The 229,286-nt window shown below is 33.2% G+C and overlaps 2 protein-coding genes across 2 annotated transcripts; both read right to left on the reverse strand.

Moving 5' to 3' along the window:
* Positions 1–2,572: 2,572 nt before the first annotated feature.
* Positions 2,573–55,739, reverse strand: LOC129227033 (EGF domain-specific O-linked N-acetylglucosamine transferase-like). Its single transcript, XM_054861668.1, has 16 exons — positions 55,674–55,739; positions 55,425–55,599; positions 53,431–53,528; positions 39,212–39,320; positions 23,830–23,930; positions 20,869–20,973; positions 19,027–19,133; positions 17,789–17,892; positions 13,863–13,949; positions 11,619–11,690; positions 11,452–11,535; positions 7,722–7,790; positions 7,497–7,583; positions 4,527–4,618; positions 4,326–4,428; positions 2,573–2,755 (listed from the first exon to the last, which is right to left on the reverse strand). Exons 1-16 carry the CDS (start codon positions 55,679–55,681, stop codon positions 2,573–2,575), a joined length of 1,584 nt encoding a protein of 527 aa, XP_054717643.1. The 5' UTR covers positions 55,682–55,739.
* Positions 55,740–80,197: 24,458 nt separating this feature from the next.
* Positions 80,198–142,626, reverse strand: LOC129226324 (diuretic hormone class 2-like). The gene is made up of 4 exons (XM_054860926.1): positions 142,553–142,626; positions 87,855–87,971; positions 86,110–86,205; positions 80,198–80,535 (listed from the first exon to the last, which is right to left on the reverse strand). Exons 2-4 carry the CDS (start codon positions 87,950–87,952, stop codon positions 80,397–80,399), a joined length of 333 nt encoding a protein of 110 aa, XP_054716901.1. The 5' UTR covers positions 87,953–87,971; positions 142,553–142,626; the 3' UTR covers positions 80,198–80,396.
* Between the last annotated feature and the right edge of the window lie 86,660 nt (positions 142,627–229,286).

A 229,286-nucleotide genomic window follows, 5' to 3' on the forward strand; every position in this document is an offset into this window, starting at 1 on the left:
AATACTCATTGCAGGTAAAACTCATTAAGAAGTGCTAATAATAGATATTTTCTGAATATTAGTTTGAAAATTTGTGAAAAGACCTTATATGACGCCAAAACCTGTATAACGCAAAAGCTCTGGTCCCAAGGTGTGGGTCATAACAGTCTTCTACTGTATAGGCAAACTGTAGTCTAAGAAACTAAGAGAGTAAAATGAAGAAAAGTTTTTTAAAGTCATCTAAAATTGGGAGAACGTCTTCCCCTAAAGTCTGGGTGATCCAACACTTTACCCTTCTCTCGAAACACTAATTTAGGAGTCATTCAACTGCATATCAATGATAGAAAAACTATTTGGGGATCTACCATTGTCAGATCAATTGAATACTTTCCGTTGTTGAGGTTATTATCAGCAAGTCCTCCATTGGAGACTTAAGTACCTGTTATTGTGTTTTATACTATTTGTCACCATTGAATCCATTTGATTAGCTATTATCGTTGATGCAAACCAAATAATTTTACATGTTAAGTCAGCAACCTATTCATTAAAATTTTTACCCAAATATTGATACAATGTTTTATTTAATAACTTTGACACACATTTAAAAATATAAATATATATTAACCACAGACATTAGTCAAATGTAAGCTCTTTGGTGCATATTCAAAAATTAGTGTAAGTCTTTTAAGACTTGCATTAAAAAAATAACAATAAATACATAAATATTCTTGTGGAATTTAAATTGCTTATTATTATTAATTCCATATCCAATTTCTTAAAGAGTTAACATGTTTTGCATAAAAGGAAATATAACAGGCTTTCCAGAAAATAAAGGACTTTTTGTTTAAATAAGACACAACTTATACTATATTGCATATCTCCTAAAACCGTAATACAAATACTACTACAATAACTAATTAATATTCTATAAACCATATTTTGAAAAAGAAAAACAGAAATACATAAAAATGGACTAGTTAAATTTTCAGACTATAACTCCCCATTTGTCATAAGTAAATGAGCTTTTAAAAATGTTTCACAGAAACACTAGGAATGTTGTAGCTAAAATGTAAACACTGTTTCATTCTTTCTTTCAATAATTTTAGAAAGAAATTGTTTAAAACATTGAGATTCAGGGAAACTCTTTTTTCAACATTAAAAGCAATGAACGAATAACAAATAAATTAAGATGGATCATACAAAATACACATGATAAACATTAATGATGATTTTACATCAAGACAAACAGATAAAAGTTTTACTTGTCATGCATAATATATAGTTATGCATATTGTGCATATAATTCTGTAAATATAATAATGCACAACAAATAAAATGTTAACCAATATGTCTTCGGAAGTAATTGATTTTTGCAATGCTACACATTGTTTTTTTTTTTTTTTTATCATTGCAATTATTCTAATAACACACAAAAGTATTACATATCAAAGCGAATCATTGTTCTTCAGATTTAGCAAAAAAATACTTTCAGAAATATCTTTGAATTAGTGCTAGTGCTCATAGTGTATACTTAATGATTAAAGTGTTTCCAGCTCACCATTTTATGTTATCCAGCATTACTTGTAATCAGGCTTTACAAATTGTAATTTAATATGCAATAAATAATTACTGATATGCACTGCATACATATATTCCACATCATACAATCAATACTCTCTTTTAAAAAATTGCCAATTGAGAAACAATGGGGTGGTTTCCTTCAGTCAAAAGTACTACTTTTAGTCATTGCAATGGATAGAATGAGCAAAAAAAATAACATGGACCCAGAAAATACTTTCATTTTCCCAACAGTTTTTTTTTTTTAATTATTTTTTTAAAATGTCCGATTTTTCAAACAAGGCGTGGTCTTGTTGACGTCACAAATGATGCACTTTGCCGCATCTTTCTACTACCTTTCCACATTATGGTAATCAAGCAGCGAATTAAAATTGCGCTCTATGCTTGCTATCAACCATATCGTTGCCAATGCACGTGAGTAAAGATGCAAATTAAATATTTTGTTCAGCGAATGGCAACATTGAATGGCATTTCATGATTTGTGACGTCACACGACAGAAGTGTAAACAATGAAAGCACACCGATTTAAGTAATTTTTTAAAAATATTAAACTTAAATTATTTTAAAAATGGTCAGATCCAATGTTTTTAAGAATGCTCTTTCAGAAAAAAATACTTTTAAAATTTTGGAAACGATCCCATTGCAATTATATAAACTAGGTGCAAGATAAAATAAAATGTGTACCTTTTTAACAAGGAGAAAGGAATCATTTAGCACTAATTAAAAGAAGTCAAAATAAAATACTGCATTTTCAAAAATGCATAATGTGAACCATTTTTATGCTTCAACTGCAAGAATTAATTAAGGTATCATGCTGATGATACCTTTTTCCAATAGCATAAATGTTTTTTCCTTTGATAAAATAATGCTGATTCAAACAGTTTGAAACATTGTCTTTATAAGTTTTCCATCCACCATTTTCCGCGCTGGATATGTTCTTAAATTTAATTTCAGTTTTCAGCTGCCATAAGAATAAAAATGAGTACTTACTGTACATATATAGAACAAAAACATATTAAAGCTCTGTGTGGATCACAGTCTTGTTACACTTAAGTCCATCACAGCTGCCAATTCTTTCCTTGAAAGCAGGATGATTTTTGACATGATTCAATGCTTTCTTAAAGATATGTAAGAACTCTTTTGTGTCAAATGAATAATTAGTAAACTTTGCGTGAGCACCAAGGGTTGGATGATGACCCTGCAAAAAGAAAATAAAACATCAACAACCATGATATGAGTGATTATATGAATCAAATCTTTTTTTTTAAATCCTATTAAAATTTTGACTTCATCTATACACAGTGGCGGCTTGTGCCTTGAAAAAGTGAGGAGGCCCAGACCATCATGGGTACACTTTGTCCCCCCTCCCTTGGTTAAAAAAAAAGAATAAAAAAAAAACGTTTTTAATATTTAAACTTCCTTGATTATTTTTTGTTAAATTAATAAAATTAAATTCATTTTAGCAACTAAATTAAAATTGCGAAGAAGTAATAACTTTTAAGGTATATTCAAAACAAATATAAAAATAATCTAAAAAATAATGATTGCTTCTCTAAATTATCGCTATAGTACGCTAATTACTTGAAGACAAAGAGTCAAAAAAGGAGCAAGCGGTACAATCTTGTGCAAATGAAGGCTTTTTCCTTTCCTGTATGTTGTTTATTTTACATATCCTGAATCACGTAAGAACATTCAAGCTATGTAAAATTAAGAGCATACAGATAGGGTAAAGGTCTCTGCGAATCCTGTTGTAAATATTGAGGTTCAATACATTGGTGTTGGGGGGGGGGGGGTAGAACACGCGCACAGATAATCCGCACCTCATTAAATTTATACTTTTTAACAGATAATCTGTCAATTATATGTCAGAAAATACGGTATAATCTTTCTTTTTTATAATTTCAATCATGTATGCACAAAAAGTGGAAAATAAATAAAAAGTTTCAAATTATTGTCTTCTAAAAAAAGTGAGAGGGCCTCTTCCTTCCCTCTGGCCCCTTCCACGCGCCGCCACTGTCTATACATCAATATTAGCCACATAATTCAAAAATTATGTTTAATAATTTGCATACTTTAAGTATTTTCTTACTTTACAACAATGTTCAATTGCACAAAATGGCAGATTACTGCAGACAGCAGGACCGGATTTAGGGGAGGGCAGGTGGGGCTATTGCCCCGGGGTCTCCACAACAAAGAAGCCCCCACAATAAAATTTTTACAAAATATCCTAACTTTCACGGGACAGCAAATTGTAATTGATTAGGTTTTTTCTCCCAAACATTTTTTTTTTCTATTTCTACAAAGAATGCTTGCACAAAAATAATATTATTATGGATACAATTATCGATAATATTAGAATCGGATAGTTTCGAAAATATAATGATCTTTTTGAACCCTAATTAGGGGCCTCCACTCCTTCATGGCCCCAGGACCTCCACAATTCCAAATCCGGTTCTGGCAGATAGTGTTTCAGGGTTACAAGGAACCCCTTTCTCAATGCAATATAAGCGAGCTTATGGATGAAAAGGCATTTGACAAAAGCCTCTTTTCATTAATAAGTTCACTTATTTTGCATTTGAAAAAGTAAGTCTGAAACAAGTGTCTGCAGTAATCCACAATTTTGTGCAATCATATGTTGTTAGTTTTATTTTACTTTCCAAGCACAAAGGAAAGCTATTCAACTTTATAAACTATAATGTTTAAATTTTTAGCAACAGTGGTAGATGTCTTTCACAAAAGTAGAAGACCATATTCAACTCCTCATTTACCTCATCTTGAGGATGTAATTTGTCAAGCTTTGTCCAAGTTAAGTATTTTAAACCCTTAAGCCTAGCAAGATCAGCATAACAGCCTTCATCTTCACAATTGAAGCTAAAAATGGTACAGAAAAAAGTATAAGTGTTAAATTTTAGTATTTGCGTGGTACAATTTAAAATGAATTTGACAGATTATTAAAAATTCAATGTTACATTTCAAAAACAGCACCCCAGATAGGCATGAACAGCATGTGAGTCAATCCAGCTCCATGAATTCCAATCAAGATATCAGTATTGTAGCTAATCTGTAAATAAACCATTTTTTGTTTGCTGTACATGAATATATTTAAGAATTGAGAGAAAAAAAAAGGCATTGGTTGAACTACCAATCTTGAAAACTTTCACAGTAAATTCCCTACTATCAACCAACCTATTTATTTAATTATATTTTTTTCTCCTTTAATTTATTTAAGGGGGTGCACCTGGTTTTATTTCTTAAAATTTGAATTAGTTTTTTTGTAATTAAATTTTTAAGCTCAAATTTCGCGTAAATTGCTTATTGTTGCCTATTAAAGGGGTGAAAATTACTTGCATATATTAATATTATATATCTTTGGAAAGGGTAGAATTTTCCGCATTCTACGCAATTTGTTTCAATGCTCTAACATAAATACGGCGAGAGTTATTTGCGTTTTTAGCTCAACCTTATTTAGGCTTAACTAAACAATAGGCACTACTTTCTTCATTAAATGTAAAAAGCGAAGGAATTGTGCAACAGTTTTCTTTCTGATCCCGCTGAAAAGAGGGTTTTTTTAAATCCAGATCTAACTTGACCTATGGTCCAAAAACTAAACTTCTATCTCCAAAGGAAAAAAAGTTACAAGCTGTTAAAAATGAATTTAGAATAATCTCATCTCCATTAAAATTATTGACATTTTATTTGGCGTAGCCATAGTTACGTCTTTTTGATTCGCATGTTTCTTCTTTCTTATTCACAACATTTAAGGGTTTCGATTTTAACGGAAACTTTTAGGCTCAACTCAAATCAAGCCCCGAGCTAAAGAGCAAAATATATTACTAGAGACCACGAATATGAAAGCGAATTTTCAAACGTACAAAACTGCAGTTTTGCAATGCTCAGGAGCCCCTCAGCCCTTACGGCTCTGCAAGTTGGTACAAGTTATTTTGAAACCAGGGGAAGGGGTGCTTTTTGATCCAAAGGGAGTTTATAAAGAGTTTTTAATCTGTTTCTAACTAACGATCAAATAAGATTGTGAAGCAATCTGGGGTTGGTGAGCGTTAGCAAACAGGGGGCAGAGCCCCCTAATGATAACAAAAAAACTAGATAGGTGCTGGAAAAAATATTGGAGAATATTCCTATGTCAACAAGTGACATAATAAATGTTGCTAACAGGTAATTGAATAGATTTTTTTCAAACACAACCTAATGATGATAAATTAAAAAAATTAATTTGAATTTTGACATCTTAAATTCAAATTATGTTTTTTGCAATCACGAGTGTGTGTATGTAGGCATGTGTGTTTGTGTGTAGGGGGTATGTGTATGTGTGTAGGCATGTGTGTTTGTGTCTGTGTGCTGGCATAAGTGTGTGGGTAGTTGTGTGTATGAATGTGTGTGTGGGGGGGGGGTATGTGTATGTGTGTAGGCATATGTGTTTGTGTCTGTGTGCAGGCATGAATGTGTGGGTAGTTGTGTGCATGTGTATGTTTTTGTGTGTGTGTGTGTGTATGTGTAGGTGTCTGCATGTGTGTATGTGTTTGTGTGTGTGTGTGTAGGTGTATGTGTTTGTGTGTGTGTGTAGGACATGGACACAACCTGGAGAAGGCTTTTGCTATAGGAGCAGCATCGTGAGGAGCCGGTCGACGGTGATGGTGCGGAGGGTGGCGGTGGGAAAATAAAATGATAGGACGCCAAAAACAGTCAAATGAAAGCAATAAGCAATCATGATTGCTCAAAAATTTATATGTCATGGAATTGGTAGCTACTGAAATAAATAAACTTGGAAACAATTTTTAGGTAATTTTGATTATTTCATGTTTTAATCCACTGATTAGTGATTGTTAGTTCTGATGCTAAGCGAGGAAATTGTCTTTTTCTCTGGTGTTGACTAATCCAACATTTGGAGCATGAGAACAGAAGATTAAGCATAAAATTTGAAGCATGGTTACAAGTAGACATTAATTCAGTGGTCTCGATACAGGGGGGCGGTGCAGTCCGCCCTGGGCGTCATCCATCTGGGGGGAGACACCCAGAGTGGAATAACAAGTTTTTGAAAAATATGAAGCTGAAATGCATTTTTAAGACTACAAATTAAAACAAAAAATGGGGTGGGGAAAGGGGGGGGAGAACCCATATTTTCCACCTCTCATCATAAAGTGAATACAGTACTCAGAATTAGGTTCATACTATTGTCAATACTTACACTCAGCAGTGACTTTTCTTAGACCAAAAAACTAAACCCCATTATCTTTCCCTATGTTTAACATACGTTTGAAATAAAGGTGCCATCAATTTCATACAGCCCCTAACTTGTTTGAGTGCACATAGTTTTTATTTTTCTTTCGTACATTAGTCCACTTTTTATTTCATTATAACAGAAATGTAGTTATTTCTGAAAATGTTATTAATTTCATGTTTGTATAGAATATTAAAACTTTTTTATTATTTTTTTGCGTTTGTAGGAGGGGGGGAGGGAGTGACCCCACCACAAACTGCCCCCCCCCCACCCGGAGATCACCCATGCTAGGTATGCCACCGTAATTTCAATGTAAAATACGTAATATATCAAAAGAAATAGTATACATGTGTTTTGGAGTTATGAGAAGCTCATGTTCAGTGAAGAAAAAAAGGAAGTATGTTTCATTGAAAAACTATCTTCATTTGCATTATTACTAATGAAGAGGTGAAAAAGTTAGCTACAAGGAATCTACCTAATAGCTTTACAAATTTAAATTTAAGGTTTTCACAAAAGATTTTCAGAGGCATTAATATTGCCTGAAAAAAAAACTAATATTTGCTATCATTACAAGCTAAAAAAGTTCCTTCAATTCAGTAATGAATGTTAACATATACAAGAACTTTCTAAAATGCTGAAAACCCACATTTTAATACAAGTAAAATTAAAATTAAAAAAAAAAGTATTTGAGGAAAACGTGACTTACCTCTAATTGTTCAGTAAAAGCCATTTGTCGATTAAAGTTTATTTTTCTCACAAATAAGTCAGGAATAGGTTTTAAAGATGCAATAAGCTGCACAAGAATAACATACAGGTCAAATTAATAACTGGGAAATAGACACACACAGATAAAATCAATTAACAAATAAATAAAATGGTTTTAAAAAAATTTAAAGAAAATGTTTTTGACACCATACAAACGCGTACTTACTTCATCCTCATTAAGTATTCTACGATACTGAGTGTTTCTGGAAATAAAAGTAACCCTGATGGAGTTTATCTAAAAAAGGATGAAACAAAAATCTCAATGAAAAATCAAAACTTGTATCACAAAATATCAGCATAGAACATAAATTATATGAATAAATAATTTGGCGCTAATTATTAAATTGACCAATTATTTAGGCAATAAATTTAAATTTTTGTTTTTTGAATATGATGAGTATTTTATATTCTTTCTGGCCATAGTCCATCATGAACTTTTGTTGCTCAGTTAGCTGTCCTAGCAGGTGTGCAGCGCGTGTGCAGCACACGGGTGGCCAAAGCAAGGGGCGGCCACAGGCCGCATATAATTCTATTAATCAAGCAAAATTTCTCACAATATAAGTTGAATAAATATGCTGAATTTTAAATGTTTATCAAAAAATCAAAATGAGTCCCAATTTCCCCGATAGCATAGCATAGTTTAAGAAAAATAGAATAAGTTACATTCGCAAGTACTTCAAACAACAAATTCTGTGGTTACAGCTCCCCTGAATAGAGCTTTCACTCTTCTCCCGCATGCTCTTTGTCCTATTGTTTATTAAACAATGCCTAAAGTATGACTTTGGGTCTTCAATTTCTAAACATTTCTGGAGGAGAACTTCCTGGCATATGTAACTTTTCACAACGCTAGGGCAGCCTCCTAATGCCACGAAAGAGTCTATAATTGGATTTTCCAGTTATTAATGCAGAAAATATCCATAAAGATCCACCATCTTTTCCCAGTTTCTCAAAGAAAGTATAAAATACCAAAAAATATTTTGGTTGGGAATTTTTTCATGTTTCTTCTATCATTACCAAGTATAGCCAAAAATGTGTTCTCGAAACTAGTGCCGAGGAATTTCCAGAGAAAAGTCGCCGGATCCCCTACCATCGCCAAAGACAGCCTAAATTTGCGTTTCAGACTTCAATTTTGAAAACTTTGGGTAGGAGAGGACCAAATCTCACTCTCTCCAGTAACGTCAACAAAAATAACCCAAAATCTCATGTTTAAAACTTCAGTTTCGGAACATTTTCGGGAAGAGTGTCGCGATTTTCCTCAGCAAAGGTTACAAAAAATAGCTTCAAATTTACTTCAACTTTGAAAGAATTTTAGGAAAGAACCCATCAATACTTTCCCCTAAAGTTTTAAAACAGTTCCTAAAATTGTGATTTTTGACGTCAATTTTTAAAATTTCTCCATGGACCTCGAACAGGCCCGTGTCCAGGATTTCATAAAGGGAGGGGTTTTGGTTTCAATAATTTTTCATTCATTTCTGCATTTTCAGGAAAACACAACAGTGTGCCAAAAAATTATTCATTTCTGTTTGGTGGTCACAATGAGGGATAAAACGGGGAGTCAAATTCCTAGAAGATTTCGCTTTAAGTAATATTACCATATCTGTTATTGTATTTTTTCGGTGGAACGTCGTTTATCAGCCCCCATTTAACCGGGATAAAATTTGTAGAGTTAAAAGATATATACCAAACCAAACCCAGTGGTACGTTAGCCCATAGGGACTAAGGCCTACTGTGCTCATCTCAGTCTTCCTGACCTAGGGCTCTGGGGTGCTAGGCAGATGTTCCGGTTAGGTGGTCAGTATAACGCGTAACCTCCAGGGTTTAGTTCCCAAGTGCGCTTGGTACTCATTTTATCGGCCCACCAAAGGGATGAACGGCTAAGTCAACACACAGGGATAGAACCCGGACCTGTGGCATAGAAGTCTACCACTGAGCTACAAGGGTTCAAAAAATATATACGCACTTAAATAATAATTGTAAATTATGATTGCTGCAAGAACGGAATTGTAAATACGACAAATATTCGGTGTTTGTTTTGATTAAACATACAACTCCTGCATAGAACATACAATAAAGTATAGAACTACTAATTTAACAAACAATATGGAGATTTTGGAGCGTCACACTGACACCGCTGCAGCTGAACTATGAATGATAAAGTATCTTCAAGAAATGGTACTATTTAGATTTGTTAGAAAACTTTGTCTTTTTTTGCTTTAATCTATACTAATATTATAAAGAGAGAGGGTGGATTTTTGTGTGTTTATATGTTCCAGGTAATCTCTGGAACCACTGCACCTATTTGAAAAATTCCTTCACTATATGAAAAGTGCTTTCTTACTGAGTGACATAGGCTACGATTCGAAAAAATCCAATAAATAGTTCTTTTTACTTCCTTTTACAAACAAGCTGATATGTGCATCACATGACTTCCTTTTACTCCAATTTAATGTCATTTTCCCATTATTGGCAATTTTAATGTGATTCAATAGTTTACTCTCTGAAAAAAGATATCTCTCTTTTTCCAAAATATGATTTTAGTCGATGAAGAGAAGGCATTTCTAAATTTCAAGGAAACTTAAAAGGGGATGGTAAAAAAAAAAAAAAAAATGCTGTGCACGAACTTCAACATTCAAGTTAATTTTAAGCCAAATTTGCACTTTTCTTTATTTGGTTTATTATTTTTCACCAATGGGAGGGGTTTAACCCCTAAAACCCTCCCCTTGGACACGGCTCTGACCTCGAATATCCTTAATCTCTTTTCTCCTTGCATTACAACACATTAATTAAAACTATTTTTCATTTGTCAATTTCTGAAGTTTTCTGGTGGATCCCCTCCACCCGCCGTTCTCCACATCTCCGTCTTTTCTCTGATGTCATTGAAGGTAAACTAAAATGCATTTTTATGACTAGTAATGTTTGATATCTATTACTTTCTTCAAAAATTGTACTAAGGAGTTTCTTAGTATAAAACATCTTTTACTTTTAAAAAATTCATCTTTCCTTTGTGTATTCTTTTACTTAGAGCTTAATACAGAAATTTGCAGGTAGATTTATCAGGACATTAAGTGTTAGTCAAAATATGCAAATTACTCTTGAGGGGCGGCATCTTAGTCCCTAGGATCGCCCTCCCCCCCTTCCAAAAGTGATGAGGCACCACTCCCTTCAAATGCGAAAGAGGCTTCCCCATACAAGAATGAGAGCTTCCAAAAAATGAGATTTAAAAAATACAGCAAGATGTTTTGAAGCTTAAAAAGGAACTGGAAAAGGATAACATAATTTTGACAAAACCAACCAAAGCTGCACAGAAATGGTTTCAAGTTGAAAGAACCAAAGGGCAACAACTGTGCCACAATTAAGCAGTAACATTGCAAATACAAATCAATCAGGGGTGCCCGAAACTTAAATTTCACGAAAGGAGGAAATTATCAGTTTATCGAACAAAACTTCAAATTTTACTGAATTGAAAAATACAAGCATGCACACAATAAACATTTAATGTGAAGAGAAATTGAAAAGTATCCTTAAAAATGCAGTATTTTAATACTGCCTCCAAATTTTCTGAATAGTCGAACAAATTTCACAGAACAAGCAAACTTTTGGAGGATTACTATGACCTGTCTAATTTTTTTTCACTACCATTGACAGCTGATTAGTTTGATTAAATATATCAACACAGTAAGTTCCTCCACTAAATTTACCTTTCTTAATTATGAAACAGGGTCGAAATCACTAATATTCGTTTAAGAAAAACAGGCGTGACTAGATCACAAATATCAACTTAGATTAGTTCAATGTAGTAGATACAAGGGATTTATACACTGGCATTATTTTATATGATCAATATGTGCATGTAATTAGTAGTCTTAAATCAATCACTACATCAACAAAATACTAACATTCAAATTATTTTTCACTTTTAATCTATGCTGCACATGTTCAGAGAAAGCTCGAAACAAACCACTGCCTTTACATCCAGGAACCTAAGATATAAGAAAAATATTGGTTTAGGAATTCAAAAACAGAATATGCTGAAGGATTATTTATGAAATAAACTCTATATTACCAGAGGCATATTGTAATACATTCCAAAAATCATTCTAGGAAGTAACGGAAAAACAGCATCTTTTAGACACACCTAAGGAAAAGAAATAAAGTAAGGTTGACAATTCTAGAAAGTATTCAAATAATTTGAGATTTTACAGCATAATTAAATTGTTTTCATGTTTTACATAAACATATTAATAGAAAATGTAAGTAGAAAAATCAAAGTCCTGCGGAAAAGCATTTTTAATTGTTGTATTGGTGCTGTATTTTAAAAAGAATAATAGATTACTAAATAAATAAATTTTGCCTTTACTTTGTTTTTAAAGTAGGTAAAGGGGATAAAAGTACTTTGGACGGTTGATTATTATAAAAATATTTGACTTGTGATAGGTATCACCAGTCACTGGTGGAGCTATTATACAACATGTGGTACAGGAGTACTTTGGAGTTTCATGTAGTCCCAACAGGAGGTTAGAAAGTGAGTAGTATTTTTTCGTTAGAAGTCCTTAAGATATTTTAAGGTTCCAAAATTTTTAGCAGTGCCACTGTTAACAATCAAAACAAAGAGTTCGTTTTGATGTCTATTACAAACTATAAGCCAAAAATGAATTAGCCTAAGAGCAAAAGAGTTTTATCATATGTCCTGGGCACAGAATTGAGTATGAAGGCATAGCAGATTATGTCTCAGATGTATTATGTTTTTGTATTAAAAATAAATCAAGGAGATATCCTCATTTTGATTTTGGTATCTGTGCTCCTTTGAATGAAAACCTGATAAAACCTGAACAAAAGCCCGATGTTGATAGCTCCAATTTCATCAAATACCACCTCATATCCTCATATCGCATCAAAGTACTTGAATCTAAAGCTAGTGGATTAAAATGAGGAGATTTTGGACATGTGCTTTTGAAAAAAAAAATGTTCAACAGATTTGACAATTGAATCAAATAGTAATATTGTTATAAGCAATATACCAGACAGCCTGGTTATCACATCCTGCTACTGCAGTTTCATTCTTATAGAGCTCCTCAGTCAGGAATAGTGAAAAACCGAACTGGAGGCAAATGTCATCTCATTGAAGCTGACATCTGCCTCCAGCTCAGTTATTCACTATCCCTGACTGAGGAGCAAGGACTGATTTACGGCAGGGCATTCGGGGTCCGGGCTTGGGGCACCAAATTTCTGTCATCATTTTTTTTTAAGGGACCAGTGTTCAGGGCCTCTAACTAAAGGAAACAAAAAAATTTTTGTCATTTGACAATTTTTTTTATTAAATGAAAGCATATTAGCCAATTGTTGTGGAGAATGATCATTTTCGCTATTGAAGAGTCCTTTTAAGTGCCCTTTGCGTACTCTCATTTCTGATGGCAAATTATCTTTATTAGCTCTGTTATCAATAGAAGTAAGTTTGACCTAAAACTTGATTATGAGGACATTATAGATGAATTTGCTACAAGAAAACAAAAGAGAAATTATATAAAGAATCATTGATGCGCAGAAAGCACATTATGATTTACCTTTACCATTTGTATCATAGTTTTTCAATTTGCGACTGTAAAAAATTTTCTAACGTGAATTATTTTGGATTTATATTAAATGATTTATTTGCAAAACATCTTAATTATTAACTTTTTTGTATGAAATCGGTATTTTAAAGTTTTCTTTCTATCAAAATAATGTCCAACACTTACCTTCATATTTTTTGTGTGGAGGGGGGGGGGGGGACACCATATCTGTCAGTGCCCGGGGCACCCAGGTGAGTAAATCGGTCCCTGCTGAGGAGTTCTAATAAGAACAAAACTGCAGTCTCCGGATGTGATAACTAAGCTGTCTGGTATATTGCATATAGTTCTGCCTGAGCCCTGGCTTAGGGGTGGTAATTTACTGCTAACTGATATTGTTGTTAAAAGAATGAAATTAAAAGTTCAGAGGGTATTGAATTTAGTAAATATAAACTAGTTTGTATGAATAATATATTAATGGATATTGTTGATAAAAGAATGAAATTAAAAGTTCAGACGGTATTTAATTTAGTAAATATAAACTAGTTTGTATGAATAATATATTAATGGCAGTGTTTAATAAGTTCTGGGAAAATAACAAAATCAAAAGTTATTGCTTATGGATTTTCCCCCACGGCAAAAGAATGCACTAAATTTAGAGAGGATAAAAAAGTTCAATTTTTTATGTCAAGAAATAAAATGTGAGAAAAAAAAGCTTTTGTCTTTTTCTGGTTTTAAATGAACCTATTTTTTATCCTTACCTTTTTGCCTTTAAAAGAACCAAGATCCATAATTGGATGATGGGTGAAAGCTTTCCACATGGGAGCAAAAGTACTTATGTAAGGAAGCTAGGAAATAAAATATTTTATTTTTGAATTTAGTTGTTTAAATCTTCACAAATAACAAGTCAAAATTATGTACAAAGTTTTTTATATTTGAATGATGTGGATAAATCACAAAATAAATACAAAAATAAAACAATCAAAATTATGATATGTACATATTCTCTAACAAGCAAGCATATTTTAATTTACGATAAGATGTTAGTGAATCACTAAAATATATAAAATAGAGAGCATATCAAATAGGCTAGGAAATAAAAGAACTTTTACCAAACTTGGCAATTACAGCTGTGATAGTAATGTGTATCAAATTGAAAGCTTTCAAATTTTAGAATATGTGTGGGCATGATGTTCCTTAAAAAAAATAAAGAAAAAAGCAGAAAAAAAATGAGACACATGTTTTTCTTTCCATTTTTCTAATTATAAATAGTTCCACTTACTTTTCTCTTCTTGGGCTGAAAATGTCTGAAATTGGGATGAAAATGTCAGATATGTTTTGTTATGCAAATGCAGCCTGGGGTGAAGATTGGGGGTTGAAACCCTTCCCAGAATTCCAACTCATTCATTTTTCCCCTCAAAGAAATTTCAGAGTTTAAACTTTTCTGAATGGGATTGATTTTAACAAAATAGCTTACAAATGGGGAAGCAATCAAATTATTGTCCAATGCTTATAAATTCTACTAATATTTTATGAGCACCCTATAGGTATAAGAGGCCGAACTTCTACAGGGTCCATTATGAAAGTAATGAGCATTTACTGGCAAAATATATTTATTGATCGTAGTTTGTACAAATGTTCAATATTTTTCAAAATACATTCCTCCTGCATCAATACACTTGCGGAGACGTGTTTGCTACGCCTGAAAGGCACCCTGAAACTCTTCCAAGGGAATGCCTCTCTGGAACGTTGTAACATGGTGTTGGATGTTTCCCAAGGTTCCCCAATGTTTTCCTTTCTTCTCTCTCGCGCTGACTGTTTCTCTGTCGCGGAAACAAAAAGAAGTCACATGAAGCTAAGTAGGGACTGTAAGGTGGTGAGGGATCACCGGGGGGGGGGGACATCCATAATGGGGTTCGTCGGCGACCTCCTCCTGGCTCTCTTTGAATGCCTTGTGCCACTTCCCAGACTGTGATCTTGAAATGCAATCGTCCTTGAAGGCTTCTTGCAGCATCTTGAATGTTTTGGTTGCATTTTTTTCAAACCTCACGCAAAACTTTATGGCGTATCATTGTTCAAGCGAACGCTCCATTGCGTTATGTTACAAAAGTTGAAAACATACTTCAAGCGGAGGCACTTATCTCCGCTCACACTGCTCGAAAGCAACTGACGACTGAATGCATTGTAAGGGCATATCCCGCACCACATTGCCCAGCCGGTTTTACCGTGCTGCCATCTATCGTCGCGTCACAATAACATTATGCTCATTACTTTCATAATGGACCCTGTATTTAATGATTTCGGATGAACAATGAAATGGTGCAGCTCTTATAAGCGTCCACAAAGACATTGATGTATCTCACGAAGAAGTTATAAAAACTCTCCTGAAAACACCACGCAAATAGGATATAAGTTTAAAATTAAAGTAATGTGCACCCCCCCCCCCCCTTCCTTGTTTTAAAGTCCTTTTGATATCAATAAGAATTATTGATTATTTTTAAGTAAGTAGTTTAAATGAATAATTATTAAGTCATAGAAACTTTTTGGTTAAATATATTGAATGATATTTTGCGCATATGAAATTAATGAAAAAGAAAACAGTTTTTGAGTTTTAAAAACTTCTAACCAAAACAGTTTTCTGGCTGTACCACTGATGAAAGTATGCACACTATATAACAATACTGAATATCCTTTACTCATAAATAAATAATAAAATAGCATATTAACAGTTTCCTGTAAAAAAAGACTCAAAAGTAAAAAATTAAATAAAGGGCTCAAATATTTTAAATTCTTATACAAACCTGTTTTTAAGCATTTGCTTTTCAAAGATATTACTCCCCATTCCCCAAACACACATTTTTAAACATTATATGCACACTAGCATTCCCGTACCCGGCATTGCTCGGGTGATGGAATTAGCAGGGGTTAACAGTGCTTGTTGCACCTAGTTTCGAAAATCCCCTATAATAATTACTTATTACCTATACCTTTTTCTAATTTGGGGAGGATCCCGGGGCCCCTGGGCTCCTTACATATATGCCTTTGTCCTTAACCGATCTTTAACTGTTATTAACGATCCTTTTAAAGTATTGATTATCTTTGCAAACACAGTCCATCCACATTTTATTGATATACCTATGTTGACCTCTGTGACCTCCTATGATATACCTATTGATATACCTATCTAAGCAAGAACTTCTTTGTATACAACATTTTTAGTTCTTTTTTTCTGGTGCTAAAATTATTAAGCTGCTTGATGAACTGACTTTGGAGCAAGCTACATAACATTGGCCGTGTGAAAAAAAGTCTTCTCTTAAATTGGTTCCTGCTACTTTTAATGTCTGTCCTTGTGACTTATTAACGGTTATTGCAAAGCAAACTTTAATAGGAAACTGCACTCTTCTAAATTCAAAAGGATAATCCGCCTGTGATGATGTTCTTAAAAACTTCGTTTCTAGTTTTGAAAAAATGAAAGCAATAGACAGAAACATTATGATTTGACTTGAGAAAAGCCTCGAAGAACCACGCGAGAAACAAAAACAATATCAAATTTATAGTTCGCTATCGACCAAAAGTTGAGATGAAGTACTGAATAATCATTTGAATGGAGGAAAGCCTTCGAAAATAAGGGATTTGAATTCAATGACAGGTTTTAATTTCGCAGAAATTAGGAGGTTTTAATTAATTTCTAATGAACTAATTGAGATTTCGAAAAATCCTTTCTTAGTGGTTACTTTCGTAATCATGCGGACATGCCTGCCAAATTTCAAGTCAGAAGCTTCAGCGGTTTCGGCTGTGCGTTGATATATATATATATATATATATATATATGTATATATGTTATCTCAGGACATTGATTTTTATATATTAAGATTATTCTAACAACACAAGGAAAAGTTGACAATACTTTTACCTCAATTTTGGAGTTCTTGGAAACCAATCTCATTATTCTTTAAAATGAGTCAGGACAATTTTTTTAACAACAGCATATGTTAGATAAAAGCACTCAGAAATAATACATAAATGCATGATTACGTGCAGGAGAATTCTCATAAATAAAGATTTAACTGCTTTCATTTAATTGGCAGCCCCAAATGCTAATATTTCTAACTTTTAGTGAAGTTTAATCCATTCGTACTTTTATATCAACTTTAAAAGAAACCTCAAAATTTCCTCAATTTTTTAGTTTGAAGGAAAAGAAAAGTTTTAGTGTTTTTAAATCTCACAATTTTGTTATGTTACTATTTGATAATGTGGAGATTTAAATTGAAAGTAAACTTTTTTTTTGCATATGTAAAGATGTTATACCTTTTAGAAACAAACATTGAAAATGTGTCTAAAAGAATTTTAATGTTTCGAAAAAGTGGCAAGTGCTGACCAATAAAACATTAACTTTTTTAATATAATATTGCAAATGTAGTACACAAGCCCATCATTTTGAATTTTTCGGGGGGGGGGGGTGGCAAACGGTGCATATTCAAAGCAAATTTTTAACACACAGCAACAAAAGTCATGTTTGATTACATAGAAAAACATTCAATTTTTAAAGCTAGGGGTAGGTTAACTGATCCTTGACCCCCCCCCTCCCTTAATGATTAGCCTGGTAATACATTCATTAACTGCAAAAGTACTACATAAAATATTTTCCAGCACATTAAATACAGTTTTTGATAAAAACATAACTCACCGTGTCCCAAATTAAAATATTTATGTCAGTTGAAAATGTGTCATTCATATGTAAAGATGCATATAAATTCAGAAAATCACAGAAATGATGGTACATGTTTACAGCTGAGGGAACAAGAAAGGCAAATTCAAAAATATAATTTACAAAATAAATTTATATACAGCATAAATTTGAGCAAAATAGTAAATAAAATAGCATAAGTTCAAATATACTCAGCATTTTAAAGTAATATTGTTGTTTTAAACTCTTTTGAAAATCAAAATGATAATACAGATAAACAATAAAATTAACCATATCTCTACATAGTACAAAATGAAGTTTCCAAAAAGCGTCTGTGTGTTTGAAAGCGCAAAACTCAAGAACTACCTGGTCAATTTCACTCAAATTTTCAGTTTGTTTCTTTAAGTCCGCAAAAGGTTTGCAGACTGGTTTGAAAAAAATCAGATGAATAGTTCTTATTTTATTCCAATTAAGGCACAATTTTCACATAAATTCCCGACTATGGGGGTGAAAATTAAGTTGCACACATTAATATTGCGTATCGTTGGAAAGGGTAGAATTTTCCGTATTCTATGCAATTTGTTTCAATGCTCTAGCTTACTTAGGGAGGGAGTTATTTGCGTTTTTAGCTGAAACTTTTTTAGGCTTAGTTGAAATTTAGGCACTACTTTCATCATTAAATCTATAAATAAAACTTGAACTAATTATCCCACAAATTTCTTTTTGACACCATTGGAAAAAGCAACATTTACTCCAGATCTATCTCGACCTATGGTCGAAAAACTAAACTTCTATCTCCAAAGGAAAAAAAGTTACAAACCTGTTTAAATCGAGTTCAAAAAATCGCATCTCCATTCGAGTTGTTAATGATTTTATTTTAGACTTTCCACGGTTACACTTTTTGAATCCATTGCTCCTTTCCATCCCATCTAATTTTATTTTCTTAAACTTATTTTGTGTTTCCTTGGTTTTGCTTTTTAAATCCATCTTTCTCATTTTACTTTTTTAAAAGTATGTATTTTAAAATAGATATTTTAATAAGATTATATGAAAATGGCTGCAGATTTCAAAAAAAAAAAAAGTTAAAATTTTTTTTTTAAAATTTAGTACAGATATGAATAGTCAGTCACACAAATTAATATGTAGCCAAGAAATTATAGATACTTTGGAAGTTCTAATTATATAATTAAATAGTACAGGGAATATTTATACTATTGATAAAATTTTTAAGTTATTACTAGCATCAAGTTTCATGACAAATGTTGGTTCCTTGATAATGACATCACAAGTACTCTCCGAAGCAGGAATTTCTGGAAGTTCAACAAAATGTTCAAATTCAGCATACCTATAAAAAGTTTTTTTGAAATTAAAAATGTTTTAAAGTAGATCATTTTTATACATTTAACAAAGTAAAACAGTAAACAAAATTGAGTTTTTACTTAAATTGAAAAAACTTTCTTTCAAATATAAAATTCCAACCAGTAGCTTAATACAAAAAATAAATAAATAAATAGATATATAAATAAACTATAAATAAATTAATGAATGAATAAATATTATTGCCTTAGAACAACATTAGGATACCTTAGGGTTATTTCTGAGATGTCTCAGTGTAGTTCTGAGGCAACAATATATAAAATCAGTCACTAATTAATCATAAACTAGCTGCGTCGCTCGGCTTTGCATGGTCTACCTGGAAAAAAAATTTATGTCAAGTGACGCGAGTTCAACACTAAGGTTTGAACCAAAACAAACAAAACAAAAAAAGGTCAGTGAAATTTTGCGGCAGATTGCGGAACCCCCCCCCCCCCCCCCCCAAAAAAGTAAACATTTTAAATCCCCTGATTACAGGAAAAGCCTCAAAACAAAAACAAGAATTTTACCTGTTCATATTCAAGAAAAAAAAAAGGCAACAGATCTTTCATCTGAATGATTTTCTTCACCCCGTTATACATTTTAATAAAAGCATTGTTGCGGAAAGTTGAGATGAAGCATTGAATAATTATTTCAATGGAGGAAAGTCTTCGAAAAAGAGGGATTTTATGTCAAAATCTAAGTCTCATAATTAATAGCTTTTAATTGATATCTCTGCTAATTATTATCGGAGGATTATGTTAAACAGCCAAACATGAAGACAGGAAGATTATGAATCCGTCGATACCTCCTTTGATGGTCAGTTCACTGTCGTTCGGGAGAAACTTGGACATACATAGGTACATACATAGATAAATACGCTCAGTTTTTAATTATATAAGATATTTGCAAACAAAGGTGCAATAAAACCACATTGCCTTTTCAGATTCGAGGCATCTACTCAATGTCTTAGATGTTTTTTGTCTCTGAGAACATCATATTAAAAGGTAAAAGATAAATAAGGGAATGTGGGGCAAAGTGAAATACCACGGTAAAGCAAAATAGTGAAGTTTTAACTGCATTTAGTTAGTGAAGATCATTGTACTACAGTTGGCTCTCTATTTAATGACTTTCAAGGAACCACAAAAAATCGTCCTTAAATAGAATGCTTCTAAAACTACAGTGGAGCATTCGGGACCGGGTAAAGTAGTCTTTAAATAGAGAAAGTCGTTAAATAGAACGTTGTTAAACAGAGATCCAACTGTATTTATGTTATTTTTTAAAAATGCTGCACATCCTTATATTTCTTTTACGGCAATTATTATTGTGCTTTGCCTAGAACAGCGATTTTTGATCTGTTGGTGATTACCCTGAACAGGGGTAAAATGGAATTTTATAATGTTTAAAATTTTCAAGGATCGGATCATCGGCCTGTCATATTGCAAAACTCATGAACTTAGAAGAGGACTTTAATTTTGGCAAAAATTGCTCGAAATATTTAAAATACGGCATCGGTGAATTTCCGAGTTTTGAGGGTCTGTTAACAATATCTAATAGTCAAAATAGGAACATTTAATAGGTTGCATTTTCCCTATTGATTTAAAACTTTTTTTATTTCAAGAATTAACTCACTACCTAAATGTGGAACAAAAAAATGTTGCACTAATTTTTTTATTCATCAATAAAATCGATCGACCTATGCTATTTTGCATTGAAAACTACATTACCATGACTGTAATGGACTTTTATGTTCACCCTGTAGTTTTAGGAGCTTTTGTTTCAATTTACATTTTCCTCCTACTTGCCCTTCCTTTATAACATCATCACGATACCTATAATGGTTTGGAAAAAACAATTAGCAAATTATCATTATAATAATAATTCTAAATCAATCATTACAGCAAAACTCTTTTACTTTGGAATTTGTTCGAATCACACTCAAAACACAATTGGGTTCAGAAGATAAAATCATTTTGACAAGGAAACCAACCAGACTAATCATCCATAAATATGAATTACATGAATGGCGCTGCACAAGACTTTCAAATTCCACTATCATTAGAAATGTTCTTAATTGATAATATTGTTACAAAAAAATACCTAACGTCTACAAAATGAAATTGAAAAGCAAGACAGGAAAACAGTAATCTTTATAACTTTGATTGTAAAGCAAACTAAAATGATAAATAGCAATATGTTTTCATTTCAAAAAGTCATAGGATTAATACCATTTAATGATTTAAACTCTTTAAAATAATTAATTATCATTTATGCATCTTTTATTAATTATCAACTAGATAGTTAAACTAAAATGAAGGCACAAAATTAAAAACTTAGCTATGTAGAGCAGTGTTTTGATCCACAAATTTAAAAGAAAATTAAACTACAACTTAAAATCCCCAAGAAAATTAGCTTTAACTTTACAGCAAAGTAATATAACCAAATAATGGCATAATCTATTTCTGGTTTAAAATGGGTAGTAGATTTATTTGATTATGGACGACTTGAAAGAAGCCTATTGATAAAAGTTACTGCAAAATAGTTAAACTACCTCATTAGGTTATAAAAGGTCACAAATTTGGATTTGAAAAATTTTGTTTTCATCTCATTTTTGCACAAAATAACAAGTAGCACATAAAAAATGAGGTGGTGAGCTTAAAAAAAAATTACATTAGATGTAGCATATAAAACATACAACCCCCTCCCCCCCCTTTAACCTGACAGACATCTCTATTTTAGCAATTGTTTGTCTTAGATATACTTCCAATTGCAAAAATGGTCTAACTAAGAAGCAGCATTAAGATATTAAAAGTTTGAAACAAAAAAAATTAAATGGAAAAATACAAAATTTAACTTTTTATATGGAGCCTAGGTCCCTGGTATTGTATTTTGGGAAATGACAAGTAAAAAAAACCCCAATTCAAACACAAAAAATCTGTCATTAGTAGGACCAATATTCCCTGAGATATAAAACACAACTCTTTGTGAATTAAATCACTTTACACAGTTACATCAGTTTTCTTTTCTTTCTTTTTTTTGGGGGGGGGGGGATATTGCAGCAAACAAGCGTGCAAAATTATATGTGTGCCCAGAGACTGCACAAGTTTCTGTAGTGTGTTTTTGATTCTTTAGTGTATTTTTATGTATCATAGCATAAAATTTGCATTTATTTTTCAATAGCAATGACAAAGATAAATGTCTTGTTTTTTTCACATGTACAACATTTTATTCTTCTGAGAGGGAAATGAGTTTCAATCTCCTTTTCCTACAACAGCACGCTAGATTTTTGAACAGGAATATCTTCCTGAATTTGGGTAGCAAAATTGTTTTTCCACAAAAAGTGTCTCCCTGAATATAATTGTAACCACCCTGTAGCCAGATTAAAAGTTATACCGTATTTTTTCAAAATCTTCTTTTTGCTTCAAACATCTAATATTTTAACTCTGTCTTATTTTGGATATTTTTGCATTTGGAAGTATACATCCAGGAATAAAGGCTGCAAAAATAATGGTCTTGCATGGTTGAGCAGGAACACATGGAACATTTCAAGGGGGGAATAAGTATAGTAACCGCCACTTATAAAATCACCGGATTATAAAATCAGCCAGTTTTTAAAATCAAATCTGGAAGAACAGAATCACTGCAGTATCAAAACATGTTAATATCATCCTCTAATAAAGTCATTATCGCCGTTTTATAAAATAAATTTTTGGACAGTGTGTTAAAAATTGAAAAAGACATTTATAATTAAATTATGTAAAAAATTTCAAGAAAAAATAAATCCCAAAACTTTGTTGCAGCAAGATGTGGAAAATTTGGTCTTGAAAGTTGAGAAAATCACGCTGCCAAATTGGCCTTTTCAATGCATGTGATAAAAGCACTTGATGTCATACGAAGTATTTGAGAGCAAAGAGGAGGTACTATTGAAAGTTACAAGAACATTCCAACAAAGATAAATTTCTACTTTCAAATTTTATTAATCTAACAGCAATTTAACACCTTAGTGCAAATCGAAATGGTAAACTATTTTTAGTTAAAATGTCAACAGTATTTCAAACAACCTAAAATATAAATACAGTAAAACCTCTCAAATGCAAACGCTAACGGGACAATTTTTTTTGTCCACAATAGAGGGCTGTCCATAAGACAGGGTTAAATAATGTTATTTGCCTTGGAATTGGGAATTGAAAATTGTTCGCATGAGTGGGATGTCCGCACTTGAGGAGTGTCCGTTAAGAGGGGTTTTACTATATATCACACTTCAATGTCCTCCGTATCTACACTATTTGTTGTAATACATAAGTATAGTAATTCATTTCTGTTCTAGAGTATTGAGACTTTAAATTTTCTTACTTTTTTTAAGTGTATGCCTGTTTATAAAATCAGCCACTTTATGAAATCAAATTTCCTCGGAAAGAATGGGATTTTATTAAGAGGCGGTCACTGTAGTTTGGGTAATGGCATTTTATACAAATAAAATTCTATTAAAATGAAAAATTTTTGTGAAATTATTCAATATTTTTAAAAATCTTGACTTCTCTTTCAGCAACCATCCATCACTTTTTTCATAACTGTATCCTTCATCAAAAAATGTCTATTCATTTTAATCCATGTACAATTATTCTACTAAAAATCGTTAGAAAATCAAAGTGAGCATTATGTAGTAAAGGAATAAAATAGGTAAGTACCTCATCGGTTCTGGTATAGTTTCAAGACTCTTAAAATCAAACATAATGTTTCTTCCTCTGCAAAATCTCATATACTTAGCACATTCCAGATAGCTCTCATTCTGAAATAAAAAGATCATTTCGTTATGAACTAAAATAAACTTATAAACTACTATTATAAATGAGAAAAAGTAAATAATTATAGGAATAAATCCTACACAATAATATCCCCCTATACTGCCGTGTGAAGGTAAAGGGCAGTAACTGCAAATTTTTCATTTTTTTTCATCTATTGCACATTAGATTTATTGTACAAGCTTGCTTTGCTATTTGGTTTCTGCTCAAAAAAAAAAAAAAGCGTGGATTCTTCAACTATCTCTAAAACTCATTTCTGCATATACTGCCATATACCTGCATACGGCAGGATACCCTATAACAGCTTGAAATAAATTCAAAGTACTTTTTGTTATCTTTTTTATGAAAGAAATAGAATAAATAGAACTTCTGAACTTTGTCACTTTTATAGAAAATTTTGCCGCAGGGGTTTTGTAATACAATATTCTATCTATCTGAACACTCCCTAATGTGAACATCCCGATATTCAGAACACATTTTGATGGCCTCGGGGACCACATGCGCAATGAACACTACCATAATCTGAGGTTCAGTAATTTGTTCAGTCACATGAGTGCTCACAATAGATAGAGAGTCTATTATATCAATTATCAAAATATTTCCTTGAAAATATAATTTGTATTAGAAACATACTGAATGAAATAAATAAAGATATAGGGTTGGTTGGGGGATGTGGGCCTCTGGGGTAAGTGAGTCACCCCCTAAAACTGAAATAGGGATTAGGTTTTCCAACTTTTTTACACAGATCATGCAAAATTTCATCACAGTGATTGGTTTTGCACATATTTGGGATAAGTGAAATTTTTTTCTAAGTCAAAGTCATGAAAAAGTTCGATTTTTTTTTTTTTTTTTTTTGTTTTGGAAGTTCAAGCAACATTTTTCAAAGAAATGTTTCCAGGTTAGTTTTTTTTTTTTTTATTGAAATTAATTTTTCATGTACAGTTTAACTTGAAGTTCATACAGCAACAAGAATTTTTGAGTAAAATATTATTAATAAGTGTTTAAGGGGAGGGGTCCCATATACCCCGTACATTTTTGCTATACAGGATAAGTGGGTCCCCCCCCCTCAAAAAAAATGGGGATTTCAAAATCAAAAGCAACTCTTAATAACTATTTGTGTTGGTGAAATACAAGGCAACTATTAGGACTTAGTAGAAATTGATAGTTCAGCTACAAAAACTGCTAAAGCTGGTGATAATGTATTTGTGAAACATACGTGAAAGAAAATCATTAAGATTTAAGTAGGTCTGGTCTAATGTTGGAAGCTGATGATACAAATTAAAAAATACGGTTAAATTTGCAGGAAAGAATAGAAATGGTGACTTTTTATTGGCATAGTACAGATGATGTTGGAATAATTACTGAGAATGAAGCGACAATGGTTCTCCCTTAGCCAACTTTACATAGACGCAGTCATTTAGTGTTTCCAATTTCTTTTTCAACTTATAGTTTTGGCAAATTTACTCAAATTGATCTTAATCAACTGTATTACATTCATTAAATACACCTTAATATGTAAACGTAAAATATATCTCTATAGGTGTTCAATACATTTCAAATGAAATTGTTTTGTTTTTCATTTTAAAATTTTTCGTGATACAGATTTAAAAGACAATAAATATCTCATAAATAGATGCATTTACAAAAAAATAATTCACACTGAAAGTTTACATACTTTATCATGTAAGACCCCCTTACCCCTTATTTAGATATGCTTAATTTAAATCAAAATAAAAGGGGGGTGACCCACTTACTCCTTATCATGGGTAAGTGGGACACCCATCCGATTTTTAAAAAATATATAATCGTTAAGAATATTTAAAGCATTATTTAAAAAAATTATGATGAACTTTGTTTATTAATAATGTCCAAGATAAAATATGACAATAAGTTTATTTATTTATTTATTTTTTTTATTTTTTATTTTTTTTTTGTTTCAAAACATTTGTATAACGTTTCAAAAACAAACTATTCTCAAAAGGGGTCTTACTTACCCGAACCAACCCTAATCCAAAGCATAGTTGCAAATAACTTATTAATCTACTCCATGATCACAGAAGTGAAAAAATCGCTTAAATACTCATAAGTACTCAGTCATTTTAAATTCTTAAAATAATCAAGTGCACAGTAACATGCTAAGTCATAAACTCTTTATTAAAAGTACAGGAAAACCCATAAAGTTGACCAGACCACCCTTCTACACCTGTCTAATTTAAACTTTTCTGTCAGGTACATAATTAACTCTACATATACAAATACATTAACCTGTATAAGTTGAGTACTAAAGAAACTGAACCACAAGTGGTCAACTTGTACAGGTTTTCCGAGTCAGCCTCGGGCTTCCTCCGAATCAGACGTGCTTCCACACGCTCCGCATTCCATTTGCCATAGCTACAGAAATATAGCAGCTAGAGAGTCATATTTTATACCAATTCAAAGATCTTGTTGAACCCTTCCCGTAGAGTAGCTGCACACGGATTTTGGATCATCCATTCATTTGCAATCCGTTAATTTCATCTTTGAACATGTCCCCGCCCTGTTTTAGCACATTGTCTGACTGAATAAAGAATTGGAAAATATCGCGGGCCACCTTGATCCACTTCCTGTCATCGCACCACCACGGACGACCTGTCAATGGAAAGCTTATTTTGCAAGCTCCAAGAGGATACTGGTTATTTTGCCCTAGCGCCAGGGGCCTAAACAGAAGGACACCTTAAATTATCGTTGAGACTACCCGGTTTTTGCAGCGCTAGAAACACCCCGTGCGACCTTCGACCCCGCCGTGCAAGCACCCCCGCTCCTGCGGGATCCCTCAACAGCGTAGGAGATGAATGCCAAGGGGAACATTTAATGTAAACATCCAGCATCCACAGTGAACGCTCACGCCTCAGCGAACCCAACACCTTCCAGAGGACCACCCGCAGAGTATTTCTGCATTGCGTATCCAAGGGATCTTCCTCACAGTGCATCATTTACTTTCAGTGAACATTGTGTATTCTAATGTGCCCAGAGTGTTAATCCATCTCACACTTCAGAGTCACCATATCAGACTTTTATGGACTTTCCCTCTCCGGCTGACTAGGGAACGTGCTCTAGTTGCCCCGCTACACATATAAGCCCCATTCGTCATTCCTACTATCATCACCTGAACTGTCGCTCACATGTGGGCTAATTACTGCTCTTCATCCAAGGAACTGTACGTATAAACATTTTAATAGTGATTTATCAACTATCTATGTACATTTTACTGGTTTTACGTAATTATTTTTCACTTTTGGAATTTATTATTATTATTTTTATACATATATATAATTTTTTTTTATATATATATTTTAATTAACATTCGCTGTATACTGCAAAGTATATCTCCGTACATCTTACTTATTTTGCACAGTTACTTTTCACCAATGTGTTTTATTATACATATATATCTATATTTTAACATTTACTCCTTATAATTACCCTTTTTTTTTATTTAAGGTGCCTCAAGCAGAGCGACGCTAAAAAATTTTAAATGCATTATGCCTGGATTTCCATTGTTAATTAAATTATTGTAATTAATTTTTTATGCTATATTTTTATGCGTCTTAAAAATTCAAAAACTGTTGAAATGTCATGTAAATATTCATTTTACTCAGAATTAAGAGAGATTTCAGTACTCTTTTTTTTTCCTTGGGCTAAATCATAATCTCCGGAATTATTAGCTTAAATAGTCTTGTCCAATTAGTATACAAAATTAGAAGCTTATTGAATCCTATCAAGTAGACATTCATTCAGCTCAGATTTCAAGACAACATTTTTTTTTTTTGAAGTCACTCCTCTTTTTATTGATTAGCATCCGAAATATTCGTTAAATACTTATCGTTTAAATACGATGGAAAATACACACAAGGTCGTACAAAGGCATTCTCCCCCTCATTGGGTGTTACAGAAACTGAACTCTAAGATGACCTCCTTGGGTAAACTTCCTCACCCAACCTCCCCACCCCCCACCAACAGTACACCACCAACACCCTCACTCTCCTTGCAATCTTCAAATTCCACAGATTTTAGTGAGATTTACATTGGTCCTTTTGAAGACCATTTTCATAAGACCACCCAACCCCCAATAAATTTCATAACATACGAAAACTCAGTAGACGATATATTGGATTTCTTTGACACCATTATCTCGGGCAAGGATCGAAACCGTCACATCTTCTTGAAGATTGGACTACGAGAGCAAGTCAAATCTGCCCTTGCGCTACTACGATTTACGCTTAAGGATAGCCAACAGAACCAATTAACTTCTTCCCTCACTGGAATTTTGCCCAACGATGCAAATAATGTCATAAACTTATAACCTGAGCTCAATTCGACTGAGAGTAATTCCCAGTGTGACCAACCAGAGATCACGTATACAACAGTTCGCACACAGACAAAGCTAATAGTTGATTCCCCCACCATCCTTTCGCCTTCTCCTCTCCAACCCGTTAAAAATCCTGCCTCTCCCCCCTTTAATGACCCCCCGTCCTATGCTTCGGCAGCCAAAAGAAATGTACACACCATGTTAGTGTACCCCACCGACCCCAATTGCACATCATCTAAAAACCTCAGGAAGCTCTTGGAGAATAACTTCGATCCATTGAAGGACGGTATCAAAGTTTCAAGGGTCAGGTACATGGCTAAAGGGGGAGTGGCTATTGACCTGCCAACACAAAATGATCTTTCCTCTCTACAGGAGAACCTCGCAGAAGTCCCAGTCCTAAAGGACAAAATTAGCGTGCGAGCACCGAGACTCAGATTACCGAGAATAATCCTCTACGGTGTCACACCTGACTTTGACGGCCCAGTCCTACAAGATATTCTCTACAATGATTTTGACATTCCCGAACATGAGGAGGTCTCCCCGTGTTTTAAACTTTCAGGGAAAAACGGCACTAATAACTGGGTTTTCCAGTGTTCCCCAAGCGCCTACCACTTTATTATGTCCTCCCCCAAACTAAGCCTTTCCTGGCGGGTCATCAGCATCCGAGAATTCCTCGGAATTCGACGATGTTATGCCTGCCAGGGCTATGGCCATATCGCCTCGAACTGCAACAAGCAACGCAGTTGCTGCTATTGCTCTGAGGACCATGGCAATGAACCTTGCAATGCAACCCGACCATTTTGCACGAATTGCATCAATTCCAACGTAAGCAAACGCACAAACTACTTTACCGATCACGCAGCAAACGACTCTAAGTGCCCTTTTTATTTGAATATTGTTAACAAAGTTAGATCCCAAACGAAATATGAATAAAACATATCAAAATGCAAACTCTGAGATTTCCCTTCCATCCACTAGATTGGCAAATTCTTCATCTTTCAACCACTTAAATCTAAAACAATTTTCAACAGTTTCCCCAAATTCATTCACCTCAGTCTCCGCTCCCTCTCTGAAGATTGTTCAGATAAACCTTCAAAGAGCGGCTTTACCTACATCCTTACTTCAGATTAGGAACAAGAAATTCATGCATTCTTGGCTCAGGAACCATACTTGGTCAAGAAACAAATTTGCAATATCCCTTCCTCCTGGGGCCGAGTCTTGTCAACCAGTGGTCGTGCGGCAATTTTCCTACCCACAGATAAACTTAAAACTATAAGTGCCTTCCAGTCAGGCGCGGATCCAAAGGGGGGGCAATGGGGGCAATTGCCCCTCCCTGGGAAAATCAAGGGCGCCAGTAGGAAGGGGGCGCCGAAGGCGTCCCCAGACGAATATTTAAATACCAAAAAGAAAGAACGAAAGATAGTTGGAAATTGTATTTGTCTCATTCACCAGTTCTTAGCCTGTATGACATGGGGCGCTTCCGTGCCTCTCTAGGGGGGGGGGACAATATCCGCCAGTTATGAGCTTTCTTTCTGAATTTGGTAGGAAAATTTTGGAATTGGGTACAAAAGAAAGACATTTGGAAAATTTATTTGGTTTATTCACCAGTTCCCAATGTGTGGGGAATAGGGCACGTCCCCTGGGGCGCAATATCCGCAAATAATGAGTTTTCCTTCTAAATATAGGGGTGGGGGAGTTTTGGAATTAGGACAAAAGAAAGAAATGTACTTAGAAAATTTATTTGTCTCATTTACCGATTCTAAACCAATATTAAGTAGGGCGCTTCCACGCCCCTCTAGGGCGTAATATTCGTAACTTAAAAAAATTCCCTCCAAATTTAGGGGGACAGTTTTGAAATTGGGTACAGAAGAAATACATTCAGAAAAGTTATTTGATTCATTCACCAGTTCTCAATCTGTGGGGAGCGGGGCGCGTTCCCCTAGAAGGCGTAATATCCGTAACTAACGAGTTTTCTTTGAAATTTAGGGAGGAAGTTTTGGAGTTAAGTACAAAAGAAAGAAAAATACTTGGAAAATTTATGTGTCTCATTCATCGGTTCTCAACCTGCGGGAAGCGGGCCGCTTCTGCACCCCTCTAGGAGGCGCACTATTCGCAACTTATAAGTTTTGGCTCTACATTTAGGGGGAAAGTTTTGGAATTTGGTACAAAAGAAAGAAAGACATTTGGAAAATTTATTTGGTTCATTTACCAAATCTCAATCTGTGGGGCGCCCGCGCCCCTTAGGGGCGCAATATCTGCATTTTATGAGTGTCCCTTTAAATTTAGGGAAGTTTTGAAACTGGGTGCAAAAGAAAGGCATTTTTTTTTTTAAACTTCATTAACCGTTCCTCAGCCAGTGCGGAGAGGGGCGCAATATCATGAGAATTACCCGTTCTCAACAGCGGATACAGAAATTTTTCAAGTGAGGAGCAATTGATTTTAATCATTCAGCCTTTACTACGTATCCTGGTTACATGTTAATAACACAGGTTTAGGTCTTCAATTCTGAAACATTTCCGCTTGAGATCTCTCATCCCCCCCCCCCTTTCCCGATTATTATCGAAGATCATCTAAAATTGCGGTTTTTAACATTCAGTAATAAAAAAAACTGCGGGGGAGCCTTTATCTTCCTAACATCATCCAAGAGCGTCAAAAATTCCATCATTGACTTCAATTTCTAAAAATTTCCGGGAGAGAGTTCAGAATTTCATTTCTTCGTTTATCGTTAAAGCTGGCTTGCGATTGTGTTTTTCATTTATGATTTTAGTTTTCAAAAATGTCCGAGGGAAGGGGCGAACCTCTCCCCTCTCTGCCATCACCGAAGATCATCAAAAATTGCGTTTTTGAAACTTCAATTTCGAAAAATGTTCGGGAGTAAGTTCCAAATCCAAACAATTCCACTAACGCCTAACGTCATCAAAGAGATACTACAATTACGTCTTTAGAATTTTATTTTCGACAAAATTTCCAAGGGAGAGCCTCCTAACCTTTTTTTGCGAAGCATCATCGAAGATCGTCTGAAATTGAATTTCATAAAACTTTTTCAAAAAAATACACATAAATCTCATTCTTTCCTTCAACATTACAAAAGATAGTTTACAATTGCGTTTTTATGACTTAAGTTTTGAAAAATATCTAGAAGTAGGGGGTTTGGAGGTGAAAACACCCCTCAGAGCCATTAGTTTTAACATAAATGCCAATTCTAGTACAGTAGTTTATGCACATGAAAGGGCTGTTTTGAGCAAAAAACCACCTTTAAAAGGTATTTTCGATCAAAAAATCCACTTCATCAAAAAACCTCTCCCAAGGGTATTTTTGATTAAAAAAGTCCCTTCAGAAAATATTTTTCATCGGAAAACCTCCTCCAGAAGGTATTTCTGGCTGCGCTAGTGCAGTCTTTACATTCTTCTTATGTGGTGCAACCAGAGGAGGGTCCACAGGATCGTACCTACCCCAGAATGCCGAGTTGATTTTTTTTCTTAAGAAGTATTCTTTCTTACTGAAAGGAAGAAAGGAACATGTCTCAGGGAAAGAAAAGTTATTTTATCAAGGAAAAGAAATGTTAGGAAAAAACCTTAATTATTTAAAAAAGAAATCTTTAAATTAAAAACTTTTAACAGTTGCAGATTCTTCGTCAGCTAATTTGTTCCACCTCCCTTCTGAAAACAAGAATACTGTGCGTGAAGCTCCCCCCCCCATCGAAAATTATTACAGGTAGTCTCAAATTTTGTTTCCTGGTCTTTAATTTTGTAGAGAATATTCAGGAGGAAGAGCTCCCGAACACCCCGTCATCTAACAACACCGAAGATCGTCCAAGTAGCGATTTTGAATCTTCAATTTCGAAAAATTACCAGGCCCTTAACCTTATCAAATATACCTACAAAAATGCCTACAACCGCATTTTTAAGAGTTCAATTTTGAAAAATTCCTGGGGAGTGACTCTTAAAATCCGTCCCTCTATATCAATAAAGAATAACAAAAATTGTGTTTTAAAAGCTACAATTTTGCTAGTTTTAAGGGGTTGAACCTCTGAATTTTTCTCTCTAACATCACTGAAGAAAATCTAAAAACCTTTGTTTTAAGGACATCAATTTCGAAAAACATCCAGATAAGAGTCCCCCCTGGAACCCCCCCCTCTCCTTAATATCTTCAGATTGTCAAAAATTTCGTTTTTGGAGCTTATATTTTGAAACATTGGCTGGGGGTGATAAATCGACTCAAAAAATCGGTGTTCTAGTAGTTCAATAATTCTTGGCATTCTAGGACTTTTTTACCGTTTGATAATAGCCTATTTGCATCGGTGACATTTCTTAAACCACAGTTCTTTTTTTAACATCCACAAGTGCAGTCTATAATCACGTTTTTAAGCCATAAATTTCAAAAAACTTCTGGGGAGGGCCCCGAACATTTGCTTCTTTTAACATTACCAAAGATCATCTCCTAGTTTTGACTTCCCAACGGTCCTGTTAGTTTTTGTATGTGTGTTATATATTACATATTTACTATCTGTCTGGGGGAATTTTTTAAGTGCTCCCCCCTTTTAAACGAAAAAGGAAAATTATTTTCAAGTTGTGCACCTGCTCTTCTTGGAACTTCAGATGGAATGCAATCGCGTTTTTAAGACTACAATTTTGAATTATTTTTGAAGAATCCCCACCCTCCTTCCGCTAACTTCATCGAAGATCGACTGAATTTGCGTTTATGGCAGGTGGACAATCCCTCAAATTATCACCCCCATCGCCTCTCCCTTGCATCCGTGCTTGCATTTTTGCATTTTGTTATTTAAGGCTATATTAAAACAATTGTTTCCACTGAAAACGTAATGCGAATCAATTACTTTTATTGCAATAACAAATCACAATACCTTGTTCTAAGTTTTTTTTTGGGGGGGGGGGGCGAGTGAGGAGGGGAGGGGGGGCACCACAAATTAACGTTCTAGGTGACATCCGTTCTGGGAACTCCACTATAAAATCCCATTATGTCCTACATTAGTTTATTTAAATTATTTTTCGCTTCCAGTAGCAATGCATTTTTACATAATATTTTTTTTTCCTGTAGCGGGAGAATAGTTGAATGTTCAAAAGTAAAGACGATGTGGGTAACAAACAAAAATGTGATTTTTCCTCTTTATGAATTCATTTGGTGAGGGGGGCGCCAGGAGCGTGGGGGCGCCGAAATTGAAAAAAAAAAGTGCCCCCTCCTGAGCCGAATCCTGGATCCGCGCCTGCTTCCAGTCATATGACTTTGTGGCAGTAAAGGTCTCAATGGACACCTCCCCCTTCATTTTGCTTTCAGCATACTCGTCCCCGGCCGAACCAATCGAAGAACTTCTTCTCGAGCTTCATTAACTCAATAAATCTCATCCCCATCCTCATCGGAGGGGACTTCAACGCCCCTTCTAGAACTTTCGGTTATTCCAGAGACGGGGCAAGGGGAGAGGCCGTCCTTGATTTTGCCGCTACTTTGAATTTAAACATGTTGAACTCTCCCCACTCCCCTCCCACCTTTCAAACAGCACATGGTCATGGTTGGCCAGACCTAACCTTTTCCAAAAATATTTGCAGCAACATTAGCTGGGATGTCAGCAATATCATATCAGCAAGTGATCATAATTATATTTTTATTAATATCGACAGCTCTTTTTCAACCTCACGGTTCATCCGCTATAAAACTTTATATACTACTATACCATTTGAAAAACTGCTCAAAGTTAAACTGCCACCAATAATTGCCCTACATACAACCCTGACCACATTTGATGATCTTGATCGATTCACAACAGCTCTCACACTCACTATACAGGACTGTGCAGAGCAAACTTTCAAGAAGAAAAATTTCGCCACACCTTCACCGGCAAAATGGTGGCATACAGGTTTGACTGTTCTAAAAAAGTGTGTCACTGCTGCGAGACGCCGTCTCCAGCGCAACAGGGGTTCCTCACTGGAGAATCAGTTCAAAGTCATTTACAAAAAAGCACTAACCAAAGACAAACGAGCAATATGCCAAGCTAAAACCTCTTCCTGGAAAACCTTCTGCACACACAGCAAAAATGTGTTTGGCAAACCCTACAAAATCTGCTTCGGCAAAGCTTTCTCCCCAACTTATATGCATCAATCATCCGCCACTACTGATACCGAAGATTCTTTTTGTCAAAAGATCCTGAACCATTTTTACCCAGAAGACCAACCAGATCCTCCAGTCGATCCCCCTGCCCCACCCTCAACCTACACTCCTTTTACGAGGGAGGAGGTTGAACATGCAGTTCAGCTCCTCCCTCGCAAGAAAGCACCAGGTAAAGATGGGATGGACTACATTATATGGACTGCTATTCATTGCACCTTCCCCAATTTCCTTAAAGACTACTTCAAAGCCTGCCAAGCACTAGGAACTTTTCCAAAACCTCTCAAAGAGGGAGTATTGATACTTTTCCTGAAAGCAGGTAAGGATCCTTCCCTCTCTACCTCCTTTAGGCCAATAATTTTTCTGCCAGTGCTTTCAAAAATCTTTGAAAGAATCTTACTTTTCCGTCTCCAAAGCCACCTTTCCCTTAACAACCTCCACCACCCAAACCAATTTGGCTTCGTCCCGCGGCGTTCCGTCAATCATGCCTTGGCCTCACTATTTGCAAAAATAGAGGAAGGAATTGCAAGAGGGCATCAAATGGTGCTCATCTCCCTGGACATTGTTTCAGTTTTTGACAATCTTCCATGGGATAAGATCATGTATTACCTCGCCGATTCCCACTGCGATGAGGGCATTTTAAATATATATCGCAGTTTCCTCTCTCACAGAAAAATTTTCATTCAAACAAGCACAGGCTCATGCTCTATCCAACAGAAAAAAGGTTGTCCGCAAGGTTCCTGTAGCGGACCGGAACTGTGGAATCTCGTCGTGGCTTCACTACTTCGAATTCCATGGCCAGATCACACCCACGTGCAGGCCTTTGCGGACGACATTGCAATTCTCGTTTCAACAAGGCGCACGCATGATCTGCAAACCTTTGGGCGCGACACTCTTTCACTAGTCAACACCTGGCTGCTCGAGCATGGCCTGACTGCTTCCAATTCCAAATCAGCATATATGCACCTTAAAGTCCCAAGGAATCTCAAAAGAGCCCCCACTCTTTTAATGGGAGACTTCCACATCATCAGAAAAAATAACTTAAAATATTTGGGGGTGGTACTCGACAATCGCCTAAAATGGACGGCTCACCTCGACTACCTAAAAACTAAATCAGTAACACTCCTTAGCAAATTTCAAAGATTAGCGGGGGGTAATTGGGGCATCAGTTTTCATCAAAGACGTCTACTTTACAAGGCGGTGGTCGAATCCTCCCTCATGCATGCAGCTGGCCTATGGGGCAATTATCTAGGAGTACGTCTCGTAAATAAAATCCATTCTATCCAACGCCGTTTCCTTCTTGTTCTTACAGGTGCATATTCCACAACCTCACATCAAGCCCTTTACATACTATCTGGGATCCCCCCTTTGGAACTACTAATAAGGCAACATATGTGGTCCTTCAACATTCTAATCAAACAAAAACCAATTCATCTTGACGGAATCGAATTCCAAAGTACGCTCTTTGAAACTGACGCTCCAAAATGGTTCAAATGCTCCTACGAACAACTCGTAGACACTAGCTTCATCCATACTGAAGAGATCCATCCAAACCAACTTTTACCCCGCTGAATCTACACAGATGGTTCAAAAACCATGACTGGTGTGGGCTCCGCGTTTGTTTCCTTTTCGGGTAACACAATTACAAGTTCCTCTTCGGTGAGACTTCGGGAGGGAAACTCTATCTTCCAAGCAGAACTCTTGGCCATCAAAAATGCAATTGCTTATACGCAAAGCCTTCCTCAATACCCGTTCCAAATTTTCTCTGACAGCCTATCATCTCTATTGGCCCTCAAAAATTCTTTTAGCAAAAATCAATTAGTCCAAACAATTCAAAAACAGGTACTCAGCTCTACTAAAAATTTTAACATCTTTTGGGTTAAAGGCCATTCAAACAAAAGAGGGAATGACGAAGCTGATCGTCTTGCCAAATTAGCGGCAGACACTACTGGACTTCAGGAAGACGCGAGTGTCCCATACCCCGCGTCACACCTCAAGAGGCTATTAACGACTCAGCTTTGTATGGATTGGCAATACCGATGGGACAACGCGGAGACGAGCAGAGGATTGCACGATATGCTACCAACAATCAAACTCTACCCGCGCGTCTCACACCATTGCCACACCATTTTCTCAACAGGTCACGGCCCATTTCCTTCATATTTGAATAGATTTAACATTATCGACTCTCCTCTCTGCTCTTGCAGAGAAATAGGGGACAGCCTCCATTACATCTTTGACTGCCCACTGACAGAAGCCCACCATCTCCGCTGTCCTCCGGGCACATCCCATCAACAACGCCTGAAGCAGGCACTTAAACTGCAGCATAGCACCGCGCGTCTTAACGCAATCTTCCATTCTTTATCAACCGAGGGTTACCTGTACCAGAGCTCAATCTAATTTCTTTTACCCATGCATTTTTATTTACCCACAGCTTTAGTATCTAATGGTTGCCTCTTTAGACATTCTGTCCTTCTGCATGTCTCCTATTACATTGTACAATCTAAATGATTGTTGGCTTTGTTTTTGGTGAATGTAGCTGAGTGTATTGTCTGTTTGTGTCACTTTGTTGATTTGCTACCACTATTCAATGGTGTATAGCTGTGTACCCTGTGTAATGTGTGTATATATATATATCTATATCTATATGTATATTTGTATATGTGTGTGTATGTTTTATTATTATTATTATTATTATTATTATTATTATTATTATTATTAATCTTTATGTGAGTTTAAAATTGTGTAAGCAAAATTCCTGTCTGTCGGAATATGATTTCATGTATTGCATGCATTATGTACGACATATACAATGTATCAACTCACCAATTAACACAGCTGTCTCCAGGGCCCCATCCAACCGTTTAAACCACACATAGTGGTAGGTACGGGGGACCCTGGAGTGTTATGTTATGTTATGTTATGTACAGGTTTTCCTGATTTAAAATTAGTTTTTATAGTATGATAACACTAAAAGAATTTCGGCTTTTGAAATTCACTGAGAGTGAAACAAAACATCAAACATCAGTTAAGATATATGTTATGCATAAACATCATATATTTATTGCATCATTTGCTCTATTTCTTTAAAGTATCCCTTTCATCAAAAGTTATTTTCTTTGGAACCGGATAATTAAAAATTGTCCTCATAAGAAGGGTGTCCGCATTTGTGGGGTGTCCGTTAGGAGGGGTTTTACTTATTTATTTACATAAATACTTTTTACTCCTCACCAGAAATAAAATTTCAATTTGAAAAATAAATAATAATTCACACAAAGTTGCAAAACAAAATAATCTAAAATGTAAATCATTTACTATAAAAAACTACCCCCACTACAAAAAAAAAGAGAGAGAGAGAGATTTATAGGATGATGCTGACAAATTTTACAGTTGATAAAGAAATAAATGCATAGAATAAAACGAAAAGAAAAGTGATGATGCGCACATTCTCTGTAGAGAGAGAGAGAGAGACTCATTTAAAGAACAGTTCTAATTTGACAGTTGGAATGGATAAAATTTTAATTTGACCCATCTAATACCAAATTAAACAGATATATTCTCCAGTAATGCTTAATGTTCTCTACAGCAGTAAATCTAGAACTGCTTTGCTGCAGCACTACAGAGTGCTACACAATTTTTGAAGTGTGCCACAATAGCAAATAACAATTAGCTACATAAAATCAGTTGCTTCTTTTTTCAAACTGGAACTCTGTGAATCAATGCAAATGGCTATGGACTGGTTCTGGATTTCATTCAAACAAAACCATATACAGGTCCGATGAGAGACCATGTCAGCCTAGTCGGAAGGGGCCCGAGCCTTGGGTGGGGGTGGGGGGAGGGGGGGCTGGTACTCTGATGAAAAGAAAAGAAGAGGGGAAAAAAGAAAATGGGAGAAAAAAACTCTGAATAAGAGAAAACATAAAGATTAACCAAAATTTACCCTGGCACTTAAAACAGAGTTAATTTTTTTTCTAGTAAGCAGTTTTGATTTGTTTTCTCTCCCCCTCCCCTTTCTTTCTCTTCTTTTCCCTCTTTTTTTTTTCCTTTTTTTTAGGAGGCGGAAGGGGCCCGGCGACATAACTGACAAGGGGCCCTCCTTGGCTCTCTGAGGCCCTGACCACATCCCAATTTTAATTTACACTTGATGCAGAGCTATCCAATAGGTGACAGCATTTCTCTTTACCCTTAGTTATTACAAAACGTTAAATTGACTGCATTTTATTGCACACAAATCTTTCTTTAATATCGAATATTTTTTTCACCCTTCTTACTGATTTCCGAATAGTTGTCAACAAGAGTGACACTTTTGTTCCATTAAGAATCATTTCAGTAAAGATGTAAACTTTTCAGCAAGCACCCATTTTGTAGTGGCACAGAGAACCACTGTACCACTTAATCTCACTACTTTTTAGAATGGTCCTGATTTGATGTGATGCCAGAACTAGTTTCAAACCATTGTATTTGGATTTGCTAATGCAATCGCATACCAAAGGAACCGTCAAACTTAACAAAAAACATATTTCTTCTTTCTAGAATTGTAAGCAGTAGCCCATTCAGATTGTTTCAAAGTTATTCTAGTCAGAAACAATGATATGGATAAGCAATTGGCCAACAAACCTGGAAATAACCCTTACGTTTTGGATGCACGCTCTGCAGAGTAGTTTTTATATTAAAATGGATTTAACGACAGCTGCAACTGATCACTGCTAGAGATTAATCAATTATTTTAGAAAGATCGTGTTGAAAATACATGCATTTATAAAGAAGAAAGAAATAAAATCACTTTAAAATGATACATACCTTTCCTTTTGAAACACATATAGGAGTTATTTCATCTAGTCTCTCCCGAATATATCCAAAATCTCCTTGCGTAAAAAATGAATTTATTTGTTCATCTTTAGATTTCGTCCTGAAATTTATAAAGAAGAAACATTTTAAACTTTAACAGTAACACAATATATTGTGATTTTGATAAGAAGATGCTTAATGCTGTTTCAAAATCCATTGGAAATTGATATGATCACATTTGAATGAGAAGTTTAAATTAACAGCAGGAGTTTTATAATTAGTAAAATATACCCTACAGAGACATCAAAAAAGTTTGCATCACTCTTGCTTTCATTGTAGAATATCGCACCAGCCAGGGTTCCCAATAGGGACGGGAAAATGGGTGGGCGAATCTCGCCACTTGCTAAAAGTTGAGTGAGATTTAAAAAAACTGAGTGAGAAAATTTATTTAAAGAATTTTTTATTCCATAAAAATTACAAAGTTCCACATTTACATAGTAAGGATTTAGCACCGCCTATTTTTGCGTTCATTAAATTTAGTGGCAGCTACATCATATGGAAAGTTCTCCAAGTCTACACCTGCATCAGATATGCGTATTAAATTGCTGAGCGTTTTTGGAGCAAGTCTATTTCGAAACTTATTTTTGATTCTATTTTGGGTACTAAAGGATCTTTCAACAGAGGCTGAACTTATGGGTATCACCAAATAAATTTCCATTAATGTTGATGTGTTCGGGTATGTATTTTTGTATTTTCGCGGAAACAGTTCTGCCACTTCACTTAGGTTTAAATCTTTGTAACTATGCTTCAGCATAACAGAAACATCTTCATATTCTTCAATCAGTTTTTCGCAATTTACGTAAGTAACAAAATGGTTTCCTAACGATAGCACTTTTGCTTTCATCTCTTCATTGTTAGCAGATTTTAATAAAAAAGGGTCAAAGGCGCTAAAGTTTTGAATAATATTCATAGATTCTTCTGGGAATCTTCTATCCATACTTTCTTTAATTGAATTTATTAATGATATTTTAGTGGCAGTGAGCTGATCCAGTGAAGAAGCTGAAATTATCTTTTTATTAATCGTTGAGTAATAACCTTCGCTAGCACCTTCCATTTCTTCCCTATCATTTTCTTCATTTACGATAATATTGTGAATGAATCGCTTTTCATTCACGCCTGGACTGTGTTTTAAATTTTCTAAGTGCATTCCTGCAGCATGAATTTTGGGCATGACAATAGATAAATCTGCTGAATCTGATTGAAATGCTTTCGAAAGATTAGTAAGTATTGGTAGTATATCGTTCAAAATGTGTGTTATGTACACAAACCTAATATGTCTTACGGATCTCAATAGTCCAGGTGCTGTTGGGTCATTTCTCTCCGTTTGCGAGTCCAAATAGACCATGAGCGAGTCGAAAGTTTTATATAGAACTTCTACAGCTTTATGTAGCGACAACCAGCGAATAGAGTGAAATGTTACATATTTCACTACCGTTTCACTTACTAATTTTTGAACAGCTGCTAACTTTGCTGATCGGACAGCTGAAGCATTGAAGTATGCGAATATTGCTCTGACTGTATCGCTATAAGAACGAATGCTCTGTAAATTTTTGACAGCGTCCTGCATAACAAGAGCCAGTCTGTGAGCTGTACAATGTATTGCAATTATACAGGGATTTACCTCTTTCAAACGAGCAATCAAGCCTGCATTTTTTCCCAACATAACTCGCGCACCATCGCAGCCCAACGCAACCATTTTTGAAATGTTGATTCCTTTTTTATCCAACATTTCTTGAATAGAAAACATTAATGTATCAGCTTTACCATCCTGGATAGAAATATTTTCCGAAAATTCGCATTTTACTTTTCCATTCGTTATATATCTAATGTTAATGCCGAGATGTTTTTCATTGGCCAAATCGCACGTTTCATCACAAATTAATGAGCAAACACCCACTTGTTTCACTTCTTCCAAAAGATTATCCTCAATCACCTCAGCAATGCATGAATGAAGTTCATTCACAGAATCACTGTGTTCATATCTTATTTTGGAATTTTTAACATCACATCCTTGGAGTTTTATGAACTGTTGAAGATTACCAAACAGCGAATTTGGCAATTCATTGACTGCTACGAACAGCGCGCTTTTTAAACAAGAAATTAAAAATGATTTATTTCTGTTGTCTAAATTTACCGTAGCTACTTGCATATCTTTTTTGCAGGATTCTGCCTCAATGGTTTGCAAATGTTCTTTACACATTTTATGGCGATCCAGAGAAGTTGTTTTATACGAAGTACAACCCTCTGAAACAAAAGTAATTTGAATAAAAATAAACGAATATTCGGATTTATATCTATTTATTACAAAAAGTTTCTGTTAGTGTATCGAAGAAATTCAAACTACGAGTAAACTACCAAATTTACAGCTATAAAATTTAGTACACAGGTTGTCTGAGAATTTATTTATTTATTTTTTTGTAATATTTATCATTTTAATGACATTTTAACTTTCGGCAGACAGCTTAATATCAAAAAGTAAATAATTTCATTTTCTTAATTTTATTTTTCAGATGCTACATAGTTGACTATTAAAATTTAAAATGAAATTTAAGTATACAACACAACTCTACGTATTATTGAATTTTATATTTCTTGGCGGTTTTTTTTATTTATTTAGTTTTTAAATTTGTTTATGGACGTTGTTATTTTAAGGATAATGCAGTTATAAAAAATATTTTTAGGAATTTTTGTTTTTGGATGATTGTTTAACATTAACACTATTTTCTACCTTGACACCAAGTGCGGATCCAGAGTAAGGGTGACGGAGGCATGCTCCCCCCCCCCCCCTTTCATAAAATCAACCAAATACAGCCAAAAATATTATTTTGGAAATTTGAATTTCTAAAAATTCCCCCCTTACACCCCATCTTCTTTCGAATGTTCCTTTTATGCCCCCTCTCCTCCCCACCGCCACTCTCTTCCAACAACAATATCACTAAAAGCAATCACTGGATCCGCCCTTACATGATACACTAATTAACAGAAATAATGTCACAAACAATACATGTACAGTAAAAGCTCGTGCAAGTTAACTGAATTCCTACTTCTATCATTTTTTAAAAATCTTATGGGAACAAATTTCTCCTCTTTAATTTCACGTCGTGTTGGAAACGAGCTAAGAATCAAGCTTAGCAATATTTCAAGCATTCGCAAAATATCCCTGCAAGATGATTCGGCGACTCTCTTTGAAACAGTTGTTTTAAGCTTTAAATACAAAATGTTTTTTTATTTTTCCAAATAATAATAAAATTCAATGATTGAATTAAAATTTGGTAATGTACAAATTTCGTACTCATAAAAAAATATTTTTTTTTAAATATATATTATAACTCGTTATTTGCATTTCCTTATCCAAGAATAAGAAAAAAAATTTAGGCCATTGGTATACTGTTAAATTTTTTTTTCGTTCATAGTTGCAACTTTTATTTTAAAAATAATTTTTTTGAGCGACTTATAAAATATTTACTGATAAAATATTAAATCATTACTTTGGATTTTGGTAAAATTTGGATTTCTTTTGGATTTAAATACAGGACAAATAATTGAGCTTTTACTGTAATTATTAGATGAAAAAATTAATAAATAAAATACTTTGAATTTACCTTTTGCAAATGGATTACGCTTCTTGTGGGCTCGGCAAAGTTTACAAAACATAAGGATAACTCCATTTTTTTCTTCCGTTTCCAGCCAATCATATATACTTTGCCATTTTGGTTGATATTTGTCAAGCTTTTTCTTTTTTTCCGGTGGCATATTTAATTGATCATTTTCTTTCTCACTATTTTCCATTTTCTTTTTATTTGAAACATTAGAACTCGCAAGTAGATACTTTTCCATTGCTAAGGATGAGTGAGAATATTTTCCAGGCGAAACATGCACAAAGCACGTTTGCTAAAATGATCTCCCTAGCCACTAGTGGGTGACCATTGACGTGTTGGACAATTGCTTAGTGATCGATGGGCGTACTGGCAAGACAGGTTAGAGGTCATAGGGTCAGAAATCTCTCCTTCGTTTCAAGTGTTTTGGTGGTAAAACTGGTTATGAAGAAAAGAGATACGTTGTAGCGAGAGGCTGAAAAATTTGTCAGAACTTTCCGAAATCGCCGATTTAAAGGATTTTTTTTCTTTTTTCTTTTTGTGGTTATGTGGCCTGATAATTCGCGAGAATCTCGCACTTTGATTAAATATTTATAGGCGCGAGAATGTCTCGCATCAAAATATTTTTTATGCGAGATTTCGTTTGAAAGTGCGAGATTCTCGCGGTCTCGCGCTCTATTGGGAACCCTGGCACCAGCATTTTAAAAGAATTGAAAAATTATGTAATAAAATTCACAGGAGCAAATTGTCATTTGAACAATGTAGTAATGTGTAGGGGGTTTATTAGACTACCAGTTAATCAGACTAGTTTCACATTCAGATCAAATCTTAAAAAACTGAAACAAATATTAATAAAAATGCTAAATATTCCTTTTTTATTTGTACTAAACTTCTGTTTGATGGGAGTCATAAGTCCAGTGGCGTAGCTAGACCCGACTTTCGGGGGGGGGGGGGGGTTACTTCTTTTATATATATATATATATATATATATATATATATATATATATGTGGGACGCCGAGCTACTGGTAATAACTATGAAAATGCTGGTATTCACTTATAAAAGCACTCATTGATGACATAATTTTAGCTACTAAACATTTAATGATAACTAAACTACACATAACTAATATTTACAAAAATGATTACAATGCAGAAGTGCAGCCGTCTTGCTGCTCGTCTTTACACGACGTCTTACGTCTTTCGTCTCCCCAAAGTAAATCACTAATCAAAAAGTTTTACCGCCCTTGGCGCTGTTCGTTTTGTCGCCGGACTCTACGTCGTCATCTCTTGGCGAGTTTTACATACAAGAAAGCTAAAATGTATGAAGGGCTGTGCAAGTGTACCAGGGTGTACCAGAGTCGGCACCACAAGTTCGGCCGTCCTGCACTCGACTGGACCTCCAGGCGAACCTGAAAATGTAGTAAGCAAAAAAAAAAAACAAAAACAAAACAACAATTAAACTAAAATTAAATTGGTTGCAAAAGTTTTTCGTCTTCAAAAGTTCAGTCTTTGATTTGCTCGTCTTAAAATTTTTCGTCTTCACAAAAATGTTCGTCTGCAAATGAAAACTGTCCGTCTTTAAAAATTGTTCGTCTTTAAAAATATTTCGTCTTTAAAATTTTTTCTTCGTCCTCGTCTTTAAAAAAATTCGTCTTCGTCTGTAAAAAAATATCGTCTTCGTCTTAAAAAAATATCGTCTTCGTCTTTAAAAAATATCGTCTTCGTCTTTAAAAAATATCGTCTTCGTCTTTAAAAAATATCGTCTTCGTCTTTAAAAAATGTCGTCTTCGTCTTTAAAAAATTTCACCTTCGTCTTTAAAAAAAAAAATCTTCGTCGACGTGCGTTTCGTCTTTTATCGTTTGCTTCATCTTTATTTCGTCATTTGTGTTTTCTCTCATCTTTTTCGTCTTCTTTTGGTATTCGTTTTTCGTCTTTAAATTGAAAGTATGGACAGTTGGTTACAAAAAGTCGGTGTTCTTTTCTTCTATTTTTTAAACTTCTTTGCTTCTTTTAATCTTTTTTTTTTTAATTAACATTCCGAAAAGTTGTTCCATGGTTTAAGGAATTCTGCGCATGTTGATGTGCAGTTTGGTCCTTCGTGAGTTCCTTCTTTGATGACATCAAACGTATTTCCTCCTTTCACCTTCGTTATTCTGTACGGGCCTAGGTACTTCGGTTTAAGTTTTAGGTGAGGTCCAAATTGCATTCTTTTGATGGCGACCAAATCGTTAACTTCGTAAGGCTTCGGTTTTTTCCTTCGTAAATTGTATGTCTTCTTGTTTTCTTCCTGAATTTTAAAAATTTGTTCCTTTGCATGTTTTCTCATATCTTCTCTTTGGGCTTCAAAACTGGCTTGAAATTCAACTTCAATCATTTCTTTCAGCTTTTCATGTCCTGCAACCTTCATCTTCGTTCCAAAAAGTAATTCAAATGGAGTTTTATCAATGCTTCTTTGATATGTTGAGTTATGTCGGCTTGTTGCAGTTTATTCGTGTGCTTGTACCACTGAGTAGGGTTTTCCAAGGACAATTTAGAAAGAATTGCAATAATTGTTTGATTAATTCGTTCGACTTGGCCATTTGCTCTTGGTAATCCTGTCGTTATAAAATGATGATTAATGCCCTCTTTTGCGCAGTAATCAGCAAATTCGCTAGAAGTAAATGCTGGTCCTTTATCCGAGATTATTTGAGAAGGGTTTCCAAATACAGTCTTTTGAAGCTCTAATTTGGCTATGGTCTCAGAAGACGTCGTTGTTTTTGTTGGGTAGATCCATACAAACTTAGTAAAGGCGTCAACTACAACAAAAATGTGTTTGTAATTTTTGTTAGTACTCTCTAAGGGTCCAATGTGGTCAACATGATACGTTTTCAGTGGGACGTCTTCTTTATGCAATGGATGCAAAAGACCTTCTTTTTTCCCTTTTTATGGTTCAGAAGTATACAATGGACACAATTTCCTATTATTTTTTCTATTTTCTGTCTTAGTTTCGGGATAAAATAATATTCTTCTATTTCCTTTTCAGTATACTTGATACCTGAGTGACTTTTCTCGTGCGCATTTCTTATTATCTCTGTTTGCATATTCTCTGGCACAACCACTAATTCTTTACCTTCAACAAATTTATATAATATTCCATTTCTATCACAATAATCTTCATAATCTGAAATTTTAAGTAATTCCTTAATAGTTTTAATTTCAGTATCTTTATCTTGAGCTGATTTCAGCTGTGGCAACAAATTATTGACTGAAATGCAAAACACGTCGATAGGGGAGCGGCTGAGAGCGTCAACATGTGGCATCTTGCTTCCGGGATGATGTTCAATGTCATAATTAAATTCCTGTAGTAACAAAGCCCAATGAGCTACACGGGTACATAAGTCTCGTTTTGACAACGTTTTCTCAAACGCGGCGCAATCGGTTACAATTTTGAAATGGATACCCAAAAGGTAAACACGGAACTTCTTTATCCCTTCGATGACGGCTAGGGCCTCAAGTTCATAACTAGAATATTTCTTTTCGGCATCAGTCGTTTTTCTACTCATGAAATAGGTTGGATGAAAAGTCTTTTCATTTGGGGGTTTTTGCATCAAAATTGCAGAATACCCTTCTAGGCTAGCGTCCGTATGAAGTTCAGTCTCAAATTTAGGGTTGTAGATTCCCAAAACAGGTGTGTCAGCTAACAACATTTTTAATTGGTTGAACGCATGCTTTTCTTCGACTCCAAAATTAAATTTTCGATCCTTTTTCAAGAGATCACTTAACGGCCTAGCTATTATGGAATATTTCGGGATAAACTTCCTAAAATATCCTGTTAAACCTAAAAAGCTTTGAACCTTTTTCAAATTAGTCGGCTCTGGAAAATTAAGAACTGCTTTAGTTTTTAAAGTAGATGGGAAAATATTTCCACCCTCGATTACATGTCCTAAAAAATCAATACGTTTTTTCAAAAAATGGGACTTCTTAAAATTTACTTCAAGTCCGTATTCGCTTGCAGTTTTTAAGACCAGTTCAAGGCGTTCAATACCTTCTTTGGGAGAGGAAGACAAAATGATTATATCATCCATATAAGGCAAAACAATACCCTTATTAATTAATTCTCGAAAAATAGTGTTGATATATCTTGTAAAGACCGCCGGAGAGTTACATAATCCAAAAGGGACTTGCCGAAATTGGTATTGTCCTTCATGAGTTACAAATGACGTATATCTTCTGCTCTCTTCACTTACATTTACATGAAAAAAAGCGTTTTTGAGGTCAATAGTACTAAAAATATTGGAGCCCTGCAGTCGATCCAAAATATCTTCAATTAGTGGAAGGGGAAATCTATCTTTTACTATAACCTTATTTAGTTTTCTATAATCAATGCATACGCGCGGTGTCCCATCTTTCTTTTTTACAATAACCACTGGACTGCAATACTCGGAGGAACTGGGTTCCACTACACCTTCTTTTAACCATTCGGCAACCTGAGCTTCGACGATCATTTTTTCTGAGAATGCCAACCTACGGGGATGATGAGATATAGGTACGTCATTTTTTACCAAAATTTTTAACTCAACATTAGTGGTTTTAATTTTTTGAGGCACATAGTTGGAAATCAATGTCTTTACTTTAGATCTTAAATCATGAGGAATATCAGGGGAAATATTCATTTCAACTTCTTCAACACATACATTAATTGGCAAGACAGATAAAACATCATAATGTTCTGCATCTTTGGGTTTAGCTTGAATCGTAACACCATTATCATCAATTATTGTTATTCCTTGCATCAAAACATTTAGTCCGATAATTACATCGCAAGCCATTATTTCGTTATTCACCACAACTACATCTGCTTTACATTTAAAATTGTCAATTTGAATATCACTCTCAAAAACTCCAACTGGTTTAACTTGACATTTACCGAATCCTGACAAAACAGTATTTAAAGGAAGTAATTGAAATCGCTTACCAAGAGAATTCAATTTTTTGAAAATCGATTCCCGGATTAATGTGGCTTGTGACCCTGAATCGACAATAGCATTTTTTACCACTGAGTTACCAATTTTTACTTCTTTATTTAAATTTCTCTTCTTTGGAACATTTAAATGAGCAACGTCTGGTTTCTTATTAGGGCAATTAGAAGCTTTGTGCCCAAAATTTTCGCAGTGAAAACATTTAAGCCCCTTATCCTTGTGTATACAATTTTTCGAAATGTGGTTTTTCAAACCGCAATTGTAACAAATTTTTTCTTTATAATTTTCGTTGTTAGTGTTATATCGCGTCTTCTCATTATTTTGTTCATAGTGCATCTTATTTTTATTGTTTAAATCTCTTTTGAAATTGGAAGTATACCCACTCTTTTTTAAGCGATCATCATTTGACATTTTTTGCTTGGTTCTGTCGAAAGGTTTCTCATTTCTAGCCAAATCATTTTTCATTACTTCGTATACTTTGAGTTTTTCTTTAAAATCATTTATATCGCGCGCTCCATAAAGAATTGTTTTATTTTCCGGTTTATCTTGAATTCCCTTTATTACATAACTGATAAGAGATATGTCATCAATACGTCCAGAAAGAGCCAATTGTTTCATCTTTAAAAAATATTCTTGCGTAGTCTCAGAATGTCGCATTTTACGCTCGTTCATTAAACTATGAAGCGAAGCCGAATTAACTTGTGTGGAATATTCGCTGATTAGCGCTTTCTTTAATTTTTCATAAGAATTAATATTTTGTTCGGTGTTGATAAATAATGCGGCATTTCCTCCAAAACAGCGTTTAGCAAAAATAAATTTTTGAACTTCAGTAAGGTTAAATAACTTAGAAACACTTTCAAAAGTTTCTACCCAAGAAGAAATGTTCTCATGCGGTTCTGCATTAAATTTCGGCAGGGAGTGTTCAATATCAGAATAATGTAAAAGATAGCTCGTAGCCAAAACATTGCCTGAATCAGAATAATTAATTACAGGCGGCGGTGCTACTTTGTTTTCAATTCCCGGTGCTACTTTGTTTTCAATTCCCGCTGATAAATCCTCACTAATAACTTCCTCGTTCTGACCGGACTGCTGATGATCCGAGAATGAGTCATCTTCTGACTGGGAAGGTTCCGCGATCGATCGTTGCCAGGGCAGTAATATCTGTCAGAAAGGAGAGAATGTTTTTTGCCAACTCAGATTTATTTCCTTCCAAGGGAATGTTCAAAAAATTTGCAATAGTTATTATTTCGTTAAGAGAAAAAATTTTCTCAATGTCTTTTAATTTATTTTTGAATTCATCTGATTCTGGGTTGTATTCAAATCCCGTAAAATTTCTTAAGCGCTTTCTATTGGAACTATCCGCTTTCTATTGGAACTATCCCCGTTATCAGAAAATATAAAACGGTGGAGAAGCACTATTTTTTCTCGCTTAAAGTTTCTGAGCACAAAGTCAATGTTTTTAATCTCTTTCAACTGCATATTTGAAGAAAATAAATTCACTCACCCCTTTTCCGGATGCTTGAAATCAGATAATCCAACAGAGAATTTAAGATAGTTCACCAGGAACAGTCACATTTGACTCAGTTCTCTTTTTTTTTTTTTTGCAATTTTTCGGAGACAGTTAGTATCAATCAGTTTTCCGGTTAATCACACTTGCAAACATTATAGTCGAAAATAATTTTCGTGTAGGCGTTCCCTCATATCCATATCCCACTTCTGAATTTTTTGTGGGACGCCGAGCTATTGGTAATAACTATGAAAATGCTGGTATTCACTTATAAAAGCACTCATTGATGACATAATTTTAGCTACTAAACATTTAATGATAACTAAACTACACATAACTAATATTTACAAAAATGATTACAATGCAGAAGTGCAGCCGTCTTGCTGCTCGTCTTTACACGACGTCTTACGTCTTTCGTCTCCCCAAAGTAAATCACTAATCAAAAAGTTTTACCGCCCTTGGCGCTGTTCGTTTTGTCGCCGGACTCTACGTCGTCATCTCTTGGCGAGTTTTACATACAAGAAAGCTAAAATGTATGAAGGGCTGTGCAAGTGTACCAGGGTGTACCAGAGTCGGCACCACATATATATATATATATATATATATATATATATATATATATATATATATATATATATATTATATATAGTATATATATGTGTGTGTGTAATCGCTTGGAATTTTTTCCTTTCTCTTCTCTCTTCTTTTTCTCTTTTTTTTTGAGACTAACTTTTCGAGGGGGGGGTTTGTCCCCAAAACCCCCCCCCTTAGCTACGCCCCTGCATAAGTCACCAATTCAAAAGGTTAAAAACTACACAGAATTTACATCCATCAATAGCAGAATTCTTGATAAAGCGCTAGACATCCAGAATCGTGCACTTTTAAAATAAATCTCACTCAAAAAATATTTCAATGCGGGACTTTCTTGTTATTTTGTCCTGTCTTTTAAATTGAATAATAACACGTCTTTTAAATTGAAAATCATCATCAAATGTCTAGTAGTCTTAACAATGGTGATTGCTACATTGACACAACTTTACAATATGTTAATAGCAGTGATGTTCCCATCAATTTTTCTGAGGGTATACTCCCAGTAATCCATTATGCACAATTTGTGTATGTAATCATATACATAGTATGTCATCCATTGAAATTTTTTGAAGCTTGAGGGTATACGCTATATGTCTAAAAAATGTTTGAGAGTATATGGCATATAAGGAGTATACCCTATGGGAACACCACTGGTTAACTGTTTATCAAAAACTAGCGACTCGCCCTTGCTTTATACAGGTAGCAGAGAGTATATATTTTTGCCTACTATAGTACAATCACATCAGTTTGAGGCGTCAAATATTTCAACCAATTTACACAAAACCTTGACAAGTCAAGCTCCATCCTTCCCCCCGTAAAACTAAAATAGTTATAAGTATAAAGAACAAAACAGCATTAATTTATAAACAAAAGAACAATATTTAAGCATCTACAAACTTGAAGAATTTCCGAAATATGAAATTACTTATTTGAAAAGATTTATCTGTAATTCTTCTTTCTTTCTATTTGACCATAGTGTTTAAACCCTTGGCTATAAGGCTATTATAAAAAACAGTCAGTCACTAATTTTCATTAAAGAGAATTTACTCCAAATGTTGAAATAATTTTGTGACCATAAAATGATGCTAAACATTTTCATTGGAAATGTTTCCAAAAATAAGTAGTAAAATTTGGCGACTCATTGAAATTTGGCAAACAGACAAACTAATGGAAGTTTTTACACTGCTTAAGAATTTGCCTAACTCAGCTGGAAGATTACTTTAAATATTAAAAAAGTTTTAAAAGCTCTTTTAACTGCAATTTTAAAGTTACACTGAAAGCCTAAAAACATTATAATGCAGTCTTTAAGTTGAAAAACAGCGGCAGTTTAAAAAATTGCCAAAGGCCTTAGCTATTGAAATTTTTCTGTAAAATGTGTGAGGCTCTCAGTCAATTGGATAATAAGTACATGTCCATGTCCAATCAGCGCACATGAGTAAAAAAGACACCAAATTGCATTTAAGTTCCGTTAAAATGGAAAATAATTAGCCAAATTTAATTATTTCCCAATCTCCTTCAGCGACTAAGTTACTGTTACTATTCAAATAATACATATTTAATATTTGCCCATTGCACAAAATAAGACCAAAGCGTGATTCAAAGATTTTACTTGAGAAAAGCCTTGAAAGTCAGATGAAAGCAACGCGATTCTAGGTATGGACAGGGAGTTGAGATGATACCCTAAATACTTAATTGGGTTGATGGAAGCTTTCGAACATGGAACTAAAAAGCTTATAACTTATTTTTTGTTCAACTTAGAAATTTCGAGCAGATGCCACCTTCAGTAGAAAAAAAAACACTTTTGATGCACATCCATACTATTAAAATCTGTTCGCATCTGTCTGAAAGTGTGAAGCTCCATCTTCTTGAGAACTGCGAGTCGAGAGATGAACGAGGTACCAATCAATTTGAAATTTTCCAGAGAAAACAATAAGACCAATCTTATAACTGTACGACTTTATTTAACGGAGATATTAATTAAAATGCTAACTAACATTACGTTATTCAGGAATATTTTTTTCTTTTCTGTTGCCATTTTGCATATGGGTGAGCAAATAAAATTCTAACAATTGTTTTAAAAGGGATTTTTTTGGCTGCTGTCCAAATCTTAAAACAACGTTTCCATTAGAATTTTATTTTAAATTAGTTTAATTTCTCTTTTTTCTGATTAATCCTGAAACTATTCTTTAAAGCATTTTCTTAGTTTAGAAATTTAGTGTAAATTAGCTTTGTTTCCCTTTTATTCTAAGCAATGATTTTCATTTCTTTCTTTTGCCATTTTGCATTTCTGCTAATAAATAACATTTTAATAATTGTTTCAGTGGGACTGACGTCATTAACCGGGTTAATCAGGTGCTCTATTTGGACATAACCATTATTTATTGTCTGCCTTTTTTTATTTTTTTACAGCCATCATTCTTAACTCTTTTCAGCATATAAAAGTTATTTTTTTAGTTATATTTATTTATTGTAATGTAAGTTTATCACTACCAGCCTCATATTTTGGTAAATTTAAGATGTGCGACTAACTATGTTTATATTGTTGGACTTTTCCCTTCACATGGGTGAGTTTTCGAATTATAATAACTCTCTTTTTCCTCCCTGTTTAATTAAAAGAACACATTAAATTAAGATAGTTTGGATTTCTGTAAAGGAAACAGAGTTGAACAAAAAAAATGTATTTAATGACTGTAACTAAAACTTAATTGGAATATGATGACTTGGTATTAAATTAATGCTTAATGGTATATATTAAGTCTTGATGCTTTAGTTTCACGTAAGCAATCTTAACGCATTTGAAATTGATGTCAGAGTACTACAAAAACATCAACTGTAAATATCTTTCATTTTTTATGTAGCCCGTGCGATGCCGGGCATGCAGGTTTAATGTTATTATGTGTAAGTATTTCTTCACCGCCACTTTAGGCAATCTATGTGAAAATTCTGTCTTAAATTGGAATAGAGAAAGGACTACCAATGGAACAGTTTTCAAACCAGTCAATAAGCCTTCCTCACGAATCAATCTATCTATCGGTGAAAACCACATAAAAATCTGTGCAGAAGTTTTTGAGTTTATTGCAGACTGACAGACAGATTCCACGGAGGACTTTGTTTTATAATATATAAGGATGGTTGTTATTTTTGCATAGTAATAAACCATTTGACAGAACATCTGAAACTTTGTTTGGTTATTTATTTTGGGTTTAAAGGCTCAAAAACTTCAATGGACTGAAGGTTTCTCTCCAAATCCCTATTTTTCAACCTTATAGATACTCACATTGCTGTTCAGTGCAATACAGATTAGATTCTTTTCATTCAGGCAAATATGGAAGCATGTCTCATGTAAGGGAATAAATTTAAAGCAATTTAAAATTAAACACTTCAGGATAATCTCTGCATCATTTAAAAAATACAACTGTTAACAAAATAAGGAACTAGAAATTTCCATTTTACATACATAGAATTAGAAATATGGTTTTTACTAGATATATTACATTTTCAAATATGTTTTTCTTACCATCCTTTACTGCTTTCATTACATATTGGATTGGAATATCGTTGATGAGGTAAACAGGACTTTTCATAGCCCCAGCATTTATATTCAGCTAAGAAATTCTAGGGGGAAAAAATTTAAAATTTTTAAAAAATCTTTGAAGAAATGTAGAATGAAACCAATGTATTTCTAAAACAAAAACAAAAAAAAAACTTACTCATAATCAACTAAAACCATATCAAAAATTTCAACAGACCAGGCCCATCATTTCAAATTTTTCTGGGGGGAGGGGGCAGTTCAAAGGTTATATAATGTAGATTATATCGAACAAGAGTAAAAACTACTCCCAACGTACATGTGGAATGTATAAGCTTGCTTATTTGGTTTCTGCTGAAGAAAAAAAATGTGACAAAAAAAGTCAAATTCCAACATTTCCTTGTTGTTAGTATTGAATCCCATATGGGTTTCTGCAAATATCTCAAAAACCGATTTCTGCGGATACTATAATTCACCTGCCCACAGCAGAAATGTATTACCACTACATGTAATAAAGCGCAGATTAAAAATGGGCATGATGTCCTGTGGTGGGGTGAAATTTCGGTTTCATTCGAAATAAACTCAAACATCTCGATTGGGGTAATTGTCTTTGAAACTAAGCCAATTGTTTGATTATTCTGATCTCCCATGCAGTGAAATATGTACCACTTTCCATTGTAAATATAATACTTCACCTCCAGTACATATGTACTGAGCTTCATTTTGATAGTCATTGTATACAGTTATTTCTTTCATGAAAAGTATCTGTTCATTAGCAACTGTCGAACAGTTTATTAAAACTTCTTGGGAATGCATTCAGGTTTTTGATGTTTTACGTATTTTACAATCGGATTTTTGGCATTCTAATTTCTAATGGTTGCTATGTTTGCTCCTTTTTTTCTAAATCTTCGTTTTAATCAAATTTTAAATGTTTGTTTATGATTCAATATATTTATTTGCTGGATATTTTTATGCGTTAATTTCAAAATTTAAAGCTGATTTCGCAAATTATTTTAAAGCAATTTTTTACAATTTTTATAAGTTAGTTTACTTTTCAGTTAATTAATTAACAGATAATTTTCAATTTATGGACATTTTTAGTCTTGTAATGTTTACTTAAATCATAAAAAAAAAAAAAATGATATCGTATCCTAAAATAGGTGTAGTTTTTATCTAATTTTGACTTAACATGGGACAGTAAATAAAGTAAAAAATAATTGCCAAAGACTAAAAATATGTCATGATGAATCTACAATGTAAAAGTATCGAAAAAAAATCTTATTCTTGAGTTTTATCACCTGATGCAGTTTATATAAAATGCAGGGACGGATACAAGGGAGGGGCGATGGGGGCGATCGCCCCTCCCTTGAGGGGTCCTCCACCGATAATTTTTCGAAAATGAAGTCAAAAAACGCAAATTTAGACGAGTGTCATTGATGTTAGTAGGAGAAGAGCGGTTTAAGTTTGGGACCATATCCCAGAACTGTTTCGAAATTAAGATACAGTTCCAAACCTTTGTGTCCAAAATCTTTGTGATCAGTATTTTTAATGTATACATGGTAAATAGTAAGTAATAAAAATCAATCGCCCCTTCCTTGAGAAATTTCTCGATCCGCCCTTGATCAAATGTGATATCTTGCATAGAAGAAACCAATGGGTTGCTATCGACAAAAGGTGAGATCCAGATTTATTTAATCAAACTTTCATTTGAATGATGTTAGCTTGATTGTTCAATTGCAATATGCTTACGTTCCTTGAACAACCTCCACTAGTAGCACCCGGTTGGTTGATCATGTGACAGCAATGATGTCAGCTAATGATAAAGTATTGATTTTGACGTCACTATTTTAACCGATGAGTTACTGGTCGCTCATAGAACAAAACCAATGAAAATAAAATTATAGGTATTACGCAAAAAATATCCATAATCCTATTAAAAAGACGTGATTAGTAAAAAATAAACTTGAAAAATTCAATTATACCTGGTAAGGACAAAGTTCAGAATTCCTGCAAGCTTCTGCAACATCAGGATGGCTTGAAAAATAATAAATCATGTGCTCAGGAGGTAGATTTAAATCAAAACTGTCAGCCTCTGTCGTTACCGCGAAACTTTCAAAAATCAAGCCCATAAGAACCGCAAAATAACACAGTGAAATCCTGAAAGATGAAACAAGTAATTATTCACAGAAAATATACACAATAAACACAAACAAACTTCCTGATTAACTCACATGTTCATTTATTCTACAAACAAAATGGGAGTAAAAACGAATTCATTTCACAGCATTAAAAAAAAAAGTTTCATTTTAAATCTGAAGTCGTCAACAAGAGGTAGCGGTAGTTAACGATCCCAGAAAACATTTAGAAAAATGTTTGCTTCTATTCCTTTTCTACACCTTCGTAACATTCCTCCGGTTGTTGACATTGACAACAGGATGTGGTTGGTCGTTAAAGATGCAGTTAAACAATGCTCTAAAGTTTACTGAAAATGTTTACAATGATCATGGGTATGTTCGCATAGAGTAGCCAAAACAACCGACCGTTGCAACCGGTTGCTCTTTGCGAATATTCTTCATGTGAAAAACTCCAACTATAGGGGACGCTGCAGCCATTGTCTAATGGCGGATGAAAAAGGTAAAACAAACGCACGCCATCTATACTAATATTATAAAGAAAGAGGACGAATTTTTGCGTGTTTATATGTTCGAGGTAATCTCCGGCAACTATTTGAAAAATTCTTTTACTGTATGAAAAAGGTGCCTTCTTACTGAGTAACATAGGTTATAATTTGAAAAAAAAAATGCGATAAATAGTTCTTTTTTTTATTCCAATTTATGCCCAAATTTCACATAAATTGCCTATTATTGGCTATTAAAGGGGTGAAAAATTATTTTCACATGTTAATATTTTATATCGTTGATAAGGGAAGAACTTTCCGCGTTCTAAGCAATTTGTTTCAATGCTCTAACTTTATTACGACGGGAGCAATTTGCGTTTTTATCTCGAACTTTTTAAGGCTTAGCTAAAATTTTGGCAATACTTTCATCATTAAATCTATCAATAGAAAGTGAAGGAATTGTCCCACAGTTTTCTTTTTGACACCGTTGGAAAAAGCGACATTTTTTACTCCAGAAATATCTCGACCTATGGTCGAAAAAATAATCTTCTATCTCCAAAGGGAGAAAGTTACAAGCCGTTAAAAATAAAGTTCGAATAAATCAGTAATTTTAATCTCCATTAAAATTACTGATGTTTTGTTTCGCATTTTGCCATAGTTACGTCTTTTTAGCTTCGCTTCATTTTAATTTCTTAAAGGTCCAATGGGGAAATGTTTTCACCAATTCTGCATATTTTACGATCTGCGTTATGATAATTCTCCCAGACAATGTAGAAATTGCGGGAAGAGTTTGAAAGCTAGGAGTCTGAGCAATTTTCCCATTTGTCGCCAAATTTGCGGACGCTAAAGACCAAGGGCTAATGTACGTCGGCCATGGCCTTGCTGATAGTGACAGATAGCCCATAACTGACGATAGCGCCAAACCCCCAGTTATCGAAATATCTTTGAAAATACTAATGAAAAGAAACCAGTGCATCGTAAAAGCAGGGGGAATGGAAGTTGTATTTGTACGCGCTTTTACATTTAATTCTAAAGAAGAACATTACTATGATTTAGCTTTCAAAACTTAATGATATCCAAACAAAATATCAATGTGAAAAGTAACCAAGTTCGATCAAAATGAGGTTCTGTATAGACGGTATCACCGACAAGATTCTGATCTCATCGGATGACAAGTTCCATAGCAGTTCCTCGTGGAAATTGAACTGCTCCGTGTTCTTCAATTCATTTTAAAAACAATTTTTTACTTTGATCCCGGATTTAAAATTGGCAAGTTAATGTTTAATTGGAGTGGGCACATGTTTTGCAAATTGTTTTTTGACGACCAAAACTTGCCGCAAGTTTAAAATCCGGAATTAAAGAAAATAAAAAAATTGTTTTCTGAATGAGTTGAAAAACATGGGACAATCCAACTTCTGAGGAACAGCTATGGAACTTGGTACCCGTTTAGATCTGAACTATTTTATCGGGGACACCGTCTACCCAGGGCCTCATTTTCATCGCACTAGGCTCCTTTGCACATTTATGTTTTGTTGGGATTTTGTTTTACAGCGATCCACAGCGTACGGTTATGTCCAATGCCCTGCTATTTTAATTACAATAGAGAAAATAATGCCTTTTAGTTCAGTGTTCTTTGAAAGAATAACTTTTGCTATTCCACTAATATTAATTCTTCTCTAACCACTTTTTAATTTAACCAACGGGGGCTCAGCTAGCAGCTCGCTTCGCCACCTTTAGGCAACTGCGATGGCTCAATGCCGCCTATTGCGAGTGATAATTGATAATTACAATGCTTTCCCCATTAGATGTCCTGTAGAAATCCCGGATATCCCAGATCATTCTGATCCCTTAAGGTTTCGAGGGATGAAATAGGGCGTAATAGCTTCCTCCCGAATGTCCTGCATCCAACGGTACCCGTATCGACCTCGTAAACATTGATAGTCCGGAGGTGATAAAGTTACAGACACACACAGATAGACGCACACAGGTTTTAATAGTAGAAATTTTATTGGCTGCTTTAGAATTACCTTTTGTACAAAGACTAGCAGTACCCGCACGGCGAAGCCCGTGCTAAGAATTTAAAGGAAATCCGTTGAATAAAAAAAAAAAAAATCCACGATCCTTTCCATCCCTTCTGATGTGAAATGATCATTTTACTTCAACTAAAATACCTACAGACATTTTCAAAAACCTATTAGAGTATCTTTGGAATTTAAAGCTATTCGCCAAAACACATAAAAAGATCAACATTAGCTTTAAAACTCAAAATAATCCTTCAACTGTATAGTTCATCGCTTAACGCGCCAAGCAACCACGCTACTGTAACCCTACCTTTTAGCGAGTGAAGTGGTTTTTCTTCCGCAATTTAAAGTGTTTCGCCATATAAACACTGCTGTTATAAAAACGTTACAAAGAACAATCACAATTGAATAATATGACAAATGAAGTTATTTACTTAGATAAGTAACTATCTTCAACTATAAGAACAAAAACAAAGGTTGTAGAAATAAGGAAGACAAAACCCAATAGAAAAATCGTACAAAATCAAACTATGTACTTGAATACCAAAAAACAAACCGCATTCAAAAATCAGTTAGCTGACCACAACAATCCCACAAAAGCGTCTCGACACTGTTGGCCAACGCTCTCTCGAGTTAACTTACCCCACCATCTATTAAAAGTTCATAGAACTAAACTCATTCCGCCATCTGTTAGGAATTCATAGAACTAAACAATTAATTAAACTTTTAATTTGCAATTACAAATATTTTGGGAACGCGGTCGAACGGGATAAACAGTATGCTATGCCCGTCTCCTGGTTCTAAGCTACCTTTCAACCAATTTTCAGCCAAATCGGTTCAGCCGTTCTTGAGTTATAAATAGTGTAACTAACACGACTTTCTTTTATATATGTAGATTTTAAGATTAAAGTGCAGTTTTTGAGTATTGTAAACAAGAAATCATATACTTAATTCATTTCGTATTTTATAGTGCGAACCAAGCTTATAGAAATAGCTTTTAAAGTGGAAAATCATTTTTTATACTTTATTAAAGAGTTATGCTTTTGCTGCTAACAAATATTGCAAGCGTTTAGAAAGAGTTGATACATATTTTAAATAATAAAAAATTCTTACGCTCCACATCTTTTCAAAATAGTTCAAACATATTAACTACACATTTTCGTAAACAATTTAATTTTAAAGGGTAAAAAAAAAAGTTTTTCAATTTAGCATTTTAAAAGCGTATGTCATAATTTTCAGTAAATCTATTTGCTTTTAAATTTATTTGTTTCTATCTCTGTTAATGAAAATTTCTATTAGGGGGAGGGGGGGGAGACCTGCGTGTGTGTGGAATGATAAAGTTGCTAGACTGCTAGAGCTGCCTTGTAACCGGCGGTTGCTGCATAAGAAATCCCGATAAACATCATGCATCGCCCCCGAGGGTTTCCTGTGTCTGTCACGCAGTGACTTATCAGATACACATCATGCATTCACATAGAATGAAGGGATGCGGTGGTGTACCTCCTCACATGCTACAGAGCAGCCCCTCCCCCCACCCCGAGTGAGATATCTAAAATAGAGACTGAGGCTCAATAACGCCTCATCTCTCTTACACTAAAAACGATTCAGAAACGTTCTTGGAAATTAATGGACAGCTGATGTGCCCAATTTCAGCCTGTAACATATCTTGAAAAAAACCAGCACCGTTTTCCGCTAAAAACAGTAACGTTTCTGAAATTAGCCTTGAATATACTATGTCTGAAGAATATGAAGATCTCACCGGTTAAAGCCAATCTAAAGTTTTCAAAGGAAATTCGGTAGATTTAATACAATTGATTGGAACCTTACTAAGAAAGCTCCAGAAGCATCAATGCAACTATGGCCAGGGCGCTAAGGCAGAATTGCGAGTTAGAACCAAGCAACTCCATTGCTTGCAGGGTTGCAGCTATCCAGAGACTTATTCGCGCTCAGTAGGTGCTTAGTCAACCTGGGCGTCCTATAATGGAACTAAAGACGATGCACTAAATAAACACTCAATTAATCTTTAAACTGGTGGCTAAAATATTTTCGCACCAATGAGGATAGCAACTTGATGCATGGAAACTTTTTTGCAAAAATACTTGATTTTACGGGGAAATAGGTGAAATCCCGTAATGTTCCATGGAAATAATTAGTAACGTTTCAGATTTTTTTTTTTTTTTTTTTTCAGTGTAAAATTGCAGTGCCAAGCCCGCGTCTCTATCGCAGACACCCAGTCCGTCATTTTGACGTTTTTTAGGGAGGAGGGGGACAAGCTCAATGCGTATTTTATCGAAAAGCAACAAAAATCACACTCACATATAATGTAAAAATATTGATTTCTCGATCTTCGGTCATACTGCGTCACAAAATGCCAATGTTAGTGTTTCCGGTAACGATTATAAAAATTTTCTGCTGTGGCAGCAAAAATAATAGTGTTTTGTTAATCGTAACAGCCGGCTTAAAAATGCACTGTTTAACTATTTTATTATCGAAAAGCATAAAAATGTACTATACTTCACGAAAGTCAGCATTCTATACCAATCATTTTAGTCCAAACAGCAGCCATATCTTTAACTAAAATGAGAAATCACATAAAAAAGCACTTGCCGAATTCAACTTTAAGTATAAAAAATGTAATGTCTCAACATTTTGAGTCATGAATATACTTTTCTAACTTTTAATGTTTCGTTTCACGTATAAACCTAATTACATGAAATAATATTTTGCTTACTTGTTCGAAAAAATATTTAATAATATATTATGTTTCTTCATTTATTACAAGAGCAACTGTAAAGTCAAAGTAATGCTCTCTATTAAATTTTATGTTATACACTTTTCAATTAACATGCACATAAAATTCGATATACTTATTTATATGGGTACTACTCCTAGGAAAAGGACAGTTCTTTTTAGCTCTCTGTAGTGGTAATTAAAAATGAAACATATTTGTACATACGTTTATTGAATTGCCATATTCGGAATCCAATAATCTTCTGGTAATATCGTCTACTTTACTGACAGAATCATCTACGTTTTGTTGCACAAACACAGAGAAATGAAGAGCTGTTGTTGAATATAAGTAGCTAGAGAATCTGGAAAAATCTTTAAACTTTGAAAAATATCGTACAAATAAGGAAAGATAAAGGATCACATTATTTTACACTTTAGGGGCTGACCATAAATGATGTCACGCTTTCTTTAACCCCATTCAACCCCCTTCCCCTTTATCCCAAAGTGGCACACTTTACCTCAGTCCCGACTTTTGAGGGTCACGGGGTTGCTGATTTTGAAAAATTATTGTTTTTACATGTAAGTGGACTTGATTTTTGTTGCTTTCTAATAAAATTTGCATTGATTATACACTCTTTGCCCTCCCCTCCCGGAAAAAATCCAACCGTCGAGCCTGCTTCTCCTTACCCCCTACTCCCCCCCCCCTCGTCTCATGTCCCGCTGTATTACACTCTCCTCTTGTTATAAAAAATGAGAGATGTGACAATGTCATGCTTCTTGTGACCTCCTCCCCCCTCCATTGTCACAACTTCATGCTCATCCCAACCATGACATCATTTGTGAACTACCCATTAGATCCTTAGAAGAAAAAAAGATCATCGTCTTTTCCCTATTTGACATAATCAGGGGTGCATGCGAATGGCTCAAACTGTGACACTGAAAGTTTTCGTGGAGTTGTTTCAGAGGGTTTTTGATCTCATTATGAGGAACTCGTTCCGGGAGTTGGGGATCGATAGCAGTTCAGGGGATGCACCATCATCGTTTAGTGGGATGAGCACCTCTACCATTATCAAACAATTTAAAACAAAAACTTGCATCCATATAATCATGAACGAATTTGCTGTGATGTCTTCTCGTGGCACGCCCCCTCTTTGCCCCCTCCCCTCGCCATATTAGTTATAGTCCCCCTTGTTATCAACAGACATTTGCCTATGCAAATTTTCAATCCTGGATAGATAAAAATCAATTAATTTTTGAAGCAAAATATCTGGAAATGAAAGCCAAATTCTCAACACTGTTAAAAAAATTTCCTGAAAATAACGGATAAAGTACCGGCAGCAAAGTTGCCGTAAATATTACGTTTCCGTTAAATTATTTTCCGTGACTTAACAGAAGTTCCATTTCTCATTTCTCCGTTTAGTTCTGTTCTTCCATTTATAAATTTTCCGTGATTTAACGAAAATTCCATTTCTCTTCTTTCCGTTGATCTATTTTTCCGTTTTTAAATTTTCCGTTCATCTATTTTTAAGTTTTTATATTTTCTATGTCTTTACAGAACTTTCGGTTCTTGATTTTTCGTTGCGCTATTTTTTCGTTTCTCATTTTCACATATTTTACTGAAATTTCATTCTCGTTTTTCTATCCTATGTTTAAAATGATATATAATAGAAAAATAGTTAACTATTCAAAAACTATTATTTTTTTAACTTGTATTTATTACTCATATATTTTAAGTGAAATTTTTGCTTGATAACTTACCTTTCAAGGCATCTATCTCGAAATTTGCACCTTCAGATTAATAAAAATAATCGAAAAGTACTAGCAAGGAAATTAGTGGATTTAAATATAACACCAATTTTTGATGCTGATACTGTTCGATATTTCCTTCCACATCTCCTCGTACATATTCTGGCGTGGCATGGAAAAGCATACTTGAAAAATAGAATATTTTTATTTGCAGAATGAGTCAAATAAAATACCATCAAAAACCGGTTAACTTTATCATGGAATAATATACCTGATGGAGAGTACCGCATACCAATTTACTGTGTTTAAAAACAGAATCATTGACATACACGTGAAGAATTTTTTGCTCAGATGATGTATATCTCCCCCCCCCCCTCGGTGATTTCCGCATTTTTCACTATCAATCAGTTCGTTTTACCCGAAATGTTTTTACAAGAAACTTGCAATAATCTCAAATAAGTTGTTGGATGAGATCCTAAGGAAATAAATTAAATAATTTATATTTTTTATTATAAATGAAATCCCGAAAGGAGTAATGAATGTTTCCAGATTTCTAAATAGTCAAGAAAACTTATTCTTGTCAAAATTGTAATTGTATTTTCAAAGATTAACAATCTACTATGCCTTTTCGCAAAAAATATAACAGCAAGAAATACTTTTATTTAGAGATTCAAAATGTTTACCTTCAATCTGTCAAAAAAAAAAAAAAAAAAAAAAAAAAAACTGAGTGATTTTTTCTGTCTTGCTCGCACACCACGATAATCTCCGGTTGATACGAAATGTTGACCATTTAACTTTTTAATGACTTTCAAGAATACAACGCGTTAGAGCAAAAACAGTAACTTTATAATAGTTCTATAATTTCTAAATCAGCTACCATCGGAATTCTATCAAATGCACTTAACAAGAAAAATACATTTGTATATTAACATGTACAAAGATATTCAACAATACTTACATGTGACCAGCGGTGCTAAATTTAAGTGTCTCCTTTGCATCTGGACACAAGTAATCCAATAGCCTTTATTTTAAATGGATAACACGAGATCCTAAAACTATTCTCACCGCTAGAACACACAATATGACTAACGAATAGAATTGTCGTCGACGACGACGAACGTCGTCTAACGAATAGAATTTCGAAGTATTGAGCAAAATAATACACCGCAATAATATTCTAATACTGACTCAGTAAAACCCACATCAAATCACCAAGGCGATCAAAACACATCTGCCCGTCTGAAAATGGCGCAAACATTTTTCCAAACTTACAAAGCCCAAAGGCGTAAAAACAGTTTCGACATAGTACTAGTATATTACTTTCCAGACATGAAATAGCAAGCTATCTGTTTTGTCTACGGCATCTGAGTTGTTATTCTAAATAAGCTTTTAATTAACAACATGTAACAGTGCGATTTAATAAGTACTATCAAAAAGCGATGTTTATCATAACTTGAAGGCTAATCAGAATACTAACAAAGTATAGCACAGCGGCAACCCTAGAAATGGAAAAATTCTGTTTTCATCACTTCCTTTCGTGATATTTCTGTTGTTGGAAGGAAAAAATAAGTTTTGAAGCATTACGGAAATATTCTGTTAAAATCAGTCAGAAAACTACCTGAACTTTCAGGTTTTTTTTAACAGTGAAGTTTTTGTCTCATAGAAAGTTTTTTAGAAATCGGAAGAAAGGCAAATCAGATGGTGCAATTTGCGACAAGAATACAGTAGAACTCCACGTATCCGAGCTTCAACAGTCCGAATTGCTGATTGTAAGAATTACTTTCAGAGAAAAAAAAAATAAGATGAAAACGTATTGAGATATGCAAAATAATGATTCTGTCTACGCACGCAATTGTCCATCCCACCGAGAAGCTTATAGGCACTGAGCTAACATTAATAGGATGATGAGTTACCGTTTAATTGAACAGTTCTATTATTACCTGATAATGTGCAGCACTTGTAAGTACGCTTAAAATGTAGAAGTATTGCCATTCATCTCTACATAGTAAAAAATGAAGTCTCCAAAAAGCGTCTGTGTGTTTGAACTCGCAAAACTCAAGAACTACCCGGCCAATTTTGCTGAAACTTTCACAGTTTGTTCCTTTAAGTCATGAGAAGGTTTGCAGTCCAGTTCGAAAACAATTCGATGAATAGTTCTTTTTTTTAAACCAATTTAGGCCCAATTTTCACATAAATTCCCGAATATGGGGGTGAAAAATTACTCGCAAATAGTAATATTATATATCGTTGGAAAGGGAAGAATTTTCCACGTTCTGCGCAATTTGTTCCAATGCTCTAACTTAATTGCGGCAGGAGTTTTTTACGTTTTTAGCTCGAATTTTTTTAGGCTTAGCTGAAATTTAGGCACTACTTTCTTCATTAAATCCATTAATAAAAAGTGAAGCAATTGTCCCACAGTTTTCTTTTTGACAGCATTAGAAAGAGCTGCTTTTTTTACTCCAGATCTAACTCGACCGAAGGTCGAAAGTTTAACCCTCTATCCCCATTAGAAAAAAAGTTACAAGCGAATTAAATGAGGTTCAAAAATCTGTCCTCTATTCAAGTTTTTAACCATTTTATTTTGCGTTTCCACGGCAACGCTTTTTGAATCCATTGTTTATTTCCATCTTTCTCATTTTCAATTCTTAAACTCATTTTATTTTGTGTTTCCATGGTAATGCCTTTTAACTCTATCTTTCTCTTTTTATTTTAATTTCTTAAAAGTATTTTAGTAACTGTCGTCATGTTTGGCGAGAAAATTTTGCATGATTTTTTTTTCTTTCATTTAATCCTGGTTATTGAAGATACTTCACTTGACGCAATGGTTTTTTTTTCAAGGTAGACCGGGCAAAGCCGGGCAACTCAGCTAGTTTAACTAATAATTAGCTAATATTCTTCAAACATACTTTTCCCTTCCCATTTTTAACATACGTACAGTAAATAAATAAACAATATCCTTTTTAAGAAAAAGTCCAATTATCCGAATTTTTGATTATCCGAATGGTATCCGGTTCCAATTGATTCGAATAAAATGGAAATCTACCGTATTTCCATTATTATCAGCAGAAAAGGAAAGATCTTGACATCTGATAATGCAAGACCACGTTGCTTATGACGAATCCTCAAAAAGTTATTGAGCTGTGATGAGCTGCTTCACCTACCATGGTATTAACCCAGTGGCGCAGCGTGGGAGGGGGGAGGGAACACCCCTCAGAGCCATTGGTTTTTACATAAATGCAATTTCTCATACAGGAGTTTAAACATATGAAACGGCAGTTTTGATTGAAAAAAATCCCTTCAGAAGGTATTTTTGATCAAAAAAACTCCTCCAGAGAGTATTTTTGATCAAAAAACCACCCAGTTGTTATTTTTGATCAAAAAAAAAAAACTTCCTCCAGAAGATGTATTTGATCACCCCCCCCCCCCCCCCATCCAGAAGGTATTTCTGGCTGCTCTAGTGTACTACTCTGACATTACACCATATGTTTTCCCTTTATTTCGATATAATGTGAATACAAAACTTGGAGAAATTTTTATATGATGGTTTTACATTTACTTTATAACTGTGACCGCTTAACCCCTCCTCATGTCATAAATACATATAAAATATAAAATGTCATTAAGACTAAAATTCAATTATTCACATAAGGTGAAAAACCTATACTAAATGACCATTTTACCATACCAGACCCTTGTGAATGCAATATCGTTATTCTATAATTTCTGTATTTTCTTCATTAAATAGCATCCCATAATTTAGCAACTCATTTTTAACTCAAATTTTACCCAAATACTTTATATTTGTTTCAGAAAACTTGAATGAGATGTAATGTTGTTAGTTTTGCGATTAAAAATTGTAGTTACATACAAATTAAGTAAGCATTTATGAAATTTGCGATGCTTAGTGCAAGAAAAGATTGAAAATACACGACGCGGTGTTCATAGTTGGTCAGTTTTGTTCAGTAACAAGCTTAGTATTAAAAACTAAAATGCGTCAGAACCGATCCCCAAATCATTGAGCGATTCTGATGTGCGCAAAAAATCGAAATCTGTTTTGTAAAAGTGATCATAACAATGCGGCGTCACTTTTATGCATAGAGGAAAAGTAGGCAAATGTGAACACTTTTTTTCATTTCAAAAAATATTATCAATTTTTCAGAGCTTTAGTGTTTCCATGATTAAATAGTCTCTTTTTTGTGCCCTGGATTTTTTCAGATTAAAAAAAATATTTCGTTACTTAATGGAACTTTAAGAAAATATACTCAATTGTTCACATATACCCCTATAGGGGGACACATGTGAACAAGCCTGAGGCACATATGAACACGATTTGAAAAATGCAGAACACAGGAATCATATTTCAGCGAAAAACTCTTTAATAAGAAACGTAAACGCATATACCAATTACACTGAAGGGTTTGTAACCAAATATCAGTTGTTTGTATCAGTTTAAACTGTACAGTAAATGTCATTTATTTATTTGAACCCCATCAATCCCCAGCGTACCAACCCTGGTGAGGGTTTAAACAGATGTGGTGATTGGGGGAAACAGACAGTAACTGTCAAAAAAAAAAAAAAAAATCTCAAATTATACAACCCTGCTTACTATCAAATTTTAAAGTTTCGTCGTATGTTTTAATCGACAGGATACAACAAATATTTTGTTGTGTAAAGTTATAGTATAGTGCATTTAAGCTTCATACAGAATATGATGCTGAGATTTATTTTTTTAGCTTATACTTCAGTTTTTAGTTAAAGGAAAATATCTTTTCTTTTTTTTCTTGTAAATATTATGTAACACTAAATTGTTGGCCAACGATTTAGGGGTAAAAGAATTAAAAACATAAAATAATAATAAAATAAAAATAATTAATTAAATCATGACAATGTAATAATAATTAACAATAAATTTACAAACTGACTGCAACAAAATATAAACTATAAACCTTTACACCATTTTTAACACTTATAATAACCCTACACTAATATTTATATTACGGAGAGGATATGGAAACTGTTCACATGTGCTCCTACATGTTGAGTTCATTAGTGCTCCGTCATAGGAGCGGATTCAGGGGAGGGTCAAAGGGTCAGCTGACCTCCCTGTGACAAGAATTTTTATCCTGATCGGTTGTTAAGTTCATTTTTTTTAGATTCGAAAAAAAGTACGTGGAATCAGATTCAGGGGAGGTTCAAAGGGTCAGCTGACCTCCCTGTGACAAGAATTTTTATCATGATCGTTTGTTAAGTTCATTTTTTTTAGATTCGAAAAATAGTACCTGGAATCAATGTTAACCTTTTTTTTTACTTGGTAGCATGTTTCCTTTATTTGAAATCATTCAGCCTTTTTCACTCGTCACTCATTTTTATTTACCTCCAAGACTTAATATTAACAGAAAACATTTTCTAAACATTAGTAATGTAAAAAAGAAAATAAAATCAATCACTCAAGAAACCAGCACGGAATAAATTTTAGTATAGCATTAAAAATCTTAGTCAAACTCGAATCTGATTGCGACTTCTGGAGCAACGACACTTTCTGAAATTGACACCAGCTTTTTGTCTTCACTTACTACTTTACGTTGATTAATTACTATGATTGAAAAACATTTGATTTTCATAAAATATGTGAAAGTAATCATTATCAAATTAGAAGAAAAAATTGTCTCTGTGTAAAATGAAGGAATGCTGATATTTTACTTACAAGAACAAAAAATTCATTAAAAAAAAATGTGTGGTTAAAGCAAAATTTGCAGCCCCTGAAAATTTTGCCGCCTTTAGCAGCTGCCTACTCTGACTATTGGTAAATAGGGCCCTGCCGTAATTGCTGTCTCCCAACGTCATATGGTCGAGACAGAATGGGTGAGGTCAGTCCGATTACCACCAGAATCCTCCGCCTGATTCTGGGCCCTAGGCCATGTGCTTTATTACAGCCCTATTGTCCATGTCGCTCTCTTCTTGTTTCAACAAGGGGAGCGGAAATCTTTTATGAGCAATCTTTTGGCGTTGTTTTGGGAGGGGTCTATTTCTCTTTCCTACCAGTAAAAAAGAAAAAAAGAAACGTGCACCACTGACACCACCATCCCTTCCATAACAAAATGGTGTTTTCCCTTTGAGTTGATTGTGCTCCCCGACAAATTTACCACATTGAAAGTTCACGCTGTATCTTTGTAGTCGAAGAACTTAATATCATTAGTTACTTATTACTGATATTTAGCTCAAATATCATTGCCATCAGCGCCATTAAGCAAAATAAAAACTTAAAGAATATAAATACATAGTACATATTTCACAAGAAAGGAATCTTTCTGAAGTAAGTTTTACGTTTTTTTTAATAATTATTCTTTTCTTCTATCTTGTGTTACATTCATGAGGTTGAATGATATTACAATTAAAAAAAAAAATCTTATTTTCATGTTAAACTTGTATTTATGAAACAGTCAAATGTCAATGCTAACGTGGTATAGATTTTAATTTTGTTAATCTTGTTATCTCAGGTATATTTTTTAATCTCAGATAAAAGTAATTTACGAGTGAAGTTCTCCGATTCAAAACACCGATCTTAAAAATGTAATATACTTTCCTTTCCACATAAATAGCCCTTGAATATATGCTGGGGCGTCCCGATAGGAGGTCATGGAGGTCACTGTGACCTCCAAAAAAATACTTATTCAGCAAATTTTGTCTTATGATTCGGCAAATTTGGAAACAGGGCCGGATTAAGCCAGCGCGGGGCCCGTAGCAAATGTTTCCAAGGGGCCCTCGTTTTCGAATGATATACAGGGCCGGATTAACATCTATTTACGCCCCTAGGCCAAACTTAAAGATTACGCCCCATCTCACATATCCGATCTCTATTGAAATCGTATCCCCCCCCCCCTCCCCCAGTTATTCCCAGAGGCTTAGGCCAGTGCCAAGTGAAGATTTCGGGCTCCCATGATTGTTGACAAAATGAGGGATGGATTTCTTTGTTTGTTTTCCTTCGCTGATATTCAAATGGATGGGGGGGGGGGGGGTCTCCCGGGAATTTTTAGAAATTGAAGCGTTGGAAATGCAATTTTAGGCCATCTAAGGTGATTTAACGGAAAGTAATGGCATTCGGAATTTTCCTCGGAAAGTTTTCGAAACTGAAATACGTAACCTACGTAACTGTATCTTATGTTTGATGTTACAGATAGGGATGAATTCGGGGACTTTCTCCTCTCCCCCCCCCCTCCCTCTTCACGTCGCAATTAGTCCTAAAAACAAATCTTATAAGATTTTCAAAAAGATGGAAGTAGGGCTGAAATCAGGGTCACGTCCCAGGAAAGTTTTCAAACTTAAGTTCCTAAAAACGAAATTTTAGACTATCTGTTGTGATGTGAAAGTGGGGCGAAATCTTTCTCCTGGAAAAAAATCGAAATAAAAACTGTAAATGTGCATTTGTACTACCTTTAATGCAACTGATAGTGCTGGATGACGGGATAGATTTGGGGACTTTCCAGCGGAAAATTTTTGCAATTTTAGATGATCTTCAAAGTGTTGAGAAGAGAGTCGAGGATCGGCAAAAACGCCCTAAAAATAAAAAAGTTTAGATAATTTTTGAAAATAATATGGAAACGGGTTCATGGAATTTCCTCTGAAGTTTTTATGAAATTACAGTTATAAAAATGCAATTTTAGTCTACCTTTGGTGAAGTAAAAAGATGGGGTTTTGCTCAGAAAACGCCTCCATCCCTTTATTTTGCTTTGGTCGCAATCTTTTTTTATTTTTAAAAATATGTTGTAAAACATCCTGCCCCACTTTTTCTTTTCCAAAAATATTTAACTGTTTTAGTTTTCCCATAATGTAATTTTCAAATTTCTCCCTCAAATTCTTGTCTGTTTGAAGCCGCAGAAAAAAAAAAAAACTTTTGGCGCTTTATACTGAAATGATCTTCAGCAGTGATATCTTATGCAATATTTTCCGTTTTATTTAAATTTAAATACAATGACTCCTGAATTTCTTCATACATTTACGTGCTTCATTCATTTTTACCTTAGGAAGATTTAGAACTGCTGGTGTCTCTTTCGTTACTTTAAAGTTTTCTTCTATTTAAAACGTATTTCGGGGCATCCCATGCATTTTTATCCACTTTTTTGTGATCTTTGTGATGATGTTTTCACTAAAAATGTTCACAAAAATAATATGTTGAAAGCAAACCTCGATATCCGAGATTATTATCAAAAAGTATATGTAAAATTGTGTATAGTAAAATATTTATTAGGAACTTGCATGCAATGCATGTGCATGTAGAGAAGTAAAGCAGTCTATGGTGCATATTTTGTGCAAAATAGGTGATATGATTGCCAGAGGAGCCTCAATTGGGGGTCACGGGAGGTCAGTGTTACATCCAAACTTTCCTTATTTGGCAAAAAATATCCGACAGTTTGGAAAATTCGAAGACAACATGATAATATTTTTGTTTGTACGGATGTCTAACCAGGGGTGGCAAATAGGGGGTCAAAAAGGGGCGGTCGCACCCCCAATTTTTTTTTTTTTTTTTTTTGAATAGAATGATAGAAAATGGGAGAATTCAATTTATGTAAATCGAGAATCAATGTTCATTAAGAAAAAATCTCGCTGGTTCTCAGTAACTATTTGATGAAACTCGACACATTCCCGGACTAGAAAAAGTGTTTTTCGTTATTTGGATGATGACTTAGAAATTCATGAAATATTTTCCGGCCTTTTCAGAACATAGAAAGCTGATAGGGAACCATGGGTTAATTTTAACTAAGAAGATATTTCTTCATATAGGCTAAATATTTCCTACTTTTGTTCCCAATATGAGTCTGATAGTATGTCCAATATGAGAATCCAGTGCTAAGTGGTGTGGCTGCAAGGTTTTCACAAGAAAATTCCTTGATATTTTACTTTCACTTTTACGCTCATTTTTTAAGTGTATAATTATTTAACGAGTGTTCATCGCTTTCTTCTGCTAGAAACACGTTTCAGCTGCTCAGTGCATTATATGCTTTCATAGTAACTTCTTAAAAATGCATGTGATTATTGAATTCAAAAAAAAAAAACAAAACATATCAACAAATACCTTTTATGGGGCTCTATAATTATGCAATCTCGGAGTGACACAAGATGGTCTTCAAGAGTTAAAACCATAAAAACATTTCTCGATAACTTCAAAGCAGCGATTTGACGACTGGAAGAATTATTGCAAAACGATTCTTTCAATGGTGAAATAGCTCATGCCCTTTAGCATGTATGATTTCGTTTGAATTTGTATTCAATTTGTATTGAGGAAAGTTTTTGAAAAATGCTTTACTCTATCGAAACATCTTCACAATCCGTTATCCTAAATTTTCGGACTATTCAAGCCACAGTTCAATCTGCAATTGATCTGTGCACCATACTACCATAGTGCAATCTACAATTGAAATTGAAAATAGATTTTACATAGATGTATATTTCAATCAAGCGTGATTCCTCCGAGCCAATTTTTAAAAGACAAAAAAAAAAAAAAAAAAAGACAAAAATCTACATGATAATGTAAAGTCAAACACTGTTTTTTCTTTTTTTTTTATTTTGTATGAAGTAATAGATTTAGTTTCGAATGAAATTAACACAAGATTTGATGATAATTGTTTTTCTGTATGGCTGGCTCTATATTATCTGGATTGGATTTTGAAAACGAAAAATAAAATGTTTCAATTATGAGTAAAAATTTTAGCATGAGGCAAGAAAAAATTACAAGCAATATACCGACAAGACCAGTTCTCACATCCAGAGACTGCAGATTCGCCCTTGTTATGGACTCATCAGTCTCGAATAGTGAATAACAGAGCTGGAGGCAGATGACATCTCATTGAAGCTGACAGCGCCTTCGAGACTAGATTATTCAATGATGAAAAATTAAGCCCCTCACAAAGTTTGAAGTTTCCTCGGTGACTTTGAAGAGCAAGATATAAAAGGTGTTTTTATACATAACTTTGTTACTTCAACTGTTTTTTTAACAATTCCAATCAGCTCAGCTAGTAGAGAAAGATTTTTTTTTTTTTTTTTTTTTTTTTTTTTGTCTCAGGAGGTTAGAGAATTATTTTCGAAGCACAATGGGCAAAACATTCAAACGAAGTCATACATGCATAAGGGCATGAGCTTTTTCACCATCTTTTCTATTTAGCTGCACTGGCAAAACAGCACGATATTGGCACTGATAGATTAGTAACACGATTCCCCTGTGTTTCCGAATTCCAAAAATCACGCATTGAAACTTTTTCAAAAGGTATAAAAACTTTAGTATCGAGATGTTTTGTATGATAACTTATTAGAAAATGAATCAAAATTTTAATTGTTTCTAAACACTAATTTTTATTCATATTAAACTGATTTTATGACCACTTCCTGTTAGCTAATGTATGTTTGGGACCGCACTATGGTAATACTTACTTAAAAAACTCGACCCCCAAATGAAATGCTGAAATGCCGCCCCTGTGTCTAACGTCTGATTTCTCTTTTCATTAGATGTTGGTATGCGACGTGCATGCTCGTATTTTGTCATTCGGCAACAAATTTTATAACTGAACATTTTCTAGGTCATGATTTTTACTAATTTTCCTGTGTGTGACCTCTAATAAGCTTTTTACTTTACAAAACCAGGGGCGAACTAGCCTACCGCCGGTCCAAGGTTCGGTGCGCCCTCGAACCTGTGCGCCTTCAGTTTTTTTTTTTTTTTTGTCCTTAAATCTGTGCGACTCCGGGTTTTTTTTTTCTTTTGGCGTCCTCAAACCCGTGCGACTTCTTTTTTTTTTTTTTTTTTTTGACCCTCGAACCTCGCCTTTTTTGGGAGTCCCGGTTGGTGCTCTCTTGAAGGACTCCGTTCGCCTCTGGTCAAAGCTATATTTTAAAGAAATTATTATTCAAATCAAAGATATTGAAAATTACATGCTTTGATTGAAAAATGACACCTCGACTCAATCACCACGCCCCCCCCCCATTTCCCCCTCCAATTGCTGTTTTTATACCTTTCTTTTCTAGATACATTTTGCTTCTCCATAACGCGTCGCTTTTTTCCCAGCAAGCTGTTTATTTTTCCCCCCTCTGCAACGTGCGCCCTTTTCGGCATGCGCCCCTAGGCCTGGGCCTAGGTTGGCCTATTGGGTAATCCGGGCCTGATGATATAGTAAACAATATAGCACTTCTTCATGGAGAGAGGAGGTGTACTTATAACATGCATGAATACATAAATGTGGATATAGTTTTAGAGCTTTACGATGGTTATGATCCCCTTCTATGCCCCTCGTCTTCCAGTTACTACATGTTTTTAACTTTTAATTCAAAAACGCAATTTTTGGACGATATAAAAGAAGGGGAGTCCGGGGGTTTACCCCCGGAAAATTTTCGATATTTCAATTCTAAAAACTCAATTCTAACGACCCCTGATCATATTAGGAAGAGAAGATTCGGATGCCATTATTTGGAGAAACTATAGTCAAAGAACGCGATTGCATCCTATCTTAGGTAAGATCAAAGGAAAAAATTTGGGCTCACAGCGACTCTTCAGACAGTTTTTTAAAATTGAAGTCCTAAATAAAACTGTAGATTATCCTTAATGATGTTGTAGAAAAAGGAAAGAGTGGTATTCAAGGAGGTCCCATTGGAAAATTTTTGAATTTATTATCTGTTATTAATCTAAAAACACAATTTTAAGCAAAAATTCTTGAAATAATATACTCTGAAATGGTGTTTTTTTTACGTTCTTTGGTGATTTTGGGGCGGAGTTCGCGAAAGCCATCCCCTGGTAATTTCTCGAAAGTGAAGTTGTGAAAACGTGATAGATGGGCCATCGCGGGTTACGTTTCGGTATGGGATGGGGTTTAGGCACTGATCAAGGCAATTCGGAAAATTTTCGAAGTTTAAGTCTTAAAAGTATATTTCAGATCATTGTTAACAATGTTGGAGGGGGAGAGGTATACTCCCATTGAAAATTTTCGAAATTATAGTCCAAAATACGCATTTTATTAGAATACGTTATAGGACGGGATCGGGCTCGAGATTACACCCATGGAAATTTTTCGAAACTGAAGTTCCAGAAAGCAGTTTTAGCGGGTTTTCGATTATGTTAAACAATTTTCTTCCTGAATTTTTCTGAATTTCAAGTTCGAATAAAAAAAAGTTTTCGGCTAACTTTTGTGATGCAAAAGAAAGGGGTTAAGTTCGGGACATGGGCAGCTTTTTAGTTCCCTCCCACTCAGAGGAAAAAATTAAAAACGATATTAAAAGTCTTTCTTCTACACATAATTATTTTAGTTCATCAAAAAATAATATTCTCTTAATAATTCATTTATTTCGCTCAGCTATAAAAGTCTAGGAATCTTTTTCTTTTCTTCTATCATGATCTCTTAATTTTGCTCATTGTTTTTTAGTGCCGGATCTACGGGTCGTGTCACGGGTGGAAAATTTTGAAGGTGATAAATTGACATTATGTTAAGTGACCAAAAAGAGTTTAGGATGACTAATAATTAAATTTTCAGGACTCCAATTTCGAAAGCTTTAAGACGAAAGCACTTTTAAACAATTTCTGGATGTTAACCCTTTTCCCTCTCTTGTCTAACATCACCAAAGAGAACCTTAAAATACGGTTTTAGGATTTGTGCTTTAAGAATTTCAGCATCCTCCTTCTCCTGCTATCAACAAAAATTGCTTAAATTTGAGTTTTTAGAGTCTAAATTCCGAAAAATTCCGGAGAAAGCCCTTAATTTTTTTTAAAAATGTCAAAAAAAATTCGAAAAGAGAATACCCACCTTCTTTCCTAGCTTCCCAACATTCGGGGGAAAAGGCTCCAAAGCATCACTCTTTACCTAAAGTTAGAACTAAAGATAGCCTGCGCCTTGAAGATTTCAGTTTCTAACATGTTGCGAAGCGAACCCATATCCTCCTCCCCCCCCCCCCCCCCCCCCGATAACGTCTCCAGTGATAATCTAAAACCACGGTTTGAAACTTAAAGTCAGAATTGTATCTGGGGGAGTTCAGACCCTCATCCCTTTCTCTAATCTTCCCAAATAGCTTGAAATTTTGTTTTCAGCTATACCATGAGTCGATCCCTCAAACCCTTTCCTCCCAAAGATAGCCTGAAATTGACTTCAATTTTGAGCACAATTTCAGGAAAGAACCCTTTTCTCTTTCCTTTATTGTTATGAAACAACCAAAACTTCCTTTCTTTTTTTTTTTTTATTTATTTTTTTTAAGGCTGGAATAGCTGAAAGTTTTAGGACCCTAACTCCCTTAAATTTCCTAAGATACCTTAGAATTGACTACATTTTGACAAAAGAAAAAAAAAATCCAGAGAAAACCCAATTCTCCGTTCGTAAAACTTTGCCTACAATTGTAATTTTTAGGTCAGTTTTGAAACTTTTCTGACCCAACGGATCTTTTTCTCCTCCCATTAAGAAAGATCAACTAAAATTGCGTTTTTAAGACTTCAATTGGGAGACATTTCTGGAAAGCAATCTATCGAAAAAATAGGATTTTTAATTTACCCGAGCATTTAGAAAAGCTAAATATAAATAAAGAGAAAGGTAGAGAGAAATTTAAACGGGTTGACGTACGGAAAGTAGTTTTTTTTCTGGAATTTTTTCTGACGGCGCGGGGCCCCCAAAGGCACGGGGCCCGTAGCATCTGCTACTTCTGCTCTATGACTAATCCGGCCCTGTTTGGAAACCGAATTGCGAAAAAAAAAAAAAAAAAGAAACTTTAGATGCCCAAGTCATTTTTCAGTTTTGTGTACATACCCGCATTTTCTCATTGCGAAAAAAATTTGAAGTTTCATTCAGCGTATTGAGAATTTCCGCCCTCCCAAAAATTATCATACGGGGTGCACCGGATTACAATATTTGCGTTAATGCCAGTATTAACTATTTCAGTTAACACTTATTTAAACTGATAATTTTTATGTTGTAATATCAACTCAAAAGCAGAGGCATGCACAGAAATGTTGGGGCCCGTCACGAATGACTTTTCCGGTTCCCTCTCCATACTGTTTACCCCTATATTTCACGAAGTTTTTAAAATATTGAGCCCCCTTCAGGCTCGGGCCAACAGGTGTCCCCCGCCCCCCGTGCATGCGCCTGCTCAAAACCCAACAATGTGTTGCTTAGATACTTTTTTTTTTTTTGATTCACGAGAAAAGTCGACTAGAAAGAAAAGTGGTGTCCCGATTTTGTACAGCTAGGACATGAGGTCAAGTTTTCTGAACAGGCTGGACATAAGGTCCGGATTTTGAAATTTAACCTTTGTCTCCAACTAATTTTGTTAAATATTAAATTGCTTTCAAATTGATTTAGTGACGACAGTCAATTTTCCCCAAACTGTGTGCCTTCCCGGATAGCCATAATTCATCTACAGGGGCGCCGTGGGATATTGCAATTGCATAGCAAGTAATTATTATTTATGACATTTTAAATAATGATACATTTTTGGCGGTCCAGTTTTTGAACTTCTGCATGTCGACGGAATTGGATCGCGCACAGGGCTTCTCTCTCCCCCTCCCCCCGCCCCAAGACTGAGTGTTTTTTTTTTTTTTTTTCAAATTTCATATTATTAAAGAGAAGAAATGAATGCTTCTCAGGAAAACAAAGTAATTTTAATTGGGAAAAAATATCGATTGTTGTGAAAAAATCTTAATTCATTTTAAAAAGAACCTTAAAATTAAATTCTTCGATAGTTACAGATTATTGCTCAGTTAAACATATCCCACACTTCATATTTCTTTCATCCCCACATTCCTTTTTTCTTTTTCCTAAACGATCCAAAATAAGAAAATCATCGGAAGCCTCCTCCCTCAGCTAAAATGATTAAAGTCCATCTCAAATATCGTTTCAAGGGGTTCAATTTTGAAACATTTCCAGGGGAACCACGAAACACCTCGTCTTCAAAACAACATCAAAAACCGTTTAAGACTGCTTTTTTTTTTTTTTTTTTTTGAGCTACAATTTTGAAAAATTGCAGAACCCCTAACGTTACCAAATATGGTGTACAGTCGCGTTTTTAAAACTTCCATTTCTGAAAACTTCCGTACAAAGGCCTCGTGCCTCAAACCCCTCCTTCTAATATCATCCAAATCGTCTAAAAATGGATTTTTCAAAACAACAATTTGTTGAGTTGCTTAGCGCGCAGTCCTCTTCGAATACAGTGAGACGATGCTTCCGATTGAAATCTGAAAATGAAGCGACTATAATTTCGAAGAAAATAAGATGAGAACTTTAAACATTCACCCTAGTCCTTGAATATGGCTTAAAAACTTCGCTTTTTATCTCCCTTCCCCTATAAATATTTTCTGGTGGCATAATACAAGTGCAGGAAAGGCTTAGCTGTACTTAGGAGCGATGAATTGATGAATACGTGATGACAACGCGAAACAACTATTTTCAATCACGACCATTTTAGGGGGGGGGGTGCGGAGGGAGGGGGGGGGGGCCTAATGCAAAAATGAAAAATTGTAATGTTTGAACTTTTCTTTCTTTCTTTTTTTTTTTTTTACCGTGGAGAAGGGCGGCACTTTGGAAATTTGTCCGGGGCGGCAAAACTGCTAAAGCCGGCCCTGCTCGTTGGCAGACGATAAATTTCCGACACTAGATATAGATGTTCCAATAGGCTTAAAAATGCTTATAAACTCTTTTCTGGTTTTACAGCCTTGTTTTTTTTTTTTTTTTTTTTTTTTGAAATTCGAAGGAAGTAAATCAACTTGAGAGGTATTTTTTGCGAGCTTTGGAATGAGACCTAAATCAAGAAAATCGGATAATTATTTCAGGTAGACAGAGCCGTTTAATGCTATTTTGCCCCACAAAATATTTGTGAGACTCTGGGAAACACTTTTTCATATATATTTTTACGATTAAAAGTGCTAACTTTTACTTATTTATTGTAGAAAAGGGTATCAACAATGTTTTATAGTTTCCATCAAGCACTTTTACTAAAATGTATCTGAAAAATATAATATCAAACATTTCATTTAAACCCATTTCAGGCGTACTGGTTCTCCGCAGTGGCGTAGCGAAGGGAGGGGGGGGGGGGTTAGGGGTGAAAACAACCCCCAGAATCATTGGTTTTTACATAAATGCAAATTCGAATGCAGTAGTTTATGCATATGAAAAGGCTGTTTTGATTTAAAAAAAAACTTTCAGAATATATTTTTGATCAAAAAATTACCCCTTCAGCAGGTATTTCTGATCAACCCCACCCTTCAAAAGGTATTTTTGATCAAAATACACTCCCCCCCCCCAGAAGGTATTTTTGATCCAAAAAAACCCTCCAGAAGGTATTTCTGGCTGCGCTCTGGTTCTTCGTCCTCCACTTTCATTTATTCCACTTCTCTAGTTCCCAGAAAATAAAAAAAAAATTTAACGACCCTCCGAACTTCATCTCTCTGATATCAACGAAAACATGATGAAAATTTAATTAGTACTACAATTTCGAATTTTTAGTACTACAATTTCGAAAAAATTAGGGGGAAGGAATCTCTGAACCTCTTCCGATACGATCATTAAAAAACGCTCTCTAGGACTTCAATTTCAAAAAGTTTCCATTGGAGAGCTCTTGCATCCCCTTTCCAACTGACGTCACTAAAGATTGTCTACAATTGCGTTTTTGGAACTTCAATTTTGCAATGTTGTAAGGGAGATGTAAATCAAATCGAAATATTGATCAAGTACATCTCTGAATCATATCATTTTCCCAAAGAGCCACAAGTATGGTAAGTAATCGCGTTTTAAAGACATCACTTCCGAAAAATTTCCTGGGAGGGTACTCAAAACTTTTCTCCTTTTAACGTCACCAAAGATCGCATAAAAGTCCGTGTTTAGGACTATAATTTCGAAAAAATTTCCCGGGGAGAAACCCCGGACCCCTCTAATTATACGTGTTGTATCTTCGAGTACTGACTGACCCCTTTCCAAAACCAGAAGTTTTATCACCTCATTTTCTCCATATACAATGTATACATATAGAACAAAAATGCTGGGAAAAAGAGAGAGAAGGAATTATTGAGAGAGACGTCCATTTCAAATGAGGAAATCTTATGAAGTGTCTCTTCCCCCAAAAATTATTTTCTGGTTGAGCCATTGCTTCTGCCTCTTGTATCCCAGACACTTCCCACTATGAACCCCAGTTCCTCCTTGTTTTACAAAGTTCCTACGCCACTGTTTCCGACTTGTTCAGAGATTCCAAACCTGTTCCACCATTGGTTTAAAAAATGATAGGTTTTTATTTATTTAGTTTTAAAAATTACAAATGGGAGAAAAGTTAAAAGGATTACTTTTAATGTACCACTCTATCTGGAGCATTTGATCCCGGAAAACAGTGTTAAGGCTGGGATATAAGTCAGGACTTTCTTTCTTTGTTTATTACCGATTTGTATTTGAATAACTTACTTTAGAAATAGCATTGGAGGGGGGAGGCGGCACTTGTCAACCTCGCCTGGGGCGGCAAAACTACTAGAGCCGGCCCTGTTGTTTAGTACGGAAGGAGTAATAAACATCAAACAAACTCACTTTTCCATGTATGATGTTTGTAAGATTTTAAATATAGCATGTCATTTTTTTTTTCTTCTTATTTTTTTAATGATATATATTTGGATCTTGGAAAAGAGAGAACCAAAAAGATATGAAACTGGTTTTCAACAGAGATAAATTTTTAATCGCGTAGAAAAAAACATAGCAAATAAATTACAAACAGAGAATTTTTCAAAGAAATGTACAATAATAAAATATTTGAATGAAGATGAAAGCTGTATTTTTGTGGTTGAGTTCAGACATTGTTATGTAATATGTACAAGAGAAAATAAAAAATAACTGAAATCAGTCGGATTCGAATTATTGGCTTTCAGTATCACGACGTCTGCGTCCGGGTCCATTGGCGAAATTGGCGGCCGCCAAGCCCATTAGATGCTTGGCTGCTTGGCTTCCGGAGAATCCTCTAGAGAGGCCAAGGTCAATGCCGCGCTTGTCACTGCTGTAAGTACATATAAATGAAAAAAAATGAGTATTTTATATCGTGTAGGCGAAAACAAGTTAGACAAATTAATGTAAGCCAATAGTAACTAAATATTTATATCAGTAACAAAATAATAAAAGACGTCGCATAAAAAGAAAACGGAAAAGCTAAGAACTGTTTCTCACTGCGGTTTTTAAAATACTGTAAACGTAGATGAAAATGTTAATTTTGGGCATAAATTAATCTTTTTTATTATTTATAAGCGACTGTTTCCGGAGACACCAAACATCATAAACTGTATCTCAAGGAAGTATCTATTGATATCAATACAATATCAGAAAAGTATATTAACAGTCTGAAATCAGGAGTGCCCATCTCTTCAAAGCAGGAAAAGCGCAATCGAATGTTTTCCTTGTTCCGAGGATTCGTAGAAAAATTGATGTACATATGTACCCTTCAATAGTAATAGAACACCTTCTAAAATATTATGAAGCCCTCCCCCAAGACGAGATCCCCCCCCCCCCACACACAAAAAAAAAAAAGAAAGAGAGACATAATTCTAGAAATTCTCCTAAAATTTTATCTCGCAGTCTGCGCCAAAACTTCCCTAGCCTCATCCCAGTGGGCACACCTGTACACTAGGGTGCTTCAAAAATACATGTAAAAAAAGTTTCTCTTAGATAACGAGATACCCCTCAATGTTTTTCGACTTGTGGATAGTAATATACTGGAAGAATTTTAGCTTCCTATTTCAACTGAAAGAGGGTGCTCAACCCCCCCTTCAGACTTTATAAGTATGGGAAGGGGGTTAAAAAATACATTAAACTGAAAAAACTGCTACATATCATAATATACAATAGTAATATGCATACACATAGCAATAAAATAATTATTTACAAAAAAAAAAAAAAAAAAACAGCTGGAGAAATTAAATGTTTCTAAAATTGTGGCATTTTCCATGTTACGTTAATGTTAAATTAAGGGACCATTGAACACCCTCTTAAATTTTGAGTAAGAAGTAAAACTTTTACAGCATAATATTATTAGTAAGTCTTAAAAAAAATAGGGGGTGTCCTGGATTCTAGCTGAAAAAAAGTTGTTTTGAACCACGCTACTGTACACACTGATAGAGACTGGAGCTAGTTAAATTCTGTTTCCAATAAGATGCGACACAATGAAACAGTTTTATCAACAATCGTAGCTGCTGTTTACTAAGAAATAGCGCGAGGATTCAAAGAAAAACTGATACATATATGGAGCCCCTGATAGGAAGTAATGTTGATTAGATTTTGAAACTTGTCTTTCCAAGGGAATGGTCCTCTCGTAAACTGTATCTCATCAAAAACAACCCTGTTGTAAAAATTTCCCCGCCAAGAAAACCTTTAACTTTTCCGCATAAAAAGAAAACCTGCATCCTAAACCCAAAAACCTTTAGCCATAAAAAGTAATGATATCTAGTTTGCCCGCCAAGTATCTGCCAAACTATCATCCTCCCTTTTCTACTTTTTCATCACAGCTACTTCCATTAGAACCTCCTCCCACCTTCAACTCCTCAGAAATATGGATAGATCTGTTAACTTGTTTATCTTGTTTGGCGGGAAGCTTTTTGCTCACCAAGCAACCACTTCACTTTGAAAAGCTTCCCGCCAAACAAGATAAACAAGTTAACAGATCTATCCATATTTCTGAGGAGTTGAAGGTGGGAGGAGGTTCTAATGGAAGTAGCTGTGATGAAAAAGTAGAAAAGGGAGGATGATAGTTTGGCAGATACTTGGCGGGCAAACTAGATATCATACTTTTTATGGCTGAGGATATTTGGGTTTAGGATGCAGGTTTTCTTTTTTCTGCGGAAAAGTTAAAGGTTTTCTTGGCGGGGAAATTTTTACAACAGGGTTGTTTTTGATAAGATATCACATCTTTTTGGATTGATATTATTACTTTGTCTGTATTTTTAGAATTGAGAACTTCAAGTCAGAAAATTTTCAATTGAAACAACGCTGTTTTGTGTTTTTAAGGAACAATAATGGCTAGCCTAATTTTACGTCAAGTTATTTCTGACTATTAAGATTCTATGTTCATTTTGCGCGAATTGGACGGCTTAAATTTTATTGCAATCCTTGTATCCTCTCTGTTGCAAAGAAAACTTCTTGGATAATAAAATACTATATTTTAAATTATATTGTTTTCGAGTATTTTACAACTTCGCAATAAAGTCTACTACAGTTTCTTTATTTGACAGATTATTCAACATTTTCATGAAGGTTTCTTTAAATGTTTTACAGTTTGAGGGCTATTTTAATCTAGCTTTTCCCTTTCTTGTTTAATTACTTTTTTTCTTAAATCGTGGATTATTTTACGTTTTATGGGATAATTTTAATTGTTTGGTGATTAATCTTTTTCTTGATAGAAGTCTTTGTCTTGTTTAATACCTAGTTTTGTTTAAAAGTTCAAACTCAAGAAAAAAAAAGCCATTAAATATTTTAAATTTGAATGTGTCAGAAGATTTATACAACTTTACTCGATGTCAAATCGCGGATATCCCAAATTTGCCATAGCGAATGCGCATGTTGCGCGCGGACTAAGCTCACTAAAAGTCTTGCTTAAATTAATTGCAAAAATTTTTTCAGCTAACAAATTACTGCAGAGCACGGATACCCACACACGTATTTCATATATTTTCAATTCATTATGTGTTGTTTGTGAAAAATCCATTAATTTCGAAAATAAGCAAACCAATAAAAAAGTGCTATTTTTCGCTTTCAATTAAAAAGTTATATGTGCCGTATTCATATGCGTACGGTTTCATATAATTTGTCACGTAAAATATTGTAATGGTTTAACCCCAGTTTCGCGCCGACATTTAAAATTTCTTCCCTCCATAAATATATAAAAAATGAAAAACAGGGGGAAGGAACTTTCGTATCGGCAAACCTTTTTTTGGGGGGGGGGGAGGACAGCATTCTAATCTCATTCATTAATTTGTTTTTCTGCTTAAGTATAAACAAATTACATAGAATATGAAAACACAAAGAACAATGAGCTAAGTCTGCGCGCATGCACAGTCGCTGTGGCAAATTTGTGATATCCGCGATTTAACGTCTAGTTGCAACTGTTGGATATATTTTAGTCTTGATTGAATTTCATTTCCTAAGACAACTTTGGAATAACTGTTAGATCTGTTCTAACCTTGCAATTGCAGTCCGAGATAAACAAACCCTATGAGCTGAGAGTAAGTACATAATAATTTAGGGAAAATTAGTTATTTTCAAACTTCAATTACTCCGGCCCATAATGTCCCTGGGGGTTGAATTTTTGTATATGTACTCAATGGCTCCCCGAGAATATGTATACGAAAAATCATTACCGTAGCCCCCCCGGGGGACTGTGATAGAACCCCGGGAAGGTACAATTTGGGGGATAAAAACGAGGGGGGAAGGGGAGGGGGGCAAATGGCACAAAAGGCACATCAGTAGGGCACAAGGAATGTGTGTCCGAAATTTCAGCTTGATTCCTTTTTTCGTCTGGGCTGTAGCCCTGTCAAAGAAAGCGAAAACTTTTTGAACAGCGATTTTATAACTTTAAAACCTCCTCCCCCTGATGGTCCAGGGGATTGTATATTGGTTTACGGCGTCAGGGGCCACTAGAGATTGAGGGTACAAAAAACCAACTAGGGAGTCTTCATGGGGCTGAGATACAGAGGGGTGAAAAAACCAAAAAACCCCAACTTGTTCTGTCGTGTGATCTTGGTCTTGGTCGCTTTTATTTCCTTTCGTCTTTGGCGGTGGATTTGCTTCTGCTGGCTGCTGACGTTTGGTTTCCTTGGCGGTGCGGGACGCTCCCGCGTCCCGTTATTTTTGGAACATGACAGAGACGGAACTTAATTAATTTTAAATAAGGATTGTGCTTTTATTATACACTAGAAAATCGCCTGTCAAGGTATGGCGGGTGAAAATTACTTCTATATTTGAACGAAATAATCTCCTGTTGATATTTTGATAGATGAAATTTTAACCCTAGCTCCAGTGGATCAAGCCAAAAGCTCCAGTAGTCCCCCCGCGAGAGTGCTCCAGTAGATAGTGGTCATTGTTGGCCACTTTTTCGTTTCTTCATTCTCATATCCTAATATTAGTTTTACCAGTAAAACAGTTAAGTTCCCGGATCCAGTTCAGACTTGTCAAAATAAAGCATTTGCCTGCATGTCAAACATTGCTAAAAAATGTAATAAATTTATAAATAACTTACTGAATTTTTGGTGCTTCAACAGTAAAATAAGGACGTCACGCAAAGCTATGGCGCGAGCCTCTTTGTTAGTGACTCCAGAGCGTTACTCGATCAGTGATTTTAGCAGTTATATATACGAGGATTCGGCAACTATATATATCTATGAGGATGCGTGATTTTATTTAAAAGTAACCGCAGAAAAAAATGAGATATTTTCTTGAAACTTGGATGTTTTGATAGATCGAAATTTCGATATTGTTTTCAGTTATCATGTATTCTTAGGTGGTTTTATGGTGAAAATATATTATAAACTAAAGTTTATCTTTGCAACAGTTGCGTTGTAGATGTATCGTATTTTCTTGCGACAAAATTAATTGGCCGACTTTAAAAAATCATTTAAGTTCTTGAGAGAATCTTTGTGCGTCATAACAAAAATAGAACAGAATTTCCTAAGAAATCCTATACCTTCATAAAGGAATGCAAAAATAATTGAAGCGGCTGAGAGCAAAAATTTTCGTATGGGTTTTCAATGTTTCTTTTCAAATCGGAATACAGCTTTTCGAACATTTATTCCACTTACTTTTATTATGTCATTTTCTTATATTTATTATGTTCCGACAACGCAAGATATACAAAGGATCTTCTTCTAGGTAACATGAAATAAAAGTCTTAAACCTCATTTTAATAGTGTTTCCAGAAGGCTCTGGAACGTAAATGTTTGGAAAAAAAAAAAAAAAAAACAGTTCAAAATAGAACGAGTTTTGTAAATTTATCATTTGCTGCGCTTACATTTACTTTTTATGAATTTACTATCGTCTGCAACGCTTTATATTTTCTTGCATCATTTAATTTAATTATATGTCTTCGCTGTTTATTGATTTTCTTGGAGTGGCATCAACAAAAGAAAATAGAAGAATTGGAACTTTTTGACGGAGTGTGAAAGCTATTCTTCTCGCTCGTTGTTGATAGAGAATATTATTTCATACTTTATGAAAATATGCAATTAAAAGTACTTTTTTTAATTGGAGAATTCAATTTCTTTACTAAAGAAACAAAAAAATATTTATTTTAAAATTCCGAAGAGGAAGAAGAGAAGAAACATTACGTAATAATGTTATCAGCTGTGACTACTTCAGATGAACATGATGAATCAAGACTTCGAACTGTTTAACAGTGAATAGCTGTTACGCTAGCTTCAATTCACAAATAACAAATGAGAGTCAGAGTGAGACAGTTCTATATTACCATTTTTACTAATTACGAAATTAGGCATAAGTTGATATTTTGCATCTAAGATTGAGAAACAACATACATTTTTTTTTTTTAACATTTCACTTGCGTCAAATACTAAAATTAAAAAAATCTACATACTGGATCCCGTTATCAGAATCAATTACGTCTTGAGCGAGCTTAAAGAGCACTCTGAATACATCTTCTGGATTATCCACATCCACTGATCTCTTTGACCTGTTGACAGACAAGTAAAAATATAAAATTAAAGTAGCATGTAAGTATACTTTCAATCAACGTTATCTTAGATTAGGAGGAACCTCTTAAGAGGTTTTCCATCTCCAGCTCAGTCACTTTCCTATGTCGAGCTGATGAGTGCTAATAAGCACGAAACTGCAGTCCTCGGCTGGAAATGACTGAGCTGGCGGTGTAGTTCATGTATTTCTGCTTTAGCCCTAGCTAATGGGCGGTAATTTACTGAATATACCATGCCTTGCCTTCAATCTTCGAGTTGAACCGAACCATTGCTTCGGTCACTCGTCTGGTCTGTGCTAATTCTATATTAGCTACCAGTTTGTTGGGCACTCTTGGCTTCCTTAAGAGGTTTTCCATCTCCAGCTCAGTCACTTTCCTATGCCGGGCTGATGAGTGCTAATAAGCACGAAACTGCAGTCCTCGGCTGGAAATGACTGAGCTGGCGATGTATTTCTGCTTTAGCCCTAGCTAATGGGCGGTAATTTACTGAATATATTGTATATAATACTTATTTTAAAAAAAACTTAGTTCACGGTAAACACAGACTGAAAACAAACAAATAGGTTGCCAGATAGTTTGTCTCTATGCCAAATTTGGAGATTTTCTTTGGAATAAAAGCAAAGTAAACCAATTCTGTTCGCATACGCCGGCTACTTGGCACCAATGAGTTCTTGTCCAAGCCAAACGCGTAATTAACGTCGCCAAATGGAGCATTTCTTTGCCTACTTCTAGTCTATCTTTTCCGTGATCGCAGCATAGGCATTCTATATAATAATAAACGATATTTAGACAATGTAGGAAAATAGGTCCAGATAAAGCAGTTTGACATACATTCCTCAAAATTAAAAATGTTGGTCTGAAAAAATAACGCGGAGTGTCAATAAAAAAATATTAAAAATAGGTAAAGAAAAATCAATGTTATACAAAACAAAGTTTTTGCTTTTCTTATTTATTAAGAGAAACAAAATTTTCACAAACAAAATAAGAAATTAAAATTTACATTCTTGTTGCAACATGGTAATCTTGAAGAACATTTTGAAATAGTACAAAAACGCACGTGATATTAAAAAATGTTACGATTCGGCGTTTCCGTTTTGACGCGATCGTTTCGTCACGGTGATTCGGTTCCGACCGCTTCGGCGCAGTTCAATTCGGTGCGTAGTGGTTTCGGCACCAAATATTTGCTTCGTAAACTTTTTGAGTGTAGGAAATATTATTAAAAAAAAGTAAGTTGGAAGTATTTTCAAAGAATTTACGTTCTCTACAAGCTTATTGATAACATCTAAACCTTGGTTTAAAAAAAAAAAAAAACCTCTCCAGGGGTCAGTTTGAAATAGTGCTTTTCCCCAAAATCAAACAGAAATAAATATACTTGCGTCTAGGTATAAAAACTAATTTAAAAGAAAATTTTAAACACCGCAGGCTTTGTAAACCTCTTTATTTACTTATTTTATGAACTAGTTTTTTCTTTAATTATCCATCTGATAATTGTAAGGTAATTTTGAGTGAAAATTTAGGAAATAAATGTCACATCAAATTTAGCATGATCAAAACAAAGTAAGCACATAAAAACATAAGAATAATAACTGTTTACAAAATTTGTAATAATATGCTAAAAGAATTAATCTAACCTCAAATTGGCATCATGAGCTGGAAGAGACCAGGAATAATCAAATGATGATACAATGAAGCATAAGAAGATGGTGATTGTGCAGATAGGACTGAACATGGCTGGCAAAAAAAGGTGTCTGAAGAAAATAAAAAATATTTTAATGAACATATAAATGCATTGCCCATAATGAAGTTTTTGTCATAACAATGAGTTACACAAGATGCTTACTCAGTTTCGAATTAAAGAGTGAATTTCGCAATACATTTTTATCGTGATCATCCCCATCAGATCAGAAGAGAAATTATACAGGTAGTAATTTATTATTTATTTAACGAGGCTTGCACTGCGCTGATTTTATATCATTTTGTTTGATTGTTAAATTACCCCCTCTCTCTTCCAAAGGGGCTGCGTAGGACAAGGAATTTAATTTGACCGAGAGTGCATGAGCAAAAAAGGCACTCACGGGATCTTTAACATGCCACATAATAATGCGACAAAGGCACTGACTGTTTTCTGCGTCTCGAAAACCCACCGACGGATCACTTGGACAGTGGGTTCAGAACCCAGGACCATGGTATACAAGACCAACTCTTAACAACTACGCCGCCAGCGGATGTCGTTAAATTACCTATGCCATGAGTTATTCATGTGACACTCTGGTTCTTCATAATCTTTGAAGAGACACGCACACACCCACATATATCCAGTTTAATATAATATAGTTTTTACTATGGGGAGTAGCCAGACGTAAAGGAATAATTTTCAATAGTCCCCTAATGGAACAACATTTAAATTTCTTATTGAAATTAAAATCTTTGCAGCTTCTAGTTACATGAACCTAGCTCAACAAATCATCTGACAGGTATCCGTTATGCAAATATAAGAATATTCGCAATATTCATTGTAAAGTGAAAAATCTCTCTTAATACAACAGAAGAGAGGGAAATGTCAAAATACTCATTAAAAAAAATAAAGTTTTTTTTTCTTCTCTTACTAAAAAAAGCGCCCGCCATGCCGTCGCTTATTAATCGTATTTCCAGCCGGAAACAGAATAAGATTTTTTATAGTTTTTAATTTTTTTTAAACTGTAGCATGAAATTAGTTCTGCTCCGTGGTTACCGTTAAAAGCCAAGATGAATTATTTTTGAAAGTAGTCCAAGAATTTCATCTAATGAAGTAATTTGGAAGGCGCAATTGAGAGCAATCGAACATTCCAAAGAAATGATTGTTTGCATTCTTTGTCTCAGAGAACTGCAGTTTCACTGAATTCTTTAAAGTCATTTCTGCTGACATAATTAGAGCATTTTCAATGAAGAGCCATAAACTCATAAGCGCGAACTTTTGGGCATATGCTGAAGGCTATTGTTTTTATGGATGTCCACGGTCGTGAGCTGGGTTTTTAAAGAAAGATATTAGAGAAAATGCTCAGTAAGCAAAAGACGTACCGCGTAGCAGTTAATAGCTCAAAAAGTTTTAATGCTAACTATTAATACGTTGTGGTTGGAACGAGTATAACATCCTTATATAGTTATAAATAATTGAAGGTTTTGTAAAAACATCTGCAAAAATAATTATTACTGTGCAAATTTTAATTTTTCAAGACAAGGTTGAGTTTTTTGAGATAAGAACTTTTTTCTATAATGCATCAACTTATACAAACAGTTACTTGTAACTTGTTTTAAAGTAACTTTAAAATCACTTCCACCAATCTCCTTCTACGTTTACAAATGGATTTAAATTACGCTTGCCAGACGTCCCAGTTTCTGGTTTTCAGACAAAATCCTAGTGTCTCCGCCGGCTTCCTTCACACTTCGGTAAAAGAAAAATTTCGCTATAGATGATCGAAAAAGTCTAAAAATAATTGACTGTGAAGGATTATTTTCGGATAATTAGGGCCAGACGGGGAAAATATGGGTCAAAAAACCGTAGCATCTAAATATTTTCTTAAGTATAAAAGATAAAATGATTTAATTTGGCATGGAGTAAGCTAAAATAATTAAGAAATTATTCAAATTCTTTACCTAAAATTGCATTATTATTTATTTTATTTAAATTAAATCAATGAACAAGAATTACCCCGGATCGGAGCAATTATGGGTCACACATGGGGTGAATATGGGACATCCCCTTTTTTAAAGTAAGCCCTGTCAAAAGTAATTAACCATTCTAAATTAACGTTTATCAGCACACAAAGAGATTTTTTTTTAATGATAAAAAATTTTATATTGAGGAAGTATTTCTTTATAATTGAAATAATTTGATGTTACTGTAACTAGTCGACTACAATAAGTTATTGCTCTTTGCTCTAAGCCCACGATTCCGGGAAGAAATTTCTTGAATATTTGTATGCAACCTTCAACAATCATGTTTCTGTCAACTGCAAAGTTTTTTCTTTTCAAGTTCAATTAACTAGACCGAAAAAATGCAATTATTTCAAATTTCTTCAAATATGTCTCGCTTGGAAAAATAAAATTTCCGACACCTTTTTTGCAGAAAATTTATTTTTGCTTTTTCCTTGTCCAAATTTTAAGTTACTTTCCCATTATAGAATATGTCGCTATCATCATTCATTACAAAGTCTATCTGATGTTCAAGTACAGAATAAATTCGGTTGTGGCACTATCTTTTAACATTTTTAAAGAATGAACATTTTTGCGATTGAGTTATTGCAGATTCTTCCCGCTTTTTTCCGGTTGTCATAAACTCTTCCAAAATAAGCTGATTTTGTATTTAGGGGCTGTCTATATCAGCTTGTTGAGGTATTTTTATTTTTTTTGGCAAGCAGGGATATTTCTCAATGACTTCATCCTACATCTGTGCTTTCCATTTGATTTCTCTTCTGCTTCTTTTTCCTTGCAGCTCCAAGATACAAGTCAAGATTTGTAATAACTATTAAATTTATCCCCTTATTTGATACTCTAGGGATTCATATTAATTTGTTTCCTATTTTGGTACTTGATGTGTGCCATTGTTGCATGCTGAAATATTTTATCTTCAAAGCTGGAATTGATTTATTAGCCAAAAGGGCATACTTCAGCAGCAATTGAAGATGATATATCATCCAATATTGCACTTGGAGCATTAAAATTTCTTTTTGAGAGAAAGTTTGGCTCATAAAAGGATAAGTTGAAGTTAATACTGATATTATTCATAGAAATAAGTGAGAAAAGCAACTAAAATATCAGATACTATACTGACCCAGAATTACCCCACTAAACTGGGGGTTAAACCCCACTAATCAGTATACGTTCAATACTAATTATGCTCCCCCTAGCTGAAAAATCAGGGTAAAAGAGTTAGCAAACTATTAAGTAATATTATGACTAGCTTTATTGCTGATCTTATATGCTGTAAATACCGATTTTTGAGGTTCAATACTAACAAAGGACGTAATGCAAATATTTTCTTTTATTTTAGTTGATATATAGCATGTTTTTTTTTCTATGAGCGGAGTTTCTACTTTATTTTTTCCTTATTCTTTTCAAGCAGTTTTATTCAGGTATGATAAAAATTCTTCTTACACAACTGCATCCTTATAAAGAAGTTCTAACTAAATGCACTTACATTCCCGCATATTAATCCTCATTTTCAATCCAACGTTGCACATTATTTTAGATATTTGAAATTTATTCTAAAAACAATATAAGTTTTTTTCATGGGGGGGGGGGGGGATTTATGATGTAGAACTGATATCAAATTCATTTTCTAAAATTATGCAGCATTATTTTTCAGTAAATTTCAATCATTAATGAACTTTCTGTCAGGAACATTTTGAATTCAGCAATTTCGTCTGATATTCAACGCAAAGGTTTAAGAGAGACAAATTGAAGAACAGAATTACAAAAATATTTTTTCTCAGCAAACAATTTTTAAGATAAACTAGACAAACTAGTTCATCGCCGTCTGGTTACGGGCAGTCTTTTATCAGGGAAGGCTAATTTTATTTGTACGAAAAATCTGATGATTTCTCCAAGTGTGCTCAAATGGGTTCCTGATCTGTTCTCAAATGTGCTCCAACCTGCTCTCAAATGTGTCCCTATATATTCTCAAATGTGTTACTGAGTTTAAATTTGATATATATCTTGATCGGGACACATTCGGGGAACTTTTTAGTACAATTTCCCTTCAGCAGAGTTCATTCGGAACATGTTTTAGTGCATATTTGGACAACTGGACCACGTTTTTCTGAATATAATGTTTTTCCAATGTGCGCAGAAAATTTGCAGTGTATCGAAATAAACTGCTCATATGATACAGCTAAGCAGCTTTTCAATGGTATTTTTTTATGAAATAATCCTAAAAGTTTTTAAAAATTTTATTTATTTGTGGGCTCCAACTTTACTCAGGGACAAAACATTGGTGGAAGTATACGAGACCTTACACGTTCTTTACACTACAAAAGTTTCTGGATAAATCCTCAAGCATTTGTCTACTCAAAAAAATCTACGATAAGTCCAAAATCTTAAGAGACGGTCATTTCAAGACACAAACGTACGGTGCTCGGCGAGTCCCTTGAAAATCGACTTTCACACAATCCATATAGAAAAAAAAATATTTATGAGAAATTATCATACACATTCTTTTATTAGAACGCTTATGAAAATCATATGAGTCAATTTCCAAAAATGAAAACTTCATAAATCAATACCTCTTTTCGTAAGTGCACTTTCTTTACGTTAAATAAACCATCTAAACTTTAAGAAATACATACTATTTCATAAAAATGTTTTTACAATTAATATTTTTTCTTTTTTATTTCTCTTTTTCAAACACATCAATTTTGAATGAATTTCGAGCACAGCCCACTAGCGATTTTCTTTTCCTTTATGTCTCCGAAATGGAGAAAAGCAATTTATTCACCTGAAAGTATTTTGCCGGTGGTATTGAAAACAATCATAAAGCTTTCTGCAATATTTAAGTTCATCCCGTCCAAGAACTGTAACAAATAGCTAGTTCATCATTTTATTTATCAAGAAACCATTGATTTTCGATCGCTATTAAAAATCTAGATGCTTTGAAAATTACTACGTTTTTAGTTATTTTCATCCAAGGCACTTCTTTTTTCTCATTTGGATTTTCAGTGGAAAAGTAATTGAAGATTTTCCTCAATTAGGTTGCGTATTGGAAAGAATATGGAATCATTCTTACGTACTCAAATCGAAACGAAAAATTTATTTCAATTTTTTCTTGTTGATGCTTGTAAGGGAAAAAAGAAATTTTTTTTTTGTCTTTACGTATTAATTATTTCTCGGAAGAAACAATTGATTCAAAATTTAAGCCTCTGTAACACCAGATCGAATTCGGTATTCACTCTATCAGTAACTCTTCGGCCTTTTTGAATCAAATCCAGTTCTTAACACCTTTAATGCAAAATCTTATACTGTTTAAGTACAGTGGGTGCCGGTTAATTGAATCAGTGGTTAGTTGAATCATCCGCTTTAATGAATCAAACTGTCAAAAACAGAACAAAATTCGCATTATTGAATTAGCCGCTTTATTGAAACAGCCGCCTTATAGAATCAAAACTGTTTAGAACAAACGTTATTCATATAAGCGGTTGTCACTGTATAGCTTTACCGTCTCAGCACAGAGGTCGATAACGAGTATAGTGCTTCTATATGTACGCTCAATTTTTAAAAATGCATGCCTAAATTACAAAAAAAAAAAAAAAAAAAAAAAGAAAAGAAAAAACAAGCCATAGTTGTCAAGTTTAAATTTGAGTAGACAAAAAGTAAAATAAAATATTTTTCTTAGTACTTAAAAGCATAATGTGTATTCTGAAGCACCAACGGTTTATACTATATTACTATAGCACACACAGTACTCAAAGGGGACACTGAGCCTAAAAGGTTGCCTTAAAAGATATTTAAAATAATGTTTGTCCTTTTATCAAATCCATTTGTTAGATTAGGAGTTATCAGGATTCAAGTTTCCATGTAGAACTTTAATTGGTTTGAACTTTTAAAATTTAATTAAGTTTTCAAGTCGAAGACCGATAAATAAAACCGTTTCTTCACGTTCGATATGTTTGGTGAGCATGTTTAACTTAAAAAATATCTAAGAAACAAATGTATACATTGGTGTTTCTGAGTAGTAACAAAAAGAAAAACAACAGTATAAAACTTTGTTCACTGTATGTATTTCAAATACGTTTTAAACTGATGATCAATTGGTCATCCGTAACTTTCAAAAGATGTTCAATAATATTTTAATCATGTATAACATACGCTCAAGCTCATCGTTTTAAAAAAATTTCGACTTTTACGGAACAATTATTTACATTTGACTGTGAGCTGAATTTAACATAGAAAAACAACATTTGACTGTTTTACCTATCAATCTTGTTTCACCCAATTTTTCGCTGAAATACAAATCTCATTTGCCCGACGGAGGTTTTTTTTTCTTAAATTTTATTTTTGAATCTTTGTACCAAAAGATTTAGTCATCGTTCCATTAGAGGTCCATTTAGATTCTTATCCGACTATAGTATTATTCATTCGTTAGAGAGCTTCTCCCTCCCCCCTTACTATGTACAAAAGCATGTCAAGCTCAATGTATCCAAGAAATAAAAAGGAGAGAGAGAGAGAGAGAGTGAGAGAGAAGAAATTCTCCGTTATTTTCGCGCTTCAATTAAGAAAAAACAGGATTACATGTAAACTGCAGGCCTTCCCCGTTAAAGACTACGTCGAACATTTAGAACGATAAAATAAACCTGTGAAATTTAATTATCTAACACGATCATTATCAAATGCAAGGTCACCAGATTTTTTTTCTGACTTTAAATACTTTTTTTTTTAGAGCGGTGAGATCAATATGCACTTCAAAGCATTAATTGTTAAAATTTGATGGTTAGTAGAAGAGCTTTCGGATTTTTCTTTTTATTTCAGAATTCTTTTGAAATGCACATATTTCACCAGAGTTTCAGTACTAGACATTTAAGCTTTTAAAACTTTTAATTCGTAATTCAATATGAGATAAATTATTTTTTAGTAAAAGTGTATGAGTTTTTTAATGTATGACTCGATGACAACTTGCTACGTTCGCCAATGGGGTCGTTTCCAAAATTTCAGAAGTATTTTTTTCTGAAAGTGCATGCTTAAAAACGTAGGATCTGACCATTTTTTAAATAATTTGTTTAGGTTTAATATTAAAAAAAAAAAAACTTAAATCGGCTGGCTTTCCATGTTTATGCTTCTGTCCGATGACATCACAAATGAGTAAATGCCATTCTGTGTTGCCATTCACAGTAAAATATTTAATTCGCATCTTTACTCACGTGTATTGGCAACGATATGGTTGATAGCAAGCGTAGAGCGCAATTTTAATTCGCTTCTTGATTATCATAACGTGGAATCGCGGTAGAAAGATGCGGCAAAAGTGCATCATTTGTGACGTCATCAAGATCACGCCATGTTTCAAAAATCGAACATTTAAAAAAAAACAATTTAAAAATAACTGTTGGGAAAATGAAAGTTTTATCTGGGTCCATGTTATGTTTTTTGCTTATTCAATCAATTTCAGGGGCAAAAAGTACTACTTTTGACTGAAAGAAACAACCCCATTATAACCGCCTTCGGCTGCTGGTTATGTAGTTGCAAATGTATTTGTCAACGACTTTGACACGCATTTGGTGACAACTCAGCAATATCAGCGCAAATTTGTCGTACATCTTTATCTACCCAAAAGAAGTCACGATTTTAACAGAATGTTTTCAATTAATATCTCGGGCACGGATTTTAAGAATATGAAAATTATTTACGAGTGAGGATTGCGCGAAATGAATTCTGCACACAAATATGTACCCAGAACAAATCTAAGCTTATATTCATAAAAATATTAATGGTTAAATTTCGAATCAAGTTTATCTCTTTAAACGAAAGCCCCCTAGAAGTTATTCAAAGTTCAGAGTTTATCAGATTTTGTGATATTTGAAGAATCTAAAGGGTGGTTGAAGAAAGAGGACTAGAAGAAACACTTTCAAGAATAATTGTTGTTTATTTTTTCCGTAATAAGGAATAACTAAATTTTCGTAAAAAGTTAAAGTGCTTTTTTTCCCGTTCTTCCATCACAAAAAATTCATTTTTTGTAAAAAAAAAAAATTGTGAAAAGATAAAACAAAGGTTTTACAAAGGACTCAATTTTTTCTAAAAGAAATATTTATAATGTTTGAGCATGGATAAGAAAATAAAAAGTTCAGTATCGCTAAAATAAAGGTGCTGTGTTTTTATAATGGTCGAACCGTGTGCTGTCGTATTTTACAAGAGATAGATTAAAAGCGCAATCTTGAAAAGAAAGAAATGTAGCTGTTTAATTCGGAACTCCAGCGCTCGAATACGCTACCTTGCGGTGATTTACAAAACTGCCGATGAAACTAAAACATTGCCACGTTGCGTTCCACGTGTGTCTGTTGACGTAAACACAGGCAGCTTGTTCTGAGTATTTATTAACACAATCGACGAGTCTTAGTTTGCTTTCAGCTACAGAAATTAATTCGTCCCTTAGTAGTATTCTCGAGCTTCTCAAAATAATGTTAGTTTTCCTTATTTCCATCTAAAATATGAGTTGATTGAAAATGGTGAAAGCGAAAACTGGATTAACAAACTTGGATAACGTTATACAAGGTAAAAATTTTTATTGTTTTGTGTGAATTTGTAAGAATATGAGTTTTTTTTAAATCTTAAATTAATTTAACTAACCATCTTTTACAGCAGCATTTAGTTGGAATGGACGGTATGCAAAATATTTTCTTGAATGTATTATCGTAGAACAAAATGAAAAATGTTTCCCCGAGAAAGAATTTACTTTATTGAGCAAGCACGATTGCTTATTGTTCTGATTTGACTGTTTTGATGTCCTATCTTTTTATTTTCCCACCGCCACCCTCCGCACCCTGTCACCGTCGACCGGCTCCTCACGATGCTGCTCCTATATCGAAAGCCGTCTCCAGGTTGCATCCATGTCCTACACACACGCGCATACATACGCAGCTACACACACACACGCACGCACACACACATACACACAACTACCCACACATTCATGCCTGCACACTGACACAAAAACATATGCCTACACACACATACACATACTCCCCCCCACACACACATACACACATTCATATACACAACTACCCACACACTTATGCCAGCACACAGACAAACACACATGCCTACACACACATACACATACCCCTACACACAAACACACATACCCAAATACACAAACACACACGCCTACATACACACACTTGTGATTGCGAAAAACATAATTTAAATTCAAGATGTCAAAATTCAAATTAATCTTTCTTTTTTTTTCCTTTTTTTCTCAGCTGAAAGGTTTCGCCAAATTTGTTTAGGGTTATAGTTTTAGTATTGTGCGAACAAAGTAGCCTTGGCGAGATTTCGCGTTTTTAGTTAAACCATTTTTAATTTTTATCATGAGTGGAATAAAATGGTAGTAAGATTACAGAATTCGATAAGTAAAAAGAAATAATGGTCAATCAACTGAAAAGAAAACTACTACCATATATCCGTGAGAATTCTGTAGATGATTTGCATAACTTGACATAATTAAATCGTAACTCAGAAATTAGAAAAATCGAAACAGAAAAATTTTAAATTAACCGATTCGGGAATTCGAGAGAAATAACTCAGCAACAAATGCAAAACAATAAGCGTTAGTCAAGAGAGGCAAAGAAGTATCATCTTCTTTCGATAATAATTTGTAATGTCATATTGAATTTTCTAGCATTAATTGTTGTTCTTGTCAGGCCACAATTATTATTTAGTTTTATCAAGAATTGATAAATATCGAATTCAACATCGTGGAAATAGCTGCTTAGAACTACGAACTACATAGTTTGCATTAATCTTTGACGTTTAGTAATGCTTCTTGAATTCTCATTTCTTTCTACGTGGGCCAGAATATCCACAAGACTTTGAAAATTAATTTAAAAAGAATAAAGCAAAAAATATCATACATACGAACAAAAATCACAACACTTTTAGCATTTTCTTCGTTACCACATGCGTTTGTTTTAGTTTTTAAGTCGGCCATTAGACAGTGACTGCAGTGCCCCCTATAGTTCGTTGGAGTTGCGAATTGCAGAAAGTCGTGGAATTTTTTTTTTTTTTTCTTTCAAATGGAAGAAAAACATTTCTTGGAAGTGTAAAGTCACTTTTACTTTCCGAAAACTGGCAATGGCTCTTATGAAACTCCGACAGCGAAGTTCGATATCAAAAATTCAAGTGAAGTATAACGCAAAATAGTTGAGGATATGTTCCAAGAAAAAACTGCTAAACACATATTTTCAAAAAAAGACTCGGTAAATTAATTTCTAGGTTTTAAAAATAATTATCATTTTGGTAGTTAATTTAAAATTTCCATGTTTTAGACATTTGCATTTTTTTTCACGTTCATCGTAGAGAAAATAAATCGCTAGATTTCTAAATTTAGTTTTAGAGTTATTGCCGGTTTTTTTTTTCTTTTTCTTTTTTTTTTTTTTTTTGGCCCCCTCCCTCTCTCCCTATTTACGAGTGATTTAGGATTTGTTTTGCATTCTATTCGTTATTCGTACCAACTACGCGCTGTCAAAACACACCTGGTAGTAATTCAGTTTGATAATATATAAGCGTTGCGTACTTTTAATTTTAATCGATGCTAATTATTTTAGAATGAGTAAGTAAATGCAAATACAATATTTGTTTTTAATACAAAGAAGGATCAAAAGGAGCAAAATTTTTACACATCATAAACATACGGTTTGTAACTCTTTTTTTTCAAGTTTTATAACGCTTTCTCGCATTTCTTCCCGATGGTAGAAAAAGGAGACAATCAATCGATCCAATCTATTAATCGAAATAACATTCCCCAACACTGGATCATAGTTCAAACATTTGTCAAACCATGTCAAAGCTTCTAGAAAGAACTAACCAGAAAAAAATATGAGATTATTTTTAGATTGCCAGTTGCACTATATCTAGAAAGCTCCCCCAACATATAAGTCACAAATAAAAGATTTCTGCAATGAAAATCTGTCGTCATATTTTCATTGATGCGAAATATATTTGTAAAAGGATCAGCCTTACTTATTCATTTTTGGATGTTTTGTCATTATGGGTCTTTAGAAACGATAAAGAATAGTAGATATGATGTCGTTTCTTAGATCCCTTTTATGTGGCGAAGAACAAAGATACTTTTGAAAAATTCGAGGAATAAATAAGAAATGAACAGAAATCCTTCGAGTTAAAATATGATAAAAATGAAAAAACAATGTTAATAAAATACAAATTGTCAAGAAATGCAGAAAATAGGCATCGCGAGGCAACAATAGAAGCTTTTTATCAGTGTAAAAGTGCATAGCAATTTTTGAAAGTAGAAATTTCGCAATTAATAAAAATAATTAAGAAATTCGTAAAAATTTCTGTCAAATATTTATAAATAAAATAAATTCAGATTTGAGGACGTCTGTGAGTTTTTTGATTTGACATAGTATCTGATAAATTATGATTCCTAATTTAACATCAGTTACTTGTATTTTGTTATTAAAAACAAAATTTTTGTTTTTTGTTGTTTGTCTCTTACTATAAATACATGAGCAAATGACGAATTATACAAATCGAATATGTTTAAGTTAAATTACATCAATAAGAAAAATTTTAAAACTTCAATCGTTTTTGAAATATTTGTTGGGTTATTAACCTTTGTTTATTTTTCTGACGATGAAAAGATTAATCCTAAATTCCCAGAAGGTTAACTATCATTTAGAGGCTTATTCTTGTAAGATAATGTGATTTAACTAATATGAAAAATCTGAAATATTTGGGATTCAAGTTAAAAGAGACGATAATAGTACGAAATTACTTAGCATTTTATAACCGTACAGTAATCACCAAATAAGAATAAAATTGTACAATTCACAACAAACCACATAATGAAACAACTTAATAAATAAACAGAAAAACAATTATTAATTTTCGTGATATATTAAAGAATTACTATATGATGAGCTATTGAATTAATTTTTCAATATTTTTACATAAAAAAGGGAAAAAATAAAAGATTACTTCAAAAAAAAAATTTTTTTTTTTGCTTTTCTTCTTGAAATTTAAATGCATTTCTTCAGCTCGTTCCTTCATTTAATGCACAGGACGTTTATAAAGTCTTGCACTCATAAAGAAAATTAATTTAAAAAAAATTTTCGATAAAACATAATTCTTTTTAAATTTTAATTCTTACCTAAAAAAAATAATAATAATCACTACGTTAATTTATTTTCCCCGACGTGTGCACCTTTCGTAGTTTTGAGGAGGTATGGACGGTTTTCAACTTCGCTCCCGAGTTAGAAGCCAGAATTACAATCTGTGAGGGGGGGAGGAGTGAGTCATCTCATAATTTTCCTGTTATATCAGATTTGGCATCATGTGTTCTGGAGGGGGGGGGGGGTTGACCCTCGAAATCTCTCTTGGGGCGCCCCTGAGAATTTTTCTTGCATAGATGCCAGTTTTACTTTTCTATGAGAGCGCCACCTGTATACGATTTGCTAAGATTTTACCACTAGGGAAAACTCTTGATGAGATGAGGATCAAAATATAAAAATAATTATTTAAATATTTATACTTAAATAAAGTTTCGTTTTCAGTGCGAGACTTCATAGTTTTGTTTTTTGTATTAAACATGAAAGAAAAAAAAAATTTTTTTCTCTATAATATAGGTAGTACATTAGAAATTGCATATATTATTATATAGAAATTATATCTCAATTTATTACTATAAGGAAAATGATCCATACACAGGTAATAATGCGAATTAAATCAATATAAGATCTTACAGGAATGGGAAATATGTGATAAAAACATTTATTACATATTTAATAGAATTTGAATCCCCTCTTTATGTTCGCAGAGAAAAGAACATTCGTGTAAAAGATGTCAGTGAAGTGAAAATTTCTGTACATAAACTGTTCAGAAGCAGTGCCATAAAATGATCAGTTTTGTGTTTATGTTTTTCAATTTATGTACGTTGCTTTCCATAAATCCCCGGAAAGAAATCGCCAAGAATATCTCTTCAACTAAATAATGTCATACATTTTTGGAATGGATGCATAAATAATTTTGAAATCTTATTTACATTTAGCTGTTGTTAAAGTGCAAAAACAATTGTTTTTGTGCAATAATAATGTCTTTTTAGTTTAAAATTTTTGATTCAATGGCTCAAATGTTTTTCTAGTATTATAGAACAAGCAACATTTTTCCTTCATACTTTTGTGGAAAATTTATCAAAATGTTTTTACTAGAATATTTAATAAATTATGTATGACAATTAAGATAATTTACTTCACATAGTACACCTCAAAGAAATTGCCACGTGTGACAGATGTCGAAAAAATCAATAAGTTATTAAAAAGTTAAGAGTTGATTGGGAAACAATGAACAACGATGAAAGACTATGTGAAGATTGGATTGGGTGATAAAAAGTTAGCAGGGGTAAAGGGACCGACAAAATTAAGCAGCAATTAATCACATGGAAAACACTAATGGGTGGTTGAGCTGATTGAGGAAAAAGCTATGAGTTGGTTAAACCATTGATTCTCAACCTGAGATCCACGGACCACTAGAGGTCGGCAAGCAATTTTCATGTGGTCCACGAACAGCTAGTGAAAATTAATCCTTATAATTTTTACAGTTAGAACTAAATGTATTAAAGAAAACATTTGGATTCATCTCAATTCATCTAATATTATTGTCGTGAAAATATTATCTCTATTGCATGTCATCCGCTTAGGATTCCGAAAGGAACGAAGCGGTCCGCAGAAGTAAAACGGTTGAGAACTGTTTAGATGAGACTGCGTGAGGATCAGCTATAAGACGAAACGTAATGAGGAATTTAATAATTGAATTAAGTTTTTTTTTTAAAATAACTTATTTATTTATTATTTCGCAAACATAAAGAACGGAAAGAAAAATAGATTTTCTAAGATGACTATTTTGCCATTCGTAAATTCCGTACGAAATTCCCAATTATTACATATGTTTGATGAAATATTATCCAATACTTTATTTTTTGGAATTCATAATAAAATATGTGAAACGTTAGAGCAATAAAATTAAATTGGGTAAAATTGAAAATTTCTTCAAGTGCAAATACAGCACGCCAGAATTAAGCATATTCTCAAACCCTTAATGAAAATCAATTGTTAAAAAATGACGAAAAAGCTGAGGTAGGTCGCCATCAATACATCGATGGGAGAATTTCCAATATATGCTATCAAGAAACTCCTTAAGGGCAGACATCTTCCATTTGAAATGGAAAGTGAGTGCTAGAAATAAATTGGTAAACTGTATTTTTTTTTCTTTTTGTGAGGGGAGAAAAGTGGAGACACTGAAATGTTTTAAAAAGAGAAAAAAAATTTTCTTCTAAATTCATTAAAATTTTATTCCGATTTGTGACTATCGTCTTCGGTCTTCTGTTTAAAAACTAATTGATTACGATAAAATATTTTCTCCAATACTTTTGAACCAATAAATAACTGCAAAACAAGTTTATATTAATACACATCAAAAAGGTATATAGATATGAAATTTTTTGTCAGTATAAAGCACTGAATTAATTAACGAAAAAGGTAATTAAAAGGAAGCACAAGAAGAGGAAATTAATAATTGTTTCATGCAAGTGTAATGTATTTATGTGCATATGTATATATGACTCAAAAAAAGGGGGGGGGGAGCCGAAAAGGTGAAAATTCTTAAACATTTCCTGAATTTTAAAGGCCAGACGCGAAGCAATTTTTCTCCGGCTTCTAATGATATCTTATACTTAAACGTGAACTCTTGTTTCCAGATCATCTAGATTCAACTATGAAGAGAATAATATCATTCCTAATATCAGGACTAAATGTTATTTATTCGAACTATGTATTTCATTTTGCAGGCTTATAAAGAAGTTGTGTGTTGCTTCTATCAGATTATTTTCTTTAACTGAACTAAATTATAAAAAAAAAATAACTATTTTAACAGACAAAACTTCTAAAAATGTTTATTTATTCAATTAGTATTAAGTACAATTTATTACTTAACCCTTTAAGAACTTTTATAAGACATATGTATCCCCAATCTCAAAACTAGTGTTATTAATTATCGAACACAAATAATTTATTAATAGTATTTTTTTCATGTTATCGAGTCACCAGAAACGCAATATCAGCAAAAAAAGTGGTTGTTTAATTTTTTTTCTTTAAAAAAAAAAAAAAACACCGTAAGATTCCATATTTTACGCAAAGCTTGTGGCCCTTAAAAGGTTAAAAAGCACAGTTCAATGTTTTTGAATTTAACGTTTTAAAGACAACTAAAAATTCCAACATATTTGCTGAACTCTCAGAGGAACATTAAAAGAAAAAACAAGAAAAGACATGCAAATAAAATTCTACAAGGTCATGGCAGTTCCCACTTGGTTATATGGACCCCTCAGGGCAAAGTAGGATATGAGCAAATATATTGCTGTTGTCAGATGACTAACAGTTGCTCTGAGGTGACAATGTGACTCAGATACCTTTTTTAGCCTCAAAAAAATAAGTAAATAAATAAATAAAAAAAAAATAATAAATACCATATTGATTGAAAATAACATATCCAACTTGTGAACTTCCTTGAGCTTCCTTCTATTAAAGGTAAAGCTAAGCGAGACCATGGCTGGTCAAGAAAACGGTGGTTTTACCAAGAAGCTGGAACGGTAAACTAGTGTTTGATGATTATGATGATGATGAAGACAACTAATTCAAGTATTTCATCCTGTTTCATACAAACAATGTCCATATAATTGACATTGTTTTAACGTTATATTTTATTTGTTAAAGAGAAAAATAAGTGCGTAGAAAAGGAATGTAGAGCAAAGTGAAATGGAGAAATATTTACTCTGATTTTAGCGCCACCTATCTGGTAGTGTTTTCTCAAGATTCACGGTCGCCACTCGCCACGTGGCGAGTGGCGACCACGTGGTGGCCTATCGTATTTTAAAAAAGTGGCAACCTATTTTAAAAAAGTGGCAACCTAAAAAAGCGTCCTCAGTCGCCATTTTTCCTTATGTTGTTCCTAAGAAAAAAAATCTTGGGATGAACAGAAATTATGCACAAACTCAATAGGGTGGAAGAAAACAAATCGGTTTTTAAGCATATACCTGAGGATAAACGCATCAAGGAAGATCGTTTTTTGATCAGAACGGCAATACTTTTCAGTTACGTGTGAAACATAGACGCCATTTTTGGTTACTCATAAGATGGAAGTAGGTAAAGGACTTAGGGGGGGGTGCTTAAGTTTGCAAAAACAAAGCAGAATTTGATGTTTGTTCAAATGAAAACTAATGAAAATAACGCAAAATGTGCTTTAAAGCATTTTATATATATATATTTTTTTTTTTTTATTATTTCATACAGTTTTCTCAAGAAATGAAGAAAAATTTTGTATTTAAAATTTCATCTTATCCTTATTGCATTGGACGCTAATGTGCTAAAACCTATAACAGATATATTAAATTAATGTTTAATGAGGATTTTACATTTTATAATTATTTTTATGCTACAAATTCAAAAACCTAAATCTTAATTTTTAGCGCAGTCGCCATATTTGGTCACTTCCAAGATGAAAGTAAACAAGATTCTTTAAGCGCCTAAGTTTCCGAAAATAGAGATGTCTATTGCAATACAATGCAAACTATTGAACATTCCGCAAAATGTGCCGTATTTTTTCCCCTGGATAATTATTTTCTTTAAAAATGCAAATTTTTTTCCTTCCAATTTTATCTTCAGAATATTGTTTCATCCATACTGCTTTAGACGCTAATGTGCTAAAAACTGACTCTTTCATGTAAATTATTGGGTTTTTTTTCAGGGTTTTTAATTATTAAAATTACTTTCATATCTTGAAATTTTTGAGTAGTCGTCATGTTTGGTCATTCGCAAGATGAAAACAGACGAGACTTTAATTGCCTAAGTTTCCAAAAACCGAATTGGATGTCTATCTCAGTGTAAACTACTGAAAATGACATAAACAGAGCCAGAAATTATGTTGTTTTTTTTTAATTAGTTATTTTCTGGAAAAGTGAAATTTTATCGACCAAATTGTATTTTTTGTAAATTTCATCTAAAATGCAGTTTCCTGCCGACTTTTCATTGATCTACATTTATTTATCTATTTATTGTGAATAAAAAATTGCATGTTTATAGCTTTTAAAATGTAATTCTGTCAAGTTCTATTTGTTTGTTTTTTCATGGAAGTAGTAAAAACTCCTCTCCGTTTTTGTACTTCAACACTCGGCGACAGTGGTGGCCACCAAGTTTTTTGGGTCTAGTGACCACTGGCCACTTCGAAATTTTCTGAATCTTGACCTTTATATAGTGGCACATATAGTCTATTCCAGACAGGAAGAAAATGCCGCCGAAGATTAAAGCATATGAAAATACAGGCAATTTTCAAAAATTGATATTCACATTGTAATATTTTGTTGTAAGTCAAAAATTATTTTTGTTATTATAAAATGGTAAAGTTTCTGTTGTTAACATTTTAAATATTAATTGAGACCTTCTTATATTCGGGGCATTATTTATTTAGTTAACATTACGTTTTTTTGTATTTTAAATATTTTGTACAATTAGTCAAGCACTTGCGCGGCAAAGTGAAATATTTTACTAAATCACTTACGTATTCATTTATTAATTAACTCATTTATATTCCTTCATTTAACAATTCACTTATTTATTCATTCATTCACTTAATTTCTTTTTCATTCATTTTTTTACCCATTCATTTACTTTTCTTCATTTACTGATTAATTTAGTTATTCAATTTTTCGTTTATTGTTTCAGTATATGTCCATTTATTAATTCAAGCTTCATTTACTGATTTATTTGAAAAAAAAATTTTTTATTATCGAATAGAAAATATTTTATGAGAAAAATGTTTCATTTTTCACATTGCTCCATGAAAAAAAAATGAAAAATTTCCACTTTTTCTTTCTTTCTTTTTTTTTTTTTTTTTTTTGAAGGGGCAGATTTAATGACAAAAATAAAAAAAAAATGCTGTTTTTATTAAAATGTTATTATAAAATACAATGTTCTTGCGTTATGTAGTGTAATTTTCAAAAAAAATTTACTATTTGTTCATTTTGAAAAATTTTAGTCATCTTAAACTATTTTACTTTGCTCCGCATTCCATTAGTCTTACTTTTAAAGTAATCATCAGTTCTTAGTTTTGTTACCAGAATTGTGTTACGGTGTATTTTTATTTTATCCATGATGATAAGAATGTAGTTATTGTTGAGAAAAAGAGCAGCAAGCGAAATTTAATTTTGATTGGAGGATTTGCTTCATCATTAAATTTGTTCTTCTCAGAATATCGTTCTAACACTGATAGCTAAGATTATAAACTTTATTTAGAAGTTTATAAATATTGTAATCACATTATTTCTAAAATTTATAGTTCTTTTTCAATAAGTTTTTAGTAAAAACCTTTAATTCAACATTAAAAACGTTTCATTAATTACGCAAACCTAAGTTAGTTTAAAAAAAAAAATGCGAATGAAGAGTCCCAAATGACGTCTAGTATTGAAGAAATTTTTATTACGAAAATGGAGAGAAAAAATGAGAGAGCGCAAATGGAAAATACAAAATTTAATAATTAAAAAATAATTAACTGCTATCGTGTAAGCTTCTTTTTATGATCACGAAACGAAAAACTCATTAAGTTTCGGATCTAGCACAACAGGTCATCATCTGCTGTTCATTTAAGCATTTAGTGCCGTTTTAGAAAAAAAGAGTTTTATGAATAAAAATATTTCAGCTAATTTCCTTTAATGAAACAAATACTTTCTCGTAACTGTGTTGGAATAAACAAAGAAAGAAATATATTTCTTTTATATAACGTAGGATAAATTAAATTTCATGATATGACTCTGTGTTTTTATCATATTTATACGTGGCATTATATATTAATTGAACATTTTTAAAAACCGTATCTTTAGCGTAATTGTTTATAGATATTGCAAATATTGGGCATCATATATATTTAAAAAAATTTATCGGCATTGGTTTCAAAAACGAAAAAAAAAAAAGATAGACTAAGGGGAAAACAATTTAGAAAGCATTTTTAGCTCAAGAATCCGTCAGACAGCTGACCTTTTAGAAATATTGAAAGGTGACACATTATAGATTATTTTAAAACAAAACGAGCTGATGCGAGCATCACATAACTTCCTTTTACTCCAATTTTAATGTCATTTTCTCATTATTGACAATTTTAATGTGATTCAATAGTTTACTCTCTAAATATCACCAACAGTCGCCAAATTGAAAAAAATTTAAATAAAAAAAAATCGCCAAAGTTGGCGACAAAATTTGGTGAACAAAAGACTGGCAATATATCGCCAAGTGTCCGCCAAATTATAACACCACTTGAGTATACATCGAAATTAACAATGGTTTCCCCCCAAAAAGGGGCAAGATCCCTTTAGAAACACGCGAAGGCAACCAAAAGGGGTATAATTTCAGTCACTGGTAAAAGTCACTTGAATATTGCTCATTTTCAATTTCATCCTTGCGTTTAATTGTGCTTTTACTGCCACCATAACATACACAAACAACTAAATAAAATAGTTTGTCCTTTTTGTAGAAACATTTGTTTGAAATACACAAAGTCTTTTTCTATGAACAGGATACTATTCAGTAAATTACCGCCCATTAGCCAGGGCTAAAGCAGAAATACGTGAAATACACCGCCAGCTCAGTCATTTCCAGCCGAGGACTGCAGTTTCGTGCTAATTAGCACTCATCAGCCCGGCATAGGAAAGTGACTGAGATGGAGATGGAAAACCTCTTAAGGAAGCCAAGAGTGCGAAACAAACTGGTAGCTAATATAGAACTAGCAGACCAGACGAGTGACCGAAGCAATGGTTTGGTTCAACTCGAAAATTGAACGCGAGGCAAGGTATATTCAATAAATTACCGCCCATTAGCCAGGGCTAAAGCAGAAATACGTGAAATACACCGCCAGCTCAGTCATTTCCAGCCGAGGACTGCAGTTTCGTGCTAATTAACACTCATCAGCCCGGCATAGGAAAGTGACTGAGCTGGAGATGGAAAACCTCTTAAGGAAGCCAAGAGTGCGAAACAGCCTGGTAGCTGATATAGAACTAGCAGACCAGACGAGTGACCGAAGCAATGGTTCGGTTCAACTCGAAAATTGAACGAAAGTATATTCAGTAAATTACCGCCCATTAGCCAAGGCTAAAGTATAAATACGTGAAATACACCGCCAGCTCAGTCATTTCCAGCCGAGGGCTGCAGTTTCGTGCTAATTAGCACTCATCAGCCCGGCATAGGCTAATGGGCGGTAATTTACTGAATATATATACCTTGCCTCGCGTTCAATTTTCGAGTTGAACCGAACCATTGCTTCGGTCACTCGTCTGGTCTGCTAGTTCTATATTAGCTACCAGTTTGTTTCGCACTCTTGGCTTCCTTAAGAGGTTTTTCATCTCCAGCTCAGTCACTTTCCTATGCCGGGCTGATGAGTGCTAATTAGCACGAAACTGCAGTCCTCGGCTGGAAATGACTGAGCTGGCGGTGTATTTCACGTAACAGGATACTAGCTTCAGCATATTTTCTTTCATGTACATATGTGAATGAAACTGTGTGGTAATAATGTGAATAGCACAATGGGTGGTAGAAGTCAAAAAGAGATTGCTACTACTATAATATATATTTTCTAAACTATTTCCAAAACTTTATAAAGTATTGCAATCAAATATTAATTTTCTATTACACATGTTGTACAGAGGAATCATAAAAGATATATATGCATATATTTTTTAAGTTGCGAAAAGTGACATAAAAATGCAACGAACTTTGAGAAAATAGGAACTCAATACCAAAATATAAGCAAAATTTTAAACACTATGCGTTAATTGATAAAATTAACTGCAATTAGCATTGCTACCCAGGCCGTGCCGAATGGGATGTTTTTAGGGGAAAAACCCGTTCCATTGGAGTAATCTTTACTAATAATAAAGCTGAAAGTCTCTCTGCCCGGAGAATATCTGGATGTCTGTTGGAAATCTGGATCTCTGTGACGCGCATAGCGCCTAGACCGTTTGGCCGATTTTCATAAAATTTGGCACAAAGTTATTTTGTAGCATGAAGGTGTGCACCTAGAAGCGATTTTTCGAAAATTCGATGTGGTTCTTTTTCTATTCCAATTTTAAGAACAATAATATCATAAGATGGACGAGTAAATTACGAAATTATCATAATGTGGAACCGTAACATGGGCACAAGCCAATTGGCGAGAAAATTCACCATACATTATTTGTAAATATACTAGCGAACCAAAAGACCCTGTAATTTTTCTATTACGGGCAAAGTCGTGCGGGTAATCGCTTTACTTTTAATTTTGGTTTAAATTAGAGTTACTACGCATGCTTCTGCAATATATGTTACCCCTTTGCAGCTAAATAAAATTAAGCTGGAGAAATGATGAAAGAACTGTTGAATCATTCTGGCAACAGTGTTGCCAGATTGGGGGAAATTTCCCCATTTTGGGAAAATCTGGTGCTCTTTGGGGAAATTTTGGGGAAATGGGTTTTGAGGGTAATTCTTTGGGGGAAAATTTTTTCCTTGGGGAAAACCTGGGGGAAAAAAAGCTTGGGGAAAAAAGATTTTTTTTCGTATTTAATTTCGCGTCAAGGAGTAGTAAGAACATTGTTTGTATCAAACAGCGTTGGGTTAGCTTTGCTTAACTTAATGGAATTCACATTTCGCATTATGTGGATTATTATGCTATGGAATTCGCATTAATGTTCTGCGTGAGTAACTAGTTGATATGTGAAACAGGTAAAAATAAGTGTGATGAAGAGTGTTCTTGGATGAATATATACAAAAATCATAGTTTAAATGTACATACAGAAGCAGAGTAGTAAATATGAGTAGAAAAGAAATATTTGGTTATTTCTTATCTCTCGGTCAGGCGCTTGTATTTATAACTAGTGTCACTCGCACGGCTTTGCCCGTAGTAGAAAATTTAAAGGTCTCTTGGTCCCCCTGTATATTTACAAATAATGCTTGATGAATTTCTCGCCAATTGGCTTGCCCACGTTACGGTTCCATGTTATGATAACTTGGTAATTTACTCCTCCATCTTACGATAATTTTGCTCGGGACAATGTTCTTAAAATTGGAATAGAAAAAGAACAAAATTAAATTTTCAAAAATCGCTTAAAGGTGCACACCCCCATGCTACAATCTAATTTTTTTTCCAAATTTCATGAAAATCAGCCGAACGTTCTTAGCGCTATATGCGCGTTAGAGATCCTGACAGACAGAAAGAGATCCGGACAGAAAGATATCCAGACAGATAGACTTTCAGCTTTATTATTAGTAAAGATAAAGAAAGATAAAGATAAAGAAGACAAAAAAAAAAAAAAAAGCGAAAATGTGAATAAAAAAAAATTGGGGAATTTTATAAGAAAATTTTTCAAGAGACAAATATATTAGAGGAAGTCGATTCATTTTATGAAAATATTAGTGGAAAAATAATTTTTGCATTTGAGAAATTTAGGTAGAAAACATCGCTTTTTGGGAAAAAGTAGGAAGGGAATTGGGGAAATCTGGATTTGACCATCTGGCAACACTGTCTGGCAAATCTAAGCATCTGAGGTAATATTTGTATTTCTTCTGTAAAAAAATAATAACTAAATTAAAAGGAAATTAAAATAAAAGTTATTCCGTATATTTCTGAAATATATATTATTCTTTCTCAGTTAAAAAAATTAAGCTGGGGAAGTTCAATGATGAAAAACTGGTTGAAGACCAGATTGATCTGGTAAAGCTAAACATCTTAATACTTTTATTTCTTGTGAAAAGAGATTTTAGATCAATTTCGCCTTATGTAAAATGTAGCGAGAATTAAAAAAAAAAAAAGAAAAATATTCAGACTCGTCATTTAGGAGGGTCAAAAGGGGACAATAGCCCCCCAGTTCTGCTTTTAATGCAAGATACAAAGCGATAGTTGTTCACTTTTTCCAAAATGTACAATTTTGTAGAAAATAAAGAACTTCGTAAAAAAAAGGAGTCTCAAAAATTAGTGCACGTTTTCATCGTTTATAAATTACTTAATAAGTTTCATCAAAAAATTTTTAAAATTTATTTTTGTTTCATTTTTTTTTTTTTTTTTTTTGGCATTGTCGCCAGGTATGAAAAATTCTTTAGAACGTTTTTTTTTTTTTTTGAGAAATCCTAGTCTTGGGCCTGATTGCTACAAAGAAAAATAAAAATTATGCTTTTATTATTATTATTACAATTATTATTTAATAGTCTAAAAATTGAGTCCAAATTTTAAAATAGAAATAATGTTGCGACCAGTCTTTGGAAAAACTACATTTTTTTGTTTTTTCTAGCAAACTGCAACTACAATTAATTTGTTACAAATGTAGCTAATTATAACTACAACTACTTTTTTTAATGAAAAAACTACAAACTACTTTTGAAATGTAGTCGCTACTTCGCTTTAAAATAAATAAATAAATAAATAAATAAATACCACACTATTTGAGGATTGAATGAAAATTTGCTCAAATTAATAAATTAGCTCATTTGAACATGGAATAGTACATAGAATTATCATTTCTTCGTTTATTTTCTTTTTTAAATCATTTTTACAGAAATCCACTGTAAGAAAGGATGAAAAAGTTGAAAATTTTAAATGTTTACAATTCGGCTATTCGAAAAATGTAAAGAATCAGTCATAATTTCAATTAAATTTTACATTGGCATACACATATATGAAATTGATTGCATGAGGAAAACATCTTTTAAACGGAGGAGAAAAGCATTAATTTTCTACATTGGAATTAATTTTATATGAACTTATATTTTGTAGGATCTAATTAATAATTTTTGAACTTCTAGCTAGGGGCCTAGATCTGTACAAACAAGCGCTGATAATAAATTCTTACGCTGTTGATAAAATGTTTTTCTTTTAAAATAAATTTCGAAGAAAATTCAACAAATCGCTATCAACTCCTTCTTTTTTTTTGGGGGGGGGGCATCACGATTGCTTATTGCTTTCATTTCACCGTCCTTGATGTTGTGGTTCCTTTTTCAGTTTAGACCAAGGACACCAGCACCACCGCCCACCGGCCTCTACAGGCGCGGCTCCGAGCACTGCCTCCTGGAATCCGTTTCTCCTGGTCGATGGCGTTTATTTCTACACACACGCTCGCACGCACACACACACACACACAAGCCTTTACACACATACACACACACCTACGTGCATACACACAGGTCTACGCACACACACACAGGTCTACGCACACACAGAAGCCTACACATGCACGCAAGCGCGGCTACACATACACACACGCCTTCACACGCACACACACACACACACACACACAACTATACTGCCGTGTGCAGGTAAACGGCAGTATCTGCAAAAATGAGTTTTTGAGATATTTGAAGAAACGCGTTTTTGATTTCCTACAAACATCAATAAAATATTGAAATTTGATTTTAGGCTATTCTATATGTTTATATCGAAGTATTTTTTGGGCAGTTTGTTTCATTTTGATTTTGCAATCAAAATTTTAATTAAAGCAGATACTGCCGTTAACCTGCTCTTTGCAGTAGTAATTTTCATGCACTTTTACTGGTAATCAGCAGTAACTGCACAATGTACTATTGAATGACCAATAATTACGAATTCAACATAATACGGAGTAGCTATGTCATTACGAAGTATATTTATTGCAATTTGAATAATATATTTTATTTTAAAAATAAATAAATACCGTGTATACACTTGACATAAATTTAATATAAATAAATGAAATGTAAATTAAAAATAAAATAAAAATTTATTTTTTTTACCCAAATGTTTTTATGCCAATATAAAAATAAATTAATAAATATACATGAATCCAAAACACATTTACGTACCACCTCAGATACCAGATATACTTGCTGATTTAAACAGTCCTTGCTACAACGAACTCATTTTTGTATTTACCTTTTTAAACACTGAATTGAAAAAAACTTCAGTAGTAGATTGTTTTTTGCGCATCTACTAAATCTTCTGTCATGTTTCTTCTTAATTGGAATTCCTCAAAATCGCGAACGAAGGGGGGGGGGGTGCAGACATAGAAGTCTTCAGATGAAAATTATTCTTTAGGAAATCAAATTCCTTGAATTGATTATCTTCATGATCCACTTTGTAAAAGAGAACCTCGGTGAAACTCAACTTTGACGATATCCTCTATGTACGGTCTTGACATGGATTTCAGTTTCCACTGAGATTGTCCTGCAGGGAAACCACGGAAGTCATCTGTAGTCATGCTGATGACAGTCAATTTGTTGTTATTGGAGGAAGCCACAACATGTTCAAAATCGTGAAAATCAATAACATTTACTCAAAATTCAAATACTGACAACGAATAGTCGACAAGGCATATGTTTTGATTGCTTACGGCATTGTCGAAAACTCTTTAATGTTCCTACGTTGTCACTTGGCAACTGGAAGATTCTTTAGGCATTTTTAAAACTACGACGAATCGCTTAATGTTCCGCACTTTGCAATAAAGCCATAAATATCCATGAAAATTTAGGCGAAAGAAATGCTTCGTGTGTTAACAATGGCTCTCATCGAACTACTAAAAGTGCAGCAGCTTAGTATATATAAAAAAATTGTGAAAAATATCGTCTGAGACAGAACAAAACAAATGGAACAGAATCGTTCTGTTGCTACACGTTTATTTATCGTCTGCCAAGCGTTACTTGTGTTTACTCGTATGTTATCTTCTATAACTGTCAATTTGCAAAAAATAATTTTGTTTTATTGTTTTTAAAACACGGATATGAAGAATCAAAGATTTTCTTTTTAAATGTTTGAGGGCTGTGAAATTACAAAACGTTTCCTTCGACTTTATTTGAAATAAAGTATTTTTCCAAGTATCTCCCCCTTTAAAGTATCTCTTTCGCTCAAGGACGAGAGACGGTAATTCCCAAATTTTGCCGAAAGATAAAATACGATCTGGTACGCATACCTACATCAAATGAGAAGAGACTAGGAATCATTTTAAAAGATGCAATATTTTCTCTAAATTTGCCAAATCAAGGAAATTTTTGAGAGGTCACAGAAAATGACCTCCCATCGGGGCGTTACTGCTTGCGCTTAGTTGAGCTAAAAAGAAATCGCAAAAAACGGTTATGCGTCTTGGTTCAAGTTTTGGCGGCGATTCATTTATGTTCCATTCTCCGGACAATGGTTATGGACAGGTATAGAGCAGTAAGTACATACTGCTGATTACCTGCATAATGTAGCGATAATATCAGTTACTGCTAATCACAACTGATTTAAAAAAATGCTTTTATTTCGCGCTAACCTAATAAACATGTTTGCCTCATAAAACTGAAAAAAAAATATAGATTTAAAAAATTCCAGAAAAAAAAAGAAAATGATAAAATTTGCAGTTACTGACATTTACCCTCCCACGGTAGAACGATCACGGCAAAAAATTTCATGAAAATCAAAAAATTTGCAGTTACTGCCGTTTGCCTGCCCACGGGAGAAAGTTTCCCTTCTTCCGTGTGCAGGTAAAGAGCAGTAAGTGTATTCTGCCAATTACCTGCAAAATGTAGCGACAAAAGCAGTTATTGCCGTTTACCAGACCACGGGAGAAAGTTTTCGTTCTTCCGTGGGCAGGTAAAGAGCAGTAAGTACATACTGCCGACTTCCCGCAAAATGTTGCTAAAAAGCAGTTACTGCTAATTATCACTGATAAAAAAAATGCTTTTTTTTTTTTCTGCGGCAGCCAAATAAAAATGTTTGTACCATAAAACTATTGTAATAAAGATTTCAAAAATGCAAAACAACGAAAATCGAAAAATCTGCAGTTACTGCCGTTTACCTGCACACGGCAGTATACACACGTAGCCGCCCAGGAGGAGGGGTAGGCTTAGGAGGATAGGAGCTGTTTCTAGAAACAATAGCCCCTAATGAGTAGGGCCCTGTCACAACTCGTGATTAGGAAAAATGTAAATTCAAAATTTCAGAGTTCAAATTAATTATCTTTTTTTTTTCTTGCATCGAACTACTAGCTTCTCTACTTTAAAATAAATAAATAAATAAATAGTGCGCTACACTACAAAACACTAAAAAAAGGCCGGCCATTCCTCGCGAGCCACAGGTTAAAAATCACTGTTCTAATTCAAGCCACCGATTTTTATATTCCTTAATTTTAACAAAACATTTTGCTGAAAGCAAAATTTTCCCGTTTCTATTTTCAATATAGCGAGCATGTATTTTGCTTCCTTTGCGCCATCATGTTGTTTTAAAAAAAACTACTCCATTGATCCAAAATGAACAACATAACTAAACATTTTTTAGTCAGATTTTAATAATATACTAGCTGCGTGCCCGGCGTTGCACGGACTATTTAAAAAATGAAAGAGTTGTCCAATTGATGTTTTTGTATTACTCTGACATTAGTTTATAAGCGCTAAGGAATAAATAAATACACGTAATGCAAGGTTTGCAAAACACCAGTAGAGTATATTTTTGGAAAAAATCTCTTTAACGTTAATCATAGATAGTTATCAATGATACAAGTTATGAGTATTTTCAATTAGCACAAAAAAAGAAAATATGTGCATTATCAACTATAATCTGTGCTCACTTTAAACTGAATTAAATCTGATAGCCTATATCTTAAATACTTATGTACAATTACGATCAGCTTTTTACACATACTTTTTGTTTGCTTACGTGAAACTAAAGCACCAAGGCTTAATAAATACCAATAAGCATTAATTTAATACCAAGTCATCAGATTCGAATTAAGCTTTAGTTAAAATATTTAAAAGTAATCTTTTTTGTTCAACTCTGTTTCACTAAAAGAAATCCAAACAATCTTAATTTAACGTGTTCTTTTAACGATACAAACTGCATTTCAAAAGTAGAAACAGGAAGGAAAAAAAGAGTTATTACAATTCGAAAATTCACCCATGTGACAGGAAAAAGTCCAACAAAATAAACACAATTAGTCGCACGTCCTAAATGTACCAAAATATGAGGCGGTGAATGATACACTACAATCAATAAACATATCCAAAGAAACAACTTTCATATCCTGAAAAGAGTTAAGAACGTTGAATGTAAAAAATGAAAAGGACAGGCGATAAAATAAAGGCTATGTCCGAATAGAGCAACCAATTTTAAACCAATTTAAAATGAAATTCTAGATGGAAACATTGTTTTAAGATTTGGACAGTAGCCAAAAAATTTCTTTTAAAACTATTTTTAGAATTTTACTTGCTCACCCATATGAAAAATGGCAACAGGAAAGAAATAAAATTTCCTGAATAACGTTATGTTAATTAACGTTTTAATTAATATCTCCACTAATTAAAGTCGCACAATTACGAGATTGGACCCATTGTTTTCTTTGGTAAATTTCGAATTGATCAGTATCTCGTTCGACTCTCGATTCGCAGCGGTTCTCGAGAAGACCGATCTTCAGACAGACAGACGGACGAACGCGAACTGATTTTAATATTATAGTGGATGGATTTTATTATAAGAGAGCAAAAAGAAAAAAAAAAACTCTTTATTTAAACTCAAATAAACTTTGTCATATTTATTCGGTAATGTAATATGTGCAGTGCCATCTGTTGAGGTAATTTCTTGTTATTAATGAAGTCAAATCGATCAATTTTGACGTTATTCGGTCTCCGTTTGCAAAAAAAAATTGCAAGTTTTAGGATGGGAACATTGTATTTTCTTGTTTAAGATACTCAAACAATGGCTAATACTAAAATTCACGTAGTTACAAGGTATTGTAAACGACTCGACAAGATACAGATTTCGTCCAGCAGTCTAAGAAATAAAGCTTTCAATTTCTCGGTGAAAATAAGAAAAATCGCGTTTAAGTCTTTGGAGCCTTGCTTTTATTTTTTGAAAGTGAATCCTCAATTTCATACGCCTCAAACGCAATTTTAATTGTATACATTTCATATTGTTAGGTTTTCAAATAAAATTTGAAATTGATAGTAAAAGATCTAATTTTTACTCATTTTGCACTTATTGAACATTTTTGAATAAATTCAAAGCAAGGTTTAGTTTTTATAGATGAGATTATTTATTTTTACTTAAAAAAAATTTTTTTTTGGAAAGTGTCTTTCTGTTTGGACTTTTTGTAAAAGCTAAGTTGTGTGAAATAAATAAATGCCCATGTAACCAGCAAGTAAAAATATAATACACAACGTCCAAAAAGCACAAATTTGCAAAAACTTGCAGACACGTGTTTTAGAATTGTAAAGTTATAAAATGCTTTATATTTTCAACCGTTGTATCGTTGTATTTTGGTTTTGCATTAAAAAACTCCCACTTTCTTTTCAATTTCAATCCCACAAAACGCCAAAACTTAAAGGTTTTAATTTTTTCTAGCGTGTATCTAATTCAATTGCTGTAGCATACAATATTTTCGTTACTGTAAAGTTTCTATAATAATATTTGAACGAAACATCTTTATTTCTAGAGGAAATCCAATAAAGGAAATAAATTTAAAAACTCCATGTTTTAAAACAAAGAAATACTTATGGTACTGCGAAAGCTCAAAATCTTATAAATGGGGACATTAGCCGGTGAGTATCAACACTCACCAATCAAACACTTCGGCAAAAAGACCGAATATTCCCGGTGAAAGTCGAAGTTCTTCAAATTCAGTCTTTCTCGGTAACATATATTTTCACGAATCCTTTTTAATGTCTGTGTTATCTCTTAGCGAGGCAGGAATTTAATATCTGATAGTGTTTTACCGAGAAAATATGTGTTCGTTTTCGCCAAAATATAGACGTAATATCTGTAAAAATATGGTACTTAGCTGATAATATTGCCAAAGCTGTACTTCTGCCGGAAAACACTCTTAATCAATCTTGAACATATTATGGTGGGGTTGGTACTAATGTATTTTTAGATGGACGTGTGTTTCAATGAAATGGGAGACATTCATTTTTTTTCCTTTGACATTTATGTTATTGCACAAAGCATTCCGTCAGCAAGTCACTTCATCGATAAGATCACTTAGTTCATCAATCAATTTTTATGATTTACCACTATGGGTATCTATTTAGATTTTCTCATTGGATCTAAAAATATCTTGAAAGTACGTGTTAGATCTTTATTGTGGAAGGAAATATTATTTAAAACTTAGGGGCTCCATCTTCTGCTCACTTCGCTTGCCAACTCCCGTTCGCCACCTGCAGCGGAGCAATGCTGTGGGTGACATTTGATGATTTTAATGCTTTTCAGTGTGTCAGGACAACCTTGTATGTCCTCAAGACTGAATGTTCGGCCTCTTCTCTCCGGCTCTTTAAGATTTAGAGGGATGAGACAGGCTTTTGCATTCCCTGGATCGCTTTCCCTGGATGTTTTGTGTCCAACGGTACCCGTATTGACATGGTAGACATTGCCAGTCCAGAGGAGATAGGGTTACAGACACACACACACACACACACACACACATAGACTCACACACAGAGGCACACAGGTTTTAAAAGTATACAGATGATGCTGTTTCAAATGAAATAAATGCCATTATAAAATTTTGTATTGAATGGAATTTTAATAAAATATCATTTTTGATATCCGATCATTTACAATGAGCGTGGGACTTCAGTTTGATATTTTTTGCTGGGGGGGGGGGAAGGAGAATGGGTACTGTTCATAAAAGGGCTTTAATTCTCCAGTTTGTACATGAGCGGAACTGAGAGTCTTATGAGGAAGCAATTGACTTATGCGGATTTAACTTACGTGCGCAGTATAGTGTGTCCCTTTTCGTTTGATAGTTATTCCACAGAAATCGTGTTTTGTGCACCAAAGTAAATTTTTATGGTTTGCTTTCAACTGTCGTACAAGGAGTTTTAGTAACTCTATCATATTAAGAAATACAATACTGTGTTCCTTGACTAGGAGCCTAATTTTACCTAAGAGAAGTTACTTATATTATTAGTTGTTTTTTTCAGCGTTTTTGAGTTATATAGCGTTGTTTGGGTTAAATTAATACATCGTGCTTGGGTAAAAAGTTGATTCGTATAATGATTTAACTATTTTGTAACTTTAAATTTTTAAGTGCTTTTTCTTTTTTCATAAATGCTTAGAAATGAACGAAAACACTCAAAGGAGAAGGGAATTCTTCTCGAAATATTTGAAAGCGATGATTTCGGAGCAGATAGCTACAGATATTTTTGTAATAACTTTCAGATATGCATTTATCATCTAACTCGGTTGAAAACTTCAAACATTTCATGAGACTCACATTTAAAAAATGACTATCAAAACTTCATTTGGTTTCATGTTACAACAGCATAACAGTTTATTCATTTGTGTAACAACTGGCCCATGTTTAAGTCAAGTTGATACATTTTGAAAAAAAATAAAGAAAAAGAATAAAAATTCAGGAGAACGAAATTTTTCGTCTCAACCATAACTAAACGGGGTTTCCAACAAAAATTCTGAAACTTTTATTGCTGAGCTCAATGATTTATTTGTGAGTGCAAAATGAGAAAGAAATTAAGAAAATAGTTTTTCCCATTTTATGGGAAAAAAAAGTTTTGCTGAAAAAGTTTTGGAAAAAAGAAAGTCTTTGTTTACTCATTGGATTGTTTTTTCTATCAGTTATGGATTTCACCATTAAAGTACTAAAAATACTAAAATCTCTCAGTTTTATATCCCATCCTCCCCCCGCTAAGTTCAAACGTAGGCCAAAAAAAAGGAAGAAATCGGAACGGATTTTTTAGAGCATTCCATTGCATAAAAAAGGAAGACCTTCAAAGCATAATAATTTCCCTTTACTTATTTATTAAACATGCTAAGGTAAACCAAAGCAGAATTCAGATTTTTCTCATATAATTTAATTTTGGAGGTATTTTCATGAGAGCATCTCTCTTTATTATTTTTCTAAAACAAAGTGTTTTTCTTAACATTTGCGATTAATTAACAGAAATTGAAATCTATGGATTCTCTTTATTAGAATTTTAAAGATGCACAAAAACGCCTAAGCGAACATTGGAACTTTAGCTATGGAATAGGCATTTAATTAGTTTTTAGTACTCGAAAATATGCAATGTTATCGAGTATTCAGACTTTAATTATTTATTGCTCTATTATTATTTTCCATTTATTCGCAAGCATTTCTCTGTTTTCCCAGGTTCTTTTGATTTAATTTCCTCACTTATAGAGTTCAGCTTGTTATTTTTATTTACTCAAAACGTGAAATAAGTTTCGAATTTAAACAAAATTTTTATTCTAATAGATTTCGGAAACAAAGTTTTAATGCTTGAATTTTTCTTTTATTCATCGTTGGAAGATTTAAAAAAATAGTTTTTTTACCGTAGTTACAACTTTAAATTTCTAAGTTTTTTTTTTGGAGTTATAATTTTATTGTTGAATTTCAGGCAAACTTTAAAACAGACAATTTTTCTTACATTTAATTTGTGTGCACCATTTTCAATTTTATTGATTAATTATTTGTATTACGAGTCTTCGGCTTCCATTTACAGCCAGTTTCTTACTGCTGAAAGGCAATAGCGAAGAAAGTATGTTTCTTCTGATGTGAGTACAATGTTGTTAATAACTTGCTGTGGCACCCGGCTTTGCACGGTTTTGCCTCGAAAATAAAGTTATGTCAAGTAACGCGTGTTCGACAATTAGGCTTGAACAAAAAAAATAATAAATAAAATTACCCAACAGATCGTGGAACAATAAACAAAAAGGAAAAAAAATAAATCCCCCCCCGATTACAAGAAAAAACCTCAAAGCAAAAGCAAGAATTTTGTTTGTTCACAGTCAAGAAGGAAAATGGCAAAAAATCTTTCTCTTCTCAATGATTTTATTCACGCTAATAAAAATTAAGCCCGCGGCAGACGATGAATTTCCGATTCAATATTGATGTTCTTGACGTAAAAATGCTTAACTTTTCTCCTAGTGATTTTACAGCATGGGTGGTCTTGAAATCCAAAAGAAAGTTAATCTATTTCAGGGGAATTTTTTGCATGCTTTCGAATGAGACTGAAATCAAGACAATCGGATAAACTATTTCGGGTAGAAGGAGTTATTTAGTGCAATTTTCGGGTCCAAAAATACAAATTCGAGCAATTTGGTACTTTTTTCCGGCACTCGAAACCGACCTTCGTTTCTTTTCGGGTGTCCAAGTACCTGCATGTAATTTTGGTTGAGATCCGACGTAAACTCTGGATTTGTTTAGGGAACATTTGTTAGGGAAACATATGCATACATTCTCCGTTTTATTTATATAGATGTGAATGTTGCCACTTATTGGCTGTAAATAAAAATAATTTAAAAACTGATATCAATCACATGTGGCAGAGTTTTCGGGTGAGGGGTATGGTATTGTTAATTGGCGTACTTTGGCAGTAGTGGCTTCCAAATACTACTCACAGTTGGAGAAACAAAGCTATAAAATGACTTGAAGATACCACGTCTATGGATTCCCTGAAAAGCCTTCGGGCGGAGCAGGGCGGGGAGTCTCGATGGCTACCACGTCTATGGAAATTGAGTGTAATTTAGTTTATTCTTCAGACACATTTCGACAATATTATTTGAAAACATATTAAATTTATTCTCTGTCCCCAAATATCGTCACATGGGGTGTGGACACTCATTCTGATTTACATAAGAACCTACACAGCATGTGTCCGTTGAAATATTCAGAGAAACCGTTTATATACAGTAAAAAACATTTCTAACATATACGTTTAGTACACTCCGTTTTTTCGTTTTATTTTTTAAAATTTTATTTAGTTATTTTATTCTTTTTTTGACGAAGTAGAAAAAGTTAAATTTCCTAGTTAAACAAAATGGTGAAGAAGCATATAACGTCACTTTTTTTTTCTAAAAGATAATTTTTTGTGGAGACTTTTTAGAGGAAGTATTTAGTTCAGAGACTATATTTTAGGTGGACGAATGTTACCCAAGAATGATGTTCAATGCTCCCATAAGTATGTGAAAACTTATGAGAGACCAGCACATGATGTTTGTGAATGTAGGAAAAGTTTCAGAAACTGAGTTTATCTCTACTGCTACTCAACAACGTAAATAAAGCTAAACCAGAACTAAAATTAACTGAGAAATTGAAAAAATAAAATCCATCACATAACATCTAGCATCCAGCCTTATGCATCAAGCCCTTGGCATTAAGCTGAGTTGAAGTTTGATACCTTGAATTCAAATCTTGTTTTTCGCAATGACGAATTGCGATGAGACCCTGCTCGTTGGGTTTCTTGTTTCTAATTATGGCTCTTATCCCAACCATGATTGCAAAAAAAAAAAAATGAATTCAGGATTTCAAAATTTAAATGTGGTTGGATGATTAGTTGTGCGTGTTTTAGGCCTTTTGTGTGTGTGTGTGTTAAAGAGGGATTAAGGCAGAGCGATTCCTGTCACAGTGAGAGCCCAAAAGGGGGAGATCCCGATATAGCACCTATAGATGACAGCACTACCCGCCTTAACAATTGAGGCATAGAGCAAATGTCTCTAGGATTTTAGAAATCCTAGAGACCCATGATGATTGCGAACGACAGACTACAGGATTTTCGACACAATGATGTAACGAGTAGTGCATACTCCTCATGCACTTAGTGACTTTTTGGACGTGTCGGGTTCCGAACTCAAGATTTTTCAATTCCGAATTCGATTCAACTCTCCGAACTTCCCAGAGCTTAAGGGTATCGTATAGTAATGTTATTTAGCCAAAATGTTGGAGCCCATGCATTACATAGCAATGTTATGCCACAGAGAGTTGAAGCACAGTCAGTCTTCAATTTTCATAACTGGTATTCGAAAATTTTGGTTTGAAGAGACATTGCAGAATGAAAAGTGCTTTTACCTAAGCACACGTGATTTTTTTCTCTTACATAGTTAAATCTTTCCAAATAATAAAGCTGAAAGTCTGTCTGGATCTCTGTCTATCTGGATGTCTGGATCTCTGTGACGCGCATAGCGCCTAGACTGTTCGGCCGATTTTCATGAAATTTGGCACAAAGTTAGTTTGTAGCATGGGGGTGTGCACCTTGAAGCGATTTTTTGAAAATTCGATTTTGTTCTTTATCTATTCTAATTTTAAGAACATTTTCCCGAGCAAAATTATCATAAGATGGATGAGTAAATTACCAAGTTATCATAACGTGGAACCGTAACATGGGCGAGCCAATTGGCGAGAAATTCACCATACATTATTTGTAAATATACAGGTGAACCAAAAGGTCTTTTAATTTTCTACTACGGACAAAGCCGTGCGGGTACCACTAGCTTAAAATACAACAGCAACGCACCTGCTTCAAGCCTTTAATTTTGATCTGCGATACACATGAACGTTTCAGATACTAAATGTGATTTGTAATGAAACTGTAACTATAAATTCGCACTCTGCAGTTTAATGACACTTAGGCATTGTTTAGTAAATATTGGATGTCCCTGTAAACCAATTTTCCCTGAGAACAAAAATAATGCTAATACCTTTAACCAGCGCATATAGTTAAATCTCAGTGCCATATAACGCAGATGTTTTGATATGAGAAATCGTAGAAATCAATTAGTCTTGAATTCAGGTAACGTTCCTGTTGATTGTAAAAAAAAAAAAAAGAGTATAAATTTTGCTAACACTTTTACTTTTGCACCAACAATAAAATAATTTTAAAAAATAACGTATTACAGTGGCCGCCACTTATATGAATCACGTTTATTCTCACAATTTTGAATCCATTAAGTGGCTGGTTCAATAAAGCGGCTATATCAATAAAGCTGGATTTTGTTTTGTTTTTGACGATTTGATTCATTAAAGCGGTTGATTCAACTAACCACTGATTCAATTAACCGGAGTCCACTGTACAACCAAAATGTTTAATGGAAATTAATTTCACGTATTTCGGAATTAAATGAATCGTTTCTTTCACTCAAAGATAGAGTCATACAACAAAATTTTCAAAACCGGTAAAGGTGCTAAATATCTGTTGTGTCAATACTTTAATTCAATAATTTAGATATAAATCCAAAATAATGTTTCAATTGAGAAAAATCTGAGAATTTTTTTCATACATTTCCCTTTAATACATGTTTTGCAAAAATTCCGCCTCAAAATGCTGAAATCCGTATCCGCTATTTTCAAAAGTTTATTTTGTTTTTTGCCTACTTTCCCAGTAAAAGTCAGAGAAAGACGAAAAAAGTATGAAAGAAAGCTTAATGCATCTTAAAAATATCGCGAAAAACGAAAAAAAAAAATCAAAAATAAATAAAATAATTAAATAAATATCGAAAAATTAAAAATTGGAAAGTAGGGTATTGAGATGGGGGGAAAATGTCTGTCGGTCTGTGTGTCTGCCCCCCTCCCCCTAATAACTTTTGAGTGAATAGTTCGATTCGAACAATTTTTTTTTTTTTTGCTCGAAAGATCTCGGCGAGGACACCTCATTCCTGTATTTCATTTTTTTAATTTGAACTATGTTTTGTTCAATTTTCACCAGTTCAAAAAAACTTAACGTTAGCGCCTACGGGGAAATTCAAGGCAATTCCGAACTGTGAGGCGAATTTGCTTCAAACTTTGGAGGAAAAAGCTTTTGATGAAAAACTTGTATATAAACTATCTATTTGATTTGATCAATTTTCCGTTCACTTTTGAACAGTTCAAATCCCTTAACATTAGCGCCTACGGGGAAACTGAAAGTCAATGCAGATTCCGTACCTAAAAGCGGATTTAATTCCAAACAAATTTTGTTGGCTCTTGACGACAAACTCCAGACTCCAACTCCGAGAATTTAGGGACACCTGACTCCGACTCCGACTCCTATGCCCGACAGTTTGTCGGATTCCTACTCCCCGACTTCGACTCTGACTTCGTAGCTTTGGTAAAAATTTATACACGGAGGACAAATGACTGACTCCGATTCTTTGATATTCGACTCCGACTCCTTCATCTCAAAATGAGATTGACTCCGACTCCGCAGCTATAGTTTTAACTGATAAATAATTATTGCTTATATGAGTTGTTTTTATTTTCACGCTAAAGTTTCAATTTAGGTATTCAGTTTTTGGCGGATAAACTCGAAGCCATTTATGTTTCTACATAAAGATATGCACAGACGATTTTTATTTTTTTTATTTTTTATTTTTTTATTTATTTATTTATTTATTATTATTTTTTTTTTTTTTTGACAGTGAAAATTATTTCTTTAAGTTGACATTTTATTGTTTTTAATTATTTTGGTAAGTGCATTAATTCATTTAAAAAAATTATTTTTGGCAACAGGTGAAAAAGAAACGATTTTTTTTTTTTTTTTTTGATATAATGTATTTATTTTAATGAGCTTATTAATTTTAATTATTATTTTTTCGTTTTGAAAGCTGTTAAAGAATTTGTTTTTCAATGGAAAAAAGTGTATTAGCTGCTTTGTTTAAAAGGTGCTGCTATTTTATTTGGTCGTTTTTTTTGTTTTTTTTTTATACGCATCTAATTTTTTAGATCAGTGAAGAATATTTTATTCCTAGAAATCAGCTTAAAATATTTAAAAAATACGTTTGAAACAATTTGCAATTTTAGCTATTTTTGAGAATATTGATCAGGTACTAGAAAGTAGTATGGGTATACGGGAAAGTAGGCTCGTTTAGTTCTAGACGGAACTTCTTGTTAACCAATGTTTTACACTTTTGACACTGTTTAAATTCTTAACGCTGTTTTTAACCAATTTGCTATTAACAATCGACTTTAAAAAACTTTTTGTCCCTTGCTGATTCAGCGGTTCCGGGGCAAAGATATGGCTTCAGATCAATATTTTCATCCCTATCGATTTTTGGAAATAACTAGACAGAATTAGTATTTGCCATGAGATTTCTTAATTGTTTAAAAGTAAGAGAATGTGGAACAAATTGAAATAGATAATATAACTTACTTTTTTCAAAGTGAAGAACAAATTGAAAATTTGTTCTTAAAATTACAGTACATAGCGGAAGAATAGTTAATTTGGAATAAAACTTACACTTAAACATTCTATTCCATTTTTGGCAGTAAATTTGTACTTTCAAAAAAAAAAAAAAAAGTCAAAACTTTTCATTTCAGTAGGGGAAGCTGCTGTACCCGCGGACGGTTGTACCTACGGATGTTGGGAAATTCCGGGTATCGCCGAGAGAGATCTTAATTGGGGTTCAACGTGTGTGTCACAGCCATCTTCAGTACTCCAGGAAGTTTCAATGCCATCAAACGAACATGTAAGATTCTATCACATTTTTTTTTTTTTGGTTTTAGTAGGATGTAAGTAAAAAAAAAAACATGAACATAAACATTGATGAAAGTATACAAAAACGCATACGTTCATTTCATGAAATTGTATCTTTTGAAATTTGAGTTTTGTTCGGGCAGTGTTTCGACAAGCATCTCCCCCTGAAAGATGGATCATAAACCGTCCAGTCAAAACACTTAAACGCAATTTCATTTATGAAAATTCGTAATATCGTTAAAAAACTGCAACATTTGGAACATGAGTGTTAAATTCTTCAATAACTGAGCTATACAATTATTTTTTTTGAAAAATTGGAGAACTTTTACAGTTATACGCCAGTGTTTTTAAGAAGTAGAAATAAAAAAAGTGCGCCAATCTAGTCAAAGAATAAGATCCCCCAGTGGACAAACTCAGCTTTTTCTAGTTGGATTTTTTTTTTTTTTTTTTTGAATGTTTTGAAGGAAGTGGTTATTTTCAGTTCATCTAAGAAATAACCTTTGAAACCTTGTTTAAAAAAATAAAACGAATTGCTCATACACAGAAGGGGGGGGGGGAGTTATATGCTCCCGTGAGTCTATCCTACACATTTTTGAAAATAATATTACCACTTTCAATCAAGTTTTTTTTTCGCCTACTTTCTCGTTAAGATTTTAAAAGATGAATCAAGACCTGAAAGGTGGCTTAATATATTGTAAAAATATCGCAAAATATAAGAAAAAACGTCAAAAATAAATAAAATAATTAAATATGTAAATATCGAAAGATTAAAAATTGAAAAGTAGGACTTTGAGATGGGAGAAAAGTGTGTCGGTGAGTCTCCCCCCTCCCCCCGATAACGTTTAAGAAAATAGTTTGATTTGAACAAACTCAGTAGTTTTGTAAAGTCTCAGTACTCAGTACTCAGTAGTTTTCAGCAAAAATTTACTGAATAAACTTTCTTTTGTTCGAAAGATCTCGGTGAGAACATTTCATTCCCAAAGCTAACTGTTTCATTTGAACATTTTTCCGTTCAATTTCGAACAATAAATAAATTAAAAAAAAACATATACCATTAACGCTTACGGCGAAAGTCAAGGCAAATATAACTCTTGCACTTATAAAGGGGAATTTGTTTCAAACAAACTATGTTGGAAAAAGCTCTTGATGAAAAACATTTATTCAAATAGTTTCTTTATTTAGCTTTTTTCGGTGTATTTTTGAACAATTCAGGTATTTTTGAACATTTTTTTTGGGGTACCTAAAAATTGAAACAAATGTGCTCACTCTAAATACATTCTTAATTTTTTGGTTTCAAGAAATAGAAACTAATCAGAAATTAAAATTGAAATACCATATCTCGTAGACATTTACTCAAGTCAGAGATAAGTATAGCTGAATCAAAAGGAATTGAATTTAAAGCGGAAATGTTTTTATGAGGACTTTGGAGTCGGAGAGAAAATGACCAACTCCAGACTTTGACTTTTGTTCTCTAACTTCATTCAAAGGTTTAAACTTATTTATTCTTTTTGTTCACAATGGAAAGTAAAAGGAAATTTAGTTTCTTTAGCTTGTAACAGAAATAGCTATCTAGACGATTTTTTTAATTTTTGATTGATGATGAAAATTATTTGTTTTTATGGATATTTATTATTTTTTATTTATTTTCAAAAGAAAAGTTTTTGTATTTATTTTAATTTTTATCAACGGGGAGCTGGTGAAGTGAAATCTGATTCCCTTTATTTTTATCCGGAAGAAAGAGCTTAACAAACGATTTTTTAAATAAAGTATATTCAATTTGATGAGCATTTTATTTTTAAATTTTGTTTCCTTTAAGCTATTTCAGAGTTTTTTCATTATTTTTTTTATGGAAAACATATATTAGTTGCGGTATACGCCCAAAATGTCGCATCCTAAATGTCGCCGGTCCAAACATTTTGGCTGCGACATTTTGACCCCAAACCATTAGTTGCATTGTTTATAAAGTGTTGCTACTTCATTCGTTCGTTCATTTATTTTTTCAGATATGCGAGGCATATTTTGTTCCTATAAATCAGCTTAAAATTTTTAAAAGATATGTTTGACAAAATTTGCAGCCTTAGCTAATTAAGAGAATATTGATTTGATACTACAATGTCAATGCTGGTATGAGAGAAAGTAGGCTCGTTTAGTTCTGGACGGAACTTGTAGTTTATTATGAATTATTAGTTGTTAAACTCGTTTAGAAATGAAATTGAAGGTTAAATATGTGTAAGAATCTTTCATGTACAATGAAGTATTAAAACACAGAAGCATAAAATGTTAGTTTTTGCCATGTAATTGACCAAATATTCGGTACCTTTGATATACGTATGATCTTTTGTGTCTAAATTCAAAAGAGCGTACAAGAACCTCCTCAAGATTAATTTTCTTAAGCCTCTTGACATGAGCAGAAAGATAGCGCCTGATTGCAAGCTTCGCCGCAAAAAGCATATCATAGGAAGAACAATACATCTACAGTGGCATTTTCCCCACCCTTTCCTCTTCTCCCTTTCGGAGCAAAATGCTTCCTTCAAATAAATAGCAGGCTTATTTCAAGCATATTTAATCATTTATGTCTCACAGAATTTGTGTTTTAAACAGCTATTTGCTCAGACTCTCTTATTCATAAAAATTGTAATTACAAATGGCGAAATATTCATGCTGTTGCGGAAAAACATTAAGTGTACAAAACAACATAAAAATAATTAAATGCTTCCTACATTTATAGTTTGCAATTCCAAATGGCTCTATAAAAAAGTAAAAACAATAAAAGTAATTTGTTGATTCCATACTTATGTATATTGGTTCAAAACGCAGTACCTCGATAGACTTGCCTTTCCAAACCAATTCATATTTCAAAAAGAATACGTTTTAAATTTAAATTTGCTTTCTTATTTAATTAAGGTTTGCATATCCAATTATGCAGACCTAGTAAAAATGTTCTCGTTTATCGGCAATAATTAGTTGGATACTTGAAAATATTTTTGAATAGCGTTTCGGAGCTGGTTTTTAATGTATCTTTCACTTTTGAATTCTTTACAAAAACTTAAAACGTGTGAACGTGCAAGTTCTTCACTGCTTAAAAATTTTACTTTATTTAAGAAAAAGATAGAGAGAGAGAAACTGCAAATAAACTGTGTTACGTTGATAGAAAGTTCTTTATTGAAACATTGATATGTTTTAGCATGTTTATTTTCAACTGTTAAGTGTTTTCTTTTACTCTTCCCAATTTGTTTTGTTAAATTTGTTGTTTTCAGTTTTGAAAATTATTTGACACATGAATTAACACATTCTATTATTTATCAAACTTAAACTTTAATGCTAATCATTTCTTATTCAATATAAATTATTGATTTTGGTAAGGGAAAAGGTTATTTATTTTTATTTATGTATTTTCACTTCTATTTTACATTGTTTACCGTTACATTTTCCAAAAGTTTAAAACAATCCCTGAAAGTGCAAAACTTTTACTTTTTTACCTTTAGAGTTCAGTAAAAAAAATGCTAAAATGTTGCAATAAATTGATACTGTTTTATTTAGTATAAGAATAAGTTATTTTGTTAACACTTATTATCGGTGCTAATGTGTAAATGAATTCTTTATTTCCGCAGGCAACAAAAATCCCCCCCCCCTCTTAGCGGAGGCAATGCACAATGAGAATAATACCGTTAAATTTCCTTGATTGAAGTTTTTATACTTGTGGCTTGAAGGCCGTCAATGGCCTTTCCACTGCTAAATTTGTTTTGATAGAAATTTTTTCAATTCCATTAATGAAGAAGTAAAAATTGGAATATTTGTGATTTAGAAGCTGTTGTCGTGTCGTAAGTATTAATCACTATGAAGGTATGGGGCACCATTACCTCCAGAGGTTGAATTTCTTTATTTAACATATAAGACGGCACAAGAATGAGTTACAGTGCAAAGGAAGGAAACAACATCCAGGGCCCCTGTGGGAATCGAACCCATGACCTCCGATATGCAAAGCGAAGCTTCTACCTCCGAGCCACGGATGTCCCTTGCGACGTAGATTTGTAGCGAAATACCAGTTTTATGGGATTTCCATACTTGATCGTTGTTTTGAATGTGTATCCATCAAAGTATCGAGAAAATTGCAAAGAATTGGCTTTCATCTTTTCCATTGCAGAGAAGCAAGAGTATCAATTGCAAACTTAAACCAAGAAACACATCAGAAAGAAAATTTCTTTGCGAATTCTTTCCACATTCAAGTCTTGTACAAATTCGCTTCCACACTATGTATGGATTATTTTCTTTGCAATTAGTATGTATAATACAATCTAACCCAAACGTATCGGTTATTCGATTCAAAAATACAAACTATTTTATTTGACTGGTATAAAATTAATTTTTATAAAAAAAATATCGATTTCAGATAGTTTGAAACTCTTCTGTTCACACTTGTTGGAACCCCAGCTTATCCATTTCATTTATGAGTTGTATCAACGGCACGTTTTTTTAAAAACATATTTATAATATTCTGCGCACTATTTAAAGTGAAATAAAACTATTATTGCTCTTAATTTGCGAATTGCATTCCAATTAATGTATACGATAGTTGTAAGCTTACAGAATAATTGAAATAGTATAAATCATAACCTAGTTTTGTCACAAAGTTAAACACGCTTTGAAGAACTCGGTTTATACTAGCAAAGAAAAATTTGTTGACAGTAGAAAATTTTTGATATTGAAGAATGATTGTTAGTGAGAAAGTTTCGTTCTCTCTCAAATAAGTGCCAATCACTTCTATAGGCACAAAAAGAATCTTTGTCCGACAATAAAAATATTTTTCTCAGGGAAGAGAAGTAGGAAAAAGTTACCCATATTATGACGGTACTTGGGGTACAAATGTATTTTTCAGACATGCATTCAATACCTGCGGAGAATGTCAGAATTGGTTGTGTAAGAGTTAATGCTTTGTATTGCGGCCAGAAACAGTGGTCTAAGCTGCAGTTGTGAACGTTATTCTACTGTAGACAGGTATACGGCAGTATCTGCAGAAATGAGTTTTCGAGGCATTTGAAGAAACGCGGTTCGGATTTTGTACTAACAATAGGAAGATTTTGGAATTAAACTCTTTTTTCGAGCCTTTTTTTCAGCAGAAACCAAATAAGTAAACTTCTTTACTAATAATAAAGCTGAAAGTCTCTCTGTCTGGATGTCCGGAGGATGTCTAGATGTCTGTAGGATGTCTGGATCTCTGTAACGCGCATAGCGCCTAGACCGTTCGGCCGATTTTCATGAAATTTGGCACAAAGTTAGTTTGTAAGATGGGGGTGTGCACCTCGAAGCGATTTTTCGAAAATTCGATGTGGTTCTTTTTCTATTCCAATTTTAAGAATAAAATTATCATAAGATGGACGAGTAAATTACGAAACTATCATAACGTGGAACCGTAACATGGGCACAAGCCAATTGGCGAGAAAATTCACCATACATTATTTGTATATATACAGGCGATCCAAAAGACCTTTTAATGTTTATATTACGGGCAAAGCCGTGCGGGTACCACTAGTGTAGAATAAATCTAAAGTAAATTAGGTGTCAAAAATGCAAACAAACTCAAATTGAAAAGTTTGCAGTTATTGCTCTGTACCTGCCCAAGGCTGCTTATTTTAGTTCTGAATTTTTTTTAGTGATGCAGTAATCAGATTTGCCGTTCTTATACGCTGACAAATTTAATTTATATTTTTATTCTGTGTTAAAGTCAAGTACATATTTTTCCAGTATTTATTCGATTTCAAGTATTACTCATGCATGTGATTAGGAATGAAAATCAGATTGGAGGAGTACGAAATATAGGGTAGAGCGCAATATCGTGCTATATGAGGTGAATCAAGTTTCTGTTTCTGCAGAAATGGAAGAATGGAAAAATGAACGGTGATGATGAAAACGGTGCTCTTTGGGTTCATTTTCAGAAGGTCGTCTTCAAATAATCAGGGCGTGAGCAGTGGGTTTGATCATAAATGCCTCAAATAGGCTCTTACAGACTTAACTGGTAATCTAAAAAAAAGAGTATTACTTGTTTGAAGTGTATGTAGTTGATTTATGAAATGTAAACACTTATTTTCTAATATTATTTTTGTCGCGACTCATAGTAGAAGGCATTCTGCGCAAATAAATCTTCGACAGATGTTTTTCAAAAGTAAAATTTTTGTTTTAAGCTTTGAAACGGATATGGTCTTAATTCCAAAATCCTGCATTTTATTATTCGCTTAATTTGATTACATTTTTTCTCAACCATGTCAGTTGTAGGTTTCAAGAAAGTACTTCATATTCAGTGCTTTTAGATTACATTCGCAATGGGGTCGTTTCCAAAATTTTAAAAGTATTTTTTTCTGAAAGAGCACGCTTATAAACATAGAATCTGACCATTTTTAAATACTTTCTTTAAGTTTAATATTTTTTTTAAAAAATACTTAAATCGGTGCTCTTTCATCGTTTAACGCTTCTGCCGATGACAACACAAATGATGAAATGCCTTCAGTGTTGCTATTCACGGTCTAAAATATTTAATTCGCATCTTTACTCACGTGTATTGGCAACGATACGATTGATAGCAAGCGTAGACCGCAATTGTAATTCGCTTCTTGATTATCATAACGTGGAAATGTGGTAGAAATGCGTGCATCATTTGTGACGTCATAAAAACCACGCCTTGTTTGAAGAATCGGACATTTTAAAAAATTAATTAAAAAGTAACTGTTGGGAAAATAAAAGTATTTTCTCAGTCCATGTTTTTTTTTTTTTTTTAATTCTATCAATTTCAGTGAAAAAAAGTACTACTTTTGACTGAAGGAAGCAACCCCATTGTTAATATCAAGACAGTTTATTAATTCAATACAATTCTAATTTATTGTAATGTGATGAAGCAGCAGTTTTTAGTTCATGATTGCATTGAAATAACTTTCTAATGATTTTCTTCCTAGTATTAAACAAAAATCTCCCCTATAAAATCTAACTCAGTATAGCCGCTAAGTTCAACACGGTTGTGGGGAAATAAGTTATATATTCTACATTTAATACTAAGTAATAAAATAAGTTAATATTTTTTACATAAATGTTATCAGGAAAATAGTAACGTCTCGTGTATTTCAATGCGCTTTCCCTCTCTTGTTCGGTTTATTTTACTATAATAATAATAATTATTGTTATTTTTTAAAATTTTGGAACTTGACACTTTGTTTGAAATTGTTTTGAAAACGCATCGTATCAGCTTATTGCCCCGTATGTATACCAACCAACTTTTTGAGAGGAAATACTCTATTTTAGATTGGCAGCTTTTGTTTTTTTCCTCGGAGCATTTTTAAAGACAATTTTCTGTTTCCTGGACATTTTTAATATTTTCAAAGGCATTTTATAATTCTTTTTAGGTTCTCAGAGTTTACGCTGTACTAACTTGTATCTGTTACCTTTCCGTGTATGCTCTAAAGTTCAAGTAACTGCAAGTAATGGCGCATACAAGGGGAGGGTCCGGGGGGTCTGGACACCTTGAGTTTTTTTTTTTTTTATTGACTGTAATCCTATTTACGTAGTACGTAAAATAATTTCAAGCAAAGGTTACATTAATTTCATATTTGAAAAAAAATGAAAAAAAAATCTTTCTTCCCCTGCAAAATCGAATTGTAAGTGAACATAAGTTGTTCTATACTGATGATTTTGCTTCGTTGTTTTTATTTTTAATTATGAGAAAAGTAAATACATTTACTCTTGTACTTTCTGATGTTTAGATAAGAACTTGTTATTCACAAATTAATTTTATTAATTAACGCTAAGCAGTTATTCAATCCATACTAATATTATATATGGGTACGGTGAACATGGTACATTTCAATTTTCAAAAAAAAAATTTCAAAGTCATCTAATCCAACAAAAATTAATGTCAAATAATGGCAAAAGAGTTTAATTTATCTGAACTATAAAAATTAATTATCTCAACTTGGTTGTAATATCCAATTTTCTTACTTCTTTTATCAGAAATGAAAGATTTTGTCCATTCTGTTACACATTTAAAAACTACAACAAATTCAAAATTTTCAATTTGTTTTGAATTTTTTTTGTTTAATATAAGCAAATTGAACATATCTTTCATACAAATACTTAAAATGTCATTGTAAAAGGCACATTTAAGTTTTATTGCTAATTATCTTACTCAGAAATACAAAATTTTAAAAAATCATTTGCAAAAGTTAGATTATTATATGAAACAAACTTGAAAAAAGATTGAAGTTGGATTATCCCAATTAGTAATTGTGTAGTTCTATGCAAATTAACCTTTAAATTAAATATTTAAAAAAAAATTACAATCAAATCGGTTAAAATATTCTTGTAACAGAGTGGACATACCTGTAACAGAGAGGACACTATTATTGAAGATAGAAGTAATCTCTATGTTAAAGCAGAGAAAATAGATAGACAATGTTTCATTTTTTAAATTTTGTATTTAATTCAGTTTTTCTATAAATTTGTTAAGCTAAGTTTTTTGAAAAACATCAATAGCATATGGGACTTGTTTACTATTTCCATAAATATTATCCACTCTGTTACACAAGAAGTGTAACAGAGTGGACAAATAAGTAGTTTAAAAAAAAAAAAAATTCTAAACCTAAACATAAAGTAACGGTTAAAATAGTAATACAAAAGCAAAGAGTAACTCTAAAATTACTACTTTATATGTAATTTAGATTTTTTTTTTAATTTTAATTAGTAAAATTAATGTAACATAGTGCACATTTTGCTACTCAAATTTACTATCAAAGACAAAGAATGAATCTTGCCTTACTTGTTGACTGTTGAATCCACTAAGGTTAGCTAAACATGGAGTTTTTACCATCTGGCCATCTCAAAAGTATTGCTAGTTTTTTTGTAAAAATATTTTTTTATTCTTTAATGACTGTAACAGAGTGGACATTTCAAAATTTGTAAACTGAAGGGACAATTTTAAATTCCCTGCATTTTCATTTAAAAATATTTTTCTAAAAACATTTATTGTTTAAACTGTTACAATAAAGGTGTTGCAATATAATTGGAAATTGTTTTTGTTATTGCATCCAAGCAATTTCTTAAATCACTTTTTAACTGTCACTGTTTTGAAGCTGGGACATCAAGATTTTGCCTTTTTCTAACATAATTTTTTTTAAAGAAATTCCTAAATCAAAATATTAAAAACAAAAAATACCTTATGACACAAAATTGCATAAAGAATAAAGAAAAAAAAATATCATTAATTCATATTAACCATCAAATTTTCTGTAAAAAATCCAAAAGTGCCGGACATGAAATGTACTATTTTCGTCGGAATGACCCATATGCGAAAGTGACTTTGTTTGTTAGTTTGTTCGTTTGTTACCTTTTCACGCCTTAACTACCCAACCGATCATAATGAAATTTCGTATACACGTTGTCATGGGTGCCGGGGTGAACATAGGGTGCCTTTCATTTAGGAAAAAAGTATTCCATGATGTTTATTCCAGTTTTAAAGAAAATCATAAAGGCCGTAGCCGGGTTTTATGTTAAATCTGCGTTTGCGACTTTTTTGACTCGCATTTGAGGGACATTTTGGTGTCGAATAAAAATAATTTAGCTAAGTTTTCAGCTCTTTATCTCAAACAACCTTCGAGTTTTTCAAAAAAAAAAAAAAAAATCCTGTTTTTTCAATTTTATTTATTTTTTTTTCATAGTAAAATTCAAAATTTATGAATCGTAATTTTTTTCCTTATTCTTAGGAATAAAATACTTGTCAAATTGTTGTAGTCATAATTTTTAAACGAAAGCCGATTTTTGGCGACGGAAAAAAAGTTTAATTTTTTTCCCAATGATTTTCTGAAAAGTGTCACTCAACAAATTTTGTCAGAAAATATCTTTGAAACTCCTCTACATTCAGGAATGTTTTCGAATTTTTTGAAGTGGTGGAACAATACGAAAAAAATAATAAGTGATTTTTTTCATAGTTTTGCGTTTAAATACATTTAAACATTTTTATTGCCAAGAAATTCACTTGAACTAATTTGGTAAAAAAATCGTCTGCTAAGTAAAAATAAAATTAAAATTAAAAAAATATTTCGAAAATACTACTTGACCAGAGAAAAAAGAAAACCATAAAACAAAGACATGACCTTCATGAAATTATTAGGAATGTGAAAAAAAATTATTAATGACTTTTTAAGTAAATATTATTCAATGCTAAAATAATTATGTTAAACGGTGTCTAAATTATAATTAAGTTAATTTACTATTCGAAATGTTAGTCCTTATTGGATCAAATCTGTAAAAATGATTCCCAATAGCACGGACAAATTATATAATCGTTTTTATGTACAATTTACCATTGAATAATACTCAAAAACTCTCCAATCATTTTTTTTTCACATTCCTAATAATTTCATGAAGGGCGTGTCTTTGTTTTTATGGTTTTCTTTATGCTTTTTCTCTTGTAAGATAGTATCTTCGAAATATATATATTTTTTAATTTTCTTTTTACTTAGCAGACGATTTTTTTACTGACTTAGCTCAAATGAATTTCTTGGCAATAAAAAATATTTAAATTTATATAAGCGCAAAATTATGAAAAAAAATCCCTTTTTTTCGTATTGTTTCACCACTTCAAAAAATTCAAAAAAAAAAAAAATCCTGAGCGTAGAATAGTATAAAAGGCATTGTCTGCCGAAATTTGGTGAGTGACACTTTTCAGAAAAGCATTGAAAAAAAATATTTAAATGTTATTACCGATACCAAAAATCGGCCTTTCGTTTAAAAATCATGAAAATAATAATTTTTCATGTACTTTACTCCTAAGAATAAGGAAAAAAATACCATTCATTAATTTTGAATTTTTACGATGAAAAAAAATTAAATGGAAAAAAACAGATTTTTTCGAAAAGCTCGAAAGTCGTTTCAGATAAAGAGCTGAAAAGGTTAAATTATTTTTATTCAACACCAAAATGGTACCCCAAGTGCGAGTCAAAAAAGTCGCAAGGGCAGATTTAACAAAGAAACTCGGCAACAGCCTTTATGAATATCTCATCGAAAAAAATGTCATATTTGTTCAGGGTTTTGCAGCATGTTGAAACTAAAAAGCTGCTCAAAGTGAACTTTACCCGAAGTTCCAGCGATGATTTGTTCGAAAGTTGATTTCTTAACCTGAAATGAGGCTTATCTTGATTTTTAGACTTTCTTGCCAATTTTTTTTTTTATTTTTTTAAGCAATCACGATTGCTTATTGTTCTTACTTGACTGTTTTTGGCGTCCTATAATTTTATTTTCCCTCTGCCAGCACCACCGCCGGCGTCGTGTCGACCGGCCTACGCTGCTCCCCTTGCGAAAACCGTCTCCAGGTTGCGTCCATATCCTACACACGCACGCGTACACACACACGCCTACACACACATACACACACTCATGCCTGCGCACAGACACAAACACACACTCACACACACACACACTCATGCCTGCGCGCACACACACACACGAACGCCTACACACACACGCGCGCGCGTACACACACAACACTGCATACACAACACGCACACACATGCATACATACACATACACACATGCACCCACACACATTAAACGGGTGAACCGATTTTGAAAAAAAAAAAAAAAAATTGTTCGTTAAGAGAATTGGTCGAGAGTGTTCTTAGATAGGTTACATCTTTTGATAACGAAGATATTAATTTAAAACCTCTAAAATGTTTTTCGCGATTTGTGCAGTGAAAACATAGTTAAAAATTTTAAAATTTAATACCAAAATAAAGAAATTTTTTTCCGCGTCCCATAGAATGTGTTTGGAACTTCCATGTTTCATAGAATTCGAATTATAACGTTTTTTTTTCAAAGCAGATTTTAATAACGGCTAAGCCTTTATTCACGCGATTGAGAACAGAATTCATTGTTGGCCATAAAGTAAAGAAATTACATAGAGAGCCCCCCCCCCCTATACTAAGAAATTGAAGCCGGGAGTTGCGCCGTTGTATCCTAAGATCCTTAGCTTCTTGAAATACATCTTGATTCAAAACACTCCATTACTGAATCTCAATTGGCTGTTAATTTAAACTTAGATATCGTTGCAAGTTTATGAAGCACGTTTTCCAAATTGCATTAAAACATGAATTAAAATGCAAACAAATCCACCATCTACTTTATGCTGTCCCTTTGCGAGATTGGTAAAAACTATTCTCGCGAAGCAATCATGTTATCATAACCCCGCTCATCAATGCACCGCTGCATCCCATAATTCCGGCTTCAATTTCATCTGCTTTTACCATAGACGGGGCCTCTCTATGTATATTTCTTTACTCTAGGTTGTTGGCCGACAAAGAAGTAAAACGCGATGATTGTAAATTTTTATCTGTTGCCAATTTTCTCTTTAATATTTATTTTTACTAGTAATAAAGTTGAAAGTCCGGATATCTCTCTCTGTCTGTCAAGATATCTGTGACGCGCATAGCGTCTAGACCGTTCGGCCGATTTTCATGCAACTTGGCACAGAATTAGTTTGTAACATGAGGGTGTGCACCTCGAAAAGATTTTTTGAAAATTCGATTTTGTTCTTTTTCTATTCCAATTTTAAGGACATTTTCCCGAGCAAAACTATCATAAGATGAACGGGTAAATTGCGAAGTTATCATATCATAGAACCGTTACATTGGCAAGCCATTTGGCGAGAAATTCACCATACATTATTTGTAAATATACTGGTGAACCAAAAGACCTTTTAATTTTCTACCACGGGCAAAATTGTGCAGGTGCCATTAGTACTAATAATAAAGCCGAAAGTCTCTCTGTCTGGATATCTGGAGGATGTCTGGATCTCTGTGACGCGCACAGTGCCTAGACCGTTCTGCCGGTTTTCATGAAATTTGGCACAGAATTAGTTTGTAACATGAGGGTGTGCACCTCGAAAAGATTTTTTGAAAATTCGATTTTGTTCTTTTTCTATTCCAATTTTAAGGACATTTTCCCGAGCAAAACTATCATAAGATGAACGGGTAAATTGCGAAGTTATCATATCATAGAACCGTTACATGGGCAAGCCATTTGGCGAGAAATTCACCATACATTATTTGTTAATATACAGCCGAACCAAAAGACATTTTAATTTTCTACTACGGGCAAAGCCGTGCGGGTGCCACAAGTGAATAATGTTAAGCTTTTAAAATTATTTTCAATTTTCCCCCTTGATTCTAGAGTTGCCACTCAGAAGGGGGATTTTTAAATTTTAATTTTATCGTTGCTTGTTATCTCTAAATCATTACCCTGTGTGCCGCCAAATTATAACACCACTTGAGTTTACATCGAAATTAACAATGATTTCCCCCCAAAAAGGGGCAAAAGACCCCTTTAGAAACACCCGAATGCAACCAAAACAGGAGGGGCACAACTAGACCCCACTAGAAGTCTACGTACCAAATTTAAACTTTCTAGGACATACAGTTCTTGAGTTATGCGATATACATACGCACATACGGACATCACGAGAAAACTCTTTCTAATTAACTCGGGAATCGTCAAAATGGATATTTCGCGTGTCTATACGTTCTTAGGCACATGTCACCGTGTGGTCGAGTCGTAAAGAAAACTCAACATTCATTCGGGGGTGAGCAAAAAGGAAATTAAGGTCGTTTTTTGAGTGCAAATTTTTTCGCTAATACAATACCTCCTTTTTTGTAAAAGAAAGTAAAAATCACAAAAATTGACATTGGAAGTTTCGTACCTTCACCATCGGTAAGTTAATTACTTCATTTTTAGCATTAACAAAGTGAAACCATTATGCACTTATGTTTTTCTTTTCCTTATGAAATCGCCCTGAATTACGAAAGCAAAACTCGCTGAATTTCAACTTATATTTCAGTATGGCATAAAACTCAACAAAAAATACCTCATTCAATTAAAAATATTTGAGCGAAGGCTATATCGGTAAAAAAAAAAAAAAAAGTCGAAACAGCTTTTTAGCCTACTTTCCCAGTAAACGTCAGAGAAAGAAGAAAAAAGCATGAAAGAAGGCTTAATGCATCTTAAAAATGTCGCGAAAAACAAAAAAAAAATCAAAAATAAATAAAATAATTAAATAAATATCGAAAAATTAAAAGCTGGAAAGTAGGGTATTGAGATGGGGAAAAATGTCTGTCCGTCTGTCGGCCTGTCTGCGTGTCCCTGTCCCCCCTAATAACTTTTGAATGAATAGTCCGATTCGAACAAACTTTTCTTTGTTCGAAAGATCTCGGCGAGGACACCTCATTCCCATATTTCACTTTTTGATTTGAACTATTTTTTGTTCAATTTTGAACAGTTCAAAAAAACTTAACATTAGCGCCTACGGGGAAACTGAAATTCAACGTAGATTCCGTGCTTGAAGGCGGATTTATTTCAAACAAATTTTGTTGGAAATAGCTCTTGACGCAAAACTCTAGACTCCGACTCTGAGAATTTAGAGGCACCTGACTCCGACTCCGACTCCTGTGCCCAACAATTAATTGAACTCCGACTCCCCGGCTTCGACTCTGACTTCGTAGCTTTGGCAAAAATTTATACACGGAGGACAAATGACTGACTCCGATTCTTGGATATTCGTCTCTGACTCCATTATCCCAAAATGAGATTGACTCCAACTTCGACTCCGCAGCTATAGTTTTCACTGTGAAATAATTATTGTTGATATGATTTGTTTTTATTTTCACGCCAAAGGTTTAATTTAGGTATTCAGTTTTCGATGAATAAACTCGAAGTCATTTATGTTTCTACATAACGATGTGCGCAGTGCGCAGACGATTTTTTTTTTTTTTTTTGAGAATGAAAAGTATTTCTTTGGGTTGACATTTTATTGTTTTATTTATTTTGGTAAGTGCATTAATTCATTTAAAAAATTATTTTTGGCAACAGGGGAAAAAGAAATGTTTTTTATTTTTATTTTTTTTTTTTTGATATGATGTATTTATTTTAATAAGCTTATTAATTTTAATTATTATTTTTTCGTTTTGAAAGCTGTTAAAGAATTTTTTTTAAGGGAAAAAAGTGTATTAGCTGCTTTGTTTAAAAGGTGCTGCTTTTTTTTTTTTTTTTTAATGGGTATACGGGAAAGTAGGCTCGTATAGTTCTAGACGGAATTTCTTGTTTATTTATATAAATCTGGTAAAAATGCATGACAAACTTAAATCACTAGCTGCTCAATATTCAAACAGTAATTTTAACAAAAATTACTTTTCTTTTTGTTTAGTAAGGGAAAAATAATTATATCTTTTTAACTACTGTGAATATAATGTAAATACTTTAAATAAATATATATTGATAACTACAGTATCAACATCGATGTAATAATTCGTAAGTAATATTATCCATGTTTAAAAACAATTTTTTAGTAACAGTTGAAGCAAAACATTGTGTTTTTATCTTTTTCTTCCACTTGTGGAGACCGTCCGTAAACATAAAAACAAAAACCTACGAATTTTACTCCATATTTTTATATGGTATTTAATGAGACAAAACTTACATTACTAAATTTTCAATATTTTACTGAAAACATTTTTTATTTGGTACCTATGTATTATATTTTACATAATTAGGCAATCTCTTTAATGTTTAATTAATGCAGACTGTATAATGACTATAAATCCATTGACGCTTAGAGGAGGAGGGAAGAATATATTTCTTGATTTAACTAACTACTCACTTAAAAATTGACAACACTCAAGACCTACGTGCCAGAAAAGTAAACGAATAAAAAACAACTTTCAGTGCACAAATTAGCGGGAATACTGCATACTTAAGTTTCGGGGTTACAAGCTACCCCGTTTTGAATGCAAAAGATGTAAACTTTTAAATTGAAAAAGGAGTTCCTTGTAACCCCGAAGCATATGCATGAATCTCTGCGGCTAATTTGTGCACTAAAACGAATTTTCTTTTATAATTTTGCTAACTTCACCTTGTTCTTTGCTTCTACTTTAACGGCATATTTACTTTTATTTATAAATGGAATTATTCGTAAATGGAATTGTTCATAAATGGTATTAAGTATCGCATATCTCTTTAAAATTGGCTGAGTTTTTCTTAATGAAATTTTTACTGTGGGTAATGTCTTCGAATTAAGCAGTTTAACGAGGAAAAATATCAGTAAATTTATTTGAACTATTTTTAGAGTAAAAATTATACTTTACTAGATTAGTAAATGATATGTTTGAAACATGCGAAGATATGATAAGTCAATTAACGATGAATAAATTTACAATTGAAGAGAAAAAAACTCTTTATGCTTACTAAAAAAGGTCTTTTTTTCTTATTTATTCATAATTTTTACTTATAATACACATCAAACAATACAGAAAGAAACTTTTTTTTTGCAAGTCAAACACAGAAATTTAAAAAGTAAGATGTAGGAAAATACTTACGAGTACCAAGCAGAAAACGTGAAAACTTTTTCAGACTTCTCTTTTGCTAGGGCAAACTCAGGAAAAATTTTGCTTTTCCCGGCTCTAGTGCTCTAGCTGCACTTTATAAAGCCCCTCGCGCTTTCTGACGTCACTCTTCACGTCACCAAAATTTTGAAAGGCGCACTGTTGTCATTGGTCAGCGCTGAAGCCGCTATTCTTCGTTACCATCCCTCTGCTTTGTCCAACCAATCTCAATTAATTATTGGCAAAATCATTTGTCATGTGTCAATCTGCGCCTTGTCATTGATCCCATTAAATGTAATGGGTTATTCGTTATAATCTAGATCTATGCAACTCTGGAAGAAGAGAATTGCTTCCCTCTTAACTTCATTATTATGAACGGATCGTATCATTTATGCTTGGTTACGCTCGTTTAGCACTAGATAATGGTAATGTAATCTATCAAATGAACATTAATCGTAATCAGTTCCATGAATGCAAGCAAATTTACAAATTATGTCCAATTATTACTCGATCGAGTAAAATTAATTCACAGTGCTGCAGTCATAAAAATGACAAAAGGGATACTTTACTTAAATTTAAAAAATAAGTTATTCCGTGAAATTTTAAAGGGAAGATGATGAACTTGAAGGAAAAATAAGTTTTATTTTTCTAAAAATACTAGAAAATTGCCCGTCAAGATATGACGGGTGAAAATTTCTTCTACATTTGAACGAAGCAATTGCCTGTTTGGTGATAGTTTGATAGTTGAAATTTTAGTCCTAACTCCATTGAATAAACCTTAAACTCCAGCAGACAGCGTTCATTGTTGACGACATTTTAGTTTCTTCATTCTACTGAAATGAGTCTTATCAGTAAAACTGTTAAGATACCGGATCCAGTTCAGCCTCGCCAAAATGAAGCATTTCCCTGCATGCCAAACATTACCAAAAATATTATCAAATTATCATGCAGTGGAGCGAGTTTCATTGTTAATGACGTGAGGAGCGTTACTCGATCATTCGCTATTATATATAGGAGGACAAGTACATCTCATACAGGAGACAGAGATGCATATTTGTTTATTTACTGTGATAAACTTGTTATACATGAGTAATTAAAATTAAATGTTGCGAATTAAATTAGAAAAAGAGACATTTTTGGGCGGATGGAATCGACTGGAGTTTTTGGGATTTTTTAGTGAGCCTTAGCTAACATTTTGAGTGACTATCGTTCTTTTTCTGCATCCCACAAAATTTATCTAAAGAGAAAACCTGTTCGAAAGTCGAGGGGGGAGGGAGGCAGAGAATAAAGAAAAAAAAAGCAGAAGAGTATACAAAGAAGACAGTTTTATTCAATAGACACTAAGCAAAGAGCCCAAAATTATTCACTTTATCCCCTAAAGTAATCGAGTCTCGTTACTGCAGACGATGAAGAAATTTTTTTGTTTTGTTTGATAGTTGATTATCGTTTTTTTCTCCCCCCCCCCCCCATTTTCTTTAAATGAGAATCAAGATCGTTTTTAACTGCGCTTTATCGTTAACTTGATCTCAATTTTTATCACCCAAACATCTTTACTAATAATAAAGCTGAAAGTCTCTCTGTCTGGATGCCCGGAGGATGTCTGTAGGATGTCTGGATCTCTGTGACGCGCATAGCGCTAGACCGTTCGGCCGATTTTCATGAAATTAGGCACAAAGTTAATCTGTAGCATGGGGGTATGCACCTCGAAGCGATTTTTTGAGAATTCAATGTGGTTCCTTTTCTATTCCAATTTTAAGAACAAAGCTATCCTAAGATGGACGAGTAAATTACGAAATTATCATAACGTGGAACAGAAACATGGGCACAAGCCAATTGGCGAGATACGAAATTATCATAACGTGGAAGCGTAACATGGGTACAAGCCAATTGGCGAGAAAATTCACCAAACATTATTTGTAAATATACAGGCGAACCAAAAGACCTTTTAATTTTTCTATTACGGGCAGAGCCGTGCGGGCACCACTAATTGAAAAATAAAGTAAAATGGCGAAAAATTTTTTGTTCCTGTTCTGTTTTTTTTTTTTTTTTTTTTGACTGTCTCCCATTTTTGATGCATATAGGGCGAAATCCCACTAGGCTTGACCTACCGTCCTCGAGTTTCCTAAAATTGTTACTATAGGTGTAAAATTGTTGCCAAAAGTTGTAAATAAAACGTGAAAGTAAGAATTTCTACCTCTTTCATGCGCATTAATCAGTGTTGCCATTGGTTGAAAGGTGTTTTCATCCCCATTCATTGTTTACACAAAACCAGTTATAATTACATATTATAAAATATTTTACGTATTGGAATTTTCTGTGATCTTTCTCAAAGGTGTATTTTCCTCTGTAGAGCAATTTAATAAGTAGGGGAATGTGGGGCAAAATAAAATTTTTAAGATGATTTAGCTGTTTCGAAGTGATCAAATTGGAAATTTGTTTTGAAAATTACAGTACATAAAGAAGGAACAATGTATTTTAAATTGAAACTTGCATTGAAACGTTATTTTTTATTTTTGTTACGAAATTTATCTTCAAAAAGTATATATTTTTTTTCAATAGGCAAAGTGAAAAATGAAACGTTTTCTATTCGATTGTAAAACATATTTTTGAACAAATAAAGAGTGAATAAAGGAATGAATCAATAAATGAAAACATAATGAAACTAAACTAAAAACTAATTTAGTTAATTAATATATGGAGGAAAATAAATGAGCAAAGAGAGTGAATGAATAAGAAAATAAATGAATGAATGAGTGCAAATAAGTGAATAATTAAATGAAGGAATGTAAATAAATTAATCAATAAATGAATACGCAAGTGATTTAGAAAATGTTTGTATGAATAAACGAAATGAACTACTTCACTTTTCCCCATCCAGTAGGTCATATAATAGCACAATATGTCACATAACGAAATAACGTATTAGTGTAAGAAATTCGCAATAAAAATATTAGGTACAATAAACCAATCAACTTACGTGACAGTTCTGTAAGTACAGAACCGCCACGTGTACAACAATTCTTTTAGTTAAGTTTCCATTCTTTTTCTTCTTCTTCTTTTTTTTATGTTAAAAAAACTTACTAATCCAGTTCTTTTTTCTTTTCTTTATTTCAATTTTTTATTCACTTTGACTAATTTTTGGGTTGAAATAGAAAGAGAAAAAGAAGTATAGGGTGGTTTAAACATTTACGACTCAGAATAAAATTTTGCAAATTTTATTATGAATTATCAATTGGGGGAAAAAAATCTTTATGAAACAAAAGCTTCAAGCAAACACGTACATGAAGAATGTATGAGTAAACATAAATTTAACTACAGAACACAAAAAATAAATAATATTGTCAATGATTGTTTAGTTTTATATATATATTTGAACTAGTATCATTAACTCTTCAAATTAGAAACAGATCAGAATACTATTGAATACATAGTATAACTACTGCTATAAATGATGGTAAATATAAGAATTTTTTTGAGGATACAGATAGAGTAGTCGCATCTTCTGTGTTATAAATAAAAAATAAGTATCTTGCTTTAAAACTGCAAATCAGTATGAAATTGATTTATTGCTGTATATATAGCGATATTAGACGATTTAAATCTTTTCAACAGCACCCAGTCCTATTTACTACGTTATTTTGCAAGAAAAGTAAAGGATCAATTCTAAAATGCGCTACATGTAGTGAAGGCGAAATATAATCCATGTAAATAAGACCTTTAGGGCTTTGAAATACATATCTCTTCGTAACAATGGGGCTTTTGCAGACAAACGAAACTATGATTCATGTTCAGTAGAATAATTTTATGCGATAAAAGATTATTTTTATGTTATTAAGACAAACGGGCAGAAACAAAGAACTTCTGAAGTGGTAGCACAGTTTTAGAATATAAAGATAAAGACTTTTCTTTTCCTATGTCAAAGAATAATTTTACTTACTTATACTATTCTTAAAACAAAAGGTTAATATTAAACAGCCTCAAAAAACAGGCAGCAGTTATTTTAAACTTTCAACTGCAATTTTGAAATGTAAATCTATATTTTTATAATGAATAAAAATATATATTTACATTTCAAAATTGAATAATAACGAATTTACGGTTGTTAAATCTATTATAGAATTCTTTTCCTATATATATATATATATATATATATATATATATATATATATATATATATATATATATATATATATATATATATATATATATATTTATTTATTTATTTATTTATTTATTTATTTATTTATTTATTTTTTTTTTTTTTTGATAAAGTTAAAAAAGTCACATCTAGTATTTTGTTTTCAAGATTCATGCCTTTACATGAATATGATTTCAAAAACAATACTTGTAATTCAAATATATTTAAAGACTTAGGCTTAGTATTCAGTTCATTAATTACTCTTACTTATTTAATGATCATTTTATGCTTAATTCTACAAATTTGTATGCTGATAAGCGTAATTCACCGAGTGCCAACTTGAAATAATATTGCCAGCATCTGATTTAGCAGAAACCCAACATTCATTATTTTCTCCCTCAATTTGTTAGGAGTATTATGCTATTGTTATGAGTTTTTTAAGTTTTTGTTTTTTAACGAAGTTTTTTGTCAAGCTTTTGAGACTAGGATAGTTGCCTCTTCCTCATATTAATTGAAGATCGAGGGTTAATATGCGGTTAAAAATAGAAACAAACGTGCCAGAATCGGGAATCATTGCTCTTGATCGAAAAAAAAAAACCGCCAAATGTATTGACAGTGAATCTGTCATAGCTTTTGTCTTGATTTTGTCAGTTTCTTAACTCGTGATTTTGACAAGTTTTCTAGGTGAATGTGTCAAGGTTTCTTAAATCGTGATAGTGTCAAGGTTTCTTAAATTGTGATTTATCAGTGTTTCGTAAATCATAATTTGTCAAGTTTTGAAGTGAAACTTTTATGCGAGGGCTTTGAAATAGTGATCGGCAAACTTCTGTGTGCTGGAAGGGACGTAGATGTCTTTTGTATGACGAAAAGCCAAACATACTCTCTTCTCTCTTTCTTTCCTTCTCGTTGCCCATATTTGTGGGTACTGCGTTGAATACAGCTGTTGGATATCAGCAGAGTATCCCGTTGAAACACGTGTGTTTATCCAACGCATTTCGAGCACTGTTTAGTATTCATGTTGTTTAATAATCTATTTTCTACACCTGAATATACAATTTTGTAGTGAATATTCCTGAAACGTCTCGATCGGGACTCAATCCGGGATCCGATGGATTCGATGCTTTGCGCTCTGTCAATTGAGTCACCGTGATTTTCAGTAAAATTAGTATGTGTACTAAAACAATAACTTCTCTTCTTAAGAACAGTAAACAGCAGTACTAAAGTATCCTGTTTTTTATTAAGCAGTGATTGGGTCAAGATTTCTTAAGCAGTGGTTTTTAGGTGGGTTAGTGGTTTAGTGGTTTAGTGGGTTAGTGGTTTTTAGGTGGTTTCGTTTTTAAGTTTCTCCACATTCATGCGATAATCCAGTAAACAGCAGTACTAAACTGCTATGCATTTTTGAAGCACTATGTTAAGATTTCTGTTCCTATCATTCATTTTTTATAATCGTGCAAGACTTGCACGATTATAAAAAATGAATGGGATTGCAATGAATGACATTGTGAACTGTATTGAAGCCGCAATTTCAAACCACAAAGTCAAAGATGTGCTGTTATGCTAGCTTAATTTAAGTGGGAGCACGCAGGAGCTCAACCCCCACTCTAGGGGTTTTTTTTTTTTTACTTCTTTTTAGGAGGTAAAGGAAGTATTGTATTCACGAAAAAAATTTCACTTAAAAATAGGCCTTAATTTCCATTTTGCTCGCGCCCGAATGAATATTGAGTTTATTTTTCAACCCGACCGCACGTGGATATATGCCTAAGAACGTATAGATACCCAAAATATCCATTTTGACGATCCCCGAATTAATTACAACGAGTTTTCTCGTGACGTCTGTATGTACGTATGTATGTGCGTATATGCGTATGTACGCATGTGCGTATGTGTGTATGTGCTTATGTATCTCACATAACTCAAAAACGGTATGTCCTAGAAAGTTGAAATTTGGTTCGCAGACTCCTAGTGGGGTCTAGTTGTGCACTAGGGTGGGTCGAAAAACCCTTTTTTTCTAATCAATTTCTAATGGCAAGGAAAACTTACGCATTGACATCCTAATAACGGGAAAAATAATTTTAAAAAATTATTAATTATTTTTGAAATCGCGCAAAAGTCCTTCAAGTTGAGAAAAAAATGGAAAAAAAATCGGCAATTTTTAAAAACGTATATTTTTTCCAAAAAACAGTTTACTTCATTTTAATCTATATATATAATTCTCTTACGTGCCGGCAAATGAAGGGGTGAATTTCTAAACCTCTGTTGGCAACACTTCGCCGATAAATCATGTAAACAAACTTCTACGTTGTTTTGAAATCTTGAATCACAGAATACTCAACGAACTTTTTTTTTTTTTTGAGATGAGTTTGAGTCGGGCTGTGGCCCATTTCAACCTTAATCAGCAAAGAAAAGCTCAAAGAAGGCAGGAAACCGTTCTTGAATCCAATTTAAGACGAGCCATTTCCAGAGTTGTATTCTCTGATTCGCTGCCGATAATTTTTAGCGGCTGGGGAATTTTCAGTCAGCAGTTCCTTCAACAGATCAGGTGCGTCACACAATGCCGGTAACCGCACCTTTCCGTCATGGCAACATTTAGTATATTTATTTGCAGTATTACGCTCTTTCTGCCAATAAAGAGCACCACAAAATTCGCATTCTTCACACATTGCTCCACAATCATGTTCATCGGCAATGTTGTTTTGAACGCGTAGGCGCTTTGAGCGTCGTCTATTCTCTGCTTCAGTACGACAGTTCAGTTCAAAATGAATAACCGAGAAAGAATTTACTTTATTCCTTTTATTCTCAGCTGAAAGGTTTCGCCAAATTTGTTTAGGGTTATAGTAGTTTTAGTATTGTGCAAGCAAAGTAGCCTTGGCGAGTTTTCGCGTTTTTAGTTAAACCATTTTTTGTTCGTGACGTGGCAAGGATTCAGAATAACAACAAGAAGGACAAACGTTTGAGAAAATATGTTTGGTGCTCTCTGAGCCTGTTTTTAGTCATGGCTAGCTCTATGTGGCATTATCAAGAACAAGATCTTTTGAAGCAGTGTCAGTTGTGGCTCCCAAACGGGACATTTTTAATTGTGTATATGAGGAAGTTTTCTCAGATTAGAATATATAAGAGTGTAAATATGTAAATATATAAGAGTGTAAATAATGTAAATACATCCCTCGGGGGAGCCTGTAACCCCTAGAGGGCGCGTCCCCAGGTGGCGGATAGGGGAATGCCTTCATTGGTTTTCCAATGGGTGGTAGAAGGGAAATAAAATACCTTCCGCGGACCAACAGGTAGAAGTGCAATCTCTCCAAAGCAATGACAGACACTTTTGTATCTATAATGGTAAAGTTGTGCACATTGCCAAGGCAGTCATCTTACATACAGCAAAGTTAAACTGTCGAAAATCTGGCTAAAGCAGACAAATTAACATTATGAACGTAATTTTCATATTGGTTAAATGGATGGTGACCTAAATGCAATTACCAACTTTAATTTTTACGGAAAATTTTAGCTAGGCTAATGTATTGGCATACAGCGAGCGAGCGAAGCGAGCATGGATCGCGAAGCGATCCACAGGGAACTGCGTAAGCAGTTCCGGGGGTTGGCGAGCGATAGCGAGCAGGGGGCGATAGCCCCCTAGTAGTATAGAAATACACTTTGTAGTTACCGAAATGTAAAGAAAAAACTTGAGAGCATAATGTCGATCATTTGAATTCGCGCAGAAAGCCTTAAAATACCATTTTTAAAGTAAAAATTGTGTTATTTCGAAGTTTCTTAAGCTGACATCTTAATATATAAAAATATTTTGTTCGGACGTTTGTCACCATAAGGCTTTTAAACGACTGGTCCGATTTTGATCAAATTTTTTGTGTGTAATTAAGTTGTGGCAAGCATGGTTTCTAAGCGCGATGGATCGAATCGGAAACGTTTTTGTTAATTAATTAATTAATCTAAACATTGAATGGTTATATCTCCCAAATGATTAATATTTATTTTAACCTATTGTTGAGCGAGAACTTGAAATAAATATTCAACCCGTTGCCAAAGGACAATAAGAAAGCCAAATCTGCTTTTTGTAATGAAGTTTCCTACGGTAATATGTCAATTGAGAACAGATAAAACGTAGAGAGAGAGAGAGTGAAGCCTTCATTTTTTAAAAGAAACGATTTTAGGTCCCGTGATATATTTTAAAGTAAAGTACTGAAAGGTTCACGCTAAACGTGTGTTCTGTCGTCGTAGTTGAACCATGTGACCGGATCGGTGCTTTAGGTTTTCCTAACCAAATGATCAGAAAGTACCGTACCTAGCAACATTTGTTTCTCGGCTGAAATCCATCTGAGTTTTGTCACCAATGTCAAGAATACTTTAAGGATCATCTAACTAATCAGTACATAAATAAAAGAAAAGATGATGGAATTTAAAGACGAAACAAATTTTATTTTCGTCCAGATAAATTACAATAGGGTAGTTCTGTACACAAAAGATCAGTCAGTGGAAGATCTTTATCTTTGGTGGAAAGAACAAATTAGGCAATATATGAAGTTTAAAAAGTTTTCGCTCAAAAGATCGGACCGCTAATCGGTCGGAGTTGGCTTCGCTCACTGATCGACTGGATTACAGTAACGTGGTGGCTTGGCGACTTTGGCTGCAAACAATAGAGTTGCTTGATCATTTGTTTACATTTTTAAGGTACTGGAATTGTAATTTATTGTATTTTTTATTTATTTGGCGAAATATTTCAAACTGCAAAGAATTGTTTTCCGTTTTTAAAGAGTGTTTATTTTACATCGGAAGGGGGGAGAGGAATGAGTAATTTTCGCTTATTCAGTGAACTTTTTTACCTTTATCATTTTTTTAAACGATATCCTTTCGATTGTTTTGTTCTTTTTCATGTGGGGGATGTTGCAGCGGAATTTCCCGTTTGTTCCAGATGGGTAGTTTGTTTTTTACACTTAATATTTGAGGACGCTTTTTATCCTTTGAGTATGGCTGAAGGAACAAACCATCAAGTATGGGAGAAAAAATCGTCAATAAAACAACTGCTCAGTGGGCATCAGGTAAATCAAGTTGTAATAAATATACGCATTCTGACACCAAGCAGCTTAGAACATTTTCTTTTTACTTATATTTACAACATAACGGTTCAAACGCTTGATAGTTAATTGAAATATTTTAACTTTTCAATTTACGAAGTTTGAACAGAACAACGTCTATTCAGCAAATTACCGCCCAATAGCCAGGGCTAAAGCAGAATTACATGAAATACACCGCCAGCTCAGTCATTTCCAGCCGAGGACTGCAGTTTCGTGCTTATTAGCACTCATCAGCCCGGCATAGGAAAGTGACTGAGCTGGAGATGGAAAACCTCTTAAGGAAGCCAAGAGTGCAAAACAAACTGGTAGCTAATATAGAATTAGCGCAAACCAGACGAGTGACCGAAGCAATGGTTCGGTTCAACTCGAGGATTGAAGGCAAAGGCATGGTATATTCAGCAAATTAGGTTTTACATCTCCAGCTCAGTCACTTTCCTATGCCGGGCTGATGAGTGCTAATAAGCACGAAACTGCAGTCCTCGGCTGGAAATGACTGAGCTGGCGGTGTATTTCATGTAATTCTGCTTTAGCCCTGGCTATTGGGCGGTAATTTGCTGAATATACCATGCCTTTGCCTTCAATCCTCGAGTTGAACCGAACCATTGCTTCGCTCACTCGTCTGGTTTGCGCTAATTCTATATTAGCTACCAGTTTGTTGTGCACTCTTGGCTTCCTTAAGAGGTTTTCCATCTCCAACTCAGTCACTTTCCTATGCCGGGCTGATGAGTGCTAATAAGCACGAAACTGCCGTCCTCGGCTGGAAATGACTGAACTAACGGTGTATTTCATGTAGAACAACGTCTGTCGGGTCCTCTAGTAAAGCTATAAAAATATACTATTAAACATCCGTTTTAATGCTTCACATACATTTCTCTTGTGCTGAAATGACTCAGGACTCACCACGTGCAGGCCCGTCATTTCAAATTTTTACAGGGGGGGGGGACAATGAACCCTCTCCCTGACCCCCTAAATTTCGGATGCTGGAAAAATTATGCTTCCGACCTACGCTTCTGTTTGGTTTGATATTAAGATGCATTACACCATGAAAGACAGTCCGGAATATATACTAAAGGTCAATCAAACAACAAGACATTTACCGAATAATATTAAAAGAAATCCTTGATTTCGTCATTCATAAGAACTCGTTCTTTTGTTCTCCAGAGAATATGATGTGGTGATAATATTGGACTACACACAGCATGTTCGAGAATTAGGCTATAGGAGAATATTGAAATTCTGAAATGAGCCACCGGTAATACGTCACATTAGATTCTTCAAGTTTTCAGTAATACATTTTAAAGTCGCAGATTTTCCTGAATTTATCGATATACTCAAGGGCAATCTGAAACTACAACCATTGTTGTCAAATATGGCAATAGAATACTTTGAACTTCATTGAAAGTCAAAGCCCTGACCATAACTTGAATATTTGATATTGGTTGATAAAAATCAACCGATATAATATATGCATTCGTTGGGTAAGGTGGTCAGTTGACTCGACTTGCTGCCCCCTCCACCTGAGTAGGCTCGTCATTTAGGAGGGCATGGGGGAGGGCATTCCTCCCTCAACGGCTTTGAGAAATAAATGTATCTACATTTAGGTGAGCGTGATTTTTGCCGTTTTCCGTTGAAACTTCCTTTGAATTTGCATCCTTTGACCGGGGGGGGGGGAGGGGACCCTTCTTTTTTTTCCTTTTTCTGAACCTTTGAAGGAGTTGATTCTGTGTTTTTTCCCCATTTTATTGCTATACTAAACGATGTACATATATTTTTTCGTAAGTATGCTCGATGGTTACCAGTTTTCATGAAAGATCTTCTTTAACCCACAAACCTTTCAGACGTACACAAAGCTTTCAAAGAAGGAATGTTTGTTGTAGAAAAGACAATGAATGTGTTTTCTGTAGTTGGATTGGACCATGCTTACAAGCAAAACAATGCGGTGGAGAGAGGAGACGGGGGTATAATTGGTCAATCACAGATCCAACTACGTTAAGAAGATGGATGTTGGTTGGTCTTGAAGTTATCGATTTTTTACACAATTTGAAAAAGTTACCTCGGCTCATTTAAAGAAACGCTGTATATACGCAATGATGAAATGTTAAGTTTCCAAAGCCTGTTTTCAAGAAAGGTCTTGAAGAGTCAGGCCTTGAAGAGAAATAGCTGAACATGGAAATCCATTTTTAGAAGCTTCTGAAGAATTGTTCTCATTAGAGACGAATGTAGCAGTAGACGAAGAATATGTGGAGCAACTTATGAAGATTGGACAACTTGGAGAAAAAGAACAGCAAATTCATAGGGAAAAAAGAATTGTGACTCAAAAGTCACTTCATATTCATGGGTAGGAAAAAAAAACTTTTTTAGTCTTTCATTTTTACAGAAAAACCAGTAAGTCTGTTTAATGAAAAGATTAAAATTCGATGCAGATTCCTTTTCAATTCTTTTTATTATTTGCAATATCATAAAAATTTAGCCTGAACTTGGATTCATGATTGGGGTTTACAGTAATTGATGAGAAGCACTTTCTTGTTTGTTTGAGTTTGCCCGCATTTTCAAGTGCTTGAAGAGAATTTACTTCATGCAAGTGTAAAAAAAGCAACTGCTCTCAAATAACTTGTGGGTGCTTCAAAAATGCACTTATCTGCACAGCGATGTGTAAATAATTCAGTGGAAAATGCTATGTATCTGTGTAAATTGCCAGTAAATTCAAACGTCTTAAATTCCCTTCTACTATATACGAGTACTTAATCACTGTACGCATCACTTATTCAGATTCGTTGTAATTTTAGTTGCAGTTTTTGTAATAGTGAGTTATATTTCAATGAATAACAATTCTATTAATAGTAATAATATATTGTTAGCTTTATTAATATAGCAATGAGACCTTTTTTTTTTTGCAGTTATTAATAATTACCTATGTTTTAAACCTCTTACATCGTTTAAAAAATAGAACAAACGCTTCTAATCGTCTAATGAGAAAAAACTTAAAATTTATTTTAAAGTATCCGTGACCCCCCCCCCCCCCATCTCCTAGTGCAAATATGACATAAAACTGCAGAATATGAGTCAAACTTCCAAAAATTGCGAAAAAAGTGTTTGAAGTTTTCCTTTTTTTTTTCTTTTTTTCTTTTCTTTTCTTTTTTTTTTTTTTTTTTGCTAATAATGAAAATTGATTTCGTTTCAACTAATCCAGCCATTGCATTCATTCTTAAATAACAATTCAAATGTTTGTTTCAAGTTTTGAAAAAAATACTAGCTTTGTTTATGGTTTTTCTATTTCTAGTATTATTTACTCTTAATCAATTTTTATCAGTAAATTTGAAAACACGTGTTCGGATTTTCAAATGTTTCGAATTTTTGGGGTTTGGATTATTGGATTCTACTATAAATGAATTGCTTTTCTTTAACATACTGCTTTAAAATATATAAAAAACATTTCTCAAACAACCTTTCCAGAAATTTCAAAGACTTTAGTATGTTAAAGTTTTGTTTAAAAAAAAATCAAAGTTTTTGAAATTATTATTAAAATTAGGAGGTTTAGAAATATTTTGATGGCTTTTTACGCTTTAGTAAGCATAATAAAACTCACAAAAGATGATACAGTGGGTGTTTTTCTAAAAATAAAAAATAAAAGTAGTTTTGGATTTAATTTTTGGACCAAAATTAGCCACCAGGGGGGTTTGGGGGGAATTTTGAAATGTCTCCTCGTTCTAAAAATGTTTGTAAGGACATTGTCTACATGCATGTCAAGTTTCATGATTTTGTCACAAAATGCAGTTTCTGGCTATATTTTTCTACCGTAGCCCCTTTACTATAAGCTCATTAATTTTACATTGAAAAAGGCGTTGATTGTAACGCCGAAAAACATTTCTGCAGTATGTGTATTTGACGTATATGTGCTGTGTATATGTGCTATTTGACGTATATTTCTCATTTTAATTTTTATGCACAAAGGTTCATATTTATTTAACTTATTTGACGTACATTGTTTAAAATTTTATTCTAAATACAAATAAAATTTGAGCTATGTTACTTTCTGAGGAAAAACTTGCCTCTGTGTCTTTTAAGTGCACATGACCTCCTACTTATCTATTCAAATTACTTCCCATGGTTAGTTCCAGTGCCTAATCCCAAAGGCGCTCTTTGTGCAAAGCATCATCATGGAAGAAAACACGAGTTTTCACTGTAATTTATCTAAATATTTTTCATGTTTTCTTGTTTCCAGACAACTTATTCCATCATTTTTTAAAGCGTTAAAATTAATCTATAAAAGTGGCCTTTTCTAAAACATTTTTAAATATTGTATAAATTCTCTTGCGTTTCAAAAAATCTTCTTGCGTTCTTCTCATAAAAATAATGTTGAGTCATTCGCGCTTGGATTTGAATTTATAATGTCATTTTCCACAAGATGTATTCCTTATTTCTGCCCATTGCGTAAAAATGTTCCAAATTACCCCTTAAAATATTGCTGCATCACGAAAAAAGAATCGATGTTTAATCATTAACAGCATGTATTTGAATATTTGAATGAGTAATGTGGGTGTATACGCATCAACAACTTTATTTCTAAAAATGTATTAATATGAAAATTATTTTCTTAGTTTTATCTTCAGGTATGATTAATTATTTAAAAAATATGCCAGTATTGTTCCTAAAACAGATGTCATACGGAGCAAAATTTATTATGTAGTCCCTTTTTACTTTCTTCTATATCTAACATATCGAAGAGAAGTATTGGTTTCGTACAAATTTTCGGATTTCAAATTTTGATGGATTCAATCGTTTGGAGGTGTGCTGAGTCCATTTCGGCCATTTTTACTTTCTTCTATATCTAATATATAGAAGAAAGTATTGAATTCGCGAAAATTTTCGAATTTCGAATTTTGACGGATTTGAACGTTTTGAGGTGTGCTGAGTCCATTTCGACCATTTTTGGAAAATGTCTGTCTGTGTGTCCGTGTGTGTGGGGGCGTTATCGTTCAAAAGATGGGGACCGCTAATCGGTCGGAGTTAGCTTCGCTCACTGATCGGCTGGATTACAGTAACGTGGTGACTTGGGCGACTTAGGCTATAAACAATAGAGTTGCGCGATCGTATGTTTACATTTTTAAAGCTACTGTTGATGTAGTTTATTGAATTTTTTTGTTTATTTGGCAAAATATTTCAAATTGCAAAGAATTGTTTTTCGTTTTTTAAAGAGTGTTTAGTCATTTTAGTTGAAGAATGTGTTTATTTTACATCGGGAGAGGGGGGGGGGGGAGTGATTTTCGCTTATTCAGAGAACTGTTTTCACCTTTATGATTTTTATAAATGATATCCTTTCGATTGTTTTACTCCTTCTCATATGAGGGATGTCGCAGCGGGATTTCCCGTTTGTTCTGCATGGGTAGTTAGTTTTTTACACTTAATATCTGAGGAAGCTTTTTATCCTTTGAGAATGGCTGAAGGAACAACCATCAAGTACGGGAGAAAAAATAGTTAATAAAAACAACTGATCAGTGGGCATTAGATAAATCAAGTTGAAATAAATATACGCATTCTGACACCAAGCAGCTTAAAATATTTTCTTTTTACTTATTTTTTTTTCAACAAAACAGTTCGAACTCCTGATAGTTTATTGATTTTTTTTTATTTTTTCAATTTACAAAGTTTGGACAGAACAAACGTCTGTTGGGTCCTCTAGTTCTGTATGTAAGCCTGTAATTTAAACGATTTTTCAATAGTATGAAAAAATTGGTTAAAGAATCTCTGTAGTATTTATTTATTTATTTGGAAGCGAAAATTTGAAAGATTGCTTTATTAGTTGAACAATGAAACGGGGCCTATGTAAATCTGGAATGTGCTTTATTTTAACCTCTGGACACTTGTAACACCCCCTTTCCCTAAGTGTACCTTTACTTTGCAAAAATTTTTCTTATTTGCCTTTCTGGTACTTTGTTTCTTGATACGTTCAAAGATTTCGAAAAATATGCAAACATGAAATTTATTTCTTGGTGTTAGCTTCACGTATTATTTAATTATCGAAAATATGCCAGTAGTATTCCTAAAACCTGATGTCATCCGAATAAAAATGTATGATGTCGCATTCCCCTTTTTATTCTGTGCATTTTCAGGCAATTATAAAACGATCTTCAATAGTAGAAAAAACAAAAAGATAAAAGAATCTGTTTTTATTTATTTATTTATACACTCACTTATTTGGAAGCGAGAGTTTGAAAGAATGTTTCATTCGTTGAACATTGAAACGTGGCACTGTAAATCAAGAACACATTTCATTTTTAGCTTGGGCATATACTAACCATTGAGAAGAGATAAAATGCAGGGAGTAAAAAAGACTTTCATTTGTGAAACCCAAGACCCCAAGTCACGTGATAAATTTTAAAGCAAATCATTGGAAGAAGTCACGTTTCTTTCATTTGTTTCATGCAAAACGTGGCAGTTATTCGTCGTTGTTGAATCACGTGACTTGGGATCTTTGGGTCAGCTTTTGCTAAGTCAGTTATTGGACTTGTTCCCCTCCATTTACTAATTCCTGCACTAAGGTACTAGCACTTCCCCTAAGTGCTACTTTTACTTCCAAAATCTTTCTTATTTGGTTTTTAAGTATTTTTTTTCTTTGATGCGTTTAAAGATTTCCTTCGTATCTGAGGTTTCTTTTAAGTAATGATATTACATAAATATTTTTGCGGAAAAAAGTCCCGTTTTTTAACACTATCCATAAATATCGAGGTTTCAACCGAGCACATACCAAAAATTTTGGCTTAAATTGTACACTTGTTCTTAAACGTAGATATTTATGATTATCCTGTAAGATTTCCTGCAAAAATTATAATTGAAAAAAGTGCATAGAACCCAGTACACAAATTTCAGAAACGCTCCTGGAAAATACTGAACACCTAGTAGGCATTATTTCCAGGCTTCTGTCAGTAACATTAGTAGTAAAAAACAGAAAAATTTCCCGTTAATATAAATTCAGTAACCTTCCTGAAATTAACCTAGAATCTTAATGAAGAATTCAGAAACGCTGCTGAAAAATAATGGACAGCTAGTGTGCTTTATTTCTGCCAGTAACATATCTGGTAAAACAAAGAAAAGTTACTCGCTAATATTCAATAACCTTCCAGCGTGGAATAATGAAAAATTCAGAAGCATTCGCAATAAAAGCCAGTCACGCTTCTGGGATAAATCAAGAACTTTCCAAGAAAAATTGGACATGTTTGAAGTTGACACCTTTCTCTGATTTAAATGAAAGGCTATTGAAAGGCTCCTAGAGCATTTTAGCAAATATGACCGACGATCTGGCAGAATTAAAAGCAAATACCGAACAGCTTTTATGCCTGCAATTCTTGCAAAGCAACATGATCCAGAGATCTCATTTGGCCGTCATTTGTCGCTCAGTCAATCTGCAAAGCTAAAGGCAGAACACCCAGAGGCGTAGCTTGGGTGGGGTGGAGGAGGCGATCCGCCCCGGGCGGCACTTTTTGTGGGTGGCAATTTCACGCTTTTGATACGGAAAAAAAATTAACTCATTAACTAAATAAGGAAATTATACTTTTTATCTATTATTGGAGGCAAGGCAAAAAGAAAAAAAATGAATTGCAAGGTTTCGGTACAACTATGTTAATTAAATTGCTTTATTACAAAATTGTTTGTTTTTTCTCTCCTTTCGTCTGAAACTTCAGACTGAATGAGGCGGCAGAGGAATCTGAAGGAACCAAAGGAGCTCTTTTTTTCTATTGTAGTAAAGGTTAACTATAGAGGGGAGGGACCAATAAATGTCATAACCTTTCGTTATGTAATATAGCTATTATTTGATTTTAAGAAAGTTCCTTAGACACCACCTTATATTTTGTCGTTTCAAAGGATCACAATTTTTTTTCAAAGGAAAATGACAACAAAAGTAACAGGAGAGAGGTCTCAAATGATGGGCAATTTGCAGTTAATTTTGGCGTAACATTATCTGTGTCAACAATTGCTTTGAGTGGCTATTGATTACAAAATTTGCGTTAAGATAAAACGAATTTTATTTTCTTTTTATAAAAACATTTGAGGAGTTTACTTTCAAAACGGATTATATCCAGTTTTATATTTTTTTTGGCAAAACGAAAAAAAAAACGTTTTACTCACAAACACTATAAGTTAGAATTTCGAATTTTTCACAATGTTTTGGTAGGATAACAAGTGAATAGTGGTATAAGTCTAGGATTTTTTCCTCAGTTTTATCATATCTAAATTGCCAATTTTATTTTGGATGTATTCCCTTTTGGTGTAAAAGAATGGATATCATCCCTTTTAGAAAAAAACACGCATTTTCCAGTTTTTTTTTTCAAAACGGATTATATCCAGTTATAGGGGAAGGTCGTTTAGTATCGGACAGCGGGTAGTATCGGACAAGGGCTACTTCTTAATTCCTCCGCCAGGGGCAGCACGTACTGGGTCAACATAGTGTTCCGTATTGGGGAAGAAAGCCACAGATGCCATATTGGTTCAAATCAACCGTTCGTTCTGGTGTGCAAAGCTAGTTGTTTGTTTGTTGAGAGAATTGCAGTGCACGAACTTAACTTCTGGGGCATATATTTACACATAGAGTAAGTTATGTTGTTTCATTGTTATACCTTTAGACTGATAGTATATTAATCTAAGTATTATGAGCTATAAAAGTGTCTAGCTTAAGTAATAACTTAGTGGTGGTTAAACAACTGTAGCTTTACAGTCGGGTTGTACCTCACAAACCAATTTCATGTTGTATCGGACTTAAGTTATTGGCACCAAAATAAAATACTGACGGTGTTTTTCTTTATCCAACATGTTGAAATGGAAAAATCACGACATAAATGGGATTATATAAACAAATAGGAAAGAAACTATTGAAAAAGTTGGACTTAATAAAATGACAATTAGGGAAATTAGTGAAAGATATTTAGTGCCAAAAAGTACTTTGGCTGATAGGATCAAAGCTTTACGGGAAAACAAAGAAGTGGTAATGAAGCCTGTCTTAGGAAATCACAAAGTTTTCCCAAGAACATTCACGGATGAACAAGAAAAAATATTTTATGATCGTATTAAAAATTTAGATAGTCAACTTATGCCTTTGAGTAAGAACGAGTTTTTAGCTTTGGTTTACAAATATGTAGATCAACTAAATATCAAGCACCGTTTTAATAGAGAAACCAAGAAAGTTGGTACTAAAGATTTTTATTATGAATTTCTGAAAAAACATGAAGATTTGAGTCTAAGAACAGCTGAATCTACAAGCTTACAAAGAGCAGCCGGCTTTTATTAAAAAAAAATATTACTTATTTTAATTTTTAGACTTGTATGCTATTCTAAGTAACCAACTACTTTGTTCGTTTATTTTTTTTTTATTTTTTTTATTTTTTTTTTATTTATTTTTTTTTTTTTTTTTTTGCACATTAAAATGTTATTTATGAACTATTTCTTTTTATTTCAACATTTTAATGTTTTGTCCGATACAACCCTCCAAAATTTAAAATTGGTCAAAAATAGAGTTTGACAAAAATTTGTTTAAGAAATACGATTCCATGTTTTTTTAACCAAAGTTTACAATTTATGTTAGGTCACTTAGTACAGCATAATTTAGTGTAAAAACTAATTCTTTACAAATTAAACGAAAAGTGTTATGATTGAAATAGCTTAGGTGTCCGATACTACCCGACCTTCCCCTATATTTTTTTGGGAAAATGAAAAAAAAAAAAAAAGTTTTCCGCACAAACACTAATTGTTAGAATTTCGAATTTTTCACAATGTTTTGGTAGAATAAGAAGTGGCTATTCGCATAAGTCTAGGAATATTTCCACAATTTTATCAGATCAAAACTGCCAATTTTATTATGGATATATTCCTTTTTTGTCTAAAACAGTGGATATCATCACTTTTGCAAAAAAAAAAAACGCATTTTCTTCAGAAATAAACTTTAAAATTAAAACAAATTTTCAACATTTTTAATATTTTTTTTCCTTTCTTTACTTTATTCCTTCCTAATTACTTTATTCTTTTCATTGAACATTTAAAAAAAAGGACATTCGATCCAATTAAGTATGAACAATTAAACCACCCAAGCCGATTCAAATAACAACGTTGTATATAGGTACTAATAGATCACAATTTTTATCACAATTAATCACAATTTTTAAATTATTCACAAAATTTAATAGTAATATCAATTATTTAACATTAATTTAGCTATCACAATTTGAGGTCGCGCTTGCCTAACTGATAACAGACTTGCACAAACCGCAAGGTGCTGTGATCTCTTAACGGACGGGTATCATGCTTGATTGGATATGCTCAGCAAGTGCCTCGCTCCGCTATTTAATTTGTGAACTACTTTTGAATTAGAAGTGGCAAATTCAAATTTGGATATGTGCCTTTTTGATATGAAACTGAATGTGTGGATACCAGTAAATAAGGGATAAGTTCCACATTGCTGTTAAAGACCTGACGAGAAATAAGGGGATGGATATACACCGTTTTGGTGGTAAAAACCAATGTTTACGCATTGTTTAACAGTAGATATAAACCACTTCGAGAAGAAAGAAATTCATGGGTCGAAAGGGCTTATACTAGAGATTCTTGAAACGAAAAAAAAAAGTTTTTTTTTCCCGTGCGCTGATTGCGCTAAAACTTTAAATCAGGAAAATTTACGGGGCAGAGCTTCGACCAATACACTATTTTTGCTACTGTCACCAAAGCTTGAAATGCTTTTTTTGGACTTCAGTTTTGAAAAATTTCTGGACGAGAGCATCTTGCGAGCCCTTTCTTCCTTAAATTGACCAAACATAGCCTAAAACAGGCGTCTTATGTAACTCCAATTTTAACCCTCCCCCCCCCCCTCCCTTCGCTGTCTAACGTCGCCAAAGATAGTAAAATGTATTTTTAGGAGGGAAAATTCTTACACCTTCTTATGTAAAAACCTTAATCAATGCCAAACATTTTCGGGAAGGGCTCTCGAACCTTCCTATCTCTTAACGTCACCAAACAGCCTAAAAGTGCAGTTTTAGGCCTTCAATTACGTTAATTTTCCAAAGGACTAATTAACGCCTATCCCATTCCTTTACTTTTAACCGAACATTGCGTTTTTGAAACTTCAATACCAACAAATTTCTGATTGCAGTGTTTGAATAATGACCCTTCTTGTAACACGAAATAGCCTAAAATGTGAATTTCGAACTTAAGCTTTGAACTCTAAGAATCCCCACCTCATCTAATGCCTCAAAATTGAAAGAAAAAGAAAATCTCAAAGGGAATCTCAAAAAGAAAAGGCCCTAAATGTCTATGCAATCACCGGATGTTATCACAGATGACTCTAGCTCTCATTTTTAATCTTCCTAAGTGGCCCCTAATTACTTAAATAATTATGCATTACATTAAAACTATACGAAAAATACATGTATTTGTAAAATAACGATAGAGAAATAATGACAACCTAAATGAATGACTTTAATTTCCTTAAAAGTCAGTAGCGAATTTAAATCCTCATAATCATTACTGGTCCCGAAGACGATTCATAAAAGCACATTATAAATGATTTACACAGTTCTGCGAGAGACAAAAAGGCCCCTAAAATGCATTCCGACGAGCCCCAAACCTGTAAATCAACCACTGCGTTTTACTACAGGGTCTTCAGAGGGCTGCCAAGTTATTGTTGCCCTAGGTCAGCGTTTCCTAATTTCTTTGATCGGTGAAACCCTTTTAAATGCACCCTTTTTTCGTGGATCCCTTAGTTTTTTGTCAATAGTTTGCAGTGGCGTACCCAAGATTCTGTTTTAGAGGGAGCCCATTTTCTTATCTCAAAGAGACTATCACATTAACTATTTGCCGTTAAATTGATAATTAAATAGACTTTACTATAGATCATTATAATTATTGCTATTTGCTGATTATTATTTGTTAATATTAAACACCAAAACACTCCTATTTGCATAGGCGACGGGTGCCCCAAAAAAGTGGAGGATCAAAGAAGGAGCGGGGGAAGGACGCAGGTTTGGTGGGAGACACACCCTCAAAGCTAATTTTTTTCTTCAAAAATAGGGCAATTGAATTTTTACGTCATTATTAATGAATTGACCTTCTTCCAAAAATTCGAGAAATGGACACAAAAAGCGAGACCAGATGGCCAAAGAAGATTCCCTCCTACAAAATCAAAGTTCCATTTAAATTATTACGAAATAATAACATGAAAAAAAAAACATAAAACAAGCACTTATTTAGTTAGTTCTTTCTTCAAACACGTGAATAGATCATCAATATCATTTTTTATTCGACCCTTAGTTTTGAACTGGGAAAAATTCCTATACTGTTAAAAGTGAGAGGACAATTGCCCCCCCCCTCCCCCACTTGGCAACTCGTACGATCCGCCTATGCCTATTTGTGTTTCTGAGTATTTTTAAAAGGGATAAATAACCTCAGAATTTATGCATGAGTTATATGATTAAAATATTTTCTTAGTTAGGGAAAGAAATACTGATGCGTTTTACCTACAACCCCAGTAGCACCAGAACGTTCAAATCTGGTACAGAAATCGTGTTATTGGTCGAATGACGGTGTTAAGTGTTACTTGCACGTAAAATTAGACGTACAGCAACAGTGATATTATCACAGTGCCAGTCTAGTTCTGAGGGGACGTCATATTAGACGTTCAAAAAACGTTCTAATGACACGGTGTTATCCCCGTGTTAAAATAACGTAATATCTGACGTTCAGCTGTCACCGCATCCGAGCGCCCTCTATATCTGTTTACCGTGGAATAGTCACAGAAACTTTCTTTGCTTACCAACTTCAACCACTTTCGGAGCAACTGCTGAAAAACAATCCGAGCAAAGGATTATTCTTTTATCAAAAGTAAGTGATTAATTTAATTATAATTACTTTTAAATCTTTCACATGTTAATTTTGTTTATAAATCGAATTTCATTTAAATTTTGACTTAATTGGGGTTTTTTTTCTTATCTCCGAACATTCTGCAAAACTTAATTGTTCCATTTGTATAATTTAATATCAATGGCTATTTCATGGATATATTTTTCGCTAACGTTTCTTTGTGCAATTTTCATTTCTGATCTGAATTCGAATCGATTGCTACACTTATTTTCCTTAAAGTGGTTGTTTTAGTTATTCTTGTTTTCGACTATGAATTTTAAGTTGCAATAGAGTATACATATATATTTTGTTTTTGCTGTATTTCAGTTTTTGATGTATTTAAAATGCTTTATTTTAAAGTTTTTATACTTTTAAGAAAGTAGATGGCTCACATAATGATTCTATTATTGCAAAAATAAATCTCCAAAATTTTTATGAAAAATGTGTTGCTGCTGTAAAATGTGATACATACTGTACAGAAATCAGAAAATTAGTATTCTTGAATGTTGAGACAGAAAATGAGTCTAAATTATTTAAAGATTTTTTCAATTTAAAATATTCATGATAAAGAATCAATTTTATCAACAGAAAAGGTCTCAATCAAAATAGTACCTAAAAAAATTATGGCGTTGAAAATGGTCAAGATTATAAAAACAAGATTCGTTGTATAACGCATTCAATTTGTTCTATTCTAAAGCAATATTTCCTGTTGTTAAAGATATTATGTCTGAATATGCTTTTTTGTTTTTATTCATTTATTTTTTTTCAGAAGCAAGTTGAAATAAATGCTAGGTTATGTTTTCGGTTTATAAAAATAGAATGCGTATTGCTTGTTTATTCTATCGCAGCAAAACAAAATGGCGAGCTGCTACCAGCTGTTGATTACCATCACCTCTGGTGCTTGAAAGTTTTCTGTGTTTAATATTCCCCGCACAGATTTAACAAATAAAAAAGACTGGCAAAAATCAACTAATTGAATTGAAAACGGATGGGGAAAGAAAAATAATATTAAATAGAAGTGTTGGCTTAAGGAGTTAAAATTATCTCCCAATGTTTTTTGTATTAAGAAAAATATTCTCCCTGTAACGAATTGTTTGAACACAGATTTTTTTTTTTTTTTTTTTTTAAGTCTTTATTTCGAGTTTTAGATCCGTCTTTTTAATTTTTAATGTCGTTTTGACGAAAAACCAGCTTTGCTCTTGTATCAATCGGCATACTATAAGTGGAATTAAATTGTATTAAATTATGAGCAGAGTATGTTTTGTGCCATTTTTAAATAGGATCGAATTTATGTCGAATCAAGAGGCAAAAAAAAATCCTCAACCTGACCTTTTCATATTTTCATGAAACTTTCTAAAATCTTCTCTTCCCCTTCTTAAATTTGTAAATAATTTTGAAAAAAAAAATCACTCATTCATAACTTATGATTTTGAAATTCATTAAAAAGCATTTGCTGGTCGGCAGTGCTTTCAAATATTACCTTAACCCTTGCATTTCTATGAGAACTTCAGTCTTGTAAAATAGATCCTTTTGAAATACAATTACGTGCTCTTTAATTCGATATGTAAATTGAAAACCTTTTAAAAATATGTTTCTCACGGAATTTCAAAAATACTTGAGATAGTGTCTTTTATCTCAAAAAATTAGTGCTAATCAGGGGTGTTTGTGATTCCAAATTTCCGAAAATTTTGGGCTGACGCAATCTTAAACTAAAAAAGTATTTTTAAAAAATTTTTAAAGTGGTACTTTTCAAATGATTTCAAATGTAAAGGGGGCAACTTCCATAAATTTCACTGTCTATAGTACAAAGTACTTGAGTCCACCATCGTCCCTGGTACTATCCCTTAATGGTTCCACTCTTAAAGTATTTTTTTTTTTTTCAAAATCTCTAAAAGACATTATCTCAAAAAAAAAAAAAAAAATTAGATTTTTTTTTCCCTGAATATTGAGTTATGTGAAAAAAAAATTTCGAAGAGTATTTAAGTTACTGATCAAGTTAAAGTGCATGTAATTGTCAGCCATTACACAATCCTGATGCTCCCATAGCTTTGAGATATCATTTCAAAGCACTGCAGGAAGACATATTAACAAACATAAATTACTCATTAGTTGCGTCGCCTGGCTTTGCTTGGTCTACCTCGAAAATGAAAGTTATGTCAAGTGACCATTGTTCAGCAATCACTCTTGAACAAAAAACTAAAAAAATCAGTAACATTTTGCGGCAGATTCCGGGAAAATAACCAAAAAGGGAATATTTTAAGTATCTCGTTCACAGGAAAACCCTTAAAGCAAAACTCAGAATTTTATTTGTTCATGTTTGCGAAAAAAATGCAACAGATCTCTTTTCTCAATGATTTTCTGCATGCTACAAATTTCAATAAAAGCATTGTTACGGAAAATTGATGAAGCACTGATAATTTGAATGGAGGAAAGCCCTCAAATAATAGGAATTTTATCTCGAAATCTAAGTATTATAATTAATAGTTTTCAGTTGATATCTTCGCTAATTATTATCGGGGGATTATTTTGCATAGCCAAACATAAATACGGGAAAATTACGAACACATCGATACCTGGTTCGATGTTCAGTTTACTGGCGTTCGGGAGAAGTAACTCGGACAGAGATAGATAGATTAATGCATAGATAGATAGATACATACGCTCAGTTTTTAATTATGTAAGACTAGCTGCGTGCCCGGCGTTGCACGGGCTACCTAAAAAATGTAAGAGCAGTCCAGTTGATGCTTTTGTAGTACACTGACACTAGTTTCTAACGCGTTAAGGAATAAATAAATGCGCGTAAAGCAAGGTTTGCAAAACACCAGTAAAACATATTTTTGCCAAAACACCTCATCAACGTTAATAATCGTTATCAATGATACAAGTTATGAGTACATTTTCAGTCAGCACAAAAGGGGAAAATATATGCATTATCAACTATAATCTTTACTCACGTTAAACTGAATTACATCTGATAGACTATATCGGAAATATTTATGCACAATAACAATCCGCTTTTTACATAAAATAGTCTACTACCCGGCGTTGCCCGGGTGTTTATTAATGCAACATACCACTCAGATAAATATTTGGATGGATTCTATCCACATGGTCGCACAAGAATTACATCAATCCGTTTTCCAGGTACAAACCCTCAAAGAACTCAAATAACTTGTAAATCACTCATTTACTTTACGACGTGCACGGTCCTCCTCGAAAATGAAAGTTATGTCATGTGACGCGTATTTAACAATCAGGCTTGAACAAAAAAAAAAAAAAAACAGCAAAATTTTGCTGCAGATTACGGCAAAATAATCGAAAAGTAAACAACTTAAACACCCTGATTACAGGAAAAGCCTCAAAACAAAAACAAGAATTTTACCTGAGCATATTCGAGAAAAAAAATGGCAACAGATCTTTCATCTCAATGATTTTCTTCACGCTCACATACATTTTAATAAAAGCATTGTTGCGGAAAGTTGAGATGAAGCACTGAATAATAATTTAAATGGAGGAAAGCCTTCGAAAAATAGGGATTTGATTTTGAAATCTAAGAGTCATAATTAATAGTTTTTAATTGATATCTCCGCTAATTATTATCGGAGGATTATGTTAAATAGCTAAACATGAAGACGGGAGGCTTACGAATCCATCGATACCTGGTTCGATGGTCAGTTCACTGTCGTTCGGGAGAAGAAGCTTGGACATAGATAGATAGATAGATAGATAGATACTCAGATTTTATATGTATAAGATGAATTATGAATGATTTTTTTTTTCAAACCATATGCATCTTAATGATATAAATGAGCAAAGTTTCTGAAAGTTTCATGTTAGTCTGAAATGGTCTGGTTGAGTGCCTAGTTGATTAGTTGATTTAACATGTGAGTGACCCAATACGAAATAGAACACTAACAAATGAAATAAGCTTATTTTTTTTCTTCTCCTGAAAGCAGCAGGCCATGTTTTATATGTGTACAAACTGGTTTTCCTATGTAAAAGTAGAATCAAGTTATGACACTTAAAATTATTACCCAATTAGAATAAAAATACTAACCAATTCAGGTTCCATATCAAACAACAAATAAACACGCAAAAATGATGCATAAATGCCGAAATAAAGAGTATCAATTTATTTTTAAAATAATGAAAATATGTTTTTTGCAGCATGAAATGGTGGGAAAAAAAGTACTATCATATAAAACGCATAGAACTTTCTTAGTGATTTTTTTTTTTTTTAGTGATTTGGACAAATTAAGGGTCTTTCTTGCTCGATATATAGCACATAAGTCACCAACATGGGTACTCGAGTTGGATTTTGAAATTTCTTTAAAAGCAGCATGGTTTTTCTGTGATTAAAACTAGAATCATATTTTATGTTTTTTTTTTTTTTTTTTTTTTTTTTTTTTTTTTTTTTTACACACATCATTACGTAATTTTTTTCATTAAAGAAAATCCCAAGTCAGATTGTCTCTTATGTAAAAAAAAATGTATTGCTTCTCTAGGACTACTTCTAAAAAATGATGAACACACTGGGCTCCCAAGGTATGATCAACGGTTGTATTGTACCATTGGATTTGAACATTTCGGGTTACATTTTTTCCCTACTTATTTAGTTTAATTTGTATCATTCAAAAAATAAGAATGTTTACGTCAGGTGATTTTTGACTGTACTTCAAATTTTTCACGCACTTAATCTTATTATAAGCTGCAATTTTTGTCTTTTTATTTGTATTTTCATTTCAGACAGCCAAGGTCATTAATGGGACAAAACGATCAACGCCTTTCTTTTTAATTCCTTTTTGGTTGCTCCTAAAATCAAAATATGTGTAAGAGTTTATCATGTAAAGTGAAGGGTATTTTGTGATTAAATTTTTTTAAACTTGTTTGCGTTACTTCATTGATTTTTTGTGTGACTTACGTTATTCTTTTTGCAATTAACTAAAGAATATAAGAATATAATTCACATGAGTTTTTCTGAGGGCTAAGAAACATCTTGCATTTTAGAGAAAGAAAAAAAAGGGGGAGATGAGGAAATTCAGGGTTTTAACCATAAAATTCTTTATACAATCAAAATGTTAATGCCGTAAAATGGCTTTACTAGGGAAGTCCATAGAAAATTTCAGACCCTTTTCAAGTAGAATCATAAAATGATTCAACTAATGTAATTTTTTTTATCATCCAAATATTATTCATCACAGACCGACTAAAAAGAAGCAGGCACTTCAAAAAAAATTCCCTAGCACATTTTTACATTTGTGATAGTTTTACTAATGTTGCTGTATTTTATTTTTAAAATTTATTTCTCCATATATGTAGTAGACACATCTTAGCCATTACAGTGCATCATTTGAAAATTGTAAGAACTTTAAGGGGAGTCAGTACCCTAAATACTTTCAAAAATTCGATTTTTTGATTTCTATATATTTTGATACTCCATTTCAATACCTTTTTAATGATACAAACTTCTTGATCGTGCTCATATGAGAAGTAAGTTAAAATAAGCTTTAAAAAATGTAAACATATTTTGGTACGGTATGATTTTCTTCTTTAAATTGTTATATCGAGAAATGGTATTTTTGAAACTAAATGTTCCTTTTTCTCAGAACCTAAATTGTGTTAGACTTTGAAATTTTTGCTACCAATTCCATACATATAATTAGAATTTTTTAAAAAAAAGCTTCCTTTCTGTAAAATTTTACTTCAGTATAGAGAAAAATGTCTACTTAAGTTACAGAAAAAATTCATAATTGTATCTTTAATAGATTTTCAGAGAAAGGTACATGAACATGTGCAAATTAACATTGACGGTATAGGGGGTACTAACTCCCCTTAAAATAGGTATTTTATTTATTGAACTATTTTAATTTATTAATGTACAGGATTCGTCAAACCGGGCCCAGCACGAAAAAAAAAAAAAAAAACTCGTGGGTTTGTTAACACGAGCCAATTGAAAAAAATAAACTATCTCAATAAAAACGATTTTTTTTTTTTCAAAATTTGCCGCACATTGAAACATTTACTTCAGAAACAAACTACATATAAGATCTAAAATAAATAATACCGAGTACGAAAATTGGCATCTGTCTTTCTGAACAACTTCTTAAGTTTTAGGAATTAAAACTGCATATAGATTTCACGATTAATTAAAAAATATTTCTTTGCTGGGAAGTCAAACTAAGCAATTTACTTAATTTATTTCAATCTCTTTTAAAGATTTTCTTTTCTTTTCTTTTTTTTGTATTGTTCGAAAAAAATGATTTGATTAACTACATCAGGGAATCTCTTTTTTAATAGATGCTTAATGCAAGATTGCAAAGTGCAAAGGTAGATTACAATAATCATATAAAATTAACCAACTGTGTAATGACTATTCCAGATTCCATAAACTGTAATCATACCTGAAAATTTTCTCACATATTCCGAATTATTGTGTGCAAAATTATTTTGCGACTTTATAATTACTAATTTTAATATTTTTAAATACTGATCAAATTTTTATTTCAAACTTCTCGTGTGGAAGGATGTATAAAATACTTGATATGATTCATGGTTATGGTTCATGCGGCTCTTTTTAATGTAAAACTTAGTCAGAGGTTTTTTTTTTTAGAACAAACTGAAGAAAAAAAAATACTACTAAATGCCTTTTGGGACTAAAAGGAAAGCTTTTCTCAAAATGTGACATACTTGTTTCTGTACGGGTGAATCTGTTTTCTATTTATGGTGTGGTCATGTTTCAGAAAAATCAATTTTTATAATATTTCACCTAAATGCTAAATGTTTTCAGTAATTTTTGTCAGAAGTTAGCTTCCGGTGTATTTTACGTATTATATGTAAATGCTAAATGGTTTTCAAATTCTTTTTCTTTCTTCAATTTTGACGCTTTTTGTAATAAATTTGAGTAGAAATAAATTCAGGATTTAAAATTATTCATATCTCTATGAAAAGTAAAAGTAACAAAGTGGTATACTCGTAGTTTAAACAATGTTAAAATAGTGATCAAGATTAATTTTTTTTTCTTGTAAGAAAGTCCGCAATTTTCAACAATGACCAGGGTACTTGATAAAAAAAATCCAGGGTAGCTAAGGTTTTTTAAATTACCCCGGTTTTTCATCAAACCCTGTTCATGTATTCATCTGAAATTACCTCTGAAGTTATGTTGTAATACACCTTGAATAAGCCCAAGAGTCGAACCTCGAAATTGTGGTGTGGCTGCAAGACGCACTGCTATTAACTGCTCTAGGGAGTTGCATTTCAAGGACAGTAAAGCCTCTACAAGTGTTCATTTCATCAAAATCTGTAAATTAATCGGTATTTTTGTAAATTTTGTGTTATTATTTAAGTCTGCAGAACAGAAAAAATGAAACCCTAATTTACAAAAACTGTACACATTTAACAGATATTGTAAACAAAAGGTTAAAAAAACCGACGTGTAGGAGAAAGTGCACTGAGTATTATAATTCAAGGTAGTAATTACGGGAGGAGTCGAAGGATCCTAGCCCCTCTCAATGTGCCAAATTTTGTAAAACGTTAAATTTATATTTTCCAAATTTGGCAAAGCTTTGATATTACCTGGATTTTTGTATAAGATATTTTTGTATTTTACTAGAGGGGCGAAAACTCCTCTACTTGAGTTTTCGAGTATCAGAACACTTCTGTACTAAATTTGGAAAAGATCCGTCATAAACTAGAATTGTCAGAGGAAAAACCCTTTATGAAGGGAGGCCAAACTCCCCCCGCCCCTATTGTAAATTTTTGCGCATCAAAGGAACTATGTGCCAAATTTGGCAAATATAAACTCGATTTGTAAAAAGGAAAACGCTCTATGGGCTTTTTCCTCCCTCAGGGTGGGAAGAAAACTCCCCTATGTGAATTCTTGAACATCAAAGGACCTCTTAAACGATCCAACATAAACTGAATTTTGCATAAGAGCAAATCTTCTTTGGGGGAATTTCCACCTCCATAGGGAGGCGAAAACTCCCCTATGTGGATTTTTCAGCATCAAAGAAATGTGCAAAATCTGTCAAAGGTCCAGTGTAAACTAGATTTTTGTAAGAAGGAAAACCCTCTATGTGAATTATTGAGCATCAAAAGACCTATGAACCAAATTTAACAAAGATCCGACGCAAACTGAATGTGTACAAGGAAAAACCCTCTATATATTGTTCCCCATCAGCAGGGGCGAAAACCCCAAGGGAGTTCTTGAGCATCAAAGTATCTACGGGTCAGATTTGGTAAACTTGATTTGTAAAAGGAAAAGTCCTGCATGTGGGCATCTGCACACCATAGAAATGGGGCGAAGACTCCCCTATGAGACTTCTTGATCATCAAATGACTTGTCAAAGTTGAGTGTGCCAAATTTGTCAAACATCCGACATAAACTGGATTTTTTTTGTAAACAAAAATCCTCTGTGGTGTTCTTTAAGGGGGGGGGGGTCTTTCTATGAGGAATTTTCGATCATCAAAAGATTTCAGTACGAAATTCAGCAGAGATCTGACGAAAACTGAATTTGTAAGTGGAAAAAAACCCCTTATGGGGTACACCCTTCATTTTTTCGAATTTTTTTACCTGTGAAAGCAAAATATTTAGTATTGTTTTGTTAACACCAAAATGAAACGTCATCCTACCACTTTAATATAACGTAATATTCCCCGTTCAAAATTGGTGCAAAAGCGGTGGTACAACACCAGATTTCGACGTGCTATACGACATCGATCGACGAGACACATAGACGCTTTTTAGACCGTTCTGAGAGAACGTAATTTGAACGTGTCGGATGGTGTGCTCAGAACGTGTTATAGAACGAGCTTTGAACGCCTCTGTGCTGCTTGGGAATAGTGTTAATAATTCACTAAAAGTTACCAAGAAAAAATTTTTAAAACTTAAGAAGTCTCTTATTTTACTACAATTTTTAAAGTTCTTTATAAATCAGAGACTTTGATGTCATTGTATGTTATTTTGACTTAAATTAGTAATCACTCGTTAAATGTTAAATTTGTGCTTTCAACTGCTTGCATAGATACTAGGAGAGTGGCTAGTGTTCATAGTAGAATATTTGAAATTTACCTTAAAAATCATAATTTAAGGCATTATTTGGTAATGATGCATTAAAGGGAATTTGGGGAGTCCCACCATAAGTTTTTCAACATTGAAGTCACTTTTAAACTATGTTTGGGGATATTAGGGGCTCAGTAGTTTCTTCAGGAATTTTTTCGAAATTGAAGGGGCGACATTAAAATTATTACTATCGTGGCTAACCCTGCTAGGTAATAAAGCTCAGATTAGTATACGAAAGTAAAAGTAAATTTATTTTTAATTTTTGGAAAAAGTTTTTATCGATTTTTTAAGTGAGTAATTTGAAAGATGTGTAATGAAAACATACAAATCTCATGGATCCCCTGAGAGAGCTTTGTGTAGCCCTGGAGTTTCGCGGAACACAATTTAAGAAACGCTGCCCTAGGGCCTCACTTTTAGCTAGTCGGCCACTGACGGCTCTAAATATCGTTTTCAAAAATTTCTAATGGAAGTCCGGAAAGCCTATTCTGGTGATTGATGAAGAGCCAATGATAAATGAGCATTTGTTCCGAAAAAGTTTTTGGTGGGAACCCCCCCCCCCCCCCCGCCCCCCCCCCCCCCAAACCTCTTTCTAATAACGTTATCAAACAAAGCCTGAGTCACTGTTTTAGGACGTCACTTTTAAAAAATTTCCACGCTAGATGGATCTGAATTCCCGATAATTTTTGGGACATTTGGCCGTCCCCTAACGCCACCAAAAGGTGGCCCATAATTGTGTTTTTGAAACTTCGGCATCGAAAAATTTCCAGAGAAATCCCGAACGTTTTCTATTCTTTTGACGTCATCAAAGATAGCCTAAGATTGATTTCAGTTTTGAAAATATTTCAGGAGAAGAATCCAGTCTTTGTTCGCGTTTAAGGGAAAATGTGTGTTTCTCATTCTAGTCGAAAAACTTTCTGAACAGTGCCCCCGAACCTTCCCCTTTCTCTTGGTGCATCCAACGATAGCCTAAAACTGTTTTTAACACTTCAATTTCGGAAAATTTCCTTGCGAAACCCGGACCCTCTAACGTCAAAGAAAGCTTAAAACTGTCTTTAGTTTCGTAAAAAAGTTTTGGAGGCAGCCCCTAGCCTCTTTTATTAGCATTACTAAAAATTGCCTAAAATTGAGCAATTTTGAAGACTTTTTTTGGAATTTTTCGGTAGAGCCCTGAACTTCTTTTTTTCTTTCGCAAGAAAAATATGGAAAAAAAAGTAAGTTTCCTTTCTTCTTATTTAAGTTCTCATTTTTATTTTGAATATTTTTGACTCTTTAATCTGTTATTAACCCCAAGCAGCACAGAGGCGTTCAAAGCTCGTTCTATAACACGTTCTGAACACACCATCCGACACGTTCAAATTACGTTCTCTCAGAACGGTCTAAAAAGCGTCTATGTGTCTCATCGATCGATGTCGTATAACACGTCGAAATCTGGTGTTGCACCACCCCCTTTTGCACCAACTTTGAACGTGGAAAATTACGTCATGTTAAAGTGCTAAACAGACGTTTCATTTTGGTGTTTACAACACGTAATTGTATATTCTGTTTTCACGGGTAAAATCTTCGCAATAATTATGCTTGTAACACTCCGAGCGGGCTTTTTTTCACAAAAATTCAGTTGACATCAGATTTCTGCAAATTTCGCACAGAGGTCCTTTGATGCTCCAGGATTCACATGGATAGTTTTCACTCCCCTATGGGGGGCGGAAACCCCAAAAAGAAATTTCCCTTATACAAAAACCTAGTTTATGTTGTTTCTTTGCCAAATTTGGCAAAGAAGACATTAGATGCTCAAGACTTAACATAGGAAGTTTTCGTCCGCCCCTCTACGGAGGCGGAACCCCTATAGCTAATTTTCCTTTTTACTAATCGAGTTTACGTCGGATCTTTGCTAAATTTGGCTCATAGATCCTTTGATACTCAAGACATAGGTGCTTTCGCCAACTCCAATGGGGGGGGGGGGGAAGGGCTTCCAGAGAGGATTTTTTTTGTACAAATCCAGTTTGCTTCGATGTTTGCCTGCCTGGCTTATAGGTCCTTTGATGCTCAAGAACTTACATAGGGTTTTCACCACTCCCTACGGGGGGGGGGGAGAAATACCCTACAGAGGGTTTTCAATCGTACAAAAATCTAGGGCCGGGTCTTTGCTAACTTTGCACATAGGTATGGATGGTGAATTTCTATGTTAAATGGCTCGCCCATGTTAAGGTTCCACGTTATGATAATTTGCGTCCACGTTATGATATTTCGATCATTAAAATGTTTTTAAAATTGGAATAGAAAAAGAACAAAATCCAATTTTTGAAAAATCTCTTCGAGGTGTACACCCCCATGCCACAAACTAATTTTGTGCCAAATTTCATGAAAACTGGCCCAAAGGTTTAGGCGTTATGCGCGTCACAGACATCCAGACAGAGAGAGATCCAGATATCCAGACAGAGAGATTTTCAGCTTCATTACTAGTAAAGATTTAACTTTTTCAATTTGCAACCTTGCCTTGATCTGCTGTTAAAAAAGATTCCCTGTAAGTTTATTAAAACATTTTTTTGCAACAATGAAAGAGCAAAATGTTTGAAAGTGATTGAAATAGATACGTTTTGCTTATTTTGATTTCCTTAAAAAAATGTATGTTAATTAACTGGAACATCCATAAGCAGTTTTAATTTTTAATACTTTAGAAATTTGGATGAAGATTATAACTATATGATTAATATAGTTATAATCTTCAGTTTATTGCTGAAGTAAATGTATCAACATGCTGTAAATTTTGAAAAACCCCACGCTACCGATATAGTAGGGTGTTTTCAACTGGGCTAAAGTGAAAAAACCCGGGTGGGTTATTTCGAGCTGAGCAAGGTTTGGTGAACCCTGTTCATGAATGAATTAAAATACATTCAATTAATAAAATAGGTAATTTAAATTACTTACAACTTTCAAATAATGTACGGATTTGATATGTATTCTACATACGAGTATATGGAAAGAGATATTTTCAAAAGAAAATAAAACAACATGTTAGCAACTTTATTAAAAATATCATGGGTCTAAAAATTGCTAGGAAGAAATTTTTTGAAGTTCTTGCTTCTCTTTTTCCAGTTTGTCTGATAACTAATTTTTAGAATTTTGAAAAGTTTACATTAATAAAATCTTTTTTTTAGTATTTGAAAAATATCTCAAATTTTCAATGACTTTCAACCTTTAAGTCAGTTTGCGGTACTAAACTTTCAGATTGATTTTAAGGGCCATTTCACAGTATTTTGTCCAAATGTAGAACCCGCAATATGATACTTTTTTTTGCAATAGCTATTCAATTTGCTGTTTGATTAGCACATTGTTTTATTTTGAGTTTATATGTTTGTTAGGATTAACTCAGAATGAAATTTTGGGCAATGAAGCAGCAAATTAAATAGTTATGACAAAAAAAATCATATTCGAACTCTGCAATTGAACAAAATACTTCGAAATAGCCCTTAGAAAATTTTTTGTTGAAACCCTTAGTTTCCTGCTCCCTCTTCTTTTTTCTCTGTTAAATGCAAGTAGGGGAGAATATGGGGAACAGGAAAACAGTTAAAATGACTGAGTTTTTACAAAATGAACAAATTGGTAATTTGTTCTGAAAATTATAGTACATAAAGAAAGAACGTTGTATTTTATAATAAAACTGTCATTAAAACAGTATTTGTTACTTTTGGCAGTAAATTTGTGATTTTAAAAGAAAAGTGGAAATTTTTCCCTTTTTTTTATAGGGCAAAGTGAAAAATAAAATATTTTCCTAAGGAATTATTTTCTATTCGATTATGAAAAAAATATTTTTGATCAAATAACTTCGTTGAAAAAATCAGGATTGCTAAAGCGAATAATTAAATAGAAAAATTAATGTATGAAGAAAAGTAACTAAATAAAAGAGTGAATTCATAAGATAATAAGTGAATGAATGAATATATAATCGAATTACTAAATGAAGCAATGCAAAAGAATTCATTAACAAATGAATACGTTAATGATTCAGTAAAGGATAGAGCGACTAAACGAAATAAACTATTTCACTTTGCCCCATCCACTTTGCCCAGCATACACTTGCCTAATTGTAAAAAAATATTCAAAATACAAATAAGCTAAATATTAACTAATAAATACTGCACTGGATATTAGAAGGTCTCAATTAATATGCTAAATGTTAATAAGAACTACTTTATCATTTTAGAACAACAAAAATAAAAATAATTTTTTACTTGCTACAAAGTATTGCAATACGAGTATCAATGTTTAAAAATTGAATGTATTACGTTCTGTTTTTATCTCCGGTGGTTTTTTTTTTTTTTTTTTTGACTGTAATAGACAACATGTGCTACTACATAATTAAAATAACACCAGATAGGTGGCGGTAAAAGCCGGAGTAAAATATTTCACCATTTCACTTTGCCCCACATTCCCCTACGTTTCTTAGACTTCAAAAATACTCATATGAATTATACTCGTTACTAAATAAAATCAGAATAAAATATTCACACAAAAATGAATTAGGAAACTCGTAAAAATCAATACAAAATTTAATTATTAAATATCCTTTATTTTACATGATACATTTACACATATTTTCAAAACAACCAAAAAGGAATTTTAAAAATCATATCTATCTCGTTTATGGCTTTTATTGCCTAAAATTAAAATGAAAATAAGAAGAAAAAATTCCCAATTAATCAGCATATATATATATATATATATATATATATATATATATATAATATATATATATAACAGCCAATGATCGAGTAACGCTCCTGATGTCATCAACAATGAAACTCATGCCACGGAAAATGATGTAATGCACTTTTAAGATTTTTTTTTTAATAATCATATTGATAAATGGCTAAATATTGATCAAGTATGAAGGAATGAAAAAAAAAAAAACCTGAAAAAAGGGTTCGAGTTTTTTAGTTCTGATCAGAGAAATACGATAGATTATAAATCACAAAAACTTAATTCATTAAAAATAACAACTAATGCAGTAATACCGTAAATTATTCCCTGAATGGTTATTTTTTACTTCAGAACATTTCTACGATTCGACAACCAAAATGGTAGAATAACAGGCAGAATTTTTTCTATTTTTCAAAGTAATAATTTTAATTTCCTACCTATTCGTTTAAAATTCCATAATTTGTTGATTTTTACTGTCCGTTGAAGCATGAGCAGGGGGAAATTCCAAGCGGCAGGTGATAGCGTTAACATCAGACAAATCTGCAACATATGGCTACTCGCCATTTTGTTTTGCTTTTGAATAGAATGAATTAAATTTCATTCGATGAATCTTATTTTTGTAACCCTGACTCTTTGAGATAAATCTATCTTTTTAAAATACTATTTGAACGAGGAACTTTTTCTGTTAATCAAATAAGTTATTTGTAATGAATATTTTTTTAAACAGAATAAACATTTTTTTTCCAGAATGTTCGAAGGTCAGAAAAACGGATAAAATTCAGTACATATAAAAGACACCACTCATCTCCAAATTTTAAGAAATTTATAAAATAAAATTAGACTTGTGTATAAAATTTACATGTTGAAGATTTTAAAAAAAGTTATAATAATTGCCACGGAATTTGATAAATAGAACTGAGAAGATCGCTAGCTTTTTTTCGGCATAGGCCTAACCTATAACAATAATTACAAAGTAGCTCGGATTTTTACCCCAACTTAATTTAACTCGATTACTTACTTTTGACAAAAGTTAATCCATTACTGTGTTCTTTAATCTTCAAAGAAACATCCAATTGTACAGAATTTTAGGTATTCGAACGAAGAGAAGATCCCAAGGAAACTTCTAGCTCATTATGCTATTCCGAGGTAAACACAGATAGAGGGCGCTCGAATTAGGTGACAGTAGCACTAAAATTGAACAGTAAAATTAACACCGGTTTGATGCCGTCAAATATTACGTTATATTAGCACGGGAACGGCACCGTGATAATATGACTGTTTTTGTACGTCGAATATAACGCACAAGTGACACTTAACACCGTCATTTGACCAATAACACGATTTCTGTGCCAAATTTGAACGTTCTGGTGCTACTGGGGACTATTTCTCATCAAGAGGGCGGCAAATTCAGGAACCGCTTTGAGCGGCAGAAAGTGTAGCTATGCCACTGAGAATGCCTAATAAAGAAGATGAGTCTATCTTCACAATGGTAGCTTAAAATATTTTTCAGAACTGTAAGAAACTAATATGCGTGCAACTTGTTCCAATTCAGAAAACATATTCTCAAAGATATTTGTTTTTTACACTAATCTGGTAGAAACTTCTGAAATCCCATACCCGGAAATAATCTCGGACGTTTTGGAGTTTTCTTACAGTATAGTGATTAAGTTATAGAAGGACCTAAGCCTGCGAGTTCCTGTCTAGAGTGTATGCATTTGTGTTCAACACAATGTAGCCAGGGGTACCCCCCCCCTCCTAATGGCAAGGGCGCATCCCCCTCAATTTCGCGGAGACTCACCCACAAAAAAAGAAAACCAGAAACCCAACCCCCCCCCCCCCCCAAATGAGAAAAATATGTCTGCGCCATGACCCACCCCTCCCCTCCCTCTAGATGGGCACTCCTGATGCAGTAATTTTTTAGCGATTGAAATATTTCTTTTTAGCTAGAATGTAATATGTTGTGGTATGGGGGATTAATATAGTAAAATCTGTCAATAACAATACTGTCTATAACAATAAACCTGTCTATAATGATATTTTCCTTTGATCTTAGCAAAATGGCAGCATAAAAAATCAAACTGTCTACAACGATAACCTGTATTTTACAATATTTTTTCAGGTCCTAACAGTATCGTTGTAGACAGGTTTTACTGTATTACGATGTCGTGGTTGTCCCAATGTTTTCTTAGCCCTGAGTTCCCTGAAGTCAAAACCAGTTTCTGATTATATTTCACTAAGAATAAAGGCTGGTTTGAAAATTTAAAGCAGAAATAAGGTGAGCGTAACATTAAACGTACTATATTTTTCAGATAGGTTAGAAATTTATTTCTCAATAGAAAAAATCGTGAAAAACATCCTACTTCCATAACCAACAAATATTTTTCGTAATTCCACAGATCCGGTGCTGACCGACTTCCGTGCTCGTTTGGTTCTCTACGAACTCATTGATTTTCAAATTGTTTTGAGCATTAATGCGCTTTGCGTATAAAAAAAATGCTATGAACCACAAATCCCGAAAGTAGTTGTTTTTATGTTCAGTTCAAAGACATCAAAAACTCTGAAGGAGGCTTATTATCTTAGCAAAATCAACTGAAATTACTGGAAAATAATGAAAGAGTCGGTAAAAACACTAGTATTACATGAGGAACAAAATATTTCAATGTGATATTTTTACTGTTCTTTCTTCATCCGAAATTTTTATCAGTTGCTCGCTAAATAAAATTTCATTCTGAAACAAAATAGAAAGTTTTTCTTTCAGTCATTTTTTTATACGCACAGTTTTAGATTAAAAGTCAGCCATCTGGAAAAGTGCAACAAGAATTGTACTCTATGCGTATTTAAGGATGAAGTATTTGAGCATCTAAAAATCTTTTTCGGCTTAAACTAAACAAAAAATAATTATTAGTATAATGCAGCCATCATTTTACACTGATTAACTTTTCATTTTATCTTCTTTTTAACGGCCATTCTTAATGGCATCTTCATGTTCTTTTGTGGTATTAATTTTTTAAACAATCATTTGTCCATCACGGTGTAGGCACAGATGTTCTTTCTCAGAGGAATATTCAAATTCTAAATATTAATTATTATTTCTATATGTAATAGTCCGAATCTTGTCATCTCGATAATTTTATGCCAGCACATCTAGTAATGTATAGTACAACAATGGAGGCTAGTTTATTTGTTCTTGTTATCTATTTTTCTAGTACTAAAAGAATTATCGATCTAAAATTATATGTAAAATATCTTCTTTTTTTTTTAAATTGCAAAAAGCACTTGATTTTACATCATGGACCTTCATGTATCGCAGATACATGAGGTTGGAGCTAAAAAAGTTAAAATATCTAATGTTTCACAAAACATTAAAATGTAAGAAAATATTTAATAATTTTAAGTGCGGATAGACTTTATTTTTACTTAGTTTAGTAAACTGTATTTCTTGAAGAAATATTTCTCACGAAAAGTTTTAAAAGATTTCTCAACTTCTTAACTGTTCAGAATCAGCAAGAAATTGTTTTCCAATCTATTTTTTTAATCGTGATCAAATTCATGGTTTCTTAATTTGGTAAGGAGCTATTATAAAAATATTCTCTCGTATTTTTTTTTTTTTTTGTTTTTAATGAAAAAAAAATGATAGGTGCACACTAAGCAAATGCTTTCTATATGAACAAAATAATTACTTGATTCTCTTCATAATCGAAAGTTGAACGGAATAATAAATTATTCAGCAGGTCGAACAAATAAGTTTGTATCTTAGATGAAGTACTAAAACGATTTAATGGAATATTTTGTTATTAATTTCCATATTTCACAAGTTACTACTGATTTGTTTGCCACTTATGTACCTCTATTCAGTTGTCTAGTACATTCTGATTGAAATTATGCTCACTGCGACCGCGACAAAGGGCTGATTTCTCAAAGACTTCGTAATGGGCAGCCCATCAGCCAATCTGGCTCTTTGTGCTGCTCTTATGGAGACGTTAATTCAGAAAACACATGTTATCTGACCCATGAGGACTAAAGCAATAGTTGCTTTGTGTTTGATAAATGCAAAGTGACAATCTTGGCCCATCTAATTCTCTTCCACTGAAAGGTCATTTCCTTAGTTTACGTCACCTGTAAATACGTTAGATATAATGAACTAATTACGCAACACAGTGACCCTTGCAGACATTCCAGCACATTTTGAACAGTGTTTACTTGTTCAAAATTTCATGTGCGCTGATCATCGTTTATGATAATCATTATAGTCTCTGAAACTGTTACTTCAGTTAATGTGTTTTTGTTAATCTGTTTAAAGGAGTGACTGTTCATCAAACAATCAACATATTCGTTCCCCATCGGAAGTGCTGACCTTTAAACCAGATAGGTTTTTTAGCAGTAAGTCTAATCCATAACCATGCTGTAACTGTTCTCGCGTCCCCCAGTAGCACCAGAACGTTCAAATCTGGTACAGAAATCGTGTTATTGGTCGAATGACGGTGTTAAGTGTTACTTGCACGTAAAATTAGACGTACAGCAACAGTGATATTATCACGGTGCCAGTCTAGTTCTGAGGGGACGTCATATTAGACGTTCAAAAAACGTTCTAATGACACGGTGTTATCCCCGTGTTAAAATAACGTAATATCTGACGTTCAGCTGTCACCGCATCCGAGCGCCCTCTATATCTGTTTACCGTGGAATAGTCACAGAAACTTTCTTTGCTTACCAACTTCAACCACTTTCGGAGCAACTGCTGAAAAACAATCCGAGCAAAGGATTATTCTTTTATCAAAAGTAAGTGATTAATTTAATTATAATTACTTTTAAATCTTTCACATGTTAATTTTGTTTATAAATCGAATTTCATTTAAATTTTGACTTAATTGGGGTTTTTTTTCTTATCTCCGAACATTCTGCAAAACTTAATTGTTCCATTTGTATAATTTAATATCAATGGCTATTTCATGGATATATTTTTCGCTAACGTTTCTTTGTGCAATTTTCATTTCTGATCTGAATTCGAATCGATTGCTACACTTATTTTCCTTAAAGTGGTTGTTTTAGTTATTCTTGTTTTCGACTATGAATTTTAAGTTGCAATAGAGTATACATATATATTTTGTTTTTGCTGTATTTCAGTTTTTGATGTATTTAAAATGCTTTATTTTAAAGTTTTTATACTTTTAAGAAAGTAGATGGCTCACATAATGATTCTATTATTGCAAAAATAAATCTCCAAAATTTTTATGAAAAATGTGTTGCTGCTGTAAAATGTGATACATACTGTACAGAAATCAGAAAATTAGTATTCTTGAATGTTGAGACAGAAAATGAGTCTAAATTATTTAAAGATTTTTTCAATTTAAAATATTCATGATAAAGAATCAATTTTATCAACAGAAAAGGTCTCAATCAAAATAGTACCTAAAAAAATTATGGCGTTGAAAATGGTCAAGATTATAAAAACAAGATTCGTTGTATAACGCATTCAATTTGTTCTATTCTAAAGCAATATTTCCTGTTGTTAAAGATATTATGTCTGAATATGCTTTTTTGTTTTTATTCATTTATTTTTTTTCAGAAGCAAGTTGAAATAAATGCTAGGTTATGTTTTCGGTTTATAAAAATAGAATGCGTATTGCTTGTTTATTCTATCGCAGCAAAACAAAATGGCGAGCTGCTACCAGCTGTTGATTACCATCACCTCTGGTGCTTGAAAGTTTTCTGTGTTTAATATTCCCGCACAGATTTAACAAATAAAAAAGACTGGCAAAAATCAACTAATTGAATTGAAAACGGATGGGGAAAGGAAAATAATATTAAATAGAAGTGTTGGCTTAAGGAGTTAAAATTATCTCCCAATGTTTTTTGTATTAAGAAAAATATTCTCCCTGTAACGAATTGTTTGAACACAGATTTTTTTTTTTTTTTTTTTTTTTTTTTAAGTCTTTATTTCGAGTTTTAGATCCGTCTTTTTAATTTTTAATGTCGTTTTGACGAAAAACCAGCTTTGCTCTTGTATCAATCGGCATACTATAAGTGGAATTAAATTGTATTAAATTATGAGCAGAGTATGTTTTGTGCCATTTTTAAATAGGATCGAATTTATGTCGAATCAAGAGGCAAAAAAAATCCTCCACCTGACCTTTTCATATTTTCATGAAACTTTCTAAAATCTTCTCTTCCCCTTCTTAAATTTGTAAATAATTTTGAAAAAAAAAATCACTCATTCATAACTTATGATTTTGAAATTCATTAAAAAGCATTTGCTGGTCGGCAGTGCTTTCAAATATTTAACTGCATTTCTATGAGAACTTCAGTCTTGTAAAATAGATCCTTTTGAAATACAATTACGTGCTCTTTAATTCGATATGTAAATTGAAAACCTTTTAAAAATATGTTTCTCACGGAATTTCAAAAATACTTGAGATAGTGTCTTTTATCTCAAAAAATTAGTGCTAATCAGGGGTGTTTGTGATTCCAAATTTCCGAAAATTTTGGGCTGACGCAATCTTAAACTAAAAAAGTATTTTTAAAAAATTTTTAAAGTGGTACTTTTCAAATGATTTCAAATGTAAAGGGGGCAACTTCCATAAATTTCACTGTCTATAGTACAAAGTACTTGAGTCCACCATCGTCCCTGGTACTATCCCTTAATGGTTCCACTCTTAAAGTATTTTTTTTTTTTCAAAATCTCTAAAAGACATTATCTCAAAAAAAAAAAAAAATTAGATTTTTTTTTCCCTGAATATTGAGTTATGTGAAAAAAAAATTTCGAAGATTATTTAAGTTACTGATCAAGTTAAAGTGCATGTAATTGTCAGCCATTACACAATCCTGATGCTCCCATAGCTTTGAGATATCATTTCAAAGCACTGCAGGAAGACATATTAACAAACATAAATTACTCATTAGTTGCGTCGCCTGGCTTTGCACGGTCTACCTCGAAAATGAAAGTTATGTCAAGTGACCATTGTTCAGCAATCACTCTTGAACAAAAAACTAAAAAAATCAGTAACATTTTGCGGCAGATTCCGGGAAAATAACCAAAAAGGGAATATTTTAAGTATCTCGTTCACAGGAAAACCCTCAAAGCAAAACTCAGAATTTTATTTGTTCATGTTTGCGAAAAAAATGCAACAGATCTCTTTTCTCAATGATTTTCTGCATGCTACAAATTTCAATAAAAGCATTGTTACGGAAAATTGATGAAGCACTGATAATTTGAATGGAGGAAAGCCCTCAAATAATAGGAATTTTATCTCGAAATCTAAGTATTATAATTAATAGTTTTCAGTTGATATCTTCGCTAATTATTATCGGGGGATTATTTTGCATAGCCAAACATAAAATACGGGAAAATTACGAACACATCGATACCTGGTTCGATGTTCAGTTTACTGGCGATCGGGAGAAGTAACTCGGACAGAGATAGATAGATTAATGCATAGATAGATAGATACATACGCTCAGTTTTTAATTATGTAAGACTAGCTGCGTGCCCGGCGTTGCACGGGCTACCTAAAAAATGTAAGAGCAGTCCAGTTGATGCTTTTGTAGTACACTGACACTAGTTTCTAACGCGTTAAGGAATAAATAAATGCGCGTAAAGCAAGGTTTGCAAAACACCAGTAAAACATATTTTTGCCAAAACACCTCATCAACGTTAATAATCGTTATCAATGATACAAGTTATGAGTACATTTTCAGTCAGCACAAAAGGGGAAAATATATGCATTATCAACTATAATCTTTACTCACGTTAAACTGAATTACATCTGATAGACTATATCGGAAATATTTATGCACAATAACAATCCGCTTTTTACATAAAATAGTCTACTACCCGGCGTTGCCCGGGTGTTTATTAATGCAACATACCACTCAGATAAATATTTGGATGGATTCTATCCACATGGTCGCACAAGAATTACATCAATCCGTTTTCCAGGTACAAACCCTCAAAGAACTCAAATAACTTGTAAATCACTCATTTACTTTACGACGTGCACGGTCCTCCTCGAAAATGAAAGTTATGTCATGTGACGCGTATTTAACAATCAGGCTTGAACAAAAAAAAAAAAAAAACAGCAAAATTTTGCTGCAGATTACGGCAAAATAATCGAAAAGTAAACAACTTAAACACCCTGATTACAGGAAAAGCCTCAAAACAAAAACAAGAATTTTACCTGAGCATATTCGAGAAAAAAAATGGCAACAGATCTTTCATCTCAATGATTTTCTTCACGCTCACATACATTTTAATAAAAGCATTGTTGCGGAAAGTTGAGATGAAGCACTGAATAATAATTTAAATGGAGGAAAGCCTTCGAAAAATAGGGATTTGATTTTGAAATCTAAGAGTCATAATTAATAGTTTTTAATTGATATCTCCGCTAATTATTATCGGAGGATTATGTTAAATAGCTAAACATGAAGACGGGAGGCTTACGAATCCATCGATACCTGGTTCGATGGTCAGTTCACTGTCGTTCGGGAGAAGAAGCTTGGACATAGATAGATAGATAGATAGATACTCAGATTTTATATGTATAAGACTAGCTGCGTGCCCGGCGTTGCACGGGCTACCTAAAAAATGTAAGAGCAGTCCAGTTGATGCTTTTGTAGTACACTGACACTAGTTTCTAACGCGTTAAGGAATAAATAAATGCGCGTAAAGCAAGGTTTGCAAAACACCAGTAAAACATATTTTTGCCAAAACACCTCATCAACGTTAATAATCGTTATCAATGATACAAGTTATGAGTACATTTTCAGTCAGCACAAAAGGGGAAAATATATGCATTATCAACTATAATCTTTACTCACGTTAAACTGAATTACATCTGATAGACTATATCGGAAATATTTATGCACAATAACAATCCGCTTTTTACATAAAATAGTCTACTACCCGGCGTTGCCCGGGTGTTTATTAATGCAACATACCACTCAGATAAATATTTGGATGGATTCTATCCACATGGTCGCACAAGAATTACATCAATCCGTTTTCCAGGTACAAACCCTCAAAGAACTCAAATAACTTGTAAATCACTCATTTACTTTACGACGTGCACGGTCCTCCTCGAAAATGAAAGTTATGTCATGTGACGCGTATTTAACAATCAGGCTTGAACAAAAAAAAAAAAAAAACAGCAAAATTTTGCTGCAGATTACGGCAAAATAATCGAAAAGTAAACAACTTAAACACCCTGATTACAGGAAAAGCCTCAAAACAAAAACAAGAATTTTACCTGAGCATATTCGAGAAAAAAAATGGCAACAGATCTTTCATCTCAATGATTTTCTTCACGCTCACATACATTTTAATAAAAGCATTGTTGCGGAAAGTTGAGATGAAGCACTGAATAATAATTTAAATGGAGGAAAGCCTTCGAAAAATAGGGATTTGATTTTGAAATCTAAGAGTCATAATTAATAGTTTTTAATTGATATCTCCGCTAATTATTATCGGAGGATTATGTTAAATAGCTAAACATGAAGACGGGAGGCTTACGAATCCATCGATACCTGGTTCGATGGTCAGTTCACTGTCGTTCGGGAGAAGAAGCTTGGACATAGATAGATAGATAGATAGATACTCAGATTTTATATGTATAAGACTAGCTGCGTGCCCGGCGTTGCACGGGCTACCTAAAAAATGTAAGAGCAGTCCAGTTGATGCTTTTGTAGTACACTGACACTAGTTTCTAACGCGTTAAGGAATAAATAAATGCGCGTAAAGCAAGGTTTGCAAAACACCAGTAAAACATATTTTTGCCAAAACACCTCATCAACGTTAATAATCGTTATCAATGATACAAGTTATGAGTACATTTTCAGTCAGCACAAAAGGGGAAAATATATGCATTATCAACTATAATCTTTACTCACGTTAAACTGAATTACATCTGATAGACTATATCGGAAATATTTATGCACAATAACAATCCGCTTTTTACATAAAATAGTCTACTACCCGGCGTTGCCCGGGTGTTTATTAATGCAACATACCACTCAGATAAATATTTGGATGGATTCTATCCACATGGTCGCACAAGAATTACATCAATCCGTTTTCCAGGTACAAACCCTCAAAGAACTCAAATAACTTGTAAATCACTCATTTACTTTACGACGTGCACGGTCCTCCTCGAAAATGAAAGTTATGTCATGTGACGCGTATTTAACAATCAGGCTTGAACAAAAAAAAAAAAAAACAGCAAAATTTTGCTGCAGATTACGGCAAAATAATCGAAAAGTAAACAACTTAAACACCCTGATTACAGGAAAAGCCTCAAAACAAAAACAAGAATTTTACCTGAGCATATTCGAGAAAAAAAATGGCAACAGATCTTTCATCTCAATGATTTTCTTCACGCTCACATACATTTTAATAAAAGCATTGTTGCGGAAAGTTGAGATGAAGCACTGAATAATAATTTAAATGGAGGAAAGCCTTCGAAAAATAGGGATTTGATTTTGAAATCTAAGAGTCATAATTAATAGTTTTTAATTGATATCTCCGCTAATTATTATCGGAGGATTATGTTAAATAGCTAAACATGAAGACGGGAGGCTTACGAATCCATCGATACCTGGTTCGATGGTCAGTTCACTGTCGTTCGGGAGAAGAAGCTTGGACATAGATAGATAGATAGATAGATAGATACTCAGATTTTATATGTATAAGATGAATTATGAATGATTTTTTTTTTCAAACCATATGCATCTTAATGATATAAATGAGCAAAGTTTCTGAAAGTTTCATGTTAGTCTGAATGGTCTGGTTGAGTGCCTAGTTGATTAGTTGATTTAACATGTGAGTGACCCAATACGAAATAGAACACTAACAAATGAAATAAGCTTATTTTTTTTCTTCTCCTGAAAGCAGCAGGCCATGTTTTATATGTGTACAAACTGGTTTTCCTATGTAAAAGTAGAATCAAGTTATGACACTTAAAATTATTACCCAATTAGAATAAAAATACTAACCAATTCAGGTTCCATATCAAACAACAAATAAACACGCAAAAATGATGCATAAATGCCGAAATAAAGAGTATCAATTTATTTTTAAAATAATGAAAATATGTTTTTTGCAGTATGAAATGGTGGGAAAAAAAGTACTATCATATAAAACGCATAGAACTTTCTTAGTGATTTTTTTTTTTTTTTTAGTGATTTGGACAAATTAAGGGTCTTTCTTGCTCGATATATAGCACATAAGTCACCAACATGGGTACTCGAGTTGGATTTTGAAATTTCTTTAAAAGCAGCATGGTTTTTCTGTGATTAAAACTAGAATCATATTTTATGTTTTTTTTTTTTTTTTTTTTTTTTTTTTACACACATCATTACGTAATTTTTTTCATTAAAGAAAATCCCAAGTCAGATTGTCTCTTATGTAAAAAAAATGTATTGCTTCTCTAGGACTACTTCTAAAAAATGATGAACACACTGGGCTCCCAAGGTATGATCAACGGTTGTATTGTACCATTGGATTTGAACATTTCGGGTTACATTTTTTCCCTACTTATTTAGTTTAATTTGTATCATTCAAAAAATAAGAATGTTTACGTCAGGTGATTTTTGACTGTACTTCAAATTTTTCACGCACTTAATCTTATTATAAGCTGCAATTTTTGTCTTTTTATTTGTATTTTCATTTCAGACAGCCAAGGTCATTAATGGGACAAAACGATCAACGCCTTTCTTTTTAATTCCTTTTTGGTTGCTCCTAAAATCAAAATATGTGTAAGAGTTTATCATGTAAAGTGAAGGGTATTTTGTGATTAAATTTTTTTAAACTTGTTTGCGTTACTTCATTGATTTTTTGTGTGACTTACGTTATTCTTTTTGCAATTAACTAAAGAATATAAGAATATAATTCACATGAGTTTTTCTGAGGGCTAAGAAACATCTTGCATTTTAGAGAAAGAAAAAAAAGGGGGAGATGAGGAAATTCAGGGTTTTAACCATAAAATTCTTTATACAATCAAAATGTTAATGCCGTAAAATGGCTTTACTAGGGAAGTCCATAGAAAATTTCAGACCCTTTTCAAGTAGAATCATAAAATGATTCAACTAATGTAATTTTTTTTATCATCCAAATATTATTCATCACAGACCGACTAAAAAGAAGCAGGCACTTCAAAAAAAATTCCCTAGCACATTTTTACATTTGTGATAGTTTTACTAATGTTGCTGTATTTTATTTTTAAAATTTATTTCTCCATATATGTAGTAGACACATCTTAGCCATTACAGTGCATCATTTGAAAATTGTAAGAACTTTAAGGGGAGTCAGTACCCTAAATACTTTCAAAAATTCGATTTTTTGATTTCTATATATTTTGATACTCCATTTCAATACCTTTTTAATGATACAAACTTCTTGATCGTGCTCATATGAGAAGTAAGTTAAAATAAGCTTTAAAAAATGTAAACATATTTTGGTACGGTATGATTTTCTTCTTTAAATTGTTATATCGAGAAATGGTATTTTTGAAACTAAATGTTCCTTTTTCTCAGAACCTAAATTGTGTTAGACTTTGAAATTTTTGCTACCAATTCCATACATATAATTAGAATTTTTTAAAAAAAAGCTTCCTTTCTGTAAAATTTTACTTCAGTATAGAGAAAAATGTCTACTTAAGTTACAGAAAAAATTCATAATTGTATCTTTAATAGATTTTCAGAGAAAGGTACATGAACATGTGCAAATTAACATTGACGGTATAGGGGGTACTAACTCCCCTTAAAATAGGTATTTTATTTATTGAACTATTTTAATTTATTAATGTACAGGATTCTCAACAGGATCAAATTTTTATTTCAAACTTCTCGTGTGGAAGGATGTATAAAATACTTGATATGATTCATGGTTATGGTTCATGCGGCTCTTTTTAATGTAAAACTTAGTCAGAGGTTTTTTTTTTTAGAACAAACTGAAGAAAAAAAAATACTACTAAATGCCTTTTGGGACTAAAAGGAAAGCTTTTCTCAAAATGTGACATACTTGTTTCTGTACGGGTGAATCTGTTTTCTATTTATGGTGTGGTCATGTTTCAGAAAAATCAATTTTTATAATATTTCACCTAAATGCTAAATGTTTTCAGTAATTTTTGTCAGAAGTTAGCTTCCGGTGTATTTTACGTATTATATGTAAATGCTAAATGGTTTTCAAATTCTTTTTCTTTCTTCAATTTTGACGCTTTTTGTAATAAATTTGAGTAGAAATAAATTCAGGATTTAAAATTATTCATATCTCTATGAAAAGTAAAAGTAACAAAGTGGTATACTCGTAGTTTAAACAATGTTAAAATAGTGATCAAGATTAATTTTTTTTTCTTGTAAGAAAGTCCGCAATTTTCAACAATGACCAGGGTACTTGATAAAAAAAATCCAGGGTAGCTAAGGTTTTTTAAATTACCCCGGTTTTTCATCAAACCCTGTTCATGTATTCATCTGAAATTACCTCTGAAGTTATGTTGTAATACACCTTGAATAAGCCCAAGAGTCGAACCTCGAAATTGTGGTGTGGCTGCAAGACGCACTGCTATTAACTGCTCTAGGGAGTTGCATTTCAAGGACAGTAAAGCCTCTACAAGTGTTCATTTCATCAAAATCTGTAAATTAATCGGTATTTTTGTAAATTTTGTGTTATTATTTAAGTCTGCAGAACAGAAAAAATGAAACCCTAATTTACAAAAACTGTACACATTTAACAGATATTGTAAACAAAAGGTTAAAAAAACCGACGTGTAGGAGAAAGTGCACTGAGTATTATAATTCAAGGTAGTAATTACGGGAGGAGTCGAAGGATCCTAGCCCCTCTCAATGTGCCAAATTTTGTAAAACGTTAAATTTATATTTTCCAAATTTGGCAAAGCTTTGATATTACCTGGATTTTTGTATAAGATATTTTTGTATTTTACTAGAGGGGCGAAAACTCCTCTACTTGAGTTTTCGAGTATCAGAACACTTCTGTACTAAATTTGGAAAAGATCCGTCATAAACTAGAATTGTCAGAGGAAAAACCCTTTATGAAGGGAGGCCAAACTCCCCCCGCCCCTCTTGTAAATTTTTGCGCATCAAAGGAACTATGTGCCAAATTTGGCAAATATACACTCGATTTGTAAAAAGGAAAACGCTCTATGGGCTTTTTCCTCCCTCAGGGTGGGAAGAAAACTCCCCTATGTGAATTCTTGAACATAAAAGGACCTCTTAAACGATCCAACATAAACTGAATTTTGCATAAGAGCAAATCTTCTTTGGGGGAATTTCCACCTCCATAGGGAGGCGAAAACTCCCCTATGTGGATTTTTCAGCATCAAAGAAATGTGCAAAATCTGTCAAAGGTCCAGTGTAAACTAGATTTTTGTAAGAAGGAAAACCCTCTATGTGAATTATTGAGCATCAAAAGACCTATGAACCAAATTTAACAAAGATCCGACGCAAACTGAATGTGTACAAGGAAAAACCCTCTATATATTGTTCCCCATCAGCAGGGGCGAAAACCCCAAGGGAGTTCTTGAGCATCAAAGTATCTACGGGTCAGATTTGGTAAACTTGATTTGTAAAAGGAAAAGTCCTGCATGTGGGCATCTGCACACCATAGAAATGGGGCGAAGACTCCCCTATGAGACTTCTTGATCATCAAATGACTTGTCAAAGTTGAGTGTGCCAAATTTGTCAAACATCCGACATAAACTGGATTTTTTTTGTAAACAAAAATCCTCTGTGGTGTTCTTTAAGGGGGGGGGTCTTTCTATGAGGAATTTTCGATCCTCAAAAGATTTCAGTACGAAATTCAGCAGAGATCTGACGAAAACTGAATTTGTAAGTGGAAAAACCCCTTATGGGGTACACCCTTCATTTTTTCGAATTTTTTTACCTGTGAAAGCAAAATATTTAGTATTGTTTTGTTAACACCAAAATGAAACGTCATCCTACCACTTTAATATAACGTAATATTCCCCGTTCAAAATTGGTGCAAAAGCGGTGGTACAACACCAGATTTCGACGTGCTATACGACATCGATCGACGAGACACATAGACGCTTTTTAGACCGTTCTGAGAGAACGTAATTTGAACGTGTCGGATGGTGTGCTCAGAACGTGTTATAGAACGAGCTTTGAACGCCTCTGTGCTGCTTGGGTCAAGAACAAAACTTTTTATGCAGTCCACCGTCCAAACTCGCATTTTTAATGATAATGTCCTGCTCCTTTAATAATCAGCCAATTTTAATTTATGAATGATTTATAATTATTCTTTTAGCTCTTAATTCTCCATCCATTCGATGTTTCTCTTGTCAGTGCCACAGGTGGCAGCCTTAATGATCTAAGGTGGCAGCGACATTTGCTAAGGGCACTTAGTTGGCGACCATAATTGCTCTAACACAGGGAAATACATGGCTTAGCCGTCCCCCCCCCCCCCCGAGAGATGGTGCCACCAATCATCTCCACCTCCACAATTCAGACACCAGGTCGAAGAGAAGGAAATTTTTTGTCAGTTTCCTGATGTCGAGGTAACTGCTGAACAATAAGACTTTCGGTCCACAAATTTGACAAGCATGTGCATCACATTTACTTGGCGAGTCTTTGTTCCCCGGAACTTAAACCCTCTCTATTCCGATATCCTAACCACAATACTCGTCGCTTCCCGAAAGAATAATTATTTTCTGGCTCATTCTGGTCTAATAATCTAATAATCAATTGACCCTACATTTGAGAAATTTTCTGGCTCATTCAGGCAGCTATTATTTCTTTTTTGTTCTTTGAAATTCCAATTCTATAATTGAAACTCTTACGTAATTAAATATTCTCGAAAATCGAAATAAACCAAAGTCAGGAGCAATATGAATTATTGTGAGTATTATTCCTAAAATTTCTTCAAATAAACTCTGTTTAGTTCAAATTTTGGAGGAGTGTTTTCCTTTATCAAACATAATTTCACATATTTGTGTTCGAAAAAGTGGTTCTAGTCTATTCTTGGTCAGTGGTAGTTCAAATTATTGCAACTCTAAAAAACTTATCATCTTTATTGAAGCCTATCTATGTACATATTTTCACTGGTGATTAAACCACATTTATTCTGGACGTAGCGAATTACTCGCTTTTACACAGAGCTTGCGCTCGTTTTCGAACTTGATTCATCTCTCTCTGGTTGCCACTAAATTCTTTACCATAATATACTTACGTAATTCAGCCAGCGCTTGCAGCGCTTTATATTTTGGAATAATAAGCGGGAAGGAGCATAGAGCTTAGGTGTCTCTACAATTTGCAAGCAGTTGTTTTAAATAGAATAAAAGCCCTCTCAACCAGCAAGTATTTCGATTGTAGGCCCTTTGGCGCCATCCATAAATGACATCACACATTTTCTCAATATTTTGGCCTCTCTTACTCCACATGTTAAGCTATACTACACTGGTCTCAAAAAGTTAAGGTTCAACACGTTTTTCGAAGCTCATCATTAAAAAAATAGCAGTAACAATAAAATGCATAGTTTGCATGAATGATAATAACGAACTTTAACAACATTTAAAACCAACCACCACGAGTCCAGATTTACATTGGAGAGTGATTCAGGGTGTCTACTGATCTGGATTGAACAGCGTACTGGATGCCATCAATCCAACACTGTTGAAAAGCACAGCTATAGAGATGCTGGAATCATGGTTTGGGCAGGGATCTCGCTCGGTGGTCACATTGACCTGCATGTGTTTCATGGAGGAACTCTGAGTGGTCTGATATATCGGGATGAGATCCTTGATCCATATGTCCGTCCATATGCTAGTGCTATTTTCTAATGACTTTATTCTGATGGATGGTAATGCACGATCTCACCGAGCTCGAATTGTTGAGGAGTATCTTGAGGACCACGGTTTGGAATGAATGGAATAGCCAGCTCGATCTCCAGACCTGAATCAGATAGAACAGCTTTGGGACTATCTGTGTAGACAGGTTGCTGCTTTAAATACTCCTCCAAGGTCGTTACATGAGCTGGATTAGGGCTTACTCTGTGTCTGGCTTTGCTTCCTATTCCGGTGTCTGACAACTTAATAAACTGCATGGAAAATCGGTACCCCCAATGCACTCAAGTTAGGGGGAGACACATTAATTATTAGAACCCATTTTTGTATTGTTTCTATGACATTTTACTATATAGCACTGTGATGTTCTGTTTTCTTCAAGAATACTTTTCCGCAAATATTACTTTTTTTGTTACAAATCGTTTTTACAATACAATTATACAAATTTCTGTGACGCATTCAATAAAAAACTATTTAATGCTCATATCTTCCAAACGTTTTGTTTCTACATTCATTCATTTGCAAATTAGACGCAAAAAAAACGGCTGTACCTTAACTTTTTGAGCCCAGTGTATTACCTAACTTGTAATTAGAATCAAAGCACGACTTTTTACATCGTAATTCGAAATGAAAAAATTTCTGTCTTTACACTTTTTCAAATGTTTTTGGGTTTCCCAAAATATTTGTTGACACACTTCTTGTCACATTCCTCCCCCTTGTCACAAATGTACGACCATTAAAAAAAAAAACACAAACTCCGCTGACCAAACTGTAACATCTTTTGTAGACGTCCCCATTCCTGAGTGAGAATGCGCTTCTTGTTATTTTGTTGTAGTTTTGAGAAATAGCGTCACGTTTAATATTTAATTGCTGCATTGATAAGTATACAATATTTCCGTAGGGAAGACCGAGCCCAATCGACAGGGTTAAGTTGATGCAATGGCTTAAATTTTCAAGTGCGTATGTTCCCAGAACTGAGAATTTTATGAAGATGCAACCAACTTTATATTTATTCAACATATGTGCGTGGAAGAGTCTGTCTCTTTTTTTGTTTGAGAGTTATCTGTTCGTGACCAAAAGTAAATTTTTATGATTTGATTTCAACTGTCATGCAAGGTGTTTCAGTAATTATGTCAGGTTAAGCAATATATTAATGTATTCATAGAATTAGGACGCATTATTTTACCTAACAGAATTTGCTTATATTCGAAGCTATTTTTTCTCCACTTTTGAGCAAACATAATGGAGTTGTTTGGATCGAGTTGATGCATCGCGCTTGGTCAATTGATACGTGTAATAATTTTAACTCACTAATTGTGTTTTGTCAACTCTAACTTGAATTAAGATGTAAAACATTTTAATTAAGTTTTCTTTTAAAACAACTTTTTAAAACTTCAATTCGTTGCTTATTACGTGAGTACAACAGTTTATTCATTAGCGTATCGACTTGACTCACGTGGCCGATACACTTCAAAAATATGTATGTATATTCAAGGTTTTTTATGTGAAAAAAATATGTTAACACAAGTGTTGAAATCATTATTTGGTAAGAAAACAGTAATAGTATTACATAAAATTTTATTTTATTACGTAACATTAAAGTCAAAAATAGTACGAAAAATTAAAATGTATAACGAATATCAACCATACGCCGCCTTCCCTATTTTTTAAATTTAATTTTATGAAATTATATTAGTAATAGCGTTAAAAAATATTGATTTGTATAATAATATTTTTAGATGATCTGGACACTATATAATAATTGCATGAAATAGTTTCATAGAGGACTAGAATATGACAAATGATTTTCAGTGAATTGTTTTCAGCATAAATATGCATTATTGATACAAGTATAAATACCACATAACAAACATGGATATTTTCATAACCATTTCTTCAGATTTAACAATGTAAATTTGTCACTTTTTTTTTTTTTTTTGCTTTGTTAATTATTTTATTTGTTATTTATTTATTTATTTATTTATTTTTGCAATATATTAAAATATTTATTTTTAATAAACGTGTAGAATAAGACTAAAAAAAAAATCTTTGGGGACATTGGCTTTGACGGTAAAAGCTGGAAGCTTTTAACCGGAGAAAAAAAGGGAAATTTTGTACTTAGGAGACTTCTATATCCCATAACGGTTCTTAAAATGATTAGGCATTAAAAAGGTACTAAAATCAATATTCAATTAAATCAATTGAAACATCACTTCTTATTAGTAATATTTATAGTGATAAAAATTATACATTATTGAACAGAATCCGCTCACTTCTTCAATGCAAACGATAGTAAAACAGATTAATTTTCCTGTGGTACATCATGGAATGAATAGCGCCGTAGAAAATTTAATTGTTTGAAAACCATAATTGAAAAGCAATCATATTTAAAAGCTCATTATACGGTTGAGACTGTAAAGTTTAATTTTCTGGAAAAGAAATTGTACGAAGGGAAAAGATGTAATTCAACAAATTTTGAAACTTTTGGAAACTAAACTGCACTACTTTTCAAAGAATAACAAATGAAGTTTCACAAAGATATTTACGAGCAATTGATGTCTGGATTCATTGGATGAGTAGTTAGTTAATTTGCAATTCAAGTTATTAGCAACGTAGGTAGAAGAGTGGTTCTCATCAATATAAGTGCTTGCTATTCAAGGAGAGTTGAATGAAGCACAGTTGAATGATGGCCACAAAACTTAGAGCCTAGCTCTCATTTATGTTATGTTAATGTTTTTATGGGAAAAATATTCATCATAAAAAAATAAGTATGTGACATTAATGTTTAATCATATTTTTTTTCATACAGTAAAATCTCTTCTTAACGATCACTCTTAAAACAGAGCAATTACGTTCATAATTAAAGAGCAAACAAGCAACGATAAAATTAAATGTTTTACCCCCCCCCCCCCCGACTGAGTTGCAATTGTAGAATCAAGATGGAAAATTGAAAATCTTTTTAAAAGCCTTATATTACTAACTAGTGGTACCCCGCACGGCTTTGCGAGCAATAGAAAAATTAAAAGGTCTTTTGGTTCGCCTGTATATTTACAAATAATGTATGGTGAATTTTCGCGCCGATTGGCTTGTACCCATGTTACAGTTCCACGTTATGATAATTTCGTATCTCGCCAATTGGCTTGTGCCCATGTTACGTTCCACGTTATGATAATTTCGTAATTTACTCGTCCATCTTATGAAAATTTTGTTTTTAAAATTGGAATAGAAAACGAACCACATCGATTTTTCAAAAAATCGCTTCGAGGTGCACACCCCCATGATACAAACTAACTTGAAAATCGGCCGAACGGTCTAGGCGCTATGCGCATCACAGAGATCCTACAGACATCCAGACATCCTCCGGACATCCAGACAGAGAGACTTTCAGCTTCTTTATTAGTAAAGAAAATTAATGTCAAGTATTTTATTTGCTATTAAATAGAAACTGGCAACATATAAAATTTTTAAATCATTGGTTTTCATTTCCTTGTCGGCCAACAATGAATTCGGTTATCAATCGCGTGAATAAAGGCTTAGCCGTTATTAAAATCTGCTTTAATAAAACGTTGTAATTCGAATTCTATGAAACATGAAAGTTTCAAATACATTTTATCAGACGCGGGAAAAAAATCTCTTTATTTTGGCATTAAATTTTAAAATTTTTAACTGTTTTACTGCGAAAATCGCGAAAAACCTTTTAGGGGTTTTTCATTTTATATTTCTGTGTTATACTTAAATTGTTTCTCTTGCTTGGCGGGAAGCTTTTCTAGTTGAGGTGGTTGCTTGGTGAGCAAAAAGCTTCCCGATAAACTACAGTGGCTCCTAAAAGTGCTCGTACACTTTGAAATTTTTTAGTAAAACCAAAATAACTCAAAACTGAATTCGAATATAAAGTCCAATATTTTTTCACATCATTCCTATGTCATTCTAAATATCACCCATTGGTTTTTTTCAAAATATTGACGGATCTTCTTTTTGAAATGGATCAGAAAACGAAGAGACAGAGAAATAACACGCCACAAAAGTCATCGTACAATCAAATATTTTCGAATAAATTCATGATTAAAATCATCATATGCCGTTTTATTAATATTTTTGCATTGTGTAGACCCTTATAAGTCATTTGGCTTTAATTTTTTGTTTATTTATTCCTTAATATATTGCTTATTACTGTAAAATTGCTGGTATTCGTAAAAAAACCGCAAACGCCATTCAAAATTTGATTTTTTTCCCACAGTAGTGGTAAATCGGTTTGAAATGTCTCTAAATTAGTTAATTTATTTGTATGTATAGTAAAGTGCTTAATAAAATGCTTTAAAGAAAGGAATCGGACCGAAAACAAGGTAAGAAAAGGTCAACCGGCAAAGTTGACAAAACGTGATCGTAGATTTGAAGTTAAAAAATTTATGAAAAATACACATTTGAGTACTGTAAAAGTTTCTGCAGAGTTAAATGAAACATTTTACATTTCAATTTTCACCTAAAATTGTTCGTAAAGTTCTTTGATTAGCTGGATTAAATGGGACCTCTTCCCGCAGAAATTTTCTTGGTCGTGCGAAAAACAGAAAGCTTACGCTTTTCGTCCCAAAATCAATGATAAATAAGCTAAAAACAGTTTAGAATCATGTCTTACTTACAGATAAAAATTAATTCAACATTTTTGGTTAAATTGTTGTATAACTGTAAGTAGACGAAAAAATTAGGAACTTAATCTTAAGAACTTAGTTGAATCAGTTAATCGGGACGGTAAAGGTGTTTTAGTGTGAGGGTGCATATCAGCATCAGGACTTGGTAGTTTGTAATTTTTTGATGAAATAATGAATCATGCTGTTCCTTTAAATATTTTAAAAACCAATTTTGAACTCTTAGCCAAAAATTTGGTTATTAGAAACAACTTTGTTTTTAATCAAGATAAGGATAAGAAGCACACGGATTTCAACGTTTGCGTCTACTGCCTCGAAAATTGTCCTAAAGTTTAGAAAATACCCACTCAATCTCCAGATTGTAACTTAATGTAATGTATTTAGAGATATCTGGAGGCTGGATTACGAAAATAGGGCTTTAAAACGAAAATAGAGATAGAAATAGTAATACTCGAAGTGTGGTAGAACACTTACTCAGAAATTACGCTAAAAAAGAAAGAAAAAGAATGAAATCTATTCCCAGACATTTAAAAGGTGTTATGAATACTGTATGATATTCTACTAATTAATAACTTAATCAAAAGTTAGATTATTCAATAATATATAGACATTTTATAAAGTGTACGAAGACTTTTGTGAGATAAAATTTCCGGCACCTTTCGGTTTTTGATTTAAAAAAAATTAAGTTTTAATATTTTTTAAAAACTTTTTACGCAATTTTGTTAAACATTGATCATAGATCTTATAATTAAATACCTATCCCTAAATATTAATTCTAACCAATGATTTGGGGCCTATTTCGTTGAAAGTCGTAGGTGTACGAAGACTTTTGGGAGCCACTGTAGATAAACAATTTGAAGGATATATCCATATTTCTGAGGAGTTGAAGGTGGGAGGAAGTTCTAACGGAAGTAGGTGTGATGAAAGAGGAGAACAGGGAGGATGATAGTTTGGCAGATACTTGGCGGGCAAACTAGACATCATGACTTTTTAAGGCTGAGGTTTTTTTGGTTTAGGATGAAGGCTTTCTTTTTTGTGGGGAAAAGTTAAAGGTTTTCTTGGCGGGGAAATTTTTACAATAGGGTTGTTTTTGCTGGGATAGTATTGTACTAAAATATCCTATTTCCATGGCACCGTTTCGTTTAATTCGAACCGGCATGATAAACCTACAAATAAATGAGTACTATTTGAATTTTCCAAAATACCTTTGCTGACTATCCGAAGATTCATCTATAGTTTGAACCCATCCTTATCCGCACTGCATTACTGGTAACAAAATTGCGATTTGATTGCATATCGTATGCTACATCTTTGTGATCTACTAATTGTTCGTCGCTTATCAATCCAACGCAAATCTTATGCAAATTGAAAGTACTTAGCCCAATGCAAAATGTTAATCAAAGGCATATTAAGCAATGAATACTTAATTCTTACTGTGCTAGATGAAATGATTCAGTACCACTTTGTGTGTAATTTATAAATCATATATTGTTTCAAAGGTGACATAATTGTAGTTCAACCCTGGAATAAAGGTTTTAAGAAAAATGTAAATTAAGTTTTAATATAACGCGCATATTTTTTTTTAATGCTTTTTGCTGTGAATAGGTACGTAACATCTACAGGGGTCTGTCCAGGATTTTTCACAGGGTCCGTTTTTTGTGAAAAATCAAATAATTTTGTGGAAAATGAATTAATTTTGTGAAAAATCAAAGAATTTCGCAAAAAAAAAAAAAAAAAAATTTAGAATTTAGAGATGGCACAAACTGCATCAATTAAACTTTGAGTTGAGTGTTTTCCTCTTCTATGACGAGAAAATCATTCTGGATTTTTTTTCTGATATTTGGCGCGGGGGGGGGGGCATCGTTCTTTCAAGTATCAATATTTATCTACCATTCTGAATTATGTTAAATTATACTAGATATATTTCTGTACAGTATTTAAAATAATTGTAACAAAAATATAAATAAATAAAACAAAATTCAGAATAGGGTTCAGCATTCAACTTTTTGACCCAAGACACTCTTAAAAAGCACAGAATTTCGTTTAAAACTTATAAATTCCGTGATTTTAACAAAAATAAAAAGATATTTCAATTGTTTACCTCTTAACAAAGCGTAATAATCATCAAAAATTCGAAAAATCGGATTCCCATAGCGGATGCAGAGAGATCGCAATTCTCAAAGTGAAGGCATCAAAAGTATAAAAACGGCTTGTAAAAGAAATATTTTTGATAAAATTATTTTAAAATTGCATTTTAGAGTTCTATGATAACATATCATCCATATCTGTGAACACAGTTGACCCCCCCCCAAAAAAAAAAAAAAAAAAAATAAACCATCTATTCAGCATTTTAATTTTTGACTCATAACAGAAAATGGAGTTTTGCTTTAAAAACTTGAAATGAGAGTTCTAACAGAAATAAAGAGACTTTTCATTTATTTGAATCCTAATAAAGCGAAGTTAGCTTGAAAAAAGAACAAAATATGATTCTCATATCGGATGTTAAAAGATTGCATTTTTCAAAATGTAGACATCTAAAGAAAAAAAAAAACGGTAATTAAAAGAGTTTATTTAAAGTTAATCATCCTTGTTAGCATCGAAAAATCAAAACCCATATAATTTTCTCCCCAAAATAACAATTAAACATCGCTTCGCACTGCACCGTAAAAACGCAAATATTGACAAGCCGACAAAATGATGAGAATATTTTCTAATCAAGTCATTATAAAGGTTCAACGCCAGACGCTAAGTGGTGAAAGTTTTGAAGTTGGTAACCCTATCTGAAGCGATCATATTTTTTCCTCACCCTTAGTATCCCTTTGCAGTTCTAAGTTCATTTCGCAGATATATATTATTATTGTTTATTAAATCATGAGTGGAGAAAAGTGCTTACCAATGCCTTTTCAGAAAAGTTTACAACAACACCGCTGCTAATTAGCTGTGATAAAAACAAACCATTATATTTATTTGGCAGTAGCAATTATTTATCGCTTGCAGAAGCATCACAAGAGTGCCGATTTTTTTTTTTTTTTTTTTTTTTTTTTTTTTCAAAATTTGCCGATTTTGTATAAGCTAATCCCTCTAATTTGACTTAAAAAGAGGTTCCAAAAATTATCGGTTTAATACACAGAAATATGCGTTATTTTGCTTTCAGATTTGCTCTTTCAATAAACAATTTGTGACAAATCCGATCTTGTTTATTAGAATTTTGTGAAGGGTTCGTTTTGTTTGATCGGGATTTTGTGAAAGGTCCGTTTTGTTTGATCGGGATTTTGTGAAAGGTCCGTTTTGGTTGATCGGATTTTTGTGAAGGGTCCGTTAACGGACCCAAATATCCTCTGGCCAGACCCCTGATCTATTAACCTTTTAGAGAGAAAAAACTAAGCAGAAGCTTCCATTTTCTAGATAAGTGCGTTACCCGACGTTGCACGGTCTACCTCGAAAATAAATCTGTTTCAAGTGACACATGTTCAACAATCAGGCTCAATTTAAATTAAGCTCTCTTTAAATTTTTTTAAAAATACACATGAGTAGGCGAATTTTTGCTGTTTTCCGATAAAATTGACTTTTTACACGATTTGCCCCCCCCCCCCCTGCAAATTGAAATGACAAGATTGCTTTTTACAGAGGAGGTAGTAAAATTCACACGATAAGTCGTCTGTAAGAAAATTATAGGTAATGATCGCTAAATTTAATGTGCAATTTAATTTTTTTATAAAAATAAATTTCCCTTAAATTGTGAAAAATATTCTTGATTGCTTTCAGCCACCTGTTTGAATTTTTCAACTATTTCCAAACGTGTCCTAATATTAGCGAACGTAGTTCATAACAAAACAGAAATGCCATACAGGAATTATTAAAAACTTTTGTTTTCCCATTATTTTTTAGGAGAAAGATTTTTAATTGAAATATTTTACTAAAGAGAAAATATCCTTCGTTCCAATCACTCATTAAACACGGATCGAAGTAGAACTTCTTTGGATTATTATCCAGCTATGATGAAAATGTGGAATCTTACGGTTATTTTAAACTTCTTTTGGATACCGATATACGACGATATTTTTTTTTCTTTTGTCGTTGTGCTTAAAAAAAAAAAAAACACGATAAAAACACGTTTTTTCGTTCGATTAAATCTAAGATTCGTTTTGTAAAAAAGAAAAAAAGGACTTAGAATTAATTTTAGTTAGATTTTAGTGCATTAAGGACCAATATCTTTTATCGTCTTTTGTTCCAACGCAGTTTTGATCAAATATTTCGTTTAAATGAAATTTTCAGATGAATTTCTGATTTTGAAGGTTCTTTTTTTTTCTCTTTTATTTGGGGGGGGGGGGGGCGGGTGAAAAGCAAGATATATTGAAATGAATATTGAGCGGCATTACTTTAATTTAGCACTTAATGAATTCTTCCTTTTGAGTTTTCACAAAGCATTGACTATAGCAGGTAATTAATTTTGGTGATGATTTGTTGAAACGTCTTTTTGCATTGCCGGCATTTTTCAGGGGGAAAAAATTTCAAATTGAGAAGTCATTAGTCTATTTTTCTAACGAACTTAAGGTATGCTTAATAATGATTTTTATTGATAATTAAAAGGGCAATGAATGCATCAAAATATAAATTAGTTTTAGTTGTAAAAGAGTGTAAGGATAATTCCTATTTTTTTTTTTCATAAATTCCACCGTGAAAATTATGAATAAATAACTTGAATTTTTAATATCAGAATAATAAATATTTTAATCAGTTAAACGATTCAAATTATATTATTTACACTGTTCTGTTGTGTGTATACAATATTATTATACATAGACGTTAATAACTGGTACATTTCTCTGAAGAACACTAATTGAAACTTTCTATAAAAACTATTCATCTTTTTTTAATGAGTTGAAAGTGTCCCATAAGCGTAAATAAACAATTTAATTATTTATGATTGTATCAGCTGTTATGTATGGGAACTAGTACATGATAGCTTAAGAGCTTAGTGTCGAAATCAAATAATCGCAATTTAATATTTGTGATATTTCTGTCTTAGTGACTTATTTTGAGGAAGGACCTCGTTGGATGTTGCTTGAAGTAGTCTATGATCGACCTAGAGTAAATTGGACTCGTTAAGGAGCACTTGATGTAGAGTAATTTCTTTGTTTCCTTCAGTCAAAAATGGTACTTTTTGTCACTGAAATCGATAGAATAAGCGAAAAAAATAACATGGACCCAGAAAATACTTTTATTTTCCCAACAGTTATTTTTTAATTAATTTTTTAAAAAGTCCGAGTTTTGAAACAAGGCGTGGACCTTATGACGTCACAAATGATGCACTTTGCCGCATCTTTCTATCGCGATTCCACGTTATGATAATCAACAAGCGAATTAAATATTGCGCTCTTCGCTTGCTATCAACCATATCGTTACCAATACACGTGAGTAAAGATGCGAATTAAATATTTTGCTCTGTGAATGGCAACACAGAGTGGCATTTCATCATTTGTGATGTCATCGGACAGAAGCATAAACATTGAAAGCGCGTCGATTTATGTAATTTTATAAAAATATTAAACTTAAAGAAATTATTTAAAAAACGGTCAGATCCTATGTTTTAAGCATGCTTTTTCAGAAAAAAATACTTTTAAAATTTTGGAAACAACCCCATTCTTAAAAAAGAAATCCTTTTCATTTTTTGGCCAGGATTAAAAGAGCACACGCCCCATCTTTTGCACGCTCCCGAAAAAAGTTTTCCCCTCTCTCCTGTAAAATTATCATAATGTGATTACGTCTTTCTGGCTCTGAGACACAGATTTGTTTTCACTCTTCTAATTAGAGGGGCTGGAAAGCGAAAAGAACATTGAAAACGAAACTTCCATTAAACAGTTAGGTGTTCCCTCCAGTTTTAGAGACACGAAATTTCCTGTTTTTCAGTTTGAATAATACCTTTTGATGCATTAAAGGGGAAAGGAAATTTTAAATTTCGGCGAAACTGGGGCTAAACCAGAAATTCAATTATCCATGATTTTAGCTTTAACCAATTCTTGGTTTAAATTTTCTTATGATAAATAGTTATACTTATTATTTTAGAATGCAAATTATTTTTAAATTCTTAGTAAGGAAATAATATCTTTATTCTGCTTCTCCGTTGCAAAAATCGTAATGTATATTAGTTTGATCATCGTTTTAATAGGCAACTCAGAATAACACTAATTGTTAAAAATTGCATGAAATACACTGCCAGCTCAGTCATTCCAGCCGAGGACTGCAGTTTCGTGCTTTTTAGCACTCATCAGCCCGGAATAGGAAGTAACTGAGCTGGAGGCGGTAACCTTTTTAAAGGAGCAAAGTTTTCATGTATTTCATGTATTTCTGCCTTAGCCCTGGCTAGAAGGCGGTAACTTACTGTTAAAAATTGGTTTGAAGTAAAACTAATTTCACAGGCCCTAATTTTGAAATTTATTGACTCATTCAATCGAACCATTAAAGGTTGACCATAAATGATATCAAGCATTTTTCACCATTTTGACCCTCTCCCCTCTTTGTCACACTTCCTCTTACTCTCTCTCCCCCTGTGTCACGCGTCGCGCTGTTTTTCCCTAACACAGTCTTATTTAAAAATGCGTTATGTCACACTTTTTGGAATGCCCTTGTCACAAGCTGTCACAATTTCACAACTCCTCCCCCGTCCCCTCTCAAAACGTGACATAATTTGTGACATCTCTTTACTTTTTCTTCAATAGCAAATGAATTGAAGGTCTCGGGGCAGAAATGTGACAAGCCACAAAGAATGACTTTTCGATCAAAATTAATATATTTTAATATCTCTATATTTAATACTAGTGAAAATACCCGGCGTTGCCTGGGTCAGTAATAATTAAGAGAAAAAATCGTTACTTGCTTTTGTTTTCTGTTTCAAGTGAAATAATTTAAAACACATCTTTTTGACGTGATTAAAAATCGAGTTTCTTCCTTACCCATAAAACTAAAATAGCAATAAGTATAAAGAACAAAATAATATTGATTTAGAAACGAAAGCACTATATTTAAGCATATACAAATTTCCAAAACATGAAATTAATCTTCTCATGTTTAAAAAGATTAATCTGTTGATACTTTTTTTTAACATGGAGTCTAAAACCTTCTCTGTATGGCTAATGAAGTACGAAGTGATTTAAAAAGAAATTTTGAAAAAAAAATAGAACCGACTTCAAAATTGCTCTAAAAAGTGAAAAATAATTTTATTCTTTAAACACCATCGATAATACTTTTAAACATAATTTTTGAAGTTGGCGCAAAAACGATCGATAAAATCATTCACAGCCATATCTCAACTACAAGTATAAATTTAACCAGGTCCAGTTTCTTCACTACCACATGCATTAAGCATTGATGACGGCATATTTGAGTAACGATATAGATGTTTCGTTCCTAACTTTGGATGATTTTTTGATAAAAATATGAACGAAGCATGGTTACAATGGATTTTACTTTTTGTTTTTGCGCCAACTTCAAAAATTATGTTTAAAAGTATTATCGATGGTGTTTAAAGAATAAAATTATTTTTCACTTTTTAGAGCAATTTTGAAGTCGGTTCTATTTTTTTTTTCAAAATTTCTTTATTTCATTCTTTTTAGTGTAAATGTGGATATTTCAGTAAAAGTAAGAAGTTACCTAGTAAGAAGTTCGGCTCTATATCACTGTATTGCTTTAGAAAAGCCTTTATTCAAAATTATCATTACAATTACTATTAATGTTACTGTTATATGGCACCAAACTTTTATAACAATGAGTTTCATATTGTCGCGAAGATGAAGATAGCGAAGACAATGTGAAAGCCAAATGAAGCGAATACTCGTTAGTCTCAATTCGAGATCTTAATTCAGAACCACGAATGAACGTTACATCTCCTCATATACAACTTGAGAAAGTGCTGGAACTTTCCAGACTTGGAAAGGTACAGAAATTTAATAAAACATTCGAGAAAATACGGGAAACAGTAGAAACGAAATTTTAATAAAATTCACTTTGTCCTAGTCGGGATTTGAACCCGGGTCGCTTGTGTGGGAGGCGAGAATTCTACAACTGAGCCACTGTTATCCACGGATGAAAAGTGCGAACTTCGCTACAATATCATTTAATAGGGAAATTGCATAAAATTTACTGTTTTTTGCCCATAACTTTTTTTCTAAAGAACAAATATGGTCAAACAAAGTAATGGGACCTAAGTTGAGCCATCCCCTATCCATTAAAAAAAGAATCATCAAAATCGGTTCACTAGGTGAGACGCTATGAATGGACAAACAAAAAAAAAAACATACATACGGTATGAACTGATAACCGCCTCCTTTTTGAAGTCGGTTAAAAAGTAGCTGCGCTCGTAATCCCCTTATACTTGCTTTAGCTATTTTGGGAAATTTCAATCATTGTGGGCTCTTGGTGCGATTTTACCGAATTTGCGAGAGTCGTTTTGGGGTACCTTCGATGATTCTCCCCCCTTCTTTCCTTCCTTTGTAAAACGATATGATATTAATTTTCGTTACAGAGATATCGTCGCCAGATTCTGAGATACTTTTGGTCACCATAAAATGGCGCTAAACAGTTTCATCCGAAATGTTTCCAAAATAAGTTGTAAAATCTGGTGATTGTTTGAAATTGTGCAAAAAGGAAAATTAATGGAAGTTTTATGGATTTGCCTAATTTAGTTGCTGGATTATTTAACACAGTAAAAAAGTCTTTTGAAAATTCTTTGATTGGCGATATTTTGTTCACATGGTGAAAGCTGAGAAACATTATGACGTAGTCTTCGGCTTCAAAAACAGCGACGTTGAAAAAACTGCCAAATGCATCAGCTACGGAAATCTTTCTGCAAAAATTTTGGTGATCTGCTGTTTGATTGGATAATGAGTAAGCGTTCAATGAGCATAAATAATAATAAAAACCATTAATTACATTAAAGTTCCGTTTAAGTGGAAAATGATCAGCCAAATCATGTATTATTTGCCAATCTTGTGCAAAAATCTTACTTCAAGATTTGACTTGAGAAAAGCCTTGAACATTCACGAAAAGCAAAGATAGTCAACAATACAACAATTGCCGCTATCGACAGGGAGTTTAGATGATACACTAAATACTTTATTAAGTTGAGGAAAGCCTTCCAACATGGAACTAAAAAGCTCATAACTCGTTTTTTATTCTACTTAGAAATTTCGAACAGGTGCCATCTTCAGCAGAAAAATCAGAGCTTTCGATGGACATATAATGTAAATATGTGCAAGTATTTTTTCATCCCAATATTAGAGAATTTATACAAAAATTGTGTTTTATTGCCCCCCTAAGGAGGTTTTGCCCCCCATAACGCGACGAAAACTACCCTATGTGTTATTCTGATGCATAAGCTATATTATTGTAAAGTTTTATGAAAATCCGTTCAGTAGTTTTTGCGTGAAAGAGTAACAAACATCCATACATCCATACAGACAAACTTTCGCATATATAATAGTAGTAAGAAATATCTCTATATTTTTGTTTCTCATAACTAAAATTGAAATGAACATATAACAATGGATGACGTCATTTGGAGAAAAACATATCTGATTTTAGTATTGCAGAATATAGAATGCATAATATATTTGAAATATTCTACAAAATATTTTTTTATAAGTTGGAAATCACCCTACTGAAAAATTCACATCATGTGGCATTTCACATTCTTGCGCCGAGCCCTTCAATTCTGAATTGCTGTGGGGATTGAAGGTCGAAAGGATAATTTTTATCCTTAATCATGCGCACTAATGCGCTGGGAAAATGCCAGAATTTTTTGAAAAAAATTTAATTTATTGAAATTTCTCTAAAATTTGATAAAATAAGACACTACAAATGACTAATGACGCACCGGATATTTTTCCGGAAATGGGTAGTTTTATGTTCTTTTCGGGCAAGATGCATTTTCTTCAACAAATGGAATGAGAACGATGATTTCTTCTACTAGATAGACTTATGCAGCATATTACTGTTTTTTCGGACTCACTGAGACGAGAAGCATTCTGGCTAATCGAAAATCCGGATTATGTGGATACTTAGCAAACGAAATCTTTAAATAAGCAAACTTACTATTTGTTACAACAAAAAACTTAGTTTTGTAAGAAACTTAAGCAGAATTATTTACAGAACGTTAAATTTATATAAATGATTTTTCACATGGTTTCTCAACAATGAACTGGCTCGATTTCTTCCACATCAAACGTGAGTGGCGTTTGATTGGAGTACAGGCCAGGAAACGATTCGCAATATTATAGAAAGAGCGAATGTTTGACGTACTTAAAATTATGTTCCTGGTCTCATAACTTAAAAATTACTATCTATGTGAACATAAAATTAAAACAAAAAAAATCTTTAAATTTGATCCGGATAAACTAGTTACGTTCTTAAAACAATTCCGTATTTTTTTTTTTTTTTATTTATTTATTTTTTTTTTTTTTTTTGCAGTTTGTCTTCCATTCTTATAATTAGTAGTCTCCCCCCCCCCTCCCCTTCTTCCTATGGTTTTTGTGATGTATGTGTTAATTATAATACATCTCTTTATTATTTTTTTCTGTCTTTCGTTTTCCATATCTTGTTTTACTTTATACGTATTTTACATATTTTGTTGTTTTCTTAACAATTTTCAGGATCTCCTGTATTATGTTTATTCTATCTTTCGCTAAACGTAACAATGATTCCTTAAAAAACATTGACGTGACATGTATTGCTACTTCATTAATTAGCGGCTTCATTTTAACAGCAAAATGTTTTATTAAGGGATTTTTGGAGAACTGCGTTGCTTAACGGTTTTTTCTTGAAGGGAACTATACAATAAGTTTCGGCTCTGAATTCCATTTTGTTTTGTTAATCTGCTAGTTTTACTATTTAAACTGTGTACTGTGCATTCTCGCTGCTTTTACTGCATGTCTTTACATCTAAAAGCTCACTATTTTGCATTGAAAACAGGGTTCCTTAAAACCCCGAAACACATGTCTACAATGAGCAGTAATTTTGTGTGATAAAATGTAGGTTATTTCCATTTAGTTTCTATTATATTTAGTAACCGTTCAGTTCACATTGAGGGCGCTCGTGAGCTTTAATTTCACGACACAGGGTACTGTTTATGCATCCCTCCCTCAACTTTCTCCGTGATTTTGCGTGATAAACTTCAAGGCATTGAACGAGACGATTGAGGGAAGTTGTAAAGGGTCATTCCATAGAAGTGTCAACCTCAGCCTCAGAATTTTTTTTCTCACGAATCCCTAATTGTAACCTATCATTTCATCCAGTATACTTTCCAGTATATAAATCCAGTATCAGTTTGTTAAAATTCCATTCGGTGCTTTTCTTCTGGCTCTAAACATGCAAAGTTGCAGAAAAGATTAAGAATACGCCAAAAACATACCTCTAAGTTTTCTCGCGTAATGTAAAATTCTTTGCAAATTTTTAGAAGAACTATGTTTATTCTAAAAGATTAGATGTTTTACTAATAAAATTGACTATTCTTTTTAGATATATCATAAAATAAGTATATTAATTAGTTCGGTTATTTCTCTGAAAATAGTTCCGTTACGTCAGTCACGAAAATGTACTATTTTCTGTTTAAAAACTATACCAGATAATTGTACCAGTCAACAGTTTTTATTTTCTTACATCTGTATCATATCTACTTAAAAAGTACAAAATATTTATTTTAGATACAGAAAATATAAAATAATTAGTGTGACTAATGTAACAGAAGTAACTAACGTAACATTTTAAAAATGACTGCTATTATTTAAAACTTCTTTAATTTAATGTACATTGTCATTAACATTTTTGAATAAGTAGACATTCTACATTGATTAAAAATATTTTGGGTGAAAAACACCTCTAGAAATGTTGCAATGTAGACCTTCTGTCTACTTAAAAAAAGGCCTTTTTAAAGGTATTTTTTAAAAAGAAATACTTCTAATTTAAAGATGAATTGTTATGTTTAAAAAAAAGGGGTGAGTAAAGCAAAATGAGTACTCTTCTAAATATGCATTCAATACAAGAATACAAGCTAAAGAATTAAGAAGATAGAAAGACAGTCTTAACAAAAGAACGCTTATCTATTTTTCAGAAAATATCTCCGCTGATTATTAAAATGAAGAAATGGTAGCTTGTTGGTAAACATACAGTAGCAATAAATATTTCTGTATCATATTACCTAAAATGCATAAATGATGATTTAGAAATTTAAACATTTTTGGTGATATCTGAAATTAAAACGAATTCTTCAAAAATGTTTGAACACTTTTTTCCAATATTACATTTTTAATCAAGATATCACGGGACGCGGGAGCTTCCCGCCCCGCCAAGGAAACCAAGCGTCAGCAGCCAACAGAAGCAAATCCACCGCCAAAGTCGAAAGAAAATAAAAGCGACCACGAACAAGATTACACGACAGAACAAGTTGGGGTTTTTTGGGTTTTTCACCCCTCAGTATCTCAGCCCCATGAAGACCCCCGGGGTTGATTTTTGGTAAACTCAATCTCTAGTGGCCCCTGACGCCGTAAACCAAAATACAATCCTCTGGACCATCAGGGGGGAGGAGGTATTAAAGTTATAAAATTGCTGTTCAAAAAAGTTTTCGCCTTCTTTGACAGGGCTACAGCCCAGACGAAAAAAGGAATCAAGCTGAAATTTCACACACACACATTCCTTGTGCCCTACTGATGTGCCTTTTGTGCCATTTGACAACCCCTCCCCTCCCCCCCCCCCCCTCTTTTTTTGCGGGAAGCTTTTCAAAGTGAAGTGGTTGCTCGGTGAGCAAAAAGCTTCTCGCCAAACAAGATAAACAATTTAAAAGATCTATCATATTTCTGAGGAGTTGAAGATGGGAGGAGGTTCTAATGGAAGTAACTGTGATGAAAAAGGAGAAGAGGGAGGATGATAGTTTGGCAGATACTTGGCGAGCAAACTAGGTATCATAACTTTTCATGGCTGAAGGTTTTTGGGTTTAGGATGCAGGTTTTCTTTTTTGTACGGAAAAGTTAAAGGTTTTCTTGGCGGGGAAATTTTTACAACAGGTTGTTTTTGGTGAGATATAACACTATTTGTTCGATGAATCAGTAAACCTTGAAGAATAAATAATATGTCGTTGAAACGTACTACGGAGTTTTTTACGGCAATAACAAGTACATTGACGGAGTACTAAAATTTGGTGAGACTATCAACTTGTATAAAGTTAACTTTATAAAAAAGAGATATTTAGGATTTAATTAGCCCAAAAATAATGTTATTTAGTTACTAAAAGCAGGGTTTTTTTTTTTTTTTTTTTTGGCACATTCAAATTGAGTTAATGATTGAGTTAATGATTCCATTCAGTTTCTTACACTAATGTAGAAAAAAAGGAAAGAAAGAATCATAATGCAGCATTAAAATGTTCCTAAAAAGTGTAAAAGTAATGCAAGTGCAGGATATTAATTATAAAAAAATTTTTATACGCATGTATTTCTTTTTATTCGATGGTTACGTTAGTCACGTTACGTTAGTCTCACACAGTTTTTCGTAAAAGTACCACTAAGTGCCAAAAAATATTCATCTGTATGGCAGCCGATTTTAAATACCTGAGTAACTTTCAGAAAAATTTGCCTCGTTACAGAAGCGTTGTTTTTCAGGATTGCAAAAATGTTACGTTAGTCACAATGCCTTTTTTACTGAAAAAATATTTATCAACCATTATTTTGCTTCAAATTCTTGGTAGAAATGAAAAATAGTAACCTTGTACATTTTAAATCGGTATATTAAACTTTACAAAAAAATGTTTTTACTTCAGATTTCAAGTAAAAAGAGTTAGAAAATCAGCTGAGAATGTTATGTTATAAATGTTATGAATGTTAGATCACTGTGGAATGACCACCTTGAAGTAAAAAACAAGAAAGTTGGGCCAATCAGGTGGTTAGCTAAACTACCATAAGACAACATGCCTTCCCACGTGGTACTGAAAAGCAGTGAGTTCTGATAAAAGAACTTGACGGACAGGCCCGTAATTTAGAGAGGTGAGGGGGTCATTCCCCCCACCCGCCCCATCGGCTTGGAAAATTAATGTATTTACATGGGCATGGGCGTGGTTTTTTTGGCACAATTTTCGTTATGTACATACTCTTTACTCCCCTCTTCCCTGAAAAATTCGAAAGACCGGGCCTGTTGACGGAGGTCTCTATCCCGGCCCATGTCCCTGCATCGCTCTAGGACCTAAAATAATGAGAAAACTGTTTCAAGCCTGGAAAACAGCTGCAACTGGTGATTATCATCAAACAGGCAACAAATGAGATTGATATTTTTGAAGATGTTATCAAAAACTAATTAATTTACTACAGCGCTCTTTTTGTTACGTAACCGTTCGTGAATTAAGTATTCCTGCTGCGCCCTTTCATCCTATGATTCCTATGTTGCTACTTGAACAACGTAAACTAGAACAATTTTTGTATAAATAGAAAAATTCGAGTTGCAAGCACTTTTTACAAAAAACATACGCAGAAAATATTTTTGATATTCCTGAATATATTCCACTACTTCAGCATGTATACTTCCTAACAAGGTTTTTTCAGCTTATCGTTTTAAGGCTTAAGTTATCCAACAAAAGCATGTTTTCTGTTCTCCGAATTCTAAACCCTATTATGTTTCTCTTGCTGTAGAAATCATATTTTACTTTTCAGGATTACTATCCAAAAAGAAATATTAAGCGACAGAAAGTTCGATTGTATAATAACTTGGCTACTGTCTCATCGGCTTATATTTAAGATTTATCCAAGGGATTTCAGATCTTTTATGTATTGTGAAGATATGCCCTTATCTCTTCAATTAATAAATTGTCTTGTTGAAAAAAGTTAATTTTTTAAATAAGCCTTTTATGAGGTACACCTATACTTTACACAGAAAATAAGCAAAATTCTTCTTTATGTTTTGTACCATCAGCGATATACTTTTATAAAAACCGATGAATTTTAGGTTATGTTTATATTTAAACGCTGCTACAGAACTTTGCAATCATTTTTTGTGATGTATTAAACATGAAATGCCGAAATATGTTTAATAAAATTTGCCTGCGGTTTTTTTTTTTTTTTTTTTTTTTTGCGTAATGAAGGATAATTTTTATTGGCCATTGTAATGTGTTAATACAAATTTCGTAAGTACAACAAGAAGTTCTGTCTAGAACTAGACGAGCCTACTTTCCCGTATACCCATACTACTTTCTAGTACCTGATCAATGTTCTCAAAATAGCTAAAATCGCAAATTGTTTCAAACATATTTTTCCAATATTTTAAGCTACTTTCTAGGAATAAAATATTCCTCACTCATGTAAAAAAATTAGATGCGTAAAAAAAAGAAAAAAAAAACAAAACGAACAAATAAAATAGCAGCAACTTTTAAACAAAGCAGCATATACACTTTTTTCCATTAAAAAAAATTCTTCAACAGCTTTCAAAACGAAAAAAAAAATAATAAAAATTAATAAGCTCATTAAAATAAATACATCCTATCAAAAAAATCGTTTCTTTTTCCCCTGTTGCCAAAAATAATTTTTTTAATGAATTAATGCACTTATCAAGATAAATAAAAACAATAAAATGTCAACGTAAAGAAATACTTTTCATTGTCAAAAAAAAAAAAATCGTCTGCGCGTATCTTTATGTAGAAACATAAATGACTTCGAGTTTATTCACCGAAAACTGAATACCTAAATAAAAACTTTAGCGTTAAAATAGAAACAAATCACATCAACAATAATTATTTCACAGTTAAAACCATAGCTGCGGAGTCGAAGTCGGAGTCAATCTAATTTTGGGATGAAGGAGTCGGAGTCGAATATCCAAGAATCGGAGACAGTCATTTGTCCGTGTATAAATTTTTGCCAAAGCTAGGAAGTCATAGTCGAAGTCGGGGAGTGGGAGTCCGATTAATTGTCGGGCACAGGAGTCGGATTCGGATTCAGGTGCCCCTAAATTCTCGGAGTCAGAGTCTGGAGTTCGGCGTCAAGAGCTATTTCCAACAAAATTTGTTTGAAGTAAATCCGCCTTCAAGTACGGAATCTACATTGACTTTCAGTTTCCCCGTAGGCGCTAATGTTAAGGGATTTGAACTGTTCAAAATTGAACAGAAAATTGTTCAAATCAAAAAGATATTTTATATACAAGTTTTTCATCAAAAGCTTTTTCCTACAAAGTTTGTTTGAAGCAAATTCGCCTCACAGTTCGGAATTGCCTTGAATTTCCCCGTAGGAGCTAATGTTAAGTTTTTTTGAACTGTTCAAAATTGAACAAAAAATAGTTCAAACCAAAAAGCGAAATATGGGAATGAGGTGTCCTTGCCGAGATCTTTCGAACAAAAAATAGTTTGTTCGAATCGGACTATTCATTCGAAAGTTATTAGGGGGGGGGACAGACAGACAGACCGACAGACAGACAGACCGACAGACATTTTTCCCCATCTCAATACCCTACTTTCCAATTTTTAATTTTTCGATATTTTTTTAATTATTTTATTCATTTTTGACTTTTTTTTGTTTTTCGGGATATTTTTAAGATGCATTAAGCCTTCTTTCATGCTTTTTTCTTCTTTTTCTGACTTTTACTGGGAAAGTAGGCTAAAACGTTAACCACACTTTTGTGCTAATAAATGTTATTTTATTAATATTCTTCGGGGATTTTAGCCATTTCAAGCAATTTTATTATACTTGGCGTGATTGTCACGACAAAATATGAGGCCTGCTTTTGCTTATATCTCAGCAACTAGATCACTTAGAGACTTCGGGATTTCGCTAAATGATTTGCTTAATTTTAACGTACTACTTAATGCTGAAAAATTAAAATTCTGAAATAAAATTATTGTTTCGGTTAGGATAGAAAACAGCAAATTTCATGTAATTTCTGCATTAAATGATTAAATATAAAATCCATTGTTACAAATATTCGTTGACTTACAACAGTAATATTAATAATATAATCATAATGAAAATTTTGAATGATGGCTTCTCTGGAGGAAGCATGAAATGTATTCTCTATCATTGCTCTCATCAATGCAAGTAATCGATAGCGGGGCTAAGTGAAGAGATAAATATATAAGGATCTTTATCACAAATAACTTGTATGTTTTGAAACAAAAATTAGTTTGGGAAACCAAATGGTTTTAATTAAATTAGCAAACAAATAAATCCTAGCGGAACAAGGATTAATTTTTAGTGCCAACTGCTTAAAGCTTTAGACACGTAGATAGGTTTTTTTTCCTTTTAGTATGGAGCATTTACATGAAAAAATAAGGTGAAGTTTCATGATGGTAACATTATTCTATTTCTGAAATTCATTTACACTAAAAAGAATAAAATAACAGAATGTTTTTTTAAAAAATACTATACACTTTTCATAATGCACTCAAACGGACAAAATAGCTTTTCTGGGTCAGAAAGGACAATTTAAGTATTCCTGTAGTTTAGAAAAATTCCAAGAAAATGATACCACAAACGAAGAAAAGTGCGATGTTATTCATTTCAAACCAAACTTTTCCAATAAGAAAAATATGCATATTTCAACACTCAAAGTTATGACTGAAAGGGAGATAATGATAAGAGAGAGAGGGGGGGGGAGGAATTCTCTAACTGACTTGAGCCACCCTTTTCTTCGTTTGTGGTGTCGTTTTCTTGGAATTTTTGAAAACTACAGGAATACTTAAACTGTCCTTTCTGACCCAGAAAAGCTATTTTGTCCTTTTGAGTGCATTATGAAAAGTGCTTATTATTTTATTTTTTTAATTCTGTTATTTTTACACATATTTTAATGTTATGTTTTACTGCTTAACATAAATGTTAGAAATAAAGCAATAATAACTCCACTAATAATTAATTCATGATGGTGATAATAATGATGGAGAAATTATGCAAACAAAACAAAAATAGATAACTAAGCATGTGTCTTTGCAAGTTCTTTACAGCAAATAAACATTTAGTTAAAATCATAAATTATAAGGTATGCGCAATAATAGTTGAACATATTTTCGTGAACCCGGGGTCTCTTGATACGAAATTGAATGATTCCTTACAAAAAGTTGCTCTCTATATCTCAAAAATTAGACAACAAACAATAAAATCAGAAAAAAGTGGAAAAAAATAAGTACACCCTTAAATTAGTGATCTTCTAATAGTTGGAGACTAAAAATGGAAAACGCAGTAAGTGCCAAATAAAAAATTTTACATGGCATCAAAAATAAGATTCCTGGCAGATTGTGGCACTTACTGCGTTTTCCTTTTTTTTTTTTTTTTTTGCACCATGGACTTGGATCAGGGCCCTTGGACCAACCAAGATAAGTAACATTCAATAACCTTAATTGACACTTACTGAGCTCTCCATTGTGCGGGCGCTATTGGGGTCGTTTCCAAAAATTTTAAAAGTAGTTTTTTCTGAAAGGGCATGATTGAAAACAACATAGGATCTGACCGTTTCTTAAATGAGTCATTTAAGTTTAGGATTTTTAAAAAATTACTTAAATTGGTGCGCTTTCATTGTTTACACTTGTGACGTGTGACATCACAAATGATGAAATGCCATTCAATATTGCCATTCACAGAACAAAATATTTAATTCGCATCTTTACTCACGTGCATTGGCAACGATATGGTTGATAGCGAGCGTAGAGCACAATTTTAATTCGCTGCTTGATTATCATAACGTGGAAACGCGGTACAAAGATGCGCCAAAAAGCATCATTTGTGACGTCATCTAGACCACGCCTTGTTTGAAAAATCGGACAGTTTAAAAAATTAATTAAGAAATAACTTTGGGAAAATGCAAGTATTTTTTGGGTTCATGTATTTTTTTTTTTTTTTTTTTCTCCCCTCATTCTATCCATTTCAATGGTTAAAAGTAGTACTTTCGACTGAAGGGAACCATCCCATTCCTGCTCCACTGGTTGACCCTAACGACGTTGTTTTAACTACTTTTAGGGGGATGGGCGCATAAATCGTTTACCACAGTAAAATGCTTGGCATTTACTTCATTTTGACGAAAAGAAAAAAGAAAAAAAAAAATTTTTGGCACCTAATGCGTTTTTCAATTTGTCTTCAGTTATCTCATCTATGATTGACCGTGTGGACCTTTCCTTAAAAATTAAAAATAATTCTTAAAAATCAAATTTTTTACGAATTATAGAGTTTCGGTAATTGAGTGGAGATTCCTAACGATACAGCAATATTTTCTGTTACACGTACTGTTATTGTCTTTCCTTGTGGTTTTAAAAATACTGCAGATTCTGTTTCTTCAAAATTCTTAATCCATGTCTTAATTGCGTAGGCTGAAGGACTTCTTAAAATGAATTCTAGATTGTCTAAATAATTGTTGAACTGCAGCAACTAAAGCTTGACCACGGAGAGATGGCCAATGACCTGGAAGCGGAAACATTATTTGTATCATTTGTAATAGGTTATTTGTTATAATTTTAAAACTGATAGGATCAGCGAGAACGCTCCTCTTTCTAACTACTCGTGCTTTCTGGTTCATTCCGCCAATTGCAAATGATACAAATAATGTTTCCGCTTCAAGTTCATCTACCATCTCTCCGTGGTCAAAATTTGTCACCTTTCTTGTTCTTTCGCATTTAATTGCGATAGCGTGGTGCTGTCCTGTCAATTTCTCCACATTTATTAAACGCTATATTGGATTGTGACCCGAAACCAGTAGCTTAACTTTCCGCGATATCACGAAGCCGGTACAGCTCGAAAATTATAATTACCCGACTTTCTGGTGACTATCTACGAAATGCCAACAATACATCAAATCGCCAATTAATTTACTGTCTCCTTATTTATTGATTTTAATTCTTCAATTTTTTTATTGATTAGATACAAATTCATGAAAACGAAGACAACACTTAGAGCTGATATTCCATTGAATGTGAATAAAATTTTCAACGTATTCTTATTTTTCAAGCTTTAACTATGTGAGCATATTTTCCATCACACTGCTAGTCTTCGGACACTTTTGAAGATGGACAATTATTCCCTGTTTTGGGACACTTTGAAGAATACTCTTTTGGAACAGCTTTCAAAACAATTCTAAGAAACCTTATTTGATTCATCAAACTTTTTTAACACTTATGCTTTTGAGAACACTTTCTTTAAAAACTGGCACAGGTATTTCTTTTGGTAAACTTATGGACTACATGCGTGTTTAATTATACAAGTAGTTTTTGTAGCTGACTTCACATCAATGTAAAGAAGCAGCTGTCAACCGCCACTGGGCAATGGACAGTCTTTGATCAAGGAAGGCCTTCTTTTTCGACGGTATTCGCAACATCAACATACAGTGATTCATTGCAACAAAATTTCGAGTAATATATAGGTGCCAAATCGAGTAACTTTATAAAACAAAAAGTAGAGAATAGTTATGAAGAAGATGGTATTATCCAAAAGAGTACATGCCCTTGTGCTACATTTCCTGTCGTCACATCATCCGAATGTACTGAACCAAAACTTCAATATAAATTCACATGCTAAACATTGATAAAGCACTATTAAAGCAGAAATGAGGATTTTTTTTTAAGTGGAGTTAATCGATTTGGCAATTGAGGCACTCATATATTGATAGATTCTGTTGACTAGTAGCTAAAGAAAGCTGCTGAAATTGTAGTTGAATGAAAGAAATCGATAATTTCACAAATGTACCCAAATGTGTTTTTACTATGTTCTCAAATGTGTCCCAATATGTTCTCTAACATGATCCCAAGTCTAAAATTAACACTATCCTGAATGGGACACATTCGGAGCACATTTTATTAATTTCTTTTTAACGGAGCACATTCGAAACACTTTTTAGAGCACATTTCTCCAAACGCTTTTTCAACAAAAAAAAATCTGAATTGAAGTATTTCAAAGGTGTTTGCAAGCTGCACTAGGACTTTGCAGTGCATTCATGGCAGGAAAATTTTTATCATTGAGCTATCCGTAACCATGGTTATGAAATCATTCATCGTTCGTTTTGATGATTGTTTTCACCAATTTTTTCGGCAATTACCAAGCCAAAAATACAGGCGATCCTTGGATATTTAGTTGCTGAAAACAATTATTGCAGAAACTTAAATCGTCATACAAAATGCAAACAAATATACCTGTACTCAACCAATAAAAATGACCGCATTTTTTTTTTTTTTTTTTTTCGTTTTTTTCAGTGATTTTTTTTCTTGATATTTTCTTTTTCAATTTTTTTATTCTTTGTTCTACGTTTTGATATTCGGTAAACAGTATCAGAGGTGTCTTTTTTGAATATCAAATTCATTTTTTTCTATTTCGATTCGAACGAAAATTTAACTAATGTAAATTTTCTTCCAATCTTGCAACATTTCAATTTTTATCTTTGAGGAAAGCGAAAACCCCACCAGATGACTTTTCTTTGAAGCTCTAACGACAATTAGAGTTTATATAACTGTGATTGATTAAATTTTCTTGAAATGAAAGTAACTCGAACGCTCTTCAGATGATGAGGATTATGGAAACGTTAATGAAAGTTCAAAAAATAAGCATTCAATTATGATCTCCACTGAATAAACTGACGATTCCATGCGTTAAGAAAAAAAAAGGAATCATTATCTGTTTTTTTTTTTTTTTTAATTTTTTTTTTTTTTTTTGTTAATTATTGTAACAGGACTCCTTAAACATAAGTAAACAAAGTACACAATAAATTATTTTTCTAAGAACACTGAACGTTTTAAATGAGTTTTCCTTTTATTCAAGCATCAAATTTGTTATATCCTTACAGAAATTTGAATATTTGCTTGCTATACTCTCAGTTTTGGATTTATGCAGTGTTAGATCTTTTAATTATATTTTCAATACTGATCGAACGGTTAAAACCATTTCGAGGCAAAAGTTTTTCTTTTATTATTATTTATATTATTATTATTATTAGTATTATCTTAATATATAAAAATCAATGTCCTGAGATAACATATATATATACATATATATATATATCAACGCACAGCCGAAACCGCTGAAGCTTCAGACTTGAAATTTGGCAGGAATGTCCGCATGATTACAAAAGTAACCACTAAGAAAGGATTTTTCGAATCCTCAATTAGTTCGGGAGAAATTAATTAAAACCCCATAACTTCTGCGAAATTAAAAACCTGTCATTGAAATTCAAATCACTTATTTCCGAAGGCTTTCCTCCATTCAAATCATTATTCAGTACTTCATCTCAACTTTTGGTCGATAGCGAACTATAAATTTGATATTGTTTTTGTTTCTCACGTGATTCTTCGAGGCTTTTCTCAAGTCAATTCATAATGTTTCAGTCTTTTGCTTTTATTTTTTCAAAACTAGAAACGAAGTTTTTAAGAACATCATCACAGGCGGACTATCCTTTTGAATTTAGAAGAGTGTAGTTTTCTGTTAAAGTTTGCTTTGCAATAACCATTAATAAGTCACAAGGACAGACATTAAAAGTAGCAGGGATCGATTTAAGAGAAGACTTTTTTTCACACGACCAATGTTATGTAGCTTGCTCCAAAACCAGTTCATCAAGCAGTTTAATAATTTTAGCACCAGAAAAAAAAACTAAAAATGTTGTATACAAAGAAGTTCTAGCTTAAACATAGGTATAACAATAAAATGTGGATGACCTCTGTTTGCAAAGATAATCAATACTTTAAAAGGATCGTTAATAACAGTTAAAGATCGGTTAAGGACAAGGGCATATATATATAAGGAGTCCAGGGTCCCCGGGATCCTCCCCAAATTAGAAAAAGGTATAGGTAATAAGTAATTATTATAGGGGATTTTCGAAACTAGGTGCACCAAGCACTGTTAACCCCTGCTAATTCCATTACCCGAGTAATGCCGGGTACGGGAATGCTAGTCTTATATAATTAAAAACTGAGTGTATCTATGTATCTATGTATGTCCAAGCTTCTTCTCCTGAACGACAGTGAATTGATCATCGAATCAGGTATCGATGGATTCGTAATCTTCCCGTCTTCATGTTTGACTATTTAACATAATCCTCCGATAATAATTAGCGGAGATATCAATTAAAAACTATTAATTATGACTCTTAGATTTCAAAATCAAACCCCTATTTTTCGAAGGCTTTCCTCCATTCAAATTATTGTTCAGTGCTTAATCTCAACTTTCCGCAACAGTGCTTTTATTAAAATGTATAGCGTGAAGAAAATCATTGAGATAAAAGATCTGTTGCCATTTTTTTTTCTCGAATATGAACAGGTAAAATTCTTGTTTTTGTTTTGAGGCTTTTCCTGTAATCAGGGGATTTAAAATGCTTACTTTTTGGGGGTTTTCTGTAATCTGCCGCAAAATTTCACTGACTATTTTTTTTTTTTTTTTTTGGTTCAAGCCTGAGTGTTGAACTCGCGTCACTTGACATAACTTTTATTTTCGAGGTGGACCGTGCAAAGCCGGGCGACGCAGCCAGTTATTATTATTAGAGTAAGATTGTAACTTTTTGAAAAGAACTGTAGTTGCATGTTTCGACTGTAAAAAAATAGTGGTTTACTCTCTTTCTAAAAAAAAAGTTTCGGTAAAATACAATACTTTACTCTTTTCAAAAACTATAATTTTCCCTATTTTTTAAACAAATGTTTAATGAAGCTGATACTAAAATCTCTCATAAGAACGTAGAGTTTTAATTCAATATGTGATGCAAACTACAAGTGATCTAACATTGGTATCGGTGGTAGCAACTATCTAATAAAACATTTAGTTTTATGCTCAAACACTTATACATACTTTAGTTTTTTATTGTTTTAAAAAAGGCTTCTAAGTTTTTTTATAATACAATAAAAATATCACGAAAAGGTGAATATTTAAAATTTGGTTTGATAATTTCAGAAACTTATGGTTTGAACTTAAAGTAAAGGGAGTGTCATAAAGGTCATAAGCTTTTCATGTTTTATAAGTAAATAGGCGAAAATAAATATTATTTTCCATTACAAGAGTTTTTTTAACCAAAATAACTACCTTCAACTAGAACACATGCTGTTCCTAGGAATGGTGGTTGGCGTGTCATTTTAAAATAAACGTGAAATTTAGAAGAAAAAAAAGATGGTGCTGGTGCTACTACTGATACTGCTGCTGCTGATGATGACGATGATGATGGTTCCAGCATCAAAGTTTCTTACCGTAGTCTGCGATGCAAATTGAAAACACCAAAAATAGTCAGTGAAATCACTAAACATTTTGTGGAACCGTACTTAATAACATCTGCTTAGCTGCCTCCGCTGCTCTGGAGTTACTTAACTGATATAACTAATGTAAAGTCGGCACGTCGCTTGTGGAAGATTACACCATGGTAAGGCGCCTATAGTAAGTATAGGGGTAACTTACTTATAACTAACTAAGGGGTGATTCCTGGAATCGCCCCTATTAATTTTTTTCATAGAAATAGGAATAGTAATAATTAACTCTGGTGTAACCGAGCACATGAAGTCTTGAAACGTTATGCTATTGTTACGTTACCATGGTGTAGAGCCCCTATAAGTACTTAGTTAGGTGCGAGTCTAACCAGGAAACATCACGAGTTCAGTAATCATGAAAAAAGTTAAAAATGGTCGCATTCGAAAGAGTATCTTTAGAAAAAAATTTGACCCAAATATTGTGTGCCCTCGTCCTTTTGTTTTTGAGATATGGGGGGTCAAAGTCTGTCAAAATCTTACGAAAATTCGCCAAATTTAAAGACTTGGCAAGAAATGGAAAATACCACGTGATTTCATCGCCTGCGTCTAGCAAGACTCTCATTTCCATTTCTGGTCATCTGCAAAGCGCGTAAACGATGTTTCGAATTAACCCTTTACTTGTGTGGGTAAAATTAAAAAGTAACTATGAAGCCTGTGAAATGGAAACTAGAGAGCTTTATACAGAGGAGCTATAACTTTATAACGAAATTGAACGTAGGATTAACTTTGCAATCGTGATAATAATGCATTTCAGAATTTAAGTGCATTTCAAATGTGTTTTACTTAACTAATTTAAGTTTGTACTCTTGAAATGAAATGTGTTGTAAGTAATAAATAATTATGTACGAGAATTAATATGAATAAGTAAAAAAAACATGCTTATTAAAGCTTATATATTGAAAATAAAATGGATAGTTTTTGATGTTGAAAGAACATGATCATGGATTGTAGTATCAAAGCTCTTATTTATTTTTTCAAAAGTTATTATCATTCATGAAGTTTTATTGTCTGACCACTGCTAGCGAAAATGTTTAATTTAAAATCGAAAAAAATAATAATTAAAAAAAAGAAAACAACGGATAGTAAATGTCAAAAATTTGCACAGCAAAACTAACGATGTCGGAAATTACTTCATAACAGATTCTTATCAAAAATTTTATAGTCGACGTTCATTACAACAACCCCTGTAGTTCGAAAAAGTCTGTCACTGCAACTGAAAGTCGCTATAACGTAAATGCACATCATATTGCATGTTATTTAGTCATTTTTAAAAATACTGAAGTCACTTTTACCAATTATGTTTCACGTTAAAAGGGAATTCAAATACAAGCAAAATAAAAATTAATACAGTTTTTTTTTTATTTGACTTGTTAAAGGGTTTACACATAACTTGAAAACGATACACATAACGAAAAACACACTGGAAATAACTGACAGAAATCGTTTTTTTTTTAATTTGAGAACATGGTTTGAAATCTTTAAAAATGTCGTTTTCTTCGTATTTAGATACTGTTGAAGACTTCAGATTTACGACTTAAAAAAAAAAAAAAAAAAAAAAAAAAAGACTTTAAAATGCGTTTACCGTTTCTCTACGGTTATCATATTTTTTTCAAAACAGTTTCATCATCGAATAAACTCTTTCAGTGGAAATATTTCACCCGCAGAAGCATAAAAGTTTTAAACATCAGTTTTTTAACAGACAGTCTTAATAATAACAAAAAAGTCCATTGTTTCTACAATAAAATAAAACAAATATTTCGGGCTGTGGCGTTTTCCCCTATACAGTTGCACGTTAATATCCCGGAACACAAGCCCCTAAATATTTCAATGTCGCAGTCTGTGCCACGACACCCCGCGCCATGGTAGTCACCCCGAGTAAAGAATTAATGCGATATTTCACACGCGCTTAGGTGGTGACCAAATATGGAAGTGAAATGTTTTGTCAGATGCAGATGTTGAATTCGCGCCGTACCTTCCATTTCTGAACAAAACTCGCTAAATTTGGCGACTTTACTAAAAAATTCGGCAATTTTTAAGACATCATATTTCGATAACGTGGTCACGAGGGCACGTAGTTTCAGTGCCATAAACATGTTTTCCAATGCTCTTTCGAATGCCACCAATTTGGAATTTTTTTTAATTTCCTTGATCGTGATGTTTCCTGGTAAGGGGTGATTGCTGGAATCGCCCACTTATTCACCAAATGGCGATAGTGCGCCAAAACTAGTGATTGGTTGAAATCGAGCTATTTTTTTTTATTCTGCCGTCTGAGGCATGTGATTGGTTGAAATCGCGCCAACTCGTCACGCGCCCGCCTGAAGAGTTGGCGATTTTTGGAAATTGTGCCAAGCAGGGGGCGATTCCAGACTCGCATCATTAATAGATATATTTAGTAACTGATTTCCAATTCTATGTCTGATGCATAAACTCGTTTGTAAGTAATAAATTTACAGAAATTTTGAAAAGACTCTTTCTCTCAGAATAGGACAAAATAAGCTTTTCAGCCTATATGTTAAAGCCCTATTGGTCACAATCTCTCATGTGATTGAGAAAAATAGATGCCATATTTGAAATCAGCGCATCCAATAGAATAAAAGTCATTATTACCGTAAAATCACTTTCATGACCCGAATTTTGCAGGCCTGTGTAATTTTAGACAATAAACACTTTATATTTTCTAACTGTTGCCAAAATTAATTGTTTTTTTATTAGCACCAATATCGTTTATTCGCATAGATGAGGATAAAAATCCTAAGAAAACAATAAATTTCATGCTTGCTCCAGAGAAGCCTTGATTCAAAATTTTCATTATAATTACTTTTAATATTGCTGGTGTTAGGCAACGAAATTTTGTAACAATGGGTTTTATATTTAATCATTTAATGCAGAAATTACATGAAATTTACTGTTTTCCATCATAACTTTTTCAAACTAAGTTTTTTAGGAATGAATTATATCCTAAGTTGCTTCCTGATAATGTGACTATCTATGGTGAAAAAATGGTTAAAGTCGGTCCAGTGGTTTTGAAGTTTTGAAGTAGTTTCCCCGGACATCACGAAAAAGTTGTCAACAATGAACTGCTATCTACCCCATCAGGATTGGGTTGAAATTTCAACTCTCACAATATCACCAAACAGGCAATTGCTTCGTTCAAATGTAGAAGCAGTTTTCACCCGTCATATCTTGACGGGCGATTTTCTAGTAATTAATAAACAAATAAATAACTGAAAAATAATAATTTATCATCGTGACGTCTTTTTCTCAGTCACGTATCGCTCAGAAAAAAAGTAAGAAAATAGCGTGCTAGAAGTGATGGTAGACGCTATTGATTGTTGAGTTTCTAAAACATTTGTCCGATTAAAAGTTTGGGAGGACCAGATATAGAGAACATTTATTTATTTATTTATTTATTTTGTACTCAAAGTAATAATGCTTACAAATGAAAAATGAAAGAAAAATACATCCTCCCTTTCTGGGAGTTCTTTTTAAAAAAATTGAAGGTTAAACATTGTAAATGACTTTTCACAAAAAGAGAGAGAAAAAGAAAACCTGATCAAGCTATCTGAAATGATCAGCACAATTGAAATTTGAAGTCCTAACTTGAATACAGTTACACGGATAAACTCGTCTTTCCGAATATTATGTTAAAACTAGAATTAGCACAGAGATAGATATAGCTACATTTAACCAATTAAATTAATGTCTTTCTTGTTGTTTCTTTTTTCCTTGAATTGAAATTCTTGTTTAAACATCGCAGCGCTTCCAAAAAGAACATTTCTTACATTCATGTTTATGGATGGAAAAAGTAACTACAAGATCCATAAGCTCTTTGAAGCATAAAGAACCGTTTTAGAAAAATAATAAACAATTCTTACAAAGACGAAGTCCTTTTAGAGTCATTTGGAAGTAAATTTAAAATTAAATTAACTCAATCCTTTTGTCAAAGCCTGCATAGTTGGAAAATCTTCTATGATGATGCATCTACTTTAGGAAAAAATGTTCTATGAACAGATTTTTTGCGAAGACAACATTAAGGAATCGATTAAGAAAGCTTGTTCAAAGCATTTAATATTATCGATTGCTATTATGCTTTGGTATTCGTATTCGTACACAGGGGAGTCCAGAACAAACTTTTGGGGGAGATGGAAATTCTCAATTTACCGAATGGAACTCCACTTTTTGCCGAATGATGACAATTTTACCGAATGAACTCCAATTTTTGCCGAATAAAACTCCAAATTAAGCCGAATGATGATAATTTTGCCGAATCAAACTACAAATTTTGCCAGTTGAACTCCAAATTTAACCGAATTTTGATAATTTTATTGAATAAGGAAATTTTTGGAAGGTCAGAGTAATCTCCTCTAACGGTTGCGTAATAAAAATGGCCCCTGCTCGTGCACACAGAATAATTAAATAAGGAATTTGACTTTTCGGTTGAATGAAAAAAAATAATAATTGATTTTTAATGCTCTGAAAAGTAACAAATATAACTGATTTCCACGTGCAAAAACTCTGCGTACTTTTTTCGCTTATATGTCAATGATTAATACAAAGTGCTCACTCCTACTGTCTACGTTGCATCCTGAAATATAGTAAAAACCCTGCTTGAGCTCATAAGCATCAATGTCATCAGAGGAACTTAATTTACGAATAAGTATGGCGGCATCACTGTAGTATTGATCTGTCTACCATTTCTGTCAGTTCGTTTTGGCATCATTTGATGAGGAGCTTCTATGCAGAACTTGATTTTCTCCGAAGTGCATGATAATTCCTTTTGAAGACATAAATTGCTTTAGAAAAGGCAGTGATGCATCTTGAATGGTTTTTGCATTTTCATATCCCCTCTCCACACTTTTTTTTTAAATTGTATTAAGAGCTGAATACACTCCCGACTATGACAAAAGGGTCTACTTTAAAATATTAAAACTACTAACGTATTTCACGCCACTCTCTGCACAGTGAGAATATAAAGTTTATAATTATGTTTTGTTCGGGGATAACACTATCAATGGAAATATGTGTCATTGCCTCGAGCGGTTGAACTTCAAAATTGAACGATAACTCGATTAATCGTCCAGAGATCGCGCCACCATTTGCCTTCACTTCCCCCAATTTAGATTCGAGATGAAGGGGAAGGACATTTTCTCCAGATTTTTGTTGTCACGGCACTCAGAACTTTTCACACCCACAGATTTAACGAACACAAACGGGTACCCTGCAT

Source organism: Uloborus diversus, chromosome 7 (assembly GCF_026930045.1).
Source record: "Uloborus diversus isolate 005 chromosome 7, Udiv.v.3.1, whole genome shotgun sequence".
NCBI lineage: Eukaryota > Metazoa > Arthropoda > Arachnida > Araneae > Uloboridae > Uloborus > Uloborus diversus.

What these genes read in the sequence shown, in the direction of transcription:
- LOC129227033 (XM_054861668.1), bottom strand. An exon ending in TATGTGTTTCAAAAGGAAAG is followed by an intron (nt 23,931 to 39,211) that starts GTATGTATCATT and finishes TTTTTATTTCAG; the next exon opens with AATGAGAGCTATCTGGAATG. An exon ending in TGTATTACAATATGCCTCTG is followed by an intron (nt 11,536 to 11,618) that starts GTAATATAGAGT and finishes CTTATATCTTAG; the next exon opens with GTTCCTGGATGTAAAGGCAG.
- LOC129226324 (XM_054860926.1), bottom strand. Translation starts at nt 87,952, where the DNA reads ATGTTCAGTCCTATCTGCACAATCACCATCTTCTTATGCTTCATTGTA. An exon ending in GCTCATGATGCCAATTTGAG is followed by an intron (nt 86,206 to 87,854) that starts GTTAGATTAATT and finishes GTCTGTCAACAG; the next exon opens with GTCAAAGAGATCAGTGGATG. An exon ending in GATTCTGATAACGGGATCCA is followed by an intron (nt 80,536 to 86,109) that starts GTATGTAGATTT and finishes ATGTACTTACAG; the next exon opens with CAGTGACAAGCGCGGCATTG.